This window comes from Lutzomyia longipalpis, chromosome 3 (genome assembly GCF_024334085.1).
Source record: "Lutzomyia longipalpis isolate SR_M1_2022 chromosome 3, ASM2433408v1".
NCBI classification, from domain to species: Eukaryota; Metazoa; Arthropoda; class Insecta; order Diptera; family Psychodidae; genus Lutzomyia; species Lutzomyia longipalpis.
In genome coordinates, this window is record NC_074709.1 from 10,093,261 (window position 1) to 10,376,451 (window position 283,191).

At 34.5% G+C, this 283,191-nt stretch overlaps 29 protein-coding genes and 1 non-coding gene across 51 annotated transcripts in view; 14 read left to right on the top strand and 16 right to left on the bottom strand.

The window, feature by feature from the left end:
- Positions 1–29,158: 29,158 nt before the first annotated feature.
- LOC129792011 (protein MIX23) lies at positions 29,159–30,021 on the bottom strand. Its single transcript, XM_055830725.1, has 3 exons — positions 29,870–30,021; positions 29,463–29,735; positions 29,159–29,377 (listed from the first exon to the last, which is right to left on the bottom strand). The coding sequence occupies exons 1-3, from the start codon at positions 29,909–29,911 to the stop codon at positions 29,270–29,272; spliced, it is 423 nt and encodes a 140-aa protein (XP_055686700.1). The 5' UTR covers positions 29,912–30,021; the 3' UTR covers positions 29,159–29,269.
- A 1,070-nt stretch (positions 30,022–31,091) lies between these two features.
- On the bottom strand, positions 31,092–63,242 carry LOC129791861 (PTB domain-containing adapter protein ced-6). Of its 7 annotated transcripts, none has more exons than XM_055830454.1 (7): positions 62,892–63,242; positions 37,608–37,784; positions 35,721–36,124; positions 35,045–35,664; positions 33,854–33,972; positions 33,439–33,718; positions 31,092–32,024 (listed from the first exon to the last, which is right to left on the bottom strand). In XM_055830454.1, the coding sequence occupies exons 2-7, from the start codon at positions 37,737–37,739 to the stop codon at positions 31,993–31,995; spliced, it is 1,587 nt and encodes a 528-aa protein (XP_055686429.1). In that variant the 5' UTR covers positions 37,740–37,784; positions 62,892–63,242; the 3' UTR covers positions 31,092–31,992. The 7 variants fall into 7 exon arrangements, with proteins under 7 accessions (XP_055686429.1, XP_055686427.1, XP_055686425.1 ...); XM_055830452.1 differs by having other exon boundaries at positions 33,439–33,721; XM_055830450.1 differs by lacking the exon at positions 62,892–63,242 and adding an exon at positions 48,411–49,006 and having other exon boundaries at positions 33,439–33,721.
- On the top strand, positions 51,792–54,219 carry LOC129791907 (uncharacterized). 2 transcript variants are annotated; one of them, XM_055830527.1, is made up of 3 exons: positions 51,800–52,248; positions 52,332–53,696; positions 53,766–54,219. In XM_055830527.1, exon 2 carries the CDS (start codon positions 52,338–52,340, stop codon positions 53,691–53,693), a length of 1,356 nt encoding a protein of 451 aa, XP_055686502.1. In that variant the 5' UTR covers positions 51,800–52,248; positions 52,332–52,337; the 3' UTR covers positions 53,694–53,696; positions 53,766–54,219. The 2 variants fall into 2 exon arrangements, with proteins under 2 accessions (XP_055686501.1, XP_055686502.1); XM_055830526.1 differs by having other exon boundaries at positions 51,792–52,248; positions 52,332–54,219.
- A 285-nt stretch (positions 63,243–63,527) lies between the features above and the next one.
- Positions 63,528–67,197, bottom strand: LOC129791839 (exocyst complex component 7). Of its 2 annotated transcripts, XM_055830409.1 has the most exons (4): positions 67,054–67,183; positions 65,032–66,989; positions 64,852–64,969; positions 63,528–63,541 (listed from the first exon to the last, which is right to left on the bottom strand). In XM_055830409.1, the coding sequence occupies exons 1-3, from the start codon at positions 67,099–67,101 to the stop codon at positions 64,867–64,869; spliced, it is 2,109 nt and encodes a 702-aa protein (XP_055686384.1). In that variant the 5' UTR covers positions 67,102–67,183; the 3' UTR covers positions 63,528–63,541; positions 64,852–64,866. The 2 variants fall into 2 exon arrangements, with proteins under 2 accessions (XP_055686384.1, XP_055686383.1); XM_055830408.1 differs by lacking the exon at positions 63,528–63,541 and having other exon boundaries at positions 64,731–64,969; positions 67,054–67,197.
- Positions 63,707–64,734, top strand: LOC129791996 (NADH dehydrogenase [ubiquinone] 1 alpha subcomplex subunit 8). Its single transcript, XM_055830706.1, has 3 exons — positions 63,707–63,957; positions 64,152–64,327; positions 64,392–64,734. Exons 1-3 carry the CDS (start codon positions 63,829–63,831, stop codon positions 64,612–64,614), a joined length of 528 nt encoding a protein of 175 aa, XP_055686681.1. The 5' UTR covers positions 63,707–63,828; the 3' UTR covers positions 64,615–64,734.
- Positions 67,198–67,245: 48 nt separating the features above from the next.
- On the top strand, positions 67,246–69,593 carry LOC129791917 (uncharacterized). 4 transcript variants are annotated; one of them, XM_055830541.1, is made up of 3 exons: positions 67,246–67,409; positions 67,629–67,677; positions 68,071–69,593. In XM_055830541.1, exon 3 carries the CDS (start codon positions 68,087–68,089, stop codon positions 69,368–69,370), a length of 1,284 nt encoding a protein of 427 aa, XP_055686516.1. In that variant the 5' UTR covers positions 67,246–67,409; positions 67,629–67,677; positions 68,071–68,086; the 3' UTR covers positions 69,371–69,593. The 4 variants fall into 4 exon arrangements, with proteins under 4 accessions (XP_055686516.1, XP_055686517.1, XP_055686519.1 ...); XM_055830542.1 differs by having other exon boundaries at positions 67,629–67,641; XM_055830544.1 differs by lacking the exon at positions 67,629–67,677.
- A 1,600-nt stretch (positions 69,594–71,193) lies between these two features.
- LOC129791815 (tyrosine-protein kinase Src42A) lies at positions 71,194–100,997 on the bottom strand. Of its 3 annotated transcripts, XM_055830353.1 has the most exons (8): positions 100,287–100,997; positions 98,291–98,385; positions 83,648–83,769; positions 80,159–80,243; positions 79,235–79,313; positions 76,258–76,754; positions 74,186–74,352; positions 71,194–72,181 (listed from the first exon to the last, which is right to left on the bottom strand). In XM_055830353.1, the coding sequence occupies exons 1-8, from the start codon at positions 100,557–100,559 to the stop codon at positions 71,973–71,975; spliced, it is 1,527 nt and encodes a 508-aa protein (XP_055686328.1). In that variant the 5' UTR covers positions 100,560–100,997; the 3' UTR covers positions 71,194–71,972. The 3 variants fall into 3 exon arrangements, with proteins under 3 accessions (XP_055686328.1, XP_055686330.1, XP_055686327.1); XM_055830355.1 differs by lacking the exons at positions 98,291–98,385; positions 100,287–100,997 and adding an exon at positions 96,573–96,846; XM_055830352.1 differs by lacking the exons at positions 98,291–98,385; positions 100,287–100,997 and adding an exon at positions 87,359–92,237.
- A 751-nt stretch (positions 100,998–101,748) lies between these two features.
- Positions 101,749–129,785, bottom strand: LOC129791811 (protein MTSS 2). 4 transcript variants are annotated; one of them, XM_055830347.1, is made up of 13 exons: positions 129,612–129,785; positions 124,429–124,660; positions 122,038–122,173; positions 116,248–116,957; positions 114,971–115,036; positions 112,017–112,116; positions 111,368–111,931; positions 109,246–109,596; positions 108,599–108,799; positions 104,935–105,044; positions 104,762–104,834; positions 104,526–104,693; positions 101,749–102,600 (listed from the first exon to the last, which is right to left on the bottom strand). In XM_055830347.1, the coding sequence occupies exons 2-13, from the start codon at positions 124,501–124,503 to the stop codon at positions 102,413–102,415; spliced, it is 2,742 nt and encodes a 913-aa protein (XP_055686322.1). In that variant the 5' UTR covers positions 124,504–124,660; positions 129,612–129,785; the 3' UTR covers positions 101,749–102,412. The 4 variants fall into 4 exon arrangements, with proteins under 4 accessions (XP_055686322.1, XP_055686320.1, XP_055686321.1 ...); XM_055830345.1 differs by having other exon boundaries at positions 104,388–104,693; XM_055830346.1 differs by having other exon boundaries at positions 104,388–104,693; positions 129,558–129,777.
- A 1,698-nt stretch (positions 129,786–131,483) lies between these two features.
- LOC129791835 (DENN domain-containing protein 2A-like) lies at positions 131,484–141,725 on the bottom strand. 2 transcript variants are annotated; one of them, XM_055830400.1, is made up of 5 exons: positions 141,611–141,725; positions 140,610–141,464; positions 135,371–136,071; positions 132,513–133,113; positions 131,484–132,429 (listed from the first exon to the last, which is right to left on the bottom strand). In XM_055830400.1, the coding sequence occupies exons 2-5, from the start codon at positions 141,258–141,260 to the stop codon at positions 132,178–132,180; spliced, it is 2,205 nt and encodes a 734-aa protein (XP_055686375.1). In that variant the 5' UTR covers positions 141,261–141,464; positions 141,611–141,725; the 3' UTR covers positions 131,484–132,177. The 2 variants fall into 2 exon arrangements, with proteins under 2 accessions (XP_055686375.1, XP_055686374.1); XM_055830399.1 differs by having other exon boundaries at positions 140,610–141,546; positions 141,611–141,720.
- A 35-nt stretch (positions 141,726–141,760) lies between these two features.
- Positions 141,761–142,371, top strand: LOC129792016 (MICOS complex subunit MIC13 homolog QIL1-like). Its single transcript, XM_055830730.1, has 2 exons — positions 141,761–141,870; positions 141,962–142,371. The coding sequence occupies exons 1-2, from the start codon at positions 141,860–141,862 to the stop codon at positions 142,326–142,328; spliced, it is 378 nt and encodes a 125-aa protein (XP_055686705.1). The 5' UTR covers positions 141,761–141,859; the 3' UTR covers positions 142,329–142,371.
- On the bottom strand, positions 142,355–146,116 carry LOC129791930 (proliferation-associated protein 2G4). Its single transcript, XM_055830597.1, has 6 exons — positions 145,903–146,116; positions 145,546–145,643; positions 145,130–145,266; positions 144,577–145,054; positions 144,379–144,511; positions 142,355–142,864 (listed from the first exon to the last, which is right to left on the bottom strand). The coding sequence occupies exons 1-6, from the start codon at positions 145,979–145,981 to the stop codon at positions 142,623–142,625; spliced, it is 1,167 nt and encodes a 388-aa protein (XP_055686572.1). The 5' UTR covers positions 145,982–146,116; the 3' UTR covers positions 142,355–142,622.
- Positions 146,117–146,965: 849 nt separating this feature from the next.
- Positions 146,966–148,523, bottom strand: LOC129791908 (nedd8-activating enzyme E1 catalytic subunit). The gene is made up of 2 exons (XM_055830528.1): positions 148,272–148,523; positions 146,966–148,206 (listed from the first exon to the last, which is right to left on the bottom strand). Exons 1-2 carry the CDS (start codon positions 148,426–148,428, stop codon positions 147,017–147,019), a joined length of 1,347 nt encoding a protein of 448 aa, XP_055686503.1. The 5' UTR covers positions 148,429–148,523; the 3' UTR covers positions 146,966–147,016.
- A 189-nt stretch (positions 148,524–148,712) lies between these two features.
- LOC129792002 (nucleoside diphosphate kinase) lies at positions 148,713–149,983 on the bottom strand. 2 transcript variants are annotated; one of them, XM_055830713.1, is made up of 3 exons: positions 149,842–149,983; positions 149,168–149,297; positions 148,713–149,086 (listed from the first exon to the last, which is right to left on the bottom strand). In XM_055830713.1, the coding sequence occupies exons 1-3, from the start codon at positions 149,874–149,876 to the stop codon at positions 148,754–148,756; spliced, it is 498 nt and encodes a 165-aa protein (XP_055686688.1). In that variant the 5' UTR covers positions 149,877–149,983; the 3' UTR covers positions 148,713–148,753. The 2 variants fall into 2 exon arrangements, with proteins under 2 accessions (XP_055686688.1, XP_055686689.1); XM_055830714.1 differs by lacking the exon at positions 149,842–149,983 and having other exon boundaries at positions 149,168–149,569.
- A 62-nt stretch (positions 149,984–150,045) lies between these two features.
- Positions 150,046–189,242, top strand: LOC129791808 (UDP-N-acetylglucosamine--peptide N-acetylglucosaminyltransferase 110 kDa subunit). 2 transcript variants are annotated; one of them, XM_055830339.1, is made up of 9 exons: positions 150,046–150,494; positions 151,083–151,293; positions 153,467–153,650; positions 155,808–155,876; positions 159,678–159,874; positions 171,681–171,876; positions 178,829–180,566; positions 185,617–185,797; positions 188,054–189,242. In XM_055830339.1, the coding sequence occupies exons 1-9, from the start codon at positions 150,428–150,430 to the stop codon at positions 188,316–188,318; spliced, it is 3,108 nt and encodes a 1,035-aa protein (XP_055686314.1). In that variant the 5' UTR covers positions 150,046–150,427; the 3' UTR covers positions 188,319–189,242. The 2 variants fall into 2 exon arrangements, with proteins under 2 accessions (XP_055686314.1, XP_055686315.1); XM_055830340.1 differs by lacking the exons at positions 150,046–150,494; positions 151,083–151,293; positions 153,467–153,650; positions 155,808–155,876 and having other exon boundaries at positions 157,098–169,354.
- A 1,600-nt stretch (positions 189,243–190,842) lies between these two features.
- On the top strand, positions 190,843–217,351 carry LOC129791817 (titin-like). Its single transcript, XM_055830357.1, has 6 exons — positions 190,843–191,363; positions 193,829–194,739; positions 209,319–209,511; positions 212,972–213,190; positions 214,860–215,275; positions 215,406–217,351. Exons 3-6 carry the CDS (start codon positions 209,347–209,349, stop codon positions 217,180–217,182), a joined length of 2,577 nt encoding a protein of 858 aa, XP_055686332.1. The 5' UTR covers positions 190,843–191,363; positions 193,829–194,739; positions 209,319–209,346; the 3' UTR covers positions 217,183–217,351.
- A 1,149-nt stretch (positions 217,352–218,500) lies between these two features.
- Positions 218,501–219,285, top strand: LOC129792025 (cytochrome c oxidase assembly factor 4 homolog, mitochondrial). Its single transcript, XM_055830741.1, has 2 exons — positions 218,501–218,624; positions 218,689–219,285. The coding sequence occupies exons 1-2, from the start codon at positions 218,547–218,549 to the stop codon at positions 218,800–218,802; spliced, it is 192 nt and encodes a 63-aa protein (XP_055686716.1). The 5' UTR covers positions 218,501–218,546; the 3' UTR covers positions 218,803–219,285.
- On the top strand, positions 218,808–219,285 carry LOC129792015 (uncharacterized). Its single transcript, XM_055830729.1, has one exon. The coding sequence runs from the start codon at positions 218,808–218,810 to the stop codon at positions 219,195–219,197; it is 390 nt and encodes a 129-aa protein (XP_055686704.1). The 3' UTR covers positions 219,198–219,285.
- A 4,360-nt stretch (positions 219,286–223,645) lies between these two features.
- On the bottom strand, positions 223,646–235,579 carry LOC129791797 (uncharacterized). Its single transcript, XM_055830317.1, has 9 exons — positions 235,302–235,579; positions 231,145–232,070; positions 230,861–231,059; positions 230,536–230,791; positions 229,422–229,629; positions 229,143–229,327; positions 228,534–228,692; positions 227,276–227,437; positions 223,646–225,340 (listed from the first exon to the last, which is right to left on the bottom strand). The coding sequence occupies exons 1-9, from the start codon at positions 235,446–235,448 to the stop codon at positions 223,902–223,904; spliced, it is 3,681 nt and encodes a 1,226-aa protein (XP_055686292.1). The 5' UTR covers positions 235,449–235,579; the 3' UTR covers positions 223,646–223,901.
- A 4,092-nt stretch (positions 235,580–239,671) lies between these two features.
- LOC129792012 (uncharacterized) lies at positions 239,672–242,744 on the top strand. The gene is made up of 3 exons (XM_055830726.1): positions 239,672–240,241; positions 242,008–242,217; positions 242,297–242,744. The coding sequence occupies exons 2-3, from the start codon at positions 242,034–242,036 to the stop codon at positions 242,515–242,517; spliced, it is 405 nt and encodes a 134-aa protein (XP_055686701.1). The 5' UTR covers positions 239,672–240,241; positions 242,008–242,033; the 3' UTR covers positions 242,518–242,744.
- A 1,849-nt stretch (positions 242,745–244,593) lies between these two features.
- Positions 244,594–247,262, top strand: LOC129791868 (leucine-rich repeat-containing protein 15-like). Its single transcript, XM_055830465.1, has 2 exons — positions 244,594–246,195; positions 246,841–247,262. The coding sequence occupies exons 1-2, from the start codon at positions 244,786–244,788 to the stop codon at positions 247,111–247,113; spliced, it is 1,683 nt and encodes a 560-aa protein (XP_055686440.1). The 5' UTR covers positions 244,594–244,785; the 3' UTR covers positions 247,114–247,262.
- Positions 246,635–249,782, bottom strand: LOC129791866 (uncharacterized). 2 transcript variants are annotated; one of them, XM_055830461.1, is made up of 7 exons: positions 249,582–249,782; positions 249,386–249,515; positions 249,175–249,316; positions 248,530–249,117; positions 247,774–248,125; positions 247,577–247,707; positions 246,635–247,508 (listed from the first exon to the last, which is right to left on the bottom strand). In XM_055830461.1, exons 1-7 carry the CDS (start codon positions 249,668–249,670, stop codon positions 247,258–247,260), a joined length of 1,683 nt encoding a protein of 560 aa, XP_055686436.1. In that variant the 5' UTR covers positions 249,671–249,782; the 3' UTR covers positions 246,635–247,257. The 2 variants fall into 2 exon arrangements, with proteins under 2 accessions (XP_055686436.1, XP_055686437.1); XM_055830462.1 differs by having other exon boundaries at positions 246,635–247,505; positions 249,582–249,775.
- A 7,120-nt stretch (positions 249,783–256,902) lies between these two features.
- Positions 256,903–257,700, bottom strand: LOC129791981 (uncharacterized). The gene has a single exon (XM_055830679.1). It carries the CDS (start codon positions 257,518–257,520, stop codon positions 256,903–256,905), a length of 618 nt encoding a protein of 205 aa, XP_055686654.1. The 5' UTR covers positions 257,521–257,700.
- A 2,051-nt stretch (positions 257,701–259,751) lies between these two features.
- Positions 259,752–260,588, bottom strand: LOC129792022 (uncharacterized). Its single transcript, XM_055830737.1, has 2 exons — positions 260,516–260,588; positions 259,752–260,280 (listed from the first exon to the last, which is right to left on the bottom strand). Exons 1-2 carry the CDS (start codon positions 260,525–260,527, stop codon positions 260,029–260,031), a joined length of 264 nt encoding a protein of 87 aa, XP_055686712.1. The 5' UTR covers positions 260,528–260,588; the 3' UTR covers positions 259,752–260,028.
- Positions 260,589–264,033: 3,445 nt separating this feature from the next.
- On the top strand, positions 264,034–264,865 carry LOC129792021 (sulfur globule protein CV3-like). Its single transcript, XM_055830736.1, has 2 exons — positions 264,034–264,215; positions 264,361–264,865. Exons 1-2 carry the CDS (start codon positions 264,204–264,206, stop codon positions 264,625–264,627), a joined length of 279 nt encoding a protein of 92 aa, XP_055686711.1. The 5' UTR covers positions 264,034–264,203; the 3' UTR covers positions 264,628–264,865.
- LOC129792009 (uncharacterized) lies at positions 264,852–267,030 on the bottom strand. Its single transcript, XM_055830722.1, has 2 exons — positions 266,818–267,030; positions 264,852–265,315 (listed from the first exon to the last, which is right to left on the bottom strand). Exons 1-2 carry the CDS (start codon positions 266,986–266,988, stop codon positions 265,061–265,063), a joined length of 426 nt encoding a protein of 141 aa, XP_055686697.1. The 5' UTR covers positions 266,989–267,030; the 3' UTR covers positions 264,852–265,060.
- Trnag-gcc (transfer RNA glycine (anticodon GCC)) lies at positions 266,515–266,585 on the top strand. The gene has a single exon. It is a non-coding gene; the product is annotated as a tRNA-Gly (tRNA).
- Positions 267,031–268,045: 1,015 nt separating the features above from the next.
- LOC129791977 (ceramide-1-phosphate transfer protein) lies at positions 268,046–270,127 on the top strand. Its single transcript, XM_055830675.1, has 3 exons — positions 268,046–268,919; positions 268,993–269,204; positions 269,312–270,127. The coding sequence occupies exons 1-3, from the start codon at positions 268,798–268,800 to the stop codon at positions 269,605–269,607; spliced, it is 630 nt and encodes a 209-aa protein (XP_055686650.1). The 5' UTR covers positions 268,046–268,797; the 3' UTR covers positions 269,608–270,127.
- A 112-nt stretch (positions 270,128–270,239) lies between these two features.
- Positions 270,240–274,904, bottom strand: LOC129791853 (solute carrier family 28 member 3). Of its 2 annotated transcripts, XM_055830440.1 has the most exons (8): positions 274,604–274,904; positions 274,357–274,387; positions 274,148–274,198; positions 273,851–274,088; positions 273,442–273,782; positions 271,476–271,670; positions 271,208–271,405; positions 270,240–271,134 (listed from the first exon to the last, which is right to left on the bottom strand). In XM_055830440.1, exons 3-8 carry the CDS (start codon positions 274,184–274,186, stop codon positions 270,319–270,321), a joined length of 1,827 nt encoding a protein of 608 aa, XP_055686415.1. In that variant the 5' UTR covers positions 274,187–274,198; positions 274,357–274,387; positions 274,604–274,904; the 3' UTR covers positions 270,240–270,318. The 2 variants fall into 2 exon arrangements, with proteins under 2 accessions (XP_055686415.1, XP_055686413.1); XM_055830438.1 differs by lacking the exon at positions 274,357–274,387.
- Positions 274,905–276,577: 1,673 nt separating this feature from the next.
- LOC129791826 (elongator complex protein 2) lies at positions 276,578–279,092 on the top strand. Its single transcript, XM_055830373.1, has 3 exons — positions 276,578–276,776; positions 276,844–278,876; positions 278,943–279,092. Exons 1-3 carry the CDS (start codon positions 276,597–276,599, stop codon positions 279,067–279,069), a joined length of 2,340 nt encoding a protein of 779 aa, XP_055686348.1. The 5' UTR covers positions 276,578–276,596; the 3' UTR covers positions 279,070–279,092.
- Positions 279,093–279,161: 69 nt separating this feature from the next.
- The window catches only part of LOC129791915 (enolase), a 12,621-nt gene continuing 8,591 nt past the window's right edge, over positions 279,162–283,191 (bottom strand). Inside the window, exon 2 of the mRNA XM_055830539.1 lies at positions 279,162–280,651. Coding sequence (XP_055686514.1) covers positions 279,343–280,644 — 1,302 coding nt within the window. The 5' untranslated portion in view covers positions 280,645–280,651 and the 3' untranslated portion in view covers positions 279,162–279,342. The remainder of the gene's footprint in view (positions 280,652–283,191) is intronic.

Below are 283,191 nucleotides of genomic sequence, written 5' to 3' on the forward strand. Positions count from 1 at the left end.
TTAACACTTGGAGAATCGACGTTTCTAACCTCAAAAGTTTAACCTTCATTTTCTCTGAAAAGAAAATATTTTTCCAAGTTTTTTTTCGACGATCTTGAAGTAATGAACCTTCCCTAGACATAGATGTAAAATTTATCACGAAATGTAAAATAAATTTTAATTCTGTGGTGATTGAAAAAAGTCGAATTGACCACTTTGGCTAGTAAAATCCTCCCAGGGTTAAGATCGCATTTTGCTGGACAAAGTGTCCAATTTGCCTTTTTTCAAGCGCCACAGAATAAAAATCTACTGAATATTTCTTGATAAATTCTACATCTTTATGTAGGGAAGCTCAATTACTTCAAGTTCGCTGAAAGAAAACTTGGAAACACATTTTCTTTTTAGAAAAAATATAGGTCAAAGTTTTCAGGTTAGAAACCTCAATCCTCCAAGTGTTAACGGAAAACATTAGATTTTCTATTCCATGAAACTATTACTTAAAATCTTATAATTTTTCCTTTATCAGAAATCTTACAACTCTTGAACTTTAAGAAAAGATTTTTGATAGAATCGTTTTCGTATTTTATTAGTCGGAACGGTTTGGTGCTTGAGAAGAAATAAGATGCAATCTTTTATGCTTTATCCAGTGACGTTTCGGCAAATCTTTCGTCATCTTCAGGCTGGATATCCTCTCTCAATTTGAAAAGTTCTAAGCTGATTTTTTACATTAATTTTTTATTTTCTTCCTTACATAAGAAAGAAGATTTTAAATAATATCCCTACCTACTTTTTTTAGGATAGTTTAAAAGTTTTTAATCAACTTGTAACATGAACCCACGGAACCCACCAATTCTATTAACGTTCAACTCTGCTAAGTACCTTCTTTTGACCAAAAAATCGTTTCTTTGTGCATTGCTATCAAAAAATGCATCTCAATTCAATTGCAAAAGTCATCCTGTGGCTGCAACACAAAGTCTCCTCTCTGTGCAAATTTATGCCCACGTCCGTGATTCTTCCATGTATGCAATTTTGTGCGCGTGATAAGACGCGCGCGCAGGGGGAGGATATTCATTGAAATTCCTGGCGATTCAATTGATCATGGGACATAAGCGAGGAAAAAGTCTGTGGTGCGCACCAATATGCTGATGAGGAGAACCAATTGCTGACAATATCGTGGCGGGTGCAGAATCACGAAAGTCACTCGCGTTAATTAATGCGCCTCACTAAAAAGTCCACACAATTTTCTCTCTCTCTCTCCATTCACCATCCAACCACATCGACTTGTGTGGAAGCTATTTATAGCCAATTTCGAGTGAGCTTAATTGCTGGAAACCTCTTGTACATGGATGATCGTCTTTTTCTATTCCTCATCTTGATGCACATTCGCCAGGGAGTCGCCAATCTTCTCCCCCTTTCCTTTTTGGCTCTTGCTCTTCCTCCACCATCATCATCCAATGCGAATTGCGATTTTCTTGTTGCCTGTTTGGGCTTTTTATTCATGGTGAACTTCACTGTGGTGGACGCTCCTATCTCAAATTTCGAGGGATTGTGCTGAAGACTTTGCGAAACATGGAGAAAATTATTCGTAATTTTGATTAATTGCATTATAATTTGAGAGCTCAATTTAAGAGGAGACATTTAATATGCTAAAATATCAAACATATGGCAATTGAGCTGGGTTGTCCTGTTCATGTTGCAGAAGCATTTTGTAAAGTGTTAATTTTAGACAAGGTAAATTTACTTCAAATTAATTAAATTATCTTAAAGGTAAAATTAAGGTACAAGAGCATCAACGTCCTGTGCTAGTTTGATTAAAATTATTTCTCTTGAATTTTCAAACATTGAATAACCCCGTTCTTCTCGATTTTCAAAGAAAAATAATTATTTTTTGATTAATTTAATTAATTTTGATTGTCTCTAATTGACATTTCCTTACCCCATTCTCCCCTAAATGGTTAAAAAAAACTTAAATTTAAAGTTTACATTCCGAAATAAACAGAACATAAAGTATTTTGTGGTGCCAAATAAATTTATGTGAACCCTGAAATTTATTCATTTTATTTAAATAATATTGAAAAGGTACAAAATAATTTATTAGCATCATAACTCTACAGAGGAAATGTTTTGATAAATGTTTCCCTTACACATCATCAATTTTTAACGAAAAACAATCCATTAAAAAAACTCTAAAATTGTAAAAATAAATGATGAAAAAATATATTGAAATTCACGACTAATTGGAGGAAATCTCTCACAAGGGGTCAGAGAGAAATTCAAATTAATTTTTATGGGTTTTCTAGTGAATTTCATTAGAGTCAATGAAAAATCTATTAAAATATGTCATTCATTTCCTTCAACAAAATTCTTTTTGTAAAATCTGGGATTAATTCTTAATTAGAGTTTCTATTTCTTATAAAATTCCTCAGAACAGTATCGATGTTTATGAAGATTTAACGAGAGAAATGGGAGGAATACAATGTCCCTCTGTGTTGCTGTTGATTAATCCTCAAATTCTTCATTCATTTCGCATTCAGACCTTAATCCCGCAAATATCTCCGTGAGTGCTTTTTCATCTTCACGTGATTGAGAGCAATTTAACTTCATTTTAGAGCTTGAGTGTTGTAATCATTTCATTTTTTTTGCCTCATGAGCAGCAGTGGGTTTTATGAAATCTCACTCCCTTGAAAATATAATATCGATTGTTGCTGATTGTGAACTATCTAATTCAAATTGCTCTATTCTTTACAATTTTCGTTTCATGCTTTTTTTTGCTCATCATCCAATACTTATTCTAACTGCCAGTCGGCTTTTTTGCGTTCCTTGCGCGTAATTTCCATTTGCTTTCTGTACATTGCCCAGCATCGTCAGCATTATTGTATGTATATCGCAACAGTCGAAGGCATTTCAATAGGTTCACTTTATTTAAATTCAATTTTTATCAAGGAATTTTTACTTGGTTCAAGTTTAAAGAAGTCAATTTTAAACAACAAAAATTTTTGCTGAAATTCTTAAACTTTTATTTAAAGTAATTTATAAGAATTTAATGAAAATTAGTACATTTTATTCTTCTTTTACACATTCACAGTCAACAAAGAAAGTTTTCCGATATTTTTACTTATTTTTTTCGGATTTATTGTCGTATTTTCTCCTGAATATATAAAGAAAGTGCCCAAGTTTTTGATTTTTTTTTGTATTAAAGCTATGAAAGTAAAGAAAAATTTAAAATGAGTTTATTAGTTTCTGTATGGAAAAATTCTTTGTAGAACAAAGAAATAGGAAATGCAGTATTTTGTACTAAAGAGTAACAAAAAGAATATGGAATCATCTTAGAGACCTTAGAGACATATGGGGTCAATTTAGGAAAGTAAAAAAAAATGTCAAAAAATGGGTACAATGACGTCACCATTGCGTATCCCAATTGTATAAGGCATAGGCATTTTCTGTAAAAAAAAAACAGAAAAGATATAACAGCTTTTGATTATTTTATTTTTTAAAAGTAAAAATCTAAAGATCATAAAAAAGTTAAAAAAAAATTAAAGGAAAAGTAAATGGTCACACTTTTATTTCGATGCGTGTTTTGGGGAATCATCGTGAGCACAACGCCCCTTCGAGGAGTGATTCTGCACAATTAATATGGCGTGTATTGCAAAAATTGGAAATATTTTCTGACCACCATTTGCTTGGGTGTCTTTATTGTTTCAGAAAATGTATGACTTGGCAATTGATATTGCGGCCCCGCGCGGGATGATGTGTAAGCTTGTTGGTTGGCACAGTGAGGTGCAGAGGCCCCCCAAGAATCGCGAGACAGATAGAAATCACTGACGCATTCCGCGGCAATATTTCTTCGAGGTCAAATGTCTCTTTTCCTGTTCCCCAGCCTCAGCGTCCCATGGCCCCGGGGGCAGCGCAAGGCTGAAATTCAAGATTTTTGCGGAGGCGTATGATGGAGTACACACACCAAATGGACGATGGAGACTCTCATGTGATCAATGCACACGGAACGTCCCAATGTTCATGCCACGACAATATCCACCGAGGTGTGTGCTCTTTATATATAGGTACATTCTATATGGTATGGATATAAAGCTGAAAAACCACAAATTGCGTCCCGTGAATCATTAGGCTGATCGCATTGACTCGACATCTTATTTTTTTTTCTTTGCTCAGCCATCCTCTCCCTGTCGTCCACCCATGGGGCGAGATGCTCATAAAAGAGTCACTCAATCTTCATCGTCGTGAGCTCGCTTTTGCCCATCTTTCGCACACCAAAAATTAATCACATTGATTCATCACTGAAGATTAGCATGTGAGCAAACGTTCCCATACCAAAAAAAAATCTTCCATAGGTGATTGTGCAGGCAATTTGTTTGAAGAGCAATTCGCATTTTCTGTGCACAAGACTCTCTATCCAGTGAGTGAGAGAGAGAGAGCTCACCATGCTGCCAGGAACAATTCCGATGAGTTCAGTCCCTTCTGTCTCTAAAGACCTTTCTTGGAATCCTCACAACTCGTGGCTTTAGCCTACACTGCATGACAAAATTTTTGAAAAAGAAACTTCAGAGGAAATTTAACTTTTTACTGCTTAAAGATTTGCTTAAAAATGCAAAGATTGAAGCTTTCATAGTACTCCAATTGATGATTTTTTCAAAGTATCCTGGATGCATCAAAAGGCGTAAAAATCACAATAGTGACGTCATTGTTTGCATTTTTTAACAAATCTTTGCAGATTAATATCTTTATTCTTAAACATTTTTTTACTCATAACGAAAATGAAAGAAATTGCCCAAATAACAGTCTTCAAAGAATATTTTATGATCATCTTTAGAACTCAAAAAGATGATAATTTTCGGTATATTTTGTCGCCTAGTGTTATTGGCCGTTACAGCCACGCTTTCCTCGCATTACAATGCTATATGCATTTTTCCATAACTAAAGTATTTTTCTCTTCTTTTTTTTTGCAGAAGATTCACATCTTTGCATCCCTCCGTCCCTTTTTAACCTCTCGCAACAATCACGAGGAGGGATGCGTTCCTGAAAGACTCCTTTCTGCTTTTTTTTTGTTGGTGTCTTCCTGCTGAAAGTTCATCGCATTGAATGGAATTAAAATGGATGTTTTGGGAACAAAAAAAAAGAAGAGAAACGAGGTGGTAGACAAGGGAATCCAAACTATTGCTAACAAAAGGAATCTACCTGCCAGGATTTCCCTTCACGTGAACAGGTAAGGAGCATTTTTTTGTTGTTGTGTTGTATGGGCACCCTTCTTGAAAAAGCAAAAGAGACAATCCATTCTGTGTGAGCACATGAAATTCCACTGAATGTGTCTGCAAAGTGTTTCCAATAAACCATGTGGCATACGGGTTTCTTTTACAAAGCACACATTTTCCTATTTAGCACTGCCCTTCGTACCCTTAGGTAATGAGGGAAAAATTCCAGAGAAAACTAAAATATTTCCGCCCCAGCTAAAAGAGGTATTTTGTGTGTTTTTGGAAATTATACAGGTAGATAGTTTTTGCAACAGGTTTGGTATTTTTGCTTTATGTAAATTTTACCTTCTAATGGGAATTTTTATGAAAATTTTATGCAAGGCAAATTACCCAAGTAAACTTTCTTATCTGACAATGTTGAAATATCTGTTGAAAGTTGCAATAAAAAGTTTTTATCCACTAATTGAAAATTAATTTCTTTAGAAATAAGTTTCTGTTGAGATAAAGATTAAAGGTTTAAGTGAATTTCATAAAATTGAAGAGCAAATTATAATTTTTTTGTGTGGGCTGTTAGACGGTAATATCAGCTTCAAACAAGTTTAGATTTAAATGTTTTTTTTTTACATAAATGAAACTCTTAAAATCGACTAATTTGTTTGAATTAAAAAATTCTTGTTAATTTAAATGAACTAGTTGGGAGAAGGAAGTAGCGTGAATTATTTCAGTCAATGATCAATTTCAACCTACCCCAATAATGGGATTCGTAACTTTAATTACTTCTTTAAATCATATAAACTGCAAACATATTGGATTAATATTTCATGAGATTTTGATCTCATCATAGGCATAGAAATTCTTCTTTGGTCGCATTTCCATGAGCTAATAAAGCTTCACAACGTAGCAATTTCTTCGCAATCGAACGCTATATTCTTGATCTATTGGTCAGATTATTTCCTGAAATTATAAGACGTTATAAATTAAACGTGCAACATACAGCATAAAAGTAAGAAGTTTTGCCGGGTGAAAAGTCTCTTCGCGGAGCTCTCAAGAGATGACTCCATGTGGAGGATAAAAGACATCCAATGCGATGGTTGTGCGCACACAAAGAGGCTGGGAATGGAACGTAAGAAAAGAACCCAAAAGAGACCATGAGAGACATTGCTGCAAGGAAGAATATATTTGGATTCAATTATTATTTGATCGCCAAGAAAATGGAATTCGTTGAGTGGATGATGCTATAAAAATGTTCAAAATGTATTCGTAAAACAGGTTTTCTCTTGTATCTCATCTCGTGTGGCTGCTACATCCAGCCCCAGTCTCCTTTCCTTTTGCCATTGGATTGGAAATTTATTTTTCAAACGAAAAATGTACAAAAGTCAGGGAACATGCAAGAAGGAGAGTGAATAAACATAAAATCAAGCCACAAGGGAGATGGTTGAAGAAGAAAAAAATAAAATACACAAGCCCCCGAGAGAATCATCTCCTCGCATACAGAATCCCGCGCGCAGAGGCGGGAACGCAATGTTGAGAGGAGCAAAGGTGGAAGAAACACATCCAAACGAACGAGGAATATAATAATAAGAAAACGCGCCAGATATGAGAAAAGAACCATTCAATCCTTCTTCTTTTTTTTTGTTGATGCTGTTCTTGGCCTCATCCACGCCATTGCTTCGCCTTCATCTTCTTGCGCGCAACTCTCTGGGGGCAACTCGCGGACTCTGCGCGCGCAATAAAAGTATTACGCTCATCTTATGGAATTTTTCAGCAATCAGCAGGAGGTTCTCTCGCCCCTAACTTGCGCCTATTTCACCATCTCTCACGCTCTCTTCTATGTTCAACAAAACTACTCTGGAGGTTCTTTTTCCTCTTGTACACATTCTTCTTAACATTTTCCATTGATTTTCTTAATTTTTTCCTTCTCAGCTTATTTTATGGTTCTTCTCTGTGAAATGCCCGTTTTCTTTCACGAAAATGTGTAAAAATATAACGACAAATTTGCAACCAATTCCTGACCATTTTACGACCTCTTTATGAAGAAAAATAAATTTATCGCATAAGAAAAGCGATATGCATAAAATTCCAAGAATCATTTCTTCTTAATTAAGAGTGGTCGTCATTTTCTTTGGTCATTTCTCTTCCACTGACGCCAAAAACTCTCTGCTTGGCTTTGGACAATCTTCACGGGTTTACAGAGATGCTGAGAGAATTTACTGGGCACACAAATCACTCGCTTGTGTAAGAGTGCATGAGATAAAATTATGGTGGCTTCTAACCCAACGAAAATCCCCCACTGTGGCCATTAATATTTTTTTTCTTTTTCAAAACATTTATTACCATTTAATTGAAGGTGTCTTGTTCATCTCAATGCAACTTTTCCTCCCATTTGGCTGTACCCAGAGAAATTGCACATAAATGCGTTTAATGTTTTTCTTTGCTTACACCGTCAATTATATTGCACTTTATGATATAGTCCCAATTTTTCTCAGCATCTTTTGCAACACTTTTTGCCTCTTCTTTTTTTCGCGGAGTTTGCAAAAAGAATACATTTTGCAATTCGCAACATATTCGTCCTCCATTTATTTTATCTCATTTGCCAATGGGTGATTTTCCTTGACCAAACTAGAATCCTCACCTAGTGTGCAATTGCATGTAATTTTTCTCACCACAAGGGGCTACTTACTTGTTGATCTTCTTGATGATGAGAACAAAAAGAACTTCCATTTAATTAATCTCCACAAGTTGGATTTGTCTGTTTGCCATTTGAGAGTGTCTAAATATTAATATACCTGCCGCAGAGATGAGGCAGGAAGCATCTGTTTTCTTACAGTTTCTTCATCAGCCCCAAGCAAAATTGATTTTGTTCGCATTTATTGTCTTTATTGGATCGTTACTTTATGCGTTTTAATTAATTTTCTGTCTGGAAGTCGGAGAGCACCTCTTCTTGCACCAGCATCCGTTCACCATTAATTTTCTTCATTGTCTTCTGGTTTTTACTTTACAGTTTTAATGAAGAACTCATACTGAGGGACCTTTTACTATTAATGGCGAATAAATTTTTAATATGATTTTTCATTCTTTCGCCTCCTGCTTTACAATGTTTACAAACCTGCTGCTGTCTTCGCGATTCAAGCAAACTTTCAAGAAAATCTCTGTCTGTTAATTTAGTCTTCAGAGTATGCATTTAGTTAAATTAAAGATCGTCTTTGATTTAAGTTTTTCTTTATTTTTTCGGAAAATGATTAATTTAATTAGAAAAGTTAGTGGAAATTATTTTCATGCAAGCCAGTACAAGATCCTTCAACCCTTTCATGAGCGCATGAATAAGTAAAAAAGTAAATCCATTTCTTAGATAAAAAATAAAAAAAAAAGAAATTTCTGTCTTCAAATTTTTTTCTCTTAAACTTTACTCAATCTTTAATTTCTAAAATTAATTCTAGGAGTTTTCTTTAACTAACACCACTCTGGATCTACCCTAAACGTTAAAAGTTTAATACAAAAGAGAGATAGGGGAGAGCGGGGTTAAAAAAGTCACTTAAGGGTTTAGAAAAAGCTCAAAATATTATATTTCCCAAATAGATAAAGCGAAATGTTTAGCTCATTTCTTTAGGAAATTTACTGCCCTACAACTCTTTCTCAGATCATTTTGTTCTATCTAGCTAGGAAATATGATATTTTAGGCTTTTTCTAAACCCTTAAGTGACTTTATTAGCCCCGCCCTCCCCTACTTAAGAAAAGCACTTTTGAGAAATGAGAAAATTAGTTTGTCTCATTTGAGACCTCACTGAGAGGGTCTATTTTTATTCAAAAATATCAAATCACATCGATTTATGACTGAGATTGATGTTCATTCTAAATGAGATTTTATCGAATTGATTGATGAAAGTTTCCACGAGGAAAAAATCTTTAATTGGCCCTCCTCAATAGCAATAAAAGATGGGATTTTTCTTTCTTTTTTTCTTCCTTTCTTACCTTTCAAAATGTACAAATTTAATTAATTATCACAATAATGATGAGGCAAAAGACAGACAATTGCAGTAGATTTTTTTTTGGATTGTAAAATCTGCCAAAGGAGTGCCTCACGGAATTTCTTTTGAAAATATCGTATTAGATCATATTAGATGAGCTCGTCTGATTGAAAAAAAAGAAGAAGAAATTGTATTTAAGTGACGCAATGAGATTTTTTTCTCAAAGCTCACAGGTATTTTAAAATCTCTTCTTCTCTTGGAGATGGACGCGTTTCTTGTGCCGTCTATAAATAGCCTTTTAACAATATAAAATTGAATAAAAGTGTTGGATTCTAGCGAGACATTTTAATGCCCCATTTGTGAGGAGCATGATGCGCAGTTGGAGGAGCCTGACGTGGAAGACGCAACTATCCGCGGTCGAGGAGGGAGATGTGTATTTCATTCCAGAACCATTATATCTCCATACTGACAGTGTTAATGATTGATCATAATGATGGGCCATCAAATTGTGCTCCAACTCGCTTTGTGAATACACCCGGAGCTGGGATGGGGTGCGACGTGGAGAAAAATGGACACAAGAGTTACCAAGAAAAATTTTTGTGAACGCTGCTATTTCTTCGTGTTTCTTTTTTTTCTCCGGTTACCTCTTCGCCATCTCCTTCAGCATAATAATTCTTAAGATCTCGACTTCGGTGTATCCACCTTCTTTTTTTTTGTTGCCCCATCGCAGCATTTTGCGAAAAACCGGTCCCTCCAATGGATAAGCGCAAAATTCCACTCCACATCCCAAAAATCTCACTCATGTCCAGATATTCTCTGTTCACCCATCCCAAAAATATGTCCACGTATCCACAATCCGCGCTCCTCTTACCGCCCGTGAAGTCTCTCAGTTTTTTTTTTGGAGAGGTTGAGGCTAAATGACTTTGCGGTATGCCCGCTGTTTTGCAATAGAAGAGGATGGAGTGGAATAGACCATCACGCTGCTTAAATTCTCTCTAGGATAGAGAAAACGTGACCTGTTCTTCTTTTAATTTTTGATTAGTAATATTAATTTTCGGCGATTTTAGTCTCCCTCCTTAGATACTTTCGATCTTAATCGAATTAGGCAAGAAAAGAACACATTTAAGCAAAATGATTTTTTTCATTTTTAGTGTATTCTTTTATTGAACATTTCTATTAAAATGAATATTAAAACAGATAATTAAGATAAATAAAAGAAAATCTTGTTTTATCCCTTAATTTATTAAGGGATTGTGAATGAAGCTAGCGACACACATGCAATGAGAAGAAAAAATATCTTTAATTTATATTTGAGGCAAAAAAAAAATGATGCACAATCATTTAAGGACAAAATGGGATATTCCTATACTTTGAGCATTTTGGGCGTAAAAAGTGTTTTATTAAAGCCCCTAAGTAAAAGAATGAACAATAGTTTTTTAAAAACAATTTCACTGCATTAAAACGATACTAAATTACGAGAAAAAACAAACAATTGCAATACAACACTCCCTGTGAAACACCCCAGCGAGTTAGGGATACAAAGTTATCTGAGATGTTCGAAAAAAGAACCTCCTGCAATTAAGAAGAGGCAGAGAAAGATTTCAGGTTCGTCGTCTTATGTTGCCATGAAGTCTTTCGTTCTTTTTTTGCCCCCAACTATGTGCGTACACAGAGTTGAAGATATATCTCCTCGAACTGGGTGGAAAACTAATGAATTTATAATTCCTCCGCGTGATCAACGATTGTTCGCGTCGAATAATTTATTCTCCATCTCTCGCATCCCATCGTCCCAGCCGCTGCCAATGGTCAAGCATGGTCCAACAAAAGTAACCACCATCGCGCGCTCAGCGAGTGGATGATATTATGAAAAATTTCAATCTGAAAATCCACACACCACAGCCCAACGAATTTGAGTGGATTCTGTGCAAGAGACGCTAAATTTTACCAAAACCTGTTTCTTTAAAGGCAAAAATACACAACGTAAGATGCTGGGAGGAATATAAAGAAGAAAATAAGAAAAAAAAACGTCTTGGCAGCGGCGAGATAGTGCGGCTTTCGAGGTATTTTCGACCGGCACAACCTCCATCTTCTCAACTGATAGCGACTCTGAAATAATAAAATAACCACTCCAATCTCCTTTTCCACGATGGAGAGTCAAATCTTGCGGTGCTGCGAACAAAAAAAAAACGATCCCATGCCTGTACGTTTTTCTCTTCTTTTTTCTTATTGGGTACGCCACCTCAACCAAGCTCAACACCACGCTTAAAAATTCCGGGTGATAGGAAAAAAGGGAAGCTGCTACAGAGTGGATTTTTTCCCTCCATCTTCTCTGGGATACCTTTTTTGATCGCGTTTCCCTCGAGCATCCCATCAGAGTCCGACACACGGATTTTATTTGTCGGATAAATTCTGAACCATTGTAGTCGGGGGAAAAGATCACAACGGACAATAAAAAAAAATCTCACATCATCTCGTGTAGGAGAGAAAGATGCCATTTGATCCCACCCTAAGAAAAGAATTCCACCGTCTCACAGGATGATACGAAGATACTGCCATATCAATAAATTTAACGTATGTTAAGAAAATAAAAAAAAAACCTCACCAGACACCAGCATTCCATCCTCCCATGGCCATCATTGGGGTGTGAATTTATATGTGAATACTATGCAAATATCCACGATCTGCCATCGATCTCCCCGGGGATCCTTCTGCTCCACGGAGGTCATAATAATGCAATTAATTGACATGGCCACATTGCAGACATTTCAACAATTAAAGCCAATTTACCAAGATGATAAAACATCATCCAAGGATTTTTGCAGCAATATTTATGATCATAATCTCAACGATACGCTGCACTCCCCTATATAATATGGCGAAGAATATTATAATCCAAAAGCAAAGCCATAACTGAAGAGCTACTTACATGAAATTCTTGCATATCTTTTAATCTGGATACATTGAGAAGAAGATGCATTAAATGATATTAAGGTCGTTTGAGAACTTCCTCGTGTTGATTATTTGAGTAAATTCTTCTCTAATGATGATTAGAAAAGCTAATTTTCATATATTTTTTATTAATATTCTTATGTTGAAACATAATTCTTGGTGTCTTTTTGAATATAAAGCAATAAATGATTAAATAAATGATTATTTGCTGAAAAAAAGACTTTTTTTCTGTGAATTTAAGATCTTTAAAACAGACACAAAGGTGTTTTAGTGGGAGTTCGCTCCCATTTTACTTAATTTAATCTAAAAATTACGTCTTGAGTATCCCATCAAGACTTAAAAATCTCAAAATCTAACTTGAATATGAGCTATCCATAAAATTTAAAAATAAACGACAAAAAGGACTTTATGTGCCATCTGAATTACGAATATTAGTGTTTTTTTCTTAAGAGATTTATAAATATTTATCTTGAAAGCTTGTAAAAAGTTTAAAAACCTCCCAATTTTACGAATTCGTAACACTATAAACATTTTATAGCTCCACGTGGTCATGATAATTTGTGCCGATTATCCTCTTTGTTCTCCCCATAGACTTTGGCAAGAGTTAAATGTTGAAAGAATAGCCAGAATAGTCCAATCATAAATGGAGAGAAATAGTCAATTTGGTTACTTTACCATAAATTAAGTTTGTGGTTAGTTTAGCGTTTGCTGTATCTATCATTCAGCTTTAATAATGTCAATTTAGATTTTGAAAAAAGGTCATTATCTTTTGAATGTCAAGATACCAATTCGGCGGTATATAATTGCTCAAATCTACATTGACTTTAGGTGAAGCATAAAACGATATGTATGAAATATTTAATACCATAAAAAATCGCAAAAGACTTTCCACATCATCAGCATGATAAAAAAAAATCCATTCGTATTGGAACCGCGCAGAAGACTACCTCACAAGAGAATCGTACCATGATCGCCTTCGACAACGCTCAAAAAGTGGCTGAGTTAGAGCACATTGTCAGTGGGAATGCGAGTAGAAGGTGAAAAAATAAAGAAATCCTGATCTTCAGCGCTATTTTAAGTTCAACTATAGAGCACAATCTACCTGATAAGTATCTTTTGCGCGAGAGAGTATTATTCATTGCCAATATTCATGGCAAGAGAGTAATAATAAAAATTATTGTACATTGTGCAAACTTTGAAAATTCTGCGGTGAAGTTCAATTCTATTCATTGACTTCAATTCATCAAAAGCTAAAGCAATGTAGCCACAACATATAGAACATACAGAACTAGCCTTACATAGAACTCTCCTCCTCCACCAACCACCTTCGACCTGAAGGCATGAGTTTTGTATATTTCGTTTTGCACCATCGCGAGAACGAGTTCAAAGAAGGCGAATTTTTCATCTCAAAGTCAAACCACTAAAGTTACAGTCAATTGGGGTAGGTTTGTGTACGTTTTATATTTTTTACCATTTAAGGTCCGCGATCAATCTATCGAGTTAATTGAACTAAAAATAATTTTCGTGGGTTCCTTTGAGCTCAAATAAGACATTTTTAGCAAAAAATCCCAACTCAAAAATTTCCTTGGGGATGTCCTTTTGTGGTCACAAAATGATCAGGGATTTTAAAGACATACACTCATAGAAAAAATTACGTATTTATCACTGTAAAAATGGTGTTTCGTATAAGAGAATTCCATATTTATCCTGCAAAGTGATGAATAGTTAGTTCTATGAGCGTAGTCTAATAGTTTTATACTAATTTGAACTCAATATTCATAAAATAACTATACAAAATGTAACATTTTCAAAATCGAGCCTTTGGGTCAGCTAATGACCCAATGGACCTTAAAGGGTTGAAGACAACAAGTTGAAAGAAGACAATCTGTTGAGAAACATATTCCAACATCCTTTCCAGAGATATCCTTTCCAGAAGGAAAGAATATCTCAATTCTGTGCAAGAAAAGATATACCCCAACAACAGAAACTCCCCCATTTGACACTATCCGTGGAAGAGGCTGGATGATTTTAGTTGTTCTTCAATTTTTCTCTTTCTCTATCTTTCGTTATTGTGAGTTTATCTCTGAATTTTTTTCCTCTTTTTTTTTCGAAGTCAGCATCCTATTTTTGTGCACCACCTCACAGTATCCCATTCTCTGCGTTTTTCCTCGCAACACCGTGAATTTTATATCTTTTAATAAACAATAAATTCAATTGAATTGAAAAGTCAACAACGAGTCCATATGTATTGTAAATTTCGTGCACGCTGTTGTATCCCATGATCATTTTCCAATTCGCTTCTCATTTTTGCTTTTTGCATTCGTTATCCTACTCTTGCACACCATTCTCCCATATTGCCCTCAAGGGCTGCTCCAGAGGAACAGCATCCACCGCGTGGAAAAGCATCGCTCTGCACAGAGGTGGTTAATGTGAAGAAGGTGAAGAGGTTAAGAGAAAAAAAAGGCATCTCTTGCTGCGAGACGCGTTAAAACACATACTAGCAATTAAAGTTAACGATTTATAAAATCGCTTCATGGATGTTTTTTCGTACACGATGGATATTCTTGTGCTCCTCATCTTTGTCTCTCTTTTTTTATTACTTCAACCCAAGCAGTATAAAAGCAGTTTTATCCACTTCTTCGCCATACAACCACCTCTCCGCGGTGTAGAAGGCACGAATTTTAAAATAACATAAAATTTTTGTATAACTCGTTTTTATCCTCTCGCAGTTTGCATTTATTATCCTTTTGTAGTGTATTGAAGGAGGGTGGACGGAAGTATAATGGATCCAAAAGGAAGAATGAAAAATTGTAAAGCTTTTATTGAGCTTTAAATTTTTTTCTAATTGATTCATTTGGACCAAAAATTATCTTCAGATGCAGAAGATCGCACCAAGACTTTTTTAAATCTAATTTTCTTTGGAATCTCATTAAAGTTAAGTAAAACAAATGGTAATATGTACAACAAATTTATGCAAATAGTTCAGTTAAAGAAAAGCAGTAAAATTTAAAAGAACTTCTTTGAGTACGTTACGTACATACATATATGCAAAATTTTATAGGTGTTTGCCAGAAGATTTATTTTGCAGGAAATAAGAAAAAAAAATCTCTTTTCGTTGGTTTGTGAGAAAGAATTTCCCTTTTTTTCTAAAATGTTTCTTGATGCATTAGATGCGTAAAGGTTATATTTTTTGCCTGATTAAACTGATGTCATAAGTTTCATACTAATTGAATAAACTCCTTCCTCATTGAATTTAACTTTCTTTAAATACTTATCAGTCTCCAAATTATCCATCTCTTAGTAGGTAATCTGTCTTTTTCGCTACCTTCATTGTGTTTCATTTGCCATTCTTAATTTAGAGATGAGCAAGAAATCACAAAAATCACTCAAGGAGATATACTATACATAAGTAAGATGGGATGAGGGGTTTTTAATCGAAAACTTGTGTTCAATTTCTTCCCATTTTGCCTTTCTTCTCTTTGCCATTTCCAACCATTTCAAGTACCATTTCTGATTGCTTTTGTGAAAAAATTACATTTTCCGGTTCATCAATTCATCCATTTGCTAATGATCAACACAAATGATGTAAACGTAATTATCTATGTTTAAGAGGTGCCTTTCAGGAAATTTACCATAAATTTCTCATAATTCATTATAATTCACACACAAAAAGAGATCCGGCGAGGTATATGAAGACGTCGTGTTCATGTAGAAAATGCGGAAAAGAAAATGTCGTTTTTAGAGGAGAAAAATGTTTCAGGTTTTTTTTTCTTCTTTTCTTGCAAATCTGTTAACCGTGTTACCCCCACGTACAGTATTTTATTAATTAATTTTTACGATCTATTCTGCAAAAATTCTCTTCTCAAATTTATTTTGAATTCTGCGTTTTTTTGCGCTTTATTGCATACCTCGTGTCTGAAAAGGAGTTAAGTCAAGCCATAATTTTAAATTCTTTTCAAGAATCATCATCACAACTTTGCTCTCAGATATGACCTCTCATCCGCGCGCGATAGAAGCTTATTGAAAATCAGCATTTTAATTCTCCGAACAGGTCTTTTCCCTCCTGAATCTCTTTTTTTCTTAAGAGCAAAAGAAATGTTTTTTTTTTTTCTCTAAAGCCATTATTCCTATCAAACTCAATTCAATTCTTCTTCGAGATTTCAGTGAGACAAGTGGTGGAGAAGAGGAGGAAACCGGGAAAAAAACGAAAAGAATTTGAGAAAAGAGGAGAAAAAATCCACATTTTGTGGTGTCCAACGACATTCAAAAGACAAAATCTCGCGCGTCTTTCCCTTGTGCGCGTATACAAAGTGGTTTATATTGAAAGGTGGTTTGTGAGCAAGTTTTAGGAGCGAATGTACGCTCGAGTGTCTCAAAGTCCACCATTTACTTGGAAAAAAGAGAAAAATATCTATTGAAGTAAAACCTCGCGATAGAGAGCACGTTGCTGCAGAAATATTCAAATTTCATGTCAACAGCACCTGGAGTTGAATACAAATCAGGGTGGGAGAGAACCAAGAATGATTGAGGAGGTGAGTGAAGCATTCACCTTGTCTCATTGTTGCACGAATTGAAGATCAATGTGATGTGTCTAAATTAAAAAGGACTCAACTTGCGAGAGGATAAATTTTATGTATTTTGCTGCGCCGGAATTTTATATCCTTGAAGAAATGAAAAAAAAATCGAATAAATGGATTTTTTGCACGTTAAAGATTCAAAACCATTTTCAGTTTAATAATTTAAAAAAATATATATTAAATTAAAATCATAAAACAGAACATCAAACCTTTTATCTAAGATTCATAAGTCTATGAAATTCGTTAAAAAAAAAGTTGATAGAATAATACGAATAGTTCTTTATTGAGAAAAGATTCTAAACTATTTTCAACTTGAGACCTTTTTGACTTAAGCTATTCATTTAGGCGAGAGAAGGAAGAAATTGACAACATTTTTCAATCAACATCCCCACCGCAGTGACACTTGGGACTCCACGTAGGGTCCATTTCTTGTTGTTGCTTTCAAGATCAGGCAGAGAGATGAGAAATCTTCAGAGAAAACAAAAAGAAGAAGTTTAACTTTAAGAAGGTATGTGACTCTTCTAATTGCTCGTCAATCATAAAGAGAAATCATCTGAATTACTAACAGAAATGCTTTTTTTTTCTACGCTGCTTTTTGATTTTCTGTCAATTTATTTATCAATACAAAATGAAATGGCTAACATTATAGAAATGGAAAGACGATTTTAATTTTCTTATCTTTGTTTTTTTTTATACTCTTCAAAGTTACAAAATAAATTCATTTAAAGTGTAATTAAATTTAAAAAAAAACTCCACATTAGTTATATGGATATAATCTGATTTAAAACTGAAACTATCTTTACGATTTTTCTTTGCAATCTTCCTACATTTTTGTGAATATGGGTGTGCTGAAAAGACCAAAAAAGTACGAAGAAGTTTAAAAAATAAATATTAAATGCTTTATGTAGGAAAAAAAAAGTTATTGAAAAATCAGAAAGTTATTATCTTTTATATCTTTGAGAAAAAGATGGTTCATCATTTTTTTCCTTATTCTTAAATGAAAACCAACAAATATTTAGAGCCTTGTATCCGTAAAAACGTCCTAGCGTTGTTAAATCCCGATAGCCCCCTACTATTTCTTCTTTGTAATAAGAAAAATCATGAAAAATGTTCCCACGTGGAACTTCTACACCAAGTTGGTTGATGATAGAATCGCTTTCCCCAATAACAAATTGGCGAGTTTGTAAATTCTAAAATGCCAAATGCGAAATTTCTTGTACACTTATATAAAATATATGTAGGTATATACAAGATATTCCATCGTCAAGACACACAAAAGTCGTTAATCTCGCATCCAACACAAACTGAGAATATTAAGTATTAAATGAAAAATAGAGGAGTAGAGTTCTAGAAAAGACTCTTAATGTGTTGAAAACCGTCATCATTTCCATATAAAGTACTTCTAACGATTGAATCGAGAGTGGGTGTCTCTCTCTGGTCGTCGAATCAATTCCGGAAAATCACACGCTATACAGACATTCTTTTTCTTTACCCACACAAGGATATTGAACATTGGCGCATGGGAATAGAGCGCAAAAATTTATTCACAATTTTATCATAATCATGCCTTCGCGGCCACTTGAGGCCAATTGAGATCCGCTTGGAACTTGACCACAATGACGTCACTTTGGTAGATCATTATTCATAAAGTTGTCTTGTAGTATGTATACTTACCACCTCCCACCTTCATTTGGTCATTTCTTACAATCCCCCTCTATCAGCATTTTCATTCTGGCGACGTGGAATTTCGCCATAAATTTATTCCTTTAACACGCATGCAAAATGCATGCGTTTTCGGGTTCCCATCTTTTTGGGCATTGATGTTCTTCTCATGCCAAATTCTCGACCATGCGGTCGCCTCATGCGGAATTTTACTGTGAATGTGTGGAAGGTTTTTTTTTGCGTCCTATCTGCTGGGCGATTTTCTCAGGAAATGCTATGTATTATATTTCTCAGCATGCAGCATTCATTTTTCGCAAGTGTCGCCCACAAAATTGGCGGGAAAATGACGAAAACGCCCCAAAGTGTAGCATATGGTAATTTCCACGAAGAATAATTCCTCCCCATTTTTTTTCTTCATCTTCCTCGCATTCCCAATAACCACACCGTGCTGTGGAGCCAAGCGAGTGTGGAGATGAAATTCACGTGATCTCTCTGGAGTTTGAGGCTGTGTGCAATAAAGCGAGGTGTATAAGGCGAATGGAGAGAAGATTTAAATACAATCCCAACTTTTGCCGCCATCGAGATGTTTCTTCAATTCTTCTCGGCCGGCACAGCGCTTTTGGCTTCAATTTCTTTTTTCTTCTCTGTGCCTTTTTTTCTCCCCATCTGACGTGGTACACACAGCATCTCTCTCTCACTCTACCAGCTAACATGCTGTGGAATCCCACTTCATCTCCTCTCATCCTCATCTACCAAAGTACCATCGAAGAACTTTTTTTTCTCTCTCTCCACCTCCCTCCGTTGTTGCTATAGTACCTCAATTTCCCCGCACTTCCCGCCAATATATGTACATTTTTTGAGATGACGTGGACAAAAAACCGCCAATACCCCGAAGGTACGTACACTACACAGAGAATTCAACTACCTTTTAATATCTTTCTTGTTTTACATTGCAATTAAATAAGTTAATGGTGGTGACAATAAATTTGATGCGATTATTACTGTGAGAGGTATTGCGCAACTCAACAAGGCACAAAAACTTCATAAAAAAACATGCAAAATACCTTTTCATTTGCAATTTCTCTGCTATATAGCAACTCCATAGCATTTTTTTATGTTAAATTTATCAATTTCTTTCGAAATAAACCTCATCGAGGAAAGAAGCCAAAATGTTCAAATGCCATTTACCAAAAAAAAATCTTCTTGAGACACCATCTCTTGCGTCTTCTTCGTCTCATTCCACCGTGGAAGATGTACGTGTTGGTGTATACCACCTTCTTGAGAATCTCGATGGTGGACAAGGTAAATTTTCGAGAGTTTGAGAAACTCGAGAGACAAAAAAGGCCATTAAGGTGATTTTGGACAAGGGAGCAAGTAGTTTTACCTGCTTTTCTACTTCCCAGCTTAAAAGAGAAAAATCTCAAGTTAAAAATGATATTTTTTTCATTAAAAAAGCCTTCTAATAAGATAAATAAAAAGGGGATTATATATTGGATTCCTTCAAGAAGGAGTTAGAATGAATTCTAAGGTAGAAAATATTTTTAAAAAAATCGCTAGCTAAAGGTGCACGCACATATTAATTCAGGAAAGAATCAAACCTCAGAGTATAATAAAAATCTAAATGTTTTAATTAGAACTTCTCGGTTATAAAAGCCCTTAAAAGTCAAACCAATGATTTTTTTTTCATGAAATTTTAAAAGTTTCAAAAAAGTTTAATTTTTTATAAGAAATTAATTTATTTTAATTTGAAACTGATTTGCATAATAAGAAATATAGAAAAGTCTTTCAAAAATATTTGTATGAAAATCAGAAAAAAATAATTATTGTCCTTCTGAAAATTAGAAAGCTTTAAGACAACCCCTATTAATTTATAAAATCTATGTTTTTAACTGAATTTTGTATATTATGTTGCATTGATACACTCTTATTTTTAAAAGGTACCTTGCGTTGTTGTACCCCAAAAATCTCCCCTCCCCCTACTATATGCTCTTTAAGGAGAATTGCAATCAGGAGAGACTGTATGTGCGTCTTTTCTACAGAGAATTATCATTTTTCTATGTTGTTCATCGCAGTTGTATTGAAGTTCTCTACAAAGCCAAGCCTACACAGGTATTTATTCCTGGTTCCCATTCTCTGATAGTGTCTACATGCGGGCATTTTTCACTTACCTGGCGAACACTCACCTGTGCCCACACCTCCCTCATTCCCCGCACCTACCCATCCAGTCCGCTCAAGTCTAGATGTATGTGTGGCTGGGCAGTGTAGCGATAGGGGGCCCCCTACTGCCACCATACCGGCTTCACGGGGTCCCATGGGTGTGTGTTTGTGTGCTCAAGTGTTTAGCAAAACTGATCACGGCCACAGACGAAACTTCAACTTTAGTCTTGTGGTGTTTGGCGTCAGGGAAAATACGTTTCGCCCAAAAGTGCTCGTTTTACCTCCTCGCCACCCGTCCGTTTGCTTTTTTCCCCATTGAAATCAACCAGTGTGTGACCAAAAGTTGAAAAATCCCACACAGGAAAAATTTATAATACCTCTCCCCCACGCATTTTGGTACGAAAGAAAATCCACTACCTTTTTCCGCGTGATTTTCCACGTTCAAAAAAAATTTTCTCCTTTAAACAGATTTTCTGGTTATTTTAAAAGTTAGCGGGAAAAATCGTGGTAAACTTATTTCAGAAGGGTAACTATATTAAAACTCTGTGTAAAGAGTTTCTTTTTTATCTTTTGATTTCTTTGAAAATAAAATTGTCTTTTAAAACATTCCTTTGCACGTTTTGGCGCAAAAATCACTACTTTTGTGCACTCAAAGGTAAAATCTCTTGCGAATTTTCTATCATGTGCATAGTAAATTCTACAACATAGAAGTCTCCGTTGATTTTTCACGGGAAATATGATCAATGCGATTTTAAATAGTTTTGTCTGACTAAGGTATAATCTCCAGGAAAAAAAATGCGAGACAAAGATGAAGGAAATATATTTTTCTTGTTATATACAACGCTGTAGCGAAGCTCGATCTTGAACAAATATTTAATAATATACATTGAGTAATCGTCACCTTTTCATCTCCTCGCGCGTCTTTCATGTCAATATGCCATGAAGATGTAATATTTCCTCAAGAGAATTTTTGCTAAATTAATTCCACAATATTGAACGAAAGACAAGCATGAATAGGAAATTTTTTTATTCATCTGTGGCCTTTTTTTCCACCTGTTTTCATTACCTACGTTTTATTTCTGCCCGCATTTTCTCTCCCCTCCCCCATTTGTGGGCTCTCTTAACACTTCAGCACGTCTGAAAATTTTGATGTAGGAAATTGTATAAAATTTTGAGAATCCCACGCATTTTAATCGAATTTCATGTGAAATTTTAGGAAAAGAATTCCATTCAAGTACACCTCGAGGCAATTTGTGCCACACACCGCATCAGAGGGAATCATTTTCTTGGTTCTTCTTCGCATAAGACCCACAGCACCCCCTTTTTGCGGAATAAATGTTTGACCATCATAATAAGAAAAAAAAATAGTTTTGAGAATGAAGGAAGAATATTGTGTTTGTGTGTGAATTTTTCACCACGTTGATTTCATATGCATTCACATGAAATATTTTTCCTTCTATTTTTACTAATTATATTTAAACGTATTATGTACATTCTTTTTTTTATCTCTACCCGCCCGTTCCATTTGGTCTGTGAAAATCTTTCGACTAGAAACACACCATGGGTTTTTAGAAGAGTCACGGGCCATTGTAAAGTGTGTGTTGTGTGAAACGCGCCCGGGAAGTTTCTTTTGCGGATGATGAAGAAAAAGAAGGCATCCACATAGTGCCCAATGCGAGAACTATATTTTCGTGACCATGGTCCGGTGAGTTCAAAATTGTATACTACTTTTATATACAATTCTCTAATATTACAAAAATATATTTCCATACATATTATACATAATACATAATAGTTTTTCCAACCCAGAAGGTGATACAAAGATTTTTTTTTTATTATTTACCTGAAATACAATCAAGAAGAAATATTTATTACAATTTTCTTGTCTTTTTTTTGTCTTCTTTTTGTAAAATCTCTCACTTCTCATCAAATTATTTTTATTATGTGCTAAATAAATGTTTCTGTCCGGTGAAACGATTGAATTCATCTGATGGTGCCCTCCTCATACCTATTCCATGGTGTTGTACAGTACACACCACCACCATGCAGAGAATTCCCTCGCGAATTGAATTTGTTAATTGAAGGGTGAAGGAGATATCCAAATGAAAAAAAAAAAAGAAGAAAAGAAGAAAATCCTCCATCGTATACAAAGTAAATGGTCAGAGACCACGAAAATAAGCCACGTTGAATGAAAATGTTGGTGCGGGTTTTGGTATGAAATTTGTTCTTCTTGACTGCTCATTTCGCACGTTTTCTCAAAATATATACCTTACATTCCTTCTAAAAGAATATCCCAAGCTCTCATCATATTAAATAAACCAAAAAGTCTCCCATGTTTCCGCAATGTGTTAAATCCAAGGAAAAAAAAGAGAGAACCCCCTCATAGGAAAAATAGCAAACACAAACTCTGATATTTTAGTTAACATAAGGAGGTAGAATATAAAAAAAAATTCAGGTAACTGATTTAAAGACGTGACTGATACAAAATAATCTTATCAGTGTTGCTATTTCTCCCACCGCCGACGGGAAATTCAGTCACACTTTCATAAATACTCTCTCACAAAAATTTTTCATTCTTTCTTCATTCCTCGCACGACATTCGGAACAAATAATATAAGAGAATATTACCTACAACGAAAAAAAAAGCAGCACCAACATACATTTTAGTGGTTTTACTGATAAAATGACTTTGAGTGATAAAAAAAATGAATTTATACGCTTTTCCCATCAATTACAATCGCACCTCTATTTTGTGACACCTTTCCTCCGGTGTTGTCGTGTGTTCTAAAATTCATTTTTTTTAGCATTTCCTGCATCGCACTGTGGAGTTAAAACAATTTTAATGGGGTAGCTTTGTGTATTCAGCAGTGAAGCATATGCTTCATCCTTGAATTACATGATAAAGTATCCTAAGTTGTTTTAATCTTTCTTTTTTTTTCTGAGAACTTGTAAAATAATTAAATGGATAAGATAGTTTTTGTGTTGTTTGTTTCTAAAGTCCGTGGTCAAGTTTGTCTATAATAATGGCTTAGGTATATGTGTATTTAAAAGCACGAAACCTACTCATAAATATTTGTTTTTAAATCTTTTAATAAAAAATATTAATTTGCGATCAAGTCTTTAGAAAGAGAATTTACCTAACTAAAAATCAACAAATTTCCATTTCTAGGAAATGTTTATCTCTTCCATACTACAAAAAGAAAGATAAAACTTTTAAATAGAAAAGGTCATAAACTGAATAGAATTTTAAATTGAAATGTTAAAATTAGAAGCTAAAAATTAGCAGTTAAACTTTTTTGTATTTTCTTTGAAAAATTCAAATGAATTTCTTCTTGTTCAATTTTTTTTTGAAAATTCGTGAATATTGAGAGAAAATTTTGATTCTTTAATATAAAATTTAAAATAATATTGATTCGGTTTCTCTCTGGGATATTAATGAAATAAATTCAAGGTCTAAGAGGTTTCAAACCAGGAAAACTCTTTTCATACTTAAAGAATTATTTTTTAGAAAAACTTTCCAGAGTCTAACTTCAATGAATTTTCTTTAGATCACTGTGAAAAAAATACTAGAAGTTTTCGGAATAAAGAATTCCAATGTTTTTTTTTTTTTTTTAATTTTATTATTTTACGGCCGCGAACTTCATGTCCATAGGGCCAAATTCCAATTTGATGTTGCGAAAAGTTTCGCGCCAATTGGCAGCGTCCCCTCATGAGTTCAATGACTCTCATCTCGCCCATCTCGCTCTTTTTTAGTATTTTGCAAAATTAGGAAGATTTTGTTCTTCTCCCACAGTGCGAATTTCTGTCGAATTCTCCGCGATCGCACCAATTGGGCGTGCTTTGGTGGATTTTTTGTTGTTGTTTCTGACAATCTAACCGAAAGAACCCACCTCTAGAGACCCCACAGATCCTCATCTACATTGATTGTGTATCCATCATGTACATATATTTCTCCGCCATCGTGGCAAATTGTATTGAGTAACATTGGATCAGTGAGATTGTGGTGTAAAAAAACGCCTTTTAGAAAAAAAATTGTAGGGAAAAAAACTCAGATATGAGAGACGCCAAGAGCCAGTTTGGGTCGCAATTGCCATCAATTAATTATATCATTGAAACCGGTCTCCCGAAAAATCTCTTTCTCCTCTCACAGACTCCTTCTTCTTTTCCCACTTGCTCTCATGGTGGGGTACGCGGAAAAAAGCCACGCATATGCGCTGAAAAGATCAAATCTGAAAAATAAAACTCCTGTAAAAACTGGTTTTGGCGATTTCATCGACACTCAAGCAAAAAAACTAAAAATCTCTTTAATTTACTCTTTTCCAACTTGGGGATTTTTTTTCTCTTAAGATATTCATATCACTGCGTCCATTGTACACAAGGTGATGTGATTCAGGTGTCTTGTGAAATTTATAGTGTACTCAAGTAAAAATGCAAAATGCAAATTCTTAACATGATGTTATCTGAGGGATCTGAGGTATTTAGTTCATAAAATTATCGTGTTATGTATCAGAAGAATATATTTAGAAAAAAATAACGTAAAAGAAAATTCTAAATTCATTTTTTGCAATTGAAAAAAAATTAAAAAAATATATTGTGGCGAATTTTCCATATGAGAGCTATACTTCGGTGATGCACCATGTATTTGGCTCTCATAATAAGCCGCATTGCAGCGGCATGGAGGAGGAAGAGAATTGTGTGTATAACACCCCCCCCCCCAGAGGCCCTCTCTCATGAGACGGGCCACTTCCCTTTAGCCCTCGCCCTCACTTGATGATGAGGCCCCTTGTGGGCCCTCGGAAGTTGTGTGGCAATGGGAAGGGAAGAGACCGGGGTGGAGGCGTAGGAGAGGGGCGGAAGTGTAGTGTCCGTGTAGTGAGAGATAGGAGCTAATAAATGAGTGTTAAGGATGAATCCACCTCTTTCATTTACCCCTCGCCGCAGAATTACAGTCCACGGCCCCTGACCCCTCTTCGCAATATTTCTAGGTGTGCGTTGGTAGTGAAAAACGCTACAATATTTTCGAAATAGAATTAACCGATAATATAATTAGAATTATGTCTGATTTTAAAACTGCCCAAAAAGTCAAATCGTCAATTCTCAATCAAAATTTTTGAAATTTCACATAAGAGGTTCTAAAAGTTTTATTAAAACCGATATTATCGGTTTTTTGAAAAAATAAAAAACTTTTTAAAATTTTTTTTTCCTATATAACAATGAAAATTTTCCAAGCTTACTGAATGTAACGCAATGGGCAAGACAGGGTTAAACTGAAATTTTTTTTTAATTGGAAAGAAAATTCATTATTTACTTCTTCAAGATGATTTTGAGATTAGACTTCGAAAAAATTTCAAAAAAGGAAGAAAATTTTTTGAAATTTTGACCAAATTTTTAAGAATCTTAAAAGATTTTGACATTTTATTTATTTCTTTAATCTGATTTTTGAAGGAAAATTACTTTTCCGGGAGCTCTTTAAAGTTCTTTCTGACTGAACGATTTAAAAACTATCTGTCAAAATCTTTTAAGTTGTTGGAAAAGAAAAGATTTTTATCAGAATCTACCCCAAAGTCTTCCTTGTGCTTACAAGTAAAGATTTTACAGTAGAAGACCACATCCCATTATTCTTAGATGTGGACCTGCACTGTATAAAAAATACTAAAGCACCTGCAATAGCCCACCTTGTAAGAATAATTCACAAAATATTAGTTTCTTTGCCAAAAAAAATTGCAACAATTCTAAATTTTAATTAATTAATTCTTAGTGCTTTTTTGGAATTAATTTATTTATTTTTCTTTGTGATTTTTTTCATTTTATTTAATTTAAAATCACCTTAAACCTTTCAACCGTTCAAAATCATGGGAAAAAATTTAAGAAGAAAATTTTGTAGGTGCATTTCTTGTGTGTGGAGAAAAAAAGGGGCGCCCCCGGAGAAAGAAACAATCAATGTCAAGAACACTCCTAATTTATGATTGTGAATACAATGAAAATAACCATGCGGAGGTGCTTCTTATTTTATGCTCTTTTTTTCGGGATGGTGCACCGAGAGAAAAAGAAAAAGAGAAAATTAGAGACATTGAGGAGGAAAATATTTCCTTCACCAATTTGCCTTAATTGAAGCTAATCACGGTGACTTCTCCCCTGTTTTCTTTGATTTTTTTTCATATGTATGGTCTTCCACCTTGCAGAGAAATTGTTCTCAGAGCGGGTTCTTCCCCGAACCACGGTGCTTATTTTTTTCTTCCTCAATGTAAAGTATTCGCTGGGATGAACGACAAGTGTGTATTCTGAAGCAATTAACACCAATAAATATGCGTCAAAGTGATAATGGAATTATACATTTATTCACCTTCCTCGAAATGGGTAGAAAATAGCAGAAAGGTGCCAAATGGATAAATCTGCGGGACATACATATATAGCGTCGTTCGTCCACATAGAACTTTTTTTTTGCTATGTATATGCGACAATCATATGTATAGGATGGTGATGAAAGAAGTTAAAAAAAAAAGATGCCACGACATGCGGAGAAAATTCTCCATACACTTTTTTTTACCACAACATTCCACCGGCAAGTTGTTGGGTGCAAAAGAAGTTTTATATACCTTCTGGTTTGTGCGCGCGATGATAAAAAGTGTCACCAAATGAATTCTTTTGATTACTTGGCTGTGTCTTTTTAATTCCCTTCCACACATACCGCATTTTCTCCGCATGAAGCACAAGTCACGATTTTCCTGTTTGATCGTCCGTTAAAACACGATTTGTTGTTCACTTTGCAATCTCAACTCCTCTGCGTTGCCCTTTTTTTCCTATATACATATATATAGCTAGACCACCTCTCCCACCCAAATGGTGTCTCTCCCCTTTTCCCGCCATAGCAAAGAGCTCTTTTTAGCGCCACAATTCCCGTAATAACTTTTTTTTATTATTTGGATAATGCCCAATAAATTGCAATTTTATCTTCTCAACAGACTCCCCATCAAGGGACTCTTCGAGATCAACCCAATCGTGATGAGGCGCATTCTGGAGCAGAAAGTCTGGCGCTATAGTTGTCTTTGGTTATCTAGCTGTATGAGTGAAATTAACGTCATAAAGCTAGTTTACCGAAGTTAATATTGGTGCCTTTTCACCTCGCAATCATCGCCATCAAGTCACGCTGATTCATCTTTTCCGCGCCACCATCGAAGGAAATTCCAAAGAGGCCAACGCGGTGCAAGAAAAGCTCATCAGTTTTTTTGTTGTTCATAAATTGTAATTAAATTGATTTTCAATTACCTACAATAAAAAAAGTGTTTAATATTTTTAAATAAAAATTTAATTTAATTTATTTAATGGAAATGTGTTTTTAATCTTTTACTGTAGTGTTTTGCTAAACACCCATTTTGTTACCCCCCATGGATTTCTTTTTATTTTTCCCTCAAATTTTGTTTCTTTGATCAAAAATAGTTTTTTTTTGCATTTTCTGTTGCTATTAGAGCGAAAAAGAATGAATTTTTGAATCACTTTTGAAATCAATTTTTGATTTTTCATCAATTTTTTTTATTTAAAATTAAAATTGCAATTATTTTGTAAAATTATGTAAAAACTCATTTTATTTATTCAGAGAAAAATTGATTTTATTAAAATTATTTAAATTCTTTTGATCTTGATCTTCATCTTGCAATTTTTAAGTTATTGAAAAGAAAAGAAAAGATATTTATGAGAATCTACCCCAATCTTTCAGGTAAGAAGGAGCTTCTCTGCTATTTCTCGCTGTGAGATAATAAAAATTATTTAATTTTAGAACCAGAAAATAACAGAAATTCATCTCAGGGCACAAGCTGGGGTTAAAAAAAACAACAAAAATTATTTTAAAAAATGATTTGATAACGTCTTTAAATTTTCTCTAAAAGGACTCCAATTTTTTTCACTTTTGCATATACATAATGTACTGCACGTACATACATTATATGTATAATACATTTGATTCAATAATATTCTTAATGTAAGATATCAACATCTTAAAGTCTTGATTGAATGAATTTAAAAAAAAGTTACAAGAAATAAGAATCATGATCTGACTGGGTAGGTACAGTCATACCCCGCATAATTAGCGCTCCGATTTATCATTTCTTCTCTGCAAATTTTTCTTTTAGGTTTAATAAGTGGCTCAAATCTACTTATTAACCATCGTAATTATTTTCCTTTAAAATTTGCGCTAAGCGCAATAAATCCCCGTGAAGCGGGGCGAGGTAAATTGGAGCGAAGCGACAGTTTACCTCGTAAGGATAGATATTTTGTAAGTAAATTGAAAGAAAACAGAACAGCTTGATTGTTCGAATCCATTTCCAAATCTTTGGAAAACCCGATTTTTTTCCTTTTCACACAATTTTTCTCAAATTATTGTGTAATTTCGGGTTCTTAGATAGTTTCAGCTTACCCTAAAGTATTATAAAAAATATTTTATTAAATAACAGCGTTTTAATCGTTTTAATAATTAAAAATGAAGAAGTGGGTTCAGATAATCATGTCCAATCAGAACGATTCGACTTGATTATGCGGGGGTATGACTGTATTATTCATTTGTACTGAAATTTCAAAGATTTCAAGGATTTCTTGGTCGCTGAATAGGATCCTATATTTGGGTAGTCTCATTTGGATTTGTCTCCGGAAAATCCAGGAATGTAAAATAGAATTTGGCAGTATCTAAAAACAATCGCAATATATTTTGCAAAAAATACAAAAGTCTAAGAAAAATCTATGAAAGTCCATGCTTTCTCCCCAGTTTGGGGACCAAAAGTGATCCTTACAAGGAGTCCGGCTTAAAGAAGAGCCTGCATCGTTCCGTAAATGCCTTGAGTGTTCTTTCCTTAACAATATCTTCCACATTTAATTCAGATTGCAGCAATCGTAACTATGAAAATGAAAATTATGGAGAAAAAGTTAATAAATTATTATCGGATTTATCCCATTTAGTGAAAATCAAAATGTAATTTCACCTTTCTCTGTTCCGCCTTGAAAGACTTATCTATAGCCATATCGTCCCTTTTATTGTCCCTTTCTTCCCGTAGGACCTTTACTCTGTCCGCCGCGACGACAATGCACCTTTTTATGGCCTCCTCCCGTTGACTGTGTGCTTCCTGGATTTGCCGGAAAAGCCCTTTGCACGTCCCAGTGGCATCCACTTGACCTTTAAATGATTCCGTGGGTATACTAGTGTTGAGGGCATAAATGATCTTATCATCCATTTCGCGCATCTTCTTCAGGGACTCCTTGGAAGGATACAAAAATTACATATTAGTGAGTAGAGATTATTATGAGAACATGAAGTAATGTGAAGTGAGGTTATGCAACTGCCGATAACGAATTTTATGCATATTACACCACATTTAACATTGGTGCTTACTTGAAACTCAAGAAAATCACCACAAACATACGTTATTGCCATTTTTGCATGGGGAAAATTGTGAAAAACTGGAAAATTATTGCACAGAAATGAAATTTTGACAAAAATGTCCCATCAATCCAAGTGCGCTGAAACATGATCCCATATTTACCTGCACAACGTTATTTTGTTTTTGTTGTGTTTCAATCATGTTTTGGCGGGACACAAAACATTGTACTGTACAATGTCGAATTGATCAGAAAATTTTTAACATTATAGTCACTTTTCCAAGAAAATATTTAAAAAAAAAAATAAAGAGAAATGAAAAACTTTCAAATTCAATTCAATTGCAACTCAAATTCAATGTGTTTAACCCTTTAAGGTTTTATGGGTCATACGCTGACCCAAACGTGAAACATTTTATTTTTTCAATTATTAATGAATGTAATTGTTTTTCTATGTTACAAATGCATCAAATTCACGCATAAGGGGTCAAAGAAGACGTTCTGAGTGAGAAAAGTCCTCTAAAAAAATTCATAGAATAAAAATCGCGATAAAAGAGCGCATGTTTCAATGTTTTTATGTTTCACGTTGGACGTTAAAGGGTTAAACGATGTTTCTTTATTCTTTGTTATTCTATGTTTTCTATGTTTCAAACCTGGGAAACGACCCTAAACCATCAGAGCCATCTATTTTTTATTTTCAGATGGCATGAGAAAAGTACCTCCGTCTCACTCTGCGTTTGAGGGAAACAGTCTCATTTTCTCTTGAGCTAACTACCAAAAAAAAATAGCAGTAGTGGCTTTTGGAACTACACTTATGGCGCCAAATTCAAAAATTCGCAAAAACTGTATGACTTTTATATGGTGACTACCTGAAGGGAAGGGAGGCTTTGGGAGGAAAATGAATACGGCCATCTGAAACGGCCTGATAAAAGGAGCCTCTGTACCAAATTTCATCGCAATCGGACTAACGGTGTAGGAATGCATAGCTGTGCAAATGCGAAATCATTTTTTTAATTATATAAGATCTTTATTATATAGAATAAACTCTATAATATTATTGGTCTTTATGCCTAAGATTCTCTCTCAAACAAAAATCAAATTGTATAATAAACATTTTACATAAATTATCCTCATTTTCATTCTCGTCAATGTTTTTTTTTCAATATATTATCTCATAATATATTTTAATCGGATTTCCTAAGTTTTCGCAGTAAAATATACTACAATTCTTTTTCCTCTTTTATTTTAATAAATCTAATACATAGAATAATGGAGGTTTTATTCTTTATTTAAACACAGAAAATAGTATTTAATTTTTGTTTTATTTACTATGTTTCTTTTATGTAATAATAATATTTCGGGAGACACGCAGTGTTGCTCAGAGTAACGAGAGAAAAAAAACAAAATGTAGAGATTACAAATAAAAAAAATATAATGTATTTATAAAGTAAATAATAAAGTAGATCATCACTTTTGTGTCCCACCCTCAACAAGAAGACTTGAAAGCACCAATATAATCATTATTATATATAGTAGGTAATTACTTTTTAATATATAACATTTTTTCATTTTTAAATTCATCATTCTCTTTGCTAAGGTACAAAATATTTACATAAAGGGGGATTTTTTTCAGGGATTTGGGGACATTACTTTTTTTTTCTTAACACTCCTTCCTCATTTTATATCACGATCTTTGATACTCTTTATAACTTTTTTTTATCTCCTGGAATGTCTCCTTTGCATAATATTCCTTTCCTTATTTTTTTCTTCAACTATTTCTTTAAAATTCTTTAAAGCTAACTTTCGATAAGAATTTCCCTATATAATGCTTTTTTTCCAGAGAATCCTTTACTAATGCTGTTTCTTTATTTTTTTAGTTGTGATTTTTGTTTCAGTGTTCTTATAGACAAAACAAGAAATATTCTAATATGTATACAATTATATATTTATAGGACACTGTGAAAAACTTTATACAAATTGCCACACTGAAGAGAATACACTTTTTGTTCTTATTTATGTATAATATATAGCAATTTATCTTCTTCTGTTTCTTCACACTAAATAAGCCAAAAGAATTCCAGCATTTCTCCGTGTACAAATTACTTCCGGAGAGGATCTAAACTTTCCAATGTGAAATCATCAACCCCAAACGCCAGCCCCTTGTTTGAAGTCTGCAAGAAAAAAGAGAAAATAAAAAATGATCAATGCTATTTTGTGATCTTTTTATGTATTTAACAAAAAGAGAAAAGTTAATAAATTAACGCCAAACAATGATAAAAGCAAACAAAACAATTTGCAAAAAAAATGAAGGACAAATGGGGTTCAAGGACGAGCGAAAAGTTCACAAAAGCAGACAATTTTTGTGGGATTAACAAAAACATAAATTCAAGAAAAACATTCTTAAAAAAAAACATAAAAAACAAAAACTAAATTTATGCAAAATGTACCTATAAAATGAATTTCTTTTGGTGGTAAATGAGAATTTAGAATCTTCTTATGTCGCTTTTTATTTTTATATGTTTAATTTGACAAAGTATTAGTATTTAATGAAATATTCCTGGAGAATTTCATTGAAATCATTGCTTATTCTTTCAGTTAACCCTTTCGCGTCCAGCTCTTTTTTTATCACGATAATTATTATCTAGATGCATTCAGAGGACTTTTCTCAGTCAGAACGTCTTCTTTGGCCCCTTTTACGAGAATCTGATGCATTTACAACTTAGAAAAACAATTTCATAAGTAATTTGAAAAATAAAATGTTTTACGTTTGGGTCATCGTATGACCCAAAAATGCGAAAAGGTTAAATTTAATTTTTTTCATAATATTGTCAAAAAGAAACTTTAATCATTTTTAAATTATTCTAAACTTTTCTTCTTGAAAAATAAAGGATCAGGGACGAACTGGCTAGAATACCCAAGCTCGCATCCAAATTAATATAAAAACAATAAAGAACTTATTCAATAGGTAATTAATTAATAGGTCAGAATTTAAAGGGTCAAGGTCATGAAAACTAGCGTTTTTTTTTCATTATACTAATAAAAAAAATTTACAACCCTACATAAACAATCAGTTTTTTAATATAAAGTATAAATCGGAATTTCCCCTAGTTTTTTTTTATTACAAATTTTATTTTATTGAAATGAATTCAAATATAAATTGTTTGTAAAAAAAAGTCTTAAATTCTTTTTATCTCAATATAATTACACTGTTCTGTTTTTTAAATTTCAGTGTGGTAATTTTCCATTCCACTAAGCAGATGCTTTTAACTAAAAAAAAAGTAATTTAACTGCCAAAATGATTAAGCACAATTTTCCGTATAAAACATAAAAGGTTCTTACAGAACTTAATGAGCTTTTTTTTTTTCATTTAAAAAAAACTGCAATTTATTAGGTCTTGTTGAACAAAAAAAACAAAAATAAAACGAGATTTACCACCAAAAGAGAAATATAAAATTGATAATTTAACAAAAAATAGGAGACGAACACAAAACATTGAAAAAGACGTGCAGACGGTATTTGAAGGAAATAAGATAATAAAATAAAAAATCAAAGCGTCTGTGACGCAAAAAGAGCCCCGAGACTCACCCCCCGTTGGCCCATTGGGAATTTGGTTGACGAATTCGAGATTCTTGCCCCTGGACTCCGTGGTGGCCCCCTTTGACACACCCAGGAGCTTGTCGCTGAGGGAGATACCCTCAAGGGGCCCCAAGCTGTCACTGGCGAAGGACCCAAAGGGATTGGCCGTGTGTGAGTTGGCCAGAAAGTCATCAAATTGGCTGGAGATGCTGGCAAGAGTGGCCATCTCCGGGGCCTCTAGGACACCACCCCCCTGATCGCTCCCGAAGGGGTTCCGGCGCCCACTTTCCTGCTTTAGTGAGCCCCCACCACAAGAAAAAAGTTTTGAGGATTGTCAGAGGGAGAGGATGCCAATTGTAGAGGAAAAAAAAATCTCTCTAACAAAATAATTATCCTTAAGAAAAAAAAATATTTAACAACTTACATCGAATGCCACTGGATGCGGGTTAAAGGGTGCCGATCCAAAAAGATCTTGACTCGAATTGTTTAGCCCCTGTGCTGGGGCACTCCTACGTGGTGCAGCTGTTTTTGGCGGGGGAGCCACTGCAAGGGAAAAAATATAAAGAAAATTGAGGAAAACCGTTAGAAAATTATATTTTTGCTATTTCCTTGCAAATTATATTCTTCTGTGAGCGGAAAACGCATCATTATTTCCCGCTTTTCCCATATTAATTTAATTAAGAAAATTACGCTTTTTCCACCTCATCTTTACATTGGACTGTGTCCACTATAATACAGTTCCAATAGAGATTAAGTCTATCTCAGGAAATTACTTTTATGCTCTCTCTGTGTACATAACTTCCTAAGTAAATTATGTTTACAAATCATGCTTTAATGTGAGATATTCTACATAACATACAAAAGCTGTGCATTAGAGTTTTATAATGATTTTTAATTTTTTTTTTAAAAAGGAGTTCATGCACGGGCCATGTAAAAACTTCCTCTATCGCAGAACAATTTTGACCAATTTCATCTTGTTGAGAATAAAAAGCTATTGTAGAATCGCCAGAGAAACCTCCAATATCCACTGGGATCACATAGAAAAATCCAAATAAATATTACCAAAAAAAAATCAATTATTATGCCATTTGCAGTTTTTGTCCCTCTGAAAAATGTTTCCACCCTTTTTTGCAGACTTGTCGCACATTTTCCGTGGAGGTTTTTATCTTTTTCAAAATAATTTTGCATTTTTAAATTTTTTTTTTTAATTTTTTTTGCATTTTTTAATTTGTCAATTTATCTTGTAATAAATGTTTATTATTGATTTTAAAAATAAAAAAAAAACTCTGCGGAAAATGCACAAGTCTACAAAAAAATAATGTTGAAACATTTTTTAGAGGGACAAAAACTGCAAATGGCGTCGCAATATTTGAATATTTTGGCAAACTTTATTTGCATTTTTCTATGTGATCCCAGTGGATATTGGGGAGGTTCTCTCGCGATTTTTCTATTTTTTTATTCTCTACAAGATGAAATGGGTCAAAATTGTAATGCGATATAGGAAGTTCTTACATGACCCGTGCATGAACTCCTTTACGCACTTGTTAAGTTTTTCGTCCAAAAGTTCAAAAAATTAAATAAAAAATATTTTTTTAAAAATATATTTGTTACTTACACAGTGGCGGCGTGATGGCCTGCATCCCGGTGCTCCCATTGAGACTCCCATTTGTGAGATTCGTACCATTACTGATGGGATTGGTAAAGAGTTGCTGACCCAGTGTTTTGGGTGGTTCAAACCCAAAGAGATCATTTGTGATCTTATTGCCATTGGTCATTTCACTTTCACACGCACGCGGATCGAAGTCACTATCTGAATCGGAATTGAGCAGGAGTCCCTCGAGTTTTGTCCCCACGCTGGGCTTTAGCGCCTCTAGGGTGCTATTAATTTGATTTTGCAAATTGCGCGGTGGAACAATTGGAGCAAAGTGCTTCGGTGACGTCTCAATTAGCAATTGATCATCATTGCACGGTGCTGAAACATCAATACCCAAATCCGGGGTTTTCTTCCCATTCATAGCTGCTGTGTGATTATCGAGACCATTCTCTTGTACCGGTACTTCCAGTATATCCTTCAACCCGAGTCGTATGAGAAGTCGATCGAGATCACTCTTGGGAAGAATTTCCGCCAATTCCTTCAGTCGTTGCCTATAGAGAGTCACCGTTCGTTCTAATTGCTTATTTTGCTGCTGAAGTTTGGTCATTTCCGTGAATTTCCCATTTTCATTCATATACCGTCTGCAAGAATTAACAAAATTAATTTATTTTATTTTTTACTTTACAGTAAAACGCACCTGTAGGCCAAATCGAAGGCCTGACCGATTGTTAATGTGATATCAGAAGCTGATTTACTAGAGATAAAGACAAAGCACTCATGTCCCTCCTCAGTACCACCACTCACGGGTGAATCTCCATTTGCCGTATTTCCCGTTTTAGCAATGAAACTGAAAAACTTCTTCACACCCTTCTCATCAGCACAGTAGCTGATTTTATAGAGTGGAAACTGATGGAGGATTGTCTGTGTCCGTGGCTCCTGAATTGCCACACCATCTATGCTTACAGTAATCTCTAGCTTCTTTGCTTTTACATTATTACCCCCCTCCGCTTTCTTCATCTGCTGCGCAAACTGCAGGCGCCTAATGGCATCCTTCACTACATCAATCCCCTTTGCCTGGTCCACTGGACAACTTCCCAGGAACTATAAAAATATAAAATTAAAAATAATTGTTTTTATTTATTGCCTTTTTACAATATTTTCTCAAGGAAAATTAGTTTTTGTTGTAAAGTTCAATTACATTATTCTCTGTTTTCTGATTAACATGAGTTGTGTGACTAAATAAAATTGATAGCTCATTTAGTTGTTGTAAAACATTCTCATTAATTCATCTATCAAATAAAAAACTAATCAATTCATTCAAAAGACAATTTAATACAAAACTTAAGTGATTTTTAATTCATTGATAAAGATAATGCTTTTGATTAAAAATTGACATTTTGGGAGTTGCTTTTACTCTTTGAGCACTACTAGTATGTGCTCAAAGTATTCAACCACAGACAACTTGAATTAAATTTCAAAGTTTTAGAAAGACGCCTAATTTTTTTTCATGGAAAATTAAATATGAGATCATTTCACGGCAAAAGCAAAACTTTATTTTGCAAGCAATTCTAAAAATATTATATGATAAATATTCTCACATTAAATTACTTCTTTTTTTATAGCTTTGTTCCTTTCACTAGTTTCATGACCTTTAATATTATGATTTCATATTCAAAAATAAACCGCATTTTGTGTTTTAAAAAAAAACAATGATTTAAAAAAAATCTTTTGTCAACTATTTGGTTTTTTAGGTGCAATTTTGCTTAATTTACAGGGTGAATAGGATCGAAAAAGCTAATGGAAATTATATGAGATGAGTTCTTCCTTTTAGTATTTTTGAAGAGAATATTAAATTTTAAAAAAAAGAAAAGATTTCAAACAAGATTAATTGAACATTTCTCTTTCAAGATTATCTGGATTAAAAAAGAAAATTTTCGACGCTTTCCCATACCATCGAATTGTAAAGCTTCCTAGTCGCCTTTTATTGTTTTTAATATAAGATTTTTGTCCCAAAGTCGGACACAAGGTCGAACAAAATAAAAGTACAATAAAATTATTTATTATAAAGAAATAAGAAAAGAAATTTATTTAAAAAAAAACCAAACATGTTCGCTATCGCAACAAAATTTCTATACATGGTTGTGAAGGAAGAAATATATATACATATTTATTTAAAACAATGTTTAAATACTATTCAATAAATTCCTTATGAGATGATTCAATGGGAAATTTTCAAGAAAATAAATATAAAAACACGAGCTATATAACTTTTTAGCCACACAAACCGTTTTAATTACATTCGCTTAAAAAAACCTTGAGAGGAGTTTGATCTTTATGAAGCAGACCAAATGAACTGGTGAATTGTAGAGGTTTTGTATTTAATTTCATCACACAAATCCAATTATCAACTTTTTATCAAGTCTCATGTCAATTTTCTTATGGTTGTGAAGAAAAATTTTGCTTGCATTGTTGCTCTGCGAATTTGCGTTAACGGCTCAAAAAGAGTTTCAATATTCACACAAATTTTCCATTTGATAAAAATATTAGAGAAAAATTGATAAAGAAACTTTGCCCACACACTCACTTTGACTAGATAAGCAACGTGACCATTGACAAGAACATCCGGTGCATGCAACCAATTTCTTTTGCCGGACTTTGCTTCATTCCCATTCTGATTAGCACCATTCTGTTTATTCCAAAACATAAGCGTAGACATAATGGCTTCTCTCTCGCACTCGCTATAACTTCCTGGTTCACTAATCTGCAAAATGGAAAGAAGAGAAAAGGAAAGAAAGATTTTTAAAAAAAAATTGTATATAAAGAAGCAACAATAAATGTGAAATTTCTCAACATATTTTGGGCATGTGACTTTGACACACTAATTGCCTGGAATATCAATTTAAATTCTTTTAGTTGGATAAATGTGACACGGTTTTCCCCCTGACGCGCCACAAAAGTGCGACACACAATAATTTCCTCCCGACGTGAACCATATTTGGGTGCTCAAAGAAAGTTAAATTAATTAACATTCGGAGTAAGTAAAGTAAAAGTTCTATATACTGTTTTATACATATTTTGACGCTATTTGCAAAAAAAAAAGATATACAAACCATATAAAGAAATTTATTCTTACGGGGCTTATCACGAATGCTTAAAACTTTCAGTTAATGTTAGCAAAATGATCGTTAAGTAATATAAAAGAAAATCTTAAATGTTTAAAAGAAAAATTACTTGAACGTTAGAAAACGAGACGCTAAACGTTAGAAAGAATCGTTATATTTGCATAAATTTTCAAACTTTTCAAATTATAATACAGGGTGGCCAGGAAATTAGAGTGTATCCAATAGTTTAATTATCTTTGGATTATTTTAATGAGTTTTGAAAAACTCAACAAACATGAAATCTAGTATATTTCATCGTTTTTCATATAAATGGTAACTTTTACATTTTTTGCTTTAGCAGCTACAATTTTTAAGATATCGACTTGAAATAAAAAACAAATAAAACTTTTTGAATTTACGCATCTTTTGGCGGCAGAAGTTGTCAGATATCTCAGTCCAATCAAAAGTTATTCACGATTAAAGTCAAGCCCTAATTGCCTGGCTACCCTGTACGTACAACTCTTATTCGAGATTTTCAGTTGAAAGTAAAAAATAAAATAATTTTATCGTGTTTATTGCAATGCAATGATATTAGTGTTCCAAAATGAATAGGCTCCTTTTGCAGAATAATCATGTTTAAATGTACTGGTAAGCTGACCAAGCTTACGAGAGCTGTGTTTCTTTCAGTGTACCAATTTTGTGAGAGCAAACTAGAACGCGAATTTGTTTAAATACATGCAAAATCGGGAAAAGTTGAAAAGTCATCCCCTAAGAAATTTTTAAAATGCCATATCTCGGGAACGGCTCCATAGATTTTCGAGTTTGAGCTATCGTTGGAAAGGTCTTAACCTCAACTATAACATATCAAAATATGAAGTAAATCGATAATGGCATTTTCGAAATATTCGAGTTCGAAATTTTCGAAAATTTTGATTTTGACTTTAGCGCCTCTCGCGGTCATTTCTCGAACTTGCAATGTTCTAGACATTTGTAGGGCTTCACGAAACCTTTCATTTGCACTTGAGTTGATCAAGATCGGACTTGTAGAACCCGAGATATGACATGCCAACTTTGGAAGGCTATATCTCGAGAACGGAGATATAGATTTTCTTCATTTTTGGCATGAAGCTAGATAATATGGTCAACTATAACATATCAAAAAATGAAGCAAATCGATAATGGCGTTTTCGAGATATTCATCGAAAACTCATCGAAAATTTTGTTTTTGATTTTTGGCCCCCTAGCGGTCACTTTTGAAACTTCTGATGTTTTAGAGAGTTGTAGGGTCTGTTGAGATCTTTCATTTGACCCCGGGTTGATCAAAATCGGTCAAGCCGTTTTCGAGTTATGGTCGATTTTCGATGAAAAATTGTGGCGGCCATATTGACTAAACGGTTCGACCGATTTTCGAAAATGAGGTATCGTTGGAAAGGTATTGATGGCCCCTACAACATATCAAAATTTCAGACCTCTAGCTGTAATAGCGGCTGAGATATAGCGAAAACAAAATTTTGAGGTTATTCAAAATGGCGGACGGGGGGGTGGGGGGATGGATTTGACTTCATAATCGGATTTCTTCAGGTCGATATTTAAACTTTGCCGTTTACCGCAAGTCTCTATCTATCACCGTTCTCTTGCAATTTAAGTTTATGATCCGGCCGGACGGACGGCCGGACGGCCGGCCGGAAAAAAATTTTTTTTGGCGCATACGTTTTTTGGAATGTGGGGACCCTAATTCGTGCTCATCCCAAGTTTGAGCCCGATCTGACGACTTTCGATTTTGCTCGGTACACAAAAGCTGTGTCTGAAAGAAACACAGCTAAAATGTTGAACTTTAGGAATCCCCCAAAAAGTAACGTGACGTCAAAAAAAGACGTCATCCCCAGTAATGTATATTAATAAATCAAACCTGATATCTTTTCAAACCGCGAGCATTAAAGTTTCATTTTATATTAATATTAAAAAAAATGTTTTCACATAACATTTTGAAAGGGAATCATTTCCGCAGAAGAAGCAAATAAACTTTCATTGACGATGAGAGCCAATGGCAAAATGAACAATGTAAAAGCCACGCAATTTGTTTGTAATTTATCGGTTATTATATTAAAGCTCCTTTTGCGCGCATCTTCACTCTCAATAGATGGATTAAATTCACATGTTTAAATTAATTAAAACGGAACGGCGATCGATATAATCGGTGGTGTGAGTTTAGGTGGAAAAAGTGCAATCAATCGCTTGTTATTTTTATATTTATTAAATAACTTTTTTTTTAATAAATTCTCACGCGTGAACTCGAAGAAGAAAATAAATCCCCGCTCTTACACACTGCGATATCTTTCAATTAAGTAGATACATACAGGTGGTGGGACTTTGATGGTAAAAATTTCATGTGTGTACGAGAAGCGACAAATTAAGTAATTTTCTGCAAAATACTTTTCCTTCGTGCTGCAAATATGAGTTTCTTTTCCTCAGTGCGTGATATTTTTAGACTAAACCATAAGTTGTTTTTGCCTTATTTCGCGGACGCTCTCATATAGATAACTACCGTGTGAGTGTCTCTCAAGTAAAAGTTGTGATGACTCTATCATAAAACTTCTTGAAGATTTTATATTTTCATATCTTTCAAATCATTTTCTTTTAAATAAAAATCAAAACTTAATTTAGTTAAGCTCATTTAGCAAAAAAAAAGAGAATTCTCGGTAAAGTAATAAAATCCGAGGGCGATGATCGCTCAAAAACTATACGCGATCGACTGAATAAATATCACGAACTGAAACTTAACACTTCCCCTCCCCAGATTCCCATAAATTCCATGCTATAAGATCACGTAAAAAAGCCACCCATTTATTTTTGAAATTTATGGGTGTTTCATGACAAAATTCGATCATGTTTTCGCCATTGAATGTGGGTGACAGAATATACATATCACACGATCACCCTCCCACGCACTCAAACTATATTTTGCCATGCATTACATTCCTTTTTGAATTAAATGATGCAAAAATGCAAAAAAAAATACTTCTTGGCCTCCAAAAACATTTTTGGTAAACTTTCCCCTCTTTACTTTTGCATTTCCGGATGCCAGACTAAAACACCTTGAACTCATTTTTGTTTAGACGCTTTAATTGCGCAAAAAGTTTGTGTCAAAAATGTGCCCTCAGTGTCTTTTTTTCCCCGGCAGCTCAACATTATTATCGTTGGGGAATTTACAATGTCAGCATGTGCAAAAAAAAATTATGCAAGACATTGAAGATGGCACAGCAAAAACCATTTAGCTTGGTCATCAAGAAACTATGAGAACTTTTGCTTGTTACATATTTCATTTCTTGTTGTTATGAGGTATACCTTATAAATTACAAAGCATAGCAGAATTAATATGGAGTGTGTGACTAATTTATTGGTTGAAAAGTTTTAATTTTTATTTAACTTAAATTATATTTTAAATTAAAAATAAAAAAAAAACTTCATTACATTGTTGCGGAGACAATGAAAAATACTCTGTAATGAATTCAAAATAAATAAAGGTAAACATGCACAAGAGTTTACAATTTTAAGGTGTGTGCTGAAGAAAGAAATTGTATAAATGGCAAAGAGGGGCAATATGTGACATCTTTCTCCTATAGCCCATTTACTAAGCCCCCCCCAAAAAAAGCATTACAAACATAAGAAATTATTTCCTTTTTGCCAAAGAAGAACAATTTGTATGCAAAAGAAGTGCCATTATGGAAACACCCGCGCGCGCGCGAAAGTTTCACCCATTATTGTTTGTGGTCACGATCGCGATCATTGTGCGATCTCTTGCGATCAATTGGTTGGCCACAAAAGAGAGAAGAGATCCTCTATAAGTGAAAGATCAAGACCAGAAAACTGGTTTTCTCACCAAATTCACCCACCTCATCGTGTGAGGGACCAGAAAATTATTATCTTAAAAAAAAGTGGGGAAATCTCCGTACAAGATCGCGCAGAAAAATACAAACACTCGTGATCAATTCTTGAAAAGCAACTGGTGATGACTCATTTCCTCATTATTGACCATTCTTTGGTGGAGCCTCGTTTGTCTTAAATCCCATACACACACGTACGGCAAAAATCACCTTGCCAATTCTGAGTGCAGATCTATTCGCAAAAAAAGCTGCTTATTCTACCCATTAGCACAATCTTTGCAAAAATACTGTGAGAGGTCTTTTTTTCTTCTTTTTTTGCTCCTCAAACCATCACCAGATTCATTGAACAGTGTTTTATTGCTTCAATAGAACAATATTTAATTAGGCAGGAAGGTAAAGTCTCAGCTTAAAAGCTTCGCTTTTGGGTAATCTTAACTCTCTCACGATGGTTATTGAATTTCAGGGACTTGTAGCACTTCTCAGTCGTTTTACCCTCAAACCTGCGATCTTCTTCCCCTCCAAAAAAAGTAACAACATTTAAACGAAGCAAAAATGATCCAAATTCGTGAGACTCTTGTGAAAGTCTCAAGAGTGTGTGAAGAAATAATTAAATAAAAATTGTAAAAAAGAAGTATACATATATATTGCATAAGGGACATTGAAAACTCGATGAAATCTTCGAGTCTGTTAAAAAAAAAAACAAATCAAGGTTACGCCAATGTAAATTTCTACACACGGAAAAAACACGATGATAAAACTTCAATTGTATTTAATTTCTAGTCTAAGAGAAACGTCCTTTGAGTATTTTTTTCTTTTAATTATTTTCCACAAACTTAATCCAAAGATTTAATTTTATATTCCGTTTGAGAAAAAAAACGTAAAAATTCCATAGAGTTTTTACACTCAGAACTATCTATTATAGAAAATTTAATTAAAATTCATTTTTATTAAAGAAGTTTATTCGCTTCTGTATGGGAAATGTCCAGTGTGTCCAGGGCATGAATTATCTAAGAGTGAAAAACTCCCGTAATAAACTCCTGAAGGCTTTAGCGCATTAAAAGAAACGTAAAAACCGGGAAAATCTTACGGGAGTTTATCATGGATGCATTATTTTTTTTCTTAGAGAATCATGCTCACGTGAAGTTTTCCTCACTTTTTCCCTGCAAAAAACCTTCGGGAGTTTATCACGAGAGTTTTCAACTCTAAGAGAATTCAGTCCCAGGAAAATAGCTTCTTTTTTTTATTCTCTTATAAAATCAAATGTTTCCTGACAAAATTAAATTCTTTTATACTTCTTGCAATCCCACAATTTTTCCGAGTGTTTAAAATTCAAAACAATATTTGTGATGGGTGGCAAAATAAAATGTTATTTTTCTGTTTATGAGAAAAACGACCACATTACGTTCTCATTTCTCACAATTCATGGAATGAACAGCTGAGATTAATTAGAACTGTGGTTTTTCTCCACACAGAAAACCACAGAAAGAAGAAATCATTACGCTAAACCGATTTTCTTTCATTAAAAAAAATCATTTTTTCCCTTTATTCGAGTTGATTATGCTATATATAAACTTACAACTAGTTAGTTTTTCTGTGTTTTCAGCAACATCATTATAAGGAAATATTTTAAAAATTAAATGTTTACAATTTAATATTCATTGCTGTGGTTTCAATCACGCAAAATTATCACGTTTTGAGGTGTTTAGTACGAGGTTCACCTTTATGGTCTTGTCAAATTAACACACGGAAGATTCTTCTGGAGCCCTATTTGATATTATTTAACTTTGTGCGTAGATTTCTTTGTATGTGATCAACAACTCCAATCAACAAAGAAATTTTCCACAATCTTGCAATCAAAATAACTTTTGCAAAGCAGATGAAATATTATTTCTTCCTATAAAACGATTGAACTTTCCTTTCAAGATCACTGAAGCAAATTTATTCAAAACCTTCGACTTTCACTTTTCCATACTTTTTTATTTAATTTTTTTTGCCTCTGTGTGGGCATTCTTTTTTCATTTCACCGCCAAACACTTTTAGTTGAAGTATCGGTTTTTTTTATTATTTTATTTGTGATGTGTGTATAAATTAGAAAATAATATATTGAATTTATCACCTGCTACTTTATTTCCTTGTCAATCAATTCTTATTGCTGTTGCATCTCTGAATTAATTTACCAAAGGAATGTTGTTCATAATGTTTTTTCTTTTAAATATATTTTTCTCATGTTCATTGCGAAGGAAATCCCTAACATATAAATTATCCATAATTTTTTATGATATTTTAATAAATTTGCAGAGTGTAATAAAAACATTTAACATCTACAGACATGTGGAATAAAATAAATATTAGAATGATTTTAGAGTAAAAATATTTTTTTAATCATCTCTGTGGAATCTAGAATTTTATATAAAATAACAAATAAATTAAAAACTACGACGACTAGTTCTTATTCTTATGCTTTTGAACGTTTTTTGAATAAATTTACAAAAATTCAGGTAATGCGGCTACATTTTTTATGTCTCTCATACCATTGTTAAATAAATTGTCGCAGTGTAAGATAATTCTCACCCAAAAATTCTTATCACAATGTTTTCCTCAATTAATAGAGACCCACACAACAATTACATCATTCAAATCACGTTTTTTCTTTACCTAAAAATATTCTCATGAACTTCCATGGAAGAAACATCAAAGGCGCGACATCATTCAAGAAGAAGCTTATAAAATTTTCTCTCTCACAGATTGAATTTACACAAACTAAGAAAAGAGTTTAATTTCTTGGAAAAAAAAGACTCTCTAATATACATCCGTTCGTGAGATGGATTTGAGAACAAACTCTAGCCATACGTGATAATTTTTTATGGTTGAGATTTCTAAAAATATATTATGCTATTACCAATCGTGTTTAAATTGAATTGCTCAATTTTAGTGCATCTCGAGTGTAAAAAAGAAAATTATAAAGCAACAACAAAAATGAAGAGAAAAAAGTCTCGGGAAGATCAATGGACGCGAAACATTGACTGGGGGAGAGGGCATTTGTGAAGAAAATAAAAGTGAGATGCTACAGCGCCTCGAGTGCATATTTGATTGTTTAATTAATTCCAATTATCTCAATTAATGATATCCTCGTAACCTTCGGTCCGAAAGGCATTTTCATTTAATTGAAAAATCCATACTCAAAATTGCCCCCATAATGTGATAAGCATTTAGCAATGAGAGGAAAATGCAGAGGCTACAACTTATTAATCTCTTGCGCGCATTGCAAAATATCATCCCAAAAAGATCATTTATATATCATTTTCCGGCTGGATTTCTATTTCCATAACAACACTCCCGGAGGCGTTTTTCCGGAGCATTTCACACTTGTGGGCGGTTTTTCGTGCAAGGCATCTCTTCTCTAATCTTTAGTGTGTGATTTTCTTATCAACAATCCACACCACATGAGAATAAAATTGCCTTTTATACTTTTTTTTTAGCCATAGCAATTCTCTCGACGCGACGAGAGGAAATTTTTGCATTGTCTGCGGTTTGCAATCATATTTTTGCAGTAAGATAATTGCTGGTGGAAATTTCTTCATTGTACCCAAGTAGAGTGAGAGATTTTTCATATAAAAATTGCGAGTTTTTTTTCTCTTTTATGTTGTTTTATGAAGAAACAACACACTACTTAATGTCCATTGCTCAATACACTTATTTCATAAAATATATAATACATACATATTGACGTTGTTTTTTTTCCTTAGGAAATCTCACTGAAGAAAGTTATTGCAATCTACGGCAATCTAACTTAATATTACCTCCACATGCACCGGAGAAATGATCAAATTTCTTTTAATTCCATATGGATCCCTAACATGACGGATATCCTTGCATAATCGCACTACTTTCACTCATGCAATCAAGTACTGTATGTCTGCCCAATGAGACCAATCAGGCGAAGGAAATCTATCTCATTTACAATGTGAGATATTCTTAAAGCTCTCAACAAAAGATCTTTTGTAATGTTGGTCATCCGCAGTAGCGCACAAAAAGTGTTTGCGAGGAGACAATTTGTAAACTCCCCATAATCCCCATCAAATGTTTAAACATTTAATACTGTCGCAATGATGAGAATTATCCAATTTTATTCAATTGTAACAATTCAAATGTATTTTATTCAATAATACAGTTTGTTACTTAATGCCTTATAAATTGATTTGATTTAAATAGAAATACAAAAACAGTCACGATATAGTTGGATGATATCGTATACATATATATACGATTTTTTTTTCGCCACGAATTCAACGAAATTCGGTGGCAAGTTTTAGCTTGATTTTTCTAGAATAAGGTAAAAATTATTTTTCTCGCTCTTCTCTGTTTTTTTTCTAGATATGAAAAGAAAGCATAATTCTTAAACAACTGATTTGCTCAAAAATGCATACAATGTCGTCACTGTTGTATTTTTCATTTTAATCGCGTCATTTTCCGCTCTTAAAAATTCCTATGTTAATTCTCAATAATTTTTGACAAAGTATTTTTATGCTTCATCTTATTTATACAAAAATACATATTATGACGTCATTTTCAATATTTTTAAACAAATTTTTACCAATTTTGCCCAGCTGACTATCTACCAAAATCCCGATTTTGGTTCCTCGATTTATTGAGAGTTTTTCTTCAAAGGAACGTGTTAAACTCTTTTATATTTGAAATTCTAGAGCATTTGCATGGGTTACAAAGCTTTAACGTTTTAAAACGAAATTCTCGTAAAACATTGTATTCAGAAATGCGATGTCTTTCATTTGCACTTAAAAATGCACTCAATTCAACATTCGATATGCTTCACAAATCACTCGGTGACCGCATGAATCTTAAATTCTACCAACCATCTAATCCAATGATCCGTTAAAATTGCAACGGTTACGAAAAGCATCCGACATATTGGGATTCGCCACACTCATTTCTCCTTGCAAGTCTTGTTTTTTTCCTTCCTTTTTTCCTTCCTTTTTTTTCCTTCTCCGCGTGATTTTGCAATATTTTCCTTCACTAATGGATCCCTCCTGGAACCAGAGACCACCACATTAAAATCTCGCAAGGGTATCCAATTCTTTTAGGCATTTGAGTGTGGAAAAAGTATGGTTAAAAAACAACGTATATTGAGAGTTGTTTTAATTGCGCAAAAGTCACACCATATAAAATATAAAATTGCATATTTTCGACTGAAGTGTGCAAGTTTTGTGGAGTTTCTAAACCCGGAGTTTCTTAACAACACAAAATTATTGTATTATATATACAATACATTATTTTATACCTTGAATACAGTGGTGGTCTTTCATCTATACTTTTTTGGGAGACTCTTTTGCACATTAAGAAAAATGAAAGATACAAGAATCTTTCGTGGTTTCACAGCACATGAGACTTTTAAAAAAATGCTGCAAAAATAAAACCCCCCTTCTTTTGCGACATCACAAAACCCGCAAGAGAGTGATATTTTCTTCATATGGCGCACAAGAAATACATTTATAATACACTGTGTGGTGCGCCTTTTGCCATTGCAAAGATGGTGAATGTGAGAGAGAAAGAGATTCATCCACGGATGGCGAGGTGGTTATAGAGAAGTCTTAAATGTAAAACCCAAGTCTCGGAGTCATCGTGAGCCAAAGAAAAAGTCAATGAACTGTAGTCGACCTACATTTCACCAATTGAATTCCTTCAACCGTCTCTTTCTCTTCGGAAAAAGGTACCTATATACACGTCTCATAAGAAATCTTCAACTGACTTCTTTTTGCACCATAACATTTTATCCGCGACATGATCAAAGAATTAAAAGAAAAACTGCAAAATCTTCTTCCTAAAACTCTTATTGTGAAGACAATCGCATGATATTAGTTTTTTTTCTTGTACAATCATTTGGTTTTTGAAAGAAAATAAAAGATTAGACATATAATAAAAGAAACATAACACTCGATCAATTTCACTTTCAAAACGATCCCAACTCTTTTCTCAAATGCGTTTGTTAAAAAAAAAAAGCTGGCATTTTTCTCAACTCTTGGCCACTTGAGGGAAACTTTCATTTTCAAACCAGAGGCTAATACGATAAAAAACGATTCCGTGATCAGTCCAAAAGATCGCTCAATCGAGGAATTAAAACTTTTTTTTTATAATTTAAAAAAAAAACAATTTTTCATCATAAAACTGTGTCTTCCTGTGGGATAAACAGTACACCCATTTCCGATTCAAATTATCCACGAAAGACCTGTGTGCAACAGTTGGTGGATTAAAAAAAAAAGCAAATCCATCCGTGTGATCATTAATCAATCATCAATCAGAGGAACTTATGTTTTTTTTGCCACACTATTATAGTAATGGTCACAAAAATTGGAAAATGCGCAGAAAAAGGTGCGAAATAAATCTTACTTTGTGCTCGAAATTTGTTTTTTTGAAGATGACTGTAGAGTGGTGTGGTGTGATGAATTATTATTCTGCTACAAACTGAGCATTAATTTGGAGGAAAAGCACTTTTTTGTATGTTTAAAAAATATTTCCTCAAATAAAACTCAAGCCTAGCCCCGTTGATCGCAAGTGATCTTCTATAGAACACAGAACTCCATTAAATGATCACACAATCCACTCTATTAGCACGTCTTTGTCTCTCTTCCAGATCTCTTCTCTCTTCGTACTCCTTTCGACACCCAGTTTTGCGCCCAGTTTTAAGAAAAAAAAATCGTCCAACACTTCTATTCCACCGTATCGATCAACATTGACTAACCACCGAATGACAATCGCGCATAGCGAGAGATCTCCACCACACTGTGCACCACCTCTTGCGATCGCACAGCACAAATACCCAACTACATGGAACACGAAATCGCACGAAGATCACGCAGTTACCATGCGAATGATCACGATGGCATAACGATCACTCACGATCGTGCGCACAAATTGAAAAATATTCATCCATATATCGCCACCTCTCTCGCACGGTTCCCCCGACCCGACTATCATACACACAAACACTGCTACCAATTTGAAAAAATCAGTGACGTTTTCCTCACTTGTTCCAACAAACGTTATAGCTCCACTATAGCAAAACAATTTATATACCTCTCACAGTACTTGTTTCCAACAAAATAAAAAAAAACCCGCACTATGTACACATTCTTCACCACACAGCCATACAATCACAGGTCTTTTGCCAACATTCTAACACACAAAAACAACCATCAACATGCAGCAGCAATTCGCCATAGAAAAATAAAGTTAGAGAGAGAGAGGCATGGAAGATTGCCTTTTGAAACTTGCTAACTAATGATTTCTAACCCATTCAATATGTTTATCATTCGCATTATCCGATGGTGTATGGTTAAAGTAAAATCCCCCAAGTGATCATTGAAAAATTACACATGGGAAGAAATTCATCAATTCTTCAATTTGCAAATAGCGGACAAGAGATCAAGGCTAACTGCTGGCTCGATGTGAGAAGATAAAACACCTCTTGTTAAGGTGGGTCAAACATTTTTTCTAACCATCTCTCCTCTTAAAACTTGCCCAGATATACTCATAATAGGTATAAGAAGTATACTTGTGTATACCAAAACACCATCTGGATGTTTTGAAACACATATTTTGCTGAGACTTTTGCTGCTTAAAATCATCTAGAAAGAACATCTCAAAGGCATGGAACAAAAAAATAGATCTCTATATTGTTGAGGTAGAAAAATAACTAAAAATTCAACGAATGAGCATCAGCATCCAAGGAAGATTAGAAGAAATCTCTAAATTTTTATTTATTTCATCAACTGCGTTTTAAATATCAACAATGCCAACAAATGAAAATATTAATTAGAATTATCTACATTTCTTTTTAAATTTTAAAAAATCTTGAAAAGAATTATACTTTCTACTTTTGTATATAGTAACATGCAAACTATTAAAGTGCACACTCGTGACACTTTAGATGACCCTCACTGTAATCAAGGGAAAATTAATTAAATTCAAGAAATTGACACATAAAAGGAATTATGTATCTTTCTTATCGTTCTGATATTCAAACTGACAATGACAATTATATCATTCACGATAATAAAGTTCTATTTTATTTGTTAATATATATAGCAGTAAAAAGAATTGGTTAAAACACAAGGTAGGTATCTAGAATAAAATATCTCTAACGAGTTTCTTATTATAGTTCCATGAAAATCTTCTATTAAATTAACTAATTTAACCTTCTAAATAAATAGTTTAATTTCGTTCTACAGATCTATTGAGATATGTTGGATGTAAGTGGATATATATTTTTAGATGACCGTTATTTAATCTGAAGGACTTATAATATGATCTTCTTATATTTGAGTGAGATATTCTGTAATCAAGATTTATTATAATTTAGTACACTCGGAAAGATTTCTTTACTAAATTTTAATGCATAAAATTGACAAAAAAAATTTATAATCACAAAAGTCGAATAAATTCTTTTAAATAAGGAGCTTTAAATTTGCTTAAGCTAAATTTTAATAATTTTAGTCAGTTAATAATTTGTCTAAAAAACTTTGAAATCAGGCTAGGCACAAACTTTAAACCTAAACACCTGAAGAAGCATACAATAATCTCCGATTCATTTAAAATTAAATATTAGAAAAGAAGGTTAAGTTTCATGTTATAATTCCCACGCAACCTTAACTAATCAAAAGCAATCAACTTTAGTATCATGGTACGTTTTCATTCGTTTTCCTGTCTTTAAGTTTGAAAAAATTTCTCGATACGCAGAGAGACCAAATGGAATTACTTTATACTAAAATGTTGTAAGTCTCGTGGAAATTAAGTTCATTTCGGTGAGGGACTCTACAATACATCATAGTGCTACCTGCATGTTTCTTTCTTATATTACCTACTGTTCATTTTGAGGCTCAAAGTGAAATAACATCTAATTTCTCGCGCAGAAGATAAGAAACATTCTGAAATTTTTCTATTTAATTTGCAAATTTTCAATTTTTACACAAACATGCTAAATTTTGAGTAAAAATAAACAATGTGAGGTAAAGTCGATAGAAAATTTTACTATTTGATTGTCTAATTTGCAGAAAGAGTTTTGGGGTTCTCTAACTTTTAGCTCTCAATTTAAACAATTTTTTTTTAGTAACTTATCCAATGAAAATTTAAAAAAATATATATAGGTATGTATTACACAGTTCTTTTGAGTAAAAAAGGATACGACATTTCGAGAATTTTATTCCCTCTTCATCAGGTAAGTAGAATAAACATTAACAATTTTTTGAATTAAATAATTTTCTTGTAAGTCTTGTTCCCTTTTTGGTATAGATCTTATCAGAATATAATATTAAATTATTATTTCCATGCCTCGGTAACTCTTTGTTTTGAGAGTAAATAAAAAAAAGGAAATTTCGCAACAATTTTATCTGGAAATGTCTGTGAATTTTCCTCGGATGGAGCGATAAGTATTTTTAGATTTTCACATACGAAATGTTTTGCCAATTGTATTTTGGTATATATATTCAATGTATTCAACAGTAATTTTAGCTAATTAAACATACTAAATGTGTCCATTTTACTTGGGTTTTTCCCACTCTCGTGGATTTATTGAAAAATCATTTTAATTGCGCAGCAAAATAAGCATTTTTTTCTTTTTCCAAAGTGGTCAACACTTGCATTGTTCTTAGAAGATTTTTTTTCTTTACATATTCTTTCATATTCAGTAATGTGCAATGGATGCGGTGAGAATTAATCTCTGCATATAGAAAATAAGAATGTAATCATAAATAAAATGTAATAGGTACCTGTGTAGGCGATTAGAAAATAAAGAGAAAAGCGCGGAATGAATAAAATGGCGCAAAGAGCGGAAAGTAGGAGCGGGAAACGGGAAAATGGTAAAAAGGAATGAGATTTTTTGTTTATCGGCAATTAAGCGGTGGGTTTTATATTTACTAGAGATGAAAGGAAAATGTGGTGTCAAAAGATTTAAAATAAAAAATAGATAGCTAAGAGGAAAATAAATTAAAGAATTATCTTGAGAATGCATGCCATGAAGAATGATTCGAGAGGTGGTATCGGGAAACGGGAATTGCGCGAATTCACTCGGGTGGGTTCGGGATGAGTCGGTATCGCAGAGTGAAATGTCAAATGATTGTTGTTATTGTGGAATACATGAAAGAAAACAAAAGCGGAACGCGAGTGATTAACTAAAATAGCAGTAAAAGGTGAGAATTACAAAGGAAGTAAAGTTAAATCAGAGAGGAAAGTAAGTACACAGGAAAAAAAAATTAAAAAATTCATCCGAATTATTCGAGGAATTTGGGAGATAAATTGAAATGGAAATTTTAGGTTAGAATGGATGAAAGAGGAATCGATTTGGAGGAAAGAGAGCTCCGGGAGTACGATGAAGAAGCAATGGGAGGAGATGAACAGGGAGAAGTGATTAAACACTACAGGCAAAAGATCCGTGAATTGGAAAAGGAGAATGAAGCGCTCAAACGGAGTACATCTTCATCAAGTTCAAGGGAAGTGGGAACATTCCGGCTGGCTGGTGGGGAAATTAAAGATTTGATCCCGGCGTTCCGACCTGGGGAAGATGAGACAACCACAGAAGAGTGGATTGAGAATCTAGAATCCATGCGGGAGATCTACGAATGGACCGATCAACAAGTTCTGCTGTATGCGTCAATTCGGCTCAAAGGAGCCGCAAAGAAGTGGCATTCAACCACAAAGACGAAAACGTGGGATGAATTCAAGCGGGAACTGATGAAAGCTTTTCCGGAGAAGATTAATGTAGGGAGGATAATTGAAGAGATTCAAGGGAGAAAGAGAAAGCGAGATGAAACCGTAACCGAGTACTTCTTTGAAATGAGACAGAAAGGGAAAAAGATAAAGCTGGATGATGCGACGATCGCAAAGTACATTATAGCAGGACTGGGAGATGAGAAATTGATCGGTATGGTGGCCGGAGCTAACTACGACTCCCCACAGGAATTGCTCCAGAAAATCAAAGATGCTGAGGATATTCGTAGAGCCATGAGAAAACACGGAATTGGCGAATCAGGGGGGAAAGAAAAGGGAGGAAAAAACGATGCACGGCCTGAACAAGAGAGCCAGGATGGGAATCAGGTGCAGAAAGTATCTTGCTACAATTGCGGGAAAGTTGGTCAGACAGCCAGAGAATGCCATGAAAGAGAAAACAAACAACGAGACATGAAGGCAGAAATCACGTGCTTCAAATGCAACGAGAAAGGTCACATAGCAAGATTCTGTGGCAAAAATGAGACAGACTCAAAGATGATCCATAAGGGTAACATGAGAATAATTGAAGTTGAGGAAAAAGAAAATCCGAACTACAAGGAGGTGAAAATTAACGAGAAAAAGCTCTGGGCTTACATTGATCAAGGGAGCGATTGCACCACAATGAGGAAATCTGATGTAGAAGCTCTGGGGGTGGAGATTAAATCGAGAACGACAACGCTGAGAGGATTCGCAGGACAATGCCAGACCGTGGGGCAAACGGAAGTATGGGTTACGATTGACGAGGTGCGAAGGCAAACAACCGTCCATGTCGTTCCAGATGAAGCTCAAGACATCCCAGTGATTGTCGGCCTTGATATTTTGGGAAAGGAAGACATACGAGTCGTCAGGCAAGGCAAAACGTTGCAGATAGAGGATGTCCGGAAGGATGCAAACGAGAAGACAATTTGAATTGTTAGAAAAATAAATTAAGCAACGTGCAAATAGATTGGTGGAGAGAAAACAATTTTTTTTCTATTACAGGAAGTGAGAGGGAATATTTAGTGTTTAACTCAGGAAATGGGTGAACATAATAAGGGAGTGTATCAGAGGTTCTATAGGGTGAGTACAAAACTGATATGTTGACACAGGTGAATGACAAAGCAGGATTGTTGTAAAGAATCTGAAAGTAAGTTTTTTTATCTGAGAATTGTAGGGAAGTCTTAGAATGGGGGTTCGCATAGGGACGTTGAATGTTTAAGTCAAGCGAAGAAGGAAGTAATAAAAAAAAAATTGAGTTGAATGAAGAAGGGAAGAATAGGGAACTTCATGCTGAAACACCCTTGGTTGAGTCCGAGACGTGTCCAGAAAGTTGAAGTCACTAGAGAAATGCAAGCGAGGGAAAATTAGAGTTAGGCAAAGTAGAGATTGCGAGAAAGCTTCATGCTGGAACACCCTTGGTTAATTTCAAGACGGGTCCAGAAGAAGTCGAAGTCAATAAGAGAGAAGCAAAAGAAATGAGAGTTGGTTGAAGCAGAGATTGCGAGAAAGCTTCATGCTGGAACACCCTTGGTTCAGTTCAAGACGTGTCCAGATGAAGTAGAAGGCAAGGAAGAGAGAAGCAAAAGAAAATGAGAGTTGGTTGAAGTAGATATTGCGAGAAAGCTTCATGCTGGAACACCCTTGGTTCAGTTCAAGACGTGTCCAGATGAAGTAGAAGGCAAGGAAGAGAGAAGATTGAGAGTTGGTTGAAGCAGAGCCTGATGAGCGTCAATCTGAAACACCCTTGGTTAAGTTCAAGACGTGTCCAGATGAAGTAGAAGGCAATGAAGAGAGAAGATTGAGAGTTGATTGAAGCAGAGCCTGATGAGCGGCAATCTGGAACACCCTTGGTTAAGTTCAAGACGTGTGCAGAAGAAGTCGAAATCAATGAAGAGAGAACAAGGAAGATTGAGAGTTAGTCGCAGTGAAGTATGTGAATGAGAGCCACTCTGGAACACCCTTGGTTTAGTTCAAGACGTGTCCAGAGTAAGTCGAAGCCGATGAAGAGAGAAATAAGAGAAGATTGAGAGTCAGTTGAAGCAGAATCTAGGAATGAGCGTCATAGCAACATAGCATCTTATGTCAGGAGTGGCCGAGGGGTTGAGAAACGGCATTGAGACAGGTATCAATAAACGGAACGGATTAGAAGTAGTCAGTATTGGTTAGAGTACTGAGAGTAGGTCGAGTTATATGATGCAGGAGCAACGACGATCAGATAAAACGGAGTAATTATTCAGAAGACAGGTTGAATAGAAAATCCGGTTAAGGGCGAAGAATGAGAGTTAGAGCGCAGTCAGAAGAGGGCAAGAGGATTAGTACAAGAACAGAATTCATGAGAATAGAGGAAGATAAGACGAGCAGGAAAGATCAAAGTGAGTCAGAAATTGTACGAAGCAAGAGAAGTTCAGGGAGGCAATTAGAGCGAATGTAGAGCGATAATCTAACGTGACGAATGACGTCAAGGTCGCTGAGGGCAGCTCCTGAAGTCAGGAGTGGCCGAATGTAAGATTAACAGTAAGGCATGAGCGGATTAACGGGACATCGATCGCCAACCTTGTCGGGACAGTCAGTGTTGTGATGGCAGTGACTGCGACAGGAGGTGCGTCGACACGTCCTTGCCGCTTGGAATGTAAGAGGGATCTTACACATTCAAACACCAAGTTGCGATGACGACAAATTATATTTTCAACATTTTGTCACATAAACCTAAACTTTGGGATGCGTGTATTGTATAAAGTGAGAAAATGATAATTACGTTGAAGGCACAATTTATTTAAGGAGGGGATATATAGCGCAAAATGTGGCTGTGAGATAAAGAAATGTTTCTCTCTGTCGTGAGGAAGCTTGTATTTTCCATTTAAACAAAAAAAAAAAGAATTTGTTATCATGTTTAACAGACTGCGCACTCCATTTCCATCATCTTTTTTTTTCCTTAAACTTCCACAATACTCCATCACTTTGTAAACATTGTTTGATGTTACTTTCAGCGCCAAAATATTTTTTTTTTATTTTGCGCAACTCCATGTGACTCAGTTTTCAATATTTTGGTTGGTGAGCTTACATACGTAATAAACATAATTTAATTTAGGAAAAGTTAATTTTTCATGTTTATCGTTACGTTTCTACTAACAAAAATAACAAAATTCACTATTCCTCTGCAGTTTTACGATGGAAAAACTCAGGTGCAGCGGTTGGGCAGATATCACACGATCTTCGTGCCTCGTCGATAGAATCAAAATATATACATAGTATAATGTGTATACTATGTATTGCTTGCATAACACAATTGAGGGGTTCACATACAATTGAAAAAATCTCTGCATAACAGTGGAAAACCGTTTGATTTGCGTTTTTTTTGCCCATCATGTGAAAATTGTACATTTGCAAAATTAGGATGTATTATTCATATAAAAAAAATATCTACATACAATTATAAAAGAATCTCTCTTTCTATGTGCTGCACTATTGAAAGTCAAACAGTATATTATATTATATTATTTCATTATATGCAAAAGAAGGTGGAAAATTATGAAAAAGTCGTTTTATTGGTGTTAAAAGAAGTGAGACGAGAAAAAATTAAAATTCCTAAGTGATATATGTATATATAGCGTGACATTCAAAACCATAATGATACGCGCATGTAATAGCACAAAAATTATATGAGGACACCTGTGTGGAGCATTTCTTTTCACATCAGCAGGTCATTGCCATAATCAGAATACGATAGAATTTGTGATTTATTCTTTGCTTGTTAGCGTTGTCTCACAATGACGTCACAATCCTCCAGGTCATGATTTCTCTAAGAGTGAAAAACTCCAGTGATAAACTCCTAAAGGCTTTAGCGCTTTAAAAGAAACGTGAAAACCGGAAAAATTTTACGGGAGTTTATCACGGATGCATTATTTTTCTTAGAGAATCATGCTCACGTGAAGTTTTCCTCACTTTTTCCCTGCAAAAAGCCTTCGGGAGTTTATCACGAGAGTTTTTCACTCTTAGAGAATACAGCCCCAGGATATTTGTACCTGATGAAGGGACATAAATCTCCGAAACTTAGTAGGAAATCTAAATACGATAGAGGCGTAGTTTATGCAGTTAAAAGAAAATCTTTCCCTAGTTTTCTCATGGAAAATGAAATGTATTAGATAAAATACCGTGGAGGGCATCAAAATGAAATGAATACCAACTTTTTTTCATCAAAAATTTCCACTTTGCTTGTGCAATCAAATGGTGTCACTTCGGTAAATATCAATTTATTAATTATATAATTTTCAATACGGTAATTAATTGTGCAAACAAAAAACGATCACACATAGTGCATAAATACAATTTTTTAATGATTTTTCCCACCAGAATATTTTTTTCTTTCTGTTATTATCCAATTAAATTAACTCCAAATGATGTGTGTGCGCTTGGGTGTTTATTGTACAGAATTAGTTTAATATTCATCTCCATGGGAGTCTATTTAAATAGCATTGGGGGTATTGCGATGATTTTAATAAGGAACTCACTCGATGTTTTGAAGATTTATAACATATGATAGTACAGAGAGTCCAAGAATAGAATGCATCACAGTGTTTTTTGTATTTAGAGTATAGAGAGAATGAAAATTGGTCTGTCACTCTTCTTGAGTTGAGATTTTCATTTCCGCTCATCTTGCATACATTCAATACAATCTGTTATCATCCGAGTTGTGCTCAAATCCATTCTAATTTATCTTAATCAGTGAACTATACTGATATTGCTGAATGTAAATTCTCAAAACGTGGCGTGTTAATCATTGAGCATATGAGGCGAAGTGCCTGGTGGCGAATTGGGTCAGCAAACGGAGAGAGAGAGAGAGCAAGAGAATCTCATGTAAAGGCAAAAAGCATTCCCTGAATGCTGACATGGTCGCATGCTCAATTTTCGAGGAAATAGATAAGGATACATTATTCAATTAAGAATAATTTAGATGTAAGGGGGAAGTGCCTCACAAGTCGAGAATTTATTTGGAGAGCAAGATGAAATTCTCCCAAGAAATGGGCTTCATATATACATACATATACATGCGACAATGTCCAAACAACCTCAATATACTTTTAGTATATAATACAAAAGTTCTCACTAATGGAGAACTCTGTGTGACGGCGAGGTTTTTTTTATCTACTTGATTTCTTTACCACAATTAAAAACGTGAGACAACTGTTGGCAAAATATATACCTGAAGCAAGGTGATCAAGAGATCTCATTCAATAATGCATACACCACCTCTTTTTCTCTCTCAATTAACAATATTTCATTTGATGCAATTGTTGTGCCACCAGTATTTGCAACAGAGCGATTCACTTTCAATGGCGAATTGATGCCACAAGTTGAAAATCAATAAATCAGCACACATGAATTTATAATTGAAAATATTTCGCATTTGAAATGAAAATTAGAGAAGATTGTGGAAATGTTTCTGCACCAACAAATACAATTTTTCATCTTTCTTCTTTACACATTATGTGCATTTTAAGTTCCTTAAAACAATTTGCATCCAAAGGATTGAATCTTAATAGTTTGGTACTGTTTCAGTTGGTTGAGTAATTAGAATTTATCTCTTTAAAAAAAAAATAATTTAATAGTGATCATCGATTGCAGTATTGTTGCGTATATGTAGTGCAATAAACAAGGCATAATCGAACACCTAAAAAAATGGAAAATTTGTTTGGTATTGCAAGAATTCTTTATGATCCTCTTAATTCTCTATAATTTGTCCCGTGTCTGGTTTCTATATCTTTTAATGAGATTTCATGAAGAAAACCCCCAAAATGAATACAGTTGTGCTCACGCAGTAGGGCCGTCGTCAACAAGATTTCTCCGCGGTAGGACGGCTTCAAAAAGAGGAAATTTGCCTTCGAGAAATTATTAGGGGAACGTGGCCCAATTCCGACCTCCTAAGGTCCTCGCAGAATGAGAAAAAAGGGTATAAAACAAAAAGCAATATTTTTAAATTTGGTACCATTTTAAAGCTCTTTTAATGTTCTTTTAACTTCCATAACTTTCTACGTTTAAAGTTTTATCAGTTTTAAGTAATAGCGGATTGAAAAAGGCCTTAAGAGGTCCGAATTGGGCCACTTGCCCTTACTATTGGGAAGGCAGGGTACTAATTGTCCCACTGCGAAGACTGTTTTTGAGTCAGTCCTACCGTGGAGAAGTCTTATTGACAATTGTCCTACAGCGTGATCACGACTGTAAACTCCTTTGAAGAAAACTGATTTCTAATCATTATTTTCGATGTTCTCAATAATAATCTTTATTCTAATGTTGGGTTATATCAGTTTTTTAGTAAATAACACAAATCCTCTTCACCATGACTCTCGTCTTATTCGTTTCTATTCGCGTGATGTCTTGTTGATCGTACAATATACTAACTAAAAAAAGTTTAAGAAGGTGGATATTGGAAAAAGAATTAATTGATGAGATTTGATTTATTGACACTCACAAGGTTGAGAATATTTTTCCGGGGAATTCTCTCGCGATCAAATATTTATTTGGACAGAAAAGGTGCTTTTTTACACATGAGAGTGTGTCTGACTTTTAAGAATTTTTGCAAGATCACAAATGACTTGGCAGAAAGATAATACGTATATACCATGCTCTCTTTGAAGTGGATAATAATTTTTTTTTATTGAAACGCTAATTAGAGATTCTCTCAATAAATATTAACCTATGTTTATACCGCACGTTGAATTTTTATTTTTCGGGAGGAATGGAAAAAAAATCACAGTCTTCGTGAAAATCTATGCGCAATGTTCTACAAATTGGGGACGTTAGAGTTGATCTCTCTCTCAACAACTTGATCTCTTGCGATGGATTCCTTTTTATGAAGTGGCTATTTTATTGCACATGCAAAAGTCGCAATTCGAACAGATATATAAGTTGAGTTGTCTATACTGAGAAAATGTTTATTAATTGTCCACAATGAATCCGATGGTGGGAGAAATAATTTGCAAGTCGCAATTTCCTCCCAACTCGTTCTCTCTCTATCTCTCTGTTAGCTATATACACAACCAGACTTTTCGCAATACCCAACTCACTATATATAATATGTGACGGTCTAACGGGCTGAACATTTCGCGCATATATATTGGAATTGAGCATCAAAAGAGGCGTTTTTTCTTCTTCAATATCATTCTCCCCTTTTTTTTAATAAAAAAAAAAGATATTCGTACATAATACTGAGGAGATATAATACAAAAACGATCTATTTACAAAGCAATTTTCCTCAATAGAAGTCACATCGTGTTTAACCTATCGTGTTTGTTGAGTCTATGATTATGGCTCTTCCCTTTTTTTCTGCGCTATTGCTAATCATATCGGGTGATAATCAGTATTTTCTGCGAATTGAAAATGCAAATTTCTCTTCTCAATCACATAAAAAAAAACATTATTATAGACTGAACATTAATTAGTAGATTGTGAATTTTCTTAGCAACAGATAAGAAAATACCAATTAAATTTATATTTTACATTTTATTGCTATTTAGATGTTTTTTTTTTGCTTTTGTCACCTTATACAGGCAAAAAGGGAAAGCTCTGCTGTTCCATTCATCTTTCAATTTTGCATGTTTTTTTAAAAGATTTTGCATAGACTATTTAAAACTAATTTCTGCTAATATGGAATATTTAATGTAATGAACATGATTGCAATAGTCTGGGTATATAATAAGGTCATAAGGGTTATTGTTTCGCGATAAAACGCAGTTTTTCCTATATTTTCAAATGCATTATGCTTTTTACTTAAGCTACAACATTTATGATTTCATCAAAAGTAATTCCTTTTTCATATTTTTTTAAACTAAAAAAAAATTTAAAAACTGGTAATTGAGTCTATGAGATTTTCATTAACCCTTGGAGGATTTTGCTGGCCAAAGTGGCCAAATCGACTTTTCTCAATCGCCACAGACTTAAAATCTATTTTAGTATTTTGTAATAAATTCTACATCTGTGTTTAGGGAATGTTCATTACTTCGAGATCGTCGAAAGAAAACTTGAGAAAATATTTTCTTTTGAGAAAAACTGAAGTTCAAAGTTTTGAGGTTAGACACCTCGATCCTCCAGTGTTAAGAGTTATGCTATAAAGTCTGCTTATACTAAACCCCTGTAAGACTACCAATAAAATGTATGAACAGTTGAGGTGCTCTGATGGTGTCAGCCGGGATTTGAAAGTGAGGGAAAATTGTGGAGAAAATGATGAAAAGTGGACAATTAAAATCCACACACGGCAAAAGTGCAGAAATGGAAGGTGAGATTGAGGTGCAAAGAGGCAAGAAAGAGCATCCTCGTGATTGAGAAATGTGCAATTTTCTGAATTTTTCCAACTCCCAGGAGAAAATCATGCACCTGAATCCCCAATACTCTTGGCAAATTACCGTGCAATTCACCTCGCGTCTCTTTTTTTCTCTCATCCAACATTATATACCTCCTCTAATCTCAACTTCTCACATTGCCCCTCTGCTATAAGGTAAATTTCCCTCTACAATGAAAGCATAACTCTATGTCTCTCAACACGGCACAACAGGCTATTCGTGTATTTATGCTCACCTATGTTGAACACACATTTTCGAGAGAAATTGAACTTCACGCACGTTAGAAAGTGAAAAGAGTTTCTTAATAATGCCATAACTTTTTTTATGCCACATCTTTCTCCTTTGCTTTTTTTCATCTTCTTCTATACTTCTCTTCATCTAATAAAATAAGATAAATCAACAGATCAAGAAACTCTGCCCAAAAGAAAATCCCTTTCAAATGCCATTTGCACCAACTTTTTTTTATCATCAAAGAAATGAAATAATGGACAATGGATGGGTGGAAAAAAGTTCAGGTATCGCAAAAAAAGTAATTTTGGTCTCTCTTACAAAATGAATTTTGTAAAAAAGAATCACAATGTAATTGAAACATTAATTAAATTGAATAAAAAACTGCTGAAAAAATCACCTTGATCTTTTAAAAAACTTATTTTCAAACTTAAAAGTTTGTTTGAAAAAAGTTTATTTCTTTTTTTACATTTAGCTTCAACTTTTAAAAACTGCTGTATGAAAGGCAGTAAAGACATTCCAATAGGATTCCAATAATGTTGGATGCCCCTATTTGTTTAATTGCCATATCGCAGTTTTTTAAAAACTGCAAAATCGACCATTTTCGCCTGCCTTTTGAATGTGCATTGGACATAAATTTGCAATTGTATTCAATGGTATTACATGTTCTCCTCACATTCGGGGCCTCTTTCACAGTTTCCTCCCCCAAAAAGACACATTCCAACTGAAGTGCATCAAACTGTGACCGCGACTGAAAAATTCATTCCAACTACTTCGTAATGGATTGCATATTATGGAGAAAGATATCCGGAAATACGAATAAAATATCCCTGAAATGGGATTGTAAAATACGCAAAGAGATTTTTTGAAGTTTCATTGATAAAATTTTTCAAAAATTTTCCATTGACCGATCAATAAACAATAATTCGAAAAGTTTTTCAAGCAAGATTTACTATTCTTTTTCATTCAGTGTCGTAGCTAGTAAGGGTGTTTTAACACCCTAAAGGATCAAACAATTTCGATTTTACTTTAGGGGTAAAAGAAATTATTTTCAGGACTAAAATTGTTTTTAAAAAAATATTTTCAATGTTAGAAAAGAAATGTCAAACATTTAACTAAATGCCAAATTCTTAAAAAATAAACGTCAAACGTTAGAATAAACATCATGCTCATTGAGAGAAATTATTGTCCTATAACATCCTCTTGAAGAGATTTCTGAATACGTTACTATTTCTTTCAATTTCTTTTTTTTAATAATCAATTATTTTAATTAATATTGTAACCACCATCTGTTTTCCTTTCCTTTGATTTTCTCAATTTTCTTTACCTATTTTGTGATAAGGTTTTCCAGTTGATTTATCATTAACTCAAAATTGAGTGCCGTGATTGATTTGTAGTCAAAATTCAAAGGAATTTCCTATCAATAAATCATTATTTTTGCCATGAGAAATAAATTTCTTGCCAAACAAACATGTTGAAGTCTTTGGTTTTGGGGAGCTTCACTTTTTCCGGATGGAGTGCTTTTTCTTTAATAACAAAATAGAAACTTTCACATAGAAAAACTCACCAAATCCTCAATCAAAGTCCAATTCTTGATCCTTAATTTATTCTTTTTTGAATAAATTCTTTTGATTTTCCAGGATTTTCTCTGGCAAAAGCAACAAAATCAACAAGTTGTCGGACCTTGTGAGTCACGTCACTTTCACAAAATTTGCCTTTTTCTTCGTTAATTCTTCACCAGTGAAAAATGCGAAAACTTGCTCTTTTCCTCGTGAAAATTCAAGCAAATAGCACAAAGAGGATACACTTTTCGGAAAATTATTGTGAGAAAACTTGAATAACAAACCAAAAGTGATCTCAAAACTAAAATTACAGTCACTACGCCGAATAATATTGATCGCGATCTTCATTAACCCTTAGTTCAAATGATTGGGTGAAAAAACACCCAAGATCTTCTTTAATTTAACTTTTTTGTGGTAAAACGCAATAGAAGCGGAATAACCATGTAGAATTTTCAGAATACACAAAAGGATTTTCACAGAAGAAAAGAGAATTTCATTTGGAGAGGGAATTTATTGGATTTATTTGAATTTATGGGATTTTGATTGGCAATGAGTACCAATTTTGTCTTCCACGTAGTCCACGTATAACTTTGACAACTTTGATTTTGATTTCATTTCTTCAAAAAAAAAAAAACATTTCTCTGGATTTTCAATACTGAAATAAGAAATAAATAAATAAAATGAATTTAGTAAGAAAAATTCTCAATTAGATTCAATTCTAATAACTATTTAAGGGTTTACAAAAAAAGGGTGTTTTTTCACCCCAGTCATGAAAGTAAGGGTTAATGGTAGAGATTTCAGCTGACTGTGTGATCGGTCGTTACTTGGTCGTTATAACGATTAACGAATTGCAAACAGCTGACGGCGAGAAGAAAAACAAGGATTTTTGTGACAAATTTTCGGGGAAGTTTTTGTGTGTAAAAAGGGGCGCACAGGACCACCATGGTTGTCACCCATAAAATAGATCTACCCACGGAAGAGGAGCTCACTGTCCAGGAGGTCAATCTCTCGGGACCTGCCCTCAAAGCTGGAGCTTTTCATCTTGGAAAATATTGTGAATTTCAGAATAATGTAGGTATCCTCCTGCCCTTTCTACTTTGTATCTCATTCCTGAAACTGCGAGGAGGAAATCCTTTCCCGGAAATCCCATCTTTTGGTTGAATTTAGATGAATTATGTAACATTTTGGGGCATTATTCGACATAACCTCAACTGTTTGTTTTCTTGACAATCCATAGTAATCTCTTGAAAATTTGCAATTTGCAGGAATTCATGTTATGCTGCGAGGAACTACAGGATCCACGAAAGTGCATAAAGGAAGGGAAAGCCGTAACAAACTGTGCTCTGGAGTTCTTCCGGAAGGTTAAGAAGTCCTGTCATGAAGAATTCACGCAGTATGCCAATTGCCTGGACAAAAGTAGCCAAGATTGCGCCATGAAACCGTAAGGAATTAACTAAATCAAAGCTCCTTTGATGACATCCTAAAATCCAAAATTATATTTCCAGATGCCGCAAGACTCAGGGCGTTTTTGATAAATGTATGCTGGACAACATGCAAATTGAGCGACCACACTATGGATACTTCTGTCGTGCCCGAATTCACGATAGCGAACGTCCAGCACCACCGAAGAAAGAGAAGGTTGTCTACCCTGATGCCACACCAGGGCTTCCTGACGACTACCCCAGGACTCCAGCAAAATATGGCTCTCGCTTTATCTTCTTGGAGTAATATATAGGAGCCAAGAGCTTGGCCAGAAGATGATTTTGAAGGAATCATGTTAATAAAAAAAAAACTAATAAAATCTTCGTAGTAGAAGCGAATTGAATAAATTAAATGATAAATCCTCAATGTTCAAGATTATATTTTGATGAGAATTTCAAGATTTATTTCCTTTTTTTCCGGAAAGTTCAGGACGAAGGAATGTTGATAAACTGGAGGGAGGGAAAAAAACGGGATAAAACTTACCAGTTTGGAACTCTTTTAGACTGTATCGTCGAAGAGACTGTTTAGCATCCTCGTTACATCGTGTGGCTTGTACTTGACGTACTTCTCTGGGTTCTTACTAAAGGATACCTCAGCGTACCTGCAAAAAGGAAGTCTCTTACGTGATTCTGACCAGTTTTGATCACTGAGAAAAAAACTTACATTTCAAAGAAGGCATTGTACTGTGGGATGAGTGTCTCTGAATTGTCTCGCTTCAGCCCCTCACGGAGGATCACGTCCGGTACTGAGATGCCCCGTTGTGTTTTCCACGCTTCCTCGAGATCTTTGTTGAAGTTGGCAAAACGCTCCTTAATTACCGCCCTTTCCTTTTCACGTACTTTTCCCGCAGTGGGCCGCGGGAGGTCCTCAAGGGGTGATATATGTGCCAAAATTCGCATCCAGGAACGCTGATAGGAGTTTTTGAGCTCCTGAATGAGATCCTGATAGTTTTTCTCGCACTCGGGCTCCGTCACAGAGAGCAATTCCAACAGATTGGATCTCTGTAGTGACTTAAGGATGTAGTGGATGTTGTTGAGGCGGAAGAGGTGACGTGTTGCAATGTCACTGTACTGCTCGCATTTTGAGACAATGGTCAAGTTCAATTCCGAAAGGATTCGCTTAATGTACAAACCCAGCAGGGCTTTCCGGCGATCTTCCGGTGAGAGAGATTTGTGCAGCGCAATAGAATCCAATTGGCTGGCGTAGAAGGAGTCCATCTGGAGGATCCCACCAATTACATCAGCATGCTCCAGGAGATGCTCAACAAACCAAATGGCATTGCTTGTCAGCTCGTGCACTGTTGCATCTTTTGGCACATTTCCCGAGCCAGAAATTGTGCTTGAGCTCATTGCAACGAGATTTGATCCCGTGTCACCACGCACAAGATCCAGAAATTGTTCCAGAGCTCGTGATCCCGTGCTCTGGAGCTTCTGCAGCACCATCGCCAGCTGATGACGTTGACTCACGTCGCACAGCTTCTCAATGTCCGGCTGCATGAGTGTGACGTGTTTCAGTGCCGAGAAGACACCCAGAGCTGCTGTCCAGTCCTTCCGTGCAATACTCCGGAGAACCTTCGATGTAATACTCTCGGCATCCTTGACCACCATTTCAATGGATGTGTGAGCCAGGCGGGAGAAAACCTCCCCGAGCCGTGTACTCGGGATGACATCTGAGAGTATTTGGCGCTCCCAGATGAGAAGACGCTGCAGCCCAAGCAACAGTACGAGGTACTTCTCCAAATCCTGATCACCATCACCTACATGATCATCAGTGGTGAGATTATCGCCATACCCGGAATTCTTACGGATCGCAAAGCGACTCTGTTCAATTGTTTGGGATGCCTTGAGTAGCATCTTATTGGCTTTTCGCTCAAAGATTTGCTGGAGTCGTGCCGAAGTGGATTTTCTCGGTTCGGGTTTTCCGTGGTAGCGTGTCTTGAGTGGCTCACTGCCCCAGCTGCCGCTCTTCTGGTGATCCTTCAGCATCTGCAGGGATCTAAAGACAACATCTGATCGCTCATCTGCATAGATGACAACATATTCCCGCCGAAGGTGATTCTCCAACCATGCTGCAACAATACGCAGCTCCTCTCGAGCTGTCGGTGGAAGTTGCTTGATGGAAGGGCAATCTTCGCCGGATGAATCCTCTTCGATGTAGATCAAATCAAGTAGGTCAACAGGACGCATTGGGCTACAGTGCTTCCTGAGGAGGAACTTGAAGTGATTATTGAGGGATTCGCAGCCCGTATTGAAGAGGCTCGTCACATTGTCAAGCTCAACACTTTGTGAATTGTTATTCAGGAAGTAATCCATTGCAGCCTTGAGACGATCGAGAGCATCCAGAAATGTCCCAACATCCCCCTCTGACGGTCCCAAATGGATTAAATTGCAAACTTCCTGCGAAGCATCGTAGTGCTGAAGAACTTTTTCCAGACACTGCAGAGTTGCATCTAAGTTCTGCTGACGCTTCTGAAGGTGCTCTGTCTCATGGTATACGGGGAGGATGGTCTCCTCCAAGCGCCCCAAGCGCTGCTCAAAAGAATTCAGAATTGACGACATTGACTTTGTGAGGTCCTGATAGTTTTCAACACGGGATCGCAAAAGTGCCAAGTTTGCCTTTTCCTGTTCAGGGAAAAACAGCCCATGAATCACATTGATTCCCGTTGGTACAATAAACTCATGTTACCTTCTCCAGCTTTGTCTCAATTTCCGATGTATTGCTCAATGAAGCCATTTTCCCGGGAGGAAAATTAAAGAAAATCTTAATTGTGCAAAAAATCCGCCCAGTATTTTTATTCCAGATTTTGACAACTTTGGGCTAAAAAATTTAGGTTAAGTTCAATTTGTCCATAACCTAAAAATAACGGAAATTCAAGATTCATCCACCACCGGCTTCACCGCTATTTTCAACGATTTTCGCGGGTGTGTATAAAAAAAGTTTCCGTATTGTACGTACTGAATTCAAAAGCAAGTAAAGCAAATTAATTAGGTGAATTTGCGTCAAGCCTAGGTGTAGATTAAGAAGTCTTATCTCCCGGAAAGGTATGTATTTAGTATTTTCTTGAAGAGTGACCGCGAGCTATGCAATGGGGACAATTTCAGAGAAAACAAAAAAAAAGAGCCCTAAAAAGCTGGTCCACACTGTGCCAGAAATTCATTTTCATGTCTTGTTGTAAAGCAATTTGTTCAGGAAGTCTCTGCATTAGCACAAGAACTTAATTCCACATGCCCATTGAATCCTCTGACATCATTACTTCGCAGCAACTTAAAGATTGTACACTTTTCAATACACTTTTTTCTTCCCGGAACGGTATGTTATATGCCCGGAAAGTACCATAAGTGCCTGGAAGTTCAGCAGGATGACTGCCAATTGCATCAGAAAGTTTCTAAGGGTTCTTAGGAATCTCCTTTTCAACACCCGGGCTGATCCATGGGGTCAAAATATGTCCATTTAGGAAGTTCTCTTTGCAATTTTGTGAAGCATTTTTATAGACTCAGATTTTTGCCCAAAAGATGACACAAGGATCAGCCGGGTGTTGAAAAGGAAGTTCCTAAGATCCCTTAGAAACTTCCTGATGCAATTGGTAGTCATTCTGCTGAACTTCCAGGCACTTATGATACTTTCCGGACACACATCATACCGTTCCGGGAAGTAAAAGTGTATTCAAAAAGTGTACAAACATCAAGTTGCTTTACTTCGCAGATCCAGACGCGACTGAATGATGGATGACGCACCAATTCTCTGGTTGAACAATGATTGTCTGCTAATCCTCTTCAAGTACCTCAAAATTGAGGATCTACTTTCACTGGAGGAGGTTTGCGTGAGATTTCAGGATGTGGTACAGTTGAGCTACAGAACCATTCCCATAATGAATTTTGTTGAATTAGCCAAACGCAGTATGGGCCCAATATCCCTCTCAATGGCTGAAAAGATATCTCGTCGTGTGGGACCCTACGTTCATCACTTGAATGTCTCAAGCGAATCTTTGGGCATCCCGGATGAGTGTCCTCCTTTGACAATTTTGGAGCATTTTAAGCAACTGCGAGGAATACGCTTGGTTGAATTTGATTTCAGCAATGAAACCTCCATTCGGGTACTGAGTGAGATGTTTGGGAAGATGAAGAGCGCCAGTTTTGAGAATTGCCAGCTAACGGACGAAGGACTCTTGGCGTGTTTCTTGCGAACGAATGAACTTGAAGTTTTTCGTTTGGTCTCCACCGAATGCCTCACTGGGAAATTCCTTCAAGGATTGAGGGGACTCAAAGAGGCTGAACTCTACATCAACTCCCCCCTGGAAGCTGTGTACTTTCGTGAATTCTGCGAAGCAAATCGACAACTATATTATTTCGAATTGTATGGCTTTGGAAATATTAATGGGACCTGTGTACAATCCATGCTGACCAACCTGCGAGACTTGAAGACCCTGTCCATGTGCGATCTACCCAACATTAAATCCAAAGATATAGAAACAATTGGCGACTTGGTGGGACTAAGGAATTTGGAACTATTCTACTTCACTCTCATGAGCGACGATATTTTTGATGAACTTCTCGAGAAAATGATTCGCCGGGGGACTCTTGAGCATTTAGGCATATCGTGCGCCGTTTTTGTGAAAGACAGCACATTGAGGAAGGTTGCGAGATTCCAAAATTTGAAGAGTCTCGGCTTGAAAGGGATTGCAACTGATAGTCTACTCGCAAAACTCACCTGTTTTCCCACACTCGAGGGTCTCGATGTTTCCGAATCCAAAGTCACAGCAAAAGGGCTTAGGAAGTTCATCATGAAGTGCCCATTGCTCGAATTTGTTGATTTGAGTGACAATGAGATTTCCTTCAAATTCATCCAAAGTCTCGGATCTCATCTCAGATCGAGGTCAAAAATGATTAATTTTGTGGTGAGCCATACACCCATTGTGGAAGTTTTGGAAGGTCCCACAGATATAATTTTGGATTTCCTTTACAACAAAACTAATGGACAAATTAAATTTATCTACAAGAATTAGCTGGAAAGGCTGGAAAGAGATGAATTTCAATATTAAAAATTTACTTTTCTTCAATTAAATATTTTAAGAGAATCCTTCATGAAATATATTGAATTTTTTTTTAACAAAATAACTAATGATATTAGTGAATTAGAGGAGAAAATACTTTGAAATCGTTTCAAACACTACAAAATGTAAAATATTTCAATTCATTGTTGACTTAATAAAGAAATTTAATCACTTATTCCTTTCGGGTTTTGCTTACTTAACTTTTCAGTTATTTTTCTTCCTTTTTCACTTATTATTCAAAATTCTTAACAAAATTCTCTTGCAAAAATGTTTTTTTTTTTTCAAAAGAACAAAGAAACTATCAGATTTAAGAAGATATTTTTAACAAAATTAGAATTCGAAGAGAGCTTCATGTTTTTAAGAATAAAAAATTATCATAAAATTGTCTTGATTTATGTATGAAAATTATGAGATTTCTAATAAATATTTCAAAAGTTGTTTGCGATACTTCGCGCGAACTAAACTTTTTTTTTCAAAGGGGATCTATCTGGACGAAGTTATTCGGATCTACGAAAATATTCGGGTTATTCGCGAAGGATATCCAAATTCATCGTTTTACCCCAGGTTCCCCTACAGTACTGAACTAAATTATAAAAAAAAATATTAATAAATCTTTGTGCTCTTAATTAATTCTCATACAAATTCAATTCTTCTCTGATTTAGAACAATGCATGCGGAAGAGGAAGATCATTCTTTTTCCTCTTAAAACAATGTCAGAGCTGGAGGAGGTGGAGGACATGATGCAAACGGAACACGCATAGGACGTCAAGGAAGCAATAAACAAAAAGGTCGAAATACATCATCCACTATGGCTGGAAGCGCTCCTTGACGAAAAGCTGGTAGTACAATTCAGCGTGAATGAGATGGTGGGAAAGAAGCCCCTCCTGAAGTTGGGCATAGTGAGCTATACCCAAAGGCTTCAGGGGGGCACCCCACGATCTCTATTGACTCATAAAATAAAACTCTTCTGAGATCGATTGATGAAGAGAAGGGTAAGTAAATTATAGGAATAATTCTATAACAATTATTAGTAATTAATAAACCTGTTTTAAATATTTTTAGAAGCGCAGAGAGAAAATGGATTCCCAGGATCCCCTAGAACTAGAAAGCCAATCAGAATAAAACCGTACTTGATGAAATTTGGTATTGCCAGTGTTAATGTATTTTGAAATCCTAATTTTTTCTACGAGACAAATATGAAATATGAATATGTAATAAATATTTTTATGCAAAATTAATATTTTCTTACTGTAGTGTAGTATTTGCAAATCGGCACCAATTCGTTAACTTAAGGTTTCAGATAATTGCTGTAAGAAATTTTTGATTTTCGCATGAGTCAGCAGGTGTCGCGTGAAATTCGGTATATTTCGCGCGACTTTCTGGCTACTTTCAGTTTGAAAATCACGCGACAATCGCCTTATAAACCCCGGATTTCTGGCGACTTTCCCTAGAAATCTTGCGACTTCCTTTAAGAAAATATATTGATTTTCTCGCGACATTCACGCGACAATCGCCTAGATATATTTTTTTACAGCTCTCAACAGATGGCGCTGAAAATTGGGGTTGCCGTATTTATTCTGTGTTTACTTTGCCATCAGTGGTCACTAATAGCTATTTTATTTTTTGATCTTTGTTGAGCGAGAGACGTTCTGAAAACGAAAAATTGACGAGCAACATCCCATTACCTTTTGCAAATTTCCCATTCACCTTCTTTCATCACTAAAATCCTGCAAAAAACCCTCAAAAAAAATTTAAAAAAGAAAATCTCCAAATAATTGGTTATAGTGTGATTTATTGTATAATAAAAAAAAGAACCATGATTGTAGTTTTTTTTTACATCATATACTGTGACATGCGACATTTTAATTTCTCAATTTATATTTTTTTACGTTTATTTCCTTTTCTATTTTTCTCTCTTTTTTTCCAATATATAATTAATGCTGAAGAACATTTTTTGTTGTATTTCCACCGACATTTTCTTCAATATATATATAATTATATGTATATAGTAAATTGTAAATCTCTCTATATATAGTACTGTAAATCTTTTTTGTGTGTGTTGTGTGAAATAATATGCTAAAAATTGGAAAATACGCTTTTACAGCCCTCTGAGCGCGCGCTTTGAAGTAAAAAAAAAATCATCTTATTTACCAGAGAATGCTCTTGTCACACTTTTATCCTTCTTCTGCTGATCTCTTATTATTTTTTTTTGCATTTACACCCCTTTATGTAGTTGCCCCCCCCCCACGCCGCAACAAACCCCTCCTCCACTCATTGTTGAGATTAATAACCTACCGAAGGAGCAAAATAAATACCTACAAAAGAATACGCGACAAAAAAAAGATTTTTTTGTGGGGGTGATTTGAGAGGAAAGGTGTGCGAGAGAGAATAAATTGTTGGTGCATTGTAATAATAATAAAAAAAAAATAATTAATTAATAATAAAAACGGGAGATGAAGAGCAAATTGACGGAGGAGGAGCGTGGGAGGGAGAATTTTGTGCCAAGAAAAAAACATTGGAGGCTTCCCATGGACACGGTGCACATCCGCGTCTATCAGTAGGCCTGAGCCTCTTTGTAGTCGCTTTGGTCCATCGTGAAGAAGTCCTCGAGCTTCCACTGGAGCGTCTCGAAGGTTGGACGTCGCATTGGGTCCTTGTGCCAGCACTCCAACATAATCTCATACAGAGGTTTAATGCAATTCGGTGGCATTGGCATTCTATAGCCGTGTTCCACTTGGCTTAATACTTCTGCATTTGTCATGCCTATACAGAGAAGAAAAGAAATGGAAGAATAAAGAATTAAGCACAGGAAAATAAATCAAAATGACTCAAGAAAAATTCACAAAGATTCCTTATTTAACCCTCCGTACGCCATGGCCAAAACTCTTACGCACATTACTATTATGGGGTAAGTGACCGACCCCATAGAATTTTTCGTAAAAAAAGCAAATTCTTGCGGTAAAATGAGCCTTAATAGACTCCTTGGTACTCCCTAAGAAGTCTTTTGTTCATTTTAGAACACAAAAATATTTTAAATACGCGCAAAGTCGGGAAAAGTTGAAGTCATCCCCCAAGAAATCTTTAAAACGCCATATCTCGAGAACGGCTCCATAGATTTTCGATTTTGAGCTATCGTTGGAAAAGTCTTAACTTCACCTATAACATATTAAAATGTGAAGTAAATCGATAATGGTATTTTCGAAATATTTGAGTTCGAAATTTTCGAAATTTTTTATTTTGACTTTAACGCCTCTCGCGGTCATTTCTCGAAGTTGCAATGTGCTAGACATTTGTAGTGCTTCACGAAACTTTCCATTTGCGCTTGAGTTGATCAAAATTGGACTCGTAGAACCCGAGATATGATATGTCAAAGTTGGAACTCAATATTTTCAAAATGGCGACATAATTTTTTTTTTATAAATAGATGTTATAGTGGGCTATAATATATCATAAAATGAAGCAAATCGATAATGGCGTTTTCGAGATATTCATCGAAAAGTCATCGAAAATTTTGTTTTTGATCTGTGCCCCCCTAGCGGTCACTTTTGAAATTTCAGATGTTCTAGAAAGTTGTAGGGTTTGTTGAGAGCTTTCATTTGATTCTGGATTGATCAAAATCGGTCAAGCCGTTTTCGAGTTATGGTCGATTTTCGATAAAAATTTTTGGCGGCCATGTTGACTAAACGGCTTGACCAATTTTCGAAAATGAGGTATCGTTGGAAAGGTATTGATGGCCCCTACAACATAACAGATTTTCAGGTCTCGAAATTTTGGAAACTCGGAGACTTTCAAGAGCGATTTTAGAGCCAATTAGGGCGGAGGGTTAATTTTCACGAGAAAAGGACAATGCAAGAGAATCTTCTTCTTGGAAGTCAGGCAATAATTTTTCATTAAATGTCAACACTTTCAACTCCAATAAAAATAAACTTTCACAATGTTGCAAATTGCAGAAAAAAATGAGAGATGATTCCACGAAATCTGCTTTAGAAAATTAAAAATAAATAAAAATGAAAAAGTAAATTGAAAATTACAATAGTAGAGCATTATTCCATTCTCTCAGGTGTGTTTTCCACGTCAAATAGTTGATAAAAGAGGGAAAATAAATCATCGGAAGTGTGAGAGTTTTACATGAAAAAAGATAAACATTCTCCTTGCGTAATTCTTTTCGCGGAAACCCACATATGGTGCAATCAAAAAAAAATATCTTTATCTAATATAAAAATATATTAATTGAAAGTTTCTTCATGAAAAAATTAAATTCAAATTAATTCCAAGTATTTGTAAAAGATGACATTTTCCATGCTACTTGTTTTAATTAATATTTCTCTCTCTCTTCTCGCAGCAGCTGCTCTTTTATGAATAGAATATTCTTATAAAAGGTGCGTTAAGTAAATTTCCCCACTACGTTCATTAAAATATGCAAATATAATCTCCCAGAATGAATCACGTGAAAGACGAGACTTTATGCATCAACTAAAATGCGTACTCTAAGTAACTAAAAAATTTCCCCCTTCTATTGGAACTTCCCCATCGTGTGTTCGAAGAATTCCCTCATGCAAAATAATATTAAACAAAATACTCCACTTAACACCTACACAACATGAGAAGAAGAAAAAAGAGGAAAGAAAAAAAAAGTGAAACACTCGTATGTTGGGATGAAAGTGAAAATTTTTCCGAAAAAGTAAAGAAATAAAAAAAAATTCCCTGCATTCATGATAAAGTGGAAGCACGTGTGATGTAAATAAAAATTTTGCGCGGTGTCTTTACCTGGATATGGAATTCTGCCATATGTCACCAGCTCTGTGAGGAGAATTCCAAAACTCCATACATCGGATTTAATGGAAAATTTACTGTAATTGGCAGCTTCGGGTGCAGTCCATTTGATTGGGAAACGAGCTCCAACCTTTGCCTCATATTCATTTTCTTTTATTAATCTGCAAGAAAAAGTTAGAAAATTATTTTTTTATTTTTAATTTATTAAACCTTTTTTCATTCTTTTATTAAAAAAAAAAGGAAAAATGAGAGAGTTTGTGTAGAAAAATAAAATGTTTTTTTTTTTTGAATTTTATACTTGGCTAAAATTCAAAGCATGTCTACTCAAGAATAACTTACAGTGACGTAGCAAAAAATCGGTTCAAGTGGGTGTTTTAAGGTTTTTCCCTTAAAAAAAAATTAAGGGTTCATAAAATAGATTAGAAAGAAAAACTAATTTCGGAATTGACATTTAGATTAGATTAGATTAGATTAGATTAGATTATTTATTTATTCATCTGCGATGGAAAACTCTCACCTGCGGCCATGGCCGACTTAGCGTCGATAACCAACATTTATGAAAACCGTGATAATTAAAGCATTATAACGACTATTTTAGTTGAATGAGTAAGTTTTGACGTTTATTTTCTAACGTTTAACGTTTCTATTTTAACGTTTAACGTTTCTATTCTAACGTTTGAGATTTATTTTATAAGATCGACATTTCATTTTTTAACGATTTACATTTATTTTATAGCAACTTGAAGTTTGTATTGTACATTTTTTGTATCTTCCCAGAACGTTGGATGTGCTTCCCGGAAAGTGTTAGAATTGCCTGGAAGTTTTGCAGTCATCCTGTCCATTATATTAGGAAATTTCTAAGGAATCTAAGGAACTTCCTTTTCAACACCCGGCTGATCCTTGATGTCATCTTTGGGTCAAAATCTGACTTTATAAAAATACTCGGTGTAATTGCAAAGGGGATTTCTTAAATGAAGAGATTTTAACCCTTAAATGAAATCAAGGATCAGCCGGGTGTTGAAAAGGAGATTCCTAAGATCCCTTAGAAACTTCCTCATGCAATGGACAGGATGACTGCACAACTTCCAGGCACTTATTACACTTTCCGGGAACACATTAAACTGTTCCGGGAAGAAAAGTGTACAAACTTCAAGTTGCTTTATTTAGACGTTTCTACTACATTGTTGACAGTTAAATTAGATTTATTTAACACTTGTAGGACACGAATTTCTAACCTCAAAATTTAAGTTTAATCTATTATAAAGAAAACGTTATTCTAGATTTTCTTTTGGTGAACTTCTAGTATTTGAAGTCGCCCACAAATAGATGTCAAATTTATCAAGATAACTTGGATAGATTTTAATCTATGGCAGTTTAAAAAAGTCTAATTAGCAGTGATTGCCAGTTTTATCCTCCAAGTGTTAAAAAATGACGTTTATTTCTAGCTTGTGACGTTTTAAATTGACATTTCTAAAGATGACGTCTCCAAATTTTGACGTTTTCTTTATAACGTTTGACATTTTTTTCTTTTTATTAACGTTATTCGTCGTAATTGAGTTGCAATTTTAGTTTGGGAAGAATTTGTTTTAACGAAGGAAAAATCGCTGCTTTTTAAACTTAAAGGGTACCTATTAAGAAACTCAAACACAATGGCTACGTCTTTCATACTATTATCTTCCCTTTTCTATTTCTTTGCAATAAAACTTTTAAAAAAAACGTTAAATGAAGAGATAGCAATTATCTTATACGTTTAAGGTCCAGTGAGTAAGGAAATTAAAATAAAATTCAAAAATATATTATTCGAAATTAATTCCTAAAATTTGGAATTATAAATACGTCATTACATAATTTAACAAAAAATTACTCGGAATTACGCCAGAAAAATATTTCATTACACATTCATTATAATCCACAAGAGCTATTATTGAGTTTCGTGTTAAAAATATAGAGCAATTTGATGTATAATATTTTATTTTAAAGAGTGTGTGCGGTAGTAATTTTTTTTCATAGAATTTTAACGAATCAAAATAAAATGAACAAAAAAAATATTTTGTAAATCTCCTCACCTTGCTAATCCAAAGTCGGCAATTTTAACTATATTATTATCCCCAACGAGGACATTTCTAGCCGCTAGATCGCGGTGAATGTAGTTCTGTGACTCCAGGTAGGCCATCCCAGCGGCAATTTGTCCCGCCATATCAATGAGTTGCGGCAACTTTAGATTCCTCCCCTTATTCTGCAAATACTCAAGTAGTGATCCGTGTTTCATTAGCTCCGTTATAATGTAGATGGGCTCCTCCATTGTGCACACAGCATACAGTTGAATTAGTTTAGCATGACGCAATTTCTTCATTATTTGCGCCTCTGCAAGGAAGTCCTTGGGATCCATTGTGCCGGATTTGAGTGTCTTAATTGCCACAGGTGTTGTATTATTCCACAAACCCTCCCACACATCGCCAAATTGTCCAGAACCCAATTTTCGGACAAACTTCAGGGAACTCCTATCAATTTCCCATTGATCTCGTGTCCGATGCGATAGGCCCTCCGTTACAGGTTTCTCAATCTAATTTTTTTTTAAAGAAAACAAAAAGAGATTTTTTTCTTTAGTAAAGATCTAGAGGATTTACTCAGTAGGTACATTAAATGCTTCTAATGCTTTTATTTTGCTCTAAAATTGTACAAAGAGACCCTTAAATGAACGACTATTGTCCAATAGTTATCAAAGATTCTGCACAGGATATCCGCAAAAAAATTATTTAAAAAAAAACTTTATTCTTAATTCCACAAATAATTATTCTTACTGAACATTAAGTTTCTAAGACTAATTTCATTTATTATCTTAAATTTGCCTTAGAGACTAAAGATATTTCGGCAAATTCTTTTTTAATTAAATCTCCAAGTTTTTAATAAATTCAAAACGTCTTCTTTTCGCAAAACCAACAAACCAAATTCATTTAGCATTATAATTTCCAAGAGACACCTGAAGATAATTTATATTTTCGTGTATCCAACACGGTCGTTAATCAAATTATAAACTTTTTTTTTGTTGAGAATAATTTACACGCAGAAAATGCAAATTTCAATAAAGAGACATTTTGGTTTTTTTTTTTTGCGGAAAAATCTTTCGGCAGTCATCTCCAAATGCAAAGTGAAAATTTTTCGAGCAATAAATCAGCCAAATAAAATAATGAATTACACTGAAGAACTTTTTTTTTCACTACGAAACATTCATAATACCAAAATTTTGATTCATGCATTTAAGGGTTTATTCACGACAATATTTAAAAATCTTTTTTTTTTTTTTTTTGAATTTCTCTTTATGCCTATAAGTAATTCAGCTTTATATAAAACCTCCTTCAGGCACATTTAGGCAAAAATATCTTGTGTGTATAGAGATGATATAAAATCTATATTTGCAAAAAAATCAACTTAAATTCACGAAAAAATCCAATTTTATTTCTTTTTTTTTAGGGTGGTGGTGTGTGTTGAAAAGATATTGAAAAAAGAACTCAATATTTAAATTTCTCTCCTCGGAAAAAAATGGGTAAAAAACACAATTGAATAAAAAAAAATTAGGAAAAGAAATAGAACGAGAACATTGAAGAAAAAATGTTGAAAGATTATTTAGATTAAATAAACATACAGGAGAGTTTCCTATTTACCTCAAAAAGACCCAAAATGACTGACTAAACGAACGAAAAAAAGACACAAAACCTTCGTTTAGAGCCACAACAGAAGTTCATGTTGTTTTTTTTTTGTACTATCTAATTTTTATTTTTAATTTATCTCTATTTTCATCTTTTTTTTTTTCATTAACCTACTCTTAATTTTTTTTACACTACAAATATTATATTTAACTAGTTTTTATTGTTGCTGTTGTTTATGTAGTTTAAAAGCATTAATAGTAAATGTAATAACAGGATGGGTGATAATTTCTCTTTGATTTCTCGGAAAATTTTAAGAATTTAATTCTTTTCTTTATTAGAAAGATTTTAGAAAGATTTTTTTAAATAAAAATCAATAATTTTCTAATTCAAAAGTTTCTATGAAAGATTTTGCTCTATATTCTAAATATTTTTCTTTACGTTTTTTTAGAATTGAGAATTTCAATTTAAAAGTTCTCAATAAAAAAAAATAAAAAGGTGAACTTTCATTATCTCGCAAGCTGAGTGAGATTAGGGTTACCACCTCACATTACATTTTAATTTTTGTTTATAAGTTTAGTTTTTTGGCGAACTTTTTTAGCATAAGGGATCAGCTTGAGTTTTTTTAAACCAGACTTCAGTTTTAATCTTAAGTTTTTAATCAAGGTCATTCTGAGGTAGTGTTAAGTGCATTCTAGACCTAGCCTGTTTTTAACTATTAAAACTATAAAATTTTCATCTTAAACAATTGTAAGAAACAAAGTTAAGTTGTTTATTAAGCCGGATCCATTTATTTAAGCCGAACCATAGTTCCTTTAGAACAGATTTTTATTAAGGCACATTCAGATTCAGTTGAGTCTAATCTAACCTTAAAACCTACAAAGTCTGACCTTAAAAAAAAACTAAAGTCTAGTCTACAAAAAAGGCATTGCTTAAAAATCTTAAGACTGCATTTAAAAACCTAAACCTAGTTTGAAGAAAACTGTAGTCTCGCTTAAAGAAGTTTATTCTGATTTAGAAAAACTCAGATTTGATTTAAAACGATTTTCCTTTAGCTAAAAAAAATCGAAACTTCCTAAAGTACAGAGACTTTCAATTTCCGATTTTTTTAGTTTTCTGGCATTGCTGAAAACTAAAGCAAAAAAAAATTAAACCGTGTATGCGGACTTTATCCTAAACCCATATAGCCCGGAGATTATACCCCGAAACCCGAAGTCCCCGAGTGAAACCCCTAGAGGTGATAACCCTAAGTGAGATACAGTCATAATAATTTTTTTCTCTCTGTAAAATTATGGATTAGATAAATAAATAGAAAAAAAAGAGAAATCATTTGAAAATTATTTGTCCATCCTGTATTAATTTGATATTCCTTTAATATCCTTAAATACTTTTCACTTACCTGTACACAGGGTTTACACAAATTTACACACAATCCATCGGAATCCTTGGAATAGTGTTCCACTAACTCCTGAAGAGTTCTGTTGAGATACAACAACAATAACAAAAAGAAATTTTCTTGTAATTAGTCAATATTATTAAACTATTTATAAATATAGTTTAAAAAAAAAGAAATAAATCAATCGTATGAGCAATCCGATGAGGCATTTACTTTTTTTTGTGTCCAGTCACCTTCTTCTGCAACTATATATTTACACACGTATGGATATATTTCATTTATCACAAACACGAGACATTCTATGAATGTAAAATGAATTCCTGAAAATCACATCGCGATGCTAAATGGGTCAATTGGCACATTAATTGAAAGAAAAAAAATGGTAGTATCTTTGAAAAGAGTGTCGAAGGAGTCATTAAACGGTCAGTGAATTCCATGTGTTGTGGCAATACTTTGTGGAAATAATATAATATAATATATAATATAATAATAATATAATATTTATTTACATCAATTCTTATGGCTCGAAGCCCTTGTACAGAATTGGCTAAGTATTTTTTTTTTTACATTGAATTTTATTCTTTTTCATTTTCCATTGTATCTCTCCTCAATGTTTTACAAAAAAAATGGCACGCACAAAATGCAGAAAGCCATCGCACGAGAACCACCAGATAGACTTGAATTGACCGCGGAGAGAGAAGAAGCGACAAAAAAATGTTCTCCTAACAGACCTGTATTACAATTCTTTTCTCACATTGAGAGAGTGATCTCAATTGAATCACCCCGATTGACTTTTATGCCAATAAAGTAAATACCTCCATTAATTGCATATAAAAGCTCACGATGAACTTTGTCAAGAAACTCTATTTTTTTGCTTTTGTAAAATCTATTTGATTCCTATCACATTCTTTATTTATATATACTCACCGGAAAGTTGTGCGTCGTGCTATGAAGAAGCCACCTTCATCCAATTGACGGATTCGATAGTGTTTCACTGTGTCTCCATCTCGAACTGCAATTATAAAATGCAAATTTTTCAACAAAAAATTTTTATTTTAAAAATAGATTCACGATTATTGATTCATCTATCTCTCTTTTACAACACGCTTCACACACAGCAGCAGGTTTTTCTTCATTCATAAATAAAATAAAATATGTATATGTAATATACGCATGTGGCCACAGGGTGTTTCAACTGGTTAAGAGTTTGTCCAATTCATTAACACGGTTGACCTTTCACAATTTGTGTATGTACCTACATACATATGTATTCTACCCAAAAAGGTCTCACATAGGGCAGACTAAATATATCATGCACCTTTCAAGTTAATTCTGTCTCATTGAGAAGCCCAAAATCGAAATTTAATTATTAGATAGGTACGCTGAAAAATTTTCTCATTCAATGCACAAAAGGTAGGACAAAGTGCAAAATCAAAAAATTAAATGCTTTTCATTAAACTTTTTTATTTTAATTAATTTATAACGTAGTTAAGAGGAAAGTTAAAATGATATATTTTTAAGGACTTTTTCTGTAATTATTTGAACACAAATTCGAAAATCTTTTTCAAAAAATCTTTTAAAAAAAACCACAAAGAAATAAAGAAAGAAATAAGAATTATTTTTAAGAAATAAATAAAAAGAATAATTAAATTTTTTAATAAAATTTCAAAGAAATATTACAAACTCTATGTTTTTGGAAGCTTTTTTTAGATCTAAACTCAAGAAAAAATTATTTTTTATTTAAAACAAAATTAATCTTCTGTAGGATCTGATCCTCAAATAAAGAATTATTCGTTTCAGTAAATATTTATCAAAAAATTCGAACAATGACGTCACTTTTGTCTTTTTTTTTTAAATTATTTTGGTACATGAAACATAAAAGAAACTTTTCAAAAATTATAAAGTATGAATATTGGGCCTGAAATTTCAAGATTTCAAGCGAATTTCAAGGGCTTCTTGGTCGTTGAATAAGGCCTATTATCAGGGGCGTAGCCAGAGCCAAATTTTAGGGGCGGTTTTTACTTTTGAAATTGTACGACGGGAGGAGGGGGGGTAGAAATTTCTTCTTCTTCATTTTTAATTGTACGGCTATTGAACCCCTTCAAAATCCATATAGCCAAAATGGTTACAAACCTAGTTTTTGATTTCACTTTTTGTAAGAACAAAATGTTCTCACAGTACCGATCATTGGGTGAAATTCATTAGTCATACTGTCTTAAGATCTCTAAGAATTTCATAAATTTTCTTTAAAAACTTTTTTTTTAAAGAATTTCTCAAGTTTTTTTAAGAAAAATTTGAGTTTTTTAGCTGTGATTCTTTCTTAAAAGAAGCATTAGCTGTGATTCTTTTTAGCTGTGATTCTTTCTTAAAAGAAGCACAGCTTCTGTGTACACTCTAAAATGCAAAGTCGTCAGATCGGGCTCAAACTTGGGATGAGCACGAATTAGGGTCCCCACATTCCAAAAAATGGTGGCGCCAAAAATTTTTCCGGCCGGCCGTCCGTCCGTCCGTCCGTCCGGCCGTCCGGCCGGCCGGAACCTTTCTCTAAATTGCAAGAGAACGGTAATAGATAGAAACTTGCGGTCAACGGCAAAGTTCATATATCAGGTGGAAGACATCCGATTATGAAGTCAAATCCAACCCCCCACCCCCGCGTCCGCCATTTTGAATAACCTCAAAATTTTGTTTTCGCTATATCTCAGTCACTATTATAGCTAGAGGTCTGAAATTTTGATATGTTGTAGGGGCCATCAAGACCTTTCCAACGATACCTCATTTTCGAAAATCGGCCAAGCCGTTTAGCCAATATGGCCGCCACAAATTTTCATCGAAAATCGGCCATAACTCGAGAACGGCTTGACCGATTTTGATCAACTCGGACTCAAATGAAAGATAATAATGAGCCCTACAACTGCTCGGAACATTACAAGTTCAAGAAATGACTGCAAGTGGCGCTAAAATCGAAAACAAAATTTTCGATGAGTTTTCGATGAATATCTCGAGCACCGCTTTATAGAATTGCTTCAAATTTTGATATGTAATAGTTGACTATAGTATCTATCACCATGCCAAAAATGAAGAAAATCTATGTAGCCGTTCCGGAGATATCGCGTTTTAAAGTTTATATGTCATATCTTGAGATGCATAAGTCCAACGCCCCGCGAAGCGGGGCGTTTTATATACACATATAAAATAAAATAAAATAAATATATATAAATGCATAGATATATACATTATATATATACATATAAAAATGCAAAGATAAATATATATAAACTGCAAAGATAAAAATTAAATATAGCATGGATGGAACAGTATGTATAAAGCGAAAGAACGGTAAGTAAAACTTACGGGCTGTGATTCTTTCTTTGTCAGTGAAATGTGAAATTGACGGAAAATTGAGGATGGGCAAATTTTGAGGAAGGCTTTCTCGCGTACCGAATCACAGCCAACGCCCACGATTAAGGCTTCTCACAAATTATCTGCGCGTTGGCTGTGATTCGGTGCGCGAGAAAGCCTTCCTCAAAATTTGCCCATCCTCAATTTTCCGTCAATTTCACATTTCACTGACAAAGAAAGAATCACAGCCCGTAAGTTTTACTTACCGTTCTTTCGCTTTATACATACTGTTCCATCCATGCTATATTTAATTTTTTTTTAATGAAAATATAGAATTTCCTTAATTTTCGCAATCGAAACTAGAATTTCTTTAATCAGGCTGATTCGGTTCAAATTCATATTTTTCGAAGACTTATCCTGATGGTTTTCAGGCATCTAAATTAGTAAAAATCATCGAAAAACATGCATTTCGCTCGATTCAAACTGAATTAAAAAATCTTAAGATTTTTTGAGAAAAACTTGAAAAATTAAGAAATCCTAAGACTGATTTATTAGAGAATGTATTTTTCATGTATTGAGGATTAGAAAATACAAAAAAAATGATGACGTCATTATTTGCATTTTTGACCAATCTTTGCCGATTTTTTACCAGCCAAGCCAATCTCTGTAGAAAATAAGAAGTCGCTTTGACAATATTTCTTTTTTATATTATTACGCGTGTTCTGATTTCTTTCCTCCCATAAGAATTTCATCGTGTATCCAAGACTAAACTCCTTTCAATAAAAAGAAATTGATATCTTGACTTAATTTTTTGAGTAAAATTGTCCCTTTTTCTACAAAATTTGTAGGTATACGTATACTGCTACAACTAAAAACCACATAACAATGGTAAAACGCATATAAAAGAAGCATTTTCTCAATTAAATTCAAATATTCAGTTACTTTATCAATAAAATAAAATAAAACAGTATTCTTCAATTCTCACACATCACGATGGCTTTTATAGAATTAAGAGAGATTTTTTTTCATCTGTGCCTTTTAAGAATATCGAGAATATCATTATCTTCCAGCACTTACCAGACAGTGAATAGTCATTTTGGCGGCTCTCCGAATCACGTATGAGAAAAGCTCCATGTTCATTTTCGGGAAGTAGTAGTTTCTTCTCAGCTTCTATGCGTTTTATTTTTCTAAAATACCATCTGTAACAGTGAAAGAGAGGAAGCGCATTTAATTGATTATTCACATGTTTTACACACATCTAATAAATTGCATTGAATCTCGGTGAGATTTCATTTCTTATTTCTTCTTTTTCTTTTCGCATCATGTTTCACCGATTGGATATTATTATGGCGTCTCCATGTGATAAATAAAAATGAGATGAATATCAATTGGATGGTATAAAATCCACACTATAAACTCACATCAGTGGAAAAATGTTGCAAGGAAAACGTTTAGCAAAAAAAAAACTAAGCGCCAATGGGGCAGAGTTGAATAAGAAAGATTGTAAAAAAAAAACACTGGCGCCAACAGACTCCAGCATCCCATTTATCCACTCTTCATTGCATCTTTCTCTCTCACAACTCCATGGTATTTTCTGCAACAGCACCACCCGAGATCAATCTCATCATGGAGCCATGGAGAGAAAGATGACGACGTCGTGGCACTTTGCAAAATACCATCAAGAATTTCTTCAATTTTCACTTTGATGCATTCAACCTTTTTAAATGCATTGGAAGCTTTTGCTATGCTCATTTTTCTTAAACCACTCTGAAGACATGATCGATGGATGTAATACAAGAAAAAAAAAGTAGGTAGGTATATCGTTGGATCAACAAGAGTGTCATCTTCATTTTGAATCTCTTCCATCCCTTGAGGCTATTTTATCGTGTCGCGTAAACACTCCAATTCATAAATATTTTTGCAAGGTGTTCCAATTTCTTCAATCAAATCAAAATGAAAATGAAAAATTAGCTCATCAAAATTATTATTGGCACAAGTGAAGAAAACCAGATTTTTTTTTGGAAAGAAAGTAAATTATTTAAAAATAAATAATGGGGTAGAGATTCTGATAAAAATCTTTTCTTTTCCTTCTTTACAATTCGTCAGTTATGAGATTTTTGGTATTCTGGGAAAAATCTTATAATATTTTGACATTTTATTTATTTCTTTAATTGAATTTTCAAGGAAAATTGCTTTTCCAGGGCTCCCTAAATGTTCTTTCTGACTGTTTTCTAGAACAACTATTTTTTTTTCCTTTTATAGAGAGACAATAGAACGATATTTTTTAAATGTTTTTACATCAGCTGTCAAAATCTTACAACAAACTTTTAAATTGTTAGAAAAGAAAAGATTTTTATCAGAATTTACCCCAGTTTTTAACTTTTTTCAAAATATATTTTTTTTTCTTTAGAACTACATGAAACCCTAAAATGCATAAACTTCTTCCCCCTCATTATTACCCACGATGTAGTATTTTTAAGTCATAGTCAGACATCTATTCTAGACAGGATGTTTAAATAAACTATTTTCTTTTAATTTAAAGCGCTAACAATATATGGATAAAAAAGAATAATGCTTTTACAATCGAATTAACATCTTTTGAGAATTTCTTTGTGCTAATTTTACATTTAACGTTTTTCTAATGTTTTTCTTTCTATTCTAATGTTTCGAATTTCCACTCTTTTGTACAATTTTCTAAAACCATTAGCTACCATAAAATAACAAAAAATATATTGAGAATTAATGCTTCAAATGAGAGATCGCAAAACCATGAAAAATTTTGTAAAATAGAGTCAAGAGCAAGGGAATAAAAAAAAATGGCAAGACAATTGCAACACATCTTGTTTTACGGTGCATGTTAAATAAACTACGAAAAGGAAATTGTACAATATTCTGAGAGACGTTAAAGAGTAACCTAATTTGACGAAATTTCACTAAATTGAACTTAAATCTCAATTCTCACTCATTGTAGTGCAATTTGAGTATGATGAAGAAATCATCGTTAAGATTTTGCAAAAAAAAAAAACATTCTATAAAACCACAAATCACCATCAAAGTGTATCAAATAGAAATCATGATGTTCTACCGCAGTATTGATCATATTAATTCGATTAATTTTTCTTGTTTTTTGTACACAGAAAAATCATTAAAATTTGCACAATATTCTGTTGGTTGCCCTCAAATTGTTTATATCCACACAAGAATACAGTGAAGTCTCGCAGTGAAGTTCCACACATCATGTAACCAAAAAAGGTCTCAATGTGAAGCATTGTTTTCAACAAGACTTTTAAGGATTCATAGAGAAAAGGGAAGATTATAATAAAAAAGTTTTTCTTAAACTTGGTTTTATTGAAGTGTAAGAAAATCAATTTTTCGCAATTTTAGGTGAGACGCCATCTTGTAATTTTCTAACACTTTCACAGAACTGCCCTGAAACACAAATGTAGATTTTTCTCAGGATCTACTGGATGGATTTTGATGGGGTAAAAAGCAAATGAAAGAGGAAATATCAATGCAGATTTTGTTGGAACAGAATTTTGAATTTCCATTCTGGAACTGAGAAAAGTGGAAAAATGTTATTTTTGTTCACATTTTTTGACGTTTTTCCAGTAAAAGCCTCACTACGAGATTACACTGTAAACGTGAAATACTAAACTGAGCAATAACTGAGATATCTCCCGCATTAAAGTCTAATTAATTGCGTAATATGCAAAATACATTATGTGAACCTAATTAAATGTCCCTGACTGTGGAACACACAAAAAAATGTAACATGAATATATTTTGACTATATAGATATTACTTCACTTGGAAATTCCCCTGCTGCGGGCAATCGTGGCCAAAAATACAAAAATGTCATCTCGGTGAGACCTGCGTCCAAAGAGGACCATTTTGCAAATTGGTTTTGCTATCAATTTAACGAAATCAAACTCGTTCTCGTCACAAGAATCAATTTGCGTAATTCCATAATTTTAAGAATTCTTCGACGTACAACGAATTTTATTTTTTTTTTCAGGGTGAAAAACAGACTTTTAAAGAAAAATCCCAGCGAGTGATAAATTCAAATTCTCAGCAAAATCAGTCCAAACAAGGTCAGCAGATAATTTTTTTTGCATCATCTCAATAAATATTTTTGAGGTGAGAGGTGTCTGCCTCTCTTTTTTTTCTTCACAATGAAATGTGCGCTTCCGAGAAATTTTGTACACCAAGGTTCGCATACTTTTGCGTAATCTATATTGTACATTTTTTTGAGAAATCATCCGTGAAAGGTGTAATGATAAAAATTTGAAAGGAATTCTTTGGAGATTTTCCACTGAAAATAAGACAATCATATCGTAGAATTTTTTTTTTGATAAGACGAGAACAGAGATGGAAAGTTCTAGAATCAAGATCACAAAATCCTTTCACTTAATAAGAAGATCTTTAATGATTTTTTCCAAAGATTTAAAAGATCTTTTTCATGGATTTTACTCATTTTACTTAAATGTACATATTAATTTTCTATTTAGTCAGATAAGTGGTGTAATCGGTTAAAGCACATCAATTATTGTTTCGTTTCACCGTAAAGTCGTGAGTTCGAATCTCACGTCATACATTTTTCCTTATATTTTCCTTTTTTTCTGCTACATCATCAACATAGCAAAACGATTCAATCAAATAGAAATCCTTAATGGATGTCATTAAAATAATATTTATTCATGATCTATCGCATAAAATATAAATCAACTCTGGTGAGAGCTGAGTGAGAGAGAGAGAAAAAAAAGAGTAGTAAAAATATTGATCACTTACAGCTTCTCATTGAGAAACTCTCCCCGTGTAAATTCCGACAATCGTCTTGTGTTACTTTTCCCCACTGATGGCCACCTTTTCTTCGCCAATTGCGAATTGACACTGTACTTAATGGCACTCTCCAGCGGCGCCTTCCTTGCGCCTACGGCATCCTCCGTCTCACCCGCACCACCGGCAAGAATATCCAGAGAATTGCTCTTGTAAATCTGCCCACTGGGCTCCCCATTGTGTGTATTTCGATTTATGCGGGAATAAACTTCATCACTGGTTGGCAAGGTACTATCGTCATTTGTAAAAATATTCCAAATTTCAGGAATTTTGGGACGTAGATGGGAAGCAGGTGAGAGAATACTTGAGAAGCGACGTGGTCGTTTTTGATTCTCACCCTTTGTTTCACCCTCCTTTGCATCAGTCTCCCCTTCTTCCAACACCCTTTCTGCCACTTTCTCCACACAAAATCTATTGACAAACTTCTTGGGCAGAGATTCATGCTTCAGGGATTGAAGAATATCATAGATTGTCCCACATGATGCTCCATCTACTGTGGCTGCACTCGATGGGGGTTTGAGGGATTTTGGTGCTGCTATAGTTTTGGATTTCCTTCGTCTTCTCATAAAAGATCCATAACTCTCTAGTGAGTGTTTCCTCAGGATCTCATAGATTGTCCCATAGGTCATGTATTTATCATACTTTCTGTATGTTTTATTGTAAATCTCATTTTTTCTTAGAGTAATGTCATAAATTGTTCCATAACTAATGAGTTTATCGTAGATGGTTAATTTTCTCGTATAAATGAGTTTCTTTTCCTCATCTTCCTTTTTCCTTCGGGAATTTGGGGAGGATTTAACCAGTGCTGTTGTTGTGGGAGATTCCTTTTCAATCTCACTGAGAATTGCTCGAAATTCTTCGAGAGATTTTCGGCGATTATGTGATTGAGGGACAATTTCTGTTCTTCTATTTACTCTTTCGGTGTTCTTTGCAACCCCTGTCGCATTCTTCTCCGGGTTCCCCTCATTATTATTCGTGGTGACTTCAATGAAGCCTGAATCTGAGGAACTCACTGTGCAAAGTGAATCAAAACTGGTCTTACGACTAGAACAACCCGATGACTCCTCTTGCTCTTTCACCTCACCAACTCCACCACAACTCCTGCGGTGTTTTCTATCATCTACTGGAGTCTCTTTAATCTCTCTCACTGAAAATTTGGGATTCTTTCTTGCATCGCTACCACAGCACTTTGCACAGCAGAGATTTTCTTCTTCATGCTTCACCTTCCCATCCATCACTACACTTTCCACACTCAGCCCATAATCCAGGAGGACCAGAGCTGAATCTGTTGGTAGGATAAGACGTCCCTCAGCAGCTGCAGCCACGAGATTCTTCACCGCAGTTACGTGCTTCTCTGTAATATTACCCTCAAGTTGAATCCCATGGAGGGCAAAAGCCGCTGGTTTTTTGCCACTATCGGCATCTGCACACCAAACAACGGGAACAGTCGAAGACATCCTTTCTGCACGTCTCTCTATATGTACCTCAGTCAGCAGAATACTTCACAAAGAGCAAATCAATCTTACACCAGTGTCTTGTCTTCAACAACTTCTCAATCTCCTCGTTTTTTTTCTTTTCTTTTTTTATTGAATTTGTGCAACACTTATGTAATGCCTATTTTCTTCTACTCTCTTATAAATGTATCTCCAACAAGAGCTGCGAGCGTACGCAGAGAGACACACTGTTTGCAAATTAAGTTCCGGGTTCACGCAATTGGGTCAACTTTCATCCACCCATTTGGACCAATTTATTTTGCCTCAATTTTTTTTTTCATTCACCAACATCCCTCAATATAATCCACTTTGTTCCATTCACAAATAATCTCTGTGATATTGTTAAAAAAAAATTAAGATCTGTCACAGAGAAAATGCCAACAATGCACGAGAGACGAATAAATAAATTATAAAAATAAATAGTTAATAAATAAAAATCCTCCGTTTTGTGCAAAAAAAAATGTTCCTTTTGAGCACAAGTGGAATTTATATTTCCCTTTAAGCACACAATTTATTACACTAAAATCCACGTTGTACTTTCTTTATGAAAAAAAAAAATGTAAGTAGGTACGCAACAATTCCACACAATTATATAGATTATATTGCTAAATATTCGCACACAAAAATTCCTTCACTTTTTTTTTATCTTTCGTCTTATTTTTTGTGCCTCCTTCTTGGTCTTCACACTCTTTTACCACTTCTTCTTCATTAAATTTTGCATCAACCACAGATCGACCATCGCACGACAGATTCAAAGAGACAACTGAATTTCTTAGCACAATTCAAACGATAAGTTCAGTTGGGGAGTTGAAAGAAGAAACCTGTTTAAAGAGACAAGCATACAACTATATGCAACCACCACATGTATACAACATAAAAGCATGTGTATACCCCACAATTTAAGCTTTTATTTTATATTATTGGACACACTCCTATTGAGACACAATATTATTTCAACAACAGTCATTCCATCGGCACTTGTAGCAGTCGCGAGTTCGCACCTTGGGTATATACCAATATGCTGTTGCTGCATGCATATGGTTGTGGACACACACATATAATGCCAACTCACGATGAGCTTTTGAGCTTTGTGTGAAAAGGTCAAAGAATCACAACAAGATCTCACTTTATATATAGCATTAAAATACATTTTTTTTTAAAGAATAAATCAGGTTCTTCGTGGGAAAAACTTGACTTCATAGCATTTAAAATCAACTCGATCATCACTTTTAAGGGATAAACTTAATCCACATATTTGTGAGACCTGAAGAAGGTTCTATGAAAATCGAAAAGTCTATTAAAGACAAAGGGGTGTTTATCTGACCTAAAATCCTTGAATTATTCGTCAAGATTCGGTTTATTTGTTAAGATTAGGATTATTCGTCAAGAAGTTTCGGACAATAATAATAATTTTATTATTCCCTCATACATACAAGTGTTTTCGGGAAAGTTTCGGACAATTTTTTAGGAAGACTCGAAGTATTCGTCAAGATTTGAACTATTCGTTAAGATTCGGATAATTTGTCGAGATTAGCATTATTCGTTAAGATTCGGATAATTTGTCGAGATTAGAATTATTCGTCAAGATTCGCATATTTCGTCAAAATTCGGATTATATTTTAAAAATATTCAAACTATTCGTCAAGATTCGGTTTATTTGTTAAGAATGTTCGAATTATTCGTCAATAAGTTTTAGATCATTTGTCAAAATTTTGATTTTTACTCAAGATTCTTCTTCTTTTTATGTTTTTCAGGGCCGGACGTTTATTTAAGATTCAAAATCTTAGTTAAGATTCAGATTATTTGTTAGCAGTCTGATTATTCGTCAAGATTCGGATGATTCGCTAAAATATTCCAAATATTCGCCAGATAATTCACCCTTTGATTAAAGATTAGGTAATTGAAAAAGAAATTTTGATTGTTTAAAAATATTTCAAACCAGATCACATGATTTGATTTTATTATCTTTGGCAAGTAAACCTGTACAAAACGGCTGGGCCGATTGTGAAAAAATTGCATTGTAAAGAATTGAAATGATTTAAAAACATTAATTTACTTTTTATGTAATTTATTGACGTCTTGCGGAACTTCTTGTTTGGTTCATGATCAAGAGAAATGAATATTTTTACAATAATTCTCTCCGCAGAATAACTTATTGAAGAGAACCCTCGAGATTCGGCACCCACTCAGGGTAAGCCTTCAGCTGGGGCGCGTAAACAGAAAGAAGATACGCTATGCTAAGAATATTAATTAATGCGTGAAGAACATTCACAAAACAACACCTTCAATGCAATTTGAATTATATTGTTGAAATGGTTGAAATAATTGTAAAGAAAAATTATTAATATTGTAAATGAGAGACTATATGGGTGCGAACCCCGGTATTTTCCTCTCTTTTCTTGTATTTGAAAACTCAAATACTCTTAATGCATGAGAGTGTCTTGGAAATGAAATGCATTTTACAGCAACAACAAAAATTATATATTATTTCTCTTCATCCACAACTTCTTCGACATTCTTCTACTCTATCGCACCTTCCTTAGGTGACTTCTTTATCACACCCATGAGCCATGAAGCTCTCTCGCGAAGGGGCTTTTCGCATATACATTGTACAGAAATACATGAAGTATATTATGTACAAAAATGCAAGTCTTTGGACAATGTTGTCCGAGCAATTGTTGAGCTCTTTTTCTTAACCCTCACAGCAAAATCATGACGCTCATTCACAACCAAACCGCACGATGGGAGTGTGCAAGAAGTGTTGCCAATAGGAAAAAATATGAGCGTGAAAATAAATCATGACACTATATGCAAACATTATTTCAATCGCGTAATTTCAATTCATTCTCTCTCTTTCATTCGCGGAGTTTTAAACTCTTTGCGCATTTTTCCCTCAAATTCATGCAAAATATGCAAATTCATTTCTTCGTGTTTTCTGCTTCAGTAGCATTGTTTGATGAGTTTTTTTTGTTGGTGTATAAATATCTCCCTCCCGCAAGCTAGAGATTTGTGTCCATAAACACAAAGACCGGATTGAGGAAATTCATTCCACGAGGAGTCTTTTGGCCATGAATTGCTGCTAACAGCCACCCAATACTCGATAAAAAAAAGATGAGGAAAAGCAATTTTGCACAAAAAACTCCAATAAAATTTATTTCCTTCCCCAGAAACATCTTATCAACAACCACAAAATTATTTTCCTGATCAGTTTATCCATTTCCACAACACTCCAGCTTTTTCGAGCCAATTTCATTGCCATTCGAGTTTCTTGCACCCAATCTCCACACACTCTGGGGGAAGGATGGACAAGGTGAATAACACACTTTAAATTCAATCATCTTCCTTCCTTTCCCGCAACATTCGTCGTCTTTTGCATTTTCTCTCCTTTCTCACTCTCCCCTATATATAGCATGGCCCTATCTTTTTTTTTTCATATAAACTTCTTTCACTTGCATTTAAATAAATTCTCCAAGAATCAACAAGAGGCCACTTCTTTTTTCGGATGGACATTTATCACCACAAATACCGCGACTTTAGTGCCTTAACCCTATCTTCATGGCATTTTCGTCAAAAACCGGCAATATCTCCCGGTTTTACTTAACCGATTTTTATCAAATCAGATTCAAATGAAAGCTCTCAAAAAACTCTGTTTAAAACACAATTTTTGCAAGTTGTTTATCTGACGAATATTTTGGTTATTATGGCGTATCAATCGAATATTTATGAAGATCTAAATATTTTAATTCACCATAAACTTCCCTTGGTAAAAGCCAAATATGTAATACGAAATCAAATAAAAATTGAAAAGAAACTTAGTCCTTGAGTTGAATTTACTACTTTTTTGGCTTTAATTTTAAACCATTTTAGGCTGGAATTAAAAACTATTTTAAGCTTTTTTGAGAATAACTTTTTTTATAATTCAGCTCGTTTCGGGTTGAATTTACTACTGTTTAGCTTTAAATTTCATTAAATTTTAGTCCTTTTTAGACTTAGATTTAAAAAAATATTTTTAGATTGAAGACTGCTTCGTTAGGCTTGAAATTACCACGTTTTGGGTTTGATCTTACTACTTTTCGGCTTGAATTTACGAAACATTTTAACCCAATGGGATGGTATAATCTCTAATGTGAAGCAGTCTTTTTTTATAAACTAAATATTTTTTAAGCTTTCATTCATCAATCTCTGACTTTTTAAGACTGAAAAAAAATTATTATGCTTAAATCTAGAATTTTTATTAAGCTTGAATTTACCATGTTTCGGGTTAAATTTACTACTAAGCTTAAATCTAGTCCTTTTAATGCTTGAATTAACTATTTTTCAGGCTTCTGCTCCTCAATCTGAGCCCTTTTTGAGATTAAAAACCAATATTTTGAATTTCATTCAGAATAAAATATATTTTTTGATTATTTATCAATGAATATCCCGAACATTTTCCATTGCAATTCTTCCACGTACAATCATCTATTTAATAAGTTTTATGAAGTCATGAGTGAACTTTATGAATAAGAAATAATCATTGTAAGAACAATTCTTGGAATGCATTAAATTCTCCATCGACTGATTGATCAGGCAAAGTGTGCAAATTATGTGTTTAATGCAAAAAAAAATTCTTCATCTTTGAGGAATTTTATTTCATATTAATCGGAAATTAATTAGAACTCATCTTCTTCTGCATCCGTCAAAGTGTCGCATTAATCATATGAATCAGCTTTCTATTAAGTACACCGTGCGGCATTTGTTCAAATAGGAAACCCATTGTTGTTTATCATCCATCACACACTATTCATCAATATTGATCTCTATGAGAATGATGCTCAACTAATGTATTCAATGTGATCTTTTTTTTTTTTCAAAGAAAAATTTTCCGCTTTTCCACCTCAATGCTTACGTGTGGTCCCGGTAGTGAAGGGTTAATTGTAATAATTTGTTGCACGTGAATATATTGTGGTTGAGTTGAGGTTGAGAATTTTTGGATGTTACAACATTTTAAGCATAAGAATGCATTCCACCAGAGAGAGAATATTTTATAAATCCACCAGCAAGTCTTTCTTTCCAATTTTCTTTCCATGCCTTCATCTTTGTAAATAATGTACCTCTAAATGTATATAAGAAGAGAAGAAGAAGGCAAATAAGAATGCCCTTTCTCTTCCAAACTCACAATTTATTCTAATTGTATTCTTTGACGAAAAATATACGACCTCGCCTAGTTTATCTCGCGCAACACAACCATAGTGATCTCTCCCTCTCATTTGGTGACAATTGCACTTGGCTCACATTATTTGAGGCGCAACATTGCGGTGAAATATGTGAAACTCATGGCGTCACACTGTACAAGTTGCCAAGACGTCCAAGAAGGTGGTTTGAGGAATTTCAGTGCAAAATTCCATCGACTGATAAATTAATTATTAATTTTTATTATTTCCCGAAGGTCGTCTTTCTTGCTTTATATACATTATCACTGACTTGCTATTTCTTTTTTCCTTTTATAACTTGCAACTGAATTTATTTATTAACAAAAAAAAATTTTTTTTGCCTCTTTTTCCCTCACAAAGAGTTTCATTACAACAAGCTAATATTCCTCTGCAAGTTCCATTTTGGCAAAGAGATGGAAAAAATATGCAAAGACCTTCAACTATTGCCAGAGACTGTGTGAGAATGCTTCACCATGATGAAGTAGAGTGAAGTAATTCTTTGCCTGCATTTTCCAGACTGTGAGACAATTCCTAAATATTTACCCAAAATTACTTTTAGATATGATTCATTTTTGTTTCTTATAAGGTTATATAAAATTTAAATGCAAATTTAGTACAAACGTAAGAATTATTCAGGCGAAGAATAAATTCAAGAATTCGGAAGAAACTTCTACAAAAAACATCCCATTGAACTGATAAAATTACCTACCTGTTTAGGAGGAAATATAACGTATTACTTATAGATAAAAAAATCACGTTATTTACTTAAAGTTATTTCTTATATTCTTTTCGAATGAATCATGAATCAGCATCGAAAAGCCGTCAAAGTCCACCAATTGCAAGTGTTTAGAAACCAGACTTGTAAACAAGTTGGTGAGTCTTATCATTTTACTCTACATAGCGATAGAGAGCTTATTTGCAAAACCCTCCAAGTCCTTACACACAAAAAAACATAAGTTTCTTGCTGAGACGTTGACTTTCTTACAAGATAAGATATCTATAAATAAAAAAGGTTCTAACAATCAACTAAACGTCTAATTGAAAGTAAGAAAGCCCCCATAAAGGGATTATGTGGAAATCATTACACGTTTAGTAATAAATGCAAATAGAACTAAATAATAAATTACTATGAAAACTACAAAATATAAATTGTAAAAGATAACCCCAAAGAAAAAAAAACAATTGGGAATTCCAAAGAAAGTAATGCACGCGTGTAGTGATTAAATAAAAAGAGAGTTGTTCATTATTCACGCTCAAATTTTATTGTTTATAGTAGTTTATGCATTTTGTACCCTTCTAAATTTTTTTTTATAAAGTTGCATAAAGATGTTTTAATATTCATATGATTTAGAAAAGCTCTATCTCAAAGATTATCTTCCCATTTTAATTAAGGAGAAAGGATTTTATTCATTTTTCTACGCTAAAATAAAGGAGAATATAAAATCGCTAAAGACACTTTTAACTTTTTTTTGTTTACATTTTTGTTAAAATCTCTATTGGCTTTTATATAAGGCTGTTTATCTGCCGAATATTTTGATTGTTTTGGCGAATAATCACAATATTTCCAAAGATCTGAATATTCTTCATTTTCAGTTAAAATTTAGTACTTCTCCGGCTTGAATCTATGTACTATTTTCTCGGTTTGAATTTACTGCTTTTTTTAAGTACTTTTCAGGATTGAATTGAGTACTTATTCGCCTTAAATTTAGTACTTTTTCGGTTTAAATTTAGTACTTTTTCCGATTGAATTCAAAACTTTTTCAGTTAGAATTCATTATATTTTTTTGGCTAGAATTTAAGTATGTTTTCAAGTATTTTTAATTATTGAATTTTCTTTATTTAACACTAAAACCTAGCCGAAGTAATTCAAGCACGAAAAAGTACTAAATCCAATTGTTAAAAGTACTAAATTCTATCGAAAAACATACTAAATTCTAGCTGAAAAAGTATACTGTATACAATGAGAAAAAAAGTACTAAATTAAGCCTATAATGTACTAAATTTTAGCCTGTTAAGTACTAAATTGAATTTCACTTTGGCTAGAATTTAGTACTCTTTATGCTTTTGTTCTTACCAATTTAAGGCTAAAAAAAAAAGAAATATTGGTCTATTGAATATTTTGATTTCTTTGGCGAATCATCTGAATATTTTCATTCAGATAAACATCCCTTGACTTTTATCTACCTATTTGTTCCTTTTTGGATCCTCTACAAGATTACGTGTATCCTGTTTCCTCTAATACGAGCTATTTATCGACATAGAAATGAATAAATTCCTTTAAAAATAAATTTAAGCAAAGTTCATTCATCTTTCATTGAAAAACTCATTATTTTTATTTAAATTTAAAAATAAAAGCTTGTTCGGGTAAAATGTAACAAAACATATGGGGCAAATTAAATCCAAGTGTTTTTACCGGAAATATGGAATTTATTGCTTGTAGTATTTTGTAGTGAATTTTTCTTTAAATTGAATCTCATGTACCCTCGCTGCGCAGAAAATTCTCCCCAGTTCCCTCCAGATGTCCCTTGGACGGAATTCTCCTCATTTTCTTCGGCTGCTACTCGCCTTTTAGAAGGCATTCTGGCACACTTTTTGATTCACCACGACCTGGATTGACTTCTGGGTTTACTTTTTTTACCACTATTACCACTTACTCTCACAGAATTTTCACGAAAATCTTTTTTTTTCTTCAATTTTAGTCAAATCTCTCCTTGTCGTGCGACGAAAAAATCCGCAATGATTTTTATTCCCAATCACACTAAGGGGAATCCTTATCTCATCACTTTTTCTCTCATTGCTTGTCAACAATTTTTTTTTGTTCTCACACTGACTAATTTTTACTCTTTTTTTCGCGTACTCACTATTTCCCGTGGGCACTATTTGAGAGATCCCACTTCTGACTTGCAGTGAATTTTTCTTTTCATCCACACAACATCCGTGAGAGTGACTGTGATAGTCAACCCTTTTGCAGCGTTAATTGTAGGCATTGAGACCGAAAGCAAAAAATATTGTCCCGTGCCATGGTCTGTTGTGTGTGTAAACCTCTTTGGGAGAGGGCTGTGATGGTTGATAAGCGTTGCCCTAGCGGTGCTTATCGTGCGTTGGTCATTCTCTCGTTAGCTGTGAAGCTAAGATGACCTGGAACGCTGCAAAAGGGTTGACTATCACAGTCACTCTCACGGATGTTGTGTGGATGAAAAGAAAAATTCACTACAATTTCTCATAAAACATTTGTTTTTTGTTTTAGTTTTAGAAGCATAAATGCAATTTTTTCTCTTTAAGTAAACTTTATTATGATTTACTTCTATCATTGAGTTTAAAAGAGCTATTAAAACTTTATTTTGCCCTTGCTTAAGTACCAATTATTATCCTCTGCCACTTCATGCATATGCAAAATATATACCTTTCATAGAACGAGCGTACAATGGGGAGGAAAATTCTAAAAGACATTTTGTATTCCTCTCGTGAGGAAGGGAAATAAAAAATGAAGCCGTGTAGATTTCAATCTATGGTTTGCACACATTGATTTTTCTCAAGGAACTACCTTTTCGTCCTTTCACAGAGTCTTTTCTTTCTTACAAAACCACCCCATTTGTGGGGGGAAAAGTGCATGTATCAGCAAGTTCTAAGGTTAAATGTTTTTCTTTCTTTTGTTGCTGTAGACACATAAAATGCATTAAGGGTTTTATAAGAGAATTTGCCCCTTTAGAAAATCCTTCTTTGATTATTATTTTTAATCTTTCTTCATGAATGCAGAATTTTGGGGAATTCTTTCAGTTTGAATTTAGAAATATTTCCATTTTAATTAGGAAAAAAAGGGAAATTAAAAGGGAAATCTCTCTAATTTCAAACTGAAAGAATAACTATCAAAGAAGGATTTTCTAGGGGGGCAAAAATTTTGTAATCTATCCTTTTAATTGAGACACCAGCAAAAGGTGAAAAAAAAATGTGCTGGAAATTTCTAAATAAAAAAAAATAATCCACACTCGGCCAATCCTCATTGAAATGCAAGTATATCTCTCATCATTAATCTACAGCAGAAGCATTAATTTTGCCTTCAACTCTTTGGGTATTTAGTGTGCCTCTCACATTTCATTGCACGGCGGTGTATATTATATAGGTACGTATATATATTTTTTTTTAGAAATTCACCATGTACGTGTACACAAGTATAAGAAATTGGACGTTTTCACACTTACGGTTCAGCTTCAATTGATTTGAGTTTTGCAACATAATTCGAGGGAATATATCCTTCCTGTCTTGTCTTTTTGCTGCGTGCCAGCCACCAGTCGCCCTGAAATTTTGCAACAAAAAAATAATATAGGTAGTAATTTAGCATAATATTTAGCCCCACAGACATGGTGTGTGTGTCTCTCAAACACGGGACAGGAAGTCTTTTTTTGAGAGCACGATGAGAAATGCCCTCGCATGGGGAGGTTGTGCAATTGATCGGGTGGATTGAACTTGAATTGTGGGTGAGATTATCTCGTGAATATCAATTCTTTTCGCCGTGCACGTCCAACTGGACATCTCTCAGTTGGGGCAACGTGGGCTGAATTCACAATCAGGATGCCCCCCGAGAGAGTATTTGGCGCAAAAGTGGTCTTTTGACTACAGCAATCACACTATGTGATCATTCAGGTGTCTTTACTTTTCATTTTCATAATGTTTTCATGCTTTGAAACTCTCCCTTTCAAAGGTGTAGCCAATGAGGGGGTTTGGGTGTCTAAGTTCATTCTTTTTAGAAGTCAAAACAAATTATCATGCAAAAAATGTTGTTAAAAAATTATGAAAAAGAATTTTTTAAATATTAAAAAATTAAATTAAATTGTAAACGTTTTAAAAGGAAAACGTTAGAAGTGTCAAAATTTTAAATAAAAATGTCTAACGTTAGAAAAAAACTATCAAACCTTAGACAAAATCGTTAAACATTACAAAAGTATCTTAAAGGTTAAAGAAAAAGCGTCAAAGATAAAAAAAACGTTAAAGTTCTTTAATAAATCGTTAGATATTAAAAATTAACAACATACGCTGAATGAGAAATGTCAAACGGCGTTTGTAAATAAATGTCAAATTGTATTTAAGGCCATTTTGTCTTTGAAATTCAAAATAAAATTTAAATACACCCCCTTAAACAGATTTCTGGCTACGCCCCTGTTAATTTTTCTTTGACATTTCGGAAAGTTTCGTATATTTCATCAGGTCTTTAAAACTTTCTGAAACTTGAACCGAATGAATTTAAAAAGATTTTTTGATAATTTTTAGCAGTTTTAGCAACCTAAAAAATAATATTTAGCATCTAAAATTACACCCTAAATTATTTTCTTAATTTTTTTTAATGAATAAGAGATGCTAAAAGAATATAAATTGATTCAATTCTAAATTCAACTGAATTTTTAATTAGAATAAAATATTTTTCTTTTATCAGACACCCAAACTGGGTCACCCTATATTGTGGGAGAGTTCACTTTTACTAACCAACGAGATGGCATGAGAAAAATACTTTCCTCTCACTCTGGCATTTTTTGGTGGGGGGAGTGCGCTGAAGTTGTTTGTTTGTAGTTGTGCGGAAAAATTTTAAAAAATTAAATTTCCATGGAAAAACTCATTTTTGGGCCTCCAAAAGTTGGCGGGTGGCTCAGGGGGCCCCAAAGTACGTTCAGTAAAAATTTGGTGGCGCAACTCGCCGGATTTTTTTGGGGAATTTGCACGACTTTTTCTGGCGCGGATTTTGAGAGTTTTGAACCAGGGGTACCAAACGACGCGGCGTCGCTTCCTGGTCACAAAAAACGCGCTTTCGCTGGGAAATTCGGCGGAAAACGCGAGAAAACTGCGAAAAACTGAATGTGGGAGGGAGACAGTATTAGTGACGTGCACTGTCTCGTTTTCTCTTATACAAAATGTACCAAAAATTAGCAGTGGTGGCTTTTGGAACTAAATTTTTACAGCGCCAATTTCAAAAAGTAGTCAAAAAAGCATGAATTTTATATGGGGGCGCTACGAAGGGGGGCTCTGGGGGGGAAATGAATGTCGTTGGTAAAAACCGCCAATTTCATTACGATCGGACCAACGGTGTAGAAATGCATAGCTGTACAGGAACGAAATCTTTTCTTTATTATATAGAAAGAAAGAAGATAGAAGTTACAAGCCCTCCTCGCACTTCCCACCCTCCGTGGCACATGAAGTTTCACTCACCTGGGTGTCATTGAGTATCTCCAGATGTTCCCCCTTCCGGAAGCTCAGATCCTCATCCGTGCGTGCATCGTAGTCATAGAGAGCTACGAAGATCTTTGCATTTGACGTACTTGGCTCTGCGTCCGGGAGGGGTGGCGGAACAGCCCGGATGGCATCGCCGGGTGCAGCCACGGGAGCAGGGCTTGCCTGAATTCCCGGTGGATCCCCAATGATAACAACGTCCGCAATGTCTTTCGACAGCTTCCGCTTGGGGCTGCTGAAGCAATTACCCATTCTGGCTCCGTGTTGAGGCCCCACAAATCACTCTCACCAATCACACACCACACAGCACCCCCTTCTTGTTAGCCCCCCGTTGCGTGTGAGCTCGGGGAAAAGGCGCTTGGAGTCTTTTTTTGCGTGTGTTTACGGACGGGACCCAAAAGGGCTCTGCCCCCCTTTCTTTTTCTCGTCGACAAACACGGGAGAAAACACCCTTTTGTGCCCCACTGGCATGCACAATCACACACTTTTTGGCATCAAAACCTTCACACGGGCACGTGAGATCAGAGATTCTGGGAAATTCATACACTTTCACGCACTTTTCACTCCCTTTTCCTGCATTTTCCAGCAACACAGAGCAATTTTTTGCAGGGAAAATTACAAGAAAAAACAACTAAGGAGAAAAATTTACGAGATTTCCATGTCAATACGCGAGAATCTCGCGAATTTCTTGTCTACGAATGTTTGCCCCCTTGTGGCAATTTTTGCAACTAAAGTCCTTTTAAATTCAACGGTTTTCTGGAAAAATTTTCCGGCGGCGGCACTCCCTGAATCGCAACTATTGTGACTCCAAAATCCCCCTGAAATACATGTCTTTCGCCCCCACAAACCTCCCTACAGTAGAGAAAGCCGGAAAATTGCGTCAGAGCGGAGAAAATTATATTTTTCCGCAGGCGCTTAATGATTTCGGAATTGTACTCAAAACTTCGAGGTAGAAGTCGAAAAATTACGTAAATTTCCCTAAAAAACGAATTTTCCGGGCGTAAAAACGATGGAAACGCACTGGAAGAGTTTCCGGAAGAAAAAGAAAGCGGAAAAATAGCTTTTTTTTTAATGAAAATTTCATAAAAACGTGATTGTCTGGAAATTTTGCAACATGGCGGCTATTTTAACACTTGGAAAATTTTGCTGGACAAAATGGACAATTCGACATTTTTCAATCGCCTCAGAATCAAAATCTATTTAATATATTCTGCATCTTTACATTACGTAGGGAAGTTCCATTACTTCAATATCGTCGAAAGAAAACTTGGAAAAATATTTTCTTTAAAGAGAAAATGAAGGAAAGACTTTTGAGGTTAGAAACCTCGATCCTCCAAGTGTTAATTATACCGCCAAAATGCATTGCAATAGGCCGCCATCTTTAATAATTCCAATTGTTGCACAATAAAAGACTCGAAAGGAAATAAAGCATTGCCAAAAATTACGTATAATTCTCAAATTTTATTTATAAATGCCTCTGTAAATAATTTATAATTGTATATATTGATAAATACTTCCATCCTTACGATCCTACTACACGAAGAAGTACAATATAATATAAAATATAGCGATAAATTATTTTTTCACTCTTCATCCAATTTTTCTCTCTCTTACAAAATTCTACACAAGTTTAATTGAGATTAAAATTCAACCCCCATCCCTATTCCCATTTTTTTTTAATTTATTTAATTCCACAAATAATTTAATTTTAAATGTTTTTCTTTTGTTGTATATTAGCATTTTATAGAAAAAAAAAAGCATTCCCACAAGAAAAAAAATATCCTAAAACTTACACTTCTACCTATTTTCTTAATAATATGTATATAATAGTATATAATTGTAAATATTATTTTGTTTTTTTTTTAATATGATGTGAAAATGGGAAAAATCAGTCCAATATAAATATATGTTTGATGTTTCATTCTCCTCATCCTCTTTTCTTTTTCTTTTTTGAGAAAGTTATACATTTCATCCGATTAAAACACTTAATTGTTAAGGATTAATTATTTTTTTTCAGCTTAAGTAGTTGCGTTAAGTTTTTTTTTTGAGAAATATTTTATATATGTATAAATTTTAATGTAAAAAAGAACAAAAAGCGCCCCAATTTAGTGGATTTTCGGAGCACTGCGATCGTTGCAAGTCTTATTGGGTTTCAGCGTAGCGCCCCGCTTTATTTGATCCATTAGCGTGGCGTGGCAAATGCGAGGATCTGGCAATGTTTGGCTGTTAATTATATTCCGCACAGCAAAAGCCTTCCCCGACAGTCTTTTGTTGTGATGATGCGACAGGTAGTCTGCAAAAGAGCAAAGAGAAGAGTTCCATCCCACACGCACGGGTGGAAGGTTAAATGTTAGTTGAAACAGCAATAAAAAAAATTTAAAAAAATTAAAGAAAAAGGATAAAATGGGAGAGCATCCAGTGGCGAAATGTGCATTTAAATAAAGCAAAAATTTCACACACAATAAGCATAAGAATGTGATGAATTTAGATGCAAAAATTCTTTATGCTATCAGATTCATTTTCAATCGCACAAAAGCGCAAACTTTACAATTCCGCCCTACTAAACATTTATTTTATTTCCCTTCCCTCTCTCTTTCCCCCCTAAATTGGATTCCTTCAGTGCTTCTCGATGCACTTAACCAAGTTACATTACGCGGTCAGTTGGAATTAAGAATTAATTTTTTTCTCTTTGATGCAGAGAAAGTTTATATCATTCATTTCTTTAATAATAAACTGAATTTATTATTTTGTTTTTTAATTCAATTTGAGTGCAAAATCTCATGCAATTCACCGTTTAAATTAATTTTTTTAATTGCTTTTGCAATGAAATTTATTTTCAATTAATTTGAAACACTTGGAAGGAAACCTTGTTCCTTAAATATTAAATAAGACTGCGCGCAAGGGCAACAAGATCAGTTTTTTTTCAGTACCTACAAATGGAAATTGGAGGAATTGCATGAATTTTTCTTGGTGAGGTTTATTTATTTTCTAAAAAGATTTTTAGTATGATTTTTCAATTTAAACGTTTTTTTCTTTTTTAATTTTTAACGTTTCAAATGTTTCACAATTTGTGCGATTTTGACGTTTCCTTTCCCGCTTTTGACAATTCGTAAGATTCTAATGTTTGACGTTTCTTTTCTAACTTTTCACGTTCCTTTTCTAACCCTTTTGCATTTCTTTTCTAACGTTTAAATCTTTTTCTCAAGATTTGTGAATTTTTTTAAGCAATTATGACGTTTGATGTTTATTTTCTAACTTTTAACGTTTCTTTTCAAATGTTTGACAATTTGTGAGATTCTAACGTTTGACGTACCTTTTCTGAGCATTTTGCACTTATTTTGTAATCTTTATGCATTTATTTTCAAACTCTTTTTTAGCATTTGTGAATTTATTTGAGGAATTTTAACGTTTGAAGTTTCTTTTCTAACTTTAAACGTTTCTTTTCAAATGTTTGACAATTTCTGAGATTTAGACGTTTGACGTTTCCTTACCAACTTTTGACAATTCCTGGTTTTTTAACGTTTAACGTTCCCTTTCTAACCTTTTCTTTTTTGTCAATTTTTTAAAGCAATTCTGACGTTTGGTGTTTATTTTCTAATTCTTAACGTTCCTTTTCAAATGTTTGACAATTTGTGCGATTTTGACGTTTGACGTTTCTTTTCCAGCTTTTGATAATTCGTAAGATTCTAACGTTTGACGTACCTTTTCTAACCATTTTTCACTTATTTTGTAACCTTTTTGCATTTATTTTCAAACGTTTTATCTCTTTTTTAGCTTTTGTGAATTTATTTAAGCAATCCTAACGTTTGATGTTTATTATCTAAAGTTTTGACGTTTAAAAGCCACACACGCTCACTAAAAAAAAGCAAAAATCACACAAACCTTTAGCCGAAATATTAAAAGGAAAAAAATGTGATGAAGATGAAATTTTTTAATGAGAAAAAAATTTCACTCGAAATAAAAAAAGTTTGTTAAAAAAAATCCAGAGCTTGCCACTGGAAAGAGTAATTAAAAGAAACACACAGAAAAAAGCGAGAAAACAATAAGAATGGATGGTCGCAAGAAAGCGACTACAAGTACTTGTTGGTGCTACAGAGTAATTCCCATCGAAATGTGAATGTGAAGTGGATGGTGCCAAGAAGGGATTTGTCGAAATGTAGATTTTCTGATTCATCATTTGATTCTCATATCCAATGGACGAATAGATGGGGCCTTTACCTTCCTGACCACCATATGTCGTCATGTTGCTCTTCTGGTGATCACTTAGACGATAGTACAGTTGCTGCTGCTGCGACGACGGACTCTGACTGTGACGTCCGTAGAATTTATTTGAATCATTCTCACTGGATGACGATGAATGGAAGTCCCCGCCTGATGGTGTAGGACCTTAAAAAAACGCCAAAACTTATTTTTCTGCTCAATTTTATTTATTTCCTTCCTTCCCGACTACTTACTGTGACTCTGATGACGAAAACTGGAGACTTTATTCACTTTTGGTTGAGCATACAGTTGTGATGGGGAAATCCTCTGTAAATTTCACAAAGAAACAAGCAAAAGAAATTTTTTATAAAAATCATTTTTAAACCCCTTTTAAAAAATAAATGAAAATTCAAGAAGAAAATCTCACAGGTTTGCTGGTGGAATTGACACTCTGTTGAGTCCTTCGCAAAATCTCTGGACTAGCTGGGAAGTGTTTCAAATCAGTCAGTGCCTTTATGGCTTCAGCCACACTTCCGGCTTTACATGAAGAAGAACAAAACATTCAATTTATTATTAAACGCATGGAAATTATGCCATCTTAAACATCTCAAATGAGAAAATTTAATCTTTCGTGTCAACAAACTTTATTTATTATGAAAGATTTATTATGCGCTCTTAGTCACGAAATTTCTCACAATCTCTAGTCGAATATTGGGTTTTGATATGATAAAAATAAGCGCCAAATGAGTTTTCTACTTTATCTCTTTTACTGGGAAAAATCTTCAAACTGATTAAATCAATTTCGTACTATTATTACTCGCTTTTTTGGCTTAAATTAGACAAAGAGAACAAAAATGTTTATTTATCACATTGAGCATTCATTGAAGTTGTCTCTTTTGATGTTAAAATCTTTGAATTGCGCGTTATGACGAAAATTCTCGAATATTGTAATTTTGCTTTACAATAGAAAGGAGTTTATTCGTTACCGTATAAAAAACTCCTTATTTGAGAAAACAATTTCAGTGCAAAATTCAAAGATTTCAATGGTTTCTCAGTCGCTGAATAAGGCTCAATATTTATTATAAAACAAACTAGAAATCAACAAAGAGACTTTCCATTTTTAATTCGGATTAAAAATGCCTAAAATGTAAACAATGACGTAATAATTGTAATATTAGCAGAGTTGGGCAATTTCATGTAAAATTATTTGTTTATGTAAGTATTGGTTTGTCCAATATTTACACGGATTTCTAACCTAAGATATTCACATAAATTCAGTACAATTTTGATTTTCTGTCTCATTCATTCCCATTGAATGTAATGGTAAAAATGTTAGGTTAGAAATCCGGATTAATATTGGACAACCCAATATATGTATGTGAAATATACAAAAATGCAAAAAAGCTGTAAAGAATTTGTAAAAACAATATTTGAGGGAGAAATGACCGGAAAAAACCCAAAGTTTTATTATAGGGGTAACTGGGGTAAAATGGTGAATCGGGAAAAAAATTAAATTCAATATCTCATGAAATATTTTGTCCCAATCATTCGTATTCAGTTAACAGGTGCTTCTTACACCTCTTAATAATCCCAGAAAGCTTTAGTTATGTAGAACGAATGCTTTGGATTTTATTGAGGAAAATAATTTTCCGATGTCTAAAGTTACTTTTACCACCTTACCATATTTCAATTCTTACCATCTTATTCTGTTTAATATATTATGGAAATGCATTTTTTCATTAAAGCAATTATTGCTGAACACAAACCTGTTCTGATTTTTCCCAAAAATTTTCCGAGTTTTCTATTATCAAGTTTTCACTAAAATGTAGCACTTGGGGCAAGACGGTGAATATTTTTTGGGGTAAAATGGTGAAAAATTTGCCTCCTTCCACTCATATAGTGTTTTCTCTCTCTACAATCTATTTTACTATTGACGCGTAATTGAATAATCGCCCAACATTTTCGCCCTTCAAAATCAATGTTTTTATTCCATTCCATTCTTCACAGATAATATGTATTAGGTAGGTTAGGTAATATAAACAATTAATTAACTCGAAATAATGTTTTTTCCATAATTTTTCTTAAAAAATTTCTCCTTGTTAAATAAATTATCATATTGATTTTGCTACCAAAGTAGCTACGAGTATTGAATTCATTGTCAGCTGGGTTTTTGTTGCACGCAGATCTGACGGGAAGTTGTAGAAAACATCAAACAATTTTATAGGACTAAAAAGTGAATAATCATTACTATACGAAGTGAAATCTCTCAATCGAAACAGGTAAGTTTATCCCAAAGCAAATCATTAACCTCTCAGACATGGATTTTCAAAGAAAAACGCATTTGAAAATCATTCACCATTTTACCCCAGGATTTTTGGAACAGGCAAATGTGGAAGGGTTTGGAAAATGACCTGAAAAAGCATTTTCCCATTGAGATAGAGAAAAATCGTCTGAGACAAAGTTGTAGCCCGGAAAATTTACTATAAGATAGTTGTCATGGGAAATATCAAATATTTCCACGGAACTCAGGAAAAATTGTCTCCCAAAAATTCACCGAATTACCCCAGGTTCCCCTACTTTGTTAAAATTATTTTATATAATTAACTAAAAGCTTTTAAATCAAAAAGTTGTTTTACATTAACGGAAAAATTAAATTGTAAAAAGTTTGTCAATTTTATTAAAAGATTTTAAATTTCTTCATATGTATGCAAAATTACTGATTGATCAGAAACTTAGGTGGGAAATTATCTTTTATATGAAACCCGTTAAAATATTTTTTAAAAATTAAAAAAAGAAACTTAGGTCAATATTAATATGTAGAAATTTCCTTTTTGTAAAGAAACCGATGAAATATCCTAGATTTCATTTTATTGATGTACTTAAAGCCCACTAAATGATTTTAAAAATGATATTTTTCTTATTTCGATAAAAAAAACCTTTTCTCACATTAAGCGCGTTTATTAAAGCTTTCTTTAACGTATTTTTGAGTTAAAGCTCAAATTACCGAGTATATAACTACTGAGCACCTTAATATACAAGTTTTTTTTAACTTGTATATTTTTCATGTAGAAAACGCACCTTTTAAAGGTAAAATGTTAGTTAATATAAAGAATTTCTTCGTAAGGAAAGAATGGATTGAAGAAAGAGAATATGTAAGTTCAATTTCAACAAATTTTCCCCTTAATAATGGAACTGAAAACAATTTTTACAAATCTAGAAATGAACTTTCCCATAAAAGTATGAGAATTTACGAACCTTTAACAAATTAATTTTATCTGTATTTTTAAAGCTTTTGAATAATGTTAATAAAATCATAAATGCATAAAAATTTACTTTACAATTTTGGTTCTGATCAAGATTTTTTTGTCTGAATGAATAAAATAACTTTTTACATAGTTTTACAAAATAATTACATTTTTTTTTTCAATTAAAGAAATATTCTGCTACCAATTTTTCTTTACATTGGGCCTAATTCAGCGACCAAGAAACCCTTGAAATCTTTGAATTTTGTACTGAAATTTCAAGATTTCAAACGAATTTCAAGAGTTTCTTGGTCGCTGAATAAGGCCCATTATTTATGTAAATAAAAATGTATAGAAAAAGACATGTAAAGAAAAGAATTTTTTATATGTAAAAAAACATGTAAAATGTAAAAAAATAAACAAACTGCCCAACCCTGAATTTTAGTGTTTTTTTTTTTTTTTTACAAAAAAAACACAATAATTGTGACGTCATGATTCACATTTTTTAGCAATATTTTGCAGATTTTCCAAGCTATTTCCTAAAAAAAAATTAGGAGTTTTTTTTGGCAATTTCTTATTAACTTTCAATCCTTTAAAAGATAATTTAATTTCCGATTGTTTCTTAAAATAAAAAAATTTACCATTCAGAAATGAATTAACTCCTTCATCTAAAGAAAGATTACTATTGTGCTTTAAAATCTTCTCAAAATTACTTCAAAGTAGATTTTTTTTTGCAAATCATTGCCCTTGATTATCTCAAAAAAATTTCCAGTTGTAACAAAAAAGAAAGTATGTACCTTAAACAAATATTTAATTAATAAAAAATAAACCATCATCTTTGCCACCCACCTGATTGTGAGATATTTTCCGAGTCAAGAAGATAAGCTGGTGGCGGTGGAAGACTTTCGGAAGAGACATTCATTAGATTCTGCTGTGAGAGATTTTGTGTTGCTAATTTGTTGAGCTGTTGACTCGGTGTGACACTGGAACTCCGTCGAACGGGTGGTGGTGGTTTTGCACTGTTTACCGATGATCTCCTCGATCGTGATGCTGTACCCCCCATAGGAAAAAAAAACCCCAGAGGAAGGAAAAAGAAAACAATTTACACCACATACTCCACATTTGAAGCTCCCCTTCTTCTTTAACATTTTCTTCTTTTCCCTTCGCTCTTTCTACGTCTCAACCAAATAAGATCAGTTGAGCTAAGAGGAAAAATAAATATATACACCATGGTTGGTATTTTCTAAACTCTGTTGGGGAAATATTTGTCATCTCTAAATACATCTAAATGCACACACAGAGAGCACATAAGGCAAACAAGCATATGAGAAATTAATAAAAGTTCTGTGATAAGGAAAAATGTGTTCAACAAAGGACGTGAAAAATGGAGAAAATATGTATTCGCGGTGGGAAGGAAAATACAAAAAAAAGAATACGTAACTCCCCAAAAAAAAAACTAAAAGAAAACTTAAAGAAAAGAAAAGAAAAAAACAAACCAGAGAGAGAAGCTGGACGAGGTGATATCGCTGGGCGATTGGTATTGCGAAAGACACCATCGCATTGATCGACAGTTGTGGGTGTTGTGGGTGACTGTGGCGATTGCTTGAATGACGTTACACGATTTCGTGTTTCCACCCCATCGACCGCCTCGACCTTTGGCTCCTTATACCGCAGCGTGACCACCTCACAATTATGCTGCATATATTCCTGCTGTATGATCACCTCATCCTTCCTCTCCACCTCGTGCTCAATGGCGATCTTTGGAATTTCAACAACACCCCTCTGCAGCAAATCCAGCTCATCAATCAGACTATTTAGCTTCTCAATGGAATCATGGTGCAATTTATCTGTTCGACACCACATGTCACATTGTGTTTATTCATTCACATTTTTGGGAGGCATTTTGTTTTGTGTTTGAGGAGGGCATAAATAAAATAAAAAGAAAAAGAAAAAAACACACAAAAATAACTAAAAAATCGACAACATCGCATTGCTCAAATTCTAAGAGAAAATAAGTTACAAAGAATACTTTCTTTTAAGAACATTTCTCTAAATTTAATTACAAACAAGGGGTGTTTATCTGAACGGAACTCTTCGAATTATTCGTCGAGATTCGGATTATTCGTCAAGATTCGATTTATTTGTTAAGAATATTCGAATTATTCGTTAAGATTCGGATTATTCGTCGAAATTCGGATTGTTCGTCGAGATTCGGATTATTTGTTAAGAATATTCTAATTATTCGTCGAAATTCGGATTATTCGTCGAGATTCTGATTATTTGTTAAGAATATTCGAATTATTCGTTAAGATTCGGATTATTCGTCGAAATTCGGATTGTTCGTCGAGATTCGTATTATTTGTTAAGAATATTCGAATTATTCGTCGAAATTCGGATTATTCGTCGAGATTCGGATTATTTGTTAAGAATATTCGAATTATTCGTCGAAATTCGGTTTATTCGTCGAGATTCGGATTATTTGTTAAGAACCAAGGTGATGGTATAACCTCATTTTCTGTAAAGAAAAGTCACTTTTTGTTGACCAAAATGTATGAGGAATTCTCGAATCTCGCTCAATCTCGACCGATTCCCGAGAAACACTTTAACTTTTTTTTTATATTAATAAGTTATTTCGATAATGAGAAAGCTAATTAAATGTACTTTCGATTGCAAGTGGAATTGTGCAATTTGATCCCTTCCTCTGATCGGAAGAACCTGCTGCTTCACGAAAAGTAGGGGAGAGCGGGGTTAAAAAAGTCACTTAAGGGTTTAGAAAAAGCTCAAAATATCATATTTCCCAAACAGATAAAGCAAAATGTATAGCTCAATTCTTTAGGATATTTCTTGCCCTACAACTCTTTCTCAGATCATTTTGTTCTATCTAGCTAGGAAATATGATATTTTAAGCTTTTACCAAACCCTTAAGTGACTTTATTAGCCCCGCCCTCCCCTACTGATTTCTCGGGGTTGGGCATCCCCCTGATAAGAACATTCGAATTATTTGTCGAAATTCGGATTATTCGTCAAGATTCAATTTATTTGTTAAGAATATTCGAATTATTCGTTAAGATTCGGATTATTCGTCGAGATTCGGATTATTTGTTAAGAATATTCGAATTATTCGTTAAGATTCGGATTATTCGTCGAGATTCGGATTATTTGTTAAGAATATTCGAATTATTCGTTAAGATTCAGATTATTCGTCGAGATTCGGATTTTTCTTCAAAAATATTCAACGTCTTTGTTAAGATTCTGATTATTTGTCAAGAAGATTAGATCTATTATTACATTCGTCAAGTTTCGGATTATTTGTCAACAGTCTGATTATTCGTCAAGTTTCGGAAGATTCGCTAAAATATTTCAAATATTCGCCAGATAAATACCCCTTGATTATAAATAAGAAAGAAAAAAAGATCCTACTAAACACACACTGCTAGAAGGATTATCAACTTGAATGGAATCTCTGATGTTATGCTGATTTCGACGAAGAAAGTCAGCAAATATTTTTTTTTTAATATAAATTTTAACATTAAAATAATCTTCAAGTTGATAAAGCCTTTGGAAGCACACCGATTTAACGTACAGAGAGATAAAATTATTTAATGTTGTGGCATTTACCTGCTTCCCTGTCTGGCTTCTTCACCAGTTTGCTGTCCACTCTCTTCAATACATTGGCCTGAATTTGCTCCAATTTCTCAAACATAGACGTCTTAGCCATCACGGAGGAGCCGAGAATCTTTGTATCATCATCATCACCCTTTGTGGGCGTCACTGTAACATCCGCAGCAGACACAGGCGATGCATTCTGTGGTGTTGCCGTGGAACTTGAGGATTCATTGATATCCGGCGATGACAGCTGCTGCACCACTTCTTTGGGCAATACTGCAACCGCCGTATTGTGCTTCTGCTGGACGAGTGTGCTGGACAATTTTGACGCTGCCATGGAGGCTAGTTCGGTCATATTGACATACGTAGGTTGCATCTGAGGGTAGTCTTTTGTAACATGCGCTGGCAGTGATGACGGTGGCTTCACTTTAACCGTTGAACTCCTCTCAAGCGATGAACAACGTATTGGGAGAGGAGGACGGATGGAATTGGTGGACTTTGGAGGTTCAGCCTTCACTTCTGGATTCTGGAACGTATAAACTGTGAGCGCGGGACGTTGATGACCGCGTTCATAAGCTTTTATAAGAAGAAAAAAAAGGGCGATTCAATAAACATTTTTTTTTCCATATTTCTGTGTGAACTGCACGCCAAGAAGACTTACTGGATGAGATCGTATGGGGACGATCGACGGCAGAAACGGCCGGATCTTGGGAATTTGGTGGCCAAGTTGACATTATGTGAGATTGACTAGCAGTTGAAGTCTATTTTCCCCCACAATGCAGAAGGTTTTTATTTGATATTCAATCCAATAAGTGAGCGTGCGCGTACCGAGGGAAGAAAGAAAATACGGAAACATTAGATGGAAGCCACTTTGCACTCCGTGATGCCTCCAAACAAAGGCAAAACAATCTCATTCTCCTATGCTATTCATGTTTAAAAAAAAAAATAGGCAGCATAGGAAAAAAAAACGAGAAAATAGTGTAACACCCGATAAATCTTCACATACACCATGATCACAATTGTTTCAATTGTGCAGTGAAAGGTTTTTTATTTCTCGGCTCTCCCTACCCTACTCCAACGTGCCCACAATCATCTCAGAGATTCCATAAATTATTAACAAATTGGACGGATTAATTTGTATTATAAAAAGTGAGAAGAAAAAAAAATCCCTTCAACACAAAAAATAATAATCTTGTTCAACAATTTTGCTTAGCTTACAAAAAGGTGAGAAACAATTTCTCTCCTGCCACACGTTTACCACCCACATTGGCGCGCGCATTTGAATCTATTAAAACCATCGCGCGTTTGGTTAGTTTTGAAATAGCTATTGCAACACCAATTTTATTAAATAATTCAGCCTTGCTATTCATTTTCTCCCAATAGAGCATTTCTCAATTCATTAACGCGCCAAAAGCAAAATGATCAATTTTTTGTGATTGCATTCTCTTCGCGCGAGAAGTTAAAATGTAAAAATGAAAAAAACACAGCGGAAAACAAGCGGAGGAGGATTTAAATTGCCGTTGAATATATCACCGTGTATCCCACATTTTTCCGTCCAAGAAACCAGTATGTTTATACAAGGGAAAAAAATGATAAAAGACCATTGAACAGCGTTATTCTGACATTATGTATTAATTCCTGTGCCTGAAAAGTATTAACGGCTCTTGACTGTTTTAAAAATTGGTTTTAAAAGGTCTGACCTAAAGGAACTAAGGTTTGGTTTAAGAAAAAAATAGGCCTGGCTTAATAAACGGCTTAGCTTTGAAGCTTTTTGAAGTCTTATACAATTTACCTAACAAATGTTTAAGATGAATCTTTTAAGGTTTTCATATTTAAAACAGGTTAGATCGGTTAGATCTAGAATGCATTTAACCCTACCACAGCATTAGAAAACTTAAGCTCAGTTTTAAAAAAAATTAGGTCTAGTTTAAAAGAACTTAATGGGGTTAATGAGTCTTATTCAGCGACCAAGAAACTCTTGAAATTCGCTTGAAATCTTGGAATTTCTGTACAAAATTCAAAGATTTCAAGGGTTTCTTAGTCGGTGAATTAGGCCCAATATTTAACTTTAAAAAACTGATACTTAACTTAATAGAAAGACCTAGATTAGAAAACCTTAAGCTTATAAAACTGAAGCCTGGTTTAAGAAAAAAAGCCTGGTTTTAAAAACATAAGCCGATCCCTTATCGAGGGCTGCATTGTAAAAACGGCTAAGTCGGCGAACTCTGTATGGGATCGAACCGACTTAGCCATTTTTTTTTACAATGTAGCCCTCGTTATGCTAAAAAAGTTCAGGAAAAAAGCGACCTAATTTTTTAACGTACAAAAAAATATCCAAATAAATGAATTTCTAAATAAAAAAATAAAATAAAATAAATCATTGCCTATCGAGAGATAGACGTAATTTTTTAGTATTACGGACATTTAAAAATTTAAGTGGGGGAGGGTAGGCAAAATCTCCGGGTCAGAATGTAATGTGAGATGGTAATCCACTGTTTTTGGTTTTTCTTTATTATTATTTTTTTTATTATTAGTTACTGTTCATAAGGAATTGCATGGATAATTAATCAGAAATTCCTTCTTTAGATTTTCTACTGTATTTAATAGCCGAGAGGTTCTAATGGTGTCACTGTTAGGTCCTTACTCTTGCAGTGACCAGGGTTCGATTCTCACTCCTGACAATATTTTTTTTCTTCATTTTTTTCACTTTAATCCAATTTGCTCAAAAGATATTTAAATAACTTTAAACCCATCAAAAGAATATCTTTTAAAAAGAGTTTTTATTGCTTAAATACAGATCAGATAATTTGGAATTTATTTCTTCGCAAAGATTGTAAAAGAAATCGAATTAATTTAGTTCAAATTCAAATTATCAGCCATAAAAGAATAAAAGCTGGTATGGAATGAATCGTGTATTATGCAATCAAATTATCAGAAAAACACTGCAGCTGTCTTATTAAATGATACCATGGCAGATGCATGGCGCCGACATAAACCATTTGGCACAGGAGTAGTGCAAAGTGCCCTTTTTTTTTATCTCCGCACCTCTTCTGCACTTTCGAGCTTCATGAATTTTTCATGCTTTTTACACTGAATCCTCCACGGAAATAGAGACACATTCGATAGTACTTCCCTCGCGCGCGTATTTTGCCCTGACTAAGAAGTAAAAAAAAATGTGGTTTCATTCCGATATTCCCACGGAAAAAACGGCAACTTTGCAGAAAGCCACGAGTCAAGAACAAGAGTCAAAACAAGATTTTCATCATCATCTCTTCGTGAATTTATAAAATACATTTAAAAATTCAATTGTAGAGTGAGAGCGAGGAAGTGGGAAGAGAAAAAGATCGAGAGAGAGCAACATGTTTGAATGGTCTCCATTCATAAGAAAAAACCATCTCTCTCAGTGATCCACTTTCATTCAAAATTCTAATTATTTATGCAAAGAATCATGGCAGCAAACTGGCTAATGTTACTTCTTTGCACCATCCACATGAGGTGCCATTCACCTCGACCAACCATTTCAGCTGCTGCTGCTGCTACCTCATTATACATAACACATTTTCATCGCGACATGACGAAAAAAAAAGAACATCTGTGACATAAATTATTATTTACCTGTGAGGAACAAAATCCACTATCATTTGATTCAGCGAGCTTCAAGCGGATTGCAGGCGATATTAACTGAGGAACACACAAAAAAGAAAAAAAGAGAAAAAAAAGACAAAATAGAAAATAATTACAAAAATAATAATAAAAAAAACTCAAGAATAAAATAGGAACAAATTGGAATCAGAGTTGATGGATTTTGTAGATAGATTGATTAAAGATTTTTTTAGATTCATAAATAAACTAAATTATTTAAAAATTGTTTTTTATGAAAGAAATCGATTACTATCAGATAATCTGTGATTTTCGATATTTTTTTTGACGAAGAATCCAAAGATTCGATTGATTTTTTGCGTTTTCTAACTCTCCTGTTGGTTTTAGAGCGAAAAACACGGCAGGAAAACCGCGTAAGTCGCGAAGAAATTCGCGAAAAACTGTAACAAGTCCGCGGGGAACGCAAAAATTTGGGACAAAATCCGCGGAACCCGCAAAAAATCGCAAAAAAATCCGCGGAGATCGCGAAAAACCGCGGAATTTTTTCTCAATTATGTACTTTTGGATTAAAACCAGTTCAGTTTGGCAAACCTTAGCAAATTGAATTTGAATTTGAATTTTATTGGGTTTAATATCCCGGTGATACATCACAATATGGGACTATATACAAAATCATCCAAATCTTTGGCAAATAATTCGAAGATTTGAAGATTTTAATTCAGATAAACTCCCCTTGATCTGTACTTAGATTCGTGTAATAGATTTATGTAATACAATTTTCCTAAATGATTTTACTACATTTTTTCTAGAAATGTGTGTCCAAAACTCCTAAAAAAACGAAAAGCCTTAGAAAAAAAATCAAATGTAACCCCCAGCATCAAACAATCCAAAAAAAATTACAAAAGACTTGCAAGAAGTATTTTTCGTACAATTGAATACCTGATGAAAACGAAAATTAGTCTCGAACATAACACTTTCCCACGTTCCCCTATTTGTTTTATTTTTTTTTTTGATTTTCATTCTTTTCTTTAATCTTTGTAAATGAGGAAAGTAAAATCAAAATTTAATTCCTTTTTTAAAAAAAAAAAGATCTTTAATCTACAAATCCATCATTGTATTCAACTCTGATGCCATATGTGAGATAAACTGAAAATTGCACTGTGTGAGAGGGGACTGAGGGCATCGATGGGAGACTTGGGAGAGAAGGAGGACATAGAAGCGCCCGAGCTCGCACAATTGAGTGAAAGAGTGTGATTAATTAGGTGGAAGTGGTATGAAAAAAAATTCCTTACTTGCGATAGAGATCTTTGGTGTTGCGATCCCGCCGATCCGCTACTGTTGAGTGAATTTATTGAGCACACTGAACTCTTGCGGGACCCAAGAGAGGCTGAGCATCCACCCTGTGAGCTGCCACCACCACCACTTGCTGCCCCCGGTGATTCGGGATATAAATTCATTGTGGACTTTGTTGCGAGGATAATTTCCTCGGATGATGGTGGAAGGACATTTGGGTCCTTTGTCACATTCACAATGGCATCCATCGCCTCCTGGAGGTGACTCAATTCGTACATCACCTCATATTCCTCCTTCACAACGGGCTGGAGGAAATTCACAAATGTGCAGTAGCGCTCACGCTCCTCCACCATTGCTATCCGGAGGCTCTTCTTTTCAATCTCCTCAAGCTCAGCGCGACGCTGTGTCATGTCGTGCAGGGAGGAGTTCACGAGACTCTGCATCGTATCCGATTGCCCTTTGCGTGCCTTCTTTTGCAACCTCAGCGTGTCCGTGGAGCGCTTTTTGAGCTCCGCCCGGCACCGTTTGTATTCTTTGGTGTGATCTTTGTCAATGATCGCCACTTGGCGCTTCCACTCCTCAATTTTCTCCTGCAATGGTGCTATAAGGCAATCCATAATTGCAGCCGTGAAGGATTTCATCTTCGTCTCAACAGCTTTATGCCGCAAGCAGACACGCGTGAGTGCCGTGCCAATCTCCTTCGATCCACCTGGAGGGTTGTGATAGGAGAGAAAACAGACAATTTACTTTTAGAGATTTATAAACATTTTATCATCTTCTCTCTCTCTCTCTCTCTTGCTGGCGCACACAAATGTTTCTTCCAAAACACCCAAAGCACCGCCGCCGCCAATGAAGTCCACCTCTTGTGCGCGCGCGCCCCGAGAAAAAAAAAAGCCCATCATCTGCTAACTATTTTGAGATTCTGGGTCAGTGATCTCTTGAATTGTAAAACCGACCGGAGAGATTATATGAGTGTAAAAAAAATCTCTTACACACATATTACAGTGAAATCCCGACAAATTACAAACACACCACGCTCAGTGATTCCTCTTTCTCTTCAATGTTCACCCACATTGTCGTTTAAATGCGCACACCGCGCATAAGAGAATACTCTGCAGCAGACTGCTGCAGTCAAGCTATGGTACACACAGAGAGTCTCTTCTTTCTTCCGAGAAAACACCTCAAAAGCAATCAAACACGTGTGTTTCCCTCTGTTGTTGATTTAATCGCACAATTTTCTCTTTCACTCCCTGTGCTTCCTCATCATCATCGGCAGCACCTCCTAATTACAGACACTTTACACATAACACGTCTCAAGGAGGGTTGCTCTACAATGTACACACATAGAGTTCTAGGTTCTTTTTTAGACATCACCATCCCTCCCTATGAGGTGATTACTATGTATATAAAAACATGGGGGATACAGAGACAATACTACCAATGAGGGTAATCACCATTCATGGTAAGAGTTCTATTGCAAATACGAGAAAAGAGTTTGCATGAAAAGAACCATTTAGCATTACTCCGCTTCTATACAAATCAATTCAATATGAAAGATTGAAATTATTAAGCACATAAGTTTATTTTTTTATTCCAGATCAAAGAAAAAAAAACATCAAAGTGATTATTTTTCTAATTGATAACATGTCTGTGGAGAAAAAATACTTCGTTATATATTTTATGCATCATAAACTATATCTCTTACTTGACTGCTAGGCCAGAAAATAACCTCCAGTTTATTAAATTAAAAAAAAATGCATAAATAGGGGAGATCGGGGTTATTTATGTCATTTTCGAATTGTTAAAGTTTTGTGACGAAAAGGCTTTAGAATTCACAATAAATATTAGAAATAAGCACTGAAAAGTTTTTATTTATAATTTTTTGTTAATGAATTTTATTCATTTCGAGTGATTTAGAACGCCTGTGGTTAGATTCTGCCGAATATTTTTACTGTTTTGATGAATAATCCGAAGATTAGCGAATAAACATAATATTTCCAGAGATTTGATTATATTCTTCATTTTCAGTAAAAATTAAGTACTTCTTCCGCTTGAATTTATTGTTTTTTTTACATTTCAGGATTGGATTTAGTACTTATTCGACTTAAATTTAGAACTTTTTCAGTCAGAATTTAGTACTTTTAATGATTGAATTTACTTCTTAAGATACTAAAAATGAATACTAAAAATCTAGCCAAAGTAATAAATTCAAGCACGAAAAAGTACTAAATTCAATATATTTAAAAGTACTAAATTCTATTGGAAAACATACTAAACTCTAGTCAAAAACATAGTGAATTCTAGCTGAAAAAGTATGCTGAATACAATGGGAAAAAGTACTAAAGTTAAGCCTATTAAGTACTAAATTGAAATTCACTTCTTTCGCTATAGAATTTAGTACTCTTTAGGCTTTTGCTCCTACCAATTTAAGACTAAAAAAAATAAATATTCATTTTCATTCTGTTGAATATTTCGATTTTTTGGCGAATCATCCGAATATTTTCATTCAGATAAACATCACTTGTTTTTCTACATCTTTGCGAATCTTCGTATGAAGCCGATGAAATCACTGTTATGCATTTCACCTGAAAGTCTTTTTCTTTTTGGAATGGAAAAATCGTTTCGCTGCAAATCAGAATCTACCAACTAATTGAAATATTTTTTTTAAAAAAATCGGATATCATGGATTTATTTATTAATTCCCTACAATATTTGCTACATGTCTGGACTTTATCATTCAATGATGTCATATGAGACTCAAAATTAATAAACTCTCTTATCATGAATCGCCAAAATATTGGTTCATCGGAATATCCAATAATTTCGCAATATTTACATTTTGAAGCTTTTGAAGTGAGAAAATTTATCAAAGAGAGGAAATGTTCGGAGAGATAAAAAGAAACTCCAACATTGAATATTGTAGGTTGGTAGGTACGTTTAATTTGTGTGAATTTTCCATGCAATTCGTGATTATTTTTTTTTACAACGCCGCTTCAACGTGATAACCCGCTAGTGGATAAAAAATTTCATGCTAGTTGATTTGCAAATCCTCATTCATTTCCCTTGATAGCGCGAATTTATTTAACAAAAAAAAATGAGACTCTTTACCTTTTCTTTGACTATTGAAAATTGAAGAATAAAAAATCATTGTTCATTGTTTAACACACACGCACTGTGCAAAGATACTGTGAGGCAAATTAAAAGATAATACACTCCTCATTAGCATATCGTTAACAGAAAATTGAGATGGCAAATTGTGGAGGAATTGCGATGCCAAAAAAAGAGACATTCGTCAATTTGTACAAGTCTCTTTTTTTTTCTTCATCATCATCGCTTCTTTGAGTGCGTAAACAATTCACATGTGGAGCTATTTTTGCACTCATTCACATAGGATTTTGCTTCTTGCCATTGGAATTTGTTTGCAAGTAGTAAACACTGAAAATGACATTTAAAGAGCGTGTGAGATTTTTTTTGCAGCAATAATCCAGCAACAGGCGGTTCCTTCGCTCTTGCCATTTGGTGTTGTTGCTTCTTTTCTTTACCTATTTGATCTGTGATTTTTTTTTTCGTTGCCATTTTGAGACGCCTTTTTTCTGTAAATGAATGAATGTCTAATGGATAGACAATTTTGCTAAAGAGGAAATGATTTTTCACACACAAGAGATTCTAAAAGATCTTCTTGATACTCCTTCAAGGTGAAATATTTTTTTGGCGGAAGTTTCGTCATTATATGAATTTTATCTCACGTATTAGGAAAGAATTTATGTAACATTTTGTAGAGTTTTTGCAGGAAATATTAAAATAAAAAAATGGAGAGAAGATGAGAATAGCTTAGCGCTAACGACTTGTCTACTAAAGTCATCTGTTTAAATAACTTTCACCAGAATCGTTAGTTTTGTCTCTCTAAAATGTAAAATATTCTAATGAATTTATTATTCTTTTTTTTGCATAACATAAAATTAGAGTCTAGCTATTAGAGGTTATTTTTTAAAATGTAAATTGGGTAATATAATAAAGTAGAACAGCATGTTTCCAATTAAAATAATATTCTGAATGTCAAGATAGAAAATACTAAACTCAATTTATAAAAGTCATAAAAGCATAATTTTCAGAACTTAATTAATGATAAAATTATCACGTCATTGGGTGAAATTCTCTTGTCATATCTCTAGTCTAACATTCTTAAAATTTCCTAAAAAAAGACTAAAATTTACTTAAGATTCTTTAAGTTCTTAAGCCTCTTTAAGTTTTCTTTAAAATATTTTAAGTTTTCATAAGATTTCTTCAGTCAAGCTGAATCAGGCTAAATGCACATTTTTCAATGATTTTTCTGATCGCTTCGGTCACCGAAACTCGTATAAATTATCAGAAAATATGATTTTGCTCGATTTACTTAAAAAATCTGAAGTTTTCCCAAGAAATCTTTAGGTTTTTAAGGGTTTTTAAAAGACTAGTGAATTTCACCCATTGTCTACATTTTTAAACTAATCTATCGAGGACTACATTGTAAAAACGGCTAAGTTGGTTAACTTTGTATGGGATTTGAACCGACTTAGCCGTTTGGAAAACTCCAAAGAAAAGAATTTCCCAAAAATTAAAAAATCTGCCTAATTTGCCTAAAATCCATAAAATAGTTAAATTACTTTTCAAAATTACTCTTTTTAGTGACATTTTTAGCATACATTGTGTGTTTTTTTTAATGTCTTCTTTTAGTATGAGAGTTCATAAAAAAAAAAGAATGTTAAGAAAGACTTTTAATGGGATTCACATTACAAAATAAACTCCCTTCCTGGATTTTTTCTCAAATGAAAACATCACAGAAATCACTAATCTGTTTATGATTTATTTATTTTTCCAAAAAAACCAGATGCATTCATGGAATAAATTAAAGATGTTTTAGTGACTCTCAATTTCAATGAGAATATGCACAGAGCATGTCTAATAAAACAGATTTTATAAATGTTATTGCTCAAAAATTTAGAATAAATTTATTATTAATGGAATTTTGTAAAATTTCATTAAAGATTTTTATTTTTATTCGAACGTTTACCAACAAGTTCTTCACACAAAAAAAATCTTTTTTTTTTCTGCAAAGGAAATGAAAATTTGTGCAAATTGTGAGAAAAATTTAATCTTTGTGCTAATTTTTGTACGAAAACTGATTAATTTTATTGTAATTATGCAAGTTTAGGGATTTATTTCAAATGTAAAATTTATTTTTTCAAAGAAAATAATATCAATTTTATGCTAATTTGAAATTTCTGCTTTAATTTGAAGAGGATTTGCCTAATAACTCATGGCTTTTATGTGTTCCAATAAAATGTCACGCGTCTGTGAGATGTTATGCCCACTACTGTTGTATGCATGTGTATTGTATCACAATCATTCAGAATTTGTATAAGCATAAAATCCCATCTTATATACTTCCTCAGATTATTTTTTTTCTTTACATTTTCAGATAGAAAGAATGATGCTGCACAGTTGTAAACGTGCACTTTGGTGAGACAGTGTGGCGATTGTAGAAATGTGCGATGAAAAGCCATTGGAAAATAGTGAGGGCGTTGAGAGAGAAAGAGCATTTCAATGGAGGTGGACGTGATTAATATTTTTTTTTTCTTTTCTACTTTTTCAAAACTTTGCTTCGCCCATTTCATCACACACACGGCATTTTAAATCACCCACCGTAGCAAACGGAAGGCGGTAGACTGTGCCCGTTGTTGTACGTCTACATACATATAGAATAGGATATGTATATATGAAAGAAATGGTACCCAAAAATATCTGTTTACCTTTCGAATTTGTGGCTGCATCTGCAATCTTCTGAAATGCATCCAAATACGTTGAAATCGCCTGGATGGCTGATCTCAAGCACATGTGTAGTTTACTGGCTTTCATCACCAAATCCTCCCAGAGTGGTGTTGAATTCTGCAAAATGACAAGGAAAGAGAGGAAAATATTTTATGAGATATTCAACATTTTCCATACATTGCAGTGTTATATGTTTGCCTTTTATATAGCCCACCCGTTAGGTACCTTTTCAATACATATGCCCAAAAGCGAAATTATTGGAAATTATTGATCATGTGCCGAGAAATGGGAAATTACATACGACGTGCTAGATGGGAAATTGAGAGAGATGTTGTTGCAAATAGCAATTGAATCATCTTATCATTTACTGCAATGATTGCATGTTAAATCCATGTTCATGATTGAAAAAAATATTGGTGAAAAATACCTTAAAATTGGTTTAATTTGAGAAAAAAAAATCTTTACTTCCAAATTAAACGTTTTAAAATTTTAACAGATTGTGGTTTAATCGTTCAATTGTTGTTCTAAAAAAATAAAAGATTTTCTTCCCCAGTAGGTGGATTCTGATGTGAAACTTAAACTTCCTATGGTTTTTCTACAAGTTTTTTTTAATACATTTTTGTGAATGATTGTAAGACGAAAATTTTTGAAAAGAAAAATTCATTTCAATCACACAAAAACGCTTTCACACATTCATTGACGAAAATTTACAGATTCAAGAAAATTGATTTTTTTTGCATTTTCCGGTCGAATTTTCCGGAAAATCATGATATTTCCTGAAAGTATAATAAAAATGTATTTGTAGGAGTATTTTTCTCCTTCCGGGGTCGTCAATATATTGAATGCGGGCTTAAAAGAAACGAATCTTTTCCCAAAGCTTTCGGCGTTTCACCACGACTTCCTCAGTGGTACTAAGGGGAGAGATTTTTAGATTTAATTTTTAAGAACATGTCAATTACTTAAACCCTTGTCAACAATCTACTTTGCTTCTGTTGGCATTTTACATTATTAAATTAATTTAAAAACAATAAAATTAACTAAATTTCTAAATTAAATACCGAAAGCTTTGGGAAAAGATTCGTTTCTTTTAAACCCGCATTTAATATATTGGCGTCGTCGGAAGAAGAAAAGTACACCTAGAAAAACATTCTGCAAAAGGTTTCCGTCAAGAACTTATTAATTAATTATACTAAATTAAAAAATTATAAATTATAAATATGTTTTAGTGGAAAAATCTTTGAAAAATCAAGTTGCGTAGTGAAAAAATGAATAAAAATGAACAAAAACATAGGAATATTAAGTTTTTCCGCATTTTCCAAGGGTTTTGGGAAATAATTCGCATATATGGAGTAGAAGAGGTATCTAATGTACAATCTTAGCCAAAAAGCGATTCCTAAAACCATCCTGGAACGAAAAATCGCGATTTTCCACACCCCCAAAGAAGATTTTCACGCTTTTCCCATTGGTCTGAATTTTTAATATTCTTTTTTCCGAGGGCTCTTTAGTGACCATCTTTCGAATTAAATCGGTTTTTTGCTGCACATTCATGAGTGAAAATTTAGGACAAAAGTTATAAGACCCTTTGTAGAAAAATGATAGGAAGGTTGTGTTTCACATCAGAATCTATCCACAGAAAAATATCTCTTAAAAGAACAAATATTTAGAACATGTAAAAAATCGTTGAAAATGTTAAAGAATAAACTCTGCAATTTTTTATCAATTGAATCGTTGCATCGTTGCATAAATTAATATAAAAAAGAACTTTGAACAGTGAATATATTTTGGAGTGCACTGAAATGTTTATTTTTCTGCGATTAAATTGCACGATATCGCCAAGACAATAATCAGTGAAATAGAATTTATTTCCTGGGCAAAAAAAAATGAGAGAGTTCCCCCCACGAGACTCATGCAAGCTTTTCACACCCAACTGACCAAGTGAATGATTTTCCAGAGAAATTCTCAAATGAATTTTCCTGCATTCTGAACACCATGCAGGCGGGCAGCACACACAAATTGCCAATTACACCTTCGCGCGAGGTACTTTATAACCCAAATACCCAATCTTCTTTGCTGGGGCAAAAGAAAATGCCACAGAATACGCTATTCGAAATAATGGTTAAAAAAAAAGAAAGATGGCAAGTAGTATGATTGCGTGATTAAGAGATAAATTGGAGTAACTTGCATAGTCTATAACGTAACTGTTTCATGCACATCATCTACAATTTACGTTTATTTATTTTTTTGCTTTAATTCGCCACTCATTAACTAATTAGCAGAAAGAGAGTCTGGCTTGCCAATGCTGGAGTTTTTTTTTAGTTTGTTCAAATCTTAAAAATAAAAAAAAAGAAATAGGTACATGGCGCGTCTTTTACCTTCAAATCAGCAATTATCAGCTGAAATAAACTGCCCATGGCTGTTCCAACGGGATGCTCCAGATTCAGATCCATGATTTTTCAATCACTTTTGTCGTACACACACCACAAGGGAAAATAAACTCTCTTTTCTATATCCACCTATATTTAGCCACAACTCTATCCCGTGCACTAGCACATACACAGCACTTTGCACTCTTTTATTGTCTTACTTTTTTCAGCCTCTGATTTCCTGCAATGACATGGTTTTATTTCACAAAATGAAGAACCATCGAATTTGCAAAAAAAACCACAAGAGAATAGCCATGGGAAAACACGTGTGTGTGGGGAAAAAAAGGGCACGACATCCCGCTTCATTTGCCCATTAATGAATTCAAAGAGGAAATCCCATTGAATCCAATGCAGCAGCAACACAAAAAACCCACCCAAAAGACCTAAAAAAATATATTTCAACGCACATGCTGCTCTCAAAGCTACAATGAGATTCTTGCACCAGTAATGGAGAGATGCTATCTATCTAGAACGAAGAGATTCAGTCGCGTACACACAAGAAAAAGCCAATATTCTGGCTGCCACGGGGGCAAGAAGGGCAGAAAATGAAGAGTAATTAGAAACTGATGCGTGATAGTTTTAATCTCATTTGAAATCATTTTGCGTGGCATTTCAATTTTTCACGATAAATCACGAAGAGATTCAATGAATAAATCCAATATCCGTCCGCGCGCTAAAGCCCATTTTGCCGTGGAAATGAGCCCAGAGGTGATTATCTGAGAGAAAATATTCAGATCTTCGGGAATATGTATGTATATGAATAGGTCCTAAAGAATAAGTAATTTAGTCCTAAAGAAGCTGAAATTAACGAGAAAATGTACTTGAAAGGTTCTCAATTTAAGCGTACAAAGCAATAAATTCCAGCAGAAAAAAAGTTTTTCAGTCTTCAGTCCTAAAGAGGATCAGTTGAATAAGAAAAGCTTTGAAAATTTTCTCAATTCAAGATTGAAAAGTACTAAATTCAAGCTGAAAATTTTATATTGGTTCTACTAGTACTAAAAAAGTTCAGATTGAAGAAATAAAGCTTTGAAATAGTTCTTAATTCAAGATTGAAAAGTACTAAATTCAAGCTGAAAATTTTATATTCGTTCTAGTACTAAAGAGGTTCAGATTGAAGAAAAAAAAAGATTTGAAAAGTTCTCAATTCAATTTTGAAAAGTACTAAATTTAAGATGAAAATTTTATATTGATCCTACTAGTACTAAAAAAGTTCAGACTGAAGAAAAAAGCTTTGTAAAAGTTCTTAATTCAAGATTGAAAAGTACTAAATTTAAGATGAAAATTGAATTGGTTCTACTCGTTCTACTAGTACTAAAAAAGTTCAAATTGAAGAAAAAAACTTTGATTTTTTCAGATTAAAAATTAAAATTTATTTAGTTTAATTAATATATTTTTTAGGTCATTGTTTTTTCCCCTAGGTGACTGTATTTACAAAATTAAAAAAGTATTTGAAAAAGTTCTTAATTCAAGATTGAAAAGTACTAAACTCAAACTAAAAATTGAATTGGTTCTACTAGTACTAAAAAATTCAGATTGAAGAAAAAGCTTTGAAAAAGTTCTTCATCTAAGCCTAAGCAGTACTAAATTCCACCCTAAAAAAGTACTAAATTCAATCCTAGAAAATAACAAATTAATACCTAAAATATACAGAATTAAAATCTGAAATTGCTAAATAGAACTCGAAAAGAATTTTTACAGATTTTTAGTTCTAAAAAGTTTCAAAATGAAAGAAAAAACCTCAAAAATCTACTAAATTCAAACCTAAAGAGAACAAATCAAAGGGGTTTTATATGAAAGAAATATTTGGATTTATAAATTTTCGGATTATTCGCCAAATAAAATCAAAATATTCGGCAGGTAAACACCCCTTGAAATGAGCTGAAATGTGAGAAAATTTTAATTGATCTTCTTTCTAAAGATTTGTTGGAGTGTTCATTTTTTTTCAAAGACGATTTTTAGTTTTTCAACGAACCAAAGAGTTTTATTGAAAAATATTTTAAAAATTCAATAAAGGAGCATTAAAAGCTTTCCCCAAGAGCTTTTATAGCTCTCTTTTGTTACGCATATTGTTATCAAAATGCAGTCTTCTTATGAGAATCTTAGGTAATAAGACACACACAAAAAATGAAAGCTTATGAATTGAATTGAATTTTTAGTTGTGATTTTTTTTAATGAACATTTCGGTAAGAAACAAATTAATCCATTTAGTATGCTCTTCATCAAGCGTGAAATCCGGAAATTAGCGAAATAACCAACTAAATAAGTAATTCAATGAGCACAGTGCACATACCCGAAAATCTCATTGCGACAAAAATGAAAATTTTCTTTCAACAAAAAAAGAGACTTTCAATGAATTTATAATAATTTAGAGAAGATGATGTCCAGCGCTGCCGATTATTGGGTTATTTATTTTACGGTTAGTCCTCCCTTTGGGTTTTCCTTCAATTAAACAAATTAATTACATATTACATAAAATGAGCACAGTGTCTGTCTGTTGGGGGGAAAATCACCGAAATGGGTCAGAGAAGCATAATTCGAAGCAGATGGGAAATGAGCTGGAAATCACACGGAGAGGGCCCCTTTTTTTTTACATCCACAATGTTCTTGCAATTGACACTGGAATGCCAACACCATCGCAATGCTGTGTTACATAAAACAATGATGATTTTGCGAAACATTTCCTCGCGCATTTTTCCCCACGTTGGGCTTCTTTTTTTCTCTCTCTCTTTATTTTTGTGCAACTGAAGAGGAAGCAAAAAAAAAAACACATGAAATTGGAAACTCGTGCCAAGAAAATTCTCAAGCGAGGGGTTTTTTTTCTGCAAACTTTGAGGAAAATTCTGTGATTTTGTATTCAAGGCCGGAAAATTAGTTGTATTTCTTTCAAACACAGCTTTTGTGAACCGAGCAAAATCGAAAGTCGTCAGAATGGGCTCAAACATGGGATGAGCACGAATTAGGGTCCCCACATTCCAAAAAACGTATGCGCCAAAAAATTTTTTTTCCGGTAGTCCGTACAACGCTAAATTGCAAGAGAACAGTAATAGATAGAGACTTGCGGTAAACGGCAAAATTAAATATTGACTAGAAGACATCCAATCATGAGGTCAAATCCACCCCCCAATTGAATAACCTCAAAATTTTGTCTTGTCTATATCTCAGCCCCTGTAATAGCTAAAAATCTGAAATTTTGATATGTTGTAGGGGCCATTAAGAGCTTTCCAACAATACCTCATTTTCGAAAATCGGTCAAGCCGTTTAACCAATATGGCGCCACAATTTTTCATCGAAAATCGACCATAACTCGAAAACGGCTTGACCAGGCCCTGTACACGGTCTACTTTTTTGTGAGTTGAAGAGCAAAAATGGCTCACTTTTTGTATGGGAATTTTTCGCCTTTGGAAATGAAGTTTTAATTTTTTGACATTTAGAATTCTGATCGCACGCTGAGAATCTATCATTTTGTAGGTTATTAGTTGTAGAATTTAATGGTACAAACGGATTTAGGATTGATGCTGTCATTAAAAAAGCGCAGTCCAACTTCATTTCGTACCAAAGAATTCCATACAAAAATTGAGTCGCGTACATGGCCTGGGCTTGACCGATTTTGATCAACTCGGGCTCAAATGAAAGATCTCAAGAAGTCCTACAACTCTCTAGATTCTAGAACATTGGAAGTTTCAAAAGTGACCGCTAGGGGGTCAAAAATCAAAAACAAAATTTTCGATTAGTTTTCGATGAATATCTCGAAAACGGCGACATAATTTTTGATATGTTGTAGTTGACTTGACTATATTATCTAGCTCCATGCCAAAAATGAAGAAAATCTATGGATCCGTTTTCGAGATATAGCCTTCCAAAGTTGGCATGTCATATCTCGGGTTCTACAAGTCCGATTTCAATCAACTCAAGCGCAAATGAAAGGTTTCGAGAAACCCTACAAATGTCTAGAACATTGGAACTTCGAGAAATAACCGCAGTTTGCTCTCATAAAATTGGTACACTGAAAGAAACACAGCTCTCGTAAGCTTGGTCAGCTTACCAGTACATTTTCTAAGGCACTCGGATATTCGCTTGCTTTGGCGAATGATTATTCTAATCAATTCTTCTTCCGGATTGACATTCGCACAGTCTTCTGGGAGCTAGATAAGAGTTGTTTTTGGGGTGAATCAATGCCATTTGGTATCGCCTGTCCATTGATTTTTCATGCAACACAGCAATGATGGATTATGTGGGGAATTGCTTGCGCCTCCACAGACACAATTTGGCCGGTCAGGGAGTGTGTTAATTGGGAAAGACTTTTCAAGAAGCAATTAAAGAGCTGTTGAGAGTACTTTTTAGTGCCTTTTAATGTTTCTGGAGGCGTTTTTTTTGTGTGTGGAGTCTCACACTATGGGGGGAAGAAAAATTGGGCCATAAGGCCATTCTTTGCATGAGGAGATTACTTTCTTCTGCTAAAGATGGGAGAAGAAGTCAAGAGGCTCCAAGCTATTCCCATTAAACATTTATTTACATACATGTTATTGGAAAAATTCTTGTGGAAAATACTCAAGAGTCAAGACCTTTTGCTGATAAGTAATCTCTCTATTCAAAATAATTCCCAAAAAGAAAAAAAAAAAGAAGAATCTCTAAATCTTTGGGATGAAGAAGATCCTTCCTGGTCTTGAGATGCATTTGCAGCGTGTCCCCTTCAAATTAATACACGAAGAGGGATTCGAAAGAAACCATTTATGAGCCTTCTTGAGTAACAAATTATTTTCCTCGCTCGTCAAAGTGGCTGTGCGTCCATTGAAAAATCCTCTCAGAGTGAAAATGTTTTTCCGGACGCGCGACGAAAAACTCCCCCATTTGGGCCCACTTTTCCTTCCCAAAACATCAAAATATGGACATAATTGTCGTTTTCCCAGCAAATGGGCGGTATTTGGGGGAAAACGAGGAAGTTCATTGACGTGTTTTTTCATCACGATTCCCATCGTTTTTCTTTTCCATGTACAACCGAGTTTTGTGTGCAGCTGCAGCAAATGGCCAAGAGTTCCTTTTTTTTCATTTCATTCTATTCTACACATTCACACCACCACCTATTCCATGGCTTTTCCTCTCGTCTTTCCGCGTCACTTTGATCACACTCTCACCTCTCACGCGTTTTCCGAGAAAGATTTTCACAATTTTTCACGGATTTCCACTGATTTTCACTGAATTTCACGCACCGCACAGAGAGGCTCCCATCTTTTCCCGAACAAGGCCAGCTTTTGACACCAACTTTGCGTTCAACTCTACGATGTTCCTACCCCATAAGCAATTTCTCCGCACCAAGAAAAACTCACCCAAGTAACGCATGGTGTAGGAAGTTCGTGGAGAAAGTCTGTGGATAATCTTGTAAATTGTTTCTGTGCTGAATTTTTGCGGAATAAAAAGGAGGTACATATAATCAAATGGGACATTTTCATCATATTTTGGACAAGAAAACGCCCAAACCGGCGAAAATTATTCACAAAAGGTAAGAATACTTCATAAACTAACAGACCAATATCAATTTAAGTGATAAATTCGGGAAATTTTCACTTTTCCAGCACAATTTTGTGTTGAAGAAGGTAGAAAAGTGCGAGATACATTTTTTGGCGCCATGAAACTTTACAAATTCCTAATTAAGGTTGCCTGCTAAATCTCTCGGACACCTTTTCTTGTTTACTTATCCCTCCATGTACCTCCATGGGTCAGCTAATTGTGAATCACAGAAAATATGTTTTGCAGATTTATTTTTCGTGACGTTTCGAGGACTTGAATTCCCCCAATTCTCCTCTTTTACAGGCAAAAATATTTTGAGAAAAAAAAACAAAAAACTCACCGTCAAAAGGGTTCGCACCTCTTATTTCTCTTTTAATCTAATCTAAATACTAACAAAAGATGTAGCGATAAAAAAAATGTTCTTGAGATGAACTAGATTATAAAATCAGTAAAATCTGACAAGAAAACTCATCGGCGCAGCGAATTTTGTCTCGGCGCGCCCCGCATAAGTTTCTCGACCACTTTATCGACTCTTCAAACGTTAAACATTGGAAATGTCAGTAGTTTTATTAACCCTTGGAGGATTTTGCTGGACAAAGTGGTCAATACGACTTTTTCAAGCGTCACAGAATTAACATCTACTTAATATTTCGTGATAAATTCTACATTTATATGTAAGGATAGGTCAATTACTTCAAGTTCGCCGGAAAAAAAACTTGGAAAATATTTTCTTTTGAGAGAGAATCAAGTTTAAAGTTTTGAGGTTAGAAACCTCGATCCTCCAAGTGTTAAACATCAAACGTAAGAAGTCTTTGAAACGTTAGAATTTTACTTGGCGTAGATTCTGATATAAAATTTTTTTCTTTTTTTTCTTACAATTCGTCAGTTCTAAGATTTTTGGTATTCTGGGAAAAATCTTAATGAATTTTGACGTTTTATTTCTATATTTAATCGGATTTTTGAAGAATTATTACTTTGTCTAAGCATCTTCAGATATCTTTTACGACTACTTTTTGTTATCAACAAATTCTTTGTTTTTCTTTTCTAGAACGACAATAGAACAATTTAAAAAACACATAGTATATGTCAAAATCTTACACCTTTTCAATTTGTTGAATGGAAAAAGAAAAGATTTTTATCAGAATCTACCCCCTTATTTAATCTATTCTTTTTAGAATGCGATTTTGTGAAGGACTAGTAGTAGTGATCGGTAAATCTTCAGTGGAGAAATTGTGGATTTGTCTATGGGAATTAGCATGGAGAATAATTACTTTAATGGGATATGTAATTTTTGAATAATGATCGTTATTTTATTGGATGAAATTATTTCTGCTATTTTCTTAATTTTTTAATGAATATTAAAAGAAATGATTTCTTATTATTTTAAAAAGTCTCAAGTCCCTTAAACCGTTCAAGCCTTAAGAATTTATTTTCTTTTACCTTTTTTTCAGCTTTTTCATCCTCTTTCCGGCTCTTTACTTAAAAGAATTAAAACTTGCTTTATAAACTTAAAAAAAAAACTGATTTTATTTGTCATAATCCTGTCTCACACAGCTACACGTGTATGAATAACATCCTAACATGATTCTAATAAACACTCCACAACTCGGCGTGTTAGTTACAAACTAAACATTTTTAAAAATAATATTTCATGATTTAAAAAAAAACGAAAAAGGAAATGTTCTATAGAAAAGCTATCACACGAAAAATATCTTGTGTTTAAGGAGCACTTACAAAGGCTTTTTACTAATCTTTTTTTTTCAGGGCTTTACATCAATTGCAATGGAAGCTGTCAACTTCCTTTTAAAAATATCATAAGGATGGTTTTTTTTATTTAATTTAATTCACTGGATAGACTCTGATTTTTGGAAATTATGTGCGTGATTTGAATATTTTTATGAGTTTCACAGACTTATCGGCAATATTTTTTTTTCTTAATTCAAATAGAGCCAATATCGCCAATATTGAGGCACTTAAAATAAGATAAAATAGTTCCGATGAGTAAGAGAGAATCTACTAAAAGCTAATAAGGCCTTAAATCGCTTAATTAAATGCACTTTTTACGATCAACCTTGAGAAGTTTCTTCTCGATCATTTCTCATTTTCTTTTAAGAAAATCCACTCTTCTCGAAATTCTTAGTAAATTTAGGCACTTGATCATTTTTTTGGGGGGGGCTCTCTTCTGTGTGCGCTTCATTCAAAAAACTCCCGAAAACGCTCTCTGAGTGTCTTTGATTTGCGATTACCACCGAGACTCTGAACCATCTTCCGACGATCACCCTGTCCCTTCTCCAGCAGTCTTGCCTCGAAGATCTTGTAGAACTTATCAGTCTGCCCACCTGAGTAGCGCATCTTTACAAAATGATGAAACATCGCTGTCTCCACAAACCATTCCAGAAAAATTTGGACGGATGGATTGGGGTGGGAATTTATTAGTTTTTCCTTCTGGAAAAAATAATTTTTAATAAAAATTCGGAATTTATATGACTTTTCTTTGCAAAATAATTAAAAAAAAAATATAAACTCACCTGAAATGGCGTATCGTGGGGAAAATTATCAAAAATTTCAATAAAAAATCTGAGAAAAGCCTCCGCAATGAGGACACTGAGAAGGAATTTATCCTCATTCAATGCATTGTACATTTCAAGTGACACCAGAAGAGAATTCCGAAGCTTCGCCGGGATTAGCGTCATTTCATCCCCACAGCACTGAGTCATTCGTTTTGCATCCAAATTCACCACAATCCCATCATCAATTACCATCTCATCGACATCGCACACACTACCCACGAGAACGGGAAAGGGTGCCTGACAGATCTCCAAGAGACGCAATGGTACGACTGTAATGAGGGTGTACTGCCACTGGAAGGGATAGAGAATTTCCGCAAGAGCTAGGATACACGATGCCACGAGGGAGATACTTTCGCTGTACAAAACAACTTTCCTTTCGAGCAAAAGTGTCCCAAAGACGTGCAAGAGGAGCTCTGACCCGAGAGTACGATGCAATAGCCACAAATCACTACTCTCGAGACGTACATCCGATGGACGACGCAGGAAGACCATGTCTGTATTGAGGAAGGTTGCTGTTGAGATGCAGGAGAAATCCTGTGAGATTCCTTGACTTCGAATACTAAAAAAAAGAGAAAGAAAAGTCAATTAAAACGCATCCAGTTATAAGAGTTGGTATACCACAACGCGGATGGGTTAGTCTATGCGTTGTAATTTAATTTGTGAGTAGTATTAGTATAATTGAAAATAAACAAGGAGCTTGTCAAAAAAACCTGTCAAATGTTAGCGAGAAAGAAACTATCTACCATAGACTCGTAATAGTAATGTGCGAGTCTATCTGAGGCTCGCACATTGAAACTGCGAACCATTTCACTCGCATACACAAAATGCGAAAAATTTTTCTGTGTGTAGGCAAAGTTGATTTTTTTTTGTAAAATTCAGCAATTTCTTCTTCTTCTTCTTCACTTTAAATTTGTACGGCTGTTGGATTCCTTCCGGATCCATATAGCCAAATTACACCATGCTTTTTTTTTTTTTTAATTTCACTAAATCACTTTCGTTAAATCATTTTTATTTATTTTTTTTTCAATGTTTTCACTTAGGTAATGATTTATTGTAGCGAATCACACTTTTTCACTTTTCGAGACCATACTATCCCAAAATTCAGCAATTTGAAAGATAAAAATGCTCATATCTCTGGTTTTATAAGACCTACAGAAATTTCGTGACTAGTTATGGAAAGCTATTGAAATAAGCTTTAATTTAGGATAAATGATACTTTTCAAGGTCACCTCCAGAAAACAATATGGCGGCGTTTTGTTTTACCAAAACAGTTTTTGACATTTTTTGTCCTCAAGGAAAAGTTTTAGAGATTTCCAATGTTTCAGAAAGTTGTAGAGAATTGCAAAACCTTTAATTTGATACCAAATTTAGAAAAATCGGACAAGTCGTTCAAGAGGTATGGCTCTTAAAACTTTTCAAATTCAAGAATTTTTCAAACTGCTATATCTTCTAAACGGCGACATAGATTTTCTTCATTTTCGGACTGGTGAAAGATATTGAGTCAGGTTACAACATATCAAAATTTAAAGGAAAACAATAACAAATGGTTGGAGATATTGCCCCTTGAAATTAGGAAATTTTTGTTTTTGATTTTAGCGCCTCTTGTGGACATTATTGGAACTTGAAATGTACTAGGCATTTGTAGAGCTTCTTAACACTTGGAGGATTTTTGTAGACACCGTGGCTATTTCAAGTTTTTAAATCGTCATAGATTAAAATGTATTGAACCTATCGTGATAATAATCACGTCTACGTGCAGGGAATGAAAGAAAATCCGGAAAGTTTTTCCTTTTTAAAAATAATTAAGGTCAAAGTCGAAATTATACGCGGAGGATGAAAATGGTCACAGTGGCCATTCAAATTCTCATACATTTTTGACAGCTTTTTGAGGTTATGTTTCCTCGTATTTTCCAAATCAGGATTTCTTGTTCACTTTTCCGCGATGAAAATCATTAGTGTGAACTCATTTTATTGCCGGAAGTAATCAGATAGTTATTTTGAGAACTGAAGGAAGTGATCATTCATTAGCAAAATTGTAGTAAAAAAATTGATTTGAAATAGCAATTTTGCATTGATTCTACGCAACTTATTTCATTATTAATTTTTTTGATATTTTTTTTTAGTAATTGAGTGCAATAATACTTGAAATAGATTAAGAATTAATTAAACTTTCGATCCTCATTCAATAAGCAGATCTACAATTAACAAAACATTTAATATTTGACCTCTTTATGATGGACACGGTGACCATTTTGATCATCCGCGTAGGTGAAACGTGTTCGGACCTCTAGTGTTAAAACCTTTCATTTTAGCTCGAGTTTTAGCTTGAGTTTGTCAAAATCGGTCAAGCCGTTCTCGAATTATATCGAAAAAATACTTTTTGCTTTGGGACGTCATATTTGCTAAACCGCTTGACCGATTTTCAAGTATGAATTATCGATGAAAACGTCTCATTGAGCACTACAACATACTAAAATTTCAGACCTCTAGCTATAAGGGAACAGGTTGACCGTATTTCAAAATGGCGGAGGGCGGCCATCTTGGATTTTGAAAATGCGAAAAAATTAAATTTTACACCCACATTTCTATATAAAACTTCAAACCGGAAGTCTCTATCTGCTACAATTTTTCAAGTTATAAGGCAACCACCATTTTCATAATGTGGGATGTCTAAAAGGTGCTCATACCAAGTTTGAGTCCGATCTGAGGTGGTCGATTTTTCCGACGATTACAATATTTGGTATGCCACGATTGTGGTATACCAACTAATTACTTAACTGAATGTTCTTCACAATTAAATTGAATCATCAACTTACCCTGAATTATTGGACGTAGAAGAGAGCTTAACACTTAGAACCTGTCCAGGTGGTGGCAATTTAAGCTCCATAAGATCCATTAGCATCTTTGTGAATTGACTTTTAGTCTGTCCATGACGAGATTCAATCTCCTTGAGGAGTTTAAAATAGAATCCCGGTGCTTTTGTGTCCGTTAGCAAGCAATATGCCATTGGCAGGAGAATCTCACTATTTTCCGGCAAAATCCGCCGGCAGTAGCCATAGAGACGCTCCCCATTGTCATTTGTGAGAATCAATGAGTATTCCTGCCCATCCTTCACTGGACGTCCATCGTTCTGCTTGATCCCACACGGAAAAACAAGTTGCTCAAGATTTCGCGGTATACTCATACCCGGTGGAAAGTGACTCTTAATGTGGGCTGTATTTGTGATTGAATTAAACTCCACAAGGAGGCACATCCGGAAGAGATCCACATCCTGTGGCGGAAGTTTTGGCGCTACTACTGCACCATCACTTGATTCCTTTCGATGGAGCGTCCCATACAGTGTGGATGTCCTCCGTACGTACTCTCGTCGCTTTTCCGTACACGATCGTGATAAATTTGTACTTGGTTCCTTTTTTGTGGCATGAATCCTCCCACTGGACTCACTATCTGACGGCAACAGCGTTATATTGGCATCAGATACGGACTTATCAAAGGCCACAGTTACGATTTCTCCAACCTGAAACGTTCAAAGAAAAATAGTTAAGAATTCAATAAAATATTTCCCTCAAAATTATTATTAAATTGTAATCCCCGAAAAAAAAAACTCCCACAAACGCCAATAAGTTCAGTGAACCATAAACAATTTTTTTTTATTTCACTTTCAATCGCTCCTCACCAGGTATACCAACCAACAATATTTTGAGGAACTGGTGCGTACACTTCTGACTGAGAGAGAGGTGTGCTTGTGGTGCACAACACAAGAAAGACGCGCGCGCGAAAGAAAGAAAACAAGAAGTGCAGGCCAATTATTTCAAATGCAGAGCACAACAGCACAACTTCCGGCCACCATGTGAAAAATATCCAAACGCAAAAAAAAAACGATGTGAATGAATGGAAAGGAATCAAAGACATTTTACTCAAGGTTCTCGGTTCTGTGGAGAGAATTAATTATTCAAACGATGGAGTTTTTTTTTAGGGAATACTTTTCTGACGTCGTTTTGGGGCGAAGAAACTCCCGTGACTCCCAAAAAGAATTTTATTTAGTTCATTTTTGTCATTTTGTTGTTCTTTAAATGTAGCGGAATTAAAAACACCAAAATGCGGGGAAATGAGAAAATCAAGGCAACTTAGAACCTTGACTTCGACCGTTTGAGTGTTGTTAGAATGATTAGAATATTATTTATTTCTCATTCTTTTACATTCAGAAATCGTTGATCTTTTTACCTCGATGGAGTGACATTTTTTGTTGTTGAAGAAATGAGGAAAATATTTTTTTTATTCATTGATAAGATTTTCTTGCGTATATCGCCCTGACTCCCTTGACTTAACATTTAGCTAATGTTAATCTGCTCATAGGGTGAATATCCCCTAAATTGATTTAACCCATTCGCGTTTTTTGGGTCATACGTAGACCCAAACAAGAAACATTTTATTTTTCCAATTTTTTAATTAATTCAATTGCTTTTCCTAGTTAGAAATACAGTCGTGCTCTCGTGGTAGGACCGTCGTCAAAATGACTTCTCCGCGGTAAAACGGCTTCAGAATGAGGAATTGTGCCTTCGCAGTGGGACAATTAGTATCCTACCTTTCCAATAGTACTAATTGTCCCACTGCGAAGGCAAAATACTTCATTCTGAAGCCGTTTTACCGCGGAGAAGTCATTTTGACGACGGTCCTACCACGAGAGCACGACTGTACATGAAATTCACACAGAAGAAGTCAAAGAAGACGTTTTTTCCATAAAAATGTAATCTGAGAGCATTCATAGAATAAATGGTGATAAAAAAGCGAATGTTTCAATGTTTTTATGTTTCACGTTGGGCGCAAAAGGGTTAAAGCGTAGTAATTTCGCGTCTGCATGAAACATAGAAACATTGAAACATGCGATCATTTTATAGAGATATTTATTCTGTAAATCCTCTCAAAGGCCATTTTGGAGTCAAAACGTCTTCTTTGGCCTTTTCTACGTAATCTTAACGTATTTCCTACATAGAAAAATAATTAAATTTTACTTAAACTCAAGAAAATAAAATGTTTCATGTTTAGGTCAGCGTATGACCCAATAGAGTAATATGTTATGGCCGAAGAAATGCTTTAACACTTGGAGGACAAAACTGGTACTTGCTACCAATTTTAAACCTAAAATTGTCACAATAAAATTTATTGGACTTATCTCGATGAATTAAGAATAATTGAGGTCAAAGTCAGAATCCAACGCGAAGGACAAAATTGGTACTCATTACCATAGTCAAAATCTCATAGATTTTAGTCACGGTTTTCAGGTTATGTTTCCCCATATTTTCCTAATAAAGTACTTTTGTTCACTCATTTTATGCCAGAAGTATAGTTACTTAAAAATCAAAGTTTGTGATGATTTACGTGAAATGATTTTATGCAAAATTGTAGCTGAAAAAGTAATTTGAATTGGCAATTTTACATCGAATCTACGCAATTTTTTTCAGTGACGATTTTTGGTTCATTTTCTTAATTAAGAGAATGTAAATTAAATTAACTGAGGTATCATTAATTAATCATATTTTATCAGATGGTACTGAGTACCAATTTGGTCCTACATGTTGTCCGAAAACTTATGTCGTCCAAGTGTTAATGAAAGTCAATCATAACGCGTCCAGTTATAAGAGTTGGTGTCCCACAACGTATAGAAGTTAGTTTATGCGTTATAATACGATTTGTGATCAGTATTAGTAGGCAAAGTTGATTTTTTTTTTGTAAAATTCAGTAATTTGATGCATAAAAATGGTCATATCTCAAGTTCTATAAAACCTACAGAAATTTCTTGACTAGTTATGGAAAGGTATTGAAATAAGCTATAATCTGACATATGTTTCGATACATTTCAAGGTCACCACTAGAACACAAAATGGCGGATTTTTGTTTCACCAAAACAGTTTTTGGCATTTTTTATCATGAAGGAATAGTTCTAGAGGTTTCTGATGTTCTAGAAAGTTGTAGAGTTTTGCAAAACCTTTAATTTGATACCAAGTTGAGCAAAATCGGTCAAGTAGTTCAAGAGGTATGGCTCTTAGAACTTTTCAAATTCAAGAATTTTTCAAATGGCCATATCTTCTAAACGGCGACATAGATTTTCTTCATTTTCGGACTGGTGAAAGATATTGAGTCAGGCTACAACATACCAAAATTTAAAAGATTTGCCTAATGGGGATTCGGAGATATTGCCCCTTAAAGTTAGGCAATTTTTGTTTTTGTTTTTAGCGCCTCTTGCGGACGTTTTTGGAACTTGGAATGTTCTAGACAGTTGTAGAGCTTCTCAATACCTTTCATTTGATACCAAGATGATCAAAATCGGTAAAGCCGTTCTCGAGTTATATTGAAAAAACACTTTTTGCTTTAGGCCGCCATATTTGCTAAACCGCTTGACCGATTTTCAAGTATGAATTGTCGATGAAAACGTCTCACTGAGCTCTACAACATACTAAAATTTCAGATCTCTAGCTGTAAGGGAAGTGGTTGACAGTATTTCAAAATGGCGGATGGCGGCCATCTTGGATTTTGAAAATACGAAAAAATGAAATTTTACACCCACATTTCTATAGAAAACTTCAAACCAGAAGTCTCTATCTGTTACCGTTCTCGAGCTATAAGGCAAAGTTTGGACCACCGGCAGGCCGGCAGGCCGGCCGGATCAAAAATTTTCCACCACCATTTTCGTAATGTGGGATGTCTAAAACGTGCTCATACCAAGTTTGAGCCCGATCTGAGGTGGTCGGTTTTTCCGACGATTACAATACTTGGTGTTGGCCACGAAGTGGAACACCAACTAATACTAACCAAGAACTAAGTTTTGTATTAAAGATTTTTCTTATTGTTAGATACAGGAGACACAAAAAGAAATCTAAACTGATCATTTTACACCAAAAATACAAAATCATTTATACTAAAAATAATATCAAAATGTTTTTTTTCTTTCTCATCGAAAGACTCATTTATCAGTTTACACGAGAAAATTTCTTATATTTGCTTAAGAAATTCTATCAAAAACATATCAGTTTTCTTGATAAAAAAAATGAGTCTTTCAATTATATTTTCTATCGAAATGAGTAAAAAAAACTGACAAAATTGTCGAGAATTATCTATCTGAATTGTTTTTTCCACCTCTCACCTGCAAAAGAATATTTTCCAAGTATTTCTCATTCGGAGATCTATTTTCATAATCCGAATCACTTTCAATCTTAAACATCCTGAAGGATTTAACAAGTAACATTAGAACTGATCTTGGTGTGTTACCAAGAATATTATCAATATGAAACTGAATTTATTTTTGCTTAGAAAGGAAGCAAAACGATAAAGAAATTAAACTAGAAAATCAAATTAGATTTTTACATTCACATAATTTTAATTAAATTTCATTGCTTAACATTTCATTAAAATGACTAAAATCAATATTCTCGTAGTTTTTCAAGAGAGAGGTTCTAAAGATTTTGTACAATGAGAGAATAATTAATTAGTCAATTCTTCCTTCTTTTTTATTCATATTGAAAGGCCTGAAGAAGGTGAAATATCATCACCGAAACATAAAGAAAAATAAGAATAAACAGACAAAGATCACAGTAGGCCCAATAAGAAACCAACCAACAGTGGCCTTGGTTTACTTTTCGGATTTAAATACCCCAGATATGCTGCATTCCAATTGGCGCCTTAAGAATTTATAATTCAACGTTTAATTATTTTAATTGTCTTTACTCTATGATTCATCGTGCTATAAAGAATTTTCCGCAAAAAAATGCAGCTTCTGTATGATACTATTACGCACAGTTCTCTGTTTAATTAAACGAAACCTTTTTTTGCACTCCCACCATGGAAATATTTTTGTGATTAAGAAATTGGGCATAAGATTGAATTTAATCCAACCTTGCGATATAATGCCGCATCTTATCGTTTAAGTGGACTGTGTGTTTGCCCTAATCGGAGTCCCCGATTCTCCACAATGAGAAGAACATTTTGGGAAGTATTTTGTGCTAATTTTAGCCGCACGAATTAACTTAAACTGAATGAAGAAACAGCACAGAAACTTACTTGATCGTAGATTTTCTCAAATGATCTCTCATCATCACGCATTCCCGTCACATCGGTGCAGAGATAGTGAAGTTCTGGCTTTGTTGGTGACTCCCGGAATTCCCGGCTGCTACTCGTGGAGCCCGTTGACCCAGCTGACGGTGATTCCGTACCCTCTGAATGACTCCGTAGATGCTCAAATGGTTCCATGTAGATGTGCTCAGCTGCCTGCGAATTCTTCGGTCGCGCACTGGGAAACTCCCGTAGTGCCCCAGGTGAACTCTCAAATGCCCTCGGGGGCTTCTTGGGTGGTGGCCCCTTTGGCAGTGGGTGCTTCAGTACTCGCAGAATTGTATCACTGTGCTCCACACGGCGTTCTGGGCTCCCACCGGGTACGGGATACGATGAGATTCTACTTCTTGCCTGCAGTTTCTCCCTGAAGGCCGGACTTCGCTTTATCCTCTTCGACGCACTCTCACTTCCGGACAACTTTTCCCCACTATCCACGCGCCGCAGGGTAAATGCTGTGGCGCTACGCTGTAGCGGGGGCCTCTGGGCACCCCGTGGTGATACTTTGGGTATTGTCTGGCGACTCTGGTGCTGTTCCTTGAGTAAATTCTCAAATTTTGTACACATCAACTGAACCCGTGTTGTTCCCACTTGTCCCGACATCCTCCCACACGCTTTTTTCACATCTTTCACTTTTGGGATGCACTCTAGCACTGCTTTCAACTACTTTTTCTTGCTTTCCACGCAATTTTTCTCACATTTTAGGGCAATTTTCTCCTTATGAATCAAATTGTTTGTTGCTTGTTTGGCTTGCGGAAACACTCTCTTCCCATTCCAACACAGTGGTTAACCACCCTGAAGTTTTTCCTGTGTTCATTGGAAAAATTCGTTGACTAAATCAGCTGTTGTCACATATGCCGAAAAATTATTTTTATTTCTTTCAATTCAACTGCAAATAATTCTTTCTTTGTATAAAACAATATTAATTACTTTTCAACAATTCTTACAATTACCTCTGTTAGCTGTACAAATCCAATCATCTTTCGATTAAACGCGTTTTAAACTCTTAGTCGACGATTTTATTCAATGTCCCAAAACTTCAAGGTGGTAGCTTAGCGATCTTTCCCGACAACAAATTTTAAGGTTAGAATTCTGTTCTAAAAAAAATTTCCTTCACCCTATTTTGATTTTCCTACCCAGTTTTTCTTGTGAAAATTCACTAAAAATCATTGCCATCGGACGTATTTTCCCATCCGGAAATTATGGCATTCAGGTGAGTGAGAGACAATTAATTTTTTCATAACAAATTCTCGTGAAAATAATTATTTTAATTAAAAATAAATAATTTATGTAACTCCCGGAAGATTGCTCATCAAGTCCGGATTGGCGTACGTCAGCGTTAAATATACCATTGATCAGGGTGTTTGGGCATCCAGTGCGAGAACGACGCAACTGTACAATGACATTGGTGACAGTTTGAGCCCCCATTGGGGCGAGGCACGGAAGAAAATCCCCCTGGAATTGCCTCTACTTCCTTCGTCTGGAGAGGCATGCTTTGTAGCCAAGTATTACTATAACCAGGGCATCAAGGGAACCTTCAACTTCATCCATCGCCTACCCTGCCACATTGGTCAATGGACCAAGAAGGCCAAGGACACAATCGGCGGCGCTTTTAGTTCATTTGAAGAAGCTCCAGCCCCGGGAGCTCCAGCGCCAGTCAAGGAGAAATAGTGTAAAATCCTCTTAGCGCAATAAAATTCTGTTTTGTCTCTCACTTTATTGAAATTCACGGTAAATCCTGTTACTCTGTGAGTATCGCACTGAGGGTATGTCAAATTGGGTAATAAGAAGAACGCGGGACGTTGCCCTTTGACTATTTTTTATCCAAAAGAAAAATTAATTGAAAAAAGAAAATCATATTGAAAGATGTGCCCAGGAATTGGCACACAAAGGATCCACAAAACAGTGTCATTGAGACATCAAATTGGGGCAGAGGAAGATGATTTGTGTGCGGGGCGGCAAAAGTTACGCATTTGGCGCAGATTCTCTGCTTGCTGACGTCTCTGATGCCTTCCCCTCGGCGGCTGCCTTCTTTTTCTTCTTCTTCCCACTTTTATTTACAGCATGGCTCAGCAGCTCCTTCATCTCTGGATCCGTCACGCTGTGCTCACTCTTGTAGTGATCCTCCGGGAAGTCAAGACCCGTCACGAGAGTCACGCCATTGGACAGTACGAGGACAGTGTGTTTAAATTGGGCCACAAATTCATCTGAAAAATAAATCCAAAAGGAGTTTATTCAACGATATATGAAAGATGATCCTCTAACGCAGAACAATTTTGATCCATTTCAACTTGTAGGGAATCATAAAAAAAAATAGATTAATCGCGAGAGAAACTCCTCACATAGAAAGGGATCACATAGAAAAGTGCAGTCATAGCAAAGTCCGGGAGTACATAACCTCAATTTTGGAACAACATTTCAATGAATAGGAGGAACTCCATTTTTCTCTACCAGCATCGCATCTTCACTGCACTGCATTATCAGTAGGTCCTGTGTATATAAAGTAGCAAAGCTCCTTCAAAGGCCTACTCTGAGATTCAAGGTGAGTTTCCGGGAAGCTTCCCGAAAGGCCACAGAATTCAATTTCTCCCTTATTTTTGTAGATTCATCCTTATGGACGGCCTAAAAGGCGGTCAAAGATGATGATGATGACAAACCCAATAAACCAGCTTCCCTTGCAGTGCTCAACAGCTTTTCTGGTCAAGGGAAACACCTGAAGCTTATAATGGCACAGATGCTGCAGAATATTTCAAAGAGGAAGTTGGAGTGGAGTCGGGATCTTTTTGCCCCCGTAGACCCAAAACCTCCACCCAAGTAAAGAATACGCTCAGTTGTTGAAGCAAGATCCGAGGGAAAGGACTCCAAGAAGAAAAACTCAATGACGGGAAGCCCGGAAAGCCAGAAATGAAGCAATAATCATTCAAAACTTCATCCGGGTAGGCAGGGAAGGTTATAAAGAAGCTCAAGAGGTCCCGATGCCACGCTGGTCGTACACAATGGAGTTCCTCCTTCATTTCAATTTTTTTTTCCAAAATTGAGGTTATGTATTTCCGGACTGTGCCATCACTGCACTTTTCTATGTGATCCCAATGGATATTGGGGAGTTTCTCTCGCGATTCTTCTATTTTTTCTTATTCTCTATGTAGCGCCCGACTCACTATCCAGCGAATATTAACCTGCTCATAGAATGAGTACCCTTAGATTGGTGGTAACTGTAATGGCTGCCCACCCCTTTGCAACGGCTTCTGCCCCCAAGTTACAAACCCACAAATAGGCGAGAGAATATGAGAATCCATAAGAGAATGTAGGAGAGCACTGAGAGAGCAATTAGATGAGAGAATAGTAGCCTTGTGCTCTGTAGATTACCGTGAGGCGAGGGTAGAGGTTTCTGGGGGAGTACACCAGAGCCCCCTTGTGGCGCCCCCCTATGCAGGGCGCCACATCTACAAGATGAAATGGGTCAAAATTGTTCTGCGATAGAGGAAGTTTTTACATGGCCGGTGCATGAACTCCTTTTGAAGGAAAAAAATGTTCATCAGAAGTACTCTTTAAAAAAATTCTTTAAATTGGAAAGGTTTTTGGGATGCTAAGCATCGAGGTCATCTGATGGGATGCTCTTGCAAGGTGTCTGGACACTGAATCCGTGATTTTTTTGTCGATTCACCGTAATTTAGCCTTGCTTAGTGGAAAGATTTTTCGTAAAAAAAATCAAATAACTCACTCGGTCTTTCGTAGAGAACCTGGAATGGCTCGATGACTTTGTGGGAGACGCATTCAACGACACCCATTCTGGCTTTTGTCTCCTCCTCAAAGTGTCTCAGATTGAATGGCATATTTCCAAATTTGCTCTTTACCTTAATTATTAAATTCCAAAGTAAATAAAACAACGAAAATGAAATAAATGTTAAAAGAAACTCACCTCAGAGAGAAAAGCGCGGGACGTCTTCATCTTGAGCTGGTAATTCTCGTCGGTCTTCTTGAAAATGGACACCTTTGTATCTTGTTCCTTGCCAACACCTTCACCGGTGCTGATGAGAACATCCATGGCGTACACCTCATGCACATCAAATTCACACTTTTCATGCTCCTTCTTCTGCGCCTCATTCGGATTCTGAATGATGGTCTTTTCACCGTCTATTTTGAACTGCTTCAGCTGATGACTGAGCATCCCCTCGATGGGCTTGCACTTGAACGCTTCGGCCACCTTCTGGACACCTTCGGTGATTTTGTAATTACCATTGCCAACCTTCAGGAGTCGCAGGGCTGCCTCACTGGCCCAATAAGCTGCTAACACGGCGTCTGCTTTGCGTCCCGTCGCCGGTTTCTCCGCTGATGCACCCACAATCGTCGTGAATGCCACCACAGCAATAAAACCATCGATATGTGCACCCAAATCGCTGAAAATAAATCCATTTTCCATTATTCCTTCAAAGTTCAAAAGGCTAATTAAAGGATCGCAACGTGTCTCTTACATTTTCACAATATCGCCATCCTTGAGAGTATAGTCAGGCTCACTCTTGATGGGTGAAAAGTGGCAGACACAGTTGTTCACCGAGAGGCATGTCGGGAATGCTATTCCTTTCTTCAGTTCCTTCTCCTTCTTGTAGACCTGCCGGGAAGATAGAAAAACCTTCAATCCGCATCTTCCGGAAATAAAAACTTTTCTTTTTGTAGGAATAAATTAGCCCTCATATCTCATAATCTTCACCGTCATTGGGTAATTTCTCATTTCCATGGCGCTACTGAAGGCACAACCATCAGGAACTCTAAAGAATCTCACGTGAGTTTACCACATCAGCGAGAAATATTTCCCCTCTAGCGCAAAGTTCTAATCATCGGGCACATTTTCCTTTCTCCCGCAAGATTACTTTCCCCCATTTCCTCTCACCTTTCCCGTCTCTTCCGTGATGAGTTTATCACCTTTATCGCAAAGCTCCTTCACCGAGGCACCATCTATGCAGTGTTCGAGCAAAGTCTTGAGGGTTCCTGGCAGAGAAGGGAGAAAAGAAGGAGACGCTTTGAGGTTATGTCTCTAACTCCAATTTTGCTTCATTCTCCACCCATTCCACCCACCCCCACAGGGTGAAAGGGTAACCAAATGAACCCAACCCCGGAAGCCCTCAGGGACAAGCCACAATGTCAAGGATTAGCCCAGAATGATGGGATTTGCCACCGCGACAACTTTTTCAACGCCAAATCCGCCGCGTGGCTGCAAAACTTTCCATTGCGCCCCACATTTACTTACTATTTACAATTTCACCAGCTGTCTTGTATTTTGTCACCACAATCTCATCGGCGACTGTCTTCTCACTCCCGTCGGCCATCCTGTTCCAAGAAAATACCACTTTTCACTTATTTTCCTGATGCCTATCAAAAAAACACGCAGCTCCTCCGAAAACAATCCGAATTCTCCGGAAAACTAATTTGACTGTTTCTCAATTCAAAAACATTCGCCGTTCTATTCGAATTGCCTCCTTACATTCAATAGGTGCGAGTGAGGTAGAAGATACAAAATGACATATGTGTGAGTGAGAGAGCTATTGTGTGAAGTTGGCAGAAATAAGATGAGGGAGATAGTAACAATGATGAGCATCCGTCTCATTTTCTCCTCAACCAACTAACAGCGCCGTACAACGTCGGGCTCAAATAATAAAATTCGAACTGCAACGAATTTTCTTTCTGATTTTCTTCCAAAAAAGCGATTTTCTTGTTTTTCTTTTAAAAATTAAGGCACAAAACACATTTTTGGGACTCATGGGGCACTTGCGGGTGCTCTGGGGCCCCCGAGGAGCACTTCCGTGCGGAGTTTGGGGTCCGCGGAAATTTTGTCGGTTGGGGATTTTACACGACTCTCATTTCCCGGAAATGAAATTTCGCGAACTTTTGGAGTTTTTGATGCCAAAAATTCAAAAGTTTCTTCCTGGTCACAAAAAACACAATTTCTCCGTAAAATTCGGCGGAAAACGCGAGAAAATTGCGAAAAACTGAATGTGTGAGGGAGACGGATAGCGATGATATGCTTGCATCTCATTTTCTCTTCAACAAAATGTACCAAAAAGGGCGCCAAATTCAAAAAGTTGCCAAAAAATCATGAAATTCACATGGAGGCGCTATGAAGGGAGGCTCTGAGGGGAAAAAGAATACAGCCACCTAAAACCACCTGATATAAGGATCCTCTGTACCAAATTTCATCGCGATCGGACCAACGGTGTAGAAATGCATTTTTGTTCATTTTCTTAATAAAAAAACTAAAAAAACATCCCTAAATCTCCTCCGGACGGGCCGTTGCACCCAGAAAAGGAAGAAAATGAATTAAATGATCGCGTTTAATGATTAATATTAGAAGTTAGTAATAATTTTCACAGCATTTCTGCCTCATTTGTGGCGAATTTGAGTTTAATGGTGACCGTATTGGGATTCGTGAGATCTGCCACCATCAGCTCATGTCCATCGTGGAGCCCCAATTCCGACAGGGACAGCGTTAAATTGCACCTTGTCTTCTCCTCAATACTCTTCACTGTTGACATGTACAGTGTGCGATTTTTCCCATCGACAGTTGCCGTCAATCCGGGAGATTTCATTTGGAACTCTGCACTGTCACACAGGAAATCAATGAGATCCTGCAGAGTCATCGTGGCGGGATCTTCCACGGAGACTGAACGTGGGATCTGACTGCACGCCAGGCAGTCTTCTTTGCGTTCTGCTTCATAGGTGTAGGTGTAGATCCCGTCGGAATCATTGAAGACCATGTAATTGTTCAGTGGCTCATAGCAACTGGTGGCAATTTTGAAGACTTCCGTGGCACATGCGGCGGCAATTACGGCATTTGTGCTCGCCACAGCTGGTATAATGTTCTTCAGGACACCCTGGACGAGCCTGTAGGATAGCCCGGTGATGTTGTAGGAGCTAGCACGTTCCTGGGCCTTTTCATACACCCACGACACATGCTGCGGATCATCCCCGTCGAGAGGGGCACCCGCAAAGGGATTCTCCTTGCCCCACTGAATGAGCTTAACGTACTCAATGCAGTGCTCTGGCAATCGGGGAGTGTTGGCAATTGTGCAAAGAGGGTAGGTCACTTGCGGGGGATACAGATCCAGTGTGCATTCAATGCAGGCTGTAATCCCAGGCAAGATTACACGGGCATTCCCTTTGAATCCTTCCGTTCCTCCATCGATCATTGGGACAATGGATGACTGATCGACACTCCCATCTTCTTCGTAATTCAGCATAGACAGCAGCATCCCATTGATCCATCTTCTGGCCACAACGGAATCCAATCCGCAGACAACAATATGGAATTGCCTGTAGAATGTCTCATCGTAGTCTTGAATCTTGCAGAAATGTGCCGTTACGTTTGTTCCGGGGATACGTGAATTGATGAAGGCGGCAGCGCATTTTGCCTTGGAACTCCCAATGTCCTTCCGGCGGAAGAGAAACTGTCGATTGAGATTCGAAAGATCAATTGTGTCCATGTCGATGACATCAATATTCCGGAATCCCATCAATGCCAGATCCTTGAGTAGTTCGCAACCCAAACCACCAGCACCTGGAACACACAAGAAATCCTACATTAGAGTCTGCAGAATACGAGGATGGGGGTGTTTTCCGCACCAATTACGAGGACTTTGCAGGAATTCATGATAAATTCAAGTGTTGAGGAATCCGCAGTGAAGTTTGGATGGCAAAAAGGTCCCCCAACTTCGAGAATACGACGAATGTGAGACCATCTTCGCTGGAGGTGATCTCCTTGCTGCCCATTTGATTCCATCTTTGCTAATTCTGCGTGGAAAACTCCGCAGAAAAATGCAAAAAAATCAAGCAAAGCAAAACGACTTTTCTCCCCTTTGAGGTTATGTGCGAACCGGTTTTTTTTCCGGTTGAAGAATTTCTCTGACAAGATTCCCGATTGGAAAAAATGTATTGCACGTGGCATCGTCACAACCCCCAATTTTATCCAATTATTGCCCCATTTTCCACCCCCACACCCCCAAAAAACCACCTGCAGTGACTCAAGGAAGACAGTCATGCGATGGGGCAATTAAAAAAGATAAATTGTGGGTAAATTTACTTTTATTTGAGTCACACTATTTGCTTTATTCGTAAACCCAATTCTCATTTGCTGGGGTCCAGCTCACGAGCTCCTTGTCCGTGAACCACAATGCAATTTCCTTCTCGGCAGATTCCACGGAATCCGAGCCGTGAAGGATGTTGCGTCCAACCTGGATGCACAGATCACCGCGAATGGTGCCAGGAGCGGAATCAGCAGGGTTGGTGGCACCCAACATTGTACGGCCGGTCTTGACGACATTGAGACCCTCCCAGACCATGGGGACAACAGGTCCGGAATTCATGTAGGTCACGAGTCCTGGGAAGAAAGGACGCGCACTGAGGTCAGCGTAGTGCTTCTCCAGCAGCTCCTTGGAGGCCTGAAATTGCACAAAGATTTTTATTTTCAATGGATTTTCCCAAAGGCGTGGAAGGGAGACAGAAAAGAAGAAAAAACTCACCCATTGGAACTTGAGGGCGACAAGCTTGAAGCCCTTCTGCTCGAAGCGCTTGATAATCTTGCCCACAATCCCACGCTGGACCCCATCGGGCTTCACCATAATGAAGGTGCGCTCCTTATTGCCGGCCATTCTATCGAGAATTATATTGAACAAAGCAAGGAGACTGCAAATCATAAACTGGCAGCAATATTAAAACCACAGCGAGAATATACCGAAGATTACCCACAAAATCATTCAACAAACGCCCACTCCGCACATTGAGCGCTGATGTCGCTTTTTTTTACATGGCGCGAAATTGATTTTGAATTGCAAAAATATTCAGATTTATTGTTAAAATAAATTAAAATTGCATTAAATCTTCCCATGTAAATTCAAGTTATATCACCTGCTAAATAAATGTAATCTTCACTCTATCATGCTTGATATGTTTTATTTTGATTTAAATTCCACAACTTGCTCCATGGAATGCATTGCAAAGGTTCACTAAAAATGTGAAAACATCCGTGATTACTGAATGATAAGCCATTTAATTTTAATGCGAAAGAAAAATCTCGCGACCTTGATTAATGTGATTTCCCTTTGAACTCTCTTCTAAACAATTATATCGCACTTTTCACGGAAATTTTCTGCAAAAAAAAGTTCTGAATTCAAAAAGTTTGGTAATTTTTTTTTACCTAATTGTTTGTTGAATTATGGGAGTCAGTCTCATGATCTCGTGCACACGGATTTAAATAAACTACTAAATCATAGTGGAATAAGGAATTTGTGATGAAGAATTGTCAGAATTATCTTGGGATTTCAATAAAAACAATTTATTTACTGATCCTTATCACGCGCTGTTCTGCAATTTAAATATTGCGCCAAAACATGCGTCTGATATCCCGGCCGGAATCACGATGAACAAAATTTTGCAAAATAAATCATCCGCAATGTCCGCAATGTTTTAATTAATTTGAAAAAGATATTCTTTCATTGCGAGGTTCTATTCTAATTCATTCTCAATTTTATTTTATTCTGAAAAGCACAAGTGGCATAAATTCTATTACAAACACGTAAGCTATAAAATATTAATTCTTCGCGGCAGACATTGTGAACCCAGCCGGGTTGCCCTCTGGCGGTGCTTGCAAGAACAAAAGCACTGTGGAAAATTCCTTGAAATTAAAAAGGCACGCTTTTGGTGTTGTGGAAGAAATTTGTGTGAAAAAAAGAATATTTTGGAGTTTGTGAGAAGGAATTGTGTGCATTTATTGAAAAGCAAACATGCAGCAGCAAATTGGACAGACGCAGGTGTTGCTGAAAATGAATGAAGTGCCGCTCTCGTCAGTGGGTGAGTTGGATTCATTTTCGTGCCATGGCGGGGCCCCCCTTTGCCTCTTATTTTTCGCGATAAACTGCGAATATTTTTGGGCACCTATCGCATCCGTTCACGCATTTTATTCAAGCTCGTTGTAAACACACAAAGCACAAAAAATAATCAAGATGTTTTGACATTGATTGAGGTGAAAAAAATTTCCTCAAGACTTTCAATATGGTTCCTTTTTTTGTTGAAACAAATTGCTTTTGTTTGGCATTATCCGAGGAATGTGTGGGACGACTAATGCCTCCAATTCCTGCTCCATGCAATTTGTAAGCCACTAATTGGTGGAGCAAGAGAAATAATGAATTTCATTTGCGCAAAGGAATCCCTTCCGGAGTAAAACCTTCCTCTAAAAGCCTTACAAAGCTTTGTGTTTTTACTTCCTGCTTTTGGCATTTGCAACAAGAATTGATTTAATTTTACACCCTCTCAAAATGTAATCGAATGCGCAGGAGGGATGAAAAAGAAAGGGAGTACCTTGTGGGGAGCAGTGTGGGTTGATTGCAAGAATGGTCAGATTTATTGATTTTTCATCTTCATCTCAAATCTCTTCCACAGGACTCCTGGAATTGGCTCATCGAGAGTATCAAGCTGTGGACTATGAGAATGCTGAGAGGCATTGTATGCAACTCTGGCGACAGGATAGCAACAATACGGGAGTTCTACTCCTTCTGTCCTCGATTCACTTCCAGTGCCGTCGCCTAGACAAATCCGCGCATTTCTCAACGCTTGCCATCAAGCAGAATCCCCTCCTTGCAGAGGCATACAGGTACAATGAAGTCTCATTTATTGCTCTCAAAGGACACGTTGTACATTATTAACCTTGAAAAGAACTCCTCAGAGAGTGTAGGTAGTTCATTTATTATTCTTGGAAAATTATGTTTACTTTACGTCAAAGGGCAAAGGGACTAATGAAGAGAAACTCTCGGCTGAACTTTTCATTTTATTGCGACGTATTTGTGGATTTTTTATCCTTTTTTTAAACTTATTTCTATTGTTTTATTTTATTTTTCAAACAATGCTTCATTAGATATTGGAGATACTAGGGCGACTAGGGTTACCACCTCTAGGGGTTTCACCTATAGACTTCGGGTTTCGGGGTATGATCTCCGGGCTGCGAGTTTAGGATTTTCTCCGGGTCACACTATTTTAATTTTCTATTTTTCAAAGTTTCGATTTTTTTTGGCTAAAGGAAAATCGTCTTACGTTAGATCTGAGTTTTTCTAAACTACAATAAACTTCTTTAAGCTAGACTACAGTTTTCTTCAAACTAGGTTTAAGTTTTAAAAGTCAGTCCTGAAATGTTTAAGCAAGGCCTTCCTTTCAAGGACTACAGACTAAACTTAAAAAATAGGCCTGGCTTAATAAAGGCTTAACTCTGTTACTTAACTCAGACTTAAGTTTTTAAGTCAAACTCACTTTTTTATGTGTTACACAATTTACTTTTCAATTGTTTAAAATAAAGCTTTTTTAGTTTTAATAGTTAAAAACTAGCTAGGTCTAGAATGCATTTAGCACTACCTAGTACAGTGGGGATCCGTAGTGAATATTCAATCGGTTCTGTTCCGGAATGTTTACTACGGGCCAAAATCTAAACTGATGGATAAATATCCAAAATCCAAAAAGGTCAACAAAGTAATTTTATGTAGTAAAACATTAATTATTTAGCTAAATAATATTAAAAAACGCCTAAATTGAATTTGAGGGGTGGCTCGTAGTAAACATCTCGAAAACAGTGCACAAAAAAAGCTAATTCTTGGCATGCTTCCCTGAATTAAATCACTGTGGCCCCTTCCTAGACTTCCTTAGAAGTTTCTTTTTATCACAAAACTAAACTTTAAGGCATTTTTCACAATAATTTTAACAAATTTTGTAGTGGATACTGGAGCCTGACTTAAGAATATTCAAGACAATCTCTTATGTTTAAAAAATTCGGGAAGAAGGGAAACTTACAAACAAAAACCGACTTAAATTGTTTTTAAATAAAAAACAACTAGTAAATAAAATAATAAAAATTTTTTATATTTAAAATTTTTTTCATTGCCTATCAAGAGATCGACATAATTTTTAGTATTATGGACATTAAAAAATTTAAGGGGGGGGGGGGGAGGTAAAATCTCCGGGTCAGAATCTAATGTGAGGTGGTAACCCTAAGAGGGACTGAACTATAAATCTAGGATTTAAAAGAAATCATTTTCGCATAACAAGAATTGATAATGAAAGCTTCCTGATTTTTCCTCAATAGGCATTCAATTAAAAGAGTTGAAAATCAATTAATACGGAAAGTTTTTAGGAATTCAAATTTAGAAAGTATGAAGATTTATACAGAAAATTACAAGTAGGGCCACTTATCGTGTACTTTACCTCTTCTGTAGAAGAAAGATTGTGACATAAACTCTTTCATTTGCATTTAGCCTAGGATAATCTTTAGTTTAAACACACACAGTGAGTGAAATAATCGAATTTCCAAGAAATCCCTCTCAGGATGTCTTGATTTAACTATTTTAAGTCAATATCCGATGGGAATTACAAAGTTCTGTTGCCTGTCTTCTCCATATGCTGAACAGAAAACTTGATAATAGCTTTTTTTTTTAGGATTTCTCAATGTATAGAGGGAAATTCACATTAGAGCCATTTATAAGCTGTGGCACGTTTATTCCCAGCATTTTCCATTGTTTTCATTTGTTTTTTGCTATTAACATGAATCGCTAAAACAACAAGGTTTTGCTGAAAAGATTTCAAAGATTTCTTTATTCATGCAAAGCAGAAGAAAGCTTGAAATGGGATTTTTTTAAAAGTAAAATGGGTTGACTTATAAGACTTTCCTAGAACAAAAAATAAGCTACATACCTCTGTAATTTGAAATATAGTTCAAAAAAAATTCTTGTAAAGATAAAATGTGAAAAAAAGCATAAAAAATAAACGTTTTTGCTTTTTCACAGCAATTTGGGGAACGTGTACAAGGAGCGTGGGCAGCTGCAAGAAGCTCTTGAGAACTACCGTCATGCTGTTCGTCTAAAGCCTGACTTCATCGATGGTTACATCAACTTGGCTGCGGCTCTTGTGGCTGCCAGGGATATGGAGCAAGCTGTACAAGCATACGTGACAGCATTGCAGTATAATCCCGTAAGAATTTGCCAAACCAATTTATTCTTATAGGGGTTAATAATCTTCCTCTCCGTTGGGGAGCGAAAGTAAATTGACTCCAGCCGTGTTCAAATTACACATATCACCATTTCCGCATATAATTCAATTAATAAGTCATATAAGGATGCTAAAGTTGACAAATTGCTCCTTCTTCTCAAGTTGTGAACCCTCGAGAATTCCCTTCAAGATATTTCTATAATACGCACAATAACCAATTAAAAATTCCCCTTATTCCGTCTATTAAAAGAAGAAACCTACTTTCAACAGAAAACTTGAATAAAAAAAAGTATTTTAATCTTGACAACTCGAAGGACATCACATTGGCATTCGCATTGGAAAATTGCTGCTAAGTAAATAAATTTTCTTTTATACACTACATTTCCTAAGAATAGCAGCTATTTGGGACGCATTGACGGACTTTTTGAATTTGTAAAAATATTTATTTTTCTTGTAAGAAAGAAAAAAAAAAGAAGAAATCTTTTAATCTCCTTTTAATGTTCTCTGGCAAAATCCATAAAATGGCTTTAATTATCATAAAAGCATCTTGCTTGTCTTGAAGTGTGACAAAATGTCACGTTGAGTTTGCAAGTTTGGCTTTTTATGAATTTAGCTGATTGGCATGATGTAATTACTGACCTTGAGATAATCATAATTTGTGGGATTTCACTGCCAATCAGGAAACATTTGGCAAGGGGGGCATTCATCCGGATAATTTTGTGTCGTTTGTAATTTTTGTTTATCAAATTTGTGCCCCTTTTTCCTGGAGTGGAATTCACTACAAAGTCGGGATTAAAACTTTAAATGGGTTTTAAGGTTTTTAATAAGTTCTTTTTAAGTCTGACTTAAAATAAAAAAGATAAAATAAAATAAATAAAATAAATATAAAATAAATAAAATAAATAAAATAAATAAAATAAATAAAATAAATAAAACAAATAAAACAAATAAAATAAATAAAATAAATAAAATAAATAAAACAAATAAAATAAATAAAATAAATAAAATAAAGAAAATAAATAAAATTAATAATATAAAATTAATGAAATAAATGAAATAAATAAAAGAAATAAAAGAAAATAAATAAAATTAATAAAATAAATAAAATAAATAAAATAAATAAAATAAATAAAATAAATAAAATAAATAAAATTAATAATATAAAATTAATGAAATAAATGAAATAAATAAAAGAAATAAAAGAAAATAAATAAAATTAATAAAATAAATAAAAAATAAAATAAATAAAATAAATAAAATAAATAAAATAAATAAAATAAATAAAATAAATAAAATAAATAAAATAAATAAAATAAATAAAATAAATAAATAAAAGAAATAAAAGAAATAAAAGAAATAAAAGAAATAAAAGAAAATAAATAATATAAAATTAATAAAATAAATAAATAAAGTAAATAAAATAAATGAAATAAATAAAATAAAATAAATAAAATAAAATAGTTTCTTTATCATAAAATCTTACATACATACTTTCCAGGAAAATCCAAGTCCGACTTAAAAAAAATTGACTTAAAACCTTAAGACCGATTTAAAATTTAATGCCCGACTGAGTAATGAATTCCGCTTTTTATTTTATTTTAATTTAAAAATTTTAAGTCAGACTGAAATAAAACTGACTTAAAACCTTAATATCTGCTTAAGAACCGATTTAAAATTTTAAGTTTTCTTTCATAAATTGAGCATGTTTTCCCATTTTTTTAAAATTAATGTTATTGAGGTTCCTCAAGTAGCTGAAGGTTGGGTTTTTTTTAAAGAGACCACGACTGAGGAAGAAGGAATGAAAATGCAATTTTCTCTAGATAGAACGTGATTTGCAAATGAAAAATATTACCTTAGATTTTTCACAAGTATATAACTTTTTTTTTCCTTGGAAAATCTCCAATTTTATTTGCTTAATTCTCTCTAAAGCCATTTCATTGACTTTATTGAGGATGATTTCTATATGAATTATGCATCCAACGTCCGGTATTGTGAGCCAATTCATCGAGTTTGAATGGATATTCTTTATGTCAAGATGCTCCTTCTAATTAAATTATACGTTGTCTGAATCCTTATGTGAAAAGCAGTTAGTTTATAGTGCAAAAAAAGAAACATTTTTTTTCCTTATTTTCATTTCAGGATTTGTACTGCGTACGAAGTGACTTAGGCAATCTTTTGAAAGCATTAGGTCGTTTAGACGAGGCAAAGGTATATTTGTTGCATCTCCATTTTTTAATTATCTAATTTATCTTTATTTCAAATAGCTATGTACTTTTACAATGAAGATGAAAATATCGCTTTAGGAAATTTCAAAATTTATGCGCAATTCGAACGAGGAAAGAGCACAAATTAGTTATTGTTTTTTTTACATTTTTTGAAAAGAATGTTGCAAATGGGATGATGTGAATGTAAGAAAAATTTAATCCTTTTTCTTCTCTCAAAGCTCTATAAATCCTATAGAGTTGACAAAAGGAAGGATCAAATTTTAGTGTGAATGTGGTGAAAATAATCATTGATTCACTTGTGCATTTGCTTTCAATTGGAAATTTTATTGTAAAAAAAAAAATATGAAAGTGTAATGTTGCAGCCGTCTTTGCGAAAATTTATTCATTATTTATATTGCAAGAAAAAAAGAGAAGGAGAAAGAGAAAATTCAAGTTTGCACTTGAGATTTTCTCTTTGTATTTGCAATCTCTTTGAATTTGGCGTAGAATTGTTTTTTATTTTATGATAATAATGTGGTTTGAATGTGATTTTTTTCCATTTGGCGTAATTTGCGTAGTTTCTTCCTCAATTTATTCTTATTTATTTTGGTTAATCGTGCGTAGAGTGTTGTATAACAACGTTGCACATCAGGAGAAGAAGAATGGATGCATCTCGTTAAAGATGGACGATCTTGGGAAACAGAGCAGAGCTTTTTTTTTGGCGTAAAATCATTCCTTTTCATTTTCATATTAGTACCTACATATATCTATATTTTATAAGGCGGTTTCAGCACATGCGAAAAAAAACCAAAATTAAAAATAATTAATAAAAAAAGAATAACGACGAAATTATAAAATGAAAAAAAGTGTGAATTCTGTTGAATGAAATGTTGTTTTTTTTAGTTTTTTTGATCATTTCTTTCATAATTTAATTTTATTTCCAAGAAAATGACCTTCATTTATTTTTCTAGCATATTTAGAAAATAACAATTTACATAATAAGAGCATTTTGTGATAAAGTTGTGATAGATCCAAAAAAGAAAAAACAGAATAATACCAAATTTTTATATTGTTGCCTTTAGAATATCTTCTTTTTTTTAGGATTATCTCTTAAATAATATATGTTTTATTAATTTTCTTTCTTTTTTAAATTTTTATATTTATAAACAAACAAGAAAAAAATCAACCTGACTGACCAAATTCTCGCCTAAATAATTTCAGTGAATCACCACAAATTTGATCGCTTACTAATGAAATGGCCGCATTGAATGGTAAAAGAAAAAGCAAAAAAAAAAGTGTTTTCTTAAAACGTGATTTTTAGCGAGAAAAAAAAACAAAGAAAATGACTTTTTGACTATAATCACGAAAGTACAAGAAAAAACATCTTCCTGATTCCTAAGAAAACAAGCAGTAAATCTTATCGAGAATTTGCTGCTTAGTTTCCCAAAAATGCTGCCCTTTTTTGCCTATAAAAGTGGTGTGCATTTTTCGGGGCGGGGCTCTTCTGCCATTCACCAAGCCCCCCCAAATTTTTAGTCATGTGCTAATGAAAAGAGGGGGTGACAAATGATGAACTGAACCATCATCAGGTAAAGTAAACCAAAAAAAATCGAGATTTAGGCCAAAAAAATTATTATAAATGTTTTTTTTTAAACAAATTTGTTTTGCCATTCCAAAATATCACAAATCTACCTTTTTTTTAAATTTTTTTTTAATTTTTTTTTTAAATTCAAGTTAATTTTGACAAAAGTTTTTACAAAAGAAAAAAAAATGAGTTAGTTAAATATTTCTTTGGTTTTTAATTTCAATTTTTGACCGAATCTCACAATTGATTAATTTATTTATAAGTTTTTTTTTTTGTGATAAAAGAAGAAAAAAAATCATATTTCGAATATTTTCTTGTTCAGGATTTACACGATGACTGAAGATGTGCAACATGTTGAGGAAAAAAAAAGATATTTTTTCAGAAAATAAGAAAAATTCGCTAAAAATGTTTGCAAAGCTAAGAAAGAAAATTCCAAAAAATAAATTTTGGAATTAGAAATTCAGTGAACATTTCACTTTGGCGTCAATTCCAAAAAAAAATCTTCCTGTCTTCGAAAAAATGAGAAAGCATTTAGTGAATAAATCATCACACGGTAATGATGATTTTATTTTCTATAATATTCTCTAATGCTCCAAATGTGGCGTAACTTTTGTAAAATATTTTTTACATGCTGATGAAAATTGATATTTTATAATGAAATTATTTTGCACAATTTATTGGAAATTTTCATTTCAATAAAACACTGTTAAAAGATTATTTTTATGATTGCTTTGTGTAGATTAAATTGAAATAATAATTAATAAATTGCAGACAAGATAAAAGAAATGAAGGAAAGCAATAAAATGTGCAAAATAAAGTGGCGTAGTTTGTGCGTAATGTGTTGGCGATATTTTTTAAAAAGATTTGAAAAGAAATGATCCATAATAATTTCTTTTCATTGTGGCGTAAAAAGTTTGAAAATTTAATGGATTGTTGCGTTTTTCTTTTTTGATTTGGCGTAAAATTTATTACATCTTTCATGCAAAATATTATGTAATTTCTTGCAGAATTTTCCGGTTTGGCAGATTCTATTTATGGAAACTCAACACAGAAGACTTGCAATTACATGTGATATTCATCTCTAATGCCCGAATGAGGAGTTTATATTCTTTCTGTTCAATTTATTCATTTAAAAAGTAAATCATCTTTTTGCCATTTGCGTTCCTTCTGGAAATTTTCAGCAAACGATCTAATGAAAAAAATTGTATTAAAAAAAATCAGAAGATTTATAAAGAATTCGCGTAAAAAATGCTGAAAATTAAAGAATTGGAACAATGGGCAAGAAAAAAATGTTTATAACTAAAGTCTTCAGTGTGAGAAATTCCTGAATAGATTCATTTTGGCGTAATTTTTACAATTTTTTTTGACCCTTTTTTATCAACAGTCTCTCTGTTACCATAAATTTCAAGACAACACAGAGAGACGTACAGTTGTGTATAAGAAAAAAAACGAAAACGTTTTTTGAGAAAGAAGACAAATTTTTATCAATATTTCCTTCGCGTTTGTTTTTCTTTAATAACTTGTTTTTGCTACTGGACACGTCTTTATTTTAATTTAGAAATTTCGTGAATTTGAATTTATCTAAAATTCTATTTTAAGTTCCTAAAGAACTTTGCTAATTAAAAAAAAAAATGTATTCGTGTCCAATTTTTCGAAAAACAAAATTAATAATAATAAAAAAAATTACCTAATCTCCTCAACAAATATTGAAAAAAATAAATAAATTTCTTATAAAAATAGAAAATTTTGTTGCATTAAAAATTAAAGTTTTTATTCTTTGAAATTCCGGAAATCTCATAAACCAATTTGTTGGTTTCTTTTTGTAAAAAAAAGAATCGTTGAAAAAAAGATAAAAGTTTTCAAAATTACACAATTGTCTCTATCTTTCTCTCTTTCTCACTCAACCTTTATTTGGAAGACAATTCAACGCAAAAATAATTATTTTATTTTTATATTAATGCGCAGTGATATTTTTTTAATTATCTAATACTTTGTTTTTTCTCTTTTCTTCCTCATGTTTTGCATCCTTTTCCCCCTCAAAAAAAATCCAATATTTCTTCAATGATGTCCTTTAACATACACACACACACACAAAAAAATAAAACAACACACTATTCCCTGATTTTCCACCAAAAATGTCTGAAAAAAAATGACATGGAAAATCCTTTCCATTCCTCTGTGGGCATCGTGGGTGCACACAAATAACAATCCCCGGCACAGGCGTGTTATTTGAAAGCTATAGAAACACGTCCTGATTTTGCTGTTGCCTGGAGCAATTTGGGATGCGTCTTCAATGCTCAAGGCGAAATATGGCTGGCAATTCATCACTTTGAGAAGGCAGTTGCTCTCGATCCTAACTTCTTGGATGCATACATCAATCTTGGCAATGTCCTCAAAGAGGCAAGAATTTTCGATAGGTGAGTCATATTTACTTATATTCTCACTGTGTACATATTTACTTTTGCGGTAGAAGAAGTAGAAAATACAAACAGGTGGAAATTTTATTTATTTTCTTCTCTGAAAAATAAATCAATTTGGAATAGGAATGATTTTATTTTAAGAGGGAAAATATTGATTAAATCCAATAAAATTTGTTTTCATTCATTTTAAGGAGAAAAAAAATAGAGAAATGATTTTTCTCACAAGGACAAACAAAGTTTATTGCAATAGTAGAAAATCCTCCAACTGACTCTTTATTTCATATATATATAGAATTTCATGGTTTGGTATAAACAGGGACGTAGCCAGAAATCAATTCAAGTGTGAGAGTCAAGAGGGATTTTTTTTAGAAAACAAATTCTTTGAAGAACACTAAAAATAGATCAAAAAGAACGACTAAGAAGTATAGATTACCTAATGAAGATTGGAATTTCTTATATTGACTGTAGAAGAAGAAGTGGAACGTTTATGGCTTAACCATACCTTATCTTAAAAAACGTGTATTCATTCTTTTTTCGCACTCACACCTTTGCAATTTTGACAAGAAACGACGAAAACACGTATTTTTGACACAATTTGACAAGGTGGGAGTGAGAAAAACGACGAAAACGCGTATTTTTGACACAATTTGACAAGGTGGGATTGAGAAAAACGACGAAAACGCGTATTTTTGACACAATTTGACAAGATGCGAGTGAGAAATGACGAAAACGCGTATTTTTGACACAATTTGACAAGGTGCAAGTGAAAAAACGACGAAAACGTGTATTTTTTTTTAAAGAAAAGGTGTGGTTTAGACCATTTTTTTTATAACGTTTGAAGTTTTGTTTCGTACATTTGACATGTTTATTCCAATGTTTGATGTTCCTTTTTTTATAATTTACGATTTTATTCTTACATTTGACGTTTCTTCTAATCTTTGACGTTTTTTTTCCAATGCTTGACGTTTGTTCTAACATTTGTCTTTTATTTTGACGTTTACCATTTGACATATTTTTCTAACGTTTAAGACACTTCCTCACCACTGGTTATTAAATGTTTGGCGTAGCTTTTGCAAAGAGGAGATATAAAAAAAATCCTCACAAATAGTTGTACAGTGTTTGCTAAACAAAAGCCGAGGAGAAATAATTTGGAAAACACGTGATATAAATTCTTTTTTTTATATATTGAAATTGAGAGCTTTTCACCAAAGCACGTATACTCTATTTATTTTGATATGGAATGGTTTTTTGTGGGGGAACCATGAGAAGTGTTTAAAGAAGAAAATTTCCATCAAACGACGTCTCGTCAAAATAATCACACAATTTTAAAATATCAATAATGAAGAAAATACATAGTAAGGAGTTTATATATCTATATTTTTTTCACTAAAAGTATGCCAAAATGTATTTTTTACAAGGATTTTTTACACTCTGAATACATTTTGATTATTTCGTTGGAATATTTGATTGTACGTAAACTTGGTATAGGTAATCTGGAATTTGGTTGAGAAATAATCCTTGAGTTGAAATAATTTAAAGAAGATTACTCATTGACGTTTACTGATGGACATCTGTTTTCGCTTATTTTCACACTTCTTTTGAGTTTTCTTTACCAAACGCGCTTCAGTAATTGATTGTTTATGGTGTTGAAAATCTCACTCAATTGGTGTGCTCTCCATCAAAGGATTTTCTATTAATGAAGAATAATAATTGCATTATCAATTGGAGATGAATTTATGTGTTGGTTGAGGTACATAATAAAATATTAGAAGGATGGAAATTGTAGGTCTAATTTTGGATATCTTCACAAAAAGCAACACTTTACATAATAACACAATTCAGTTAGAAATAGTAGGTATGTGGGAGATTTATTAATAGATTTTTTTTCCATCTATTTTGGAAGTATTTTTCTCCCACCCTTTTGACGTATTTCTATAAAAGGATCAATTTGTGTGTTATATATGTACATAAGAATAGATTTACATACATGGTCATTCTGATGGACAATAAAAAGCACGATATCTGTTTGAGTAGAAAAAAAAGGAAATATAAGTGAAAATCAATTGAATGCGAATGCTAAACAATACCGAAGCCATAGTGGAAACTGGGGCTATTTAAATCAGTTTTGTGTGAAATAATTTCTAAAGCTTCCCTGGAATGTAAAGGCGGTTAAATACTAAATAGATAAAATAACGTTATATAAATATATTTTGTTGGGAAATTTTCGTTAAAAGATGATTTTCTGCGGTATTTGACGCATGATTGATGTTTTCCTTTCTTACGGACACGCCCAACGTTAAAATTATATCATGAAAATGATAATTAACTTGAATAGACTTCCTGCATAAAGTCAAATACATACCCTAAAGCTTTTGTGCACACAATGTCTCTTCATTGTAAGACTTTCTTCTATCTTAAACATTAATCATTTTACTGCAATTAATTTAATCTTCTCCAAACGGGGATGTGTACGTAAATGTACCTTACATTAAAGAAATTGAATTTTTTCTCTTGATGTGGATGGAAAAGAAAATTTAATCTCTGGAATATTTTTCAAGATTTATGGCATCTTCTAACCCACTCAATCGTGTGTAATAGAATAAAATGTTTTATTAGAATTTAGAGTGATTTCTAGAAGGAATTTGTACCGCATAGGAATTTTCTTATTTGAAGGAAAACATCAATAAAACCCCAAAAGATTTGGAATCGTATGGAATTTCATGTGTGGGTGGATAAGTATCTCACACCTCTGGATCAATTTTGCAAAAAGGGAGAAGGAAAAAAAAAGAACTTCTTCCTTCCATTCGTCGGTGTGTTATGGACATAAAATGCCAACGACTCTTCACCACCAAAGATTGTTCTCTCTCATGAAATAAACTGGAAAGTTCACATACAGGAGATTGCCTGCAATATTAGTTTTTTCTCTCCTCTTGCACGTAAAAATTTATTGGACAGACGTCTCCAATATTTGACGGCTTCCATATATGTACGTCATTACATTATATAAAAAAAATGTTACATAGAAGAAAGATTCCTGTAATGGAAGATCTTATTTAGAAGAGAAAACTTAATTTCGTATTTGATGAAATGAAAACAAATTTTCCCTTGTCTAAAGAAGTTTCTCCTGTTGCAAGCTTTCTTTATTACTTTGGTAAACTTATTAGATTTTTAGATGAAACAATGAATCAGAAGGTTATGTATGTATATATAAAAGAAGGAGCATTGTCTTCTTCATCTCCATGTCCACATTTTCTGGCGATTCTTGGCAACCCAACGGCTTTTTTGGGGTGTAATAAATATTATCTTTACCCCATTATGCATAATTATAAATATCCTTGGGAAAGACGTAGCATTTAGATTTTCTCTTTTCATTATTTGAATTTCGTTGAATAAAAAAGAAACAAAAAGAGGGGTGAAATGGATAACCAACGAAAAATTCCCTTTCTATTTGAAAAGGACGTATTTCCATTGAAAATGATTAAGGTTACCATTTGACTATATTAAGCTAAATTAAATAGTCAAGGTCTAAGCGTGTCAGAAGGAGGTATAGGTACCTAAAATGTTAATTAATTAGAGCTAGGATTGTATTACATGGAGCGGAATACGGGAGCACGGGAACTTTGTAATCATATTGTAATTTCTGAGGTTATCATAAAAATTGAATAGCCTACAAGGGGTGTTTATCTGTGATGAAATTATTCGAATCTTCAGAAATATTCGCATGATTCGCTAAAGAAATCAAAATATTGGTTTTTAGTCTTAAAATGATTCAGTTTGAGAAGCAAAAAAAGCTTAAAAAAAATTTCATTTAAGCCCAAAAATGTGTAAATTTAAAGCCGAAAACTCATTTTTAGTCTAAAAGTCGAGAAATGACTAAATTCAAGCCGAAAAATATTATTTTGCTTTCCATTCTAAAGAGACACAAATCTGTGAGCAAAAGCTTAAAAAAACATTTAATTTTAATACAAAAGTGATTAAATTCGAACCCAAAAAAGACTAAATTTAACCCTAAAAGTAGTAAATTCAAGAATAAAAGTGCTCAATTTTAACCGCAAAAGTTGTATTTACATTTTCCGATTTCGATGTTTATGTGAATTAAAATATTCAAAGCTTCGGAAATATTCGGATTATTAGCCTAAAAAAACAAGAAGGGGATTTATCTGAATGAAAATCTTCGGATTATTCGTCAAAAAACAGGATTTTTTGGAGAGATTATGGTTATTCGCGTCAAAAAGAATTGAATTATTTGTCAAAATTCGAATATTTCGTTACAATTTGGAATGTTCGTCAAGGAGAATCGAACTATTCGTCGAGATTCGAATTAATCGTTCGAATTTCGATTATTCATCAAAGAAATTCAGATTATTCGTCAAAATTCTGATGATTCATCGTGATTCGGCAAAATAATCGAAATATTCGCCAGATAAACACCCCTTTTCCTAGCCAATGAAATGAAATGAGTAGAATCCTTTTGGAATTTAACCACAAAAAAATGTTTTCTAAATAGACCTAAAAGTTCACCAGCTGAATTTTTTAGCTTATAATTTCTTACATTATTTAATTAAAGAAATATTACATATCAGACTTACTGATAAGAGACAAATTTGCCAAAAAAAAAAGCATTGATATTGCTTCAATTCTTTGGGGTAAAATTTTTGGCAGATTTATTTGTCTGCTATCTGTATATCATGGCGTGTGCGTAAAATGCTTGGGTATCGTCTCTTTTTGGAGGGATGCTTTGGGGGATCCTTTTTAGGTGTTATTTAGGAGCAGGCGCAGGGAGGATATTTAAAAATATCACTTTTAGGTACCTCCCAAAATCGCACATTTCCCCGGGTTTTCATTGTTTGGTCGCAAATGTGTGTGAATTTCGGGAGTGGTGGGAGAAAATTTTCTGTACTTTTGGGGGGATGATGAAAACTTCCTTTAGGCACTTTCACGGGGTGTCCTTTCCCATGTTCTGGGTGTTTTGTCCTCAATTTTCCCTTCTTACCACCCCCGCATGTGCGGTGCCACTTTGGGGATGATTGTGTGTAAAAATCCAAACCTATGGGAGCTATACAATAGGTACCTATGGCATAAATAGGGGTGGTTTTGGGTTTTATTTTTTTCTCTTCTTCTTCTGTTAAGTTCATGAGTGGGGTACAAGTCTCAATGTAGTGGAGAGTCTCGTTCAAATTTCACAGACGCTGGTCTCCTGGCAACAATCACTGGTGTGTGCGATGAATTTTCCTGCGTGTAGATTTTCCAACCGAGACGACCCAAAATATATATTCACTGATTTTGTACATTTTCTCCCACACAATATGAGTGGGAAAAAAGGTAAAGAGAAAACGAGAGAGAGATGCGAGAGGATTTTCCTCTCAATGTGAATTTTCTTCTCACATTGTGAATTTTCCACACGAGTACGCAAACTCAGGCGGAAAGCAACGATGACGCGTGGCATGAGGGGTGAAAGATTATGTTGTGTCCCCGACGAGTGATAGTGCTTGATGAGAGAGCAAGCATTTCGGCATTGCCCCTTTTTCCATCGGAATCGTCGTCTGGTGTTGAGGGTTTTTCGTGAGAGACAAACTCCAAAGGCGTTCAGTAGCATAGTGTAGATTGTGGCGGAAAGTTTTCACACGATCGGAAAGAAGAAAATCGCACTGTTTTTTCCCTTCTTTCTTTTTTATGTTATATACTTGAAAATAAACTCACTTATTCCTTCAATCCATCTGTTCGTATTTTACGGAAAAAGAATCACGTGTGAAAAGTGAATGGAATGTGGTGGGAAAATTACGTGAAAACTGAGTGATGTTGGTGAGAAAAGAGTGAAAAAAGCCACACAACGCCCATTATTGAGAAATTTTCCACCCTTACGTACCCTGTGAGAGGAGCTTCTATCCCAAGAAAAAAAAAAACTAACTTGCAAAGGAGAGAAAAAGCGGAAGAAAACTCAATATTTCTTCCTAATTTTGCTATTTGGAATAAAAATAATTAAAGAGACATCAAAGTAAAGAAGAAAATGATTTGCGTGCTGTCTTAATTGGTGGGTGAGAAAGTTGGAAGATTAGCAAAAGTGTGGTGGAGGTGGAAGAACCGAAAGGGACTTGCTTATAAGCTCATCAAAAATTATGTGATGAGAATAATTTAATAGTAATAAAAAGTCACCCACCCCCCATGCCACGAGTAGACACGCAAATTTGAGTGTCGTCAGCTTTTATTTTTTTTTACATTGCACTCCACAGCAAAAGAGGGTGTGTTTTGGGGCTCTTCTTGTAAACGAAAAATGATGATTTTATCTCATCTTGAGGGAGGAACAACAAGAAAAATTTACACCATACTGAATAACAAATGAATTTGTTTATTCATCACAGACAAAATTGATGAGTATTGCAGAGAGAGATTTTTGCAAGCATAAGCACAAATTCCAAATGTAGCTCTTGGTGCAGATAGCAAAAACAAATAATAAATATTTGTATGGTGAAGAAAATATTCCAGCATCTAAGGATTTTTTTTTATTGTATGCGAGGAAAACAACTTTCCGAGGTTGCAGAGAATTTTGTGCGATTTTCACAATATATTGAAGGAATGCGTGTGATCCTTGTGCTACAAATATATAAAGTGAAATGATGTGGAAAAGGGAGTAACAAAATGGATTCTCATTCCCAGATTTTATTCAACGCATAGAAAGGAGAGAAAGAAAAAGAAGTAAAGAAGAAGGTGGGAGACACAACTATTTCACATTGCAAACATCTCTTGTAAAAGTACACTCTATTGTAACTTTGAGGAGGGAACTTAAAGTTGAGAGGATTTGTGGGGAGAAGAAGGGGAGCAAAAAAAAAGAGTCCTTATAGGCGAGGCATTTCCGAGACATATAACCCCCACACAATTTATCTACTTGATATGGCATTAGATTAAGCGGGGGAGGAAGAAACCACCCCACCAAAGAAGAAGATACAAGCACACACAAAAAAAAGCTCTGCGAGATGTGACGATACCTATATAGAAGAGAAAGCTATATAATGGTGGACGAAAGGATAATACAAGCAAAATGAATTATATCCATGTGACAGTTTTTTTCCTACTTCTCCCATTTCTCCATGGCTCAAGATACTTTTACACGCACTGTCAAACAAATATTCATCAATTAGTTCACATTGGGGCGCTCGAGGAAGTATATATATGTGGTAATTGAATTAAAAGGAATTGCCGCTGAAATTGCCACACACGAGGGTAGCAAATTGCTAGAAACTGCTGACGTGCACGGGGGGTATATATACACAATTTCTGTGCCTATTATGTGCAAGAAAAACACACAGCTTGGGTGAGAAGAAAATAAAACATTGAGGAACCATCGAGGAAAATCGATTGAAAGGATAAAACAACGGAAGAGGAATTGGTATGGAAATATAAAGGAAAAAAACAACACAGAGGCGTCTCTAAAGTGAAATTGAGACAAAGTAGTTTGCTGATGTGAAGAATAAAAGAAGAGAAAAAAAATCCAGATTACAAGAGAAAGTTAATAGAACTCTATCTCCGCATCATCCTTCACAGAGGGAAGTTATATCAATTTGAAAGAGGATTTGCGGTGAGATCATACGAAACACTATGCTTATACTCTTTCAATGATGAAGAAAACACATAGTGTCTAAAAAAAAAATAAAGCTAATACAGGGACTGAAATAATTATATTAAAAGAGAAAATTTATAAAAGAAAAATCTACGAAGAAAGTAAAAAAAACGAAGCGTAAAATGAGAATATTTTCTGAGAAAATTGCAAAGATGAAAAAAACTTCAACATTTCCAAGGCTCTGATGCTTTGCCAAAGTAGCATCAAATTCAGGAGTGTTAGAAGCAATTTATCCGTCAACATTAATTGACCCATAAACCTCCATTTGAGCCACAAAATATAGGGTGGAGTGTGGCCGATTAATATTTGTGGAAAATGGCTCAATCAACGGGGCAAATGGTGATGCGTTGTCTAAATTAAATTTGCGGAGGATGGTTTTGCCAAAACGGAAAATAGTCACCTTCGCAGGAAATGCCGTTTGGCCTCTAAGCCATATACATCACATGCACATCATGCACGTTATGTAAAAACAACCCAGAGGCACTATATATTATCCCTACATATAGTATATTTTGCTATTTTGTAAGCTGCAACAGCCGGATAAATAAAGATCAAGTGCAAATTTATAATTATAAATTTAACGTGCGTGATTTCAAGTTCATCCACGAAGCCACGTATCAGTGATTCTTCAGTATTAATAGCCAATGTGATTTCTGCATGAGATAGTCCAACAAAGTCCAAAATAACACAACTTTATTTTTGGGATTCATCCATACTGGACAAGCCTATAAATTCCATTTGACATTTTAACTAAATGGCCATGTGAAAGGAGGCTGGCTAAAAGCAGAACATCTCAAGAATTGAGAAGTTTTAAAAATAAATATTTTCGTGTTTATATTGTGCATATTTTCATCAACTAAAATTAATCTTATATAAATGTTACCGTCCCATATATGATTGAAGGTGCGAGAGGAAAAAGAAATTAAAAAAAAAACAGTGACGTGATTAATGCAAAAGAAGAAATACTTTAAAAATAAAAAAAAAGAAAGAGGAATCTTAAACTAGAAAAAATAGTAAAAAAGGATAAATATTTGTCTATTGAGTGATTTATTAAAAAAAATGTTACAATAATGTCAATATATTGCTGTGTTTAATCGGGTTGTGGCCATGATATTGTACATACAGAAATAGTATTTTAAATTTATATATACGTAACCGTTGATTAATGGGACTAAGAAGTTATAGCCATTTGAAAAATTATTTATACACTGTGGAAGTTTTTTTTTGGGGTGATGCAAGAATAGAAATAAAAAGTGAAAGACGACAGTTTGGGAGGAAATACTTGTTGATATAATATTAGTTTTTTGTAATAAAAAAAAAACAGTAAAGAAATGTTAATATTTCCAACGTTATTGTCCAAGAAGAAAGTGCTATAGTTGATGTTATCAAGCCAAAGAAATTCTATATAAATATATGTATACATAAACCACCGGGAAAAGTGAATCAAAAAAATACACGAAGAGATTAAAAAAAAAGTCACAAAAACTACATATTGCAAAGGGACTTAAATTAATATTAAAAAAAAAACAATTTAATAAAGTCGTGTTGTAGAGATTTTGTATTAAAAAAACCAATATAATAGATATTAGTGGTTGTTAATAGTGAACGTTAGAACTTTTGTATGTTGAACGAGGGATTTACCTTCGAAAATAATCTTATTACAAAGAAAATTCCCGATAAAACGGTATTGCACAAAAATTTGTCTACAAAAAGGCCAACAAAATCCATAAGATGGATTATCAGTGTATTGTTGTGTACACTATTGTGCGAATTGCGCCATTCTATCCCCCACAATCCAGCGGTGTGGATGGGAAGAGTAAAGAGAGCGGATGCCTTGATTGGATAAAGGCTCAAATTAAAAGGTAAAACACCGTGTAGTGGGTGTGGTGTATCATTATACGCAGTTTAGTTGCGACAGAGATACAATGAGGAATTACTTTGACTTTAATCAATTTATGACATGCTGGGGAGTATTATTTTCCTCTTCATCAGGTATTAAATTGTTTGGAGAATCTCATTTGTTTTCATTAAATCCCTTGGAGGTTTTTACTGGCCAAAGTGGCCAATTCGACTTTTTTCATTCTGTCGGAGAGTTTCATTACTTCAATATCGTCGAAAGAAAACTTGGAAAAATATTTTCTTTTGATAGAAAATAAAGTTTAAACTTTTGAGATTAAAAACCTCGATCCTCTAAGTGTTAAATCCCTGTGAGAAAGGATGAGAAAGGATTTCATTGTAGAGGTGCACAATTTGGCACCGACGGGAATCGAACCTGTATACCCCAAAAGTGGAAACTCAGATGTTCGTGAAATTTCCTAAACATTTCGTGATAAATTACACTTTATTACGTAGCAAGAATGTTTGCATCCGTCTACTTTGTCTTCCAAAACCGATATGTCTTTTTTGCCGCCAAATCATTCCTTTTTCCCCACATTTTCTGTTTTCACCACTCGAATTCCCCATCATTATTAACCTGCTCTAAATGCGCGCCAAATTCAAATATTAATTTACATTTGGCATCATACGAATAAATCAAATCCTTGATTTGTAAATTTAGAAACAAGTCAACACAAAAAAATTATAAAAGTAAAATATTTTTTTAAAAAATCACAAGAGATAGTTTTTTAGTGTAATAAATAAAACAATCGTTTGCGTGTAGTGTACAGAGGGTGATTTTCTGTTGCAAAATCCTTGTGTGATGGATAAATTACAGGTCGCGCGTATCATTCACCTGATTGAAATGAGAGCAAACACCCTGATTTTCTCCCCTTGTATTAAAAATCCTCCCTATTATTTTCTCTATACAATTCCCTCCCCCTCACCCCCTACTCTGTGTTTGCTCACACAAGATAAGATTGATGAGTTTTTTTTTTAAAGAATACAATTTGAACCACGCATTACCAATTATATAGAAGCCACAAAAAATTCTTTAGATAGAAAATTCCTCCCACGCATGAAAAGGCTTTTCTTTTTCGTCCTTTTTTTGTGAATTTCATTCATTTTTTTCCACAACATCAAGCATAAGACCTTTGTAATCATTTTCTCCCATTTGTGTGCTTGGGTGCCTTATAGGTCACCTGTTTATTTCATCCATTATAAATGATTTTTCGGTGTATTCCCACCGGGGGGATGGGGGAAAATGTCATTTTAATGGGTACGAGAGGGAGAGTAATTGTTTTTTTCTTTATATGAATTTGTGTGAAGCAATAGGAGGGTTTGCGCCATTTAGGTACTTGTGAAGTGTTGAGGGGTGATATCTCTTCAGCCATATTTGCATATCTAAGTGGAAAAAAGTGTGGAAGTGAAGCAAAAAATAAACGAACAAGGATTATGATTGTTTCTACATTGCCTCGCTTCAATTCTGACAATAAAAATAAATTTAGGAAATTCTTTTCAATTTGACCTCAATACCAAATCTTAAAATGATTTTATTGCATAATTATTTTTATTGATTTAGAGAGATAAAATCTGTCTAAAAAAATGAAAGGAGAATAAAGTATTTGTACTTAATTTGGAGTTGAGAGGAATTGCAGCATTTTTCGAGTAATTCAGTGATGGTTTATTAGTCTTCCTAACGACGACGACTAACATAAGATAAATGACATTGAAGTCGAAAACTTGGTTGAAAATATCGAAGCATAGATAACTTTCCTGGCGCCAATATACATAACATTGGACCTTTAGAGCTTTTAGAGTGTAATATATAACTTCCATGAATTATTAGACATTACACTCATACGCACTTTGCTTGTGGAATTATGAGGTGTCTAGGAGAGCTTGATGAATGACAAACAAATGAACTAACTATGTAGGGATGGGCTTAAATAACTTTCATAACTTATCCACCCCAACTATGAGTGGGTGGGTAACCTACGTATTCAACATTTCTTGGAGAGACCTTTCAACTTAAGCTGCGAGAGGGCAATTTATGTGGTAGAGTTTCCATCTCATATACAACGAGAAATTGCTTATCAGTCTTCAATTAGGCAAAACTACTCTATAGGGGCTTTATCAGTTTCATGAATAAATAGCAACCACCAAAATGTTATTTCTCTGCTTTCAACACGAACAAGCTTTCGTGCTTTAGGCAGATTTAAACAGAAAACAGCGACTTTATTACGAAAAAATCATTTTTTCTTTTACATTTCATGTTGATATTAACCGTTTTTTTATTTGTTAAATTTTCAGAGCCGTTGCTGCATACTTGAGAGCACTAAATCTATCCGCTAGTAATGCTGTAGTACATGGAAATTTAGCGTGTGTCTACTACGAACAAGGATTAATTGATTTGGCAATTGACACATACAGGAGGGCAATTGAATTGCAACCCAATTTCCCAGATGCATATTGCAATTTGGCGAATGCACTCAAGGAAAAAGGGGAGGTAAGTGTCTTATTTTTTGTCTTTTTTTTCTGTAATTGTCTTTTAATACCTACATACCTATTGAATTATAAATTAACTACCTACTCTTAAACTTCATCAAGTAAAGGGTAATTGGAATGTAATTTTCATAACAGAAACTTATCCACTTAAACGATAAAATGTCCTTTTAATGCCTTTTTAATGTTTTTTTTTTTTAAATGAAAATTATTAATGAAAAAGTTGAATTTTGAATAATAACTTCAAAGTTATTTAAATAAATTCTAGTTCTAAGATTTTGACAGAGTTTTTAAATCGTTCTGTTGTTTTTTAATAAAAGAAAAATAAAGAATTAGTTGTTCCAGAAAACAGTCAGAAAGATCTTTAAAGAGCTTTGGAAAACTATTTTTTCTATAAAACGACGATTAAAGAAAGAAAAAAAAACTAGCAAAATCTTAAATTCTGGAATATACAAAAATTTAATAACTGACGAATTGTAAGGAAAAAAAAGAATTTACGTTTATACAATTTAAGCCTAGAGTTTGGCATAGAAATTCACTGAAACCACGGAAATTCCATCAAACGTTCTAACCGTAGTCATGATGGGATGTTTTTTTTTAGTAAAAATATTCCAAACTCTGAATTTTTTCAAATGCAATTTGACTTTTTAATTTCCTCCGGCCACTGTCCGAGATACTCTGAGGAAAAATTCTATTTCCGTGAAAAAGTTACAAAAAAAAACTTTAGTAGATTTTCTGCATAAATGGCAATTTCGTTAGAATATTTTTTCTCGTTCTTCAATTTTTTTTCTCACATATTTCGCTTTTGGTGTTATTATGGAAGTTAATGGAATAATTCAAGAGAGATGTAATTTGGCTAAAAATAAAGAGCAAAGGCAAATTTTAAACTTCTAAACTAACATTCAAATAGCAATGAATTTTCCAAATGAAATGCATAAAGTACTAAAACCATTAACTTGTTTCTCACTAAGAGAGATCTATGGGAGTTCTAAAAATAAACTATTTGTTAGGGAAGCAACAAGAAAATATATTAATTTTTGTCATAAAATCATTTAAAAAATAACTTTCTTGTAATAGAAGTCTGAAAGATATATTTCTAAAAAACTATATGGAAAGATTAAGTGTTTGATATGGGAAAATATAAATATAGAAAGAAATGTGGGTGAAAGATATTCCGTCATGTTAAAGTGGGTGAAGTGGGTATTGTGTATACGTACATACCTACCTATAGTTTTTCAAGAATTGAAAATACTTCATGAACGGAAGAGCAATTACGGGATGGACATTTTGTTATTAAGTGAAATGTTTACTAATTCATCGTCAAACAAGTGGCAAGAGTCAAAAGAACTGGGTGGAGGGTATAAATTGTGGACAGATGAAGTGGGTGGGAAGAAGAAAAAATTGTATAGGGGAAGACGGGGTAATTTGGCCGCATTGGCGGTTTTAGGGATATGTCAGGCAAGTATGGTAGTATGAAGGAAAACAAATAGCCCTATTTTGTAGGAAATTTTCTGGCCTACAACTTCCCCATGTAACACTTTTCTCTATCTCTATGAGAAATGGGTGAATTTTCCATTTTCCTGGACCTGGCGCACAAATAAAAAAAAATATTTTTCTGATTCTTTTCTTGGAACATAGGATATTTACCTTAGATTCATTTCCAGTAATTTGCCAGATAAAAAAAATTAAAAGAGCCTCAAACTTTAACATTTTCTGAACCATAAACAAGCATAAATTTCTTTTTTTTAGCTAATTTTTTTTATCTTACTTTGATTACAATCATTAATAAATCATTAAAAGGCACAAACTTAAACTAAATTTTAAGCCTTAAAAAAATTATCAAAAATGACAAACTCCCAAAATGCCAAAAGCACTTGAAAAAGAAAAAAAAAAGATTTTTTATCAAATAAAAGAAAATCTAATGATCGGATTTTTCCCAAACTTGGTACGATTGGTTATCTCTATTATGGAGTATAAACTGTGAAGAAATGGATATTCTAGCATTTGAGATAATGCCATTTTTTGAAATCAAAAGTGGCCAAATTACCCCGTTTTCCCCTACTCTCTATATGTATGTACATGGAAGAGAGCAAGTTAGCAATAATTTATTATTTACATGACCTCATTTCACTACAATTCTTTCAACAAGTTCTCTCCCTTCAACATACTCTTCATACACCACACCGACCTTATATGTCCTTTTTCACTCACATAGGCAGGGGGGTAACCAACACACCTGAAAAGGGACAATTTGTTCTCATTTAATATTAGCTCGCATTTTTTCCTTTTCAAATGCAATACTTTTCAATCTAAAAATGTTTTTTTTCTCGTGGAGACATACCGATAAATCCTTGAAGGGAAATGCATATTGACTTGCAATGTGACATTCCTCTATTAACCTCTGAGATGCGGAGCGGGGTCGTTGAACGACCCCAGCCCTATATTTCGTGCTATAACTTAATAAATACATATAAAAGTTAGCGTTCCCATCTTTTGGAAATAAGTTCCTTGGTTATCTGAGGAGGTTGTGTAAAAATTTCAGCTCAATCCGTCCACCACAAGAAAAATTATTAAGGAAAATGTAGAAGAAGGGAATTCAAAAATTGGTGTAACGGCCATGCTGCGGAAAATTTCTCAGAATGAAGTTAGTCACATCATGAATCATATGGTTGAAGGGGGTTGAAGGGTTGTGTTTACTTTCTCACTTTACCTTCTCAGTGTCAAAATTATCGCGAATAAGTAACATAAACAACATAAAACATAATTAGAAGCATATAAATGTGCAAAACAATAAAGAATATTCGAGAAATATTGCCATTTATCACGGTGCGGGAAGTGAGGGGAATGCGGGGAAATAGTGGAAAAAATAGTGGTTGCGGTAAACTTCGTGGCAAATTTCTCACGAAGGAATTGTGAAAAATGAGTGAAAAATGTTTTTCCCTAATATTTTCTTCTGCGTGTTTCCGGGTGGCGAATTTGTGGTACAGGGGGCAAGAGGACTATATAAGGAATCTATAGGCACTAACCCGACAACTCCAGGTTGTATAGTTTGGGAGAAAATTGGCCTTCTTTTTGGGGTCGCTCAACGACCCCACCTTCGCATTCTAATTCTAAGGGTGTGCCAAGGCCTCCGCATCTCAGAGGTTAAAATAAACGACATTAAAGAGATGATTTTTTTTCTTTGAAACTCTTTAATAAATTTGAATTAAAACATCAATTTCAGTAATACATAAATTTTTCGTGATCTTTGTTCTCAAACTTCATTATTTCTTTGTTTTTTTTTTTCTTTGATTTGTTTGAATTTTCAAAATTTCAATCAATCCGTGTCTTCCTCGGAAGTATCAGAAGAATCTCCTACTGAATCACTAAGTTGGAACGAAGAGGAAGAACCGGAAAATCCATTGGCTTCATTACTATCGCTTTGGGAAGATGCGTTGAGTTGATCGGAGTTAGTGCTTGATGATTCTTCAAGATCAGATATCTCATTTATGGAGGAAGAATTAGCTGTTTCGAATGAACTTAGAGATTCGTTGTTCAATGTAGAATCTGGCTCCCATTCCTCTGAAGTAACTGAATGCTGGTAAAACGAGATGTGTTGAGATGATTCCTCCATATTTGAATGAGTTGACGATGCACTTTCTTCTTCAGACGATGAGCTTTCTTCATTTGAAAATGAAATTTCAGGAATTATCATCACAGAACTCGAGTTGTTTGCATTTTGTGTACTCTGATCTGATGCGGAAGATATGCTAAAAGCTCCACCATCTTCGGAATCACTTGAATCAAAACTCTCAGAATCCTCACTGAATCCGATTACAAATACATTTCGTGGAATTCTCAGCTCAGCTGCAGTGGGCACGTGCTTGCTATCGAAGGACTTGCAGAAATCGTGGCTGATAAACTTCCCTCGGCCACGATTGAATTTCCATTTTGCCTCACACGCAAATTCATCCAGACATTCCTCGTGAAAAACATATCCACACTCTTGGCATCTTCTTGTTGGATCACCATTTCCTTTGAGGCAATTTCGGCAAAGGATTTCAGCAATCAATTGCTCAGACTTGAGGCGCTTCATGTGGGCACAGTAGTTTTCATAATTATCAAATACTGCGTACAATGTGAACTTCTTCCGGTCAATTGGGCAGATGGGATTCTCATCTCTCCACCGTTTCAGGCATTGTGTGCAAAAAGCATGATTACACACCTTTGGAACGGCAACTTCTTCATTCACGTACTTTATAAGACAAACGGCGCACTCCTCACTGGCCATTGTACGACAATCTTGCAAAATTGGCAAATTAAATTGACTTGAAAGCTTTACAAGATGGAATTTTCTATCGACCCGCTGAACAAATGCAGCAAACTAATAAAATTAACTTATAAAACTACTCTGTTTAATATTTATTTTGGAAATCAGATGAACATAAAGGTTAGAAAAAGTGTCAAAACTTTTGAAAGTCCCCACCATAGGTGTTTATGGAAGATGAGGGCGCCACGCGTTATTTTGATAATTATTGTGGTTCATTCTTTATGTGTCTCAACACTCCCAACTGATCCAACTGATCACAAAATGAGAAAACAAAAAAAAGCGTTGTGGCGTTTTTGCGATCTTGCTATTTAATTGGTATTCCATACACCTACTTTTCTCACAAAGTATTGTAAACATAACCTTCAAAAATTAGGCTCAAATGTTTCAGTCTTGTTTTGTGGAAATACTGCTGTAAAATTTTCAAAATGTCTGCTTCCCAACGATTTTCTCTACAATTTTGTTAAATATTTGTCCCAATATTATGATATACTTACAAATTTCACCCGTTTCACTCCCACAATACGGAATATGAGGCTGCTGTTTCAGATTTTTAGCAATTTACGGGTTGACTTCAATTCAAAATGGTCGACTTTCACCATTTTGATATGCATTGTATAGGTAAAACGTTTTGGGGGCTAACAATTCTCCGAAAGAATTTTAAAAATATATTTTGAGCTTTATTTGTTGAAAAGATAGGAAGTTTCTAAGTAAAAAAAAAACATCCAGTTCAGGATACAAATTGTTAGGGAATATTAAACTTTGGAGGATTTTGCTGGACAAAGTGGCCAATTCGTCTTTTTTTTTCAAGCGCCACAGAATTAAAATCTACTTAATATTTCGTGATAAATTCTACGTCTTTATGTAGGTAAGTTCAATTACTTCAAGTTCGCCAAAAGAAAACTTGGAAAAATATTTTCTTTTGAGGGAAAATCAAGCTCAAAGTTTTGAGGTTAGAAACCTCGAACCTCCAAGTGTTAACAAAATGTCATTGATTTCATAAATTTGACGTATTTCTTTTAATGTTTGATATTTTTTATCTAAACTTTGAGGTATAATTCCTAATCTTATATTGTTAACGTTTCACATTCCTGCTTTTTAAGAAAATTCTCTAACGTGTCATGTCTTTTTTTAGCAAACTTTTCATCTCTATTCTAACGTAACGTTCTTATGATTTTTTTTTAATATTGGAAAGAATATTTTAATCAATTTGAACTGTTTTGACTTATAATCATTTCGCGTCCACGTGAAACATAGAAACATTGAAACATGCCTCCATTTTATCACAATATTTATTCTATGGATGCTCTCAGAAAATATTCTTCAGTCCAAACGTCCTCTTTGTCTTAATTTATGTAAATTTACCGCATTTCTAAGTTTAATAAAAAGCAATTAAAATTGAGTAAAATTTGGAAAAATAAAATGTTTCACGTTTGTTTCTGTGTATGTATTTAACACTTGGAGGACCCAACATTTGGCACAACGCGGAGGATCAAATTGGTAATAAGTACCAGTTGATAAAATATGCTCAATAATTAATTATTAATCAGTTTATTGAACAAGGATCGAAAGTTTCACTAATTCTCAATCTCCTTCAAGCATTCCTACACCGAATTACTAAATATTTAATTTAGAAAATCGTCACTGAAAAAAAATTGCGTCGAATCAATGCAAAATTGCCAATTCAAACGACTTTTTTAGCTACAATTTTACATAATTTATTATTGCGCCTAAATAATCACAAACTTTGATTCTTTAAGTAACTTTTTAATCACTTCCGGCAATAAAATTAGTCCACATTAATTATTTTTGACTGAGGAAAAGTGAACAAGAGTACTTTATTTGGGAAATATGGGGAAACATAACCTCAAAACCACGGCAAAAATGTATGGCATTTTGACTGGTAGTTATTACCAATTTGATCCTCCACGTTGGATTCTGACTTTGACCTCAATTATCTTCCAAAGAAAAGACTTTTCTCGAGATTTTCTTTCTGCTATCTTAAAGTAATTAAAATTCCCTACACATAGATGCTAAATTCATCGAGATAAGTCCAATAGATTTTATTCTGTGACGATTTTAAGGTTTCAATTGGTACCAATTACCAGTAAAGTCCTCCGAGTGTTAACTAATAAATCAAATAACAACACATGGATAATGTTCACGGTGAAATACCAATTTTTTCATTAGCGTTTCGGCGTTATCGCTGACATTTTTAGCTGTGATTCTTTTTTATTGATCATTTTATAATCCCGCTAAATTGTTATCAATCAACACACACTAATCAACAAATTTAAACGTTGCAACAGCGAAAAAAAAATCCTAAAGTTTTTCTTTTCTGAATAAAATGAGTCAATTTGTGTTGTAATAATTTAGTGCAGCAGCAATCAACACCTGCACTATTTCCTGATTGATTTTCTCTTTTTTAATCATGCATAAAATATTGGCGGGAGAACGCTTGAAAGGGTGGTTTTCTCAGTTTAATCATCATGCCACGAATGTATTTCCATTTAATATCCGATGCTTTAGAATGGGACTCAACAGTGCAATGATATTAATTGTATTAAATTTTATTTAATTTCCTTTTTGTTTATAATTCAATTTAAAATTTTAATTCAATTTTTTTTTTAATTTTCCTTCATTGTTTTAGGTGCAAGAAGCTGAAAATTGCTACAATACTGCCCTCCGTTTGTGTCCAACCCATGCGGATTCATTGAATAACTTGGCTAACATAAAGCGCGAACAGGGTTACATTGAGGAAGCCACACGGCTGTATCTCAAGGCACTTGAGGTCTTCCCGGAATTTGCGGCAGCTCATTCCAATTTGGCGTCTGTGCTGCAGCAACAGGGAAAACTCAATGAAGCACTAATGCACTACAAGGAGGCCATACGGATTCAACCAACATTTGCAGATGCCTACTCCAATATGGGGAATACACTGAAGGAGATGCAAGATGTTTCCGGGGCACTACAATGCTATACGCGTGCTATTCAGATAAATCCCGCCTTTGCGGATGCCCATAGCAATTTGGCGAGCATTCACAAGGATTCCGGGAATATACCCGAAGCAATTCAGAGCTATAGGACGGCACTAAAGTTGAAACCTGATTTCCCAGATGCATACTGCAATCTTGCCCATTGTTTGCAAATTGTTTGCGATTGGACGGACTATGATGCACGAATGAAGAAATTGGTTAGTATTGTGGCGGAGCAATTGGAAAAGAATCGTCTCCCATCGGTGCATCCGCATCATTCAATGCTGTACCCGTTGTCACATCAATTTCGGCGCGATATTGCGGCACGTCATGCCAATTTGTGCCTTGAAAAGATTCACGTGCTCCACAAGCCACCATATAAGTTTCCACGTGATCTACAGGGTAGTCGCTTGAGGATTGGCTATGTTAGCAGTGACTTTGGCAATCATCCCACATCGCATCTCATGCAATCCATTCCCGGACTCCACGATCGGCATCGTGTTGAGGTATTCTGCTATGCTCTCTCACCGGACGATGGGACAACGTTCCGGAGTAAGATTGCCCGTGAAGCGGAGCATTTTATTGATTTGTCACAAATCCCATGCAATGGGAAGGCAGCTGATCGTATCCATGGCGATGGCATTCACATTCTTGTCAATATGAATGGGTACACAAAGGGGGCACGAAATGAGATCTTTGCCCTTCGCCCAGCACCCGTGCAAGTTATGTGGCTCGGGTATCCGGGTACGAGTGGTGCGAGTTTTATGGATTACGTCATAACGGACGCTGTGACATCCCCAATTGATTTAGCGGCGCAATACAGTGAGAAATTGGCATATATGCCCTACACATACTTTATTGGGGATCACAAACAGATGTTCCCGCATCTCAAGGAGCGTCTTATTGTGAGTGACAAAGCGCACGGTGGTAGTAATGGTGTTGTGGCGGATAATGTTGCCGTGATTAATGCAACAGATCTATCACCACTTGTGGAAAGTACGGATGTTAAGGAGATACGTGAGGTGGTTATTGCGGCAAAACCAGTGGAAATTTCACTAAAAGTTGCCGAATTGCCAACAACTACGCCCATTGAGACGATGATTGCTTCGGGGCAGGTACAGACATCTGTCAATGGGGTGGTGGTGCAAAATGGTCTGGCTACAACGCAGACAAACAACAAAGCAGCCACGGGGGAGGAAGTACCGCAGAGCATTGTCATAACAACACGTCAACAGTACGGCTTGCCAGACGATGCAATTGTTTACTGCAATTTTAATCAATTGTACAAGATTGATCCGCTCACGCTGCAAATGTGGGTGCACATCCTCAAACACGTGCCCAATTCCGTGCTATGGCTTCTCCGCTTCCCGGCTGTTGGTGAGCCAAATCTCCAGGCGACAGCACAGCAATTTGGTGAGTTTGATTGTTCAATTTATTCGTCTAAACTACTAAAATAGGTATCTCTCTCAGAGTTGGGCTATTTCATGTAAAATTATTTGTTTATATGATTTTTTTTACATTTTACATGTAAAAAAGATGTAAAGAATTTGTAAAAACAATAATTGAGGGAGAAATGATCGGAAAAAACCTAAAGTTTGATTTTTCTTTGTTAAAATTATAATTTAAATGATTAGCTAAAAGTCTTTAATTCAAAAAGTTGTTTTACATTAAGGGAAAAATTAATTTGTAAAAAGTTTGTCAATTTTTTTAAAAGGTTTTAAATTTCTTTCTTAATATGTATGCAAAATTACTGATTGTTCAGAAACTTAGGTCAAAATTATGTAGAAATATCCGTTTTGTAAAGAAAACGATGAAATATCCGGAATTTCATTCTTATTGACGTTCTTAAAGCCTACTAAATGATTCTAAAATTGATATTTTTCTTATTTCGATAAAAAAAACCTTTTCTCACATTATGCGCCTAATTATATTAAAACTTTCTTTAACGTAGTTTTGAATTAAAGCTCAAATTACAATGATAGATAATTTCGCATTTATGTGAGATGAAAACTTATATATTTGTCATGGAGAAAACGCACCTTTTAAAGGTAAAATGTTATTTAAAGAATTTTTTTTTCATAAGGAAAGAATGTGTTGAAGAAAGGAAATAAGTTCAATTTCAACAAATTTTCTCCTTAATAATGGAGTTGAAAACATTTTTTACAAAACTATAAATGAAATTTTCCCTAAAAGTATGACAATTTACAAACTTTTAACAAATTAATTCTAAATTTACTTTACAATTTTGTCTCCGATCAAGATTTTTTCTCTGAAAATAACTTTTTACATAATTTTACAAAATAATTACATTTTTTTTAATTAAAGAAATATTTTGCTACCATAATTTTTCTTTACGTTATTTATGTAAAAAAAGCATGTAAAATGTAAAAATGTAACCAAACCGCCCAACCCTCTCTCTGTACGCTCCATTCAAGGATTATCTTGCTAAAGAATCTTCATAGAAACATTTAATCCTTCTCTTTTGTGCAATAATTTCGCATTTTTATCCCAGAGAATCTCTCCTGTGCGGCTCTTGTTATACCTCATAAAATTCATTTTATATTTGACAAACAAATTGCATTCTCTTTAGATGTAAAAAAAAAGAACACATTTTATCTATTTATTTACGCTGTACGCATTTTAATTAAAAATTGACGAGAAAAACATGATGTTGGGAGGAAAGAGTGGGTGGGGTGCGTATAAAATCGATTGCGTTGTCGCCAAAATTAATTGAAAAATAAATGGCATTGATAACAACGCGACTCGCCTCCGCACACACCACAAAACGACAAAAACAGGATATTCGAAGCAAAATCAACGTCATTTTTTTATTTTGAAATATTCATGGATATTATTTGAATTAAATTCTTCTCTGGGGTGTGAGAGCACTAAATTTTTCCCTCTGGCATTGCAAATATGATTAAATATTTTGAATTGAATTTTATAGCTCAACACTCACGTGCAAATTGCATCTACAGACACTCGTGTGGAATGAAAATTTGAAATGACGTGAAGACGCTTAAATTAGTTATTACTTTGGGAGTTGCAATAAAATTCGTACATGGAAATGATTACAAATTAGATTTACAAAATGAGTTTTAAATTGTGCTGTGAACGGAAATTCCTCCTTGGATATTTTTCTCTTGAAGAACAGAAGAAGGAAATATTCGAAATTATTTATAAGGAATGTGGAGGTGGAACAATTCAGGCTTGCACAAAAGAATCGGGAAACGAGAAGAAAAATAATTTTCTTTTAAAAAATAAGAGATGAATGATTGGAAAAGTTGAGAGAGAAATATCGAAGTCAATATTATAAAGAAAGGAACTTATCGCATTTGAACTACTTAACCCATTTTAAAAGGGAATTAAGGTGTCTAAATACCATAAAAGTTTATATTGTTCTTGGTATTCACAGAGGTTAATTCATAGAAATTCAAAAAATATATTAAGAAACGAGGTAAATTGTCGCTTCGCTCCAATTTACCTCGCCCCGCTTCGCGGGGATTTGTTGCGCTTCGCGCAAATTTCAGAGAGAAAATAAATTATGATGGTTTAAAGGCAGATTTGGGCCACTTATCGATCCCAAAAGAAAAAAATTTGCAAAGAGAAGAAATCATTTTCATACAACATTTCGGGCGCCAAATTCGAAAATTTGCAAAAAATGCATGACTTTTATATGGGGGCTACCTGAAGGGGGGCTTTGGGGGGAAAATGAATACGGCCACTCGAAAGCGCCTGATATAAGGAGTCTCTGTACCAAATTTCATCACGATCGGTCAAACGGTGTAGATTTGTATAGCTGTACAGACACGAAATCCTTTCTTTATTATATAGATTAAATAAATTAATGAGCGGGTTTAGTAAACGTTAAATAAGAAATTTCGAACGATATAAAATGAACGCAAAACTAAAAAAAAATATTAGTCCAATACTAAAAAGAAACGTCAAACGTTAGAAAAAAAAAGTCCAATGATAGAAAATAAACGTCAAATTAAAGAAAAGAAACGTCAAATGCTTAAGAAAAAAAAATCAATGAAAAAGAAAAGGAAAATGAATGAAAAATCGACAAATTAACCTTTCGTATACTATGAGGGGTAGGTGACTGACCCCAGAGCTATATTTCGATTAATTGCTGCTTAATTCTTGGAGGTATAAAACAAAGCTTTTGGGAATAAGTTCCTTGGGTATCTGAGAAGATTGTGTAGAAATTTCAGGTCAATCCGACAAGGAATTCAAAAATTGGTGTAACAGTCTTTTCTTTATTCCATTTTCTCTTCGCTGTGTCAGTCTTTGTCACTTTCTAGACGATTCTAACCTCAAAGAATCATTGCAAAAATCATCAAAAAATCCATTTAAGATTTATTTTTGTGTTATAAAATGGACAAAGGACTTCTCAGGGAATACCAAGGAGTCTACACCGAAAGAAAAATCACCAGAATTAGAGAAATTTTTACTCTCACTCAGAGAGTAGCCCCAGTGGACTGTGTGTCTCTAGAATGGGTACACAAAGTCACTAAATCTGTGGTTGTTTAATAGCAATGAATTAGCAAAAAAACTGATTTAACCACTCGTATTTGACTAAAAAGTGCAATAATCGCAAGAAAGTTTATTGTTTATAACCTAAACATAACAAAGAATAAGCAAAATGACAGAAAAACCCGAATTATGACATTGTGACAATCGGATTTAGTGGCTCATGTGTCTCTATATTGGGGAATCAAGTCTACTACTTTAGCGACGAGCCCCAGTAAACAACGATTCTCTAAACCTCTAGCAATTTTTTTTTCGGTGTATTAAAGCTCATTTGACCGAAAGAATTTTCTTTTTTTGCAAAAAATTCTATACAGAGGGTTAAAAAATAATCGTTCAACCCTAAATAGACATGTCAAAATAAACGTTCAGTGTAAGATACAAAACGTCAAGTGCCAGAAATTGAAACGTTGAACGTGAAAAAGGAAACGTCAAAAGTTAGAAAAAAACGTCAAACATTAAAAATAAACGTGAAATGCTTTAAAAAAAAAAGACGTTTAATTGTTTTAGAAAAAAAAAAAATGAAAAATTACAAACTAAAAAAGGATCATCAAAAACGTTAAATGCTTAAAATAAAGAATAAAATAATTGTTTTTCTCTTTATTCAATTCAAATACTTCTTTAAGCATCGATTTATTTGTAGATTAATTTTACAGAAAAATATATAACGTGACTCAAAAGATGCCAACATTTCACAGCAAAATTATTTTTATACACTTCAATAAAAATTACGTGGAAAGTCACAAAAATTGCATCTCTCGCGTCTTTTCAACTTTCTGTGAGGACTTTTCACTTTATACCTGTTTTTATTGGCTCATCTACATGAAGTGGAAGAAGGGATTTTCTTTTATTTTTTTTTCTTTTTACCACATAAAATACATTATCCTGCGATAAATCCTCATTGTGGGGAAATAAAAGAAAAATATTGCGGGGGAGTACGTTTTAAAATTTATGTCTTACTGATGGGGGAGGAGGAAGATGAGAAATAAAATTTAAGGAGGATGAGAATCAATATCTTCTCATTCACTTTTACACACCGTCGCAGTGAAAATTTCTTAAAAGTTTTTCCTCCGATTATCCACAATCCTATTCCCCGTGGAGTGGAAAAAAAAATTAAAGAAAATCCAAAGGGGGAGGGGAGATGAGAATTTGGTGAAGGAAAATTTGTATGATGCGCAATGAGGAAAAATTAATTATGCACACTTGATGGTGTTGAAGTGTGTGGCATTGATGAGGGAAGAATCTTGCGCGAGAAGAAGAATGGATCGTGGAGGGATGTAGAAGATTGAAAAAGTTAGATGGTGTGCTTGATAAAAAAAACCTTCTTGTGCCATAAAGCGCAACGGATGGGTAGAGCGCGGGGGCGAGGAATGGAGCATAAAGTGAAGAAGAAGTAAAAAATAAAAAAATAAAGAAGAGTGGAGATGAGGGAAAATTGTGTTGAAATGCTTCACTGAGTGACTTGGGTAATAATATTGCGCGAGAGATCTTACAAGAGAAATTGACGACAGGGTGGTGAATTATAAAATGGCAATAAATTCAATCGTCTCCGTCCTCCCGTGAAGACATACCAAAGCGAAATCTTTCCTCTACATGTGCCTTTGACGCAGATATCTCTTGCGTTTGATGTGTGTGTGGGGGCAGTTCTATCTCCTCCAATAGTCACAGGAATGATAAAGTACTGGGTGAATGGGGTATGTGGCAAAAAATAGATTCACATTATTCTTCTACCAGTTATATGCGGTTTTGTATGCAAGAAAAAAGTTCTCATTTTGTTCTTTTTTTCGTTCTCAGTCAGTCAGTGTACAGAGAGAGAGAGAATTATGGGAATCAAATGGTGTGCCCAATTGGCACGTCCACACCAACGATTGCTATGTTGCTTGTATGTAATGAATATTCTTCCTTTTTTTTTAATGGTTGGACGGACACACAGGTCTTCCGCCAGGAAAGATAATCTTCTCGAATGTAGCTGCAAAGGAGGAACACGTGCGACGTGGGCAGTTGGCTGATGTTTGCTTGGACACACCACTCTGCAATGGACACACAACATCAATGGATGTCTTGTGGACTGGAACCCCCGTTGTGACACTTCCCGGTGAAACACTCGCATCGAGGTACGTCGCCCCCATACATTTCTCATGTCACGTAAAATCTTTGACAACTTTTCCTTCGTTTTGTTTCTTTTTTTCCAACTCCTTTAAAAGAATTTGCATTCTTTGCCTTTTGTTGTGTGCACGTGATTGAAACGACAAGATTTGCTATTTTCAAGTTGTTTTATTTAAATTCTGAACAATATGAGTGAGTTTGAACAGAAAAATTCGGAAAATTAGTAAATTTTAATCCCATTTAAAGAACTTCCAAAGGGAAATTTGATCTTGACATTCAAAGGGGAAATATTAAATCCCACAAAGCAATTTTGGCTTAAATACAGGAGCAATATGGGTGTGCAAATTAAACATTTAAAAGCTCCAACTGGAGATTTCTTATTCACATCAAAGAGACATATTTCCGTAATTAAATGAAATAAATCTTTTATACCTTCTCCATGAATTCACTAAAATAGCAATAAAGCTTTATTATAAAATCATTTAAATTTCTCAACTAATTTCGCGAATTATCACATCAAACATTACTGTTATGGATGACTTTCAATAATTCCGCATTTGACAAAATTAATCTTTTTTTTTGTCGTTAAAATAGTGTTAAATTTAATTAAACACAAAATTGTGAAAATTTTTCTGAAAATTAATAATTAAAAAAAAACGGATTATTTTTACAGTTTTGATTTTTCTTAAATAAAATTAAAAGAAGCTACTTTAATTACAAGAAATTACATGAAAGTTTGTTAAAAAGGATATGTGTTATGTGTTAAAAAATGTACAACATTAGAAAAGAAACATCAATCTTTAGAAAAGAGATATCAAATGACAAAGAACGTCAAAATTACAAAAATGTTGAAAAAAAAAGGGTCAACCGTCATAAAACGTTAAAACAAGAAAAAAATTGTCAACTGTTAGAAAAGAAATGACAAATATTAGAAAAAAACGTCAAATGTCGCAAAAAGAAACGTTACAAGGTAAATGTCAAATGTAACAAAGAAAACTTGAACGTCAAATAATACAAAATAAACGTTAAAGGTTACAATTGGCAAATAAATTGCGATATCTTCTTCTTCTTTTTTGGGCAAACGTTTTGAAAAATCATCTCCTTGAATAAAAGAGTTTATGCAGCGTTCATCTAAAAACTTTCTCTATAGCAGAACAATTTTGACCCATTTCATTTTGTAGGGAATTAAAAAACATTTTGGAATTGCGAGAGAATCTCCCCAATATCCACTGAGATCATACAGAAAAATGCAAATAAAAATTGCCAAAAACTTCAAATATTACGACGCCATTTGCAAATTTGTCCTTTTATAAAATGTTTCAAAACTTTTTTGCATAATCAATGAAAAAAAAATGTCAATTTTCTTGCAATAAATGTTTATTATTAATTTGAAAAAGAAAAATACCTCCGAGGAAAATTTGCGATAAGTCTGCAAAAAAGGTTTGAAACATTTTTTAGAGGAACCAAAACTGCAAATGGCGTCTTAATTGATTTTTTTTGGCAATCTTTATTTGCATTTTTCTGTGTGATCTCAGTGGATATTGGGGAGATTCTCTTGCAATTCTACAATGTTTTTTTGATTCCCTACAAGATCAAAATGGATCAAAATTATTCTGCGATAGAGGAAGTTTTTCCATGGCCCATGCATGAACTCCTTTCTAACAATTTTAGCTCTATACCCCCTGGTTTTTTCAATATTAGACATGAAAGCTTGTCTTTCTGATTCACATTAATCAGAGATTAAAAAAAATTGGATTATTTAGCGAAAGCTATGCGAATAATTTTGTTCTATAATTTACTTATATGTAATTCCATTAATTTAATCATCAAAAATGATTTTAATTTGTCCTTGAAAATGATTTTTAATTATTTTTCATTGCATTGAATTTGAGAACTTCCTGAAAATTGTTTTTTTTTTTTTAATTCCAAAGAGGAAATCGATATGAATTTATTTTGGAATTAATCAATGACAAAAAATCCATTATTTTATTATTTTAATCGTTCAACTCTCAGGAATTATCCTGGTGAGATGGATTCTTTTTCAATCAAAATCTATCAACAAAAAAGGTTTTTTTTTAATCTACAAGCTCATCTCACGAGCACACGAGGAGTTAGGGAAATTCCGCGAAAGCGTTTGCTTTTTCGTCAACAAATGCTTTCCACGCATTTTGATTTCACTGTGTTGTGTACCTATGGAATCGATGCAAAAACTGTGCAATACGCAGAATATGTTGAATAATGATTATTTTGTGTTTATTTTGCAGAGTTGCGGCTTCACAATTGGCCACTCTGGGATGCCCAGAATTGATTGCAAGGACACGACAGGAGTATCAGGATATTGCTGTACGCCTGGGTACGGATCGTGAATACCTCAAAGGGATGCGAGCAAAAGTGTGGAAGGCGCGCGTTGAGAGTCCCCTTTTTGACTGCAAGCAGTACGCTCAGGGGCTAGAGATGCTTTTCGGGAAGATGTGGGAGAGGCATGCACGCGGTGAGCCGGCCGATCATATTGCTGCAAATTCCAAATAGAGAGAGAAGCAAAAAATCATCGCACAATGGATACAACAACACTTACGTAGAACAAAGAGTATCTTCAAAAAAAATTGTAGAAATCCGATTAGATTGGATATGAGATAGAAATATTGGGGGAGAGTTGACAAAATTCTTGTATCTCTCTTTCTCATGAAAAAAACAACAGAAGAAATTTCTTGATATTCATTTTGTTCAATTCACGAAGAAAGAAAATTAATTGAGTTCAAATGCCGGGATTAATTTCTTTTTTTCATTTACGTATGACATTTCATTCATTGAGTAGCTGTTGCTTCTGGGAAGATTTATTTTCACGTCTCAAATTCAATTGAGTGAGAGGAACATCTCCACTTCTTTTTTTTCTTCATCATTTTGCTACATTTTACAACCCTTGAGGCGCATTTTTTTTTGGGGTTTGAAGTGACGAGACGACAGTTTCAGGATAAATTGTACGGAGTTTGACTTTACAACAGAGAATCGTATATATATTTAGATTTATATTTATGTAATATTGTAATAACTATGTAAAATGTAATATGTTAGAATTATAATTTCCCTAAAGTCCTTTATTATCTACTTTTTTTCTATTATAAAAAAAATTACATTTAAGGCATTTGGAAGGTATTTTGTTATTCTTTAGGAATTGCATTGGGCTAAGAAATTATAGGCGAAGACGTTTCTTTGCGGGGAACAATAAAATGTGTGAGGAGATGGGGCGATTTAGTGATTTAGGAGAAAGATTTTGTGGATGCTTTTCCCCGCAAATGACTAGTTGAGTGGTGTTTACTTTCCTTTTTCGTCACGTAATATATTAATTATTAAAATCTCTTTGTAAATATATCACTGATTGTATGAGAATTGTTTGATTAATCTTTTATGTGCTTAAGAGAGATGATACTTCAACAAAATATATGTTCAATCTGACAAGTTGTTTTAATTTATTTGACCACAAAAAAGACAAAAAAAGAGGAACTAAGAAGTCATCAAAATCCATTGATTTTTTGCTTTTTTTTTTCTCAACAGATTTGTCATAATTTAATTTTTTTTGGTGTGTGCTTTATAGAAAAATTAATGAGAAATCTGATGAGTATAAGAATTAATTTATTGGATTTAAAGTGTAAAAAGTTAAGGACAAATTTTGTTTGAAAAAAAAAGAAATGAACGATTTGGCGTGAATTTTACAAGGATGATAAGTCAAACGTTAGGAAAAAAAACGTCATGCTGTACTAGAAAAAAAATGTCATGCTTAACACTTGGAGGATACTACGTTTGGCACAACACGGAGGACAAAATTGATACTAAGTACCAGCTGAAAACATATGCTCAATAATTAATCAGTTCATTGAACGAGGATCGAAAGTTTGACTAATTCTTGATCTCCTTCAAGCATTCCTACACCTAATTACTATATATTTAATTAAGAAAATCGTCACTGAAAAAAAAATTGTGTAAAATCGATGCAAATTTGCTAATTTAAACGACTTTTTTAGCTGCAGTCTTGCTTAATTTAAAATTGCGCCTAAATCATCACAAACTTTGATTCTTAAAGTAACTTTTTAGTCACTTCCGGCAATAAAATTAGTCCATATTAATGATTTTCACCGAGGAAAAGTGAACAAGAGTACTTCATTTAGAAAATATGGGGAAGCATAACCTCAAAACAATGGCTAAAATGTATGAGATTTTGACTGGTAATGACTACCAATTTTGTCCTCCGCGTTGGATTCTGACTTTGACCCCAATTATCTTCCAAAGAAAAGACTTTTTCGGGATTTTCTTACAACTATCTGAAAGTAAATAAAATTCCCTACACATAGATGCTAAATTCATCGAGAGAAGTCCAATAAATTCTATTCTGCGATTCTAAGATTCAAATTGGCAGCAAGGACCAGTTTTGTCCTCCAGTGTTAAATGAAACGAGAGACTTTGGAAGGGAAGGAAAGGAATGTCATGTATTAGAAACAAAGGATTGATTGAACGTTAGAATTGAAACGTTAAACGGTAGAATAAATGTCATACAAAAGAATTGTTTGATTGATTGAAAATGAATAATTTTCTTGCTATGTCCTTGTTAATTTTAATCATTGTATGTACTATATTTCGGATATTCATGTCTGTTTCCTCAGGTACAAATTTTTCAATACCATCTGCAGCACAAACAAATCATTTCCGATTCATCCATTTCTCTTCGTCCTATCCAGTTTTCAAAAGGACATTATTATGTGCAAAAGTGTGGAGAATACAAAGACTAAATACGTCAAATACGTAGATTTGTCCAAAAATGCAAAGAATGACGTCACGATTGTGTTTCTTGTCTCTTTCAGTGCATGAAGCATATACGCGAATGTTTCACTGACTGACAACGTATACTTTTATGATTGTTGAGACGTATTTTTATTAAAAAAAAAAGTTTTTAATTGAAAAATTATTTTTTTTTAACTTTACAGCTAATAAATCCAACATTATTCCTTCAATGGGGACATAATATTCTTCACCAGATACAGCCCCCTTTGGTTTGTGTGGTGCACTTGAGGAGGTGTGAGCGCAAAATGCGCATTTTCCACAACCGCACGATCAATCTCTGCATGGCTCGCGCGCTCTTTCAGATTTGCGCGTCCCAAGAAATGGTACAAAAGTTTCGACGAGCACCCAACGCACCGACACAGGCGCGAATGGACGATTGCATTGAGTGTGGAAAAAAAGAGAGAGGTACTTTTCCTTGGCTCCAACACCCAAAGAGCTCCAAGCAAGCAGTTTATTAGTCTTTCAGCAGCAGTGGTCGAGTGTACAAGACCTTTACACGAGCGCGCGCGCCCCAGAGGCACAGTGAAACGTTCCCCCGCTCCGCCTGATTTTTTTTATCTTAAGAAAAAGAAGTGACGAGATTTCCTCCGGGATTCAGTGATTTTGCTCCTCTAAAGAAAAAACTGCGGATTAAAGAAATTGTTGAGAGTGTTGGAAGAAAATCCAGGAACGCTTTTCACCTCACAAGAGATACAGTAGAGTGAGAGAGACTGTGGGGCTGCCCACAGTGTGACCAACCAAGTGAGTTTGAGCTCAAAGCAATTTTTTTCTCCTTGCGCTCGCGATTTCACTCTTCGCCACAGAAGAATAGTTTTTACTTGCAAAATTGCACCACGGAATAAACAAATTGGAGCATTGCGGATTTTTTTTTCATAAAAAAAAACTTTTCAATTCAAAAATGTTTGCAAAGTCATATTTTTTAAATAAATCTTAAGAAAAAGTAGATATAAAAGTTTCCTTTTAAATGCCTAAATTCACACTGCTGTGGGTGATGATTTGCAAGAAATTTAAAAAAAAAAACATAACGTGAAGAGAAAATACGAAAATATGTTAATTCAGGTGGAAAGAAGAGGAAATGAAACCCTTTCAAGGGTCATACTTGCACCTTGCTCCAGAGAGGTTGTCCAGGCATTATATAAGATATTAATTTTTGTGAAATTTGTGTTACTCTCAACTTTAAAAGTAGGAAAGCCAGTGACCTGAAGGTTGTTTGGCACAGGTACATTCTTTGCAAATTTTTTCTTCAATTAAGGTTATTGTCGGAAAATTTCATTGTTCGGTAATTGCAAAGTGTTTTATTAATAAAATATTAAGTATTTTTTTTTATTGCATGATCAAGGGAGAGATATTGAACACAAAATTATGTACATTACAATAGGAAGGAAATTATGTACAAATACACATAGAGGAGTAACATTGCCCGTTCATTTTTTAAAGTTTAATTTGGAAAGTGCAAGTATAGTGTGTCTCGCACTACGAATTTTTGGAATGGTTTATATAAAAGCCAACATAGTTAGAGCATATTAAGCATGTCATGTCATTGCATAATATTTTCTTGAGGCAAATTTCTAATCTAGATTCTATAACTTTTAACTTGAATAAAAAGAAATTCCAAGAGAGTTGAGTTGAATGGAATAAAAATACGAGATTATATTGTGTTGGAAAATAGGAAGATTTAGGAAGAACATAGATTTCAAGCTTTCAGAAAAGCGGTGATTGAAAATATCGAGTTTAGTATTTTAAACAACTGAAATCTTCTGATATAAAAATCAGACCAAAATTAAAAAAGAAAAACTGTTAAAAAAAAAGGAGATCATTCTAGAGTTATGATGGAAGTTCTTGAAGCGAATTTAACACTTTAAGAATCAATACAACGTTTTCTTTGAATTCTTTACGGTCATTAAAGAGTTAAACAGTATATAATAAACGCTTATTGCATACAAATCACCAGCTTTTGACAATTTATACAACTCTAACGTGTGAAGTATCTTTTTGTAATCTTTCACGTTAAATTCCCAACTTATTACATTTTTTTCTAACGTTTAATTTTTGTTTTCTAACATTTAACATTTCTTCTTACAATATTAAACACTAATTTCCCATTGTTTTACTCTTTTTCTACCGTTTGATACTTCTCTTTTTATGTTTTAATATTAATTTGTTATCTTATCGATCATTTGATAATTCACACTGAATGTTTGACGTTTCTTTTTAAACGTTTGACGTTTATTTAATGGGATTATCATTTTTTTGTAGTGAATCAGTTAAGAGAAGACTTTCTTTTGTTTTTGGGGTAGATTCTGATACAAATCTTTTCTTTCCTTACAATTCGTCAGTTAAAAGATTTTTGGTATTCTAGAAAATATCTTTTAAGATTTTGACATTTTATTTCTTTCTTTAAACGAGTTTCTGAAAGAAAATTACTTTTCCAGAGCTCTTGAAAGTTCATTTTGACATTTCTGCCACAACTAATTCTTTGTTTTTTTTATATGACAACAGAATGATATAAAAACTCCATCTGTCAAAATCTTACAACAACTTTTAAGTTGTTCGAAAAGAAAAGAAAAGATTTTTATCAGAACCTATACTTTTCTCTATTATTTTTTGTAGCATCGTTATGTTTTAAAAAACGTAAAGCTTCGTTTATTACGTTTGAAGTTTATTTTCTAACGTTTGATAATCACTTATCTTTTAGAATAGAATTAAATAGATTAAATATTTTTTCTTTATTTAATTGTTCTATAAATAATTTATTTTGATTTCTAAAGAAAAGAAACCTGAACCACTTGAACTTTTAGGATGCTTTGCGCTACTGCCTAATTTTCTTACCTACTTTGAGATATGAGGTGTACTCTTTAGTTCCTTTAATTACACCCCTCCCTTGTCACCCTTTGTGAATATTTTAAAACAAATAAAATCCCCGAAAGGGAAAAAAACTAATTAATTTTAACTAATATTCATTTTGTGGTTGTTTTTTTTTCTTAAAAAAAAATCCTCCTTCATTGCACAGATTAATTCCCTTCTTGAAAACTTTTCAAGGGGAACCCTCATAGTACGAAAAAAAAACTTGATTATTATAGAGTCTTTTATGCATTGATTGCAATCTTGCGGAAACTTGGGGCATTGTGGTGGCTATTTATACAGAACACACCTACTCAAGTTGGTTAATTGCATTCCTTTCTTTTTTTTTTCCTTCTCTGCAACAGGAAAACAAACGTGCCGTGGAGAATTGCTGATGTTATTTGCAGCAATTGCTGGGCAGCTGGATAAAAAGCCCACAGGAGACGGCCCCACTTGTATATTGGAATAAAATCCAACAACAACTCTGGTGCTGTGCAAATGAAAGGAATTTTTGTCTCTTTTGCAAAATTTAATATTGAATTGTGGTAGTTTCGAATCTCAAAAGTGAGGTGCATTAACTGTGTGTGAGTGTGTGGAAATCCTTGAGGTTTTGGCTCGAAGAAGGCAGAGTGTGATTGCATATTATTTGTAAAGTGAAAAGCTCCACCAAAGTAAGTGGTGCGAGAGTGATTTTCTGCACTGATTTTCATACGCTCCGACCTGTGTAGCAACTCATACCGCAGTTGTTGCACATTTTTCGTATCAATTGTGTGCTGTGTGGAATTGTTATGCAACCATCTCAGTACTGACTACCTGTGCTACATATGTAGATATATAACTCTCTTTAAAGTTGCAAATCGAAAAAGAAAACCCATCGAAAATCCATTCATCCCTCATACATTGCTCATGCATTGAGTACTATTGTGGGTGATTCACTTTCATCAAAGAGGAAAAGCCCCAAAAAGTGTCGGAATAAAAGTGAATTTTCTGGAAGTGTGTCATTGGAGGTAAGACCAGAAGAGACCCCTCAAAGGCAAATTGGGGTTGAATCATGTAATTCCCCCGAAAAAAACAGTCAACAACAACTTTAATAAACCAATCCATCGGGAGTTGAAGACTAAAACTTACGTCACGAGCGTGTTAATGTGAAAGTTAAAGCGAACGAGAGACTTGGCGCGCTTTTTAGTATAATAATCTGCACACCAACGAAACCGAGCGAACCAATCTACTATATACTGGCAACAGACATCACTGCATTGGTCCTCAGCTGAATCGCGTAAGTTTTTCCCATTGAAAACGGAATTAACCCACATTTATCTGACCATATGTGAACATATCTCAATCAATCTCCTCACATCAATCACCATCCAAGCAATTGCCACCGAATTTTCACCCAAATGATTTCAACATTAATTTGTCGAGTGAATCTCAAAAAGACATGAGCGGTGGCACAATGAACCACCTCACGATAACTTTCATTCCCCACCTCAAAATGTTTTTAATTTCATTTGCTTTACTTTTCCCCGCAAAAGTTTATAAATTAGATAAAGGATTACCTCCTCGTACATTAGTTTTCATCTCCTCTGCAAAATTCATTCCTTCTAATAAAATTAATTCCCATTCAATGTTGCTGCTGCTAAAGACCTCAACACATAAATCGATATCTCACTTCACTGTATGGGAAGTTACCTATAATTCTCAACAAAGTTTCCTTATACTCATAATAAATACAGCGTGACAAGAAAATTGTGTAACAAACATAACCACCGTCAAAGAAGTATCTCTGTTGTATTGATTGGCTCAAAGTGAAACTAAATTCTTCACAATGTTGCGGAACAAATTATTTCGCCTCTCCGCTATTACTATTTTTATTATTAATGTGCTTTGCTAATTAGAAGAAAAAATAACCATTTTCAACCACAACACTCTGCTCTAGACCTTCTCCATAAGGTCCACCTGATCGTGGATGACCCCAAAGTTAGGTCATTGTAAAGGAGTATAAACTGAAAGAGATAGATGCATATAGATTTAACCCAGATATGCCCATTTTTTTTTTAATTTTCGCAAAGTTCTATTTAAAAATTGCCTAGAAAAGTTCTTGATTGGTGAAATACACTAGTTAGAGAGACTTAAGATTCCTTAAGAAAGACTTCTTAAGAATGGGCCTTATTCAGCGTCTAAAGAACCTTTGAAATTCGCTTGAAATTTCAGTACAAAATTGAAAGATTTCAAGGGTTTCTTGGTCGCTGAATAAGGCTCAGTGTCATAAGTTTTCATATGATTTCTTAAGATTCTTTAATCTAAGATAAGGCAATCTAAGATTTTATAAGAAACATTTGAGATATTTAAGTTTTCTTAAGCGTAACTTACGATATCTTCAGTCAGGCTGAATCAGGCTAAATGCACATTTTTTGATCATTTTTTCTGATAACTTTCGGAATTTGGAATTCGGAAAAATCATCAAAAATATTCCTTTTGCTCGAGTTACTTAAGAAATCTTAAGTTTCCATTGAGAAAACTTATGAATCTTAAATTTTTCCTAAGAAATTTATTTTTTTTTAAAGAAACCTAAGAAAACTCAAACATTCTTAAGAAACTTTTAAGAATCTTCAGAAAAATTTAAGAAAACTTAAGATTGTTTGACTAGTGAATTGTTAATGCATTGAAAGCCAACAAAGAAAATTTTTCACGTAAATCTTCTAAAATATATTAAATTACGCAAAGGAGTTTATTCAGGCCAGTATGAAAGATGATCCTCTATCGCAGAACAATTTTAACCCATTCCATCTTGTAGAGGATCAAAAAACATTGAAGAATCGCGAGAGAAACTCCCCAAAATCCACTGGGATCACATCGAAAAGTGCAAATAAAAATTGCAAAAAAATTCAAATATTGCGACGCCATTTGACGTTTTTATCACTATAAAAAATGTTTGAAAACTTTTTCGTAGACTTGTCGCTCATTTTCCGTGGAGTTTTTTTCTAGTCAAAATAAATGTTTATTTTTTCGTTTCTGGAGTGATTTCTTCATCTGAATCAGGTAATCCACTGCGAAATGAAGCTGAGGGAGGATGATAGAACCAGCCCCTTGCGAATCAAAACAAATCTTTTTACATTTTTTTTGGGCCTCTTCGGCAGTGAGAATTTAAGCAAATCTTACCGAGTTGAATCCCATCCAGCGCAATATACCTGATTCAGATGTAGAAATTAATATAGTAGTCAGTATCCGGAAACATTCGACGGAGTCATCAAGCAAATCATGACCAGCACGGAAGACATTTCTGACATTGCTCCTGAAAGTCTCCTTCTGAGATTGGAACACTGAGCAAGTTCACAAAATCTTCATCACCGTCTTCCCATTCATCTTTCCCAAGAGCAATGACTCCCTGGAGCTGACAAAAGTGATTCTCAACTTTCATTTTGCCTCTCAGAGATCTTTTCTGCAGAATTCGCATGAGGTTTTGCTGTAAAAATTGGGACTTCCGGAAGCGAAAGATTTGCTCCGACGCATTGAAATTGAATCAATGGGCAGTGAACAGAGATTCTATGCCCTCCTCCTTGTTGCATCCGCTCTCGAGGAGGCTGAAACACCACAAGCAAGTCTCCAATTCCTGGAAATAATCTCCAAATCCCTCCACACCGTGGAGATTATCAAGAAAGACATCCGGAAGTCTCATGAAATTATTCACAGCAATAAACTCCCAAAGAGTTTGTTTTCTCAGTGCTTTGAGAGTATCATTAGATGCACAGACTTCCAAGGAGCAGAAGATTTCACAGATTCAGACGTAGAAATCACTCCAGAAACAAAATAATAAACATTTATTTTGACTAGAAAAAAACTCCACGGAAAATGAGCGACAAGTCTACAAATATAGCATGGATGGAACAGTATAAAGCGAAAGAACCGTAAGTAAAACTTACGGGCTGTGATTCATTCTTTGTCAGTGAAATGTGAAATTGACGGAAAATTGAGGATGGGCAAATTTTGAGGAAGGCTTTCTCGCGCACCGAATCACAGCCAACGCGCAGATAATTTGTGAGAAGCCTTAATCGTGGGCGTTGGCTGTGATTCGGTACGCGAGAAAGCCTTCCTCAAAATTTGCCCATCCTCAATTTTCCGTCAATTTCACATTTCACTGACAAAGAATGAATCACAGCCCGTAAGTTTTACTTACGGTTCTTTCGCTTTATACTGTTCCATCCATGCTATATTTAATTTTTATCTTTGCAGTTTATATATATATTTATCTTTGCATTTTTATATGTATATATATAATGTATATCTATGCATTTTTATATATTTTATTTTATATGTGTATATATAAAACGCCCCGCTTCGCGGGGCGTTGGACTTATGCAACTCAAGATACGACATATAAACTTTAAAACGCGATATCTCCGGAACGGCTACATAGATTTTCTTCATTTTTGGCATGGTGATAGATACTATAGTCAACTATAACATATCAAAATATGAAGCAATTCTATAAAGCGGTGCTCGAGATATTAATCGAAAACTCATCGAAAATTTTGTTTTCGATTTTAGCGCCACTTGCGGACATTTTTTGAACTTGCGATGTTCCGAGCAGTTGTAGGGCTCGTTAATATCTTTCATTTGAGCCCGGGTTGATCAAAATCGGTCAAGCCGTTCTCGAGTTATGGTCGATTTTCGATGAAAAATTGTGGCGGCCATATTGACTAAACGGCTTGACCGATTTTCAAAAATGAGGTATCGTTGGAAAGGTCTTGATGGCCCCTACAACATATCAAAATTTCAGACCTCTAGCTATAATACGGCCTGAGATATAGCAAAAACAAAATTTATAGGTTATTCAAAATGGCGGACGGAGGGGTGGGGGGTTGGATTTGACATCATAATCGGATGTCCTCCACTCGATATATGAACTTTGCCGTTGACCGCAAGTCTCTATCTATTACCGTTCTCTTGTAATTTAGCAAAAGGTTCCGGCCGGCCGGACGGCCGGACGGAACAATTTTTGGCGCATACGTTTTTTGGAATGTAGGGACCCTAATTCGTGCTCATCCCAAGTTTGAGCCCGATCTGACGACTTTCAATTTTAGAGTGTACACAGAAGCTGTGCTTCTTTGAAGAAAGAATCACAGCTAAAAAGTTTTCAAACATTTTTTATAGTGATAAAAACGTCAAATGGCGTCGCAATATTTGATTTTTTTTGCAATTTTTATTTGCACTTTTCGATGTGATCCCAGTGGATTTTAGGGAGTTTCGCTCGCGATTCTTCAATGTTTTTTGATCCTCTACAAGATGGAATGGGTTAAAATTGTTCTGCGATAGAGGATCATCTTTCATACTGGCCTGAATAAACTCCTTTGCGCTAAAACGCTCTTTTGGTCTTCTTGTGATCTGAAGAAACCGTCAAAAGGATTCTGTTTTCAACTGAGAGATCCTGTAGGAAAGCTCAGCAGAGATTTACCTAAAATTGTAAACAGTGACGTCACCATTGTGTTTTTTGTCTCTTTGAGCATTAAGTTTCTTGCTAAAAATGATTGAGAATGCATTGACATAGAAAAGCAGACCTACATATGGATTTTCTTTAATGTGTATTGGCCACAATATTTTTCGTCTTTATATAGGTTTATAAAATTTTTGATGATAGAAAATTATGCTTAAAATGAATAAACTCCTTTAGCGCCTCACTGACTTTCTTCGTCTCAAAAATCAATTTTTATATACTAGGATCAAACTTTATCTTTTTCTCCTAATTGTGATTCTTTTGAAAGAAATATTACGTAAGAAAAAAATTGATGAATAATACTTCCAATAAAAATATTTCAAAAGTTGTAAATTTTATTCTAATTATTTATCTTCTCGTTAATTTTAATAAATACTTTGCCACAAGACACAAATACAATATTAAAAGTAAAATTTGCTTTACTTTTTAGCAATTTCGACAATTTAGTATTGTTATTTTATCACAATGAACTAAAAACCTGTGGAATCATATGAACCTCAACGACATTTCAGTTTTATTGAATGAAAACATCTATTTAATAAAAAAAAAGCGAAGCAGTTTAAATTGCTTCAATAGGTAAAAAAAAGTTTGTTTTGTGAATGAGGAAAACTTTCAAGCAATGAAACGAGCAAAATTTCTATATCTTTTTGAACTCTCATTGAAAGTTTTTGCCCCTCCGTTCAATCACAAATCAACGCGCAGCTTTATGCGAGAGTCAATCACTGATCATCGGTTAAACTGTGTGTCTCTTGAGTAAATGCGACTCATCAAACACCTTCTTATGGCAAACAAACACGTGAGAGTGACCACAAAAATCAAAAAGCTAAAACAATTAAAGAGGGGAGAGGGGAGGTGATTTTAAGCAAAAATATATTAATTTATGACACGCGAACCAACTGAATTAAATTGAAAATGAAAATCTCCTACAAATCAACACAAAAATTTGAGTGCGATTAATTAAAATCTCAAGTGAATTTTCAACTCTTTTTTTTTGTAAAATTTATGATTTATTCAGTGGCCATTGTTGAAGCAGAGCGTCTCATTGAAATTTCGTTGGAGGTTTTTTTTAACGCTATATCTTTTCACTTTTTATTAGGTGCCTTTTCTTCCCTCCCCCTTGACGTCCCAGCACGTCACTCTCGCCTCATAAATATTCTTTTTTCGTGTTTTTATGCGATAATTTTCTGGAGTTATTTGCGCAATTTCTGTTTTATTTTGTTTAACTCAGAAATTCAAAAAAATCATTTTCTGGGACATGATGGAAAAATGTTTTTTTGCCACCCATCTTTTACATTAAAAGGTTAAGTTATTCTTAAATTAGATACTATGGTGGTGATACAAAAAGAGAAACAACCTATTGAATTTATTGCTCTGTGACATTTTTGTTGGCTTATTGAATACAAAAAAAAAACTCTTCTTTCAGTATTCTTCCAAGAAGCCTTCCTCCCCCTCTTGAAACCGCGAAAAAAAAACACCTGAATCGTATAAATTAATTTCATTTCCAATGAATATCAAATGAAGTGATTGAGGAAAAAAAATCTCATCAAAATATTAAATCATCGACACTTTTTATTCCCGCGCGCTCACACGGAGCATTGTGAAATTGCCAAAGAGTTTGGAATGAGTGGGAAAAAAGTCAACGAGTTACTTTAAAATCATTTCTTAGCATCAAACTCGTTTTGCCAGTGACTTTATTGATATAATTAATAGACCACCATTCGACATTGATCACGCATTGACTTGAGAAAATTGGCGGGATATTCCATCAAAAGATTTCTAAGCGCAGGTTCCTCGCTCAATCGCACATTCAAGTCTTTCTCTCTCTCTCTCTTTTTTTATATTTTCAGAGGGGCTTTTCTTTTCTTTACACAATAACCAGAACATTGTACCCTGACAGTTTTTTTTTTTGTTTTTTTAATACTCTAATACATCAACTATAAAAGTCCATTGACTTATGTGAAGTGCTTCTTTCAGCTGTGCTTTTAGTTGAGAAAATGTGGTGTGAAATACAAAAGAAAATTGAGATAAAACGATAGTTAAAAGTTCAACATGAAAGTAATGTACTTATGTGTTCTTTTATTACAAAAAAAAACTGACAATAGAAAATTTAATTCATTTGGTTGCAGCAATTAATCAAAGTACGAACGTAACACGACATCCAAAAATTATCTTTTTTGTTCAAATAATCTTCCTTAAAAGAATAAAAGATTTTCCAACAAAATTCAATCGCTAGGCAATGTGAAAATAGGGAGGAAAAAGCACTAAATGTTTAAAATTAGTAGTTAATGATTAAATGGAGATTCAAGTTCTTTTTTTCAAATTCAATTTGAAATAGGAAAAATTAAATGTTTTTGATTTTCTACCGAATTTTGATTTAAAATTTGATAATTCCGCTTTTGAAATTTGTACCAATGAAATTTTTAAAATTATTGGACCACACCTTATGATAAAGATTCAATAAAACCCAACAATTAAATACTTTCTTTAAATTGGATTTAATTGATAAGTTACTCTTTAAGAAATAAAACTTCAAATTAGCCCCTAGTCACCCTCATATTATCCAATTTACACACAAAACACGGCAGCAAAACAGAAAGGTACGCCAACTTCCTAAATTAATTGCCCTTAAAGCGCAATTAAAGTAGAAACCATCAAAATCCATCAAAAATTCACTCACGCAAAATATCGCACAAAGTGCGTTGAAAATTTATTATCGTTCACTGGAAACGCCGATAAAATGCAATTAATTTTTTTTCAACGAATAAAATTGCCTAATTAAATCTCTCACAGTGATATTTAAGAAGAAAAAACAAAGTTACTGGCAATTAAGATTGGCTTTTAGAGTCAGAAAGCACATTCCATCTTCAATGTGACAAGTGCTCGTTCAGTAGTGCGACAAAAAGGTAATTTCCAGTATTAATATTGCACCAATATTTTTTTTATTATACATATTGTAAATTAAAACGATAAAAAATCTGGAACAAGACCAAAAAAGTAGCACAAATATTTTATCTTTAATGTACTTTTCATTACGTCGTTTCTGAAAAGGCGAACGATGTAATAAAGATTGTAATGTAAGCCTTCTGGGCTAACCAAAGGGATTTCGAGACAGATTGTACCTTTCGTAGGTTTTGGCTTTTTTTTTGCATTTCAGTCAATAAATTTTTAATTAGTTTAGTTTAGTTTTTTAAACGATTCAAATTATTTCTTTTTCAAAATTTATGTTGTACCAATTTACTAATTTTAGTGACGATTCTGTCACAAATATTTTTATTTCTTACAACTTAAAAATTATTATCAGATTTTGGTAGTTGGTGTTTTAATCGTGTAATGACTTTCTGTTGAATAAATCTTTCAGACAAGTCTCTGAAGATTTTATATGTAGAATTCTTCATTTTTAGTCAGACTAGAAAAAAACCAAGCTGTCAATATCTTATTCTCTTATAAAAGATCTTTCACAGTATCGATCTCTTCAATTGAGATTAATTTGCACAAAGTACAAAGTAGCCCCAATTCAAAAGAATTATTTCTCATGTGTGGTACAGAAGTATTAATTTATCAAAGTTCAAACACATTTCTAATGATCTTAACATGAACATGATCTAAATATAAAGAGAACATCGTATTATGTTGCAAACATGACAATATCATTCATTTAATGTTACAGAAAAAACAAGTTTATAAATATCTTTAAAAAATGAATTTTGTATTGAATGTGTCAGCACAAAATGTCACTAGTTTGCATTGAGATGACATACAAAATTGAACATCTTTTCACATATTATCAAAAAAAAAAAAAAGCGGAGATTGTAGTGAAGAAATGTTTTGCAATTTTGATGACATTGTTTAAAAAAAAATACGTATCAATATATTCAGATGATTCAGACATTTTTATGGGAGATGCAAAACAATTAACGTCCAAGAATTTTAATAATTTGTTTTCTTGTACTCACCCCAGCTGTGATGGGGACGCCAGGTAGTCAGGGAGTTCCGTGTAAAATTAAATGGAAGCGTCTGAAATAAAAAGAAAAATATTCAAGTAGGGAAGATCGGGGCAAAAAAGTCAATTTTCATAAATCCTTATCTCCAGGATTCTCCAAAGGCAAGAAATTTTCCTCGATAGATTATTCTTAAAGGAAATTTCCTGGCCTACAACTTTGTCTCAGACCACTTTTCCCTATCTCCCCGGGAAATATGAGTTTTCGAGCTTTTCCTGAACCCTTCCACTTCTAACGTTTTTTTAATCGGCGGGTAAATATAGTCATCAGTGGGGTAAATAAAGTTGATGGAATTTTCCAACATTTCCAATGATTTTCCACCTGAGAGATTGATAGTTGTTGATAGCTAAACTTCTCACGTGTTAATCCGCTACATGAAATTACAATTTTATAATCACTAAAACAGAGAATTTTTGAAAGAAAATTTTTTTTTTAAGATTTTGAAGAATATCATCTTTTAGTGAATTTCTTTTTCATTCTTTAACAGATTACGTTTGTTTCGATTATTCCTCGTATAAGGGGGTTTCCCGTACAGAATCAAATAAGTTCCTTTACAAAACTGTCTTCTTTAAGAAGAATTTAAGCAGCAACAGTTTCATTTTTTAAATAAATTCTATGAATATCATGAAATTGAATAAGACTTTCACAGTTTAAACAAAAAAAATCTGTCTCACAATGTTACTTCACGTTTCCATAATAGGTTATATGTATACTATCAAGTAAGAGTTATTAAGTTTTACATTGCGATGGTGTCAGTTTGGTATTTCTACCGTTTTCCTATTTACATCTCGAATTGATTTTTTTTTGTTGTCGCTGAGATTTCTTATGAAACTGCTTACAAAATATATTCATATACAAATCATGCCGTGGGTGGGTGTTTTATCCATCACTCCTGAGTGTACGCCTGCGAAAAGAATCAGCGTGACACTGGGATGGTTATTTTTAAGGTGGTCAATTTACCGAACAAATGAAAGCCAAAAGCAAACATTTCACACTCTCTTGGTATTTATATTTCCACGCACAGCTTATTTAATGTTTCTTTTATAGTGGCCCAACCATTTATTCCTCTGTATGTGCCTACACCTAACACTATTGGAATTTCAATCACATCTCCATCGTGTCACTCTGACTAATTTGTTGAGTGCATTTTTCTTGCAAAAAAATTCCACTCGAGCTACCGAATTGACGCGATTGGTTTTAAGTAAAAATTCTACTAGCCTGTGAAAGTTTTCTTTTTTTTCTTCACAGCCAGCGAAACACTTTATTTCCTCCTTTGTGGATTCATTTTGAATTACAAACAGTTTGAGATCTGTGTGAGCCAAGTTTTTTTTTGCATTAAGGAAATATAAGAGAGACAGGTAGCTATGCTACATATATGTGAATTGGGAGGAAAAGCCAATTTAAAGCGTTTAAGGTCACCAGGAAATGTCCAAAGAGAGACAAAATTTTCACACTGCTGTTGGGTCTTTTGTGGAGCACAAAATTGACCATGGCGGCTGTATTATTTCTTAACTCACGCAATTCAATGCCACACTTCCTGGATCCCTTAACCAGCATGACCTCCCTCGCGGTCATGCTGCTGGCCATACCAATTGTCTCCAAGCGCGCGCGATGGCGAAAGTAGCATTAGAGAGACCGCATAGAAGCCCACCTCCTTGATAATTTGGAGCTTTTTTTTTCTTCAAAAATTATGATGACGAAACTTCCAACAGTAGTGTGGCACATTCTGAGGCAATCTCTCTCTCCGTGTTCGAGAGGAAAGACCTGCAAAGGTATCTAAATAGCTGAGGTCTAGAGTCGCGTGCAAATTACCTAACAATTTTAACACCCAACACACCAACTTTGAATAACGCAATCATGTCACTAAATACTGGTCAAAATTTCATCATTTCCCTTCTGTATTGAATCACGTTTATAAAATCGAATAAGAAAAAAAATTTTGAAGTGAAAAAAACCTCACACAATCCGCGGTGACATTTTCTGCAAAAGACGCACCTTTGCCGCTCATTAGGAACGTTTACGTAAAAAAAAACTCATTCAAGTTCAACACACAAAAAAGAATATAAAAGCGGAGGTAAGAAAAAAAATGGATGTCATTCGGGCAAATATTTGATGGGTAAATTATCATTTTCAAACTCTTTGACTTGCCTTATGTAATCACAGGTGAGTGTGTTACAAAAAAAAAGATCCACCATCGTTCGCGGTTTACATTTCAATCGGCAGCGATAGCGCAATTGATATCGTTGCGAGCTTTCCAAATATCATCGTGATTGCATCAGAGATCCTCACAAAGAGTTATCCAAGGAAATTCGCACCTGCAAATAATGTCAAGATTTTATAAAAATTAAAATCTTTCGGATTTAGTTAAAAAAAATCACAATGTTATGTGTGAAATGAATGAAAAAGAATGTTTGGCGCGTTTTGCGCAATATATCTAACACAAGACAGATATTTTGAATGACTTTCAATTAGCCGCATAATGTTAAAAATTTCGACAATTATGAATAGAAAACTTCATTATTGTTTTTTAAATCTTTTAATAGCTTGAATAAAAAAGGTACTCTGACAAAAAAATAGTTTGTAGCAGAGTTTATTAAAGTTTGTTAAAGAATATTAATTTGGAGATTAAAAAATAAAGAAATACAAATTTTGATAAGCCCAAACACAAACTATTTTTATAACAAGCATAGAAATGTATACATATCTGGGCATGAATTCTCTAAGAGTGAAAAACTCCCGTGATAAACTCCTGAAGGCTTTAACGCTTAAAAAAAAACGGGAAAAGCGGGAAAATATTACGGAAGTTTATCACGGATGCATTATTTTTCTTAGAGGATCAAGCTCACGTTAAGTTTTCCTCATTTTTTCTCCGCGAAAAGCCTTCAGGAGTTTATCACGAGAGTTTTTCACTCTTAGAGAATTCAGCCCCTGGTCATTAAAATTGAAGTTTTCTTCTTGTAAAAAAGTCTAGAAAATCATATTTTTTAAACTAAATACAATTTAGGCCGTATAAAATGTAATCTGAATGATTTTTATGAGATTTTTAAGTTGAAAATTCTTCACGTTATAACAGAGATAGAAAAAAATGTTAATAATTTCAAACTTCTTATTGAATAAACGTCTTCTTCCTCTTGCCCCTGGACCTCACACAATCACAATAAAATAATCATATTTAAATATTATTTTCAAGCACACAGCATATTTAAATTTCCCATATTTTAAATCTCTAAAACACCACAACATCATTGTGTCTGGAGCTTTATAATTTTCCCCACGTGTTGTGTGCTGAGAAACTCTCAAGTTCTCTATTTGTTTATCGTTTATATGTCTTTTTTTTTCTTCTTTAATGTTGGTAATTCACGACAGAAATTCACTTCCTGTTGTGTAGCAGACAGTGTGTGTGTGTGGAAAAATTGCACTAAAAGCATAAAATGGGGATAAATAAATCCTCATCTCTTGGGGCAAAAGTGAAATAATTCCCTTTCAAATTGAAATGGTGCAAAATTGCACAAACATTAGGCCATTTGAAAGCTCTTAAATAGAGGTGCACGAGTGTAAATTGGTGCAAGAAGTTGATCAATTAATTTATTATTATATGAAAACGTCTCTCACGAAAAGCTTGAGCACTCTCAATTTTATTGCACCTGATGTGTGATTGCGCAATTTAACCTACAAATCATTTGTGGGGTACAGAAAAGAGATGGTAATGAAAAAAAATATGAGAAAATGTATTTCGTCGGTAGATCGGTTGATTAAACGATAGTACACATTATATTCCTCTTGCCAACTTTAAGAGCAATTTACATTTATATCTTTCGAAATGTTTTCTGTGTTGCTTAATCCTCGATGAGAAGGCAAAAAGAACACGATTTACTTGACAGGGATATGTCTACATTATGGTCCTAAGTTTCATGCAAGAGCATATGTACTAAATAAATCATCAATTTGATGATTAGAGAAGAATTTCTATTCAATTTTTAAAGTTAAATTTTTGTCTAGCTAAGATAGAATCAATTTTCTAATTGAATTAAACCCTATAGATATATTTCGCAAAATCAACGAATTTGTTCAGTCAAATGATATTTAATTGACTCTTCTTGGTACATTCTAAGAAGACTTTTCTTCATTTTAAAGTAAATTTTTTTTCTTTATTGATTTTTAGTGATTTTTTCAGTTAAACAGTTCAAAATAATTGTTTTTTTCTTTTTATATGAAAATAAAATATAAATTGTGGACGAACATGTAGGAGGAAATCGGAAAATCCATGAAAATTATGTAATTAAAGAAGCCAGTAAGCTTAAATGCAAAGCCGAATTATTAAGGGATTTATACCAAAATAATATCCTTATACGTATTAGAATTATTGAGCATTCAAAGAGGATTTTAGGAGCTCAAAACTTCTTCCGGAAGCATTGGCAGGGAATCTCTGCGTCTTAATCCAGCAGAATTAAAACTACTTTCTCCTGAGCTTTCGACGCTGTTTGCACGTCTTCCTCGGCGGTCAGTAAAATCTAACTTTGGCGGATTGCGTCAATATCGCTTATATCTCGCTCGACGATGCATTCGAGGGCTTTGGATTTTTCACAACTTTTTAAAAAAGATTTTACTGATCACTGAGGAAGACGCGCAAACTGCGTCGAAAGCTTCGGAGAAAGTAGTTTTAATTCTGCTGGATTAAGTCACAGATTCCCTGCCGACGCTTCCGGAATGAGTTCTGAGCTTCTAAAATCATCTTTGCATAATTTTTCCTCGGATAAGCTTCACCTCTATTATTGTAGCACAAAAAATAGCTAATAGGGTCAGTTACCTTACATACATGGCAAACGAAGGGTTAACGAGATTTTTTTCTCCAGTCGTACGATTGGAAAATTTGAGGAAAATCAATGAAAAATATATAAATAATTGAAAAAAAGATTTTTTCTTATAATTTCCCGTACTTTCTGTTTCATATACCTTATTCCCTTTGATACTCTTCTGTTTATCTAAAAAGGATAAAGAAATATTCATAAATTTAATATCCACGCTGTACATTGATGCCTCTCATAATTATTTTCAGCATCATTAATTCTTTCCATTTGACCCAGAATTGAAAGATGTTTTGAAAGTCAAAAAGACTGTCTCTTTTCTTTATTCCATAATCTCCCAAATTCGACCTTGAGATCAGCACGATCTTCTTTGGCGTAAGCACAATAAAGAGTTTGTTGACCCAGTGTGTTTGCAATAAAAGTTATTGGAAAACAAACTTTGGCGGGCGGGAGCGTGCGGGATTGCTTAGGGCATGCGACCAGATGGACAGCAATATGTTATGTATAAAACATATTATGTGCACATAATGTTGCTATAGAAGAGACCATGTAAACTGCTAAACGAAGATGATGGCGAAAAATTGTACGAGACCCGCGATTGTCGTCACATTGTATACAGAGCGGGGTCTGCGTGTTACACTTTCACTTTTAAACGCTTGAGCAGAATTGATACGGGAATTAATAATTTTTTTGTCTACCCTCTCACTCTCTCACCATCAAATCGAGGCAATCAACTTTGACTTGAGCCATTTTCTTACAAACTATGTGCTTTATATTTCGCTGTGTTGTACATATATTACCTTTTGCTCGCTCTTCATAAATTCAACTCTTGTTTTGTTGCAATTGAATGCCTTCTTTTTTTGTTTCATTCGCGAGCCCCTTTTGCTTCTTGTGTATTAACTTTGTTTAAATTTATTGCACACTTCACATTGCTGGCTTTTATCTTGTTTTCCTCCTTCGACCATATTGTACCATACTCCTCTGTCTACCTTTTGTATGTACACAAAAATCCACTTGTTACCTCCGCACCAGACTTCATGCCATGAATACCGCAGCACAAGCCAACAAGTTTGTTGTTTCATTTTTTTTTCATCTCCTCAACTCTCCCATTATACATAATAATAGAAAAATTCCTCATCACAGCATCTTCACATTCTACCATTTACAATGCATTCAACCATCTATATGGAGAGTGAGAGTCATTAGAAGCATAAAAAAGAGAGAGAATTATAATTTTTCTGTGTCATGGACTCACATACGGCAACGACTCATAAACGCCTTTTTGGTACTAAACGCACTTCAAGTGCTGCAATTATCGCCATTCAGGCCCCGTCTCCATAAACATGAAGAATGAACAATTGTTTCGCAGATTTTTCTCACAATTATTCCAAGAATTGGTAAATTTCCGACTGCCTGTTTCTTCTTCCTCTTTGAAAGTTCTTTAAAATTTTATAATTTACGCTTCTTCATTAATAAAGAAAAAATTACATAAGAAAATTTTTTACAAACATACCAATTTGATTAACTGGAACAATTTTTTTGTTGTTGAAAATTCCTTCAGATTCATCACTGGAGCTGGTTTGGGAGAAATGGAGAGGTTGCTGCGATGGCTGGTGCTGCTGACACTCTTGGCGGCTTTTCTGGCCGTTCACACGGATGCCGTGAAAGCCACTTCCCTCATCTTCGGTAAAACCTCCACAACAAGCACAGAAGCACCCCTAGATGAGGAACCGAGCGCCAGTGGGGACGAAACAGTAAGAAAATAATTTTAAAAAAATCTTAAAGATTCACGAGGATAATTTTCTTTAAAGACTGTAATGGAATTTTAAAAAATTGCGATTTCTTAGGTCCATCTTCATCGTAAAAGATAAAAGATTTTTGGTATTCACCATAAAAAACTAGTCAGGTATTCAGGGTAAAAGTTTTTATCGATTTTTTTCAGTTTTGGAGGTCCTTTTATGAGCGTTTTATGCTACTTTTATAAAGTTTGATGATGTGAAAAATTATGAATCTGACAGAAATCGATATCATCTAAAATTATCAAACTTATCAAAGCAAATCATGTTTCTGTTCACTTTTTGCTCTTTTTTTATTAATCCCAACCCTCACCCAAAGGTCTTTAGGTCAGTAGACCTATGTAGGACCGCTATACAAAATTCAGTTTTTGCTGATTAACTACGTAATTTATTTATTAAAAATAATTACCAAATTCTTTGATATTAGGGGAGGGCGGGGCTAATAAAGTCAGTTAAGGGTTTGGAAAAAGCCTAAAATATCATATTTCCTAGCTAGATAGAACAAAATGATCTGAGAAGGAGTTCTAGGGCAAGAAATATCCTAAAGAATTGAGCTATACATTTCGCTTTATCTATTTGGGAAATATGATATTTTTAGCCTTTTCTAAACACTTAAGTGACTTTTTTAATCCCGCTCTCCCCTACCGATAAATTAATAAATATTTACAAATTTCCATTACGACGATACAGATTTAGATTAGTTCATTTGGCTCTCAATTAATTAAAAGAAAGTTAACCAATTCTGCCCACCATGTATTCGATAAATTCTTCACAATTTTATGGAGTAGTTTGAATGACCATTTCAAAGGTTTTACCCATAAAAAAAAAATTTAAAAAAAATTTTTATTATAAAAAAATCGATATTCTGCGTAAAAGTTTTTTATATGATAAAAGATTCTTTTGACGACTTTTACGATAAAAATTCATAAAATATAAATAAAAAACTTTTTACGCTGACTATGACCTTTATTCTCTTTTAATCCTCTGAGAATTTGAGATTTTCTCTAATTGTGAGACTTTTTGACTAAATTTTTTTGTAGAGCGAAAGATTTCTTACTAAATGGTCATAATAATTGGGCACAAGAGGGGTTTATCTGTGCAAAAGTATTCGGATCTACGGAAATATTTGGATTATAATTATTCGCTAATATTAGGATGATTCAAGGAAATTCAAATATGTAAGCATAAAAATGATAAATTCAGGCATGAAAACGTTTAAATCAAGCCGATAAGTAAATTCAAGCTAAAGAGTTCTAAATTCAAGCTAAAAAAAGACTAAATTCAATCTAAAAAGTCTTAAATAGGTTTTTGGATTTTTTTCAGTTTTGAGTTGTTCGTTTTTTAGCAAAAGATATTCATGTGAAGTCAAATATTTAGGTCTTCGGAAATATTTTGATGATTAGCTTGTAAAACTAAAACATTCGCCAACATCTAAAACAAACACCCTTTGATTGGGAAATTTACGAACATTTTTAGTACGTTCCTATACAAATGAAAGATGGAAGAATTAATATCTCAGAGTTCCTTGCTGTTTTATGATATTAAAATAAAAGTTAAAATGTAACATTTTTTTAATGAAACAAATTGAATTAAATCCTACAATCCATTTATATTCAAGCATATCTTGTATAAAATGAATGCAAAGATGCGCTGGAATTTCTTTTTCCGAAATACATACAATTCATATTAACTTTTTCCCTCTTTGGTGATGCTTTTATTTATCTTTTATGCAGTGCCGTGACATTCAAAATCACGCTTTGGCAATGAGAGAAGCTCGCTCAATATAAATAAATTCATTATGGTTTCAATATTATTTCAATGGGAGGTAAAGAGGCCACAGAAGGGCTCTTTATGTATTCATCCGGCGAAATATAGAGACGTCGATGGCAGACTTGGTGTGTGCGTCTCCATGGTTTTTGTACCTCGCGGTGTACAAAGAGATTTTTAGCGGGACAGGAAATGCTAAAGAAGCAGTATGGGGAGAATGTCGAGTGTCTCTGGCCACTTGAAATTATGATTAAATAAATGCGCCGGGGAAATATTGTTTGCATAACTTAACTGTTACCAAACCATATCGACAGCGAAAATGGTAAAGTGATTAATCGCTCATTGAGCACGAATTCACCGTCCAATGTTCAATTATTATTATATATTTTAATTCCTCCTCTTGCACTGCATTTCCATATGTACAAACTTCTCGTGGTGCAAGCTGGATGATATTTATTACTCTATATTATGCTCTTATGTGGATTAAATAGTGTGTGGTGGTAGGAAACATCCTCCGCAAAAGTTTGTCTCTTTCAAAGCCATAACACGGAAGGAGGAAAAAGGAGGATTTCACAAAAAGGAAATTGTGGCGATTTCCACATGAAAGATTTTCCATTCGTATAAAATGTACGAAAATGTGACAGACTTAAGTTAGATTTATAATTCATGAAAATTGAATTTCCTCCTCTCACAGCATCACTCCAAGCATTGCTCCTCAAGAAATAATTCAATTTGCTTTTTGCTATGCACTTTAATTAGTTTCAATTTAATTAACTTTTCTTCCCATATAATGGGTGTATAATGGGATTTTCAAGAGATTCTATAAAGAGTTAAGGTATTATATTATTTATAAGCGGGTGTAAACCACAAAATTCTTTTTAAAGTAAAATTTGAAATGTGTTGGGATGAGTTAATCTTCAAGGGCTACGCCTCTAATAAAAATTCTTCAGATATTTATATTTAACCGCCTATGCGTAACAATAATTTCAGTGAATTATTACTATCATTTATTTAACAAATATTTACGATTCTTTTGCCACAGTGAAAAAATTAATTTCTCCATTTATTCTGTTCAATGGAACAAATGATTTAAATGTTTGAAAAATTATTTTTCCTCCCACATGCATAATTTTTCCAGGGCATGAATTCCCTAAAAGTGAAAAACTCCCGTGATAAATTCCTGAAGGCTTTTTGCAGGAAAAAATTTTTCTAAGAAAAATAACACATCCGTGATAAACTCTCGTAAGATTTTCCCGGTATTTACGTTTCTTTTAAAGCGCTGAAGCCCTTAGGAGTTTATCACGGGAGTTTTTCACTCTTAGAGAATTTATGCCCAGATGAATTTTCCCATCAAAAATAAATTTGCGAATCTTTTAATATTTAATTTTCAATCATAAACGTGAATGGGAACACCGGATGAAGAGGGAATATACAATGAATTCTTCTTTTGTGACTCTTTGTTTTCTAATTAATTAGGTACAATACTTTGAGCTTTGATGTCTTAAAATTTTAATGATTTCATAATTAATTTTCATTCTTTATCCATTAAGAATCTTTTATATGGAGCTTGAAATTCATTATCAGAAGTATTATGTACATAGTTTTACGAAAAAGCTTTCAAAAACTCTTTTTTTTTAAAATTATTTTTCAGGGTACAGAAAAATCAGAGAACAACACATCGACAAAACCCGCCCTAACTGGTATACCACAAATTGACTACATTTGGGATCCCAATCTCCCACGAGAACTCAATGGCTACAATCTCTCCAACTACCCCTTCCTGAACTCTGTGCCAGACCTCGAAGACATTGACTTCAAATGCGACGGTCTTCACGATGGTTTCTATGCGTCCGTAAAATATGATTGTCAGGTAAGCTTAACCCATCCTCACTTTTTGTATGATATATCATACGCAAAATTGGTGGTTTTTGATTAATTTTTGTGACGCGAATTCGCAAAAATTTCCTTCCGGGTTAGTGTTTTCCACTTTTATAAACCCTTAACTCTTTATATTAATTTTCCTGGGTGTCAAAAACATAAAATAATGTTATTTTTTGACAAAAATCTAAGTGTATCCAATTGCAATGTTGTCCGGGAACCAAAAAGTGTGTTTTTTAAGTGACAATTCCTTTTTTCTCTACAATATTTTGTGCAAAATCTCTTATTTATTAATAAAACTTTATGAATTAACTAAAATATCCGTCTCCGGCAACAATTTATTTAATTATTTTGTGCGATAAACATCTGCGTATGATATATCATACGTTGGTTGAATTGAGGTACTTTTTAGGTTATAGTGCGAGTTTATTTCTGCGATGGAAGGTGTAAGGATTTGGGAGTGAAAATATAAATTGCAGTGAAAAGGAATGCCAGGAAGTGCGAAATCAGATACATCGTAAGTATTAATAAGTATCTAATACCGGGAAATATAAAAATTATAGCGAAAATCTTGATTTTTGTAGGTCTGAGAACGAAGAAGGATAGTACACCCGGCTCTGTCCGGATACTTGACAGAATGCTCACAAGAAGTCTCCGTCCTAGAGCAAACCACGCAACATGAGATGGTTATTTTACTTCCTGGCTACGCAACTGTTAGCGATGAGAATAACTGTGGTAATCACGACAAGTTCAGTTTCTATATTCTTAAAGCTAGAACTCTACAAGAACGCGGTGAGTTGATTGTAAAACCCAAGGATTGGAGCTCTATTGAATCAATTTAATTAATTCTGGTCCAAAATCTAGCCAGAATACTTAATTTCAACATAATTTATGTAATTTATTCATTTATATTAATTAAAGTTTTTGCTTCAACACGAGAAAAAATTGAATTTTTTCAACCCCCTTTCGTTAAACGTATGATATATCATACGGTGTCTACCGACGCCCCCATGGGGCCTAAAAATTTTATTTTCAGGAATTATATTTCTTTCAGGCTTATTAGTCAAATTCTAGAAAATGAAGGTCCTAGGTACAGCAGATCTATGACCTCGTTAGCATGGGTTAAATGTTTCTTTTCAATAAAAATAAACGAAGGAAAAAATGGTTTAAAGACTTTGTAAGTCGATTAAAATAATTCAAGCATGAATGAATAAAAAACACTTCCCTTGAGATTTGTCCTCAACTTGCAAATTACTTGCGGTAATTACAAATTTTTCTTGTAAAAATATCTTATTTTACATCAATATTATGTCTTTTGGGTGAAGAAACTTAGAGAATATTGTAGAACTTATGTGGAGGGAATTTTGGATGAGATTTGAGGGTAAAAGAGAGAATTGAGAAACAATTTATTTGTGGTTTCACTTGAAGGAATTCAATACCACACAATTCTTTTTTGCACGCGATCCATTCAAAGTTGTGTGCATTTTTGCGAACGAAAAGCCCAGCAGGAGAAAGAGAGAATAATGGAGATAATTGCAAAACCCCGCATCGTTTAGTTGGGATTGTATTTTAACCAATTACGCTTAGGAAGCTAAAAATCTAGTTTATATTGGCACATACCCACGAAAGATGTTGCTATTGTAATGTCTGTTTTATTCCAGTTGTACCATCACTGCCTCTTTGGGATCCGGTATGATTTCCTGTGTGCCAATTTCACAGCCTTTGACCAGAAGACATTCATCTGCCACTTTGTCTCGGAGGTGGATTGCAAAAACTCCCCCAAATACTTCCATCGGAATGATGCTCTCTACGAAGCAGCTACGACAACAACGCAAAAGCCATCGACAACAACAACAACCACAACAACAACGGCTGCACCAGCTGTGGCTCCAGCTGCGAGACCACGACCTGGACGACCATATCGACGTCCCTACCGTAGACGACGTCCACAGCTTGACTACTACTACGAGGATGAGGAGTACGATGATGATTACTACGAAGAAAGGATAAATCGACGAAGGAAGCAGAGACCACGACCTAGGAGGCCGGAGTATGATGACTACGAGGAGGGAGATCGGTAAGAATCACAATCACATGATACTTTTACTGGTTAAAACGGACCTCACGTTGTAGAGTATCCTAAAAGTCCCCTTGTAACTTCTTGTCATAGAGGAGAACATCTTCACAATATTTTTTCTTCTTTTCAGATACGAACCTCGCCCTGCTTACAATTCCGATAGGACTCGGGGTAAAATGGAGGACGATGATTATGAATACGATCGACGCTTCGAACGTCCTCGCTATCGGCCTCGTCATGAAGACAACCGTCGCCCCTACGATGATCGACGAGGATACACAGATAGGCGAAATCCCGATGAAGGACGCTACCGACCACAACAGGAGCGACGATATCACGATGAGGATCGTCGACCTGCACAGGATCGTCGGAAACCACCACAAAGTGATCGCCGTCCAAATGAACCAGTTAAGCAGTCCCGACATCAGGAGGATGAGGATAAAGTGATCAAGCGCCCAATTCAGGAGGAACCAGCAAAGACCGTTGAGGAACCCACAAAGATCCGCCCCAGTGGAAGTGGAGGAAGTAATCCTCTGCTCTTTGCTCCGCGTACACCACCCAAGATTCGTCGTCCGGTGCCAATAAATGAACGTGAAAAGTACGAATATAGCACAACAACAAGCACAAAAGCACCGGAAATTGAGCCACAGCAGGAGGAATACTACGATGATGAGTACGAAGATGAAGCACCCGTGGAAACTTTACCCCCGGCAAAAGCACCTAAAGAGGAAGCAACAGAAAAGCCAAGACTGCCTCCGCAAATTCCTGAAAAATTCGAAAATCGACGACCTCAGGAAAGGGAACCAACTAATCTACCCCCCAGACGCCCACAGGAGTATGAATACTACGGAGATGAGTACGATGAACGGCCAAAGAGTACCTTCAAGAAGCCAGGTGTTGTACTAAGAACATCCACCACTACTCCAGCACCACCACCTGTACTACCTGCTCGCACAACGCCTAAAGCTCCTGAAACGGAATCCGAAGAGGAGGAGAGACCCAAATTTACATCTGACAGATTTAGTAGTCGAATCCCATCGTCTGGAAGCTTCTCTTTCGGGACTGCCCGATTGAGACAAAAAGAAGAAGCTCCTGAGCAAATTGAGACTCCATTCAGATCAACACAGCGCCCGCAAGTCCCATCGATAGGAAGAGACGTAGAAGGGATTAGTATACCAGAGGAACCACAGTATCGTCAAGTTAGTCGGGAAAAGTACCCACCACCACAGGAAGACCTTGAGGATGCGTATGAAGAAAAACCAAGAAATCCTCCACCACAAATCCCCATCCAAGAAGATGTAGCACAACGGGAAGTAGTACGACCAGTTGTGCGAGTGGTTAAGAGACCCTTCCTACCAAGTCGTGGCGGTAATCCCGTTCTCCCGCGAGGGCTTCAGCCAGTCGGAATAAATTCCAAAGAAGTCGTCACGGAAAGTAGTGTACCCGTTGATTTGGGATCAACAGTGTCGGGAGTACGAATGCTGGAACATAGTCCGCCCATTTTGCGATTCCCCCAGGAATACAATCAACCACCACAAATTGTTCCTCAGAAATTCACATATAGCGGCCCACGAACAACACAAGCACCCCAGGTGGATGTGCCCAAGAGTACACTGGAAGAGATCTACAACAGTGACTACGATGTTACACTTAATGATGCCTTGAATCCAACCCTAAAACCCATTGCACCTAGTCGTGCCCCCTCATCTCTAGGATACTCCATCTCGGCTCCTGCTAAATTGCTAGAACGGAGCCGATACAGCCTACCCTACACCGCTGCTGGTGACGTTCACTATTCATCGTCACAACTTAGGCCTGCAGTTCACCTGCCGCCCGCCATTAGGCGCCAGGCGCCACCCTATTCCGATCCTCGGCCGCATGTGCCTCTCTACGAACTGGACTACTGAGTAGCAGGGAATAGGGCACGTGCCCTTCCCGTTCTAGCATAAGGCTTGTACATAATTTAACTAAACAAAAACAGACAAAAACAAGTTATACTCAATAACATTCCAATGGTGATAACTATGTAACGATAAAAATGATTAAATGATGGATGTGCGTTACATTTCTAACAAATATTTTGTTTCCTTTCATTTTTTTTCAAGATGGCTGACTCTGTGTTAGCCTTGATAAACAAAATGGGCTTATTTGGCTTATTTGTTTGGTTCAAGTATGCCTTCAATCGACTTCATTTCTTTGAAATACAAAAATCCTATCCTGTAAAGGTCGCAGATTTCGCTGGATGTTATTGGATGGTCTTCAAATCAATATGGCGGAACTCTGATGGCCATTTTTATTTCTTTTAATGAATTTTTGATCTTTTCTTTTGCAAAGAGAACATTATTGCATAAACGTATTCTCAGAAAATCAAGAATTGAACAAAGGGTTTGATGAGCTCAAATTGAAGTGTTAGTTTTCATTTATTTTTTTGAAGGTAGGATGATTTTTCTTTATCCTTTTTGTCATTAACTTTAACGTCTAGAATGGGGCAGATTTTGATAAAAATCTTTTCTTTTCTTCCCTTATAAGATTTTGACATTTTATTTCTTTCTTTAAACGAGTTTCTGAAAGAAAATTACTTTCCAAAGCTCTTTAAAGTTCTTTCTGGCTGTTTTCTGGAACAACTAACTCAATCTTTTAGTACGAAAGCCCAATGAAAAGACTCTCTTCGATGCTCCCCAGAGCAGGAGCAATTTATTAATTTGCAGATTAAAGTAAAAACAAAAATGAAAATTCATAAAAATTGTTGTTTTTTTTATATTCTGAGAAATTAGTTTTAATGGGGTAAATTCTGACAAAAATCTTTTCTTTTCCTTCCTTATAGTTTTTCAGTTAAAGGATTTTTGGTATTCTGGAAAAAATTTTATAAGATTTTGACAGTTTGATTCTTTAGGTTTTGAAGGAAATTTTTTTTCAGGGTTTTGGACAGTTTTCTGGAGCATCTAATTCTTTGTTTTTCTTTTATATAACGACAACATAATGATTTAATAACTCCTTCTGTCAAAATCTTAGAATTGGAATTTATTCAAATAACTTTGAAATTGTTAGAAAAGATTTTTATCAGAATCTTCGTTAATTAAAAATTCCCTAAAAATTATTATATTCAGTCTGTTAACAGTTACACAGATATTAACAAACGAATTTAATGCTACCATGCACTTGCTACAAACGCTACAAACTGTGTAGCCAACGTAAAATTTCAAATAGAACATATAAAAGTAATTTTGTAACAAATTCAGCATAGTTTGGAATGTGTTTTGAGTAGGGAAAAATGTCTGGAAATGAGGAGGATCCCGTTGAGGTGATGCTAAAGAAAACCGGCTGTATTGAACTTCACTACAAAGTTCAGGTAATATCCCAAGATAATCCCTCTTAGAATCATTTCCACCTCCAACATTTGCGTGACATTGCAGGAGTGCATTGCAGAGAAGCAAGATTGGCGCCAGTGTCAAGATTGCGTACAGGAATTTAAGGCCTGCATGAGCAAATACACAGAGCAGCAGCGAGAAAAGTACAAGAAGCAGTAGAGAAGATGTTGTGGAGGGTCCTCAATCGTCAGGATGTGCCAAAAGCCCTCAAAATGGTCCTCGTTGTTCGGGGGGATTTGCGATTGTCCAAAGGAAAAACATCCAGTCAGTGTGCTCATGCAGCAGTCATGTGCTTCGAGGAGAGTCTCTCCACACGGCGCCCCTTTGTGGATGCTTGGAAATTGCAGGGACAACCAAAAGTTGTTCTCAAAGTTGAAAATGATGAGGAAATGAAGAAACTCTATCAAATGGCAAAAAAGCAGAAAATTGTTGCTTGTCTCGTGCACGATGCCGGCCGCACTGAAATCCCATCGGGTACGATGACTGTGCTGGGACTTGGACCAGATTGTAGTGAAAAATTGAGGGAAATTGTAGGAAAATTAAAAATTCTATAGATTTTTTTTGGAGGATTTGCAATTAATGTAAATAAATTAAAATTATGTAGTTTTCAAAATGAAATATTAAAAACATTTTACGCAATTTTTTTTTGGGTGAACTAAAGATATTTAAAATTTAAATATTTTATTTTTCTAATTATTTATGAATTTAATTGTTTTTCCAAGTTACAAATGCATCAAATTCACACAAAAGAGGCCAACGAAAACATTCTAACTGAGAAAAGTCCTCTGAAAACATCAAAATAATAAATCGTGATAAAAAGAGCTCTTGTTTCAATGTATAACGTGGACGCGAAAGGGTTAACTCTTTAAGGTTTTTTGGGTCATACGCTGACCCAAACGTGAAACATTTTATTTTTTTCAATTATTTATGAATGTAATTGTTTTTCCATGTTACAAATGCATCAAATTCACGCATAAGGGGTCAAAGAAGACGTTCTGAGTGAGAAAAGTCTTCTAAAAAAAAATTCATAGAATAAAAATCGCGATAAAAAAGCGCATGTTTCAATGTTTTTATGTTTCACGTTGTACGTTAAAGGGTTAAAACCGGAACTCCCTGATTTTTTTTTCAAACATTTCTTGGCCACACTTTTTCCGCAAAATAAGAGTTCGGCTCTATTTTTTTATTATTGAATTTTCAACGTGAATTGAGATTTTTAATTTCTAGGTCTGTGTGAAAAAAAAACTTTGAAAGCTTACCAACATGAAGGACGTTTAAAGCTTCAAATGTACTCAGAAGAGAAGACTTCGCTGCTTTCCGGCTCTATGTTATCTTAATCACTAATTACTTAATTCCCATTTTCCTCTTGGTCGTCTTTTCTGTAATTTTTTTCTCTATAAATCATCCTGAAAGAAATAAAAAGAAAGCAGAGTCAGTATTGAATAGTTGATGATTACAAATCCATTTATTCATGTTACTTAGATCACAGCAGTCTTTCATGTAATTAATATATGTTTATGTATATTATTATATATATAGTTATGTATCCTCAATTTATGTACATCTTTGAGATGATTCTGCACACTTTTTTTTTTAATTAATTTCATTTTTTTTAGTCAGTTTCACGACAAAGGACTATTTCATTTACTCATGCTCATGTAAAGTCTATAGAGAATTTATATATTTTTTTTCTTTATATTTTAATTTTATATACATTTAAAAAGATATTAATTTTATTGATAGATACTTAAATGGTTCCTCCTTTTCATATTTTTTTTTACAAATTTTTTCAATTTGTCAACTTTGTGCCAACAATGGATCGCTTTTTAATGCATCCCTGCTCATTTAACATTGTTCATGTTTTATTAGCTTTTTTATTGCAATGCTACACATGAACGCTGCTCTTCCGTGAGACAAACATTTATTTTGTTGAATTTTTTATTGTGTTTTTTTAGGGAATAAATTGTTTGTGGCAAGTGATGAAATTTTAATTCTTTTGGGATTACGAATTTAAATTAAATTGAAGAGAATTTAAGACCCAGTTATTGGAAGAATTTTTAATAATTTCAAGGAATTTTCTTCATTATTTGTTTTTATTGAGTTTTAAAAATTATTGAACTCGTGTTTTTTTAAAAGAAATATTTTACCTAATTTTTCAAAAATAATATATTTTTTGAATTATTTTAGGTTTTGTTAATCTCTTAAAGAGCATTTTAATCTTTCTTTAAATCCCAAAAGAATTGTTTTTTTTTTTTTATCTTTAAATTATTTTTTCTTCATTGCAGAGAATACAATTCTATGATAGGGAGAGCCGGAATATGAACTGATTTTAACATAAAACCAGCTTTTGTTGAAACTTTGCTATAATTTTAGCTAAAATCAATTCATTATTAAAGATCCATCTACCAATTAGGTAAAGATCCATTTTTTTTTTGTTTTCTGTAATTTTGTGTTGGGAAAAATGTGGTTTAAATATAATTGAAAGCTTCATGTTGAGATTCCTTCAAAACCAATTCAGTTTTCTTTTAGAATTTTCATTTTTTTGTTAAATTGTGTGGATTTTCGTGCTTGAAAATGCTCTATGTAATTCCCACTACATCGCTCATCGTGACAACACAACATCCACAAATTCTTTTTTTGTTTCCTTTTCTTTCTAAACCTTCATTGCCCTACAACAATATTAAAAAGTCGCTAAATTGTGTGTACTTTTAGTATACCAAAATGCTAGGAATGTGAACAAATATTTTTTTCTCTTTACATTATACCCCAAATCTATTACAATAGTCTCCTATTATGTACACTACAAACTTCTATTTTCACACCATTTTTTAATATTTTTTTATTCAAATAATTTTTCATGTTTTTTTTGTTATTTATTTGTTGTTTTTTAAACGACAAATAGATTTTCTTTTCAAAATTTCTCCCATTTATGGTTTTATTGTGTTCTTAAACAAAGAGAGAAATTTTTCTAACACAAATTGTGCATTGACTTTCCTTTGAGGAGGATATTTTTGGAATGATTTTTTATATACATTTAAAATTCTTCAAATTATTCTACAATATAATATAATAATATTTATCACTTTTATAATCTAATTATATTTCATTAATTACATTAAAATATTTATTTTGTCTATTTTTTTTAATAATTTTTTTATATTTGTTCACTTTTTTTTTCTAATCTTTTCCCCAACTAATTCAACCTGATTTCATTCTAAAAAAAATTTTAGAGATAATAAGCTTTCGAACATTATTTCTCTTTTCAATTGAAAATTTCACAAAATTTAGACGAAATTTTTGCAGTTCTTGAAATTATTTATATTAACTTTTTCTCAATATTATAAACACCAATAACAAACCCCTATGGAAAGCTTTAAAACAAGCTAAATTATGGCACCTAAAAAGAAAAATATTTTTCGACATTATGATCTGATTTCTTTTTGTTTTTTTTTTTTCATTGAATTATTAATTAATTTTATTATTTAAACAGATCATACTGGCTATTTCCTATGGCAGATTTAATATGCCATCTTTTATCGATGAGCAATAGAAGAATATTTTGATAACAACAAAAAATAAAAAATGACAACAAAGTCCATTCCTTGTGGCAACGTCAAACACTACCGTTGAATATTGTAGGCCCTAAGAATTCGAAAAATGCAATGTGTTTGTCTTTAGTAAGGTAAATTGCAGAGTTTTGCAATTATTACGTGAATTTTCATTGAAATATTGTAAAAAAAAAAGAATTAAATCACTAACAATCAATCAATCTTTTAGTACGAAAGCCCACCGAGAAGACTCCCTTCGACGCTCCCCAGAGTAGGAGCAATTTATTAATTTACAGATTAACCTAAAAACAAAAATGAAAATTCATAAAAATTGTTGTTTTTTTGGATATTCTCTGAAATTAATTTTAATGGGGTAAATTCTGATAAAAATCTTTTCTTTTCCTTATAATTTTTCAGTTATAGGATTTCTGGTATTCTGGGAAACATTTTATACGATTTTGACAGTTTGTTTCTTTCTTTAATCGAGATTTTTAAGAAAATTTTTTTTTCAGGGTTGTTTAAAATTTTGTTCTGACCGTTTTCTAGAGCATCGAATTCTTTGTTTTTCCTTTATAGAACGGCAATAGAATGATTTAAAAACTCCATCTGTCAAAATCTTACAACAAAACTTTTAAGTTGTTAAAAAAGAAAAGATTTTCATTAGAATCTACCCCTATCTTGCAACATTTTAATTATTTTTGATAATTTTGGGCCCCTGATGAAGGTCTAATATGTGTTCGAAAGCTACCAAGAATTTTTCGTTTGCAATATTTCTTGGGAAATGTGTAAAAATTGGTAAAAAGAACCTTTCTTGTGTAGGAATAAAAATTTGCTAAAATTGCATCAAAAAGCAGCTTTTTCTGCTTTTTTTGGAGTCTGAGAAATTCTTCCCGAGAGCCAAGTTATTAAATTTAGTTATTAAACTTTAACAACTTACTCAATTCTGTCAAAGAATCCTAATTTAAATTCCAAAAAAGATTTATTTTTGTAAAAAAAAAGGTTTTTGAGAGAAAGGTTCTTAATCATTTTTAAGGAAATTTCTTGGCTTACGGAAAATTCATTCAAAACTAAAGGGCTCTGGTCAACTCCCCGCGTAACCTCCACCCTCATCCTCACTCGAAACTACAGAGAACTTTTAGCTGTCATCAATCGGGACCAAGGCTAAGCTACGACTAACTCTACTCTCATCATCACTCTCTGTTATTCTCTCATCTAATTACTCTCTCAGTGCTCTTCTACATTCTCTTGTGGATTCTTATACTCTCTCGCCTATTTGAGGGTTTGTAACCTGAGGGCAGAAGACCGTCGCCAAGGGGTGGGCAACTGTTACAGTTACCGCCAATCTAAGGGTACTCACTCTATGAGCAGGTTAATATTTGCTGGATAGTGAGTCGGGCACTACAATAATAATATTTAAGAAAAAAATACAAAATGAATTAAAGATCTAAAAAATGCAGTTTAACTGATAATTTTGTCGGGATATTGCAATTTTATTGAGTGGAATAATTTTCTTCTTACGTGTTTTTTTTTTCACTTGAATCACTTCAATTGGGCCATCTTGTAAAACTCCCGACATATCAAACACTACAACCCAATTCTTTCATTAATACTTTGTTTTTTTTTTGTTTGTTTTCATCTTCCACTCTCTCTCTAAAGTAACCCTGTTTGGGGGAAACTGAGGACGATGCCTTCAGAGGAATGGAACTCTGCATTTCACACTGTAAGAGAACTAATCAGTTGCTGACATAGCTTTCCATACTCAAATTGATCACCAGAGATGCGTCTCAACTTTATTCCACGCACCCCGCTGTCCTTACTCCGTCCTTCATACACTTGCAGTTCAATTTGCAACCCCCCGGAGTACTCGAGGCTGAGATTCGAGATATCCACGAGAGCCACATCGCGATCCGCATCGACGCGATTGAGAACAAATCCCTTTGGTGGCATCTTTGAGTCAATTGTCTTCTTGACAATCTCAAGGATGTGCGTGGGATCGAGATTTGAGCACTCATGCGGCAGTGGTAGCTCATAGCATTCCTCCAAATCCAATGGTGTCTCCCCATTTCCCATTTCACTGTGCGAATCCACACTACCCCGAAACCCCGAGCTCGTCGACGGCTCCTGACCGGGGGAAAGATTATTGGAATCATTGCTGAGACTATCATCGCTAAACCCCAGCGATTTGTCACTCCCACGTCGTGCATCAGTCTCGGGGATATCCTTGGTGTTCCCTTTGGAGCTCGTTGTGGCCGTTGATTCACTCTCAAGGCTCGCCTTTCGCCCCACACCACGTGTAATTGACGGCATATCATTCGACGGCTCCGTAATCACAAGCCCCTGAAGCCCAATGGAGTTGTGAATGTCGAGGGAATCTTCGCTATCACGACTCGAGTCAGACAGCGCAACCAACGTTATTTCACTCCCCTGAACATCCGTGAGGCAGATCTGTGGATGTGGATGGGACATGGCTGTTTCATCAGTTGCCAAAACACCCACATTCGGCGGCACTTCCATTGCCGTTCGTGCCACTGAATTCTCCTCCTGAATGATGCACAAATTCGGCGATGCCGGTGGTGTTGGGATGATTCGCAATTGCTGCACCGGAGACAAATTCAATGGTTTGAGCTCATAGAAATTCCCCGGAATATACCATTGAGCCCCCTCTGGTACATTCCCCCCACCACTGTCCATTGTGAGATCTAGCGGCTGATTGGATTCCGATACCGCCGAAGTACCCTTGGAGATTGATCCACCGCCCGTATTGAGTCCACTAATACCCTTTGTTATCTGATGCATTGGGGACGTATTGAAGATAGGCGATGGGCAGGCACTTCCGCTGTAATGAGCCAGGGGTGAATTGAAGCCACTCGTTTTGCCAAAGTTCCCCGGAATCGGCGATACACTTTGGCTGTGACTGGCCGGCGATGAAACATCCAGGCCATTGTTACCCGAATGTGCCATAAGACCGAGATGATGTGCCAATTCAAGCGGCACCCGTCGTGTTGTCACAATACTATTGGCCGTTTCAACACTTATTCGACACTCATTGAGCAAACGCTCCAGGCCCGACATTAGCATAATCATCTTATCCGCTGGAATATCGATGTCATGTGCTGCATGATCCTCATTCAGTCTATAATGTATCGGGGATCCTGAAAAGCAACAAAAACATCAAAATTCAAACAATGGGTGGTATTCTAGGATAGAGACACCTTTCAAGATCAAGATAAAAATCAAAATAAAGACCAAGACTGTCGGTATTCTACTTTACGACGAATTATCCAGAAAAGTAAAATCAAAATTTGCGTTATCCTACTTGTCAGTTTCTTGGTTTCAGCTTCGCGCCAAGAAAACTTTAGCGATATCTCTTTCTAACGCATTAATTTTTTATATTGCGCTTTCTCGTTCACTCTCGGATGACAATTGAACGAAAAAACACTTTATGGGAATTTCTTCCTTATGACCATTACATGCAGGAGCCTTGATTGTATAATCTCGGCTATTATTCCCAGGCATTATTGCTCCGGGAATGGAATGTAGGTATATTGTCAGAGAGGTGCTTTCTGCCTCCAGATTTTGATAATTTGGTGGTAACTGTACCCCCAAAGATGGGTATGCTACTGAAAAATTTTGAATTTTTCGTAGGAATCATGGTCACTTCTTCTTGCAATTGATGGAGTGACCTCCGGATTAGGGATCTCATCCCAGGATTGTCATATCCTGGGATGCTGGTGCAAAAATGTTTGTTTTTCGCCGGAATTGTGGTCACTTCTCATTGGTAATGATAAAGTGATCTCCGGATTGGGGATCTCATCCCAGGATTGTCACATCAATAGCAAGATGGAGTGAAAACAAATCCGGCAAAAACTCGTCATTTTGCATCTGCATCCCCTATTTGTTCAAGAGTTTTCTTATCTCCCATAGCGAATTTACTTTGCCTTTACCTCATTTAAAAACCAAGTTTTCAGGCAACCTCTGAACAGTCTTGGAATTTCACATAAATCCAAGACATTTTACGTTATAATAAGACCGTAAATCTCTATCGTAGAATACAGAATCTTGGAATATTTTTATCCAAGCCTCTTTTGACAACTCATTTTGTAAATCTTGATTTTGATTTTGATTCGTATCTCAGAATACTAAAAGTCTTGGAAGTTGTATGGAGAAACAAGATTTTTAGGTTATGGTTCGACCGTAAATCTCTATCTTAGAATACCAAATCTTGAAATATTTTGAATTTCCCAGATTATCCTGAAAATTTCTTGGAATATTAAAGTAGAATACCAAATCTTGTTTTTTTTCTTTATTTTGATCTTTATATTTATCTCAGAATACCGCCAAATGTTTATCAATTCTTGATGTAGATGGAAAAAATTGGATATTCTTGAAGGCAAAATTCAAATGGCTATATCTCCGCCTATTTACCAGGTTTGGAAAGGAAATTAAATTACCTTTCCAACAATACTCTATTCATCAAAATCAGTGCACTAGCGGCCGAGATGCAAGAGGTTAAAGTGAAAAGTTATGAAGAGTTGGAAAAAGTATCTTCCACCTAGGTTTACTAAAATGGCTGCCAAAAATTAACGGGTTGGCTGATTTTCAAAAATTTACCAGTTTAGGAAAGGTGAGAAATGTACCTTTCAAAAACTAGTAAATTTTTGAAAATCGGTTGACCATAGCCGGAGATATAGAGCCATTTAAATTTTGCCTTAAAAAATTTCCCATTTTAGCCTTGCCCAGAAAAACTTTTCGCGGGTAGTGTAGGTATATCAAATAAAGACATTTCAAAGCCAATGGCTTCCGAGAATTGGCCAAAAATAAATTTGTATTTTGCGCAAAACATCATGCACTTTTTCCTGAGCTTTCACCTACGCACTGAGGCGCTTCATTCATCATTTTGTGGGTGAGAGCTTAAGATATGCAGAATTTTTTTTGCATGGAGTAATTTATTTTTGGTGGATTTCGTGAAGCTGTTCAGTCTTCAGTTCGAGAAACTCTCTAATCCTACACGCAAATTCCCTTTACCCCAAAATAGGTATCCAAAAACACACAGAGAAAATGGAGAATTAACAGAAAAAAAAACTTACCCGGCAAACTGACAGAATTATCAATAAGTGGAGGACTTGGTGTGATGAGAAGATTTCGTTGAGCAAGTCCCTTTTGCAGTTGCTGACACTCTTGGAGCGGTCCCTGAAATTGTGTATTGATCCTGGAGCCCTCAGAAGCACGCCTCACCGGACTATAGCGACCTATTTGGGTAAGGACAAAAGACAAATAAGCTCTCATGAATGAATTGATAAAAACGCGTTGTTTTTGTATTGATTTTCTTTGGTTCTTGTACCTCTTGTAAAGGAGCAAATGCAGCTTTTTTTTTTTTCAAAAATTTACTTTTAAAATAATTAAGTAAATACAGATTTAGCCTAAATGATATGTAATGATCACACCTTAACTGTATATTACCTACCTCTTTTCTCACACAATCGTCCATCTCAAAACATCGCGAGGAGTTTTTATCCTTCTTGTTTTCTTTTTGCAAAATTATACATAAAACTTTCATCAAAGGATATTTTAAACATTCACACAAAGGGTTAAATTCACTAGTCAGACAGATTTAAGATTCCTTTTAAGGTTCTTAAAGGTTACTTAAGATTCTTTAAGTTTTCTTCCAAATGTCTTAAGTTTTCTTAAGATTCTTTGATAAAAACATTAGAAATTTCTTAGAAAAAATTTAAGATTCTTAAGTTTCTTAATGGGAAACTAAAGATTTCTTAAGTAAATCGAGCAAAATGCATATTTTTGATAATTTTTACGAATTTAGCTTGATTAAAGATTTCTCAAGTTTTGCTTAAAAAAACTTTAAAATCTTAAATGTTTTTTAGAAAACCTTAGTTGAGCTTAAGGTTTTTCTAAAGGAATCTTAATTTAAAAAATCTCATGAAAACTTAAGACATTTTTAAGAAAACTTTAAGAATTTTAAGAAAATTCAAGTCTTTCTTAAGAAAACTTAAGTCTCTCTAACTAGAGAGTTTCAACCAAAGAAATTAAAATTGTGTTTTATTTTTTTTATTTTAAGAAAACCAAAAGATCAAAATGTGAATACAAAATGATATTTTAAGCCTATGTTGCACATGATAAAAAAAAAATATTTAAAAAAAATGAAATTTTGAATTCATTGATTTAGACAAAAAAAGGATTTCCAACAAAACAATTTTCAACAAACTTTTTTCATTTATTTTAATCATGTGCATTAGGGCGTTATAGGAAAACTAAACTAATAGAGAGACAGAGAGAGAGAGAATAAAAGGTCAAATAATAAAGAAAAAAAAAACACGTTGATAAACTCACCAACTTCCTGCACAGTTGGCAATTTGCAGGCGCGTCCATAACGACGTGCAGCACTTGTATTTTGCTGCAATTGCCCCTGGGAATTTTGCATGAGTGAAGGTGGTAGATAATTCCGATTCATGCGTGCTTCCACTTCTCTGATCAGTTCGGGACTTATGACTAAACACATTTGTTTTTTTTTGTTCAACACCAAGCAGCCAAAATCATTTTTTTTATATTATACATCCAAGCAAAAACCAAAAAGTAAAAAAAAAAAAATACAAAAAAAGGAGTGAGATTAAGGAAAACAAACATAATGGACAAAATTAAAAATTTGCTAAATAAGAATAAAAAAATATATTTAGAAGTAAAAAAAAGGAGAAACTTTAGAGAAAAGAGGTGAGAGGAATTATTTAATGTTTTTATTTTTTTTAAAAGAAAATAAAGGTGTTGAAGAAAACGGTCAAAAAATATTCATGCAACCACCTTTAAAAGTTCTACAGCTACGAAAATTCTTTTAGAAGAGGAAAAATTTTTACTGTTTATCCGTTGTTTTTGCTTTTTTTTATAGCTACAAATCCTGGAATTTTTTTGATTGTTTTCTGTGGTCACCAACCACAATGGTCTTACCTGGTGGTCTCTCGGTCACTGTCAGCAATCCACTTCTTCGAGTTCGCCCCCCACTGGATCCCCCAATCACCGGGGAGTGCGTCAGAGGAGGCTCCATTGGACTACTAACAGTACTCGGAGGGGCCGGTAAGTCATCAGTGCATCCCACCGTATGGCGTTTTGAGCAACCACGTCCATGCATATATCTTTTTAAAAAAAAATCATTAATAATGGGCCTAATTCAGCGACCAAGAAACCCTTGAAATCTTTAAATTTTGAACTGAAACTTCCTCATCTTACCTCTGAATTTCGTCATTAGACTCATCACCCACTTCAATGGGTGATGTTTCAAGCCTCGATTCCACCCTTTCGGCACTTGTAACTGCAAAACATTCTCCAGCCGGTGGTGGATTGTACAGTGTCTCCATATTTTGTCCACTTGTGCTCGTGGTTGGGTAGAAAATGTGCAAATTGGCGCCTCCATCGGAAGCTCGTCGACCAAAAGAACCTTATTGAATGCAGAAAACCCACCAAATGAAATAAAATGCAAAAAAAACGGCCGTAGGGTGGAATTCACTACTTAGTCGAGCTTAAAATTTTAAGTGGTTTTTTTAAGTCGGTCTTAAGGTTTTAAGTCAGTTTTAAAAGTCTCACATAAAATTTTAAAGTCGATTTCAAAATTTTTATGAAATAAAATAAAATAAGATAAAGTGGGCCTTCTCAACAACATTATGGGAAAGCCAGTCCTGTCCCTATTATATATGGGATGTAGACCTACAATATTTTTTAAAAATAATATTTAAAAAATAAATAAAAAAATAAGATAAAATAAAAAAAAAACAATATAAAAAAAAATAAAAAAATAAAAGAATAAAAAAAACATTAAAAAAAGAATAAAATAAGAAAAATGAAATAGAATAAAATAAAATAAAAAAAAGCAAATTTTGCACTGTTTGATTCTCAAATTCTTTGTTTAATGGCTTCGTTGGCTTATATGGGAAAATGTATGAAAATATTAAAAAGTATTTTCTGAAATGAGCAGGAGTTTTAGACTTGCTCGTAAAAAAAAAGTTTCTTATAATTTTATGAAATAAATGGAGCAAAATTTAGCTTGATTGCAATTTATTGAAAGTTTGGGGTTATTTTTAGTTAATTCTACTGCGCTATTAAATCTGGGACTTCATAATATTTTAATTTTAATTTTATTTTATTTAATTTAATTTATTTAATTTATTTTTTATTTTATTTTATTTTAAAGTTTTTTTTTTAGTTTAATTGATTTAATTTTTTTTAAATTTCATTTTATAAAAATTTTAAGTCAGACTTAAGTTTTTTTTTCAAAAAAAAAACTCGCTTAAAACCTTAAGACCGATTGAGCAGTAAATTCCGCCCATATATAGCTTAAGAGACTTACTTGCTCCCATGACTGTTGGTGGCTTCAGCAGATGCTGGTCTTTGATGGTAAAATTGTGTAGCGGTTGATTTTGCAACATTGGTAGATTTACAGGTAAATTTGTTCCGCATTCAGTGCCAAATTTAAACGGAATCGGCGGTGCGGATGGATTGACAAGGGCCTGCTCGTGTGCCACATCCCCAGGGCCCACAGTGTGCCTCCTTGTATTCCCTCCTGATGTATTTGGTGCCAGTGGGAAGTGCTGTACGCCAAGTTGCTACAAATTTGTTATTTTTTTTTAATGTTATTTCGATATTAAAGAAAATGAAAAAAAAAAAATAAAAACCTGAGTTGGAGGTGCAGGAATGTTTGTATCGAAGTCTGTATCGATAAACTTCTCAAAGTCTGTACTCAAATCACATGGATTGTGGGTTGTGAGGAAAGGCATTCCACTATTTGTGAGTGGACTCAAACGATCAATTGCCTCTGTCTTTGGAGGCTCACTCCTCTCCACGATTCCCGTGGTAATACTCGCTTTTCTCGATCTGCACAATCATATTTTATTTTTTTAAGTAAAATATTTTAGTAAGAATGACGTGAAAGTTAAACTGCAAAGGAAAAACGCCTCACCTGGGATACATGTAGTTTCCATGCTGTTGCAATCTCTGCTGCTCGCGTTTTTTGCTCTGTAGCTTATCCACGAGAAGATTGTAGATGGCATAGATGTGATCATAGCGATTCTCATGCACCGATTGAGCTATCATGTCGGCTGTCAGGCCGGGCAATTGAAGCATGTGCGTCATAACTACGGAATCGAGATTCATGGGGTCGCTACTCCCCAATGCCGCTACCTCCTCAATCATACCCGTCCATTGGGCCATCCATGGGTGCCGTGCCACCTGCTTCAGTGTATACCGGCGCTCCGGTTGCACGAGTAGCATATGCCGTATGAGGTCCTCGCAAGTTTGCGACATAAAGAAGGGAATGCGAAATTTCCCCGCAACAACCACACTTCGTAGATCATGCAATGTCGCCCCGTCGAAGGGCAGAGCACCGCACACGAGGACATACAGTACAACCCCCAAGCTCCATATATCAGCCTTGGGGCCATCATATTCAAGCCCCTGAAATACTTCCGGGGCTGCGTATGGCGGTGAACCACACCACGTACTCAGGGGCACACCGTCCGTGAAAGTATTACTAAATCCAAAGTCCGCCAATTTAATGTTCATCTCATTGTCCAAGAGAACATTCTCGGCCTTCAGGTCACGATGCACAACCCCCTTGCGATGGCAATATTCCACTGCGGAGACTATTTGGCCAAATACCCGTGATGCCTCCTCCTCCGTCATCCGTCCATGTGCCACGAGGTGGTCAAACACCTCACCACGCGCCGCATGCTCCGTCACGAGGTAAATCATCGACTTGGATTCCATCACCTCGTACAAACGCGTTATATGCGGGTGGCGCAGTAATTTCAGCACCGAGATCTCCCGGAAAGTCTTTTGTAAATTCTCCTCGTCCAGGCATGTTTTATCAATTATTTTAATTGCCACCTAAAGGAGAAAATTTAACATTTTCTTCTGTATCTTTCATAATTTAAAAAAAAAATTGGCGGATAATTATAGATTTCCCAAGTTTAAAGATAAATAAAACGCAGGATATTTATTTTTTTATTTATCTCAATTTTAATTCGTATGACATTCCGGAGATTATTGTCCCCTTCTTCAGGTTAAAATTCATGAGGAAATAGAAGATTTATTTATCAATGATATAATAAAGCATTTTGCGGATGTTCTCATCGAAAAAATTGTCATAAAACAAGCAGAATTCATAAAAATACGTATTCAAAACAACAATGAGTAAGAGGAATTTAAAGTTTTTATATTAGGTATTAAACTGAAAAGAAAAATCTTTATTGTTGATACAGAGTGATAACAAATACATAAAGCAAAAACATTGTAAATGAGCTTCTCTCTGCGTTTGGAGTCTTGTCAATAGATTATCTAATTCTATAATATTTTCCTTCCGGACTCTTATGCTAAACTCTATTACTATCTCACAACCTATTTGGCTGTGTGAATTTATTTGTGTGCTTCCCTTTTAGTTTATGTACAAACCACATAATCTATATAGAGAAAATATAACAAAATAAGCAATTTGTTATTTCATTCATACATATCTACATAATGTATATAAAATATGTAATGTAAATTTTCACGTGAACCTCAAACAAATTTTACAGAGAAAACCTTGACTTTAAATGGTCGCCTCTGAAAAATAAATTCTTTTTTCCTTCTTTTCTCTCAAAAACGTTTTCATTCATTCGTAGAAACATTTATAGGGAACAAAAAAAAAGAAGTCAACCACATAAGAAAGATTTAATAGTGATAATAACAAATTGAAACATTTTAACAACAATCGCAATAAATCCCTTATAATGTGCGCTTAGGCGGGAAAAAGCTCCGACAATATGATAAAAATAATTCAACTAAAGATCACAAGATTTCAATTAAAGTCTCTTTAACTTATTCTTCATCTCCTCATACCCATTATTTCTTCTTACTGCTCCACATATTCATTCGCTGCCGCACACTCTGCTCTGTGAGACTCATTCTTACACTACACACCGCGTTTGTGAACTGTTTGAAATCCAAAAAGGGGCTATTCATTTCAAAATCAAGTGTCTTTATGTTGAATTTTGAAATGAGTCTTGTTTTTTGAGACGATTCAAAAGAGAATTTAAGTAATTCAAAGAAATTCTTTTAAAGAGATAACTGAAGAATAAATTCTTAATTGAATTAAAGAATTATCATTAATTGCGAGGAAGCATCAAATTTTGAATTCTATGATTAAAGCAAAAATAAAATCAGATTGATTAAAAGAAAATAATTAGACGAGAATATTAGAAAGAAATCGATTTTTCTGAAATAAATTCTAGCTGTCTCATTAAAAATATCTAGCCTACAAAATCTGAAAATAAAAAACGAGTCGATTTTTTTTTTTATTTTTCAAGAATTTTCTATGTCAGCAATATTATTTTTTAAATTATTTTCCAGGAATGAAAGAATCTGAATACTTTAGACTTGAGGACTATGGGTGAAATTCACTATTGAGACAGATTTAAGTTTTCTTAAGATTCCTAAAAAAAAAAACTTAAGATTTCCTAAGAAAAATTTAAGATTTTAAAGTTTTCTTCAAGTTTTTTTTTTAACAATTTTAATAAATTTTAAGAAAACTTAAGCCTTTCTTAAGAAAGTCTTCCTTAAGGAATCTTAAGTGTGTCTGAATAGTGAATTTCATTCTATGTCTTGATAGAAACTATATCTTATACAAACCAAAAGGTTATCAATGTTGGGAAGGCTTTACCTAGAGACCAGACTAACAAACTTTAAGTACTAACGGTTATAATGATTTTTATGGGGGTCTATATTTCCTGGTCATATCTGGGTTTAAAATGTTAAAAGATAGATGTTAAAAGAATCATAATAATTTAATTTAATTTCCCTATACGGCGCCAAAACTTTTTCAATACAATTTTATAGGTTTTAACATGAAACTTAAAAAATTCTAATATTGTTGTTTAATGTTTAAAAGTCATCAAAGAAAACCTATAAAAGCAAATTGTGAATAAGTAGAATAAATTCTTATAATGACTGCAAACATTGGATAAAAAACGATAAAAACATATAAATCCTCAACGTCTTGACCGATTTCAATCAAAATAAACTTCATTGTCTTAAAAAATGTGGGACTATCATTAACTTTACGATTGTAGTTAATCATATAATCAATCCTATCTTAATCAATTTGAGAATTAGTAAAGAAAATATAATTGATAGGAAAAGTCGAAAAATCATTTAATTTATTTTATGTGGAGCCCTTTGGGAAACCCCATTGAATTCCTCCCCCTTCTAAGTCACGTTTCACGAAAAGTCACGGAAACTTCTTGGCCAGATTTCTTGTGAATCCTGACAATCTCTAGAGCTCCTCATGTGACCTTCCTTCATCTTTTTTAGCACGTGCAGTGTTTTCCTTCCTACCTATACTAAAACTACATCAAATTCCACTTCCGTATTTTCCGTTCTATATTGCACAGGATTTCCCAGGCAGCGTGACACGTGCCACACTGTGTGTGTTGCCTACTTGGGATCGTGGGAGTGTGGGGCCCATATTTTCACGCGGAGCGACGCGCTTTGGAGGAGAGACAACAAGACGGGAGTGATAAGGGTGTTCTCACAAGCGCCCAGATAAGACAATTTCACATAGTAGAGGAAAATATTTGTATTATTTTCATTATTCTCGTTCGTTTCGTCGTTCCTCGCTCTCTTCCTTTTTCTCACACTCCTCCTCTCGCCATCATCTCACGCGTCATCACCGGAGAGAAAACATTCTTCCGGAGACTCTCTTTGCACACTACTAAACTTCCCGGATTGTCTCTCTTTCTCTTGGCAACGCACGTAAAAGCCCACAAAAAAGGCTCCGCACGATTGAAAAGGGAGAGGGGCCCTTGAAGAGGTGAAGGTGCGTTTTTTCCGTGGGGCCGTCGCAGTTGCACCTTGAGTCTCTCCCCCATCCTTCGCGCACGTAACTTTTTTTTTCTCTCTCTCTCATCTTCATCGTGGAAGTGCGAGGGATTGTCATCGAAAAAAAGGGAAACCGGACGGAAATTGGAGGTCCCACCTTGTGCAGGGGAATGTGGGAAATTCGAATGGGGGCCAATTTTGCGGGAGAACCCAGTGGAAAATGCATGGGAAAAGGAAAACTTTTTTTTCTCTCTCATTTACCTTTGACTTTGTGACAAGATTCGAGGCGAGTTTCACGACGGCAAAATTTCCACGACCCAGCGTTTTTCCCAGCTCATACAGTCCAACGCGCACAAGTTTATCTACGGGCACCTTACTAGCAGTTTGCACTGCATAATTTTCTGCCATTTTTCACGAGAACCAAACATTTAAAAACAGAAAATTAATTTTTTTACACCACAAGAGAAAATAAACTTTTGCCGTTTTCTGCCTGATGTCGCTTCTGCGTTCTGAAGGTTTCAATTGAATTCGCGAAACATAATTTTTTGACTATGTTTCATGCATCTGTGGACAAATGTTTTATGCTCGCTTCGCAGGTTTTCAAAATCTTAGCCCATTTTCCGGGATTTTACTTTTTTGGCGGAAAAGTTGATTTCTCAGAATTTGAAGTCAATCGAATAATTCAATTTTTACAATAAAATAATCAAATTATATCTTCGGCGGGAAAAACTAACAATTACGAATGAGAGCACTATACAATAACATCATGCCTTCTCACTCAGTTCTTTGTGATTTCCCGCATTTTACGCGGGAAAGTTAAAACACGCATAAACTTTATTTAATTTAAAATTTCCGTTAGCGTATCGTCGATCATTTTTCGCGGGAAAATCCCAAAATCCCCGGAAAGCGTTTTTCCTGCCCCAAGGAGTCCTTTGGTGGAAAGAAAAGCCAGAAAACTGTTTTAAATAGGAGAAAATTGTTTTTTCTCTTTTTTTTACTCATTAACACAAAAAGTCAGGCTCCTTTGTAAATCTAATTAGAACATAATATCACAGAGATCATAAATTCTTTATTATTTAGAACTCCCACATAATAGGTATAGAAATAGATTCTAAAGCAGTAAAAAGTACATAATTCTCTATAAATAATTTCAGATAATAAAACCTATAGAATAACTCCCACGCCTTTCTGTAAAAAAAATCTTTTATTTATTCCTAATACTTCTTATCTTCATCTATATAAATATTTCCAGTAAAGTCGGAAAAAGGGGTTTGTCACCTGTGCTTAAGTTGTATCCTGTAGCTTACAATTGTATTTGGGGCCCCATGTCGTGATTAATTGGTCAAGGGAGGGAAGTTGAAAAAATTCATGAATGAAACAACTTCCTTGTAAGATCTGGGTGTATCCTTTACATCCATTTTTTTGCTTTTCTCTCTTATCCTTCTTCCTTTCCACAACACGCAGGAAAGATCTTACAAAAATGTTTTTTTTTTATTCCATCCGCACAGCATGTTCCTCTGTGTTGCGCTGTCTTGTGCTTAGAGCTGCAGCCAGCAGAGCCTGCAAGGTAATGGAAAACGAAGAGGAGGAGGAAATATATAGGATGAAAGAAGAGCCTCAGAGTCGGAAATTCCTCATTAAATTTGACATCATGCTCTGTATTTATCATTCCAATTTAGGACGACTTCCTAATTAATGTTGAACAAGACATCAGGTCAAATGTTGAGTGGAATGAGTCCTTGTTCAGCAACCAAAGTGCACAACATCCGCCACACGACGCATAAACTTTCACGCCAATTTTCCGAATGCCTCAAGTTAGGAATTTGGGGATAGGAAATTGATAAAAATACATGTTCCACCGCATACCGTGGAGTAATAGGTCTATTAGTTCAGTACAAAACGACCAGAAATATGTATGCCACATACCGAGCATATTCAGTGTTTGGAGGCAAAAATTCTTTGGTGTATCGGAAGCAGGGTCGGAAGTGATTCTCTTGTGGCATATTTTTCTGACCAAAATGACAATGTTGAAAAAGCATCATTGAAATATTGAAATTAATATTATTCACATGTCATCGTCATCCGGAGTTAGAGAGTGAACATTAAAAAAATAAAGAGAGAGAGATTTTCACAGATCACAAAAGACTTTGTAGTTTGACTTCCGTTTTAGGGGCGTAATTTTGCGTTTCCGAGTGCCAACAATACAAATTTCACGCGCGGGGACAAAAAATAAACACACCGAAGGAAGGCAATAAAAAGGACGACAAAGACGATTATTTTCCTTTCCTCTGCGCATATTCCTTTGAATTTACTCAACCATCATGCGCTCTAAATACCACGTTATGTTGCCATCCTTTTGGATATTGTATGTTCAAATCCCTCAATCGCATTGGTCAAATAAGTCCACACACCACACATATTTTGTCCCATAGCTCTTTCCTTTTTCCTTTAGCTAAATATTAAATATGTGTAATTGCTAATATTTCCTTTTTCCTGTCTAATTGTATGGAACAGGAAGATGGTTGATTAAAAAGTTCATGCTCCCTTAAATTTATTCTCTTTTTAAATGCATTTGTACATTGAATGAGACATAATGACGTCATGATTTAGATTTTTGAACAAAATTTTATTTTTAGCAGCTACTAGTGTAAGAAACAAGGGGTGTTAATCTGTCGAATATTTTGATTTTTTTACCGAATAATTTGAAACCAACTCTTTCGCTTTGAATTTAACCCTTTTTGAGCTCGAATTTAATCCCTTTTGAGTTTAAATGAAATTTTTTTGGATCTTCCAAATTGTGCTTTTTTTAGAACTGAAAGTTAAAAATTTTTCGGCTTGAAATTTAGTCATTTTTCAACTTGAATTTATAGAAAATTTTTGTACATTTCGACTTAAATTAGTTGGTGTTCCACTTCGTGGCCAACACCAAGTATTGTAATCGTCGGATTTTCCGACCATCTCAGATCAGGCTCAAACTTGGTATGAGCACGTTTCAGACAACCCACATTCCAAAAATGGTGGTGGAAAATTTTTGATCCGGCCGGCCGGCCGGTCGCCCAATCTTTGCCTTATAGCTAGAGAACGGTAACAGATAGAGACTTCCGGTTTGAAGTTTTCTATAGAAATGTGGGTGTAAAATTTCATTTTTTCGCATTTTCGAAATCCAAGATGGCCGCCGTCCGCCATTTTGAAACACCATCAACCAGTTTCCTTATAGCTAGAGGTCTGAAATTTTAATAAGTTGTAAAGCTCAGTGAGACGTTTTCATCGATAATTCATACTTGAAAATCGGTCAAGCGGTTTAGCAAATATGGCGGCCTAAAGCAAAAAGTGTTTTTTCGATATATCTCGAGAACGGCTTGACCGATTTTGACCATCTTGGTATCAAATGAAAGGTATTGAGAAGCCCTACAACTACCTAGAACATTTCAAGTTTCAAAAACATCCGCAAGAGGCGCTAAAAACAAAAACAAAAATTGCCTAACTTTAAGGGGCTATATCTCCCAACATCTGTTATCGTTTTCCTTTAAATTTTGATATGTTGTAGCCTGACTCAATATCTTTCTCCAGTCCGAAAATGAAGAAATTCTATGTCGCCGTTTAGAAGATATAGCCATTTGAAAAATTCTTGAATTTGAAAAGTTCTAAGAGCCATATCTCCTGCACTGCTTGACCGATTTTGCTCATCTTAGTATCAAATTAAAGGTTTTGCAAAACTCTACAACTTTCTAGAACATCAGAAACCTCTAGAACCATTCCTTCGAGACAAAAATGCCAAAAACTGTTTTGGTAGAACAAAAATCCGCCATTTTGTGTTATGGAGATGACCTTGAAAATTATTGAAATTTATGTCAATTTATAGCCTGTTTTAATACCTTTCCAAAACTAGTCAAGAAATTTCTGTAGGTTTTATAGAACCAAAGATATAACCATTTTTATCCATCAAATTGCCGAATTTTACAAAAAAAATTAACTTTGCCTACTAATACTGCTCACAAATAGTATTACAACGCATAAACAAACTTCTACACGTTGTGGGACACCAACTCTTATAACTGGACGCGTTATGATTGACTTTACACTTGTTTTGGGCTTTTTGAACTTAAATTAAATATTTTTTAGGCTTCTTTTTTTCAAATTTAGCTATTTTAGGACTAAAAGCTAATATTTTGATTTCTTTAACGAATCATCTAAATATTGGCCAATTAACCGAATATTTTCGAAGGTCCGAATAATTTCATTCAAATATGTTAAGAAACCTCGAGGATCCTGGTGATTTCTTTACTTTTTGATTCCTTGATACAATTCGATACAATTTGTATCCAAATTAATTTTCTGTAGTAAAGAGTCAAGTAAACTCCTTTTCTGTAGCCAAGAAGATCCTCGAATTTTTAAAATAACTCGTATTTTAGCAGAAAAAAAAACAAGAATTTGTAAAGAAAAGGAAATGAGTATTGAATACACAATACCCATTGATGATCCTGCTGATTCTCCTTAAAATATCCTTCTTCTTGCATTCTTTTCACACGCTACGTTTAGCCAAAGACATTTTTAGAAATCTTCTTGACAATAAATTTTTTATTTTTTTTTATTATATTGTTAATTTATTTTACAGTTAATAATATTATTTCTAGGCTAAAGAAGAAAAATCCATGACTTGAATTATGTATAAAATCTCTTTCCAAATTTAGAAAATTATATTGGCGTTCAAATCATAATTTTTCAATACATGAATGCCCAAAATAGATTCCCAAAATTAGAATTAAGTCAGTAATAAGAAAAAGATGTTCACCCTAATTGTCATTTAATGCGGGGGAGAGGGATTTCTTTCTTTTGTGTCAGCTGTTCCATTTCAGCAGACTTTATTGGAGGTTTTATATTCGTGAGACAGTCGCAAAGCCGAACTATGCTTTTGGACTATGCCTTATGCTCTTCATGAACATCAACGAATTCTCCTCAGTTCCACGCGATCCCTCGTAGAGTTGAGTCATGTAAAAGTTGCTCATCGTTTGTCGATGTAAGAAGTACAATTGAAATTAAATTGATCTTGAAATTTCAAATTGAAGTTAAAATTTGTGAGTTTGGGATTTTAATGCAGTTAATAGAATTTAGTGCAGTTAGAAGAAAAGGATTTACCTGATTTACCAGAGAATAATTTCGTCCTGTTCCGATTAATTGGATTATAATTCATAATTTACAAGGTAAATAGAATTTATTTTTAAGGCGGATATTTTATTCAATATATTTTTTATAACTGAATAAAAGATTTTATCAATATAAGATAATCAAAAAGAAAGTTGTTAATAAATTTATCTAACTGACTGAGTTTAAATTAATTTATTTCAATTCCAATGGAACTAGAGGAGGATATCGATCCTTTGATAATAAAGATAAAAAATTGAACGTTAATTAACTCAAAAATTTAATAATTATAGACAAATTTTATAAGATTGCTTCTTGAAATCAACTCACCCTAAACGCAAAATTTAGTCTCGAAGGAATCCTTCTTCCTAATTCAGATAGTTAATATAGCAAACAAGTTTAAATGCACCAACTGCTGTCGTTTTAATGAAATTAAACTCGAATGTGGAAGTCATTTAAGATAATCTCCACAAACAGCGTACATATTTTTGTATTTTTATTATAATGAGTCGTGTAAATCCGGTCGTCTGTCTGACCGGAAATGTGGTTTTTATGGGTGAATTCTTCCCTCAGAATATATCCAATACATATGTGAGTAATATGCTATCTTATCAGAAATAGCTCTTTTTCCCGTCTATTGGGAAACACCAAATTCTATTACCTAATAAAAAATCCTTATACATCCAATAAATTCTTTTTTTATATTTTTTTTAACACTGAAATAGATTTTGCCGGAAAATGGGTTTTAATTATAGGATCATTTTAATTTACACGCAAAGAAGAGCGCTCTGAAGGAAATTAAGAATTTATATAGAAAATTAAATCAACAGCCAAGATTTCTATGGTTGACTATAGCAGAAGAGCTGCGCGGTTAATGTAAATATTGATTTGAGGTAGTACTCACATTTACAATATTGTTTACAAAACACATGCGTGCCATTAATGACGGATTTCCGGCGTTCTTTTTTTTCATTTTCATTCATCTTTTCTTCTTCACACTATTTGTGTGAATTTGCAAAGGCCAATATATCATGTGTTGTGTTGTATATGACTAAAATAAACCTCCCCCTCTCAATGAGAAAATTTAATTGCTCCCAAGATTTTGTGGATCTTTAAATTCAATGGCGGTGGAATGAAAAAAGCGAGCCTTGAACTTTGTAAATTTTTTCTTCTCAATGAAAACAATCATGGTTTTGCTTTGAACAAATTAAAAAAGTATAGGGACGACCGTGGACAATGAATGGCGTTCTTGAAGATCGGATTTTCGGTCTGAAGTTCGGTTAACTAATTTTTATTAAGGGGCCGACGTTTCGGACTATTTAAGTCCTTCCTCAGGGCATTCAATGGACTTCAATTACGTCAAAAAATAGCAACAAACTACATTTAAAACACGACTTGCTCTTTCTTGCTAAAGTTCATTGAATGCCCTGAGAAAAGACTTAAATAGTCCGAAACGTCGGCCTTTAATAAAACTTAGTTAACCGAACTTTAGACCTAAAATCCGATCTTTAGGAAACCAAAATGGTTTTATTTTGTCTTATGACATTTTCTAGATAGGAATGTCCTTCCTCAGGTATGAGGGTTTGAGGGTCTGTAAATAAACTTTAGACAAGCCTTCCTAATTTATGTACTTGAGTAAATTCAAGTTAAGAAAGACCAAAGAAATTGAATGAAAGATTTTAGTTAGTTTCAACTATCATAATAAAATTTTTGTCGCCATTTTGAAAATCTGGCTTCACTTTGTACCTAAATTGAATCTTTCAAAAAAATGTTTTTTATAGAAACAAAATATTCTGAAGCATTTTTCTTTTTTTTTTTATTATAGATTAATTAGGAAAAATTCAAGTTTGAATGACAATGGAAGTAGATAATCGAAAGTGGGCAAATAGACTACCACCCCTCAACCTCACAGATGCTTCAGTTTGTCCAAATGAGACAAATTGCTGCTGGACAAACCTCCAAAAACCCCCAAAGATTACTAAAAAATCCTGGCAAGATAGCAGCTATCGGATACCTGAGGATGATCTTCCATTAGGTAAGTAATATTTTTTTTAAGAAAGAATAACTTCAGATAGCAGCTAACACTGCTTTTCTCTTAATTTATTTACCATTAGATCCTCGAGACTGGACACGAGCACATGTGTGGAAGTGGTTAAATGACTTGGCAACAATGGAAGGACTCACAGTTACGCCGGATATGGCAGAAAAATTCCCCATGAATGGAAAAGCCCTTTGCCTCATGACAATGGATATGTACTTGAATCGCGTCCCATTTGGCGGGAAGACGCTCTATCGGGATTTTCGTCTAAGAATGGCACGAGCCATGAGTCTCTGAATTATTCCAGCACAGAATGCTTTCTCGCGTAAATTATGTATAATTTTTTTTATAAGGATACGCCCACCAAATATGTTTGTCTTGTGCCATTTGCAGTATTTTTTTTTCAATTTGTATACCATTTTTTTTATTATCGTAACATTGCTAAGAGATTTTTTTTGATTTTCTTTTCAAAGTATTATAAAATGTAAAAGATTTTTTTTGTATGAGAAGTTTGTAATTACGAATTAGAAAACAATGTAAATAAATTTCTAGTCAAGTATACGCTTTTAGCTGTGATTCTTTCGAAGAAAAGAATAGCACAGCTTCTGTGTACCACCTAAAATGTAATGTTGTCCGATCGGGCTCAAACTTGGGATGAGCACGAATTAGGGTCCCCACATTCTAAAAAACGTATGCTCCAAAAAAATTTTCCGTCCGTCCGGCCGTCCGTCCGTCGTATAAGGCTTTATAACAAGAGAACGGTAATAGATAGAGACTTGCGGTAAACGGCAAACTTTAAATATCGACTGAAAGACATCGAATTATGATGTCAAATTTTACCCCCCACCCCCCCGTCCGCCATTTTGGAACACCCCCTATTTTTATTTTCGCTATATCTCAGCCCCTGTAATAGCTAGATGTCTGAAATTTTGATATGTTGTAGGGGCCATCAAGACCTTTCCAACGATACCTCATTTTCGAAAATCGGCCAAGCCATTTAGCCAATATGGCCGCCACAATTTTTCATCGAAAATCGACCATAACTCGAGAACGGCTTGACCGATTTTGATCAACTCAAGCTCAAATGAAAGCTCTCAGCAAGTCCTACAACTTTCTAGAACATCCAAAGTTTCAAAAGTGACCGCTAGAGGACCAAAAATCAAAAACAAAATTTTCGATTAGTTTTCGATGAATATCTCGAAAACTAAATCATAAATTTTGATTAAATTGCAGTATGTTATAGCTGAGCTCTAGACCTTTCCAACGATATGTCATTCAAGAAAATCTATCGAGCCGTTTCGGAGATATAGCGCTCTAAAGTTAGTATTAAATATCTCGGGTTCTATTAGTCCGATTTTGATCAACTCAAGCGCAAATGAAAGGTTTCGTGAAACCCTACAAATGTCTAGAACATTGCAACTTCGAGAAATGACCACAAGAGGCGCTAAAATCAAAAACAAAATTTTCGAAAACTTTGAATCCTAATTTTTCGAAAACTAGATCATAAATTTTGATTAAACTTCAGTATATTATAGCTTATATTAAGACCTTTCCAACGACGGGTCATTCAAGAAAATCTATCGAGCCGTTTAGGAGATATGGACAATTAAAATTTAATATAACATTATGGCTAAGTGAGTTAAGTACATAAGATTATTTAGAAAATATAAATGCAAAGTAGGACAGTAACCCTTTGGCGCCCCGCGAAGCGGGGCGCCTTATATATAAGGTATATAAATATAAATGCAAATTAAGACAGTAACCTTCTGGCGCCCCGCGAAGCGGGGCGCCTTATATATAACGTATATAAAGTATATAAATATAAATGCAAAGTAAAATATAACGGTAAAATGTATATATAACTGCAAAGTATAGATTAAGCAGAAAAGGGAATGTACTGGTAAGTTTCACTTACGGGCTGTGATTCTTCCTTCAGTGATCAGTCTAAGTGTGATATTTGATATAAGTTTGGTGGTGCAAACTCTGGGGAAGGATGACTCGCGCCACGAATCACAGCCAATGCGCGAGTTAGCCTTCCCCCAGAGTTTGCACCACCAAACTTATATCAAATATCACACTTAGACTGATCACTGAAGGAAGAATCACAGCCCGTAAGTGAAACTTACCAGTACATTCCCTTTTCTTATTAATCCATACTCTGCAGCTATCTATTAGACTTTGCATTTACATATATTTAACTTGGCCTCTGAAGGAAGAATCACAGCCCGTAAGTGAAACTTACCATGTACATTTTTATTTAATGTGTAAAGGATTCAACCATTTAAATGGACAGTGAACTTATTGGAATGAGAATTTGCCAAAATGTTTACAAAGAAAGTTAATTTACAAAACAAACACAAGGTCGGTTAGAGACTCAAGAACTCGCTGCAAAAAGCTTCGTTAATAAAAAGCTTTAAGACGATGCTGAAGAAACCAGTTTAATGACATCAGAATGAATTCCCAACACCGAATGTTAAAAATGCTTATGACGCGAAAATGTTGGAAGAAATCTGTCGTGTGGCAAGGTGTCAGGTGTTACAGTATCTTGGGAAGTTTCATTGAAAAATGTCGTATACGAAGATTCTTTTGCAAGTGCTTCTATTTCTTTCCATCTTTGTGTTAAAATGTCGGTGCAATTCGTGCAAAGAGGAGTATGAATTCAGCGTAAAATGCAACTCATTTGAAGATCTCTTCAAGTACCCAAATCCAGAGAAGCAAGAATCCATCAGGGTGACAATTGATTCAGAAGATGAGGCCAAGAAACGGGAAATGGAGCCTTTTATATGTGATGAACCATTTTTTCAAAAGTTCACATCAGTGACCAATATGGATCTCGTCAATGTCCGTGTTCTTCACATCAGTAGTGATTGCTTCGAGGGCATGGATGCCGTTCGAGCAATTGATTTGCAAGCAAATGCCTTAACATCAATTGAAATGGAGAGCTTTAGGACGTCCGATGAAATGCAACTGCGTGCAATTTTTCTCAACAACAACCACATTATTAAAATTGATTTTACAGGTGTCATCCTTCCGGAGCTCACGCAATTTGAAGCCTACACAAATCGTCTGAAGTTGGTGAAGTTGAAGAATGAAAATCTCCCCAAAATCACCAACATGTACTTGGGCTACAATCAAATAACTAAATTTCAAATTGAGAGCAATTCCATGGAGAAATTAGACTTATCCTACAACAGGATAAAATCATTCAAAGGATCCAATCTTGTACTACCCAATTTGAACCTAATCTACCTCAATGACAACTCTATAGGTACCATGACGCCAGATATGCTGGAAAATATGCCCAACTTGGAGTTCATCTACCTTGCTCACAATCTCCTCAAAACCGTCTCCTTTCCAACATTGAAACAAACCAATTATGTTGATTTACGATACAATCGCTTCAGAGGCATTGATAGTATATATCTAAAAACTCTTGGGAAAAATTATGATTTACTTTTGGATTCAAATAAAATCTTCGGATTGGAAAATCCCGAAGATGAGAGACAATTTGAAAATCTCACCAGCATAACTTGCCATGCGTGCTTCATTAACATAATTGAACCCTTCTTTATAGCCGAAGCATTTAAGAACTTGAAACATTTAACTCTACCATCGAATGCCTTGAGAACCGCAAACATCTTCCGGACACATGGGGAAGATCTCAAACTCACAGGCATCGATTTGTCGTTCAATAAAATTAGAAAAATCGGCAGGAAGGATTTTATGCGTATTCCTGCAGTTATGCACATTTCCTTGCATAACAATGAAATCTCTAATATTGCTCCAGGAGCTTTCGACACGTTGCAAAAGCTAGAAAGTCTTAGTCTTCAAAATAATTTATTATTTCAATTGGCATTGAATCTCTTTGAGAAGACAACGTCGATCAATGTTTTGGTTCTATCAGGCAATAATATGCCATTCTTCAGTATTCCCGGATTGCAGGAAGCAACAGGAAAAATCGTCAGTAGCAATAGCGTAAGTTCAGCACTAAAAATTAATATTTTAAATATTCTTTTTTTTTCCTTACAATACCTCACTTATAAGATTTTTGGTATTCTGGGAAAAATCTTATAAGATTTTGACATTTTATTTCTTTCTTTAACCCTTTCATATCCGCGATCAATCTTGCGAGCTAATTGAAGTAAAAATAATTTTTGGGGGTTCCTTTGAGCATAAATAAGACCAAAATAAAAATTCCAACTCAAAAATTTTCGGTTTTTCGTCTTTCCCGTCTTTCCTGACCCTGTGAGTCCTTGGGGATGTCCTTTTGTGGTCACAAAATGATCAGGGATTGTAAAGACATAGTCTTGTACTAATTTGGACTCAATATTCATAAAATAACTATACAAAATGAAACATATTCAAAATCGAACCTTTGGGCGTATGACCCAATAGACTTGAAGGGTTAAAGTTCTTTCTGACTGTTTTCTGGAACAACGAATTCTTTGTTTTTCTTTTATAGAACGACAACAGAACGATTTAAAAAACTCCCTCTGTCAAAATCTTACAACAGACTTTAAAGTTGTTATAAAAGATTTTTATCAGAATCTACCTCATTATGAACAAACTCTTTTCTTTTGCTTTTAAAATTCAAATCTAATAAAATTTCCTTTTTTTCAGACCTTGAATAAATTGAACACACTGAATATTCAAAAGAATCCCCTTCAGTGCCAATGTGTGGACTTAATTCGTTCGTGGGCTAAAATGAATGGGATCTATTTGCGAATAGACGATAAAGAAGTGAGGAATGGTGTAAAGCCAGCTTGCATCGTCAACGATCAAGGATGCAAATCGAACGTTGGAAAGGAATACATTAAGGACTACTGGCATTTATTTAATGACGTCAAATTAAATAATATCTTTGAAAGTCAGGATGAGGATGAAGACAAATAAACTTACGCTTAGAAATCAAGTCCATTAAACAAGCTGTGAAAAAAAACCTTTAAAATACTTTTTTTAGAACAATGAATAGCCTATTTCACGGCATGTATTTGAGATTATTGATATACAAAATGGTAATAACGTAATGAAGAGAAATCAGTCACTTGCCGAGTTTTGGCGATAGTGCAGCATAAACTCAGTCTCGTATTCCTGATAAGAATGCCCATTGAATTTCTCCGATGATGGAATATATTTTCTCATTGGGTTATCCATGAGGAAGTTGTAATAGGTCAGGGCTTCCTTGAGGGTTTCTTCAATTTGCATGCCAAGAGATTCGGTGTCCTTGAAGATACCCCGAAGAAAGGTTTCCCCTTCCAGCACTTCTTTTGCATATTTCTCGCAATCTTCTGGAAAAAGAAACGAATTTTTCTTTTACATCTCACACAGAATTATATTTCATGTAATATCTCCTTACTTTCAGTGATTGGCAACTTTAGGTCATAATTTTCATACGGTGGGATGTTCACTATTAATTCTGAAGTATCCAAGCTTATTTCTGCATCATCATTTACCGAATCCTCATCTTCAACTGCCTCTGTTCTCAATCTTTAACGTATAAAAATTGCATTATTGTATCAATATAAAATCAATACTTAAGGCAAGAAAACTTACATTAATGATTCCTTCTCCACAAAATGATTCATCCAGGATGTCATTTGGCTGTTCACTTGCAATTTTTCTTCTTTAGAAATTTTCTTCTTCAGCCCATTTACTTGAAGTCGAAGAGCTTCGAGGATTCTTTCCAATTTTTCCGGAGAACACTTTAAACGGAAGATATTTGCTTCGGCTTTCTTTGCATTTGCGAAGAATTCCCCGTGAGATTCCCCAACATCCTTTTTAAGTTTCTGAAGATTCTGAGTTGTACCATTTTCAAGGGAATTTCCCTGGTACTTTGAGACTTCACTCTTTAGGAATTCGAGTTTTCCTCGATATGCTGCATCAATGACCAACATACGAACATATTCTAAAAAAAAAATATTAAAGAAAATAGGTTTTTAATGACCGGCTGCCGACCTGACGTCAACCTCAGAGAGGCATTTTTTGTTGTATTGTGACTTTGTGTTAGGAATATTCCTCATTCATAAGTTTTTATCACAAGCAACGGTGCAGACTAGTCAATATCAGTTCAAGAGTTGCCTCTCGTTGTGATATTGCACTGGTGGGAACGAGCGGGGATATTCCTGACCGAATGTGATCTTTTTTCATATCTGCATTACAGCCTATCGAACACCACCGAGTCTCGAACCCGCCGACCCTCCCAGGAACAGAGGAAACGGACACTGGGACCGTCTGCTTTGCCACTGCTCTACTGGGCCTAAAACAGGTTAAAGAAAATATGCAAATAAAGAAAAAAAGAAGGATGCGAACCGGTAATGTACTGAGGACTGCAGTAGCAGATCTTTTTGCAAAGAATATCCTTGAATTCTGCGTATTTTTCAACATAGGTCGTAGTAATTTCTTTCAATTTATCGCTATAGTGCTTTAAAAAAATAAAAATCTTAAGACGATTCGTAATGAGACGTTGAAGTCCAATATTGTGCTCATAGAGACGCTCCTTCTCTTCATTCTGAACCGAAAGATTCCTCTCCTGGAGATCCTTTGAGGCATCCAGAAGGGCTCTAAAGTGACTCAAAATCTCCTGACAAACAAGCGAATTTGGGGTTCCTTTGAGTACATTTTCACAGCCTTTCCACATTGCAGATTCGGCATTTTCCTCATTTTTGCTTTCTGCTTTAGCATAGTACTCCTTGAGATGTTCCATTAACTTTCTAAAGGCCTGCTTTCCATCAGAAGATTCATTTTCTTTCACTTCAGGGCACATTGCTGCCTCATATTCTTCCACAGCTTTAGTGGCCTCTTTTACTTTGTCTTCGAGTATTGAAGAATTGATTTCATAGAATTGCATCTTTGTCGTATTAGACTCAACTTCCTTCCGGCATTTATTTTTTTCGGAATCTTAAAGAAAAGAAAGTTTTAAAAATAAAGAAAGAAAAACAAAACCTGTGAACATACTTCTTTCATTCAACTCTAAAAATTTGCTGTTGTACTCGTTTTTGAGGTCCTTAATCCTACTTTCCACCCTCATAATCTCCTTCTTCGTACCCATGAGCTTTGCATACTGCAAGTACTCCCAAGAAACAGCCCTCCTGTCGACCTGCAACCAAGATAACCTGTCCAAGAGCAACTTCCGGAAAGAAATGTATAATTGTAAAACAAAACTTACCAGGAAGTTTCCTTTCTTAATTTTACACAGATCCACGCGCAAATTCCTCTCGCGGACTTCTCTTGCTTCTTTTGCGGCCCTAAAGCGACATTTTAGATCATCCACGCTGAAAATCTTTGCTCGCAGTACCCTAGAAATTCAATTAAAATTCATTAAAAGCATTTCCAACAAATCCCCAAAACACCGCGAAACATACTCTTTTAGTTTATTTTCACTGGGAATAAATTCAGTTGGGCATCCTACACTTGTTAACCACTTGAGAAACTCTCCCACGTCTTTTTCCATTATTTTTTCTTCTAATTAATGTGGAAATTTCTCAATAAATTAAAATTTGCGTGAAAAGAAACAAAAACACCAAAAACCGTATGAACTATCACTTCGTTGAGTTTTCGAAAGAAAACTTAACGATATCTCCCATCAAACAACCTCGGGAGAGGTTGTGAAGAACATTCCAAGGAGAATCCTATGAAATTATCCATCTGGCTAATTTTAAAACATTTATTTTTCATGAAAAAACTCACTTTTGGGGCTTCTAAAGTTGACGGGAATACTTAGGGGGCACCCGGGGAGCTTCAGTAAAAATTTAGGAGCGCAACTCGTCGGATTTTTTTTCCAATACATTTTTGGCGCGGATTTGTTTTTGTTTTCGCTATATCTCAACATATAGATATCTCTATCTATATGTAGGGGTCATCAAGAGCTTTCCAACGATGCCTCATTTTCGAAAATCGGTCAAGCCGTTTAGCTAATATGGCCGCCACAATTTTTCATCGAAAATTGACCATAATTCGAAAACGGCTTGACCGATTTTGATCAACCCGGGGTCAAATGAAAGCTCTCAACAAACCCTACAACTCTCTAGAACATTAGAAGTTTCAAAAGTGACCACTAGGGGGCCAAAAATCAAAAAAAAAATTCGATGAGTTTTCGATGAATATCTTGAAAATCGGCCATATCGTTTAGTCAATATGGCAACCACAATATTTCATTTTTAACACTTGTAGGAGTCGAATTTCTAACCTCAAACTTTGAGCTTAATTTTCTATTATTAAGAAAACGTTTTTCCGGATTTTCTTTTGACAAACTTGTTGTATTTGAATCCGCCTACACATAGATGTAGAAATTATCAAGATAAGGTGGATAGATTTTAATCTATGGCGGTTTAAAAAAGTCGAATTGGCAGTGATTACCAGTAAAGTCCTCCAAGTGTTAATGAAATAAAAATATTTTAAGAAAAGTCATTATAAAAAAATAACGAATAAATAAAAAAATATATAATGGAGCAAGGAATAAATTGTTTGTGCTGGGTCAAGGGTCAAAAAATCCTCCTTGAATTCTATTAATAGCGCCACACACTGAAGGTAATTTCTATTTTAGGCGCGCATTTATATTTTTATACCTCCTGCACGTTTTGTATTCACGATTCACATTTCAAATCGCTAGGATACAACAAATTATATCCGCTACAATTGCCATTCAACTTCCTACTCCTCACCAAAATATACATAGGTATCAATCCAGGTATTTATTATGTAAAAGAAAAGTCATGCGGATGTGTCTCATGGAATTGATGGAGAGGATAATGTGCATGCAAAATTTATTGATAGTTCTCATACATTTGAATCCTTACAATGCATATCGCTTTCTGTTCATAACATCTCGTGAATAGGATTCAATTTGTTAATTTATCCTCTATGAGGACACAATGGTCCCGCCCTTGGTGCCTACTACGTACGTACTACATACACAAGTGTCAAGGATGCATTGCTGCAACGCGCAACCCTTACCATTTTATGGAGAGAGAGTTTATTTTCATAAGAGTGGCCATCATTGCCATCCAACTACATAGACTACATAGGATGAATATGTATGTAGCTCTATAATGAGCATAATGAGGATTTAATATTAGATTTTAAATATTTTGGATAAAACAACGTCCGAAGAGAACAATTGATTTTATACCATTTAGTGGTTCTTCCTGAAAGCGCTTCACGAATGAGAAATGAGAAGAAGAACCGGCGTTCAATGAATCATGGAAGGAATTAAACCAAGGACTTCCAAAGACGCAAAACATCTCAATGGGCCACAGAGCTCGTCATCCTCATGCCACCAAGACGCACAGCATCCGAATGCTTAATTCTCTCCTCTTACATAAGAGAGACTTTCAACATCATCGGAGGAAGGTTGAACTGTGCTGAATGTGGAGCAATATGGGATACTGTTGGGGATCGATACTCTCCTCGAAAGTAGGCCCCGCGTAGGTATGACGTCACAGGACTTGTTTAGTGTGATGATGACGAAAGTAGGTCACCGAACCTTATTGCGCCATGCCAAGTGTATGAAAGAGACGACGTCGCGATGCTAGGACACAGGGGTGAGCAGGATGAGTGTAGTGGCAGCGTCACGGACGTTGCCATTCTATAGAACGGAAAGTAGGTCTCAATGGTTCGTTCACACATTTTCCTCACCTCTTCCACCGCGCGGCCGAGGGTTACGGGAGTTGGTGGGACTGCTGCGCAAGGACTCCCGCTATATTTATTGAGACAAAATCCCTGTGGAAGGATATGGAAGCATTCGAATAATTTAAAGCCAAGAGACTTGCGATTATGCTCAATTTTTATTTATTTCTTTTTATTCAAGAATTATTGTTTTTTATTACATATTTCGCATATTTCTAATTAACCCAGCAATTTTACTTTGTTGTGTTTGAGTGAATAAAGAAAAATGGCATAGAAAGTTTTTATTTTCACATAAACTAAATGAGTTTGATTAGAGGAAGAGTTTTATTTCTCTATAAATTATTGAATATTCGCTTCTTTAGATGATTTTGAAATCATCAGACTTCATAAGAGATTTTAAAAAATTCACGAGCAGAAAGGGTTAAAAATATTTTAATTTTTTACCAGTTCAAAGCATTATGAGATTTTATTCAATAATAATTTAATTAATTTCTTGTATTTAGAAAAGATAAAAAGAAACACAACTTAGAGTTTTTGAATGTACTTCGAGGTCATGTGTTCAAAATTAATGAAAAAATCGTAAAGACGAAAATTTATCGTTTTAATTGCGATTTTTTGGTAATATTTGGTGTATAATCTTATATACTTGAATAAAAAGGTCAGAGCACTGCCTCTCTCTTTAATTATTTTATCATATTTTAATATGGCTTTGAACTTTAAATTATGCATCGCTTTTTAAGGATTTTTAAAAGTATTTTTTTAAAGAAAAATTGTGATTTGAATTTTTTGAAAATTTTCCAAAATTTGACTGAAATTTCACACAAAAAGTTTTAACCCTTTACTTTTAAATCCTTCCTTGTAGCTTTCGTAGTATTTCAGGTTTTTTTTCTAGATATATAGCAGACATTATTTTATTTGACGTCATCTAAATTTCCTAATAAAAATAATGAATAAAATTAATTTGATTATCTATTTAACAAAATGAAAATGTGGGTGCTTTTTAATGAATATAATTTTCACAATGAGCTTTATGTGGTGCTTTTGAACTATTATGTTGCTTTTTCTTCGCATATTTGAAGATTTTTATACTGACCCAAAAGGGGGATAGCGAGCAGGAAGACAGGAATATGGGTGAATGTGAATAACAAACCAACCGAGGTGGGGGGTGTACGTGATCTGATAACGTCATACTTTTCTCCTCGTCATTGCAAAATTAAATACATGTATGTTAGTAACCTACTATAAAATCCACCAAGTAAACTTTTTCATGGATAGAGGCAATGTTAACCTTTTAAGGTTTTTTGGGTCATACGCTGACCCAAACGTGAAACATTTTATTTTTTCAATTATTTATGAATGTAATTGTTTTTTCATGTTGCAAATGCATCAAATTCACGCATAAGGGGTCAAAGAAGACTTTCTGAGTGAGAAAAGTCCTCTAAAAACATTCATAGAATAAAAATCGCGATAAAAGAGCGCATGTTTCAATGTTTTTATGTTTCACGTTGGACGTTAAAGGGTTAAAAGGTTCTTGGGAGAATGTAGAGAGAAAAAATTCCATTGAGCATTATGTTATATATGTTCTTTAATGACTCACTGAATTTCCTATCATTCCGCATATTGCATGATGTTAAGCTGATCCTCCCCCCCTCACCCACAACACGCACCTTTTTTTTTTGCAAAAATCATCGCTTCTTGGAAAATTCCTCAACAATACGCAATGTTCTTGCAATAATATGATTATGCGAAACACATGTATCGACGAGAGACTCGCGCGTTAAGAGACACATCCATAGAAATCGCCCACCAGCACCACCCGATTTCACCCACCCCCATTTTCCCTTCCATTTCACCGACCTTTTGTTCTCGGCCATTGGTGGCTTCTGTGTCTCGTGCACCTATAAATATTTTTCCATTCACCCTGATGTACTATATCGTGAGTGCGGTGGATAAACATTTTCTCTCCTAATATATTTAATGAGAATTTCTCTATTGAAGCAAAATCAAAACACGTGCACTTCACTTAACATTGACCAAGACAAATTTTCGCTTCAATTCCATATTCCAATTTTCCTTTTGCGATTAATTAAGGTGGCGCACAGTGATGGCGCGATTCGATAAGGATTCTTCGACTTATGGCAGTTGCGATTCCATGCATCACGTGTCGTCATTTCCTGCAACCAACATGTGATTGGCAAAATTAAAATGATTCTTTTGTAATTAAATGGAGAAATGTATCGCATTACACGAGGTCACATTTCGTCGTGGGATACGCTAAAAGGACCTACGTACGTCGTGTTTGATTTTGCACACAGAGCACGAGGAATCATTCCTTCTCAGAACTTTTGATTTATTTTATGTTAATTCTGTATTTTTTTTAAACACCTGAAGCATCAATTATTTTATATGAGAGATTGAAAAGAAACCTCACGGATAAAAAGTTTTCATTTTTATTAACGGCTTCTTTACTAAAGAATTTTTGTTTTTCCTGTCAATGAAAAATATTAAAGAAATCTGTCTTAACACTTTTGAGGAAGGATTGAATAGTTTTAAACACAAAAATTGATCTTAATTTACTCCCAAAAAGAAAACGTTTCTTCCTCATCCTTGAATATCTCACAAAATGTTAAATAGCTTTTAAGTATTCTGTGACGATTTTCATTAGTCACAGTGCCCAGAAAAATTCTCAAAGTGTTATAGGAATATTTTTTGGTAATTAAAAGGATCTGTGATTTTTTTTACGTCTGAATGAAAAGTTATCTGACGATATAGCCCCAACCACGCCTCCGACGCACATTGTATTGACAAAGTTTTGAAAAGCAAATCGTCTGAATGGAAAAACGTGGAAGGGAATTGAAGGAAAATTTCTGGAATTCTCCAAATATTTTTAGCTAAGAATGATACCTTAAATCAAATAAATTTATGTAGGTTGCTGATTCACACCATTTTATGAATTTAATTATACATAATGTAGGTATGCTCGGTGTGTCAAATTTTACAATAAAAACATTTCTAATGATGTTTATTTGAGCTGAGAATTTATTTTATCCTTCTTTTTGATACTTTTAGCAATAAATGATTATCAAGTGTTTTTATTGTTACCTGCTTTGCAATATGAGAAAAGGGTCTTCTCACGTGTACGCTCACGTTATGGATATTGAGGAAAATTCAAAAAGAAATACAAATATTCATAGATAAAATTGCATAGAACATGGACTCATAAATAAAAAACTTTTCATTACATTTTTTATTCATAAAAAGTCAAGAAATAAAATTTTTCGAGCTGAGTAAATTAAAGTTTATTTTGCAAGAGTCCTATTAATTAATAATTAGTTTTTATTTACAATACAAACCTTATATCATCCAGAATCCAAAATCAAGTAGAGACGCAGATTACTTCAAATCCATCAAGCAGATTTTGATTAATCTAATCCCACAGATAAAGTGAAGAAGACAGAATGTTTAAAAAAAAGAAAAGAGTTTTTTTTTCATATAATTGGCAAACTTTATTTGATTCCTTCAATAGTAAATATTCTTAAATTTACGTGCAACATAATACGTTATAGTTGATCATCTTACAAGATTCAATAAAATTTTTTTTTCACTTTAAATTTATCGTGATTCAATTCCTAAGAATAAAACGTGTATAATGGGCTAGTATTGTAGAATCACAGTACTTCATTACGCAATGTAAGATTCCCAAATATTTCTTAAAAGGTTCAAATAAATTATTTTTCTATAAATTCATATCATCCTGTTTATGGATAAGTTCCTTTTTTTGTCCACTCTATGTGGAAAAAAAATTGTTGAGAACATAAAAGGGGGTTTGTTTTATTTAATATATATTTTTTACAATCTCTAATAAATCAATACTTAATTAAAAACAATTCACAAATATTTGTATATTCTATTCTTTTTTCTAAGAATGTATATATTACTAACACTAGTATCTAACAATTGCAATTGAATATCTTTTTTTTTACTGTTCAAATCCAAAAAATTAATTAATACATCGTAATTATTAAGTCTCTCGGTTGATTTGCAGTAATTTTTAAAGTATTTTTTTTTATTAAGTTTTCTTCTTTTATTAGTACCTTCGGACACATATGGATTAGTTAAAGAAAAACATTTTTTTTACATTTATTGCGAGTAAAATGTATGGAGTAAAATTTCATTGAATATTAAAATTTACTATTCTGAATATTATAAGACTTTTCATTGTTTAATATTTGACTATTTATATGCAATTTTCAAATATTATTTTACCACCAGACTATGGGCTAAGAAACTAACATATATTTTTTTTCCTTTACATTGTTTCATGTTGGTTGACCTAAATATAATCAGTTTTTTTAAACATCGAGATCTACAAGATTTTTTTTACATCTCCAAATGCAGTCGTAATTTTATACATAGTAAAATTTTCAAACTTCACTGATACAAGGACATGCAACGATTTTAATTATTTTCAATGTCCTTTCAACTTAAGACAAAACTCAAGCACGCGCTGCTTCTTAAATTCAAATCATTTAGCCGTAAAATAAATGAAATTATGTGAATAAATTAAAATCGTTGATGCCTTTCGTATTCATAAGTAGACTATTTTTTTTACCAAATACTTCAATGAAAATTTACATATACTTAATACCTTTTTTTTTTAATACTAAAGTTTGTTATTTTTTTCGGTGAAGGCACAATAACCTTTTTATGACCGTAATTTAGCACATGCGAATTTTTTTTCTCTACCAAAACGGTTTTCTCATCATTTTCTTTTAATCAAATCTTATTTGAAAGACACATACGAAAAAGGAGTTTATTCATTTTGGGACTCTTGTAATAGCATTGATGTTCAAACTTCAAATTCAACAGAGACACAAAATGAATAAACACCTTTTTCATCCTAATAAGAAATAATAATAATTGCTTAAATATTTTATTTGAGAACTTAATTAATAAAGTAATTTTAAAATAAACATATAAATATTTCATTCAATTTATCTCTCTTAGAATATCTCGGCCTGTCTTCACCAGCATTCTCTTAAAACCGTACGAGTTTGCTTACCGATGAGCGTAGTGTGAACAAATCGTTGAACGGGGTACCCTCTGGGTTGGCAGTCCGGACATTCCCTTGAGATAGGCATAGGGCACAGGTTGACGAAGGATTTTCTTGGGTGGTGGTGATTTTTCCGCACTCTTCTGTGGGAATGAAATTGAGAGCTTCTTTGTGGTTTTCCTGGGTACAGTGGGTGCGGTTGGGTCCGTTGCACTGCCACACGATAGGGAACGCGATGAGAGTGAGAAGTGCTTGAGGGCACGTCGGATGGAAGACATGGAACGTCGATGGAGTCGCAATTTTGGGGATTTGCTTGTGGCCGTTGAATCGCCGCTGGTTTCGCTGCCACTGCACAGCAACTCCAAATTCGATGCACCTTCATCGGAGTCCGTAGAGTGCCTATTGGCGCCTGAAGATGAATTTGAGTCCGTCGACGAGCTCCGTGAATCTTCCTCACCGTTGTAACCCAAATCCTCATGGGAGAATCGCACACAGAAACGTCGATTGAGATCCTGATAAAAATTCGGTGGTCTCTCATCACCAGGTGAGACAGATCTTGGTTTGAGGCTTCGTGTTGTAGATCTTGGAACGTGCATAAAAATCATCCCACTGTGGTCCTCCATTTCACTTTTTTTTTCTTTTACTCTTAACAATGAGTCTTTTTCTTTTAAACTTTTTTATATATCCTTTTAGTTTGAGTCCTTTTTTTATATATATCCTATTTGTAAGACTTTTAGTAGAATTCTCCACAAATTCCTTTTTTAGTATTCAGCCAAGATTAAACACATTCTTTAATTATTTTAAATCCGCAAAAAAACACTTTTCTCTCTTCAGAACGTTGGAACTTTTTTTTTGAATTTGAAATTTCTCACAGGATACAACCTCGACACAGAAAGAAATCTCAGGAGATGCTCACTTATAGTCCGCTGAATGAGGAATAACTCAGGAAATAGGCTAGTGGTACGCTTTATATCCTGTCTCGGTACCCATACGAAGGACCGAGTTCATTCCCCTCGGTTCGTACGGAAAACCCGAATCCTACTGCAAGGAATTTATTGCGCAATCTCTGGGTTGAAATGCAATCGCTCCACAGTCCTTCCCCATGTGACTTACCCCTCGTGCCAATAATTTATCCTGGCAATTGTTAAACTTATCGAAATTGCATTTAAATGGAAAATTCACACATGTTTGTGAAAATCATACACGAGGACTTTATATTGATGAAACGTGCATCGAAAAAAAATCCTTTGAAAGTCTTGAAAGTCCACTGAAGATAAAATTTGATTTAAAATTTCTCTGCAATTTTAAATTTTTGACTGCAGAATCGATTTTTTAGTATATTTTAGCCCATCACAATGCAATTCTAAATATAGGGCAAAGGATCATTGAACTTTCGACTTGAAGACTTGTGTGGATTCTGCATCATTTGAAATTGTCTCTGTTCTCTCTATTTTATTCCTTGAAATTTTTAAATTAAAGTTTTATAATTATTATAGTTTAGTACATATTTTAATTCACAAAAATTAGTTAATTTGTTTAACTTGTAAATTTTTCCAAGAAAACTTATTCAGTTTGACAAGGAAAAAAATGTTAATATCAATTAAATTTTATGACTTATATTTAATTTGTTTTAAAATATTCCAAAGATAAAGGAAACTGTGTAAGACATCTATTTAAAAATATTGTGATAGAATGATATATATATATATATATAACTAGGTACTATGTACATAATATTAATAAAGAATAACATGAAAAGAAATAAAAAAAAGTTCCCATGCATGAAAGTGAAAAAGAAGCTTATTAGAACAATAACTTTAAAAAAAGTTCCCATAATAAATTCTTTTCTTTTTTTCTGGAACGCGGAAGTCTTTCGCAGTTATTTCGTCATCAAAAGACACTCTTCATAACATTTTATATTACTTTTGTACATAAATTAGTGAGACAGAAAAAAAAACGAAAGACGAATACAAGTGCGAGATTTATTGCCCGAATGAGCAAACGAGCCTCCCAGCATTGAAAAAGAAGTTTTATTGGTGATTTTAGATGCCAATATAATTACTTTATAGTTCCCCAATGACCTTGATACAATTTTTTGCACCTTCACATATAGTTTGGCATGTATATGTATAATAAAGGTGAAATTTTTGAATTCCGTCTTTCGTTTTTGCTTTCAACGCCAGACACTAAATAACACCTACCCAACTGTGAGATAATGAAAAATCTCGCACTTCTTTTCGGGATTTTTATGGCTATATTCAGGTATTTGATTTACGTTTATTTTGTTTATGTTTACTATATTAAATATTTTATTTTTAGAATTTCTTTTGAATCTTTTCATGAATTAGGCAAAATAACAAAATATTGACAATGTAAAAGGAAATGAGATAAATTAAAATATCTCATGTTTAGGTTCATTTACCTTTATTGTAGGTAAATTAAAATTTTAAGAAAAAGAATTTAATAAAGGAATTTGTAAAGAAAAAAAATATGATTATCAAATTGTTGGGAAAATGTGTTCGGCTTTTTCTTTGAATGTTTTATGGTAGTCTTAAAGGTTTTCAATACCTGGGCATGAATTCTCTAAGATAAACTCCTGAAGGCTTTAGCGTTAAAAAAAAAACGGGAAAACCGGGAAAATGTTACGCCAGTCTATCATGGATGCATTATTTTTCTTAGAGGATCAAGCTCACGTGAAGTTTTCCTCACTTTTTCCCTGCAAGAACCCTTCGGGAGTTTATCACGAGAGTTTTTCACTCATATAGAGAATACAGCCACTGGTGAATTAAACTCCTTTACAATGCTCGGAAATCATGGTAAAATATACAAGGTAAAATAATAAAAGACGATATAGTTTCATAAAAAGTCATGAATTTATTCGATTGTCCAGAAAATCGTTTTTTTTTGAGCTTTCAAAGATATCCCATATCCCAGAAAAGAATTTTCCACAAATTTTCAAGTTGCATTTCATCCTACATTTAGAAGCTCTATTGACTCGATTTTGGTTCTCCATCGATGGTATTTGGAGGATGTCTTGAGGAATCGAATGCAATCAGTCTTCAAGTGCATCATTGTATCAGGAATGGCTGTTAAACGGGGACGATTGAGGCTGCTGCTGGGTCATGACGAATTTATGCAATGTAACTGTATGGGTAGTTGTAGGCAATTGGGGCCCGGTAGCTGTTGTAGTAGCCATAGGAGTTGTAGCCGTATGGGGCGGCATATGTGAAGGGTCGGAGGTTGTAGTTGTAGGCGTAGGAGTATGGGCTGGCATAGGCCAATGGGGCAGAGTAGGCAGAGTAGAGAGCTGGGGCAGCAGCAGAGTACGACAGCAGAGCACCAGGCTTAGCGGCGGCCATGGCCAAGACACAGGCGAGAACCAACTGCAAAAAAAAATGAAAAAAGATCGTTAAAATTTGAAATTTGAAGATCATCTTCAGGGTACTTTTTTTATTCTTATTGTAAATTAGATTTCTTTCAATGAATTCATTAAAATATATAAATTATTTCTTTTAAGTTAAATGGGTACAAGGAAAATGTTCACAAGTTTGTCGTGAATCACTCCATAATGAAATCCTTATTTGAAGGGGAAGGTATTTAATGAAGATCACTTCTCACCAGCTTGAACATTTTGAATGTTGAGTTGAGGGGTGTTTGTTATCACTGTGAAATCACAACTTGAACTATGTGCAGAGTGTTGGGTGTACCTCGCTTTTATAGTCCGAACCATGGAGGAGATCCTCTTTCCTCCTCCCTCCTTTATTTTTCCAGCTCACGTATAAGGAAGATCATCGACTTCAACTAGTTACCGCGATGCAAGGAAATGCAGACAATTAAAACCAAAAAAACAGCCAACGTACGGCAACTTCTTTCAATAACTCGCCGTGAACTTGCTCTTGGGACAAAGAGAATTTTTACCTCTTCCCATTCGCACGAATGGTCCATGCCAAGGTGCATGTGATGCTGTAAGAAAATTATGTTGTTGACATGGTTGAGGTGAATTTTATTAAGAAATTGCATCGCATATAAAATGATTTCCCTTAAATTCACAAAAGATTCTTCCTCGTCCATCCTGTGGCACGCATCAGTCTTTTGTGACGTCTTTTGGAGACACAAAGAAGGAAGAAAAAAAATTAATTTGGATCACACGCGAAAAGGTCCACACGCCACCATTAAAGAAGACCTTGGCTTTATGGTAAAGAGTCTCCATTTGACGGTGAATTTGGATCACCACATCCAGGTGATCTCAATATAAATTTTTAGCACTTCTTTATCACCTAATTTGTATTTTACATTGTGCTTTTATTTAAAATAATTGCCTCTACGAGGTTAGATCATCTCAACATTTGTGAATCCTAATGCATTCCTGAACAATGTAATAATTTCTTAATTAATTAATTGCTTCGTATCTTTCGTATTTTATTGAATAACTTTACTAAAGTTCAACAAAGAAAATCATTAGTGAATGCATTTTAATATTGAATTAATATCACATACACATTTGAGATTAAAGTTGAGATTAAAAACTGATGATTCTAAACTTTTTTAGGAAAAGAATATTTTGTTAAGGACATTTTCCACATTTCCCTCAAAGATCAAGAAATAGAGAATTCTCCTTAAATGAAGATTTCAGCTTAGAGATTCAATAAATTACTTAATCCCATAACTCGTTCGTTGTATTGCAATAAGTTGCGATATGTGCGCAGGTATTCGTTTTATTTCTTCAATTGAATTTCTTTATGGGCACGAAGCGACCTTGATTGTTCAACAATCTCAGCTTGAAGAAGTCTGCTGTTGAAAAGCATCCATTCGGTGGGTATCTAAAGCAGGTAATACGCGCGAAGACACTACCTGAGAGACAAAAGGCAAGATCTCACCAAACAAGAATCTCCTTTATGGAACTTGATCTAGTCTCTCTAACCCACCGATCGGGCTTTCTTATATTTTTTTTTCACGCAAAACTTAAACACTTTTGCTTTATTTATTTTTTGCTCGTCTCAAACCCGAAGGAATAATTCTTGTGGAGATAAATGTTTTTTACTTAATCTCTGTCGTTGAAGGGGCAAAAAAATCTTGGTATTTAATATGCAAGTAATTCCAAGACATGATATTGTCACCCACTGATTTCGCAGCTTTGAAACCCGGAGATTGCTCCGCAAAAGAGATTGTCTCAAGCAGCAACTCATTGGGCGTTTTGTATAAAGAATGATCTCTTTTTCTTGGTCTAGTTTAATCCAGCATATTTACGTAAGAACATTTTTGGCAATGTCCGGGATTCTGTGGTGCTCACACGCACTATCTGCCGAAGAGAACAAAAAAAATTTCAAACAAATATTCTGATTCTTGTTCTGGCACGAGGGTCTTGTCGTGAAATTGAACTCAATAGTAGACCTCTCTACGAAGCATCCAAGGTTCTCAGAATTGGTCATAGTGGCTGAATTATGCATGCCATTAATATTAAAAAAAAAAAGATCTACACTTCTAATTGTAAATTAAGAGAGAAGACATTTTCAAAGCAATAATTTTATATTTTCCTATGCAAATTTATACGATCTTCTTCGACTATATGGCAATATTTTGCAAACAAGCCGAAATGCCAAAATATCGTTCACTTCATTAATTTCCTCGATCTGGAAGACAATTATATAACAAAAGCTTGTTTGATATCGAATTCATTGAATTTAATGTGAGTGGTTTCATTTTCACGAACAAAGTTTATACAGACTGCAACTTATTGTTAGGAACGCTTTAAAGAATTTCATATTATGTTCGATTCTTCTAGATACTTTCATCAGAAATTTTAAGAATATATTTTTATATCAAATTGTTTTGAAGCCAACATAAGTCTTTTTTAATCCGTTTAATTATAAATGAACGAGGTAAATTGTCGCTTCGCTCCAATTTACCTCGCCCCGCTTCGCGGGGATTTGTTGCGCTTCGCGCAAATTTTAGGGGAAAAAATTGTGATGGTTTGATTGAGGCCACTTATAAATCCTGGAGAAAAATTTCGGAAAGAGAAGAAATCAATTTCATACAATACTTTAGGCGCCAAATTCAAAAATTTGCTAAAACTGCATGAAATCTCTATGGGGGCTACCTGAAGAGGGGCTTTGGGGGGAAAATGAATGCGGCCATCTGAAACCGCCTGTTATAAGGAGCCTCTGTACCAAATTTCATCGCGATCGGATAAACCGTGTGAATTTGTATAGAAAAGTCGGAACGACGATTACCAACAAACAGGCCTTTCTTTATTATTAGATTATTTATTAAAGAAATGTAAATGAATAGTTCTTTAGTTAAATTAATTAAATTCATTAAATTCTTTGAATCAGAGAATTATTTTTTTTTAATTCTCTGATTCAAGGAATTTAATTATTCAATATTAGTCTTAATTTTCCCAATATATTTTTTTCTAGCGATCTTTAATTCACTTATTTGGCTTTCAGTGCAATGGAGACGCCTGGTAACTACCAGGCAACTCCATCTCGGAACATATAAAGCTTTAAATTTTTTTTTTACTTTAGAATATATCAAAAATTCTAAAAAGCGTAAAATAAAATAATTAAAGGGAAAATTATCTAATGTTTATTTATGCAATATTGCAACGATTGCAACAGTCTTACATCTTCTTCAATGTACTGTATGAAATTAAAATGCTTCGTGATTGTTCTGCAGCACTATAATTTTGATGATGTTATTGCTGTCACCAATTTTATAGTAATATGTGTATAGTTTATACATAAATACCTATATCGATTAGAATATTTATTCAATATTTTGACTTTTTATCTCTCCCCATATTGCTATTATGCCAAAGTGTAGTGGAGAACAATTAAGATAAGATTTATTTGAATAAAATTAGCAAACCCGATTTAAACGTCTCATGGTGTGCCTCTCTTACCCACATATTATATTCCAATAGAATGTGTGACTTTATAATGCCAAAAGGAAATCACGTCACAGAAAGAAAAAAATTAGTGTCCTCAAGATATTGGCAATATCCGCTTCAGTGTGTGTGAGTGCGCCTCCTACCTGATCCAGGTGAGTGATTGTCGCCGGTAGAGCTGTCTTGGAAAAAAAAAGTCTTGACATTTTGGCCAAGAGACACGTTTTGGTGGGTCAATCATGAAAATTTTCGTACAATGGGTGTGTTAGTGGCTTCCTGATCACAGAAATAATTCTATTGCCATTCGTGATCATTTTTTGGTATAAAAGAGGTGGATCATTTTCTGGAAAATCATACCACAGACTCAAGTCTTCCAGTTCACTCGAGCTCACAACAAACTCCCAAAACAAACCAACAAAAATGTTCAAGCTTGTGAGTGTCCGTTGCTAATTATAATTAATCTGTGAAATTAAACCTTAAAATTTTCTTACTCATTGGAGTAAGAAGGTTTTTGTTCTTTTGTGTGATAAAGTGTTCTAAATTTTTTATTCTTAACTTTTCTTTTTGTTCCATGTAGTTCGTGTTCGCTTGCCTTTTGGCCGTTGCTGCTGCCAGTGGTGCTGGTGTTGTCTCCACCTATGCCGCCGCCCCCTCTGTCGTGAGCCCCTACAGCTACAGTTCCCCACTCGCCTACACCGGATACACTGGCTACCCCTATGCTGGCGTCTATGGCTCCCCCTACACCTATGGCTCCTATGGTACCCCATATGCCCGCAGCCTTGCCTACTCTGGCTATGGTGGCTACTACAGTGGATACCCATATGGATACAAATACGTCTACTAAGCAACTTCTCTGTGTACATTCGGGGTACATACCCCAAAAGCCCTTACAAGTAAAAACATCAAAGTGGCATAATCCCTCAAAGAAGAGATTGGAAGGGTACTGATCTTTCCACCAATTCAAAAAAAAAACGTAATTCTCTGTTTTGGACTTCACAATATACCCGAACACCAACAAAACCTCAAAAAAAATGTAAAAATACGACCAATAAATTCAAAAAATCGATCTTAATTTAACAAAAGTTTTTGTAATTTTCTTTTTTTACAAATGAGAAAAAAAACTTCATATCAGCAAGATTATGATGGAATTTGGTATAAAGTTGGTCTTGTCAGTTGACTTATGGTGCAATTTGTTTAACGAAGGAGTATTTTTCGATGTTAGAGCAGCCTGAGTGGATTGCAGTGTTGTCCATGCCAGTTGAGGTAATCGCACCTTTCTACACGTAAACCGCACCCGCAGCATATGGATAGGCAGCATAGGCATAGGGTGCAGCAACAAGTGGGGCAGAGTAGGCAGCTGAATAGGTCGAGACGTAGGGAGATGCCACAAGAGGAGCTGATACACCGTGGTAGGTGCTCTCAACAACCGTGGCAGCAGGTTCTGCAGCAACATACGGTGCAGAGTAAGCAATGACGGCTGGTTTAGGTTTAGCCACCACAACGGCTACGGCAACCAAGAGGAAGATGGCGATCTGGAAAATAAGAAAAATAAAATATAAATCTTTCAGATCTATCACATCTAGGACGGAGAAGTCGTTAGATTAGATAAAACAGGCCACCGTAATTTTTTTTTCTATTAAATAAAGATCATCCACTTTACAAGTTTTACCATTTAAACTTGTTTTTAATACCAAAATTTGTATTAATTTGAATAAACATCCTAAAACGTGTTAGAAAAAAATAGACTAGAGGACTCAAAACACAACACATATAAAACAAAGAATTAATTAACTTTAGATTTTAAGGTGTTGTCGATCTAAGCAGAAAAGTTTATGTCTTATGCATTTAAAAGAAGAAATTTTATGTTTTTTTATATGTCTTTTGGCAAATATTTTTTTAGAATTTTTATTGCTATTTTCACATGACTTGTGCGTATTTTTAATAATTTTTCAGAAATCTTGTAGATTTTCTTTATTTTGTGTATCTTCGAAAAAATCATAGCATGTGCAAAAATGAATAGACTCCTTCACTCTCTAATATACCTACATATGAAATTTGCAGCTAAAATGTAATATATTTTAATGTCTTTAAATATCATTTTATCGTAAGACATTCAAGTTTTTTAATCTTTATTTTTTGACAATTAAGATTGCATAATTTCCAAGGAATTAATTATTTTATGAGAACTTCATAAAAAAAAGTTCTTTTCACAAATTCAAAAATTAATTCATTATTTAGGGGAGACCGGGGTTAAAAAAGTCACTTAAGGGTTTAGAAAAAGCTCAAAATATCATATTTCCCAAACAGATAAAGCGAAATGTATAGCTCATTTCTTTAGGAAATTTACTGCCCTACAACTCTTTCTCAGATCATTTTGTTCTATCTAGATAGGAAATATGATATTTTAAGCTTTTTCTAAACCCTTAAGTGACTTTATTAGCCCCGGTCTCCCCTACATAATTTATCACGCGAATGTTTTGCGATGCTGGCGATTTTTTAAAAATTTTCTAAGATGTTTTCAGATCAGATCATTTTGCGCTGAACTTATTAGAATATAAATTTGCTTCAAAGATTAGGAAAGTTAAATTTTGTCTTCATAACTTTTGTTAGTTCGATAGACTTAGGAAAATTTTAAAATGTTCTAATTAAATCATTTTTTCTTCCTTTTCTATTTTATCCACTATTTCAGAAAACTTAAATGAGGCACATTTATTTTGAACAGAGCCCATAGGCATCGGTGGTTCAGTGGTAGAATGCTCGCCTGCCACGCGGGCGGCCCGGGTTCGATTCCCGGCCGATGCAAAACACTTTTTTGGAGATATAATCTTTTTTTTTTACTTTGAACTCACAAAAAAAGAAAAATATATATAAGCACAATAAGTTTGAAAAACTTCGCCACAAAGTCTAAATTTGTTAGGAACACTTAATTTTTGACCTAAAATTATGCATCAAGATCTTTAAAAGAAAACCACAATGATGATCAATTTTTAACTATTTGAGTTTATTGCAAAAAAAAACTCTCAATTGCACTTACAACTTTCATTTTGTGTGATTTAATTTCCTTCACAGGGCACTTGTTAATGGAGAAATTTTGCACTTCACTACTGAAGGAGCTAAGCGATACTGACAATGATAAGGAATACCTCAGTCGATATTTATAGTCGGTGCAAAAAAATCCACCCAATGGAGATGTATCATCCTTCATTTGATCACGATATAGCCGAAGCTACAATTAAAATTCGTAACATGTACAAGTAGAGCTATTGTTGTTAATTCAATTGGTGTAATGTGGTAGCTTTTTGCGTATACGAAGAACTTTGAGTAATGTTTTTTTTTTTGTTGAAATTCGATGCAATTTGAATATGATATAACAATACGTTGCGAGACATTGCTGGCGGACAATTTTTTTTGGTGTCAAAGATAATGTGCAAGTACATATGGCCCCTTCCCAAACTTACCGGGAGGCCTCATAGAAAATCACATCATTCACAGTGTGGCGAAGTTAACCTTCACATAATTTTTAAAGCTTCACACTCTGCATTACAATTTATCCGAGCACATAGTCCATCGAACTTATCCGCATATTTTTGTTAGTATATTCTTCCACGCAGCATAATTGTTCTAACAAAACGAATTCAAGTGAGGAAAGATTTAATTAATTCGGTGAATTAATGTTTGATCAGAACGCACTTTTTTTTTATTGCCAATATTTTGCACGATAGCCTTTATAGTTTAATTGTTTTAATCGATATTCCGAGAGATTTTCTATATATATAAAATATCACTTCCGATCTGATATCAAATAAAAAACAAGAAAAATAATGTTTTTTGTGCAATCATCATCTTGCAGGACAAAGTTAAACGTGGGAAAAACCATAAATCAATGAATTTCCGTTCTTGAGGATCAACGCGATGAAAGATTAAATGTTAAATGTTCTTTAAGGCTTTTCAGAGGAAAGAAAAAGGAGACGCAATTTGGAGATAACAATCCGAATTATAATTGCGGCAATTTTAATAGAATATTCTTTTATGGATCAATTCAAAACAATAAAATTTGCATGGACGAAGCATTTAAAAAATTAAAATAAATTTTATCGGATCATTCGATGAATTTCAATTCAAACGCCGAGATTAATGTTCTAGCATTGTTCAAGAAGAATAAGAATAACTATTTTTTTATGTTAGTAAGTCTTTGGGTTAGCTTTAGAATTTTCTCTCACTAGAATTATCGAGAAAATTAATTGCGATCATTACACTGTAAAACAAAATTTCCCAATGAGATTCATAATTAGACAAATGATAAGTTTTCATTAATTTTGTCGTTATTGCTGGAACTGCTCTGGAAATAAAAAAAAGAAAACTCAAAAATAATAAATAATGAAATAAAATAATTTAAAATATGATTGATTTATTGTAGATTTCTAACTTTCGGAATTCTTTTAGGATAGTTTAGAGCTTCAACAGTCCTCCTAGGCTACTTAATTTATTTCCTCGAAATTAGGTTGTATTTCCCACAAATCAAAAATAATCAAAATATAATTTTAACCCTTGGAGGATCCGGTATTTCTAACCTAAAACTTAAAACTTAATTTTCTCTCACAAAGAAAATATTTTTCCAAGTTTTCTTTGAACGAATTTGAAATAATTGAACTTACCTTCTCAATAAAAAAAAGAAGTTATTCAAATAACATAATATATATTGCATTTTTTTAAGGATTTAAAAGACTGAATTGGCCAGAGTGGCCAGCAAAATCCTCCACATTGAGAATAAAATAAATCACTCACTGCTATGGGAATAAATGCGGAATATCGAAAGACCGAGAGTGTGGAGATTGGAGGAAAACTCTGTGTGAGCACTGGAGAAGTAGAAAATTATTTTATAGGGTTGAGTCAGTCAAAATGAGTACGTCAGTGTGAATGAAAAAGATTTTTAGCAAAAGACTTTAGGTGTAAAAATTTGTGATTTTATTAGAAAAATTAAAAATTTAGTTGGGTAGTGTAAATATCCTGAAAAATGGGGAGTGAGGAGAAATTTTGTCTAACTGTGTGCGAGGGTTATTTTGCCAAATGTCTCGAGGGTCAGGAGGATGATGTTCTCATGGATGACTACTTGAGTGGCTACAAAGAGCTTAACAAGTAAATTATATCTGCTATATATTTGATTTATTAAATCAATTGATATGCTAATGAACCTTTTTTTGTACAAAAGATTTTTTCAGCTCATGGGAAAAGTTTTTGGGTTTGTGAGTAGCGATGTTAAGTCTAAAGTTGAAATTCTCGAGGAATTCCGTACGAAGGAATCCAAGGAAAATTTCATCTCATTCCAAAAGATGATCACCTATGAGAAAGACAATGGTTTGCTTGAGAAGAAAGACTACGTGTCAGGTTCACGAACATTGTTGCGCCTCCACCGTGGCTTGGGTATAATTGATTGCCTATTTTTTTTAAATTTGTTATCACTCCTCCTATATCGGACGAATACTTTATACTCAAAGTTCATACCTGTTTTCTCTTCCCAACATGATTAGATTTTATCAGAGAATTTCTACGACAACTAGGAGAGCTCAATCCGGACGACAAGACAGGAACATGCTGCCAGAATGCATACAATGCTACACTGGCAAATTTTCATCCCTGGCTCATACGTAAAGGTGTCTCTGTGGCGGTATATGGCCTTCCTACGCGGGATAATTTACTCGATCGTGTTTGCCGTGATAAGAATGTTGCCATTGAGGCCCTTCCTCGCACTCTAGAAATCCTTAAGAATGTCTACGACCGCACCCAATCAATGTACACTGCTCACGATTTGCACGGACTTCCGTGAAGGTGAAACTCTTTGCTCAAAACTACAATTGCATCATTCCGAGACCTTTACAACGAGCAGAAGGTATTTTTACAACTAGTCCTTACCATCCTGGCGAATGGATTATTATATAAAATTTTATACATAAACAAGGATTTTTGCAAATTCTTGCCACAGGTTCTCATTTTACAATTATGTAAAACATTTAATTAAGCTTAAGAGCAAATTAAAATATGTATGAAGCTTTAAAACTTCTTCTCCATGTAACGTATTATGCACGTATAAATGTTGAAGCTTTTTATTATTTTCAAATACCAAAATTGGCATTTTGTTTATATTAGTATTTTGATATTGATTTTAATATCAAAACCTATTTTAGTTAGACAAAATATTAAATGGAACCTCTTTTAAGCTTTGATTTGAGAAACTGTGCTGTAGCTTAAATTTTCATGCATTGATGCAACCAATAAATGTAAAAAAATATATAAAATGTATTTTATATAAAATTAAAATAGTAAATATTGCAAAATAATTGAAAAAATAGACTTCTTAATAAGAATTGAATTTCATTGGGGGCGTGGTTTAGGCACTTTTCTCAATATTGAGAATTATCTAACTATTAAAACCTTTCTTCATAATAAAGTTTCAAGAGAATATATTAAAATATAACTAAATTTTATTTAATTGCTTTACAATTTGTTCATTAAAATCTAAAAAAAAAATCAATGGCACTTACATAAAAACTCTTCGTGTTGAATTACCAATATCAAAATCGGCAAACATATTGTCAGCCATAAGAATACCAGCAATACTGGCTGTAATGAAGCACACACATGTCCCCGCAATGAAACCTCGAATGGCTACAGCTGTAATTGCTGACCTCTTTTCCGGTGCCATGGCACCCAAACCACCGATCATGATGCCCAGAGAGCTTGGATTGGCAAAGCCACAAATGGCAAAGGTACAAATGGCAATACTTCGTGGATTAAGGGCAACAGCTGGGTTCTCTTGACCCTCACGTATGGCATCCCCTAGCGCCTTGTAGGCCACAAATTCATTTACAACAGTCTTAATCCCAATAATTTGTCCAATTCTGTCACAATCCTCATTCGGCACACCAATAATCCATGCAATGGGTAGGAAGATTTTTCCAAAGATAACTTCCAGAGAAATATCATCAGCCCCCACGAGATGACCAAAGAATCCCAAAACACCATTGAGGAATGCCACAAAGGACACGAAGGCAATTAAATTGGCAATAATACCCAAGACAAGGGAAATGGCGGTTACAGCACCATTTGTGGCAGCATCGAGAATTGATGAATCCGTTGTTTTTTCCATTTCAATATTATCTGAACTCGTTGCACTTTTCTCCGTTTCCGGATAGAAGAGTTTGGAGTAGCATAAACTTCCAGGTGCTGCCATAACTGTGGCTGTTATGAGGTATGCTGGATTTGCACCAAATGAAATGTATGCTGCTAAAACGGATCCAGCGACCGTTGCAAATCCTGATGTCATAATTGAATGCATTTCTGAGTTAGTCAATTTCTAAGGAAGAAAATGAATTATTTATAGCTTTAAAAAATCTCTTAATTGATTTAAAAGAGTAGAACTATCATACCTTCAAATACGGCCTAATCAGGAGTGGCGATTCCGTTTGACCAAGGAAAATATTTCCAGCTGCATTGACACTCTCACAAACCGTTGTACCCAAGCACACCTGAAGAATCCATCCCAATTTAATCACAACAAATTGCATTACACCCAAATAGTAGAGAACGGAAATCATAAAACTGAAGAAGAAGATCACAGTTAGAACCTGTAAAGGATAATTTTTTTTTAAATATTAATTTGTTGTAAATGCAGGAAAAATTGGTGAAGAAACTCACGAAAAATGCAAAAACTCCTTCGGAAATGAGAAATTCCCCATAAACAAATTGAGCACCATCATTAGCATAGTTGAGGAATGTTGTAACTTTTTGCCCAATGCAGTCAAAGATACTCCGACCTACATCCCATCGAATACAGAAGAGACCCAAAAGGAACTGAAGAATCGTTCCCATAATCACTGGACGCCAGTTTACCTTTTGAAATATCAAATGCAATCATTTTATCAATTTCCTGAGACGCAAATTTTTAAAATTTGAGATCAAAATACTCTACAAAGAATCATGCGATAAATGGCAAAATACGAACAGCAGGAAGAAGTTAAATAAATCAATAGAGCCTTTATCAAATTTCCAATGAAAAAAAAATAAATTTCATAATATTTTTTTAATCTTTGTGTTGTGCAAATATCTCAATAATGCCATAAGCTGATATTTTTATACAAGAACAGTTTTTTAAAGAATAAACTTCATAAGTTATTTGTAAGGAGAATAGATATTAAAAAAAAATAATTCAAGAAATGATTTAATTTTTTAGTACGTAATTTAAATATTAAATTAATCCTCATTTTTGAGTTCAAGAAAACTGAATTCAAAAAATCTTATTTGGGGTCATATGAAAATGAAATCATTGATGCGATCTCAAGGGGTGTTTATCAAGCGAATATTTTGGTTTTTTAAGCGAATCATCCGAATATTTTTAAAGATCCGAATATTTGATTTCGCAGTAACATCTTTTGCTTAAAACCGAACAACTCAAAATTGAAAAAAATAAATCCAAAAACGTTTTTAGGACTAGTCTTTTTTTTAGGTTCTATTTAATACTTTCTAGCATTAATTTACTACTTTCCGGTTTAAGTGCTTTTATGCCTGAATTTAACATTTTTAGGCTTGGACTTATATTTGAAATTCCTTGGCGAATCATCCGAATATTTCCAAAGATCCGAATAATTTCGTCCAGATAAACTCCCCTTGTGCGATCTCTTCAATTCATTCATACTAAAAGATTAACGTTGGAAATTAATTTAAAACAAAGAATAAATACAATTTCTTTGACATTTCGAGTAAAGGGTAATCATTCATCAGTCGCTCTTGTAAAATATTATATTCCACTTTAAACTCAAATTTAAACTGCAAACATCTTGAATGAAAGGATTCCTATAAGATCATCCAGTTTCAAGTCATTTTTTTTAAGCGAGTTTAGTTAACCTGCTGGCCGCCAAGACCTTGGAGCTTCCTTAGAGCGCCAAGGTGGGGTCGTTGAACGACCCCAAGAAGGAAGTCGATTTTCTCATAAACTATAAAACCGGGAACTGTCGGGTCACTACCTTTAGACTCCTTATATAGTCCTCTTGCCCCTTGCATCACAAATTCGCCACCCGGAAACACGCAGAAGAAGATATTAGGGAAAAACATTTTTCACTCATTTTTCACACTTTCTTCGTGAGAAATTTGCCACGAAGTTGACCGCAACTGCTATTTTTTTTTCACTACTTCCCCACATTCCCCTCACTTCCCGCACCGTGATAAATGGCAATATTTCTCGAATATTCTTTATTGTTTTGCACATTTATATGCTTCTAATTATGTTTTATGTTGTTTATGTTACTTATTCGCGATAATTCTGACACTGAGATGGTAAAGTGAGAAAGTAAACACAACCCTTCAACCCCCTTCAACCATATGATTTATGATGTGACTAACTTCATTCTAAGAAATTTTCCGCAGCATGGCCGTTACACCAATTTTTGAATTCCCTTCTTCTACATTTTCCTCAATAACTTTTCTTGTGGTGGACGGATTGTGCTGTAATTTTTACACAACCTCCTCAGATAACCAAAGAACTTATTTCCAAAAGATGGGAATGGTATCTTTTATATTTATTAAGTTATAGCACGAAATATAGGGCTGGGGTCGTTCAACGACCCCGCTTGGCGGCCTAGAGGTTAATAAATTCAAAAGAACTTACGTACGACGGATGCTTGGAGAAGATAAATCCAAAACCAAGAATCACAGCAATTCCCACCAATCCTCTTAGGCGATTCCGGTTATCTGTTGTCTCAAACACCAAATAAACCACAAATGCCGCTAAAACTATGAGCACAGCACCCACGCGTACAAAGCGAGAACTGAAGAGTTTCCTTATGAATTTCGTAAAGGGCTCAATGGCACTTTTGGCAATCTGCCGTCCCCAGAAGCGTTTGATGATTTGGAAGTAAATAAGGCCCACGTAGATGAGTACCATGAGAATTATGAGGAATCCATACCCATGGCACCAGCCCATGTCACAATTCCCGCCTGAGGAACATGCTGTAATGGGGGGAAGATAAAGTACATTGAGAAACTGGAAGGAAGTACTTGAGAGAATCAGTACTTACTGTATTCTACAAAGAAATGTGTTGCAAAGCCAAAATAGATGAAAACGCCAATATTTAAAAGAACAAGAACTATTGTTACAATTATTTGCTTATTCTTTCCCAGGAATTCCCAAATTTTGTCCAGGAATGTTGTCTTTTTCGGCGGTATGGAACTAGTTGAAGCAACAGCAATGGGTGCATCCTCCTCATCATCGTTTCCATTGACTTTCTTTCCGTTATCAACAACTTCTAGACGTGCCTATAATTTTTTTTAAAGTTTGTTATTTCTTTTGAAATTAAAAAAAAAATTCTTCTCACCTCTTCCAGTTCAAAGGCACGATTTTCAGCACCACTCATTTTTTTTTAGCTCTGCGAATAAAGTCACATTAACAGTGCAATTTGCATTATTGCTCACCACGAGTTATTTGCTTTAAGAAACATCCCAATAATGAGTAAGCATGGGGGCATTCTTCACATTTCAATGAATGAAAATATCACATTTACAACCAACAAAAAGCACTCAATACCTGAGGGGAGAGACTGATGTGAAGACGTTATCTGGAGGTGTGAAAAGGTGGGAGAAAAATGAATGCAATAAAAGCTGCTCCAAAGTACTTCAAAACTTAAGACTAACACAAAGTGCGACGAACACGATTGAAAAAGCGTAAAATTTTCGACACACGAAGCAATCCCCATTCTTGAGGATCGTTAGATCGAAAAACAGGTTTCATTCAACTCGAATTTTAATAGTACAAAATCACTCCAAAAATTTACCTGCAGAGAAGCGCAAACTTTTTCACCAATAAAATAGAGGAAATGCCTCTCCTTGTATTTCGTGGCAAAAAATCGTTAAGAAAATGTTTAAAAAAACCGTTAGAAGAATAAAAAACTGAGAAAAATAATTATTATCCACTTTAAAAAATATATATAATTAATTGTCGATTAAAAAGAATTGCCCGCGAAAAAGGCAACTTTAGTCACAAATTGCCAGAAAACGAATGAGTTTATGAAGAAGGTATGAGATACCTGTGAGCCACAGAGGAGTTATCAGTTACACCTCTCGTTGATAAAAGGCAATTGATTAAATCTTTGGGATTTTCTCCGAATACTCATTCCACATAACATCGCTTATCATTGGAGTTGTATTTTTTTTAAGGTAACTGGGACTTAAATCTAAAGAATAACCCACTTTTGGACTTAAAAAAAATACATTTTAATCACAAAAAGCTTCCAAAACCATTCAACGTCATCACAGAAGATTCATTTCTGAACCTTTAATTAAAAACTGCGAGGCACGTGCGTATTTCTTGAACTTGGCAAGTATATAATTATCAAGCACTGACTATAAAAAAAAAGATATTGAAAGCGTGCTATATGGACTTGGACGATCAATACCTGCTGATCTTGGGTATCAGTTCTTCAGATAATTTGTGTTGTGCTTCAGCCGCGCTATTAACTTGAATTACACAAATTTTACAGCCACTAAAATAAACTTTAAGTCACAATTTCACGGTCATTTTAGTACTCTTCATGAAGCTTTTAATATTTTTTTTAATTTTCACATTTTCACGAGCTTCATGAGCTAATTAGAAATTATCTTATATTAGGAATGATTTTTTAGATGTAGGGGAACCTGGGGTAAAATAGTGAATTTTTGGGAGATAATTTTTCCTGAGTTTCGTGGAAATATTTGAGATTTCCCATGACAACTATTTTATAGGAAATTTTCCGGGCTACAACTTTGTCTCAGACGATTTTTCTCTATCTCAATGGGAAAATACTTTTTCAGCCCATTTTCCAAACCCTTGCAAAATTGTCTGTTCCAAAAATCCTGGGGTAAAATGGTTAATTGCATTTTTTTGTTCGCTAATCTTAATTTAATGAAATTATTTTAGTAAGACACTATAATACCTACTGAGAATGAGAGATTTGTGTGCCAATTAAAACTTTTTTTTAATAAAAATAAAACTTTAAATTTAAGAAATTGCCTTTTTTATTTTTTTTTTAGTTTATAAAAATTGGTAATAGTGAGTGATCAAATATTATAAATTGTAAGTAATAGCTATGGTGATTAGTGTAATTTTTTTTCTAAAATTTAAAAAGTTTAAAAAAAAACACCAAATCACCATTTTGCCCCAAGCGGTATTTTTTACTATCAGTGTTCTACGGGAAAATTCGGAATTTTTTTTTGAAAATTCAGATTAGATTCGTGTTTAGCAATAGTTACTCTGTCTAAAAATTCATTTGGATCAAAAAAACCTAATTTGTAGTTAAGAGGTCAAAGTAACTTTGAGGTTAGAATTTGTTTTTCAAATAAAAGGCAAAATATTGGATCAATTATTATAAAACTTTCTACGCTTGGGCAGGGGTAACCACTGCTTCTTGAGATATTAATTTTTATTTTACTTTCAAATTCACCATTTTACCCCAGTTACCCCTATTGTTAAAATGAAAAAATACAGTAAAGGTCCACATCTAAGAATGAAGGAGAATAATTGCAAACATTTGAGAGTTCCTTTACCCGAAGTTTTATGAACAAAACTTTAGTTGTATGTAAATGAAAATTGTTACCACCAAAAAAACTTTTTTTTAATATAATTAATCGTTATTAACCTATAAACACAGTTTAGAACATTATTAGAGGAATATCCTTTTGCTTAATATAAATTTTTGGAACATTTTGATCAAAACGACTTTTAGCCTTTTTACTAGCTTTTCCCCGGTCTTCCCTAAAATTTATTTTGACTGACATGGATGTTCATCAGACATGTCCAATGATATTCCGAGTTTTATCCCGTACACGTGTTTCCCTTCCAAAATGAAAACAAAGAACTTGTACACATCCGTGGCCAGCAACAGGACTTCCAGTGCTGTAGATTGGAATATCCGGAGGAAGACAATTGCCTTTGGAACATGCAACAGTGTCGCGATAGCCCGGGAGATTGGCGTGAGTATTGAATTTGCTATTTTACATGAATTCTAGGAAGTTCAGGAAATTCTTGGGCTTTCTTTAGGCTACCTGGCAAGTTGTACGGACTCTCGTTGGTCATCGCGATCATGTCAATGCTGTAAAGTTCGTGGAAGAGGAAGATGATGCATCCTGGGAATTGCTTTCTGCCTCTGATGACGGCACAGTTAATGTGTGGATGTTCCGGAATGAAGATGATGTTCCCCTTCCGGTGCCTCTCAATGGTGGACGAAAGTGTGGAATTTGTACCGTTGATGGAATAAGGGTGTCTGAGAAATTGACGATTGCAGCTGGTCTAAAGGATTCCTTCGTGGAAATTTGGGAAAAGAACCAAGATGATGTGATGCTGAAAGAAACACTGGATTTGGGTAGAGGCTTCTGCCTAGTGGTGCGATTGGCAAAATTCTTGGACACAGGGAGTGTTATGCTCCTTGTGGGAACGAGTGAGAACAAAATTAATCTCTATGTGGATTCTGGGAAGAATTTTGAATTGAAGAAAACTCTCGTGGGACACGTAGATTGGATTCGTGGGATTGACGTGGCTAGCTGCCCTGAGAGCCAGGATATGATTGTAGCTACATCAGCACAAGACAACTACGTGAGATTGTGGCGACTGTCACGCTTCCAAAAAATTGAGAGTACAGGCATTGAGGGAGAATCCAATCATCTGGAGAAACTCAAATTCCAGTGCTCAGGGGAAACTTTTCAAATTGAACTGGAGTCTGTGCTGAAGGGACACGAAGGATGGGTGTACAGTGTGCAGCTGGGAAGGAAAGCTGATGGGAATTTGCAACTGTTGTCAGCTTCTATTGATAAATCTGTAGTGATCTGGACACAATCCGCTGATGATTTGTGGCTCGAGGATGTTCGTCTTGGGGATATAGGAGGCAACCAAATGGGATTCCTCACAGCACTCTTCGGGCGTGATTGTGACTCCGTGCTAACTCACAACTTTCAGGGGGGGCTTCAGATTTGGCAGAAGATCCCTGGGCAGGAGAATTGGGATGTTGCATGCACATTTGGTGGGCATTTTGGGTCTGTGAGGGACATTTCGTGGGAACCTCTTGGAGAATATCTTCTATCCGTATCAGCAGATCAAACCACACGCATTCATGGCCAATGGGAACATCATGAGGAGCGAACATGGCATGAAATTGCACGTCCACAGATTCATGGATATGATTTGCAGGCCATTGCACCTCTATCCCGCTTCAAATTCCTTTCCGCGGCTGAAGAGAAGATTATTCGCTGCTTCCAGGCGCCCACTGTCTTCGGGAAGAACTTCATGGCTGTGTGCAAACCCCCTCCGGAGACGGAGCTTGAGAATCTGCTAAACAGCAATGTAGAGAGCGTTGCCATATCAGCACTGGGTCTCTCAGCACAAGCACAAAACACCGAAGGAGTCATCAATGTGGAAGAAGTTCTCAAGGGTCCACCTACTGAGGAATATCTCCGTCAAAATTCTCTTTGGGTGGAATTCCAAAAGCTCTACGGGCACGGATACGATGTCTATGCCTTAGCTGTGAGTCCTGATGGCAAAATACTTGCCTCCTCCTGCCGTGCTAGCAATGCTGAGCATGCTAAAGTGATCCTCTGGGATACGAGCACATGGCATCCCATACAAAATCTCCACGCTCACCAGCTCACAGTGACACAAATTCGATTCTCTCCGGACAATTCGCGTATTCTCATCGTGTCCCGCGATCGTCGCTTCAGTGTGTTTGAGAAACTTCCCGAGGAATCTGGGAAATTCACCTGCACAGCCATCAGCGATAAGACAAATGGGATTCACACGAGAATCATCTGGTGCTGTGGCTGGTCTCATGATTCGAGCATTTTTGCCACAGGATCAAGGGATGGGAAACTTGTTGCCTGGAAGAAAAGTAACACTGAGAATGGATCTCTGGCATTCTACAGCCCCCAAGCTGTTCACACCTTTGACGATTCAATCACAGCTTTGGATTTTGCTGGGAATTTCATTCAAAATCGCTTCTTTGCTGCAATTGGATTTGAATCCGGGAAAATCAGTCTCTGCTCCCTGGGAGATTCGTGGGAAATTCTTCATACCATTGAGAATTCGTAAGTTCTTATTAAGATTTTCTTCACCTTAAATTTCACTTAATTGCCCCTCTTGTTGGCTTCTAGGGATGCTCACAGTTCTACAGTCAAAAGTTTGAGATTTCGACCAGGGAAACATCTTCATCTGGCAAGCTGTGGCGATGATCATTTGATAAGAATTTTTGATCTTCAAACATTCACGGAAAGTTTCTAAATATAGAATTTTTCATGCAAAAACTTTTCTTTGAATTAATAAGATGTCTTTAAGCTCTTCAAATCTTTTTTTAGGAATAAAAAAACAACATGTTTGTCTACGAAACGATTCCCAACGAGAAAGTTTTATTGATTTCTTTAAGATTAATCGATTACAATGATTTAGAAAGAAGAAATGGGCTTCTAAAGCCCTTCTGTATTGTCTCCTTTCGTGGATATTATAAATTCTTGCGAACACCTCGAGGGTAATCCGTGGGGAAAGCCAAGTGACACATTACTGTGGCTTACGGAAGCTCTTTCCGGCAAATTTGGCGCCAGCACCGAGTTCCTCCTCAATCCTCAGGATTTGATTGTACTTGGCCAATCGTTCAGAGCGGCACGGGGCACCTGTCTTAATTTGCCCAGTGCTGAGTCCCACTACGAGATCAGCAATGAACGTGTCCTCCGTTTCACCAGATCTGTGGGATACCATAGTACCCCAGCCATTGCTCTTGGCCAAGTTATGGGCCTTAATGGACTCCGTCACCGTGCCAATTTGATTGACTTTGAGCAACAAGCAATTGCAGGCCTTCTTCTCAACAGCCGTGGCAATACGCTTGGGATTGGTTACGGTGAGATCATCGCCGACAATTTGGATATTCGTACCGGCAGTCATTTTCGACCAGGCATCCCAGTGATCCTGATCAAAGGGATCCTCAATGCTTGTAATTGGGAACTCCTTGACGAATTCCATGTAGAGTTCGGTGAGCTTATCCGGAGAGAGCCAGAGGGATTTATCGCTGTTGGGATTCTTAAAGTCCAAATCATACAGCCCATCCTTGTGGAATTCCGATGCAGCCACATCCATTCCAATCTCAACTTTGCCCGTGTACCCAGCCTTGGCAATGGCATCCTGAATGAGGAATAGGGCATCCTTGTTGTTGAGAATGTTGGGTGCAAAGCCACCCTCATCACCCACAGCTGTAGCATCCAGACCGAATTTATTATTGATAACCTTCTTCAGGTGATGATACACCTCCGATCCAATCTTCATGGCCTCCGTGAAGGATGTAGCTCCCGTGGGGAGAATCATGAATTCCTGCATGGCGAGTTTATTGCCAGCATGACTACCCCCATTGATGACATTAAAAGCTGGCACGGGGAGAATGATGTTGGGATTCCCAGCCAGGTTAGCAATATGCTGATACAGTGGTACACCCTTTGCAGCTGCACCGGCTTTGCAAACAGCCAGTGATACACCGAGAATGGCATTGGCACCGAATTTACTCTTATTCTCCGTCCCATCGAGTTTCAACATAAAATTATCCATATCCTCCTGTGCAGTCACACAAATCCCGGACTTGATGACCTCCGGAGCGATGATCTTATTGATGTTCTCCACAGCCTTGAGGACACCCTTGCCATGGTAGTTGTTCTTGTCATTGTCACGCAATTCCAGAGCCTCATGGACTCCGGTGGATGCACCAGATGGCACAGCTGCACGGAACATACCGAGATTCGTGGTGAGATCCACCTCAACCGTTGGGTTTCCCCTCGAGTCGAAAATTTGACGAGCAACAATCTTCTGGATAACCATGTTTCTCCTAAGAAAAAAAAAGAGAAAAGATCACTACAAAATGCAACTAAAGCTTTATGAAAAACCAGAAAGTCCAAGGGGTCTTTATCTGTCGAATATTTCGATTTATTTTACCGAATCATACAAATCTTGCCGAATAATCAGAATTTTCCTGACGAATAGTTAGAATTTTGAAAATAATCTGAATCAGAGACCCAAGCTACGACTAATCAATGTCGGCCATTTTTTTTTCTAGCAAGAGCTGCTCCTGCTCAAAGTCAATTTCGTTTAAGATTTGACTGGTTAAGGAACTAAAATCAGCCACTTTCAATGGAAAATTATACTAGATTGATTTTTGTTTTACCAAAACAGTTTTTGGTATTTTAGCTGTGATTCTTTCGAAGAAAAGAATAGCACAGCTTCTGTGTACCACCTAAAATGCAATGTTGTCCGATCGGGCTCATTTTTTGTACTGAATGAATGGTTCTAGAGGTTTCTGATGTTTTAGAAAGGGATTCGGAGATATTGGGCCTAATTGAGCGACCAAGAAACCCTTAAAATCCTTAAATTTTGAACTGAAATTTCAAGATTTCAAGCGAATTTCAAGGGTTTCTTGGTCGCTGAATAAGGCCCATTGCCCCTTAAAGTTAGGCTTTTGTTTTTGATTTTAGCGCCTCTTAGGGTGAATTCACAGCTCAATACCGCAAGTTCCACGGCCTTATAATACCGTGAAGAGCTTTGAGCTTTGAAAACTTTGAAAGTTTTGCATTTTTTAATCTCTTCTAACGCATTCATTTTTCGTATTGCGCCTTCTCCCTCTCTCGTAAACGACACTCGAGCGACATCAGAACTCTAGCGCTAGATGGGTATTTCTTCCTCGCCCATTTATGTCCAGAACGCTTAATTGCACAATCCTGGCCACTATTTCTCCTCATTCCTGTTCCGGGAATGGGATGAACATTGCCGGATGAGTGCTTCCTGCCTCGAGATTATCACAATTTGGCCACAACTCTACATCCCGATGATGGGGATGCTGATGAAAAATGTTGGTATTTCTGCCGGATTTGTGATCATCCTCATTGGTAATGATGGGATGACCTCCGGATTGAGGAAGTCATCCCAGGATTACCAAGTACAGGAAAATTAGGGGAGGCTGGGGCAAAAAAATTTATTTTTCGCCAGTTTTGTGGTCACTCCTTATTGGTAATGATGGAGTGACCTCCGGATTGAGGAAGTCATCCCAGGATTACCAAGTACTGGAAAATTAGGGGAGGCTGGGGCAAAAAAATTTATTTTTCGCCAGTTTTGTGGTCACTCCTCATAAGTAATGATGGAGTGACCTCCGGATTGAGGAAGTCATCCCAGGATTACCAAGTACTGGAAAAATAGGGGAGGCTGGGGCAAAAATTTTTATTTTTCGTCAGTTTTGTGGTCACTCCTCATAAGTAATGATGGAGTGACCTCCGGATTGTGGAAGTCATCCCAGGAATATCATATTCTGGAAAATTAGGGGAGGCTGGGGCAAAAAATTTTATTTTTCGCCAGTTTTGTGTTCACTGCTCATTGGTAATGATGGGATGACCTCCGGATTGAGGAAGTCATCCCAGGATTACCAAGTACAGGAAAATTAGGGGAGGCTGGGGCAAAAAAATTTATTTTTCGCCAGTTTTGTGGTCACTCCTCATAAGTAATGATGGAGTGACCTCCGGATTGAGGAAGTCATCCCAGGATTACCAAGTACTGGAAAAATAGGGGAGGCTGGGGCAAAAATTTTTATTTTTCGCCAGTTTTGTGGTCACTCCTCATAAGTAATGATGGAGTGACCTCCGGATTGAGGAAGTCATCCCAGGATTACCAAGTACTGGAAAAATAGGGGAGGCTGGGGCAAAAATTTTTATTTTTCGTCAGTTTTGTGGTCACTCCTCATAAGTAATGATGGAGTGACCTCCGGATTGTGGAAGTCATCCCAGGAATATCATATTCTGGAAAATTAGGGGAGGCTGGGGCAAAAAATTTTATTTTTCGCCAGTTTTGTGTTCACTGCTCATTGGTAATGATGGGATGACCTCCGGATTGAGGAAGTCATCCCAGGATTACCAAGTACTGGAAAAATAGGGGAGGCTGGGGCAAAAATTTTTATTTTTCGCCGGAATTGTGGTCACTCCTTATTGGTAATGATGGAGTGACCTCCGGATTGGGGAAGTCATCCCAGGATTACCAAATACTGGAAAATTAGGGGAGGCTGGGGCAAAAAAATTTATTTTTCGCCAGTTTTGTGGTCACTCCTCATAAGTAATGATGGAGTGAGCTCCGGATTGAGGATCTCATCCCAGGAAATCATATTCTGGAAAATTAGGGGAGGCTGGGGCAAAAAATTTTATTTTTCGCCAGTTTTGTGTTCACTGCTCATTGGTAATGATGGGATGACCTCCGGATTGAGGAAGTCATCCCAGGATTACCAAGTACTGGAAAAATAGGGGAGACTGGGGCAAAATTTTTTTATTTTTCGCCAGTTTTGTGGTCACTCCTCATAAGTAATGATGGAGTGATCTCCGGATTGGGGATCTC

What these genes read in the sequence shown, in the direction of transcription:
- LOC129792011 (XM_055830725.1), bottom strand. Translation starts at nt 29,911, where the DNA reads ATGGCAATAACGTATGTTTGTGGTGATTTTCTTGAGTTTCAA. An exon ending in GTGATTTTCTTGAGTTTCAA is followed by an intron (nt 29,736 to 29,869) that starts GTAAGCACCAAT and finishes TATCCTTCCAAG; the next exon opens with GAGTCCCTGAAGAAGATGCG. An exon ending in TCAAGGCGGAACAGAGAAAG is followed by an intron (nt 29,378 to 29,462) that starts GTGAAATTACAT and finishes TCATTTTCATAG; the next exon opens with TTACGATTGCTGCAATCTGA.
- LOC129791861 (XM_055830449.1), bottom strand. Translation starts at nt 37,739, where the DNA reads ATGTCTACGCTTATGTTTTGGAATAAACAGAATGGTGCTAATCAGAAT. An exon ending in ACGTTGCTTATCTAGTCAAA is followed by an intron (nt 36,125 to 37,607) that starts GTGAGTGTGTGG and finishes ATATTTTTATAG; the next exon opens with TTCCTGGGAAGTTGTCCAGT. An exon ending in CGCATCCAGTGGCATTCGAT is followed by an intron (nt 33,719 to 33,853) that starts GTAAGTTGTTAA and finishes TCACTAAAGCAG; the next exon opens with GAAAGTGGGCGCCGGAACCC.
- LOC129791907 (XM_055830526.1), top strand. Translation starts at nt 52,338, where the DNA reads ATGGATGAAAGAGGAATCGATTTGGAGGAAAGAGAGCTCCGGGAGTAC.
- LOC129791996 (XM_055830706.1), top strand. Translation starts at nt 63,829, where the DNA reads ATGGTTGTCACCCATAAAATAGATCTACCCACGGAAGAGGAGCTCACT. An exon ending in ATTGTGAATTTCAGAATAAT is followed by an intron (nt 63,958 to 64,151) that starts GTAGGTATCCTC and finishes TGCAATTTGCAG; the next exon opens with GAATTCATGTTATGCTGCGA. An exon ending in CAAGATTGCGCCATGAAACC is followed by an intron (nt 64,328 to 64,391) that starts GTAAGGAATTAA and finishes TTATATTTCCAG; the next exon opens with ATGCCGCAAGACTCAGGGCG.
- LOC129791839 (XM_055830409.1), bottom strand. Translation starts at nt 67,101, where the DNA reads ATGGCTTCATTGAGCAATACATCGGAAATTGAGACAAAGCTGGAGAAG. An exon ending in TTGAGACAAAGCTGGAGAAG is followed by an intron (nt 66,990 to 67,053) that starts GTAACATGAGTT and finishes TTCCCTGAACAG; the next exon opens with GAAAAGGCAAACTTGGCACT. An exon ending in TACAATGCCTTCTTTGAAAT is followed by an intron (nt 64,970 to 65,031) that starts GTAAGTTTTTTT and finishes TCCTTTTTGCAG; the next exon opens with GTACGCTGAGGTATCCTTTA.
- LOC129791917 (XM_055830541.1), top strand. Translation starts at nt 68,087, where the DNA reads ATGATGGATGACGCACCAATTCTCTGGTTGAACAATGATTGTCTGCTA.
- LOC129791815 (XM_055830352.1), bottom strand. Translation starts at nt 88,863, where the DNA reads ATGTCTTCGACTGTTCCCGTTGTTTGGTGTGCAGATGCCGATAGTGGC. An exon ending in TGTGTAAACCCTGTGTACAG is followed by an intron (nt 76,755 to 79,234) that starts GTAAGTGAAAAG and finishes AAAAAAAATTAG; the next exon opens with ATTGAGAAACCTGTAACGGA. An exon ending in GCCGACTTTGGATTAGCAAG is followed by an intron (nt 74,353 to 76,257) that starts GTGAGGAGATTT and finishes TTTTTCTTGCAG; the next exon opens with ATTAATAAAAGAAAATGAAT.
- LOC129791811 (XM_055830345.1), bottom strand. Translation starts at nt 124,503, where the DNA reads ATGGATCTGAATCTGGAGCATCCCGTTGGAACAGCCATGGGCAGTTTA. An exon ending in TGATAATTGCTGATTTGAAG is followed by an intron (nt 122,174 to 124,428) that starts GTAAAAGACGCG and finishes GTCATTTTGCAG; the next exon opens with AATTCAACACCACTCTGGGA. An exon ending in TCGTCCAGCTTCTCTCTCTG is followed by an intron (nt 108,800 to 109,245) that starts GTTTGTTTTTTT and finishes TGGGGGGTACAG; the next exon opens with CATCACGATCGAGGAGATCA.
- LOC129791835 (XM_055830400.1), bottom strand. Translation starts at nt 141,260, where the DNA reads ATGTCGGGACAAGTGGGAACAACACGGGTTCAGTTGATGTGTACAAAA. An exon ending in TCTACGTCCAATAATTCAGG is followed by an intron (nt 133,114 to 135,370) that starts GTAAGTTGATGA and finishes TCTTTTTTTTAG; the next exon opens with TATTCGAAGTCAAGGAATCT. An exon ending in CCCACGATACGCCATTTCAG is followed by an intron (nt 132,430 to 132,512) that starts GTGAGTTTATAT and finishes TATTTTTTCCAG; the next exon opens with AAGGAAAAACTAATAAATTC.
- LOC129791930 (XM_055830597.1), bottom strand. Translation starts at nt 145,981, where the DNA reads ATGGCCGACGGGAGTGAGAAGACAGTCGCCGATGAGATTGTGGTGACA. An exon ending in AGCTGGTGAAATTGTAAATA is followed by an intron (nt 145,644 to 145,902) that starts GTAAGTAAATGT and finishes CTTCTCTGCCAG; the next exon opens with GAACCCTCAAGACTTTGCTC. An exon ending in GGTTCTCTACGAAAGACCGA is followed by an intron (nt 142,865 to 144,378) that starts GTGAGTTATTTG and finishes TTTATTTTTCAG; the next exon opens with ATGAATTTGTGGCCCAATTT.
- LOC129791908 (XM_055830528.1), bottom strand. Translation starts at nt 148,428, where the DNA reads ATGGAATCAAATGGGCAGCAAGGAGATCACCTCCAGCGAAGATGGTCT. An exon ending in CTGCAAAGTCCTCGTAATTG is followed by an intron (nt 148,207 to 148,271) that starts GTGCGGAAAACA and finishes TGTGTGTTCCAG; the next exon opens with GTGCTGGTGGTTTGGGTTGC.
- LOC129792002 (XM_055830714.1), bottom strand. Translation starts at nt 149,341, where the DNA reads ATGATTTGCAGTCTCCTTGCTTTGTTCAATATAATTCTCGATAGAATG. An exon ending in TCGCCCTCAAGTTCCAATGG is followed by an intron (nt 149,087 to 149,167) that starts GTGAGTTTTTTC and finishes GTGCAATTTCAG; the next exon opens with GCCTCCAAGGAGCTGCTGGA.
- LOC129791808 (XM_055830339.1), top strand. Translation starts at nt 150,428, where the DNA reads ATGCAGCAGCAAATTGGACAGACGCAGGTGTTGCTGAAAATGAATGAA. An exon ending in CAGCATTGCAGTATAATCCC is followed by an intron (nt 153,651 to 155,807) that starts GTAAGAATTTGC and finishes TTTTCATTTCAG; the next exon opens with GATTTGTACTGCGTACGAAG. An exon ending in GTCGTTTAGACGAGGCAAAG is followed by an intron (nt 155,877 to 159,677) that starts GTATATTTGTTG and finishes TCCCCGGCACAG; the next exon opens with GCGTGTTATTTGAAAGCTAT.
- LOC129791817 (XM_055830357.1), top strand. Translation starts at nt 209,347, where the DNA reads ATGGAGAGGTTGCTGCGATGGCTGGTGCTGCTGACACTCTTGGCGGCT. An exon ending in CCGTAAAATATGATTGTCAG is followed by an intron (nt 213,191 to 214,859) that starts GTAAGCTTAACC and finishes GTTTTATTCCAG; the next exon opens with TTGTACCATCACTGCCTCTT. An exon ending in GACTACGAGGAGGGAGATCG is followed by an intron (nt 215,276 to 215,405) that starts GTAAGAATCACA and finishes TCTTCTTTTCAG; the next exon opens with ATACGAACCTCGCCCTGCTT.
- LOC129792025 (XM_055830741.1), top strand. Translation starts at nt 218,547, where the DNA reads ATGTCTGGAAATGAGGAGGATCCCGTTGAGGTGATGCTAAAGAAAACC. An exon ending in AACTTCACTACAAAGTTCAG is followed by an intron (nt 218,625 to 218,688) that starts GTAATATCCCAA and finishes GTGACATTGCAG; the next exon opens with GAGTGCATTGCAGAGAAGCA.
- LOC129792015 (XM_055830729.1), top strand. Translation starts at nt 218,808, where the DNA reads ATGTTGTGGAGGGTCCTCAATCGTCAGGATGTGCCAAAAGCCCTCAAA.
- LOC129791797 (XM_055830317.1), bottom strand. Translation starts at nt 235,448, where the DNA reads ATGGCAGAAAATTATGCAGTGCAAACTGCTAGTAAGGTGCCCGTAGAT. An exon ending in GGAAACTACATGTATCCCAG is followed by an intron (nt 231,060 to 231,144) that starts GTGAGGCGTTTT and finishes ATGATTGTGCAG; the next exon opens with ATCGAGAAAAGCGAGTATTA. An exon ending in TTCCTGCACCTCCAACTCAG is followed by an intron (nt 230,792 to 230,860) that starts GTTTTTATTTTT and finishes ACAAATTTGTAG; the next exon opens with CAACTTGGCGTACAGCACTT.
- LOC129792012 (XM_055830726.1), top strand. Translation starts at nt 242,034, where the DNA reads ATGACAATGGAAGTAGATAATCGAAAGTGGGCAAATAGACTACCACCC. An exon ending in TGAGGATGATCTTCCATTAG is followed by an intron (nt 242,218 to 242,296) that starts GTAAGTAATATT and finishes ATTTACCATTAG; the next exon opens with ATCCTCGAGACTGGACACGA.
- LOC129791868 (XM_055830465.1), top strand. Translation starts at nt 244,786, where the DNA reads ATGTCGTATACGAAGATTCTTTTGCAAGTGCTTCTATTTCTTTCCATC. An exon ending in AAATCGTCAGTAGCAATAGC is followed by an intron (nt 246,196 to 246,840) that starts GTAAGTTCAGCA and finishes CCTTTTTTTCAG; the next exon opens with ACCTTGAATAAATTGAACAC.
- LOC129791866 (XM_055830461.1), bottom strand. Translation starts at nt 249,670, where the DNA reads ATGGAAAAAGACGTGGGAGAGTTTCTCAAGTGGTTAACAAGTGTAGGA. An exon ending in TTTAGAGTTGAATGAAAGAA is followed by an intron (nt 249,118 to 249,174) that starts GTATGTTCACAG and finishes CTTTTCTTTAAG; the next exon opens with ATTCCGAAAAAAATAAATGC. An exon ending in CAGTCCTCAGTACATTACCG is followed by an intron (nt 248,126 to 248,529) that starts GTTCGCATCCTT and finishes TTTTTTTTTTAG; the next exon opens with AATATGTTCGTATGTTGGTC.
- LOC129791981 (XM_055830679.1), bottom strand. Translation starts at nt 257,520, where the DNA reads ATGGAGGACCACAGTGGGATGATTTTTATGCACGTTCCAAGATCTACA.
- LOC129792009 (XM_055830722.1), bottom strand. Translation starts at nt 266,988, where the DNA reads ATGAAGGATGATACATCTCCATTGGGTGGATTTTTTTGCACCGACTAT. An exon ending in AATCACACAAAATGAAAGTT is followed by an intron (nt 265,316 to 266,817) that starts GTAAGTGCAATT and finishes CTTATTTTCCAG; the next exon opens with ATCGCCATCTTCCTCTTGGT.
- LOC129791977 (XM_055830675.1), top strand. Translation starts at nt 268,798, where the DNA reads ATGGGGAGTGAGGAGAAATTTTGTCTAACTGTGTGCGAGGGTTATTTT. An exon ending in GGCTACAAAGAGCTTAACAA is followed by an intron (nt 268,920 to 268,992) that starts GTAAATTATATC and finishes TTTGTACAAAAG; the next exon opens with ATTTTTTCAGCTCATGGGAA. An exon ending in GCGCCTCCACCGTGGCTTGG is followed by an intron (nt 269,205 to 269,311) that starts GTATAATTGATT and finishes CAACATGATTAG; the next exon opens with ATTTTATCAGAGAATTTCTA.
- LOC129791853 (XM_055830438.1), bottom strand. Translation starts at nt 274,186, where the DNA reads ATGAGTGGTGCTGAAAATCGTGCCTTTGAACTGGAAGAG. An exon ending in AAGGAGTTTTTGCATTTTTC is followed by an intron (nt 271,406 to 271,475) that starts GTGAGTTTCTTC and finishes TATCCTTTACAG; the next exon opens with GTTCTAACTGTGATCTTCTT. An exon ending in TGATTAGGCCGTATTTGAAG is followed by an intron (nt 271,135 to 271,207) that starts GTATGATAGTTC and finishes TTTCTTCCTTAG; the next exon opens with AAATTGACTAACTCAGAAAT.
- LOC129791826 (XM_055830373.1), top strand. Translation starts at nt 276,597, where the DNA reads ATGTCCAATGATATTCCGAGTTTTATCCCGTACACGTGTTTCCCTTCC. An exon ending in CGATAGCCCGGGAGATTGGC is followed by an intron (nt 276,777 to 276,843) that starts GTGAGTATTGAA and finishes GGCTTTCTTTAG; the next exon opens with GCTACCTGGCAAGTTGTACG. An exon ending in CTTCATACCATTGAGAATTC is followed by an intron (nt 278,877 to 278,942) that starts GTAAGTTCTTAT and finishes GTTGGCTTCTAG; the next exon opens with GGATGCTCACAGTTCTACAG.